Source organism: Halichoerus grypus, chromosome 10 (genome assembly GCF_964656455.1).
Source record: "Halichoerus grypus chromosome 10, mHalGry1.hap1.1, whole genome shotgun sequence".
In the NCBI taxonomy this organism is placed as follows: Eukaryota; Metazoa; Chordata; class Mammalia; order Carnivora; family Phocidae; genus Halichoerus; species Halichoerus grypus.
In genome coordinates, this window is record NC_135721.1 from 27199218 (window position 1) to 27487575 (window position 288358).

General features: G+C 37.2%; 1 long non-coding RNA gene across 1 annotated transcript; it reads left to right on the plus strand.

The window, feature by feature from the left end:
* The first annotated feature begins 29173 nt into the window (after nt 1-29173).
* On the plus strand, nt 29174-235738 carry LOC118523903 (uncharacterized). Its single transcript, XR_004911316.2, has 4 exons — nt 29174-29762; nt 36163-36301; nt 183550-183680; nt 235073-235738. It is a non-coding gene; the product is annotated as an uncharacterized LOC118523903 (long non-coding RNA).
* Nucleotides 235739-288358: the final 52620 nt, after the last annotated feature.

The window sequence follows — 288358 nt, forward strand, 5'->3', positions numbered from 1 at the left end:
TTTGTTATCTGGCGGGTTTTTTTCTATTGCATGAATTACTATTAAGTTTAGAACAACTTTTTAAATTGTTGATATCATAAAGCCTTTACATTTGAACGGTTGAAATAAAATGTCCTTCCACTTCTTTTGCATCATTAACTTAAAGACTTTTATTTGGTCTATGATATGTCAGATCTTCAATACCTCAGAAATTAAGAAGTTAAGAGTGTTGGGGGCAAAGCAAAGCAAAACAAAACTACATAATATTTTCTATATTAAGCATTTAAGATGAATAAAACCAGCTGCTAGGTATTTTAAACGCATTTACTATTAAATCCATGGCTAGAATTTATTACATGCTTGCTAAATGGCAGCCACTGTGCTGTTTTATAGATACTCATTTGTTCCTCACAGCAATCCTTTGGAATAGATACTAATATTTTGTCCATTTCACAGACAAGAGAAATGGGGCACTGGGAGCCTCCTGATCTTTTCAAGGTAATACAACATCTAAGTGGCAGCATGAGGACTCTATAGCTGTATATGAAGTGTCACAAAACAAGCCCCCAAATTACTAGTTGGATATTTGTAATTATCTGCAGCAGGTTCTTTTATCCTGTTTCATTAAGGCACAGACTATAACCATAGAACACAAGAAAACCATCTCCTAGAGAAGGCAAGACAAGCAAAACCAGAGAATTTAGGATTGCCACCAGGTTTGCTGATGAGGGGCGGAGGGAGGTGTTCTACTGAGATTTTAGTGAGAACTTGAGAGTATCTAAAGAGGAAAATGATCCTGTAACATCTCTTTAAGAAACAAAATCACCTAAATTCCATAATTAGGAGAAAAAGGTAAATTCCTGTGTGACAGACTAGTTCAAGTCTAGCCCCAGTGTTAGAAAAATAAACTACACAAAGCAAGAAGCCTAGATGGCATTTCAGTCAGAACAGCTTCTTATAAGATGGTTCAGCTCACAAATGGCTGCTATCAGAAGCTGTATCAATTATCCCCTGAGTTTCTGTGTCCACAGAATAACACAAATATAAGGATTAAAGACCTGTTGTGTCTAAGTTAGTCGAGGAAACTCCTCTCAGGTGAAGAGATCTATTTTTTGCCTGTCAGGCTTTGCGTCACACAGTTGAATACATTTGCAGATGAGCAAACTGAGGCTATGGTTTTAAGGTGACACAATACATTGTGGAATCCATTTGAAACCCACAAATGTTTCTTGTAGATCCATAGTGACATCCATGTTTCTCCAAAAGCTTTCACTCCATTACTCAAGGCTTTTTTTTTTTTTTTTAGTATTTTATTTATTTAACAGAGAGAGACACAGTGAGAGGGGGAACACAAGCAGGGGGAGTGGGCAAGAGATAAGCAGGCTTCCTGCTGAGCAGAGAGCCCGATGCGGGGCTCAATCCCAGGACCCTGGGATCATGACCTGCGCCGAAGGCATACGCTTAACGACTGAGCCACCCAGGCGCCCCTACTCAAGGCTTTCTTTATTCTACCTCCTTTGGGAGTTAATCTTTCTTTAAACATCCTTTTCTCAAGGGCACCCACAACTGGATTCAGCCTTCTAGGAAGGGTTTAATCCAGGATACATTATGGGATCATAAGGCTCCTATGAGACACCTCATTGTTGAACTGTTCTCAGAAAGTGAATGATGAATATGAATTTGCCAATACTAAAGGGCATTCTACCTATTTGTGAATTAAATCTGACAGATCCTCCTAGGAAAGAAATGCCCATGCCACCTAAAAATGTGCTGATGTTCTATAAATGTGACCTACTTTTGGCTGTCAAGTAGAATTAGGTGAAGAAAGGATACAGAACTGTCAAAAACTTTTAGGCTAATGGTATTATTCAATACAGATTGGAAAGAATTCATTGTCTTATTTTGCAAAGAGCTCCCCCACCCCATACATGGATTGGTAGCACACTATCATCAAAACACATATATGCTTTTGTCATAGTACAAAATGGTCAATTGCTATCTAAGCTTGAATTGTCTTTCTAGACCTGATTAAAAAACAATTCAAACTTGTGACTTTATGAATAAAGAAATGTTCAGAGTAAGAGGGCATTAAATGTTCAGAATAAGGGGGCCATTAGATATATCAAAAACTATCCCTAGCATTATAAATTTAATAATGATTGGATAGGAGATGACAAATGACACCAAGGGAATAACTGAGAGTCCTGAGCATATTCATTTGACTGACTTAGTATGGCAATAACTGGAGAAGTCCTAGCAGACCACTTGGGAGGCTGTGGAACTATGGACCAACTCTATAAACTGTGTAGACACTAGCTCTTAGTAAGGCCTCGAGCCATGTTCCCTACAGAACTGTGGGTATTTTGTTTACAAGGATGGCCTCTGATTTTGGCGGAAGCACCAAACTGATCACTCAGGGTAGAACCATAATGATGAAAATCTCGGCTAGAAGGGCAGTTTAGGTGAATGTTTGATCATCTGTGTGCTGTAACAATGAAGTGTCTGTGGCAGAGGACCTGAGATTTGTATACAGCATTGGAGTTCCTGCTCTTCCACTTATCATTCAGGAGAGGTCTTTAAGTCTCAGTCTCCTCATCTGTAGATGGGGAGTAAAGAATACATACTTCATAGAGTTGATGGGGAGATTTCTTTGCTAGGTATAGGATGGCAATTGACAAGGGGGCATTATTGTGATGATTAGGAACATGATTTGAACATCTATGGGTGCCTGTCCAGCTTTGTGCTAGGCTCTGAGTTACAGCATGACATTTTAGCCATATGTCCCTAGAAGATCACTATCTGGGGAGGAACAGACAAAAACACCTCTAATAGAAGACAATAGGCAAGGGCTAAAATGTTGGTCATTGCTGATTGGCACAATAGAACTTCAGATATTTTTTATACATTTGATCACTGATTAATTTTCCTAGTTACCTTTCCTTTTTATCGCAGTCATACACACACACACACACACACACACCCTTGCCTACAATGAGGTGAGTATTTATAGCTTACATATATATCTTAACATTTGCATATCTCATTGCAAATAACACCCAGATCTGTGTGCAGCATTTCTATCACTAGAAAAATACTTCATTCCCCTTCCCAGTCAGCCTTCGTCCAAGAGTATTCTAAGGATCTACTGTCTTGACTTCTGTGCCCATAGATAACTTTTGTCTGGTTTTTGATCCCCATATAAATGGAATCATGCAGGATGTACTCTTTAAAACTTGGCCTCTTTCACTGAATTTGTCTATTAGATGTATTCGTATTCATGTACATCCATCCCTGATTCGTTGCAGTGTAGTATGTCATTCTATGAATAAAATACACATTATTTGCCCATCTTACTATTGATGAAGATTTGAGCTGTTCTCAGTTTTGTGCTCTTATAAATAAAACTGCTGTAAACATTCTCATACATGCTTCTGATGGCCATAACCACTCATTTCCATTAGGTGTATTGGCAGGAGTAGAAATGTTGGGTCATAGGGTATACATACTATGAAACATTTTTTCCAAAATGGTTTTATTAATTTGTATTTCCACCAGCAATATAAGAGGTTTCCAGTTGTTCTATGTCTTGGAGAATACTTGGTATTTTCAGTCTTCCATTTAATCATCATGATAGCTTCTGTGTAAGTGAGTATGTGGACTATGCTGTTTTACCAGGTGTTCAGGGAAGGAAATCACATATTCACAGAAATGTGAACATACCTGACCACAGTTCTTCTTGCCTTGAATCTTTAGCCTGCGTTTTCTAAGTTCCATAGACTCTTCCAAGGGTTTTCTGTTTTGTGACCTCTACAAACATGAAAATATCTGCTTCTTATCTGCTGACCAAATGTTGATTATCACTGGCCCCAAGAGCAGATAGGAAAGTGTCCCTTCCCTGAAATATATAGCAGAACGCCTTGTCTGCATTTCTAACTTCTAGCTGCCTCTTGCATAGTAGACATTTACTAAATATTTGTTGAAATTAGTGACTTTCTTTTTCTTTTTTTGATCTACAGAATTACTTTAACTTGTGCTTACTCCTACTATAAACATTGCCTTTTCCTGGAAAATTGCTTATAACTTGCACATTTACCTGAAAAACCTTAATTTGTTGTCATCAGTGCTTTTTAGTCTTATATGATTGGAGTGAGCAATATTGTGAGCTTCCCAAAACATAAATCTATACCTAATAGTGCTCAAAACCAAGCTATTAACTATTTTTAAGAAGGATCTAGAACAGCAACATAGGCAACTTAGCATTTTGAAAACATTTTGATGGTGTTTGCCTCAGACCTTTAAAAGAATCTGGTGGATACTGGGGACAGTATGTTTAGAGCTCTCATAAATATTTGTACATGAGTAATATGTGGGAAGTAACCATTATCAGACACATATAACATATCTGACAACATGTTATCTCCGACTGTTTCAACAGTAGAGCTCTACAAAGTCTTCATTTTATAGAAATTGAGTGAGACCTAAAATGTTACTTGCCTAAATTATGCATATTTCAAATGGGATTGTCATCATTAAAATACAAATAAATTTGGTATCAAATTTTGAGAAAATGAGAAAGTGAAATTGAAGTTGACCAAAACTGATACAATTTTAAATAATTTAGTAAGTGAAAAGACATGAGAATGCTCCTTTTATGTTTTTGTTTTTTATTGCAGGCACTCGTATTTCTTCAGGGATAGATACTTTGATGGTCCATGGTGCAAACTATATTATCCAAATGGGAAAAAGGGACTGGGAGAAAATTGAGGCCTCTTGTTTTCTTTCCATTCTTTTCTCAAATCACAGGGCCTTACTTGAATTGTTTCTAAAGACCATTGGAGCACATTATTTTCCCTTCGTTCTGAAAGATACCTTTGCTTCTTATAGCTTAATTTCTATTACCCTGCAACACATTTCGTGTTGTCCTTTATAAAATCTCAATGGTATGGCAGTTTTCTCTTGATGATTACTTAGTACTTGGAAACCTGCATTATTTCTCTTTACTGTTCACTTCTTAAACATCTGTATATATTTTTTCCTTCTATTTTTGTCAGTGCTATTTAGTATCTTACAAATTATTTTATGATCGTGTCTATCTGACTGTAAGCAAGTGGAATTGAAAAATTCTGGAGTATCCATTCCTCTAGCCTTATTTGTGCATCTCTAAAAATCTTCCTAAGTGCCATCAACTATGGGACTAATAGTCACTTACGGTGAGAGTGACCAGAAAGGCTCAGCTGAATTTAACCCGAAGTTTAGCCTAGGTTTGTTAAATATTTGACTGTATAGAATTTGCATATTTGACTATAAACGCCTATTGACACTAAAAAATAGGCTTTTGATAATATGACTAAATCCCCAAATAGGGAATCAGAAAGGCTCATAGGACCATCATCAGATGGATTTTTTACTCTACCATCTCTTCTGTTAATACTCTCTTCCTCGCAGTTCTCTATTAAAATTTCCATGTCAGTCAAAAAACAGAATCTGAAAGGGCTCTATTTGTCTAGTTAATAGGAATTCTATCAGGATTTGGGACACCTTTGTTTCCTAGTATGCTGCCCTGGCATTTAGATATTACACCCAGGCTAGCTAACTACCCATACAGGAGCCAAAGTTATCACCTGAGCTACATGTCTGATAGAATTCCTACTTTCTTATTTCTAGAGGAAAGAAACCATAAATTCCTGCCTCAAAAGTAGTAGTAACAGGATGAGGACAATGTAATAGTAATCACAACCATATATTAACTGTTTTAAGCTGCAGGGTTGGGTATAGATTTTTTTATATTCTTGCTCCCTGGGCCCCACTGAGAACTTCCCAAGTGACCATCCGTTACCTCTTAATTCTGAAACATTACTGAGCTGAGTTCCCCCCTACCTCTTATCTATTTTATATACTCTTGTCTCACAGACATCAAAGCATTTCCCAGACTTTCTTTGCTGCATAGTCCTCATTATAACAGATTCTCAGAGGAGAATACCTTCTTGTCTGGCCCACTTCTCAGAAATGCAGTTTGACTATGTGTTCAGAGAAAGGGAGCTCTGTGGCTGAATTACCATCAAATCCTTTAACATCTTTGGCTGAATGACATCTCCAATTTTGCCCAAGGGGAAAAAAATTAGCTTTCAGAACACTTATTCACAGGCTTACTTGGGGAATATGTATCAAGAAACTTCTGGTTCCTATAATCAATAATTTAAAGTATTTCAGGTATTTTAAGCAAAATGACAAATGTCCATTCTATATATCTGTTTGCCTTTTTAGAATTTTGGACTTACTGGGAATGAAACTTATGAACATGAGTTGAGGTCTTCCCTGACTCTAAATTCCAGGGATTTTGTTATTTTAAAATTTCACATGCATGGCTTTGAATTACATGTTGTTTTGTGCATTGAGGACGGCTGCGTGTCATCTCACCAGCACTAATTTGCCTTTATAATCGCTTATCACTCCTGATTTAGACTGTGGGAGATGGAAGTATAATACTTGCTGCAAGAATTGACAGACAAGTGGTGTCTGGGTGGCTCAGTCTCTTAAGCATCTGCCTTCGGCTCAGGTCATGATCCCAGAGTCTTGGTATCTAGCCCCACGTTGGGCTCCCTGCTCAGTGGGGAGCCTGCTTCTCCCTCTGCCCCTCCCCCTGCTCTTGTGCTTGCTCATTCACTCTCAAATAAAATCTTTAAAAAAACTGACACGTCAGAAGCCCTGGAATATTCTAACAACTGCAAGTTTTCTCTGTAGTTGAAATGTATTAATAAGGCAACTAAAACTAAAAAGTCCTCTTTAGCTTGAGGTTGAGGAAATTGTTTTTTTGGGGGGAAGGCTCTTTTCTGAGAAGGTTCAGCTAGGAGATTGCAGTGGATGACAGCTCTTCAGGTACTGGGCACATGTCAGGAGGACATCCTCACCCCCCATCCCCCACTCCAGGGTGTAAATGTGGAGCTGATGAAATTTTGTGTCCTATCATTTAGGAAGTTTTTGGGGATGATCCATCCCACCTTGCCAAATAATGCTGATCAAATGATTTAGGATCTTTTTACCACTTAAAACTTTTTAAATAGGCAGCTGTTTTCTTAATAACAGTATCATTTTTATGAAACCTACCTAATTCCTTTTGTAACTGGAGACTTGAACAGAAGTTGTGGGAAAAGATCAGAAATATTTAATAACTGTGTTAAAGAAACTCTTTTCTACTGGTGTAGTATAACCTGGATGCTGACTCTGACACTTGGGAGAACCTTCACAGAGCCACTTCCACATACAAAACGGGATGTGGCTTCTTGTAGCTCCCATTCCCCTAACCGGGGAATGAAGCTTTCTGCATGGCTCTGCCTTTCATGGACAGGTAAAGGAAGGCCAGGAAATCTGACCGTGCAAAGGTGGCAGGGGGTTTTGCCTGTGAGGGGAAATCCTCCACTTCAACAAAACCATCTTCCTGATAGTTTTATATGTTTAGGAAGAGCCCATGATTTTCAAAAAAATGATTCAAAAGACCGTGATTTCCAGGTATAAGCCTACATTTTTTTACCCATTACACACTGACTCAGCTTTCTGTCACTTTTGCGCATCTGTCATTTCACTTCACTACTGCATTTTTTTTCCTTAGTGGCGTTTTGTTTTAGGGGAAAAAATGGTTAGATTTATGGCCTTGGGAATGAGAGATGTCTCGTTTCAGAAAACAGAATAAATATTGTGGATAGTGAGAGTATTTGTACTACTGCCGGCAAGGAGCTGTATGTGCTCCGGTGGGCTCTTCGGTGTGTGGTTCCTGCCAGCGCTGACATTTTTTATAACCATCATAGTGGCCAAGAAAGCAACTGAAGACCACCTTGTGGCTAAGTGGGAAAAATGCGTAATAGAAAAAGGAAGTGCAATTAATTTGTCTCTCTGGGATAATGCAATCAGAGCATTGGAGCAGAGAACCAAATTATCATTGTTGAACTTATATTGCTTTGGGATGTTTTCAGTAAAATATGTTTTTGTGTCTGATTCTTTTATATAACTCAGAAAATAGAGGATCTTATCCACAGCACACTTTTAGACCATCTTAGAAGATAAAATGTATAAAACCTAGAACTCTGCCCTGAATAATAATGGTTAAATTACTATGTGAGGGAAGTGCAAAGTTATTGGTACAGGAAATAAGTACTGTTAAGAATTCAGAGTCAGAAGAGTCAATATGGGGCCAAGTAGCCAAGAAAGCTTCATGGAAATAGATGGAACTTGACCTTAACCTTCAATAATGTGCTTTTTGGTAGGTATAGAGGGGAAAAGGGTAACAAGGAGCACTGAAAATGCAATTAAGAAGAGACTACCTCAAAAACTAGTGATGTAATGTATGGTGATTAACATAACATAATAAAAAAAAGAAAAAAAAAAAAGACTGGAATGAAAAGAGTGTTCTTAGGTGATAGGGAGGTCACCAACGCCTGATAGAAGGAATGGAATGGAATCCAGCTGAGGAAGTCAACCTACGCTTTGAGGAATGAACAGTGGTTAAGATGTGACTTATAAAACAGAATTCTTTTTCTGGCTCATCTGGACTATGAGAGACAGGGTAATAATTCCTTTGATCACAAGTAAGCAGAAGAGGTGTTAAAGAAGGTAAGATCTTGAAAGCCAATTCTGGAGGGAATGAGTTGGCTCTGAAAAGTTTGCCTGAGGATACTTTGAAGATAGAATCCATTCCATCTCAAACTATTCACACCTGGAAATGTCCTCTGTGTAAGATCGGGTGAGAGGATCTGGAAATCCTTTTAAAAAACAGATAATAAAGAGCCTGTGGCTGTGCCAGATTCTCTTCGGGTGCTTGACATAAGTTATAAGTTAGATCTTAACAGCAACCTTGTGCGGTAGGTATTGTTATGCTCATTTCACAGATGAAAAATTTCAGCTTCAAAGAAGTTATTTGACTTGACATCCCACAAACACAGGGTGGCAGAACTGGAGTTGAACTTCAAGACAGCCTGACTTTGCATTCACACTCTTGCTGCTAACCTGCCCTGCTTTCTCATGTGGTGTGGTATGTACACGAAAGGGAACAGTCTAACGCTTTGGCATTTCTTCTAAAGGGTGATCATTATACATGTGAGATTAAACCAGAAACAGACGAGTAGTACGTAATTTAGTGCTCTTCTACCCCTGATTGTCATCGGGCCACAAGTAATGGCTACAGATAGACAAGGTTTGTGCTTGTTTGTCATTCATCCCATCAGTAAACACCGTAATCCCAGCTCTGCCTACTCGTACAGTTCATAGGGTACTTGAAAAATATTTTTTTTTAAATCTTCACGAAAAGGCAGGGTATGTCCATCATTTGCACTTTGTTGGAAAGAAAAGTTGAGACCCAAGAGGTGCTAAATGGCAGAGCTAGCAATTAAATCCAGTTTTTGAGGCTAAGTCTAACGGCAACTTAATTCCTACTAAGGGTCTCAAATGTCAGCACTAAATTAGCCATCTTGGCTTTTGGAAAGATGACTGGATATGATCTATTTCCCTTTCTTTGTGTGTCCGTTATGGCTATTGTAGCTTGAAATACTTTCCCAAGCTTTACTCAGAATATTACTCTGCTTACAGTTTTTTATTTTCTAATCCAGAGTAGTTCATATTTCCCGGTTAGCTATTCTTGGAATGGTCCTCCGGTTAGGTGTCTAATTTCACCTAATTTTTCATTTACTAGTTTTAAGATTTTTCAATAAATGTAAAACCACCACGCTACACATAAAAGAATGTCAATAGCCCTGATTATTGGTTGGGAGGAGTAGAAACTTGGTGTTAGTGGAAGCATCTCTCCTATCTTTAAGTCCAGTCAAGGTTAATTATTCATTGAATAATTTCATTTCATCAAAAGAGCGGAAAAACAGCCCAGAGAAAATCCTGGTTTCTTAAGTTGTACTGCTCTTTATGGATAATGTCGTTTTAGAACTAAATGAGGTTACAAATTAGATTTATAACGTGTCACAGACTTGGCCTCGCTTTTAGCACTCAGGACCCTTAGAAGTCATTTGGAGCCTCCTGCTGGTCTTCCCACCACCTTTGTCCCCTGACAGCCCGACCATGTAGAGCATGGAAGAAAGTCAGGGTCAAACCTTTTTGGCATTTCTCACACCAGAAATCGGAGGAAGCAGGTGACAGCATTTCATAGGAAGCTGTTCCCTCTAGTATGATGTGAGGCCATGCCTGAAGAGCTCCCTGCTGCTGAATTATTTTCTGCCACTCTGTGTGTGGGGGTGGGGGGAGTGGGAGGGGAGGCCTGCGGAAAAAGCCTGAAGTGTTCTCCTTTCACAGCATAAACAGAGATAAGGAATCCCGATAGGTATTACTACTGTAAGAGATACAGAAAATGCAGTGGAATCCTCCTCAACATTACCTACATTTAAATGCGTTCAAGAGTCTGCAACAGTTCCCACTAATGAGGAATTTTTTCAATGAGAAAACTATGGTTTGACTCAGATTAAATAAAAATGATTGAAAATGAGGTAGCAATGGAAAGATTTCCTGTAGCTCTGTCATACCACTGGGCTCCACACAATTGAAAAGTAAAATGTAAACACAGAGTATCTGAAGAAAACACGTGAGGAAGGAACATCAAAGAACTTAATAGGAAAAATCACCTCCCCTAAGTATAGTGTCAAGGAAGTTCTATGGGGGGGGGAGAAAAAAAATCATAATCCCTCCTCCCAGGGGAATATGCAGAAGCAAAGGAAAGCATTTTCAAGACTAGTGGAAATTGCACCAGAATTTAAAACAAATTAATAATCTACCTGACAGAGACTTATGGAAAGTGTTTATTTTTTCCATTGGGGAAATAAAATCAGTGGAAGAATGAACATATTGCATTTCTACCAAAACCATATGTTTTATGTCATTCTAGTCCTCACACTGTATTTTTGGTATTCCAAATGATTAAAGACCCACTCTAGCCCATTAAGTTTTTGTAGGGATGGTGATCTAGAAGGACAAGTGACTATTTTGCAGTTCTTCACAAAACTTTGAAAGGCTTTGAGACTTATTGCATGCTGCAAGAAAAGAAAAGCAAATATACTTTGCACATTTTATAAATACACTTTTTCTTTAAGGTGGTATTAAACATGAGTTTGTAGAAGAATGGGGTCCAGGTATTTAATAGCCAACATCCTTTCCTGTAGGTCAATATCCATCCAGAGCCAGTTATTTATAATATTACTCTGAGAATGGGCATTTAGTGGACTTCTATCTTTTATACAATATGAACTATTGCAGTATGTTTGGTTACTAATTAGAAGAATAGCAAATTCTATTTTCACATTGTATGTTTATTTTTTTTAAATTTTATTAACATATACTGTATTTGTTTCAGGAATACAAGTCTGATTCATCAGTTTTACACAATTCATCACATTGTATGTTTATTTAAGAGAGCTCTTAGCAGATACATTTTTTTCTATCTCCTTAAAGAAAATGTTGAATGAGAATATGAATATAATTGTAATATTTTCATTACTTGGTTTTTTAAATTACCCAAACTATGATTTTTTCCCTTAGCCTTAAAGTAGTCTTGTATACTATGTATATTATATATACATAGTATATTATTAATATACTATGTATATTAATATAATTTTAATTTTTAAAATTGTAATTACACAAGTTCTTCTAAGAGTCTTCTGAAACAAAATACATTAAATTTTGTATGAAAATGTTTTCATGGCTTATTTGTGCAGAAAATAAAAATAGCAATGTCAAATTAATTCCTCCCATACATAATAATTATTAGGAAACTGGTAGTATTAGAACATTAATTACTGGACATGGGGTTTGAATTGCTTTTCTAGTAGTGATAATTCTTAATTTCTCATTTAATATGGATTCATTGACTAAAGTATCAGATGCTATTGCAGGCAATGAGATTCCAGAGGTAAAACCCAGTCTCTTCTAGGTTTATGGATCTACTCCTGGGTTTCTTGTAGGTTTATAGGTTTATCCTCATCCTTTATTATATGATTCTGTTTTTTTTATGCACTGAGTTTGACAAAGGCCCAAAGTATATTACATGACTATGTAATGGGATGATATTAATCATAATGACACAGGCAAACATTTATTAAATGCTTACTATGTGCTAGACTTACTCTAAATGTTTTACATTAATCTTCACAGAATATCCATGAGTGTTCTTTTGTCCCCATCTTACAGATGAGGAAACTGAGGGAAGGCCCAAGATCAAACAAGTATAACTTGGTGAAACTGGTGTAAAGAATGCATTGTGATGTTGATATACTTTAGCATAGCTTCTAATAATCCAAGCAGTCAGGGACTTTAATGTTAGTAAATGTGTCCTGCATGAATATTGTCTCTACCCAAATGGACTTCCATCTCTTGAGAAATATTTCTTTTGAACTGTCTCGAGAGATTAATTCAGTCTTGAGTGAACAGGCATCCTTCATGTGCTTACTGATAAAGCTGTAGGGCTCCCTTATCTGTGGTTAGGTTATGGCCCTCGGTGAGCTTCTTCTGAATCAGAGGGAAACCTGGCTCTGCAGTCTCCTGTTCTTCATCTGTGATTTCCCAGAGTGCATCAGGGTTTGCGTTTAAAAATGGTGTGCTCACCTTGAGAGGTTGTACCCGATATCTTGCGATAGCACTTTTTGCCATCTGCTCTCTTTGAATCCTTTCTAGAATCTAAACCTTACATCCTGGGGCCTTCTGCCTTACCCTCATCAATTTGGTCTGCCTTCCTAGCAACTGTTTTACGTCCTCCTCAGCTCTGTCCTTCTGGAAGGATTTTTGAGATATTTGCTGTTATTTCTGAGATTCTCAAGTACTGAGATTAACAAAGCCTTTTTAATCTCTTAATGTTTCAGTAGGTATTCTTTTGCACTCACCCACACTCAGAGGCTGTGGGATCCTCTTCCCTTTCAGCCTTTTATTCTTAGAGTCAGTTTCCATGCACTGCAGTATCTGCTCCTTTTGTAGGAATATGTTATCTATTTTGGGTTTCATCTTTGATTCCATTTCATTTCCTCTTGCTCCTGCCACACAACTACTGTTTCTTCGTTGGCTCTGCTGTGGGGCGGCGGCGGCTTTGGGGTGGGGGTGGGGTCTGACCGCACCCACCCATAATCCAGAGTTTCTGGGATCCCTAATCACTCAGTTTAACATGTCCTCCCTGGTTCTCTCTGCCCCACTGTTCTTCCCTGATCTTGTCCGAAGAGAATATCTTTGCTTTATTTCTGTCCTAAAAATAGAATTTCTGTTCTTCTTTCATGAATGCTATTTCTTCTCTTATCTCTCTGAGGATACCAGTATAACTTTTTCCTTTGTTTTCTCTACATATTCTTTTTGTTCAAGTTGCTTATATTTTGTTTGATTTGTTCTCTCCCTTTTACATTGGAAACTTTCTTCAGGTAGTTTGAACGTGGTGAACCTAGGTTGACTCAGGTTTAAGAGTAGGCACTATGAAAACAATTAGAAACCTGTGTGTGGATCCACTCTGAGCTTTGCAATAGGGTGATTTGAGAGAGCTGTTTCTTTGAGGAGACTCTGATGTCAGTAACTTCAGATTACTCTTCAGAAACTTCCAGTTTCTTGTCTGGAGAAAGTAGATCTAGCTGCCTTATCTGAAAGCTGAGTGAAGAAGTGGAGTTGGATCAGTCTCAGGACTAAGTATGTGTATGTTCTCTTATCACTCTGTTTTTGGTATGGTGTCCCCCCCGCCCCAACCTGTCCCCCAACCCTAAGATATTCTAGTCTTATAACAAAGTAGGGGAGAGGATATTATGTAGAGGAGAAGGACTGATTACATCTTGAAGAGTGTTTTCAGCCTTGTATTCATTGACTGTTGCAAATGTACTTGGTGCCTCCAGTTCTTTGTGAGGAATCAGCAATGTAGATCACTGTGTCTGCTTTTCTGTCTGCTAATTCAGTTTCAGGTTCTATTTTCCAGGTTTCTAAATTTTATTGCTCTTGTCTCCTTTTCTATTTTGTTGCCTTTTGCTGTGGGTTTATGATGTTTGGAAAAACTTACTATTGTTTTAATGGAGTTGTAGAAGGGAAGCAAAAGTGCATTCATGGATTCATTAACCAAAATGGGCTTAACATTGGCACTTTGGTAAATACCAAAGAATATGAAAAAATCTGTACATTTCTGGGTCCTACTTTTTGCCTCTTGGAGGACAGAGATTCTATATCTTTGAAACATTTACTCTCACTTCTATATCTTAATTTTTGTCAGAACTGGAATTTCTCTTATGCTGCAAGTCTCTTCCAAGTCTTACAGGCAAATAATCGGTTTTTCATACAGGAGAGATGTTATTCCTTACCTTACTAATCTAATATGTAGAAAAATGCCCATTGTAGACTCTTTAGTCTTCTGAATGAAAACAAGTAAGATGTTTCCATTTTGAAAAAGGTTGCTCACCCCTCTCCTTTCAACCAAATTTTCCTTTGATTGGCTTTGTTTTGTTGATTATTAAAGTCTATCTTTTCGAAACAGATCTGATTATCTGATTATTTTTAGCATATTTTTAAGTTCTCCATTGTTCCAAAGCAAAATATTCCCAAAACCTAGTGGCTAAAAACAATCATTTTATGTTGCTCACAATGTTTTGGCCCAGGAATTCTGGAAGGACTTGGCCGGGTGATCTTTTTCACTCACAAGCCTGGCACCTTGGCCTCTCTGTCTTTCCCCCTCTCATCTTCTTAAGCCTCTTCATCTGTCTTGGGCTCTCAGAGCATGGCAATCTCAGGCTAGTCAGACTTCTTATGTGTGGTTGGGCTTTCCCCAGAGCAAGTGTTCCATGAACAAGTGTTTCAGAAAACAGGAAGTAGAACTGACCTCAGCCTGGGAACTAGGATAGGGTCACTTGTGGTGTATTACATTGATCAGAGCGGTCACAGAGCCTACCCATACTCAGGGGGAGGTGACCTAGAGGCCATCTCTCAGTGGGAGGAATGACTGAGTATTTGCAGCCATCTCTAATCTGCTAATCTCCACCCCTCCACCCTGACACACACACACAAATACACACACACACACACACACACACACACACCACCTATTAAAATATTTGACTAATTTCAGAAGCTAAAGCTAAAGCGATTCCTGGCATAATCCTATGCAAAATGGATGACACAACCATAAATACCTGCCTTATTTAGGAACACCTCAGATCCTCTCCCTGCTCTCATTACTCTTGTCGATATCTTTTTGGTGAAAGTTCTCCCCATAGCTACAACTAATAAGACTTCTGATCCCAGAGCAGGGGAGAACAAGACTTGAACAAGTGAATTTCCTTAAGGCCCACCAGTCTACCTATAATGCAGTTCCGGGATGGTCACATCATTCCCCAGGGAGAGCAGCTGTGTTTGGATGATGCCCTCTATGCCATTAAGACAGTAGAGCAGGATGAGGTTCCTCTGTCCAGTAAACATCATGTTTCAAAGCAGCAGCAGTGGCAGGAACTGTAGTGGCAGTTCCTTAATACCAGGAAAAAATAACCTCATGGAAAAGACTTGCTCTGGGCTGACTTACCTGCTTGACCTTACACAAAAAATTATATTGCCTGTACACTGTCTTCATTTATGAAATGGGACCAGTAATTTCATTTCCAGGGGGTTGTAGTCAGACTAAAATAAGGGCACTCACAGTGAGTCACAGTGTCTGGAAAAGAATCAGATAAGGGTTTTTGACTATTCTTTTAACATTAGTGTTATTCAAGAACAATATGAAAATGTGGTGTAACCAGCTACAGAGTTGATGTACCTTAGCATTCATATCTAACACTATTGACATTTAATGTCTAACACTATTGATATTTAAAGTCAAAATTGAGTGGGTGGTACAGAATCCTTGAATCAGCGCCAGCTACAAGTACATTCAGATAATAACATAAGGAGCAATTTAAGATCATTTCTAAAACTCCCCGTAGGATTAGCACGACATAGCCAGTACCCACCCCCACCCCTGACATTTTTCCATGTGGTAATTTGCTGAGGCTTCATCCTAAATCCATGAGATGTATCTGTCCCAAATTCCAATAAATTCTAGCTTTGCCTAGAGGATGCAATGCAGGGAGTCTGACCCTTTCCGTACTTCCATCTGGATGGTCAGCTCAGTAGAACATGGTCCTTTAGCTGTTCTCATCATCGTTGTCATTGTCCCTTCACATATTCTAATCACACATTGGTTTCAGAGAATGCACAAAGCAAGTGACTTCATGCTGCACCCCTAACCTCAGTCATTTACCATTTTGAGGGTGACAAGTTGTTAATAAAAGGAGCTAACTATGATGTTGTGGTTGGGGGAGTACAAGCCATCATTACTGCAGAGAAGTAACCCAAACCCACACACCCTGTCTCAGGCAGCATGTGATGTGGCATAGAGGCATTACCTGTAAGTGAGTTCTTAGTATCCAGGAAAGTTTGGTTTTCTCACCTATGGCCTGGAGCTGGTGGTCCTGAAACAGAACTCTTCCTAGAAATTATTTTCTCAAGGAAGAAGCACCAGATTCAAAGACCCACAGACCTGGAGTCTAATCTTGGTTCCACTACTCAGTGGTTGTGTTTTAGAGAAAGATAATCACTCTGACACTTATTTTCAGCTTTAGAATGTCTATATGTTAGAAGAATTAGGAAGTTGAAAGAGATATGTGTAAAAATACCTGCATAGAACACTTGTTTCAATAATAGTTGATACGTGACCAATCTTTTTTTTTTTTTTACTTCACCACATCCTCAATCAGATTTCTTGAAGCAATTACCAGATACTATATTACATCATTGCATCTTGAATTATTTCAATATGCATCTTTAACATCAAAGAAATTCTTTAATAACATTACCTTGGAAAAATTGTGACACCTAAATTATTAACAATTAGTATTATTGTTTATTCATATCATCAAATATTCAGCCAATATTCATATTTCCCCAGTTGCCGTTAATTATTTTTTATTATCTATTTGCACTGGGATCAAAATAATTTCCATATACTGGTTGATAGGTCGAAGTGCCTTTTTAAAAAAAGGATTTCTTTAGAATTATTTTAGATTTACAGAAAAGCTGCAAAGATAGTATGATTAGTATATCCCTCATGCTCCGCACACCAGTTTTGAAAGGCAGCTCATTTTTGCAAGGCTGGACCCTAGAAATAAGAATAGCTCTGAAAATACAAAGTAGTTGGGGCAGAGTATTCAGGAGTGTGACTGACCTCAAGAAAATAGATTTGCTTTGAACTTTCTATGGGGCAGGAGAGCTTAAAAGATCCCACCCAGAATTTTATTCTATCTTAAAATCGGTATAAAGACATTGCCCCCATTCAGCATCAGAAGGCTCATACCAGAAGGAATTTTAGTTGCTACAACAGAAAGAGACATCTGTAAGCCAGGCAAGGAGATAATATGGCAAGTTATGACCCTTTTATAAAGAAGCATTCCTTTGGTTAAGATCACTTATTAGCAAGGGGTGAACCTCTAGAAAATAAATGGTTAGCAGGCTTTTTTTTTTTTTTTCTTCTTTTATGCGAACCACCTAATAGGGTTTTTTTTCAATAGAGTAAATAATAATTAGTTGGTATTCTAGTCTCTGGTATGAATAAATTGAAACTGACTACTTTTGTTGTTGTTTAGGGGTAACAGAGAAGATGACAGTAGTCTTGCTCTGCTAAATAACTCCATCACAATTAGGAAGTCAAAAGAAACAGTAGCTTTAGCAGATCATTAGAATTAAATTTTATATTAATTACACTGTCACTTGAATACAATTCAAGTCAGCAAGCTTTGACTATATTATTTATATAAAGATCCTTAAAACTCAATCTTATGAAGCCTGACTATAAATAACATAGTTGGAATTGACTGAAGAATTCAATCTGGAATGAAATCTTATCTTCTTTTGATGTCCTGTACAATTAAGTTGTATTCAGTGTTGTTACTTTCAGTTTTTTCCCCTTCAATGTTAAAACTCTCATTGTAGGGCTGTCTAGGTGGCTCAGTCCATTAAGCATCTGACTTGATTTTGGCTCAGGTCATGATCTCAGGGTTGTGGTTTCTGGACCTGTGTCAGGCTCCATATTCAGCATGGAGTCTGCTTGTCCCTCTCCCTCTGCTCCTCCCCCCACTCATGTTTTTTCTCTCTCTCTCTTTTTCTCTCAAATAAGTAAATAAAATCTTTTAAAAAAAACCCAATACCTCTCACTGTAAGAGACCTAATTGACACGTTTCCAGTTATTCTTTTATGCTATTCTAAGTAAGTGCCACTAACATTCAAGAATAGCCCAATTAGGAATATAAGGGCTTAAGCCTGCCTCTTGTTGAGGGAGGACAGGGACCTTGGTACATGAACTCCTATGTGCTTCGCTGACAGAAAGCAGTGAGAGCCCCTCCCTCTGAGCTGACCCGTCTACTCCATTCTCCTTGTTCATGGGCAATCTGGGTAAAAATATATATTCACCAGCAGGACACTTGAAAAATAACTTTTCCAAAGCAGCAGGAGTTCTTTTTACTGTCTCTCTTCGTTGACTTTGGACTGGAACAAATTGCCATATTCTTTCTCTAAACAAAGGCTATTTCTGAAGCAATATGTTTGCATCTGACTGATTGTTAAATTGTGACTGGTCATGTGATTCTGGTCATGTGATTCTGACACAGCTAGCCCAATTGTCTGGCTAGATTGCTGGTGCTTATTAACTTCTTAAAGTAAAAGAAATGAAACATACTATTCAATGGGCAGACTTATGGGGCATTCCTATAATGCTTACCCTTAGTCTTAATGAGATATGTAAAAGTGAAGGACAAGACATTTTCCCAAATGCAAAAATGCTACTTTCCAGTAATGTTATTAGAAAAGGCAGAATACTACAGACTTCCAAATGCATTTTTGTTACTCTCCTGATTAAACAAATCCATGATGTTATGGCTTTGTGTCTATTTTGAACCTGCTTAGCTTATTATAATTTTTCCTATTTTGTATCCAACCATGATTTTTCTTTGACACATGGGGCCCAAACTGCAGTTTATTATCTTGAAAGGAGTAAATGAGAGGGATGACCAATGCCCTGGGCCAAGTCATGGAGGGGCCTGTGAACCAAGCCCTGCTGGTCTGTGGCCTCCCATATGGGTCTCAGAGGTGAAGTCTTCATCCCATCAGAGCCTTATCATTTGTTCATGTCCTCATAACCCCAAACCTGCCTTCCCATTCAAGAAAGGGCAAGAACACTAAGGAAAATATTAGGGCGGCATAGAGATTTCTTTTCAAAAGCCAGTGCCACTGGAGGCTGCCATGTTGTGCTGAGGTTTCTGAAGCTGTGTCTGTCCTGACCTAAAGGTGAACATCAGAATACACTGGTGAGCGCTACCAAGGATGTGGAAGGAAGGAGCAGTGGCCTGTGTATCTTGTATCTGGCGTCATAGAAATGCCTGCCAGATCAGTGAGGAGTCAGAAATGAAGTAACAGAATCAAAGATAACTGGTGATATAGGATTTGAGGATCTATCAAATTTCTAGGTAACTGCTGTTCCCTGTCGAAAGGTCACAGATGGGTAATTGGCGAGTAGAGTTGATCAGAGGACATGCAGACTGAAGAAGGGTGAACACTTAGAATTTACTATGAAAATCTTCTGTCCCTCCTAAATTATTTCTTTGTCCGTTGTAGAATAAGTATATTTCCCATGGAGAGCTGGTGCTTTTGAAGCAAAGGCCAGTTTCCATCTTTGTATGAACCACTTAGCTTCAGAGGAAAAAGAATAGCAAAACTTAAAACAAAAATTTCACAAGAGTAACAACAAAGGCAAAGGGCTAGGAAGTAAAATTAGAAAAGCAACTCAAAGTGTATATTATGCTAACACAAACATACTAAAAATATGTGGTTTCACAAGGCCCAGAGGTGCCTTTATTGGCTGGTATAACCAGGAGTGGTTTTAGCTTTGGAAAAGTGACTTGGGATTCCAAATCAGATATAGATAAATACATGTACACACTTACATGTATATTCATACACATATGTACACATGTGCATCCATGTGTATATGCCTGTGTGCATGTATGCATATGTGCATATGCATGTTTGCATGCATGTGTATATGTATAAACTTCAGGGGTGTGTGTGTGTGTATAAACTTCAGATATATATATGTGTGTACATATAAACTTGATATAAACATAAGAAAGTGGCCATCTTCTAAAGTGGTATTTTTCTTAGGACATATGTAAGCCTCCATTGCAGGCCAAACCTAACTACTCATATGTTTCATGTAGCCACTTAATATTTTGTTCATACCATGAGCCTGGCACTGTACTAGGCCCTGGAGATGTGAGCCACATCTGAGAAGACAGACCTCACTCACGCATAATTATTTAATCATAATTGTATTTAATGCTATCGAGAAAAGACATTTAGGGTTTTGCTTGGATTTTCCTTTGCCATTACAAGAACTTAACAGAATGGAATGAATCACTCTTTTAAAAATTCTGTATCCTAGCCAAGAAAAAGAACTAAGTTTGAGAAGAGAGAGATGAGAGCAACTTCTTGTCTGGCTGAGCTTCCCATTCCATTCAACTTTTCTATTCACTGGGCCCCAAACTTAGCCTATATTCTTTAGCCAGTGGGCCTTTAAGTTCCCTCATTTAGGAATGCCTTTTGCCTCCTTCAGGATTAGCTCAAATACTACTTCCTTGTTGACACTTAACTGGGATCAGTAATTGTTGGAGAAGGTCATCCGGAAGGCAAAACCTCAGGTTGACTTTCAAGCTGGACCCAAGCAATTACAGGCTTCTCACCTGTCCTTGGAATGTATGTTCTGCTCATTCTTTCCGCAGTGGGAGCCATTTTCAAGGGCACAGCCCTAAAAGAGCAATGTGCTGTTGAGAAGCCTCCATGGTATATGTGACTAAACCCCTATGAGGCCTCTATATAAACTTTGAAGATTCTGGTGGGTGGGTGTGGATATCTACTCACCTGGCAGCACCCATACCAACCCTTGTATGGAAATTCCCTTGCTTATTTAACCTGCTACCCACAGGTCTGGAGTGGTCTGCCCTTCTCTTCAGTCTCTCCTTGCCCTCTGTGTACAGGGGCCAGTTTACAAACCAATGGTCATAAGAACGAATAGTTCCTTTTTCTTTACCTCTGCTATGTTTGAATATCTGTTTTTTATAGTTCTTCCTACATTAACTTTTTCACCGAATTTTTCAGTTGAGGTTGGAAACTGAAAACAAATCTATCCAATCCATCTGATGTGATTTGTTGAATTATGCCTTTTCTTCTTTTACCAGTTCAGTAACAGAAGAAATGATTTTATTAGTCTTATTGATAACGACAAAAAAATGGTGAATTAAGTATTTGCTCATAGAAGGACCTGTTTCTGTGTTGTGAGACCATGTTTTCAGAAGAGAACAGCAAAGTGAGAATCCTATATATTTAAATATCATAAAATGTCAGTCAGTAATAGCAATCATTAATATTAATGAACAGAATTTAATGGAAACCTCTGTGAACAGAGTTTCTCAATCATACTTCATGAAAAAATATTCTTCAAAGTTTTCCCAAAACTCTGCAAAGATTGATAAACCAAATATAACAGAGAATTCATTTCCTTAGGCCAAATTAAATACCCAACTAAGATTATTTTCAATTTTCATGATTCTGGATCTGATGCCATCTACAACCACACAACTTTGTGCATTAGCATGATGTTAAAACTCCAGTAAACTCTTGCTCAGGAAGACAAAAGTGGCAAATAACATTATTCATTTTAGGAACTCCCCAGAAGCCCATATAAATGAACATTAGACTGTTCAAATAGCATGGGAAGACTGCCTCTGAAGACTCTCTGAAACTCTCCTTAAAATCTTAGCTTGCTGTGTCTGTCCATTCTAAACTATTAGATCGTGAACCTTACTCAAGCATAATCAAATACATTGCCCTAAACCAGACCCCCATTTTTTCTGTCCCCATTCTAAAATGCTACCAAAATTCTGTTAAGATAGCTATCTCTTTTACCATAATAAATCCATTTTCCCTTACCAATAGGTAATTTTGGTAGTGTTTTATCAATTCTTTTTAAATGACTAAAGTCTGTCTTTTCCACAGAAAAAGTGTATGTGCCCCAGCCAAACAAATTATTATAAATTCAACAAATTTCTGGTTTAGGAAAAAAAAAAATTGAAATCTGTTTAAAGTAGTACTTGGCATTTTTATGAAATGTATGAAGCTTGTATTTTCATAAAGTGGATAGTGTTTGAAATTTCAAATCAAATATATCCAAGCTTTTATTAAATACAAAAATGTACCCCAAACCATTTCCTTTGATTACTTGGTAATTTGGAGTTTATACATGAGTGCTTTCTTTCATTCAGATAAAAAGGTTGAAATCTGGTACTCCAATACCACAGAAGCAATAAGTTTCCATTCTTAAGTCATCCTAAATCAGTTTGCTTCAAGTATTTCTTTATGAATACTTGTGCTTTGTGACATAGCTATTCTTCACTTGATTCTCCCTATACAGTTTCTTCTCAGAATAATGATGTTTGAGGCATTTACGTTGCTGAAAGTAACTGAAACAGCATTATCTTTGGATTTGGATGGACCTGAGTTTTGTTGTTTGTTCTGCTTCCTATCACTTGTGTCTCTATTGAACATGACCCTGGCTTTATACGCTTTAGGTTTCTCGACTGCAAAATGGGAGTCATGCTTATAACTTCTAGATTTGCTGTGAAGATGAAATGGGAAATGTAAGAAGCACTAAGTCAATAATAACTTAATTTTTGTATTTATCACGTCATTCAAGAGATTCCCTTTGGGAAAGGTAGTTTCTTCTTCTAGACGACTCTGCTTTTTAGTAGGATGTGCCTGCCCCTGAAATGTTTCTTTAACTGGGATACTTCTTTAGTTCATAGTACTTTCTTCCCAAGTGTTCCATGAAAGACTGTACTCTCCCAGAGCCTACATTTTAGTTGGTTAGGGAATTCCACCTTCCGGCAGAGCTGTATGCCTCCTTTTAACCTGTTATCAAAACTGTGGGCCAAGTGCATTGCCAAAGTTATTTGTTTTTCTGGATATAGTGACTCTCTTGGATTCTTAAAAATCTATTTTAAACCATAGCAAATCTATCTCATAACCTCATGTACTTTTTAAATTGACAATCTTTATTCTGATATGCACTTTTAAAAAAAATACAATTTGACAGTTCTGTACTCTGAGATTTCACATTTAACACACATACCTAAGACATTTTATGGCTCATAATAACTTTTTCAACATCTTATTTCAGACTGCTGTACAATGAAGAATTGACCTCTCTTTGTTCTCAAGCAAAAGTCCCCTGATAAGTTCTAAAACAATCATATAACTAAATGGGAATTCTTTTTAAAAAAATTATTTATTTATTTTGAGAGAGAAAGAGAGAGTGAGTGCACCAGAGGAGGGGCAGAGGGAGAGAATCTTTCATGTAGACTCTTCACTAAGTAAGGAGCCCACCATGGGGCTCAATCCCAAACCCTGTGGGATTATGACCTGAGCCAAAATCAGGAGTCAGATGCTTAACTAAATGAGCCACCCAGATGCCCCCTAAATGGGAATTTTAAAGGTATAATCAGTGATTCAACATACTGTGTGAGGGAACAACTCCACTGGATTGCTCCCCCACATATCTAAATGCATTGTGCCTTATTTGTTTGTGAAGACCATTGTACTAATCTCCCACAGTCAGTACAGCCTCCGTTGGCTTTCCAATAGTGAGATTAGGTTATAAATTCTAGAAGATACAAGCTAGAAGAACTTTGAAGTTGATCTAGCCCAGTTACCTTATAAACAGCTAGAGGCTCAAAGACTTGCTCAAGGTCACACTGCCTATTTATAAGAAATTTGTCTTGAGTACTCAGATTCTGTAATTCCCAGCCCAGCACTGTTTCTACTTTACCTCAGATTTGGTTTGATTCATGCTCTTTCTCACTGTCTCCGTTGGATTAATGATACACATTTGTGAGATGGATGACCTGGGCTGTTGTCATTTTTCTAAGGAGATGTCCATCTACCCTCTTCAGCTCAACAGAATCTATGCAAACTTTTCTTTCAATGTCTCCTTTATTTCTGTCAACTCTGGAAAAATGAGAAAAATGCCAGTACCGGGCATTGCATTGATCCCATTGGAAAGCCTTTTCATCATAAATAACAGCACATAGTTGTTGAACATTCACTCTGCTTATGGTATACTTTATCATTTTCTTTTTTCTCCTTCTGCTATGTGTCTCCTTTAAATCTGTACACCATTTCCAGAGGATACCTTTTGCTTAAAGTTATTCTCAATTTCTTGTACTCTAAGAAACAATCCATATGTGAACTTGGTTTTCTACATAGGCATTTGCTTGTGGGGAAATGCAATCCTCACATACTGGTTAAACTTCATATTGTTACTGCACAGGAGGCCTCCTCTCTGAGGGCAAGGTAATCAAACTGCCTTCTGTAATAGATGTTGTATTTATTCAATACCAAACAAAAGCTCCTGTGGCTGTATTACTTCTCTGTAAATAAATAACTTGAAAAAGAAAATGTCATCCAGTTACTGTGGCTATCCTGAGTATGGGACAGAGTGGGTATGAAGAAAGTTCAGTGCTTAATGGGTCAGTCTGGGTGGGAACAAGTGGTCTTGGAGATGGTAGTAAGTGTACAGATTTGGAAAAGCAGAGCCAAAGAATTTGCTGGTGGATTGGATGTGAGGTGTGAGGGAAAAAGCACAGTCAGGCATAATGTCTGTTCTAGGGTTTTTTTAATAAAGATTTTTATTTATGTATTTATTTGAGAGAGAGTGTGTGTGTGTGTGAGAGAGAGAGAACACGAGAGCAGGGTGAGGAACAGAAGGAGAAGCAAACTCCCTGCTGAGCAGGGAGCCCTATGTGGGGCTCGATCCTGGGACTCTGGAATCATGACCTGAGCCAAAGGCAGATACTTAACCGACTGAGCCACCCAGGTGCCCCTATTCTAGATTTTTAACACATTTGTTCAAATTGTAGTGTTGTTTCCTAAGATAATAGAGGAAAAGGATTTGGGGGAGTAGGTGTCAAGAATTTCAGAATCTTTCATAAATGTTTCAGTGAAGATGTTAGGTTGGCTGTGGTGCTGGAACTCCAGGGAAGAATGGGGATTTCACCCTATAGGTGGTACAGTACAAACACTATGGACTTAGGGAGAGTCACACAGGAAGAGTGTGAATGACTGGGTTAAATACTGAGCAACAGGGATTGAAAAGTAGCATCCAATGAGGTAGAAGAGATGAGTGAATACTGAACCCCAGAATGACAGAGGAAATGGTCACCTGTGGCAAAGGGAGCTGAGAGGTTGGTAAAGCGAGGGCAGAGGAATGCCCATTGGTCTTGCTTGGCAACTTGCAGCTTGTTGGTGATGTTGACAAGAATTTTGGGGCTGTGATGAGGATAGATGAACAATCAGAGGGGAGGTGAAGAGAGAGTGGAGGCAGAGGAAAATAGTGTCAGTAGGAAGAAAATTAGTTCAACAGATTTGGAGATGAAAGGAATGGGGGTTGTAGCTGACGAGGTAATTGGAGATCTAAGGGAGGCTAAGGGAGTTCATTTTTTAAAAGCTAGGTAAACAAAGAGAATCTTACAATGTAACTCATTCTAATTTTGTTGTGTAGAAAATAAGTAATTTTGTCTGTTGCTAGTCCTGCCTTCTCATTAGCCGCCATCTGCTGGCTAGAGGGGAAAAAAAAGTTTAATCCAGTCTGATTATTTAAATTATCCTAAAAAGGATTTCTAGGGAAAAAGTACTCAGGTTTTCAAGTTGCCTCCTGCAGCTTCTCTCTAGCATGGCTTCTTTCTCTTGGGTGTGGGACTGGCAATGCTTTCCCTCCCTCTGGTGAAGGCAAAGACTCAGATCCTATTAGGTCCCCTCTTCTCTCCTGATTGATGTCTTATTCCAGGTATTTCATGCTAAAGTCTGTAGCTGCTCTAACTCATGACTTGCTCACTCTTGTGGGTTCTCCGCCTTATTCACAGCCCAAGGATTCTCCCTCACTCTCTCAGCTTCCACTCTCTTCCAGAGACCTTGTGTTCTGTATCCTGCCCTCTGGTCCAGTGCTGGAGACCAGCCAGTGCTACAAAGTCATTTTATGGGACAAGGCAGGCCCCATGGAACCTATGCAGCATCCATGCACCCACACACTGAGGACACGTTCAGATATTTAAACATTGAGGTCATTTTTTGCCTGGCAACACTGTACCCCCTAACTAGTAAAATTAGGCCTTGGTTGAGTTCCAAGAGCCACTCAGAGAATGTCTCTTTTCTGAGTTATAAACACAGAGCTCCCACTGTTGGTGGGTGGTATCCTAATGTGTTCTACTTTGCATCAAAGCCAGACAGAGGACTATTCAGATACTCACATGTGACATCCTCCCTCTATCTGGAGCCAAAAAGAGGCAAACTTTAGTTCACATCCCCTCTCTTTCTTGGTGTCCTTTATTTAAATTTTAATTCTCTATGCTCTGAGTGTACAAAAATGGGAGGTGAAGAAATTTGGCTCCTCATTTATTCTCTAGACTGAAAGGTTTCCTCAGATTGAGTAGGAAGAACTTCATGTACTAAGAAAGGGGAAAGTCAAAAGTTCATGAATTATATTTAACATACCACCTCTGTTACACATCTGAAGGCATTGGTGGAAATGATCTAGTGGAGAGAAAGAAACCAATGATTAAAGGAGAGCAATAATTCTAGGAGAGAAGTCCTTCTTAGGGACTTCTTAGGGAGGAGATGGGAATGTAGTCCACAAATGGATGTGTTGATTTTTGCCAGGACCAGAGATACTTCATCCATCTTAACAGCAGACGACAAGGTGGGACGTATGGGTACAGATGCAGGAGAGTGGATGATATGACAGAGGAAACATGGAGGCCTTCATACCCGATTTCATCTGTGTTCTCCATGAGACATGAGGCAAGGTCATCACCTGAATTTGAGAAAAGGAGGGAATGCCAGAAAATTGTACTCCAAGAAGGAGATGAGAAATATTTTATACTCTTATTTCACATAAGATATTTCTCCCACTTGGAAAGTTATCACATTTCTCTCCATGGTGCTCTTCTGTTCCTAATGCACAAACTCGCAATTTTAGTTAATTTTATTCATTCTCTCTCCTGAAGAAGATAAAACATTGTATCATTTTTGAAATATAAGGAAATCATGGCACGTATCTATTAGGTCATTTACCTGTCAGGATCGATGGGACAGATTTCGGGATTGGTGGGAAAATTTCTGGTCGATCTCCGTCATCTTCATTCCCAGTGGAAATAATAATGTGGTTGTATATGTGTATCAGTACAGTCATTTGGTATGTTCTAAAAACTGCCTGGTTAAGAGTAATCAGAGAAACCCTTCTGTTTGTGGTAATGTCAGACTGAGTAATTTGAACTAACCCTCTTGCTGATTATAATTCAAAAATATAGAGGCTTAGAAAGTTGTTTTAAATAGTGAGGAATAACTGAACCAACATAAGAGAAGAAAGAATCGAGAGAGATGGGCCTGAGATTTGGAACTGCTTTGGCCCAGGAGCATTTGCTAATCCAGAGGAGGAGCTGAGCAGTCTTTGACAGAGTTTCAGGACTTCAGGGACAAAAGTTAGAGTCCAGGGCTCCCTAAAGGTGAAGTCCCTGGATAAACATCCCTGACTTAAATTTGAGCACCAAATCAGGAAGGCAGAGTGAGTCAGAATTAAACCATCTTGGAACAGATTGCTGCCCCATCTCCAGGTCATGGAGGTGGCCCAGAAGAATTGGACTCAGGTGATCCAGGAAACCTAGTGCTTCTAGGGGACTGTGAAAGCAAATGAAAATTCTCTCTGGAAGATAATATTTTAGGCCTCCAGTTACTTCTAGCAAATTTTTAAATGCTATGCCTGGCACACAAACATAATAAGGGACATGGGGAAGAGACAACATGAAAGAGAACCACTACAAAAGACAGATGATGAAGACCCACAGAGATGTCACATAGTGGAAATACTATGCTCAGATTGGAGAAAAATATATTCCCTGTGCTCGTGGAAATAAAAGCCGAACCTAAACATGTTATCAAGGATTTGGAAACTATGTAACATGATGTTATAATTTTGTTTATTTTTTTAAAAGATTTATTTATTTGAGAGAGCGTGCAGGGGGAGGGGCAGAGGGAGAGAGAATCCCCAAGCTGACTGTGGAGTGCAATGCAGCCAGATCCCAGGACCTTGAGATCATGACCTGTGTCGAAATCAAGACTGGCCGCTTAACTGACTGAGCCACGAAGGTGCCCCATAATGTTGTAATTTTAAAGAAAAGAATCAACTAGGAATTATAAAACTGAAAAATAGAGTGACCAAAATTAAGAACTCAGGAAGTTTGTTTTAAAGACCTACAAGACACAGAGGAAGAGAGAATTCAGGACTCAGAAAATAAGTCAAAAGAAACCATCCAGAATGAAGCTGAAGAAACAAAATTAGAAAACACAAGCTAGAGGGTGAGAGACACAGGGTGTTAAGGTTTATTATATATTTACTTGGAATCCCAGAAAAGAGGGAAGGAGGTCTAAGACAAAAGAAATATTTGCAAAGATAATAATTTCCCAGTAGTTTTGGAAGACATCAGGCAACAGAATCACAAAGCTCCAGTAATTTCAAGTAAACCCGTAAAGCCTAATTCAGGGGAGGAAAAAATGAATCCGTGAATTTTGTTCATTGGTGGAGTATTTTATTGGAAATACTGTGTTAATATTCTAGTACAGTCGATCTAAACTATACTGGGAAAGTGCTTGCTGGCTAGAGGTTCTGTGTTAATATATTTAAACAGATTGATAATTAACATGTCAACTGTTTAAAAGTACATCTAAACATGATTGAAAGTGGTTTTTTTAATAAATTGGCTATACATTCTTTTTATATGATGTATTTTCTTTGTTTCAACAGACGATAAGAGGAAGATAATCCCAGCAATATGCAAATTTTCACAGATTGAAAATGAATGGTCCTGAATATACATATATTTACTTTAATGGAGTGAGCTAAAATCACCATTGTCCTATCAGTTTGCAAACTTTTATACAGATTGTTCATATAGAGTTTTAATATATTAAATCAGAGAAAACAAAACCTTCCAATCTCTGGGCTTTTTGTGCCCCTCTTTTCTTCTTCTTCTTCTTCTTCTTTTTTTTTTTTACTGTTTTTTTCTTTATTGGACATATGGACAGAGTTGAATAATGTAAAAGAGCTTAGAGAAAAACCTTCATACTTCTGTATATCTACCATCTAATTTTTTAATTAAGAGTGCCTGCAGTTGGCATCTACTGATACTGCCATATGTTGGGAGAGAATATGTAAATGACAAAAGATTCCCCATCTCCCAATTTTTTTTGCTTCTGACTTTGAGACATTCTCTCGTGTTAAATTTTAAATCTACAGCTGAGATGAAGTTTCCAATTACAAAGTGCAATTGTCCTCCTTGAGCTATAGATACCGGATGGCAACCTTCAAAATTTCCCACCAGAGGCTTCACCAGGAGTCAAGTGATGAAAGGAAACAAAATAAATCTTAGCTGATTTCTAGGAAATCGCCTCCTGCCTGGCACAGGCCCATTTTGGGCTTCAGAGCACTCTTCAGAGAGACATGGACACTTGGAAGTGAGTGGGTCTTCACAGCAGAGCTGCGGTGCCCCTGAGACAAACTGGGGAGCACTCGGGGCAGAAGAAAGTCAGAAGCTGGTGAATCTTGCTGAAGCCTGACACTCATAACCCATCCATCAGTGACACTGGTCAAACCACTTTTCCTCTGCCAGGTACTGGGAGAATATTGAGGTGCAACGTTGGGGAATGGATGTTACAGACCGTTTTGTTTTTTTAATGACATTGGTTAGTGAGAGGTGCTCATCCTTCTGTCACAAGCAAGGATGAAAATGCAGGCTTTTCAAAGAGGGGAATAGGGATTATAAGGAAATTAGGGCAGAGAAGGGTGAAATTAAGTGGATTAATAATGGGGGACATATAAAATTAACATAATAAAAACAAAGAAAAAGTATGCATTTTAGTACCATATTAGTACCTGATAATTTCATATGCTTCTTATGGAAACTATAATGGAGAAATTAAAATGAGAACAAAAAATTGAAGAAATTAAAAATCTTCCATATTAAAATACACTCAGAGAAGTTTTAGGTTTTCCTTCCTGCCTCCCTCATCTATTTCAGAGCTATCTTTTGAACTGAACCATTAAAATTCCTACTATAGACATTTTGGGGTAAAGATACTTTATTCTATCTTTTAGAATCTTAGGTTCCAGTCTACGTAAATTCCTGATACTCCTTCCAATTATTTGATCTTAGAGGCCTAGAGAACTATGTGAAATCCCTCTCAATTGTGCTAAAGTTATTCAAAATGAGTTTCCTTAGAGACCTGCAATGGTTAAAAAGGAAAAAAAAAAAAAAAAAAAGTCCCCTCAGGTATATCAAAATATAAGGGGACTGCCTTTTAAATATGCATTCTGTCATTGTGGGACAGACCCTTTCAAGTCTAGTAGATTTCTAGAGCTGCCATTTAGCTCCCTCCCGCTAAATGACTTTCAACTGCCACAAAGGCTTGTTCCCACACTGGTATTTCTGAACCCATTAGGGCATTTCTATTCAGGTGTAGTGTGTATGTGAAGTCCTTCTAGGCCAATTTGTCAGTGGGGAGTGAGACTTAGTGGTAAAAGAATAAAAAAAAAAAATCAACTGAAGGATGACGAAGAATGGAACAGTGAGTGAGGGTAGCAAGTAGATCAGATTCTCAGCCAGAGAGCTGAAGAGGGAGATAGCACATCTTGAAATTGAGGGGGAAGTGCGGTCATCTGGAGGAAACACCACTAATACCTCTCAATCAGGGGAAAGAGACTGAATAGGAGATCTACCAGGTCAAAATGATATAAAATCAGAAACACTATCAAAATGACTTCCATCTAAATTTTTATTATATTGCCTTTAAGAAATCAAGTCTCCCCAGAATAATTTCCTGTGTCTTAAAAGATGGGCCTGAACTGTGCCCTGAGGCTCAGCGAGTTGGTCAGTTCTGCTCGTATACAACCTCTGAGCTGCTCTGAGCTGCGCAGGAGCCCCTGTGAAGGGAAAGGCGCCTCATAGAAAGGGACACATCCGACCACAGTTTATTTTGTAATTTAAAGGGGATTTTCCTTAATCCTCACTGTGAGGACAAAAAGAGGGTAAGAACATACTAAAGGCATGCTAGTTAAAATTTAGTGCAAGATATCTGGATGAGGAATCTCTCCTGCTCCTCCTTCCCTGGATATCTATTAGGAGTTGCAACACCATTGAGTCCACCATCTAAGTAAGGCAATTAAAGGTCTTTTCTCTGATATGACCTTACTCAAAATATCCCCTCCTAACTCACAGCATAAAAAAATGTTGACATGGTTTGCTAAATATGCAATATGTGGCTATCCGTCTCAGAGACCATGGATGAGAAAATGGGTTTTCCTCATGCAAGGGTAGGATGGGATGGTGAGAGTGTGCAATGTAGCCCAAGAAAATTAATCACTGAGTGTGTGTGTGTGTGTGTGTGTCTGTGTATGTGTGGTTGGGAGGGAAGGTTGCTTGTAACACTTGGGAAAATTAAATCATGAGTCCCCTGATTTTTTCCCGACGAATGTTTGGAGACACTCTCCCTCCCTGCTGAATGAGAGGTAGTATGATGGGTACATGTGTGAGGGATAAGGATAGGGATGGGGATATGGGGTGCAGAAAGCTAAGAAAGCCTCTTACCACATGTATGCACAGTTCTGATTTTTATTAATATTTCCAGCTTTGCATTTGAACTTCTTGTTAACCTGTATTAAAAAATCTTTTTCACAAGATCTTTAAAAGGTAAAAGGAAGGAAAGAGAATAGCAAATATAAGATTACTATTGAAATAAAACAATGTACAGGGTTAAAGTTACAGATGTAACAAGGTGTGTGGTGGGGGGAGAACTAAAAGTTTCCTAGTAAGACATTTAAATACGTTAAGGGCTTAAAAAAGGATTCAAAGCAAGGAAAAATGCGTAGGACTGACAAGATTTTAAAATGACCAGATGAGATACAGCAAAAAGAAAAATGAAGACCTGTGAGGGGGAGTGAAAAATTTAAAAGTTGCATTCCAGTTTAGCTCTAATTAAGAAATAAAGGTAAGGGGCAAGAATAGAAATGTTTTAAAAATAAGCCTTTTAAGTAAATCATTACTATCAGTAATTAAGATATAATAGATAATGCTAATAACTTGATTTTAATACATAATTTACCCTTTAGAGAGAAAAGTAAAGGAGACCTGAAAAAAATAAATAAAAACTAAAACCACCCAAAGCATGACCCAAAGCATTGTTAGTCATAAATGGATTTTAGTTTGGATCTAATTTCTCCTGGTTACAAGCTCCCTATAAAACTATCTCTCTGATGCTGACTACTTTCACCTGCCTCAAACTGCCCTGAAAGCAGGTAAGATTTTGAGCATCTAGGGGTGCAGAACACAGCGTGGCACCTTGATCTATCAGACAGACAAAGGATCTAAGAAAGAGAAGAGATAGAAAGAAGGGGAGTTCGTAGCTTACCCAAAGAGTCCATAAAACCTTGGACTTCTTACGGATTGCCAAACTCTTTCCCAGAAGAAAGTAAAACTGCAAATGTAGTTAAGACAAAGCATAATAATAAAGTCCAAGGCGCAAGCAAGGATCAAAACGATTATATTCAAGTAGCAATAAATATTATTAAAATGACGTGTCTTTGAGGGGAATGTTCAGAGTTTGACTCTACCTTTCCAGTCTTCTTTCTGTGTTTGTCTTTATATATCTAATGTTGCAGCTAAGCAGTAAAGTTTAATGTTACTTGTGCTCCATGACCACATAGATTTGAGTCTTTGTTTATAGTTTTCTATTTTCCCCACCCTTTTACATGGACATACTTAAATCCTCTTTATTTTTAAAAACCATCTCGAATGCAATCTCTTCCAGGAAGCTTCCCTGATTTCTTTAGCTGGATGCAATATTTTTTTCTGTCTTATTGACCTCATCAGCATTCAAATACTTACCATTCTCTATACTATATTTATGTTATTCATAAAGATGATTAGTTTCTTCTACTGGATCATAAGTATTTGGACAAAGTCCATGTCTTATTCACCCTGGACATTAAAAAAAAAAAAAAACTAGCACTCTATGTGTTTCTTATAATAGGATATGTGATTAAAAGATAAATGAATATTTTTATTCATTCATTCTTCAATTACTTATTCAACAAGTATTTATTGAGTGCTTAACTTGTCCCAGTTTCTCTTGTAGGCATCCATGCCATGATAGAGCTTTAATTCTGGTGGGGGAAAGACATTCAATAAACAAATATGTAAAAAATATAGTATGTAAGAAGTGATAAGTGCCATGGAGAAAAGTGAAGCAAGAAAGGAGTAAATTGGGCAATGGGCTGTTTAATTTTTAGTAAGGTGGCCAAGCTGGTTAGGTTACACTGGAGCAGAAACCTGAGGTAAGGGAACAAGCCACATGGCTGTCTGGGAAAAGGAGCATTCCAGGTGCAAGGGAAGACACATGGAAAGGTCCTAAAGCACTAGCTCCTCTCCTGAGTTTGCAGAATAATGCCAGTGTGGCTGACACAGAACAATCAAGGGGAAGAATGGTAGGAGAGGAGATCCGAGAAGCTAAGAGGAACCCTACTGTAGCATCGTAGATCACTGGAAGAACTTGGGCTTTTATTTTGAGTGAGATAAACCTTGAAGAATTTTAAGCAGAAAAGTGGGATAGTCTGAGATGACTGACAGTTTGTGTTTTCACATGGTTGAATTACTTATACTCTGTACACTACATTCTATATAGTCTATTCTCTGTACTATGTGTATGATGTGTACTGTATGTCCCCATGGGAGCAGTGTAAGCCACCTGCATTGTGTGAGTGGTAATCCGTCCTCCAGCATGGCTTCTGGTTGTGTAGCCACCAGTACTTGTCGGATAGCACACAGTCAGGAACTATATATACAGGCGTGTCCGTCTTTCAATTTCCAGCCACCAGGGTCACTGTTCCTAAAACAAATCATAGATAGCTGAGCACACAGGGCTGTGAAGTATTGACCACTTCAATCTCCTTATTTTACCTGTGTGACTGAGTTCACTGATTTTTCTCAGGGTTTCCATTTAATGGAGTTTGATTTTTTTTAAAGGGCCATGACTGGGTTTTTAATGTCTTTCCTGATGTCAGCGATTCACTAAGGATTTTCTAATTATAATGCACTCCCCTGAAATTGCGCTTCCATTTCACATTCCTACACTGCAGAGGGACGTACTCTAAACTTGTCTACTGTAGTGACAATATCTAATTAGAAGGAAACCTTAACAAAAAATCCGGTTCTGTTTTTATATTTAAAGCAATATCATATTTTACTCCTCGTCATTCTCTTTATCAGATTTTCCTTGTGTATTAGCCTACAAAGAATGCAAATTAAAATTTTATTGCTGCATATTTTCCCTTTCTAAGTGCCTTTGAGTATAAATTATTTCATTGATGTTAACTCTAAAATTGCATATAGGTAGAGACTAGTGGTGAAAATTATTAAAGTGAAAAGGCAAACAGTTTTCATTCAGATATCTTAGACTAAGTGCCCTAAAGAGATTTGGATATAATTGGGGAGAAATAAAACTAGTCCAATTTTATATTATACTCAGAAAGATTACCTTAGGTATCTATACCTTATAATTTTGTAACTATGAATGCCTAGCAATCAGAATTACAACAGTTTTAATTAATCTCATTTTAATCGAAGTAAGTTTTTACCAGGGTAATGATTTTTAAAAAGAGTGGTCTTTTTCAGGTTAAAAAAAAATAATGTCTTTTTCAGATAGAAATAAACAATGAAATAGAACACACTAGAATTCTCTGTGACTTTTGGAGCATTCATAAGCTTTATATAAAGTGAATTCCACTGATACAATGTTTTTGTCTTTTTAATTATTAAGGAATGCTAGTAAAAAATAATGCTTTCTATGAGTCATGAAAGTTTATTCTCAAAATCTGACATGAATGTTTTTCTGAATTAAGAATAATACAGTGTTGTCTGTGGTAGTTAGTAGTTACCGGATGGGTTTAATTTGCCCCTGGCACTTGACATGCCGTTTCCCGTTTTATAGACAAGAATGGCAAATGATATGCTTCAGTTCGTTTAGGTAGCAGCTGGAGGAGCTGAACTTGAACCCCACATCTGCCGCATCCTAAGCCTATTTCTTTACTTTGTTCCACATTTCTTCATTGCAGAAAGGTGATGGAGTTTGATTTTTTAAAAGGGCCATGACTGGGTTTTTAATGTCTTTCCTGGTGTCAATGATTCACCAAGGATTCACCTTCCTAGGTCTTTTGATATTTCTATCTTCACCTTTACTTCTCTCCTTTGTATGAAGAAATCAATTGTACAGTGATAACAGCATTTCAACTACAATCTTCTGTACGATTAAAAAATAATAGCACTCTACTGCAGAAACTATGCACATATATTCATAGACTCCTGGAGAATCAACAAAATAGACATGATTCTAAAACTCCAAAAAGGGGAATTGAAAAAAGAAACAACCATGGTAACACAGACATCGAATTAGGAAGTCTAACAGGTAGTAGATTGGCGTGGCTTTGCTGGAACTAATCTGTAAGGAGTGGGACTTTGTCTAAAGAAAATATGCACCAATAATTGTTGGTTTCCTTTTTTTTTTCTTGCTATAAATCTCATTGCCCAATTTATCAGTGACTAAAGGAGATATGGAACACATGATTATAACATTTGAATGTGTATTTTGTTGGAAAGGGTGACTAGATGTATTTTGTAGTAAAACTGATCTCAAGGGAATTGGCTTCAAAATATGTTCCATTCATTTGTTTTTATTAGGGCTCTTTTATTAGTATTTTTTTTCCTTTAACCAGCTTTAAATTGATTCCTTTTTTTTTTTTTTCTTGGTCCAAGCAATCACTGTCTATAAAATAATGGGTTTGATGTGCTTGTTTTTACTAATACATATGTAAACAAACATGCTTAACATTCTTTGTTTAAATCATATATAGCACCTAAACTAATTTTGTATGCTGCCACTGATATTCATATCATACTCTGAGATATCCTTTGTTTTAATTCTGGAGATGACTAATCAGCTCTTCTCATCTTTTTGATATAGGTCACCAAAGAAACCTGTCCTTGAATACTCAATAAAAAGACTGTTCTCGGGCAGGTGGGTGTGGAACTACCCCAGTTGATTGTGGTCAGGAATGAGAATCTCATGATGCAGAGTCAGCTCAGCAGAGACCGTGGATAAGGTAGGCAATGACAATTAAATGTAACAGATATAAATGTTCGCATTTAAATAACTTCTCAAATGAAAAGTAATGAAGACTTGCCATGGTAATGGTATAAATGAAAAACTGATGGTGGTTTTGTTAATCATAAGATGATTTTGGGCTAATAATATGATGTAGAACATGTAAAGAAAGGCACTGACCAACTAGTATATGTCCCTAGCACAGTGACCAAAAGGGGAAGGCTTTATGGGATATGCGAAATAACATTATGAATAATAAGGGAGTTGCCTTAAATATTTAAGTTGTCATATGGAAGAGAGAAAACACCAGTGCTGTATTATTCCTGTGGACAGGAGTAGAGATGGTGAGTTTTGGAGCAATGTGAGGAACAACTTTAAATTACTTAAGTTCCAAAATAGAAAACATTAGTGGTGGCCAAGAAGAGGAAAAGTGCTTCTCTTTCAGAAAGGCAGGAGGCATTTTTGAATCAAGAGAGAAATTCAGTTTGATAATGTGAATTTCTAACTTTAAGAGTCTAAGAAATTGGTAAAATTTTTGCCCTTAAATTCATATATCATAGTAGATTGTGCTAAGTATTTACAAGAACAAATCTCTGGAAGTTTCATAATACTGAGTTCAAAGTATCCTAATGATTTCCATATAAATCCCCCATTTTCAATCATTAAGCTTTTCTGAAAGTCTGATGTTGGAAAGAAACTCTCTCCATTCAATTTCTGTTCTACAGAGATTTTTGGTTCTTATAACTAAGCATTCTATGCTCCAAGCCATTCTTCATACTTAGTAAGGACTTTCTTGGGACGGTAAATTTAACTAAGCTGTTAACCTTTAAAAATGTAAATCTGAACAGAAGGAAAATGTCCAATCCACAGGCTGCTCTCCTAATATTTGGCTACAACATTGCTTGATAGAGGTAAGAGTGTACACTTTTAAAATAGACTTTGAAATATCGTGCGGCTGCTCTTTATACTCAATGAGGTGTAATACATTAACACTTCACTTCTAGCTATGGAGTAGTGTCAGTAAAATAAGAAAATACAGTGTTGAAGTTAATGGGTAAAATACAGTGTTGAAGTTAATGGGTAGGCATGTCTAATCAGTAATCTCTCTCTACTCCCAGACAGTAGTTAATGATAGATCTTAACATTAACTATTCCCGAACTTGCTGTTTTCAAATTATTCATGTATGTAGAATACTCTGATCCCTCCTTGTTTATTTGAGAGAGCTTGGAGAACATATTTTTGACAGTAATGTTGAAGTTGCTGCTGCTCTCAAGAATCTCCAGAGCAGGACTCTGAATAGGAACAAATACCTGAATATTCTGTTATAAATCCTATGATTCTGCCCATAACATTGCTGGGTCAAAATGCCAGAAAGAACCCCTTTTATATTATTAAAATATATTTTAAAAGATAATTTGTTTAAAACTAATTCAAAACCAATTGCTCTAAACAAAGAAAAGTGGGTAAAACAAGAATAGATCTATATAGAAACACTTGTTACTGTGTTCACATTGAAGTCTGAGTCCCAGTAAATTTTTAGTTCTACCATTAGTCCCAGATGAAGGAGAACACATTTTATTCTCCTTGTAAATGTGGTTGTACCAGATGTAAAAAAATAACATATCAAAACATCTGTGTCTTCAGCCAATCAGGATTACCAAGTAAGCTCTGCCTTATTTTTCCTGATGTTGTCATGTTTGTGAGAATGAGATTATAATTAAAAGCTTGTTTGAGTACCCTAGAAAAAGCATGGGGTAAAGTACCAGTTAATGACCTTCCACCCTCAACTCAGAACCTGACTAGATCACTGAGAATGGAGTCCTTTATAATTTGAGGAATACTTTTGTGTTTTATCAGGATGGTATAGATAATTTATGACCCAGTGTACCCATGGGACAATGGAGCCCCCAAACACCAGACTAATCCCAAATGAAATTTATCTTTTATATACATATTTACATATATTTATTACATATATTATTTATCTTTCATATATAATATTCATGTATATATTTTTGGAAATGATGAGAGAGTATGACTTTCTCCAACTAGGCAAGAGCATTTTTAGTGCAACTGTATTGGATGTATCCTTGGTGCTAGTAACATCATTTTTTGAATCTTCCTCCTGGATCTGAAGCTTGATGATCCAGTTTGTCAAGGAGTTAAGTTTTGCTTATCACAGTTATGTTTGTACAATTCGTTGTGTCTTGGCTATTTAAGGTGATAATGACCATGGCCTTTCTAACTGTCCAGTCCCACATAATGGCCAGGGCTCATTCTGAGTTGCTTATCTTTCCCATACCTGCCCTTGCTGGACTGAAGCTGCCATCCATTTCTTTTTTTTCCACTCTGAACCCCACTAAACTGAGATAGATTTTAGTCACTGAGAACTCCGTGACATCTCTAATGTTCATCTTCCCATGTGGTACCAAATTCAGAGGACCTTGCGGACAATGCAGTAAATTGACATGAGCAAGAAGACAGAACAGGACAGGAAGATATTTACTACACTGACTTTTAAGAAGCAATGGCTATTGACAACCTAACTTTGAGCTGAAGAAAGAATACAATAAACTATGTAAAGTTGGCTAGAGTGATGTATAACAGGATAGCTGTTGATCATAAATACTCATACTAGGCAGAGGGGCGGGACTGTGTGGTGGAATGATGGAAACAGCCATGAAGCAGATAACAGTGGGCATGGTAATGTCAGTGGCAGCTACTGGGACCAGAGAAGAAGATCACCAAAGATTCAGTTGTCTGGGGGGGGTTAGCAGTAATCTCTCCGTTAAGTGGAGAATGAAAAGGTTAAGACAAGAAGTAACCCCCAAAAGAAATAACAGATGTGGAAACAATAAAACCTAAAGAGTTCAAAGTCATTACAGGGTCCAGAGCAATTCTGGAAAAGCAGTTGCCCAGAAAAAACTAACTCACTTTATTTTGTTAATAATCACATGGTCACCCTGCACCCAAACAGAATTCTTATTAAATTGATGCCATTCTTAAATTCTGTAAGCTAAATATTCTTCAATTCTTATCTATCCTATATTTTGGAGCCCCTATTCCACTCAGCTTTCAGCATTTCCAAACCCAATACTCTGTGAGTTCATTAGTCTGCACTAGCAGAACTTACTTGATGTGATCAAATTAGTTCCTTACATCTTCAACAATCATTATTTGAAGTATTGTCCTAAATTCTCCTTATTAGTGTGCCCTGTTGTTGAAGCTAATTTTATTTAAAATTCTAACTTCTAACAGGTCTCTCAATGTCCTTTAATTTCTCTTTTGGGTATGATTATACTTTATTTTGTCAAAAATGAGTGATACTTGATCAAGATAAATGGAAGCAGTGTTTCTCCATGTTATTTTTCCAGTTATATAGGAATCAAATGTAGACTTGGCATCTGCCTACTAAGCTTTGCCAAAGAATGTAGTTAGAGCTTTAAAGAAATTCTACTTTTGACACGAGGACTGAGAATGTGTTGACAGTCCTTTAATGAAGATTTCTAGAGCTAATCAATGGCTTTTCCCTGTAACATATCCTTTTCAGGTAAATACTAAGATTAATGGGTTATATTTAGACAGTTAAAGTGCCAACAGAATTGCTTCTGTTCCGCTGATATTTTTTTTGTGTGCCAGATATATGAGGTGTACAATCCAGGCGATAAAAATTGAGAATGTCCCAAATTAAGCAAAAGCTCATTACATTCACTTCTCAATTAATTCAAAAAAAAACCACAGATAACTTAATAGGCTTAACTCTATGCCCCTCACTTCTCCTTCATATTTCTGCTGCCAGGATTTGACTGTTCATTTCTAGCCATCTGACAGTCCATTACCACAGTCACCAAAAAAGTGGGAAAGGGAGGTGTTAATCCAATCAATTTCATAGCTCCCTAGCAGTGATGGTGAATACTTTGGTAAAGGGAAAGTTTTACACAAGTGGTTAAAATGAAAATTTCAGAGTACTGGTGAACTTTATGTCTACCTACAACACTCTATTCTCTAGTATTCTCAGGTGCTTGGCAGGTAGATACATATAAACTTGTCAGCATCACTGATGTTTATTCATGTGACACACCTTAGCATTAGTTGAGTAATATCTTATAGATTGCTACCATCATGAAATATTCATATTTTTGTTTCTTAAAATCCAGCAATTTTGTTATTTGCTATTTTGCTTAGTGGTAAAGTTAGTTGATGCTTTCTGCGATTTCTAAAGGTCCAGCTAGTTATTGGAAGGTTGTGGTCATTTGAATGTTTTATTGATTGTGATAAATGGCAAAATAGTGTTACACTGATAGTCAAAAATCACAAAAATTAATACTTGCAAAACTGTAGCCACTAACATACCTCAGATAAAATTTCTCCTCTCTCCTTGCAGAATGTATGAATCATACCTCTGCCGTGAGGGAAGGCTTTATGAAATTCAGCTCCAGTTTTAGGTTGTTTCATTTCTGAAATAATGGTTTTTAATTGTATGGCAAATTGCAGTTCTTTAGTTCTCAAAAATTGCTGGCCTAAATCTTTGGATAATTCATATGTAACCTAGCTACAGAATGGAAGAGAAAAAGTATTTTATTTTCATTTCACAATACTACACAAACAAACTTTATACTTTTAACATGTCTACCTGCCCACTAAACTTCTGCAGATTTTATTAATGAGGGTAATTTTTTTTAAAGATTTATTTATTTTAATAAACAGTGTGAGCAAGCAAGCAGGGGGAGGGGCAGAGAGAGAGAGAATCCTGAAGTATACTCTCCACTGAGCATGGAGCCAGACTTGGCTCGATTCTAGAATCCTGAGATAATGACTTGAGTCAAAATCAGAAGTCAGCTGCCTAACTGACTGAGCCACCCAAGTGCCCCAAGGATAACTGTTTTTTAAAAGTAGCCTTTTGGGGCACCTGGGTGGCTGGCTCAGTTGGTTAAGCGTTGGCCTTCCACTCAGATCATGATCCCAGGAGAGTCCTGCATTAGGATCTCTGCTCAGTGGGGAGTCTGCTTCTCCCTTCACCCCTCCCCCTACTTGTGTGCTCTCTCTCTCTTTCTCTCTCTCTCTCTCAAATAAGTAAATAAAATCTTTAAAAATTATGAAAAAAAATAAAAGCCTTCAGCAAGCTATAACTCAAATCCAAGTTATTTCTGAACTCTTTTTTTTAATGTACAACGGTAAATGAAACCTTATCTCTCACATATGAGATAGGCTCTATGGGCTTAACTCTGCCCCTCACTTCTCCTTCATATTCCTGCTGCCAGGATTTGACTCTACATTTCCAGCCAGCTGACAGTCCATTAGCACTGTCACCGGTGCATTTTTAAATACATAAGGATCTCCAGCACTCTTTATGTCACTTGTTGAAACTGTGCTAGTTGAGCACAAGATAAGTTCCAAGACTTTATTGTCTCCAACTCTTTCTTCTTGGCTATTGTCTCATCTTTCATCTGTTAAGAGTCTTTCATCAATTACCGTCAGTAATAAAATAGGAATTAAAACAATCCAGCGAGTATGTATTGCCACAAGATTTCCAATATATTAAGAACACGTATTTTCTCAACAAAAAAATGTTTTCAAAAAATAAAATTAATCAAAAAAAATTTAATACACTTCTCCAAATTAAAATTTTCTATATAAAAGCAAATAAGGGGCCTCTGACTAGTACTTGCTTAGTACTACTTGCTTAGATATGCTATGCAAATTTAGAATACATCTTTCCTATCAACTAGGCAATAGATAAACTTTTTTTTTTTTTTAATGTATTAATAACATTACTGTCTTGTTTGCAAAAAAACCCCTGATTTTTATAACACATTTCAAAAATAAAAGTAGGCTTCAGTGCATCTGGGAAATCCACATTACTTCTGTTTGAAAAAAAAAAAAAGTTGACTACCAGTTTTTCTTTGTAAAGAGCATTGAAATGGCAAAATCCAGCTTGTATCTTTTCATAAAGTTTGGTCATTGCAGTAGTAAAAAGAACTTTTAGTGTAGTAGTTAAGGAAGTTGCCACAAGCACAGGAAAACATAGCATAATTTTTGAAACATCTCTTCAAAAAAGATTTAGGAGGTATACCATTATTATGATTGTTGCACTTAGGCTCTAAATATAAATTTAGAATGAGATTTAATGCAACTGTTCCTTTCCTGGTTAGAGCCAAAGACTTCTATGACAAGAACTCTGTGATTCTTTTATTTACCACAGAAACATTGATGATTGACTGTAGCCTCAATATTAATTGACTCACTGATTAAACAAGTCCTATATGAAATGAGCTTTGAAGGTTTCTGTTAACATGTTGTAAGACATTATGGTTTATCCTTAAAGTTTTAGAGGAAAAAAAACCACCTTTTTAATAAGGAGCATGTTCATATTTCTTTCATGAATATTATTCTATTTGACTGATGCTTTATCTCTAGAGGAAGTCTTGTTTTCCCCTGTAACATACAGCTAGTTTGATAGATGTTTATAACAGGTCTCCTCAAAAAATACCAAAACCCAAATAGACTCAAGTTTCTGCTGTGATAAAATCATACTCTTCATGGATCTCAATGTCATGATGGCCTGGCCACGTTTCTTATGACCACCCTGATGTTATTGAAATCCCATACTCCACAGACCGTTTAAGGTTGAAATTTGAAAATTGTCTCTCATAAGTTCTCTGATCATTGGATTTCATCCATTTTCTTTGAGCAAACAAATCCATGAAAAATGTATCTTCAGTTGTATTTAAACTTCCTTGATACCCCTGTATGAAGTTTAAAGAGGACTGCAGTGAGCAAAGCACAGTGTTCAAGATTGCTCATAAAGAGTGATGATAAGGCCAGGAGAAAAGAGTTAAAGAGATTGATTCTTCTGCTTTTATCTCAGAAATCAAATTCTTTTGCCCATCTAGACATAAATAATATCCTCGAGAAATATTCCCATTTTCTTTTTGTCTCTGACTCAGAAACAGTAGTTATGGCAGTAGTAGGCTTCAGATTGAGAATTCAAAGATTTATGGATCTTACTTATTTTTGTCTTTCTTGACTTATCACCAATGTTGTGGTGAAAATATGGAAATCATGGGCAAACAGGAATATTTTTCTAGAAATAATCCTTGTTGCTAACTTCCTGGTGCTACTGTTCTCCATGGTAAGAGAAAAACTAAAAATTCCTTCAAAATTCACTAATAGAGTCATCATTATGAACATACATCAGTATGGTTATTATACTCATATTTATGCAACTCAACAAGGATTTCTCTGTATCTCTGTATTAGGGTAGTTTTTGGGGGAATTGACTCTGACATTGGCATTTGAGAGTCATGCTTTAAACCAGAGTTTAGTAAACTTTGTCTATAGAAAGCTAAATGATACCTACTGGGCTTGTGGTCTACGGTCTCCACTCTGTCGTTGTAGTGTAAAAACAGCCAGAGATAACAGATAAGTGAGTATGTGTGGCTGTGTTCCAGTCAAACTTTCTCTACAGAAACAGATGGTCGGTCAGATTTGGCCACCAGGCAGCAGTTTGACAGCTCCTTAAGAGTTCCACATTAGACACTAGATATATTCAGCATAGATGTTGGCCTTTGCCAGGAACTAAATTATGTGTCAAAAGCATTTTGTCTTAAGGTAGCATATTTCAAACTCATAATTAATTTGTAGAATAATAGGAATGATTGGTAGTAGAGTAGTGATACAAATTCTAAGATTTGTATGGTTTGGAAATGTCTAAGGCCAAAATAAAGTTCATGATTACTTCAACTCCTTAGATGGAAGTGTTCAAGTATACGCCGTTGGTGATTATTAGCGGTTATTATTTTTGCAGAGAGGGGCATGGTTTCTAAAACAACTATCAGTCCCTTGCATAATTTGAAATTAGAGTATGTTGTTAATCTACTCACCTTGAAATTTGAGAGCTTGACAATTTGTAATGGTAGCTCAAAATAATATCCCGTAGAACATAGATGAGATAAGAATGATTTCTAAGTTTCTCTCCTGGTCTAACATTTAGTGGTTCTATGCAAATGAGTACATCAAGGTTCTTATCAAATGTGACTGAACCTGGAAAGTGTATGAGGGAAGAGTAATGACTATTCTTCTAGAAATTATCTCTTACACATCATGTTTATTTTGATGTTTGCCTAGGGTCCTAATTCTGAATAAATTCTATGAGACTTTTAAGATTGTCTTTTCTTTTTCTTTCTTTTTTTTTTTGTTTTGCTTCATTTTAAATGATTTTGGAACATCTGTTTATATTTAACTCTTTAGAAAGCATTTAAAAATAAGTTTAATTTCTAATTTTTCTTGTTCACCTGGCTGCCAAATTTATTTTTGTTGTGTATTTAGTTCCTTGACTACTTCAAATGAATTTGGTTTTAATTTTTCACTTTATATTTGGAAATTATGTAACACATAAAATTAGAGAATAGGCACCCCTACCAATCATACTCAGAAATGATCGATAATTTTTTTTTTTTGCAACTTCATAGATTCCTCTGTTTTAGCTTTGGAGGAGTTACAGAGCCTTAAAGCATATCTTTGATATCATGTGTCTTACCTCTTACATGAAAGCTTTATTATGCTGTCTGACTGATAGATTTTTTTAAATAACAATTTTGCCATTATCACACATCACAACAGTAAAAATTCCTCACTATCATCTAATGTACAGGCTACATTCACATTTCCCAGATTGCTTTAAAAACAAATCTTTATTCTTTTTACAGTGGTTTGTTCAAGTCAGAATACAGACAAGGTTTTAATATAACTCTAATTGTTCATCAAGCATTTTTTCCCCTGAAAAGAACAGGCAGTTGAGAATAGATCAAAAAATTCCCTTCAAATTCCTTGCCTAAACATGGTGATAATGTTACTAAAAGCACCCATATACAAAAATTTACAGTTGAGGAACTGTAAATCTTTGATGAAAAATAAGGATAGAGATTCAAAGATCAGGAGCAAATAAAAACTCTTAACAGGGGCGCCAGGGTGGCTCAGTGGGTTAAGCTTCTTCCTTTGGCTCAGGTCATGATCTCAGGGTCCTGGGATCAAGCCCCACATAGGGCTCCCTGCTTCTCCCTCTCCCTCTGCCTGCCGCTCTGCCTGCTTGTGTGTTCCCATGTGCGTGTGCGCGCGCTCTCTTTCTCTCAAATAAATAAATAAAATCTTAAAAAAAAAACACCTCTTAACAATTTGTATTCTTACAAATCATTGCTGGTTTCTCGTCACCAAAAGTGTAAGCCCCAGATCCATTGCTTCATATGCAAGGCCTCAGTATCTGTCCTGAGCCTAAGGATTCCAGGTAATTTCATGCTTCCTATCTTACATCTGGAATTCCTGTATTTCCTCAAACGGAACTTGGCTCTAGATGTTTCTCTGTTTCTAGTGACTTGCCCCTCCCTCCACTTGATGTTCTTTTATGTCTGAAAGAAATGACACCTGACTTAAAACCACAGTGATCCCTCCGTGGCTACAGTTTCTCATAGGAGTCAAGAAATTCATGAACTTAGAGTGGTATGTTCTTTTAGCATTTATAAGAAGTTCCTATCTGGTGTTAAAAAAATCTTGTCGCTTTAAAAAAATAGTAAGTGAAAAAGAAGGAAAAGGAGAGATGGGAATAGAATAGAGAGGTGAATCGTAGAAAGACAGTGATTTTTTTTTGCAGTGAAACCCATGGGAATGATAAAGGAATAAGGAGAAAAGTCAACTTAGAATTTTATGCCATCTCTGAAGAAGAGGGAAATAGCAAAAATGTGTAAAAGGAATTGGTGGATTGGCAGAGAGGCAGGAAGATGACGGTACAGGAGTTACTAAATCCTGAGGCACAAACACAGAACGTCACAGGCAAAGAGATGGGGGGAGGGGCAATGCATGACCTGTCACAAAGAAAAGCATTGTCACGGTGTATTAGCATCTAATCTTAACTACTGGGAGGCAAGCAATTGCAAATTGTCCTGTGAGCAAATGATGCTGAATGAAAATGCTTATAGTGCCATTAGTATAGATGTACATGAGTGAAGTTCCTCATTGTTGGCTCTTTTGAGTTAGATTGTACACCATACTGAGGTTGAAGTCCCTTCTGAATTATGAGAGATTCCTTCCAAATCCTGGGTTTGGGAACAGTTTCTTAGCCTCTCCCAGGCAGCTGCACAGTTTACTCCTAATCCAGAAGCTTCTCTTTCATGCTAGCTCAGTCTGTGGCAAATAGCAGAGGAGAGTGATCTGAGCTTCCAAGATAATGCTGGCAGAAGAACAAAGGTGGTTTGGTGTGGAGGGCTGCAGAACAATGGAGGCAGATAAACCAGGAGGGTGACCGAGTTCAGACCAGAGGTGACAAGTGCTGAACCTGGGGTGGACTTGAGCCATTCTGCTTCCCCCTTGCCCCACTGCATTGCTGCATATCTGATCCAGCTGTACAAAGCCATAGAAATTCTGACTAGCATGGAGATTGTTAAAATAGATAGAAAGGTAAAAATTGAACTCTTTTTTTTGTTTTGTTTTAACTTAAAGTTGAGATAAGATTCAGCGGTTTAACCTCACACTCACTGGCTTTAGTCATTTAGTCCTCACCTCCAAGAGCCAAGGTCAATGTGAGTCTTGATGAAACATGACTGACTTCTTAGCCTCAAGCTTTTGCTTTTGCTTTTGCACATTTGTTCTAATTCTTTAGCATACTCATTGCTTAAGTATTCTGTTTAAACTCCTTTCTTTAAGTGCAACTTTTTTTTTTTTTAATTTTAGACTTTATTTTTAAAGAGGGGTTTTAGGTTCACAGCAAAACCGAGCAGAAAGTACAGGGTTCCTATATAGCTACTATGCCCATGCAGGCAGGGTTTCTGCCACCATCAACATCCTGTACCAGAATGGTACATTTGTTATGATTGATGAGCCTACATGAACACATCACCCAAAGTACCTGGTTTCTCTTACAGTTCACTCTCGGTGCTGTGCATTCTGTGGGTTTGGAAAGATGAATCCACCATTGTAGTATCATACAGTATAGTTTCATTACCCTAAAAGTCCTCAATATTCTGCCTATTCATCCCTCTCTCCCCACTACTCTCTAGCAACTACTAATCATTTTACTTTTTTTTTTTTTTTTTTTAAGAGAGTTCAGAGAAAGGGGAAGGAGGAGTAGAGGGAGAGAGAGAAAGAATCTTAAGCAGATTCCATGCCCATTGTGGAGCCTGACATGGGGCTCGATCTCACAACCCTGAGATCATGACCTGAGCCTAACTCAGGAGTCAGATGCTTAACCGACTGGGCCACCCAGGCACCCCCATTTTACTGTCTTTATAGTTTTGCCTTTTCTAGAATGTCATATAGCAGGAATTGAGGAGATACAGGACATACTACTCCAAAATATGGCACCTCGGCATATTGAATATTTAAAGTTGGAGGAATTTGAGAAACGGCAGGTGTAAGAAGTACCTTTGACCTTCTCCTGAAGCAGGTTATAAGACCCTCATGTGAAAGGTGCCTCCCTATACCCAGAGGAAAGGAAAATTCTTCTCTCTGAAGGTGGAGGAATACAGAGAGGAATCTGTATGGGCCTTACTTTCTCCCAGTTTACTACAATTAGCTCCTATCCTTTGTCTTTTAACATTTCTCACAACTTTCTACTTTTCATCAAACCTAGCATAAAAATGCTCAGGTTTACTGCTGCTTCAGGTCTTCATTTCCTTATGAAAGCTCCCATGTCACATAATATTTATATTAAATAAATTCATATGCTTTTCTCTTGTTAATCTATCTTTTGTTACAGGGGCCCCAGCCAGTAATTTAGAAGAGTAGAAGGAAAAGATATTTTGAAGTTTCCCCCTATTCCTAGTTTGCTGAGAAGTTTTATCATGATTAAACTGGTGTCTTTTACTTAGTAATATGCATTTGAATTTCCTCCGTGTATTTTCTTTTTTTATTATTATGTTATGTTAATCACCATACATTACATCATTACTTTTTGATGTAGTGTTCCATGATTCATTGTTTGCGTATAACACCCAATGCTCCATGCAGAACGTGCCCTCTTTAATACCCATCACCAGGCTAACCCATCCTCCCACCCCCCTCCCCTCTAGAACCCTCAGTTTGTTTTTCAGAGTCCATCATCTCTCATGGTTCGTCTCCCCCTCCGATTTCCCCCCCTTCATTCTTCCCCTCCGGCTATTTTCTTCTTTTTTTTCTTTTTCATGGCCTGCTGGCTCATTTATTTTTAGCACTGAATGATATTCCGTTATCTGGACATACCAGTTTATCCACCTGAAAGGACATTTTGGTTGCTTTTCCAATTTGGGATAATTATAAATAAAGCAGCTATAAATATCCTCGTGCAGGTTTTTGTGTAGACATAAGTTATCAACTCATTTGGGTAAAAACCAAGGATAATAATTGCTATATCATATGGTAAGATATGTTTAGTTTTATAGGAAACTGTCAAATTGCCTTCCAAAGTAGTTGTACTTTTTACATTCCCACCAGAAATGAGTAAGAGTTCCTATTGTTCCATGTCATCAGAGTTCTGGATTTTGGCCATTCTAGTGGGTGGTGTCTAGTGGTATCTCATTGCTGCTTTAATTTGCATTTTCCTAATGACATATAATGTGAAGCTTCTTTTCATATGCTCATTGGCCATCTGTATATCTTTTTTGGTGAGGTGTCTGTTAAGGTCTTTGGCCCATTTTTTAAAACTGGGTTGTTTGTTTCTTACTGTTGAGTTTTTTAAAGATTTATTTGAGAGAGAGAGAGAGCACGAGGAGGGGAGGGGCAGAAGGGGAGGGGGGGGGAAGCCAACTCCCCACTGAGCAGGGAGCCTGATATGACCCAAGACCCTGAGATCATGACCTGAGCTGAAACTAAGAGTAGGAGGCTTAATCGACTGAAATACCCAGGTGCCCCTTATTGTTGAGTTTTGAGTTCTTTGTATATTTTGGATGACAGCCTTTATCAGATATGTATTTTGCAAATATTTTCTCCCATTCTGTGGCTTATCTTTTCATTCTCTTGACAGTGTCTTATGGAGCAAAAAGAAATTTTAATTTATTTATGTTTAGCTTCAGTTCGTGAAGAGAGTGAAGTCAGTGTCTATATTTTTTTTTGCATGTGAATGTCCAGTGATTCCAATTCTTGAAAAGACTATCATTGTTCCATTATATTTTCTCTTTTGTCAAAGATCATTCGACTAGATTTATGTGGGTCTTTTTCTGGGCTCTCTATCCTGATCCGTTGATCTGTTTGTCTGTTCTTTCACCGATGTCACACTGTCTTGATTACAGACTGTAGCTTTATGGTAAATCTTGAAGTCTGGTAGTGTCAGTCCTCCTACTTTGTTCTTTTCCTTTAATACTGTGTTAGCTATTCTGGGTCTTTTGCCTGTCAACTTTAGAATCAGTTTGTCAATATCCATAAAATAACTTGCTGGGATTTTTACTGGGATTGTTTAGAATCTATAAATCAAGTTGAGAAGAACTGAGTTTAACATGGAATGTATCTCCATTTATTTAGTTTTACAGTGATTTTGTTCATAAGAGTTTTGTAGTTTACCTCATATAGTTTTTGTATGTATTTTGTCTATACAAAATACTCCATTTTTGGGGTGCTAATACAAATGGTATTTTGTTCCATGGAACAAATTCCATTTGTTCATTGTTGATGTTTGGGAAGGTGATTCATTTTTATGCATTAACCTTTTATCTTACAAACTTATTATAATCACTTATTAGTTTCAGGAGGTTTTTTGTTTTTGTTTTTTCTTTTGGATTTGCTACAAAGACAATCATGTCATCTTCAAACAAAGACAGTTTTATTTCTTCCTTTCCAATCTGAATACCTTTTCTTTCTTTCTTTTTTTATTTTTATTTTTTCTGTCTAATTGCATTAGCTAAGACTTTCAGCATGATGTTAAAAAACGGTGGTGACAGGGGACATCCTTCCCTTGTTACTGATCTTAGTAAGAAAACTTCAAGTTTCTTGCCATTAAGAATAATGTAGCTGTAGGGTTTTTCTGGAGTCCTTATCAAGTTAAGGAAGTTTCCCCCTATTCCTAGTTTGCTGAGAAGTTTTATCATGAATCGTTCTTATATTTTCTAAAATGCTTTTCTTCTTTTTAAAAATGTTTTATTGTTATGTTAATCACCATACATTACATCATTAGTTTTTGATGTAGTGTTCCATGATTCATTGTTTGTGCATAACACTCAGTGCTCCATGCAGAACGTGCCCTCTTTAATACCCATCACCAGGCTAACCAATCCTCCCACTCCCCTCCCCTCTAGAACCCTCAGTTTGTTTTTCAGAGTCCATCGTGTCTCATGGTTCGTCTCCCTTGAATCCACTGATATGACCATCTTGTTTTTCTTTTTAGCCTGTTGAAATGATGGAGTATAATAATTGATTTTCAAACATTCAACCAGCTTGCATACCTAGTAAAAATAACATTTGGTCATGGTGTAGAATCCTTTTTATATGTTGTTGGATTTGATTTGCTATTTTGTTGAGGATTTTTGAATTTATGTTCTTGAGAGATAATGGTCTATAATTTTCTTGTAATGTCTGTCTCATTTTGGTATTAAGGTAATCCTGGCCTTGCAGAATGAATTAAGAAGTATTCCCTCTGCTTCTATCTTCTGGAGGAGATTGTAAAGAATTTGTATAATTTCTAACTTAACTGTTTGATAGAATTTACCTGTGAACCCATCTGGACTTGGTGTTTCCTTTTTTGAAGATAATTAATTTTTGATTCAATGTCTTTAATAGATTTAGTCTGTTCAGATCATCTGTTTCTTCACATGTGAGGTTTGGCAGATTGTCTTTTACAAAGAATTGGTCATTTAATGTAGGTTATCAAATATGTGGCATAGAGTTATTCATAGAAATCCTTTATTATCCTTTTAATGTCCATGGGATCTGTAGTAATTTCTCCTCTTTCATTTCTGATATTAGTAATTTGTATCTTCTCTCTCTTTTTAGTTAGCCTGGCTAATGGCTTATCAATTTTTAATATTGATCTTTTCGGAGAATTAGATTTTGAGTTTGTTCATTTTCTCTATTGATTTCCAGTTTTCAATTTCAAAGATTTCTGCTCTAATTTTTTATTATTTCCCTTTCCCCCCCCTACTTTGGATTTAATATTCTCTCTCTCTCTTTTTTTTCCTAATTTCCTAAGCTGGAAACTTATTTATTGATTTTAGATCTTTCTTTCTTTCTTTCTTTTTTTAACATATGCATTTACTGCTATAAATAAGTATTCCAAAATATAAACATTTCAAAAGGGCTAGGATCCTCCTGCCTCCTATATTCAATTCTGTTCAGGTACGGGGTTGCTGTTTGGAAGTCTTTTATAACTCTAGGCTTCTTATCTATAAATTAAAGGTGTTAGATGGGTGGTTCTTTAACTGTAATAGTATATGATCTTCTTAATCTCTTGTAGTGAAAGGAAGCCAGTGCCATTGATGGGCTGTCTTAAACTTCCTGGCAGCATATTCCAACTGAGCAAAAACTGTAAAACAAAAAATATATATATGAACAAAAACAAAAACTAAAACTTCTTCTAGTCAGGACTGCTACATAATTTGTGGAGCCAAATGAAATTTTAAAATGTGGGATCTCTTGTTCAAAAAGCAGGTAAAAGTGCCATCAAAAATATTAAAATATGAGGCATTTTCCTATTTTCAGGTCTTTAGATCTGTCATGGTGTTTTTATTTTCTGTTTAATGCCATTATGAGTAAAGAAAAATTAAAATTTAAAATTATTAGCATGAATTTTAGCATTCACCTTTATATTATGCAAGACCAGCTTTAAATGAAATATAAAGACATTTAACTCATGCCTAGTCATTGAAATGATACAGGTCCTATTTTGAAGCTGGTACATGTGATATGGTTTTAGAATATAGGTGAGATGAGGTGGGGTGGAGTCCAGAGCCAACAACCAAGAAAGAATTCTTGAGATGTCTTTGGTGCAGAATCGTGGTTTTATTGAAGCGTGGGGACAGGACCTGTGGGCAGAAAAGAGCTGCTGCACTGGGGTTGTGAGGGGTGGCTGATTATATACTATGGGGTTGGGGGAGGTAAGGAAAAGGGAGGTTTCAAAAAGATTTTCATATGTTAAAGATTCACAGGATAGAGGCCTTGCCATTGTCAGGTTAAGGTTGTTTTTCCCTCTAGCAAGGCATTAACATTAAGATAGTTGGGAACTTCCTGGAAGAACATTATACTCTGCCTGCTTTAGGTATCTGTCAATGGGCTGCAGGTTATAAGGACATTTAATTGTATCTACATTTCCTTCTGGAAGCTAGGTTATTGATAGAAATGCTTTGTTCTTGTAGATTGCTAAGACATTTGTAAACTGAGGAAGACTCATGTCTTGCCCTTTGAGATCTCTATAAGTTAACTATTTGTTTTTCCTTTCCTTAGCTTTAGGGCAGCCAGGAGTGCAGGGGAAATGTCACATCCATCCCATCTGGGGGCGTGGGGGGTGGGGTGTCAACTTCTGCTTTGCCCTCAGCTTGCCTTCTGTTCCTTCATCACATGCATATGTATTTCGTTCTTACCTGGGTAGTGGAAACTCTGCATAAACCAAACTCAACTGCTTCTGATGTGGTTTTGGAATATAGGTGTGGTTTGGTGGGGTGGGGTCCTGAGCTGATGCCAAAAAAGAATTCTTGAGCCATCTTTGGTGCAAAAAGGTGGTTTTATTAAAGCATGGGAACAAGACCCATGGGCAGAAAGAGCTGCCGTACTGGGGTTGTGAGGGGTGGCTGAATATATACTATGGGGTTGGGCGGGGAGGTAAGGAAAATGGTAGGTTTTCAAAAGAACTTTCATGTGCTAAAGAGGACCTATAAGATACTGGAGGCCTTGTCATTGTCAAGTTAAGGTTATTTTTCCCTCTAGTAAGACCTTAACATTAAGATAGTTGGGAGCTTCCTGGAGGAATGTCACACATATCCCACCCAGTAGTGGGAGGGAATCGGGGGAGGTTGCTGGGTGTCAGCTTGTGCTTTGTCCTCAGCTAGCCTTCTGCTCCCTCATCACTTCTATTCCACTTCTTGGTATGCATACATTCCAACAACACTTTCTACCTTTGGCTTACTCATTACTAAGGAAGAACTGAAAGGTGAAAGGGACTATGGGTTGCCCTGTCTTTTCCTTTCCTTCTATATTATTTTCAGCGTAAGTAGTTAGCTCATACAGGGAAGTAAAGTAAGAAAGGAAGGATATGATAGGGATATATGGTTGTTTGTATTTCTTAAAACACCATTGTCTTTTTTCTGTGTTTAAAGAAAGTTCTGAGTTGAATGGAAATTATGGACACAAGTGCTGATTACACCAGAATTGTATGCTCACAGGCTATTACGAAAAGGAATTACGGGCACCAATATACACATAGTAACATGTTCTTTGGAAACATCATTCCATCTTAATTATTCTAGGGCATCATTTTTAATATTTTTAATATTTTTTTTCATTGTATGTATATACCATAATTTATTGTTGAATATTTAGGATATATCTATTTTTTATCAGTAATGGGTAGAATAACAAGTTTGCAGCTAAGTCTTTGTACTTTTCAATGGAAATTTTCCCAGTAAATTCCTAGAATTTAAATGGTAAATTACACTAAGGATTTTGGTATATATTACCAAATAGCTTTTCATAAAGTAACACTCTTAACAGTAGTATATAACAGTTTTTTCCCTGTAGATCATCAACACTGGTGTTAACACATTTTAAATCTTTCTAAAACTTGAGAAGTAAAGCATTGAAACTCATTGTTTTAAAAACTGTATTGCTTTGAGTATTGAGATTGAAGATTTTCACGTATTGATTTGCCATGTAAATTTATTTTTCTCCATTTTTGGATTAATTTTCCCTTTATGCCTTTAACTATTTTACTACTTTGGTGTTCATCTTTTTCTTATTGATTTGAACAGCAAATTGTACGCCAAGAATAATGATACTTTGACAGATATGTTGCAAGTAATTTATTTGGTTTGTCTCTGATTCTCAATTTTATTTATTGGGCAATTTTAACTTCAAAGGTTGGCCTTTATGTGGTCAAATTTATCAAATTTTCAATGACTCCTTATTAGTCCTGCCACAGATTCTTTGGCTGTGTGTTTGTATTTACTTTACAGCTAGGATTTCAGCACTTCTGACCACTTGCACATGCTGACTTTGGTGCCTCATTAATTTCATGCACTTAAGGTGTCTGTGCATTCCTGGCTGGAGTTTGTTGTTTGGAATTTCCTGGTGTGCAAATATTCCCTTTGAGTTTCCCAGTAGCTTTGTATAGATCTTTGGCTTACACAGGGTTAATTAGTTACAGTTCTTAAATTCTGCTCTTAATGCTGTTGAGAGAGTCTGACTTAAAGGACTACCCTCAGCCAATTCTAGGTGCTGCCATTGTTACAATTAACAAGTAATTATATTTGGCTCTAGAATCTGTTTCTTGCTCCTGGATTATTGTACATTCTTTTCTCAAATACCAATATAGATGAGTTAACTCATTTTGTTTCTTATTCTTTTTTTTAACTTTTAATTTAACTTTATTTGAGAGGGAGAGAGAGAGTGAGAGAGAGAGAGGGAGGGAGGGAGTGGGGCAGGAGGGACAGAGGGAGAGGGAGAGAGAGTCTCAAGCAGACTCCACAGTGAGCAGCGAGCCCAATGCAGGGCTCAATCTCACAACCCTGAGATCACAACCTGAGCCGAAACCAAGACTTGGATGCTTAACAGACTGCACCACCCAGGCACCCCAAGTTAACTCATTTTGTATGGGCCCAATAAAAACAAAGCTGAAGATACTGGTTCTAATCCCCTAAATTTACCAACTATTTAGTATCAGCCAGACACAGGTCCCAGAAAAAAAAGGGGGGGGGATTTGAAAATATTGAAGGTTTAAAAAAAATTAAACAGAATAAATAATTCAGAACTCTCTTGCTTATGGGCCAGAAGTAATATATTGACATAAATATATTAACAACATTAGATTAATCTAGCAAAAGATTTTATAATGCCAGCACCCCCCATCTGTTTTGTATTTTATATGGATTTTAATGCATATTGATACCCCACAGAAAGGGTTCACTGTTGGTAGCTAATGTTTCTTTCCATTTGCATATGATGGCATGTTACAGAAATATGTTTCAGGAACACTCAAGTTGCCAATAAACAAAAGGGCCAGACCTGCATTTTGAAGCGTTTTCTTTTTATAGTCACTAACCTATTGTATGTTTGTAGAAATAACATTTCTCAAATATGATTTTAGTACAGTGTGTTAAAATGTGCCTACCTATCCTAAGAGATAGCTGCGTGTTTGAAGGGCAAAATAAACAGCAAAAACTTTTAAAGACAAAGGGAGAAGTTCTGAATCTTGTATGTCACATTAGAGAATAACTATGGAATAAACAGCAAGAGGTTACAGACTAAAATATTTTTACTTCAACAAAATACTTCAATCCTATAAATACCAATTGATTGTCCTTCTATCTCTTTCTAATGGAATTCTTTGGAAATTTGATATCACAGGTCTTAGAATAAATCACAGGCAATTCTTTTGGTATTCATTGACAAAACAATATACATATTTTCAGAAACCCACTTGGAAATGTCACTTTTGGTCTGTCTCTCCATACAGAAACAGAAAAGTTTTTCCTGTTTCACTCAAAAAAGAAGAAAGAAAAATATATAAATAGCAGACACTAAATTTAATACTTTAATGAAAATTAATAGGACATATTTGGCTAATCAGCTGTAAAGAAAAAAATATATTGTCTTGGTTTGTTTACCTAAAAGAAGTAATTTAACATGTAGCAAGATGACAAAGTGTAGATCTAGAATAAAAAATATTTTAGCAAAAGATATCTTAGAGATCACTTATTAAATATTCATGTGGTTTTATTTAAAAGGGATTTTAATTTATAAAAATTATATAATAAATTATAAGATAGAAGTTAGCATTCGTGTCAAAATAAGATGTCTGTGTAATAAACTGAGATATAATAACAAACACAAATATGTATGCTTTGTGTGGTAGATTTATTACTGGTTCACCTAATATATAATAAACATTATTTGTTAGGTACTCTCCTAGAAACAGTGTAAACCATGGTTTTTGAAGCAGCCTTTTAATCACACCTTTAATCACCTCCTCAGTGGTTGTAGTAGATGGACTATGTGGTGCCTGCCTCACCCCTGCATTCTGCTCTGATGTGTCCCCCACTATAAGAGCTGCACCCACGTGCGGCTCTGGCTCCAACCAGAGCCAGAGTAAATAAATGCCTGGACCAGGAGTAAATAAATGCCTCATTAACTGGGGCCTTTTCAAAGGACTGTTGTTCCACCAACCCTTAATCAAGGGGATAGAGAGGCTGGGTTGTTTAACAACAAGTTATTTAACAACAGGCATGAACCTGAGGATAGGGCAGGGATAGCCAGGTTTGGGTGCAATATAGATGGAGCAGAAGAATCAGGCAGACCTACTCAGAGGAACAGGTTGAAGACAGCATGTCACCCCAGAGAAAGAGAAGTGGGTAGTTGTGGTTCATGACAGTGTTTTCATTTCTGTTTCCAGTCCCTGTGATATCTGACTACATTCACTGATCCTAAATTCCAAAAGATGCTCTTTTACTCTTTATCCTTTCCCTTAAATCACTACTTTCAGCCATTTACTGTTGGATGGTTTTGCTTAATGAAGTTGAGCAATGTTTTTGTTACTTGCACACAAGCAATATTCAACCAAGGTACTAGTGTTTATTTAAAACTTTCATTTCCGGGGCACCTGGATGGTTAAGCATCTGCCTTTGGCTCAGGTCATGATCCCAGGGTCCTGGGATCGAGCCCCGCATTGAGCCCTGCATCGGGCTCCCTGCTTGGCGGGAAGCCTGCTCCTCCCTCTCCCACTCCCCCCGCTTGTGTTCCCTCTCTCGCTGTGTCTCTCTCTGTCAAATAAATAAATAAAATCTTTAAAAATAAATAAATAAATAAAACTTTCATTTCCTTTGACGTGTGGTGTTGGGGCAAACAAGTCAGCAACTTGAAAAAAACAATTTGGATTTTTAGCTTAGAGTATAAGCAAAAATACATATATTTGAATATGTTATACAGAAGGATAAGAGTAAAATTTTTAGCAAAATTTTGGAGACAGCATGAATTTCTAAGTTTACAAGTATAATAAACAGTTTTGAAATTAAAATTAATAGATAGGACTGCATGATTTAAGAACTCTGCATGTAAAAGACAAAATAAACCATATTAGAAGGCAATCAATTGATTATATATGCATACTATGTAGTCAATGTTATTATTTTCTTAAATAACTTCACAAATAAATGGACCAAGGCCCAAGCTCACAAAGATGATTGAACAAAATAATTGATATTAATGTGAAAATATCCAGTCTCTAACTATCAAGTAAACAAATGAATATTAACACACAAAAAAACACATTTTCTGCTACTAAATTAGAAATTTATTTTAAAATTTTCACTGTTGCCCAAGACAGGATAAAAGTGGAAATCTCATAAATTTCAGATAACACTAACAAGTGCAACTCTTTTGAAAACTAATTGGAAATATTGTCCAGAGGAAAGGAAAAAAAATAAAAATACACACACATATACACACTTGAGATACAGTCCCGGAAGAGAATACAAATTTTATATATATATATATATTTCCTATATATTTATCTTTTAAATATAAAAATCTAAGTAGATGCAGATATTACACAGATACATATTTTATTTACCTACATTAATATCTATATAATATCTATAAATGTTAGTGTGTAATTTCATCTGTATACATTTTAAAGATACTTAATGCATTATTTGTACCATGAAACACTGAAGAAAACTTGATATATAATTGTTAGAGAATATTTAGGAAATTTGATAAAGTTACCTTGTGGTTTTTTGAGTAAATTTTATACAATAATGAGAAACCTCAAATGTGAAATGTTTAGATTACAAAGAAATGCAGTATTCAAAACATTTCAAAAATCTCAGGAAGAAAAAACTGGATAAAATGAGCCTCAATGATTGAATTAAGATAATTATAGCTAGTTTTGCCTTTTTAGTTAGAAAATGTTTATAATGCATTTATATACCTGTGTATTTAGTACTTTTTATGTTAACCATATGATTTCATGTTGATAACCATATGATTAAGATGGCACATTTGCAACGTGTTCATTTATATACTTTAATGTTATGCATGTTGATTTCTGAAGCCAAAATTTGATACAGTTATTTATAGAAATGGATAATTAGAACCTACAATCCAAACACTGAGGGAAGAGTATTTCTATTTGGAAAAGTAGTATTCAAACTTTACTCACATCTACAGACAGTGTAGTTGCATTGAAAAATAATGGAGAAGCTCACGAAACCTGTTTCCTCTAATTATAAATATCTTTAAATATAGGCCTTTGGTGGGAACAAAATCTTATTAATAATATTCAGGTATTAAGATTATGGACATTTTTCTTGAAGATCAAGCTGTCCACAAACTTGTCATATTATTTAGTATTTGTAAAAAAGTTAATGTAATCAGACAAGGAATCTCTAATGCTGCGGTAGGTTGTATAAGGCAGTGGGAACCTAGACCAGAGTCCGTTCCTGTAAATGCTTCAAGAAGAACCAACAATCACAAACAGCCCACTATAATGCAACTGATTAAGCTGTAGCCAAATACTTTCCTTGCTCTGCTACTGAGTCTTCTCTATAAAAACCTTGCCCCTAGCTCCTAAATTTCAATAAGCTTCAGTTTATCTTTTTTTTTTTTCAGTTTATCTTTCAATATATTAAACAAAGATGAAATTTTTAATTGCAGGAAAGTAGATGTCATGCTGTGTATCAAGACAAGGTCTCTAAGGCATGCCGTGCTGTCCTTAGGTATACTCTGTGTGTGTGTGTATATATATTTTTTAAGATTTTATTTGTTCACTTGTCAGAGAGCACGCGACTACAAGCAGGGGGAGCGGCAGGCAGAGGGAGAAGGAGAAGCAGGCTTTCCACTGAGCAAGGAGTCCAATGCGGGACTCTATCCCCGGGATCGTGACCTGGGCCGAAGGCAGCTGCTTAACCGACTCCCTATACTGTATATGTTTCAGTAATGGGAGCTTTCGCAGTGCTTGAAAAGGAAAAACAGGCTTTGCTTGAAAAAATGATTGTATGCGATTTAAAACTACAATGAAAAAGATCAGTTTTAAATACAATACAATACAATTAATCCAGCTGCTTACACTGTAAGTCTTTATTGAAACTGTGGCTGGTACATCCCTGTGAAAGTTTTTTTAAGTTGCTAATTACATGCCCATCAGAATAATGGAAGAGTAATTATCCTTATTGTGCTTAGTGACACTGAAACTTCTATTATTCTGTGATTGGACCTGCATAATTACAGATAATTGTTGGTACTATATTGCCTGTTCAAATATAGCTCTGCAAAAATTACTTTATTTTAATTAAACATATTTAGCGTTTTAAAGTTTGGTTTTCTATCATAACCAAACAAACTCTATTTAAATATCACAGTACTATATATTTCTCGAACTCTTGTTAATCAATTTTCAACAAATCAGTTGTTTAACTCTGAATAAACCGACCTTGTTCCACTTAAAAATCAATTACATGAAATATAAAGTTAGATGATTGGTATATTTTCTTTTCTTGGACCCAATTCTAAAAGCAAAGGTAGAAATACTATTTTTAGCTCTAAGAGATGGTAGCACTGGGTAAATGAAGTACTTCCTGAAGATTTAATGAAATAAAATATTGTGGAAACCATTTACAATCAATGTCAAAGGAATGTTAACAAAGAGAAATTTAAAACCCCTTTACCAAAGATGTTGGTATCTCAGAAAACTTACTCCGATAGCAGTCAGCCATTTAATGTGAGCAGGCAGCCTACACAGAACTCAGTCAGTTCCCTCCACGTTTAGGTTTGTACAACTACCCCACCAGAGGTCACAAAGGATATTTTCCTTTTACCTTGTTTCCTCTTTTAGTAACAGTTTTTTTTTTTAAGATTTTATTTATTTATATGACAGAAAGACAGCGAGAGAGGGAACACAAGCAGGGGGAGTGGGAGAGGGAGAAGCAGGCTTCCTGTGGAGCAGGGAGCCCGATGCGGGGCTCGATCCCAGGACCCCGGGATCATGACCTGAGCCAAAGGCAGACGCTTAATGACTGAGCCACCCAGGCGCCCAGTAACACATAGTTTATTTGAAATTGACTTATTCTACTTCTCTCAGACTAAGAAACACCCCTGAGCTGGGTCCGTTGCTTCCTTACAACACCATCCATTTTTCTGTCTAAGATTCACAGGCATGTTTTATGGTGTTGTCATTGGCTGTCATTCCTTCTTTCCATATGTGACTGTGTGGCTGAAATTCAGTCTTGGAACCAACCAGGGGTCTTTGCTGTGTTACTTGTCATTGGCTTATGCTGCTTGCTGTGCCCTGAGCAACTCAACTCAGGTGCACAAACTCAAGTGAAAAAACACAGAATGGAATTTCAGATACTCTGTTTACATCCAAAGTAACCCATCCCAAGGCACCTAAGAGTCCTTGGCTTTGTGGAATGATGGCACCCTGGAGACATTGCGTCTGTAGTTCTTGAGCAATGAAATACCCCAGACAGAGAGACATAAAGGGAGAAAGGTGAGGAGTTGTGTTGAATGAAAAGAGAGGCGGACTCAGGACTCAATCAGTCTTTAATTCCAAAGCCTATGCTCATCTAGTTAGCAATAATATAATCTTTAAATATTCAGTTCATATAGTCAACTATTTGAATCTGAAGACAGGGTTGAACATAGATAGGCAAAATGTTAAGAAGCATTGATAAAAATACATATTTAAATCTGAACTCATTTTCTCCTAGACCAAGACAACTTTCAATCTAAATTAATTTTTTTTGTATGTTTGCTTATTTCTTGTTATTTTTTGTTTCTGTGTTTCATTTGTTGTCAGAGGCACTAACATTTTCTCATTATCCAGGCTCAGAGCTGTCTTGGGATCCCCTTTTTCCTTTCTCTCTCCTATACTCTTGCACATTAGCTCATTCCATACTCTATACAAATTTTGTTGTTGATTCCTCTCTCAGACTACATTTCTGCTTTCACTTCTAATGTTAGGCCATTCTTCTCATTTGCTTTGCTTTTAAATACCTATCTACTTGCTTAATTTTTTTTTTTTCCCCTGCTTTAAGGCCCAATTCAAATGCTGCTTTCGTTGAGGAATCTTTCCTGAGGACCCACATCTGAATGTATCACCTGTAAACTCTTTTTCTGTCCTTTCTTTGTCTGGATATTTTGTTTTGCCTTAGTTGTTTAAGCAGTTATTTTATCCTACTAATTTGAAAGCTCTTTGGGCTAAATCCCCATTCTAGGCGTGATGTACATCCCAACAAGTAACCACTTTCATTTCACACCCTGTACCATGAGAAGAACATAAGATTTCCTTTTAAAATTTTAAACTGAGTGTGTAACATGTCTGTGCTAACAAGGAAATCTTCATGTCACTTTATATCAATCTGCAAAGAAGACAAAGATAAGACAGTTTTTATGTGTAACTACTTAACATTTACATAGTGGATTAATAGTGAGATACAGTATTATAGGAGATGATAATGAAAATAGTCAGGCTTCTTTCCACTTAATAAAGATCATGCTCAAGAAGAAGAGTAGTCTCTACAAATATTTCAACTTTTAATAATCAGAAATGCTCATTATAAATACAGACTATTTTTAAAATGGGAATTTAAATAATGTAGCTAAATGCTATTTTTGGAGCAAAATCTTTTAGATTTTAACTATAAATAAAAAAAAAAGTGGACAAAATTCCAAAAAGATAAATCTTTTTCTTAGCTTTTGATTAATGACCCTATATAATTTACTGTGGATTTACTGACACTGTGAACACAGTGGGAGTGGATTGGTCATGTTTTCTATACCACATGAAAACAATAGCGCTATGTAATCAACTTTATATAATTCCATTTGCTGGGAGAAGGGAATTTGTGTGTGATAGGAAAATGGCTCCTGTCCAAATTATGATTCATTAAAAAGAGGCAGGCAAAGAAAAACAGAGAAGAATGTTAGAAACATTTTTAACTCTTAGAAATCAGAAATGAAAGTTTCAGAAGAATGGAAAAAGAGGAGTGAAAATCCAGACTTTTGATCATAGCTTTGGAATTTATCTACATAACTTAACAGTGTATACTAGTTTACATTATAAATTTCAGAGAATATAACATTTGATAATGCTGGAAACGGCGGTCATTTTTTTCATATTTATTATAGTGCTGACACTTTACCTTAAACACCTTCATATGTGCCATATGTGCATTAAAATTATTTTGGCCCAAGAGAGATTTTTTTCTCCATTGTTTTATATTCTATAGCTTTGACTTTCAGAAACCTTCCATGCCAGTTGACTCAATGCTTTCAAATATGTAAACTTCTTCTAGGGGAATCAAAAGGGCACATGTTGTGATGAGCACTGGGTGTTATTCACAACTAATGAATCATTGAACACTACATCAAAAACTAATGATGTACTGTATGGTGGCTAACTCAACATAATAAAATTAAAAAATAAACATGCTTCTACGGGTTTTAAAGAAAGTTCTATTGAAAACATGTCTTCAACTAGGAGTTGCAAGGCTGCAACACAATTTTTCAGGGAGGACAAAAATGAACTATTATTTAAGTCTTAAAGAGTAGTTCTTTTTTTTTTTGCATTCGAGAGATTCGTATTTTACAGGAGTCAAGCATGAAAGCCCCCACACCCTGCAGTGACTACCTGGGGACAGCTCAATGTGCAGTTTCATTTCTAGAGGCTTACATACATACATTTACACAAACAAGAATATTTTCGCATGAACAGGAGACAGTATACTATTCCACAACTGGGTTTTTTGTTAGTTTGTTTTTCATTTAACGTACTGATTTACACACGAGGCTGAACATTTTTTTCTGAATGCTTATTGGCCATTCATTTCTTTTTCTGTGAACTACTTCTTCATAACCTTTGCCTACTTCTCTACTGAGCTGTTTTCTTCTAGGTTCACATTAACTTATACTCACATTGTAAACACTCATCTTTTGTTATCTATGTTGCACAGACCTATTTTCCAACACGTTCATTTACCATTTCCTAACAGTACAGTTTTGGGCAAGCCACTGAACCTTAAACAGTAGTTCTTAATATGTGATCCACTGAATCCTGGAGTCCTGAGACAGTTTTAGAAAAGGTCTATGAGGTCAAAACCATTTTCATAATATTATATATATATATATATATATATATATATATATATATATATTTTTTTTTTTTTTTTTTTTTTTTACTGTGTTAACATTGCACTAATTATGCAAAATCAGTGGTGGGTAAAACTGCTGGAGCCTTAGCATGAATAAAGGCAGTGGCACTAACTATACTGGTAATTACTGTGTTCTTCAGTGCTGTGAACTTCCAAGAAAAAAAAGCCAGTTTCACTTAAGAACATAAGGCAGTGAAACTAATTAATTTTACTAAAGCTCAACCCTAGGATACATATCTTTTAAAAATTTTATGTGATAAAATGAAAAGTATGCATAAAGTACTTCTAATTCAAACCAAAGTATGATGCTCCATAGAGAAAAAAGTGATTGTGGCAAATTAGCCACTTTTTTCATGGAATACCATTTTCTGTCCTTGAGGAATAACTAATAGACAAACTTTGATTATTTAGACTTGGATATTTGACAGATATTCTTTCAAAAGTGAGGGAACTGAGCCTATCATTTCAGGGAAAACAATGAATAGTATTAGTTGGCAATGATAAAATTTGAGCTTTCATGGGAAAAATTGAAATTTTGGAAAATATCAATAAGAGCGTGACAGTTTCCTATTACTCAGCAACTTTTGTGATAAGATAGGTGGTGATATTAAATGTGATATTTTACTATATTTTGCTGTAAGGGGTCAACTCAGCAGGTGTGAGTTGTTCAAATTCTGCACATTCCAAGGGCTGGTTTTGGTTAGTTCATGGTGCATAACATCTGAGCCTTGTAATAGCTTGCCTGGTAAGAGCGTTTTGTATGCTGAGTTCCTCGACCTTGCTGTATTAGTTTGACCTCTGGGGAGCTGAAGATTGAGTAGCTAAAGCCAGTCATGAGAGCAGTATGTCCACATGACAGACCCCCAATCCATGACTGGACACAAGGCTCAGGTGAGCTGCTCTGGTTGGCAACACTTTACAGGTTCTCACTAATAAAAGCATCTCTATGTCACTCTTTCTAGTGAATTAAGCCTGAGGGTGGTCTTAGGAACCCCCAACACTGTAATGAAAAATGTCAACTTGGAAGAACTTCACAACTCAGCGAATGACCAATGTGTGATGTAACAAAATCTTTCTTCCCCTTCATCCTGGTCACTAGCTCCTTTCTGATTAGTGGCACCTGAATAGGGAAAGGGCTTTGTTTCATACTTAGCTTGCTCCGGTTTAGTCCTCTTTTGTTGTTTCTCCTTCTTCCTCTGGCTAACACTGGCCATTCTTTGACAACTTCTGCATGACAGGTACCTAAATGCTCATTCTCTGTTGGATGCCTGGTTGATTTTTGTTCAAAGAATGTTGGAATATACAGTGTCAAGAACCAAGGTAACTGTTCTTTCCATTTCTCTTTTTCTGGGGCCACATTGTCTCTCCAGTCTTATTTATCTGTGATACCTACCTATCTCTTTCTGCTTCATCTATTTTTGGACCAAATATGGATACCCCTGCTCTGTCCTTATGTGTAAAGTCTCTTCAACCACAAGTCCTAACTTCAGCTCCAACCCTTGCCTATATACTACACAGGTGTTTTTTTGTGGGTTTTTGTTGTTGTTGTTGTTGTTTTGTTTTTGTTTTTTGAGATCTCTTTGCCTGACAGGTAAAACTCTTAGGAGGGTTAATAACTAGTTGAATCAAACCTAAGTTCCTTAGATCCATGGCCCTGGATATAAATGTGCCCTTGCCATGTGTCTTAATCAGCTCAGGCTGCATTTAAAAAAAAAAAACACTATTTACTGTGTGGCTTAAACAAAAAGAATTTATTTCTTAGAGTTTGAGAGGCTGGGAAGTCCAAAATCAAGGTGCTAGCTAATTCAGTCCCTGGTGAGGGCTCTCTTCATGACTTGCAGACCTCCACCTTCTTGCTGTGTCCTGAAATGGCAGAGAGGGAGCCGGGAAGGGAGCAAAGGGGGGAGAGAGAGAGAGGAAGAGAGCCCTGATCTTTTCCTCTTCTTATAAGGACACTAATCTCATCATGAGGGCCCCATCCTCATGGCCTCATTGAAACCTAATTATTACCCAAAGGCCCCACCTCCAAATACCATCAGGCTTCAACATATGAATTTCAGGGACACAAACATTGAGTCCATAACACTATGGCAGTTGAGAAAAGTGTAAACAGCTTTGCTGCTTCCCAAGACCAGGAATATCAAAGGTCTCTTGTTTTTCCCTCTTGTAGCTGTTCTCAGTCTCTCAGGTGGTTCTCTGGGAACTCCCCTTACTTAGGGAAGTATTATTCCTAAGGAGGGGAAAAACAAAAGCTTCTAAGCCTCAGACTCAACGTTATTGTCATTCTTACCCTTACTCTCCCCAGATGTCTTTATAGAGACTAGAAAGGAGCAGTGGAGGTGGCTAGGTTTAGCAGAGTAGGTTCTGCTAACATTTAGGAAATCCAAGAAGAGATGTCTGGCCCGAAATGTTTACAGCTTCCTTTAGAATAGAAGATACGTAGGGCCTCTTTGTTCCTGCCTTTGGATCTCACCAGCCGATTCCTATAAAGTGTCACTCAACATTCAGTTACATATGTACGAATCTGAATGAATATTCCAAAGTCATACATGGCTTTTGAATTGTGTATCACATGGATAGTATGGTGTGTATGTGTGAGGTGTTAAGAAACTGGAATCCTCTGTAGGATACTAAGGAATAGAAAGCATCTATCAGCGGTGCCTGGGTGGCTCAGTCGGTTAAGCATCTGCCTTAGGCTCAGGTCATGGCCTAGGGTTCCTGGGATGGAGCCCTGCGTTGGGCTTCCTGATCAATGGGGAGTCTGCTTCTCCCTCTCCCTCTGCCCCTCCCCTGCCATTGTGTGCACTTGCTCGCTCTCTCTCTCTCAAGTAAATAAAATCTTAAAAAACAAAACAAAACAAAACAAAACCCCAGCAAACATCTACCAGGGAAACATTTAGAGCATTCCTGGCAGATCAAACTAGATTTCTTTTCTTTTCTTTTTTTTAATTAATTAATTTTTTTATGTAGTGTTCCATGATTCATTGTCTGGGTGTAACACCCAGTGCTCCATGCAATACATGCCCTCCTTAATACCCATCACCGGGCTAACCCATCCCCCCACCCTCCTCCCCTCTAAAACCCTCAGTTTGTTTCTGAGTCCATAGTATCTCATGGTTTGTCTCCCCCTCCAATTTCCCCCCCTCCATTAGTGCTCACCATAGCACATACCCACCCTAATGTCTATCACCCAGCCACCCCATCCCTCCCACCCCCCACCACTCCAGCAACCCTCAGTTTGTTTCCTGAGATTAAGAATTCCTCATATTAGTGAGATCATATGATACATTTCTTACTCTGATTTACTTATTTTGCTCAGCATAATACCCTCTAGTTCCATCACATTGTTGCAAATGGCAAGATTTGGGGGTTTTTTGATGGCTGCATAATATTCCATTGTATATATATACCACATCTTCTTTATCCATTCATCTGTCGATGGACATCTTGGCTCTTTCCATAGTTTGGCTATTGTGGACATTGCTACTATAAACATTGGGGTGCACATACCCATACCCCTTTGGATCCCTACATTTGTATCTTTGGGGTAAATACCCAGTAGTGCAATTGCTGGATCATATGGTAAGCTCTATTTTCAACTTTTTGAGGAACCTCCATACTGTTTTCCAGAGTGGCTACACCAGCTTGCATTCCCACCAACAGTGTAGGAGGGTTCCCCTTCCTCCACATCCTTGCCAACATCTGTCATTTCCTGACTTGTTAATTTTAGCTATTCTGACTGGTGTGAGGTGGTATCTCATTGAGGTTTTGATTTGGATTTCCCTGATGCCGAGCGATGTTGAGCACTTTTTCATGTGTCTGTTGGCCATTTGGATGTCTTCTTTGCAAAAATGTCTGTTCATGTCTTCTGCCCATTTCTTGATTGGATTATTTGTTCTTTGGGTGTTGAGTTTGATAAGTTCTTTATAGATTTTGGATACTAGCCCTTTATCTGATATGTCATTTGCAAATATCTTCTCCCATTCTGTGGGTTGTCTTTTGGTTTTGTTGACTGTTTCCTTTGCTGTGCAAAAGCTTTTTATCTTGATGAAGTCCCAATAGTTCATTTTTGCCCTCACTTCCCTTGCCTTTGGCGATGTTTCTAGGAAGAAGTTGCTGCGGCTGAGGTCAAAGAGGTTGCTGCCTATGTTCTCCTCTAGGATTTCTGATAGGCTTAAACTCTTCCAAAGAGAAAATACTACCATTTAGGGCATTTGCAAAAAGCAAAAGCTATAGTTTTGCCTCAAGGAGCTTGCCCTTCCTTGGAAAGACATACATACAATTAGTCTACCCTGTTCAAGCATGTTATGTAAGTTAAAATAGAGGAACCATGGAAAAGTCTAGAAGGGTGGAATAGTTCCAGCTGGCATGTTAGAGAAAGACTTCAAGTTTGAGACTCCAAGTTTAAGTTGGACTAGAAAAAAAGAGGAAGAGAGGAAGAGAGCGTGGGCCAGGTGAATAAGTAGTTGGATTATAATTAAACAGAAGGAGGAAACCCTATACATCCAGGGGAAATGTATGAAGGCACATATTAGGACTTCTTTTACTCCAGGGCCAGTAGAGTAGGGTGGGGAAGGGTCAGGGAGACGGTATGGGGGTGGGTTTTGGCGGAGGATGAGACTGGCGAGTAGCCTGGGTTACAGTTTAGCAGCACACTGATAGAGCAATTTCCCTGTTATCAGAGGGAATCAGTCATTATGACTTAAATTACTTAGTAATAAACACTTATTTTTATCAGCATTAGTACCAGTTATATCTACATTTAAAAATTCCCTTGCACTACATATAATTTAGTTCTTAAAAGTGTTGCCATGAATTCTGGCCTTTCAGGATGCTTGTGTCCCCACCCCCTTTAAAAAGGCAGGAATGACATGGCAGGTTATATCATAATTAAAAAATTGCAAAATCATGTGGCACTTTCACAGATACTATGTACCTGTTACCTCATTTCCCCCCCCGCCCAAGGATGCGAATTTTGTTTCTTACCCTGTGAAAGCCAACCAGGAGAATTAAAAATAACAAATCTAGATAGAAAAAAACAAAGTGGAAAAAATTCAGACTTATTCACTGGCTATAAAAGTATCAAAAAAGTGTATCAGTTGCCAAAATATATTTTAAACTTATGTTAAAGTGCTTTCTCCTTAGATATCAGATTAACCTTTGGCATATTCAATTCATGTCACTCCAGACTTGGGAAGGCTAAATAAATAAAGTTCATCAAATCTGTCCTGGTTATTAAAGAGGAATGATAATCATGTGAGAAAGTTTGGGTGGAGGTTTGTGCAGGGGACAGGGCAATGCGGGGGGATAGGAGGGCCATTGGTGGTGGCTACCAAGTGGGATGGCTTCCCAAATGAAAGGAAGGTTGATCCTTGAGGGAAAGTTTTATCAAGACTGGAACAGACTGGGATGAGATGACATTCATCCTGAGAATCCAGAAGATACATTTGGGGGGAAGAGCTGCAGGTCAGGGTAGCTTTTTGGCAGGATTTCAATGATTTACATCAAACTGAATATCAAGTAACACACCTTTTATCAACCAATAATAAAAGAAAATAATTAAAAAAAAAAAAAAACTCCTTGCCAATCACTAACAGTACCCCAGAAAAATTGAGACCGCCTCACAAATTGAAGGGAGAATTTTCGTATTCTCAACCTCGAGTTCTTTCATTACATGGACATGATGGTCATTTAAAATTTTTATGAAATTCCTACAAACTATTTTGGACTCAAGGGAATAAAATAAATTGAAATACATCCTGCCTTCTCCAGTTTACATTTGAAATCTCTTTATAGATTTGTTACTCTTTATGTTACTTACTATGTTATTTACAATGTTATTCTTCATTAAAGGCAGTAATTCTAGCACAGTGCCTGGGATATTGTAGATAATATTCTCTTTTAGAGAATAGAGAATTAGAGAATTAGACTTTTATTAAATTTTCATTTTTTTCTCTTTGGATCTGTCTTCAGCTAGCAAGGTTTTCAGAGAAATCCAAAGTGCCTGACGTGGAAAAGAAAAAAGCTATAGTTGTAATCCATCAAGAACTTTGCTTTTCCTTCTATAGTAGGTGATAGTTTTCATGTGTCAGACGCAGGCACATAGGAATGAAACCTTTACCAATGGCATCAGCAAAATGGTAGCCAACCTCCAAATTAAGTAAGTGCGTATGATATGATTAAACAAAACATGTATTTTTCATCTTCTAGTGAAATAGTAGTTGACTCACTGTACTGGTCTATTATGATCTGAGATAAACAATACAATTACCATTCAGCGGAAAGCTTCCTTGAGAAATGGGGAGATTTATATCTATCTTCTCTACCAGAGCCACTCCTACTGTATCTAAATATGCACTAAAAAAAAAAAAGAAAAAGAAAAAGAATTTAACCCAATTTCAAAAATACATTGTTTTAGCATTCTAAGAAAATCGCAGATAGAACCAAACCATTTTAAGAATATGGTAGAAGTTTACCTTAATACAAGTTATTGTTAGGTAAACTTGGCGGGATCATTGATTAAACATGCCTCTGCAATATCATTTCAAAGTAATAGAAGACTACTGTAAGCAATATACTTGTATAATTATATAAGACTACTATTTACAAGATAGTTGTGTTCCACCTAGCTTCTCTATTACATTTTTGTTCTCCTGAACTTTTTTTTTCTTTTACAGTCAGAACATTGTATGGAATTTAGCTTCTAGGAAAATAGCTTCTTTTTAATAAATGAAATGCTGAGTGGCCTTTCAGTTTCATAGTTAACATCTGTTACCCATAATTAATTGTCATCTTTATGAAAAGAAGCACACTATTAGCAGAGAGCAAGTCAGTCCAGTACATTTCACAGAGAAGCTGGCCGAATGGAGTTTTGGTTTTGCCATCTTTCTCAGTGGAAAATTTTTCAAAGGACTCTGTGACTGCTGAGATTCCTCCTCAGCGATGTGCGTGCCCTACCTGACCACCACAGATCTCTCTCTCATAGTAGCTAACTTTGAAGAGAACGGGTGACTATAGTGGTTTTACCAGCTTCAATGGAATTTTCTTCCTTTGCACTGATAAGTATGCTTACTTGAGGTTTGTCTTTCCCCACTAAGGATCATTTGAAAGTTCAGAGATGACAGAATACTTTAAGTTATCAGAAATAAATGTAGTAACTTTAATTCAGCTTTTCTTTCAAACTTTGACTTTCTACCTTAAAGCTGCATCCTTTTTTAAACATCAACATACATGACGTTTTTTTTTTTTTTAAAAAAAAGGCAATGAGAAAGATTGATAGTGAAGGGAATGGAATTGAGGGGGTGGAGCTAGGACTGCGAAAACAATTTTTTTCTTCCTATCTTGTTTTTTGTCACATTGCTGGTTTGTTTTTAAATAGCAGGACTAGGTATGCTGCTCAAAAATTCTGATTTAATGTTTCTGACACAACTGTTTTTACTGGGAAGGCATAGCTTAAAAATGCAGGTAGGAATTTGCAAGTTAAATATATGAAGGGGAAAGAAAGGATGAAGAGGAAAAAGAATGCTGAGTGGCCTCAGCAAAAAAAAACGTCATGTATGTTGATGTTTAAAAAAGGATGCAGCTTTAAGGTAGAAAGTCAAAGTTTGAAAGAAAAGCTGAATTAAAGTTACTACATTTATTTCTGATAACTTAAAGCGCAGTAACAGTTGAAGATCTCATGCATTAATAGAAATCTTGTTAAAGTTTCATGTCATTTTTTTTTCAAGACGGGTAAAAATTATATCCAGCTGTGGTACAGACTTGTCACTGGAGTTTTTGTTTTGTTTTGTTTTTTTCCCCAGGAAGCTGGGAGGGAGCCTAACCAAACCTGATGAAATTGAGCTGGATTGTTAGAATTGCAGAGGGACCAGAGAAAGTCAACATGCATAATAAAAGAAAAGCATTTAATTGTAGGAGAGATTAAAGAGTTTTTTTTTTTATTGAGATGAGAAGCACAAAAGAAAAGGGTAACTATGATAAAATAGATCCTCCAAGAGCTGATGCCAAGATAGGATTAAACATGCAAACAGTTTATTAGCTGAAGCAGCTGCTCAAGAAACCATGACAGGAGCCCAGAGAAGGCCTGAAGAACTTTTAGACCACAATGCAAGTCTGACCCTGAGGGAAGGAGAGGGAAGGAAGGTTGAGTGGGAGCATTGTTGACTGCTGAGCAGTCTAAGGAATGTTTGCCAAAGTTGTCAAGTTGTCCTCAAGCCAGAGTCCAATGTCAAGGGTGTCAGAGATCCCATATCTCCTTGGTGCCCTAGCATCCAACCTGCCTTAGTATCCCTGGCCACTACCATTTGATTGTTCGGTGCTTCCTCCATAGTGGATCTTTTCTGATGGATATTAACGTGTTATAAAAATCTTCACATTTGATGCTCACTCACATATATCAATTCACATGTCTCTACCCCAGATATCTTTGTCTCTGATTTTTTACTTCTTTTCCTTTTGTGACCTAACCAGGCCCTTGCCACTGCCCAGGAATCTCTCTCCTCCCACCTTGGGCCACTTGTCCTTACAGAGGCCCACTCAATAGTCATTTCCTCAGTTCCAAAGCATAAATAGAATGGAACTGGACTTTGGCAATCATTCCACCGTCTCTCTAAGCCCTAATTATTACAGTGAGCCATGATGGTGCTTTGAGTCTCTGGGATCAAGGTAATCTGTATCCATTAGTCCTCAAAATGTAGTAATGGATTTCAGATCACAGGAGTTGGTCAGTTTTGGTCCATGTTGTTGGGGGTCTGTGACCTCCATTTTTATGGCCTCCCCAACTGACAAAGGTGGAAGTAAAGGATCTATAAGACTGGGCCCTGTTCTGATGGCTGTACTTAGGGAAATCAAAACAAGAAGGGATTTTTATTGTGAGGGAATTCACTGTAAGGCATGATTTCATTCTCAGTGATTCCATATTAGAATAGACTTTTGTTGATGACTTTGGGATAATTAAGCCTGAACATTTTCATTTATAGGATGTTAATTTAACTAAATATGGTGTTAAGTAGGAGCACAGGGGTCATGTGGCATTGAGCTTGTATCAAAGATGCCTTTCCATAAGTACATAAGTTTCTTTTTTTTTCTTGAGTTTTTTTTTTTTTTAAAGATTTTATTGAAGAGAGAGAATGAGATAGAACATGAGAGGGGGGAGGGTGAGAGGGAGAAGCAGACTCCCTGCTGAGCAGGGAGCCCGATGCAGGACTCGATCCCGGGACTCCAGGATCATGACCTGAGCCGAAGGCAGTCGCTTAACCAACTGAGCCACCCAGGCGCCCAAAGTTTGTCTTTTTTTAAGGAGAGTTAAATAGGTTTCTTTTTATCTTCAGGAGGAATTCTCTGAGTCTTTAGTAGTCAAAAGGATATTAAGCAAATTGGGATTCTCCTATAAGGCAATTAAATGTATGGTACTGGCCAGTGTTACAATGGAATAATATTTACTTGTTGCTGAAGTTTATATTGAGCTTTTTGTTCAATACAACAGATGTTTCAGTAAACCTAGTTTGAGAAATGTTGGGATAGAAAATTATCTTCCTGGCTTAGAAATGCATGTGTCTAAAGACAAGGTGTGAGCAGCACGATGCTTCTCTCTGATTATACAAGCTCGTTTTAAAGTACTTTTTAATAAGTGTCTAGAAGATAAGTTTTGTTATTGAAAGTCAGTGAACACATCTTAGTCTCAAAACCTATATCTTTATCAAATGTCAGTTTTTAAAATGGCATCTGGCAATGACATCTAATTGCCTTTTTTTTTTTCTTCTAAGGTGATCAGCAGTTTGAGTAGTTCGGAAGGCTTTGTATGATACCAGGAACATACTGTGTTCTAGCCCCTAGTATTTGCATTGAGTCTCAAGAAGTTATTTCTTTTTGTAAAAAATTATTTAGAAACTACATGTAGTTGTTTAATTATTAAATATCTCAACCAGCAGCTGAATCCTCAGCCATGACCAGTTTAAACCCTGGGAACTGGGAGATGGTTCCAAGAGGGGTTTGGACGGGGAAGCAGTTTCTGTGCTCTTCAAAACTTGTCTTTTAAATTGTAGGGAATAAACAACATGTGACATCACTTTAACAGAAAGAAAAAGTACCCTAAAGAATCTTACCCTGCAGAAATCTTTCATTGCTTCAAGATTCTTTAGACTTATGGTGTCTCCAAAGTGATTTATTACTAGACGTACTGAACCATGTAAGTCAACGTTATCTTGAAGTTCAAACACTTCAGATAAGAGGAACCACTAAATGACATCAAAGCAGTTGTAAAGAACAACTCAGGAGAATTAGAACAGTAGTCCTTATATTAGATCCATGTGTACACGTGACACTGTGCCTGTCCATTCTAATTATAATCAGTGTACAAAAGTTGATTAATCATAAAGTAAAATTGCTCTCAAGGGAAAACTGTTACTCAGTGATGACATGATTACAGTTATTTTAACATGACAGAGCGTACTTGCAGCTCTGAGGGTAAGGAACACTTTGGCATACAGATCTGAGAATGAACAACTTTTTGTATATATAAAACTCTGAAAAAGCTACCTGGAGACTGCATAGTGTGCTGAGTGGCTTTAAAATATTTCATCAAGAATCTTTGAAGGATTTAGTATTTTGCAAGAAAATAAAATACTGTTGATCATTAAAAGGAAAGTTGACAGAATAACACTCAAAATATAAACGAATTGAGTTCTGATTTATCTGAACTGATTTTTAAAAAAAGGATTTCAGACACAAGGACATTTCTTATACATCTCTCAGAGTAAGATATTGAAGAATTTTTTTTTCTTCAAATCTAGGTTCTAGTGTCTGCCAGAGAAATTAGTGAAATTTTCTGACTGCATCCCTGTTACCTTTTTCATAGACTCAGGCTGTCGCTATTTGACACTGAACAAAGTAGATACCAAAAGAGATATTGATGAAGTTGTTTTCAAAAGTCTTAATTGTTAGTATCCCTTAAAATCATTTACACAGTCTTTACAATCAACTAAGTCCTCAAATAGCCTATAATGTCTGATGTAATTTTCCTCCATCTTCTTCACAGTTGACCTACAAACATTTTACAATGCAAATATCAGAGGTCATATAGGAGCACGCATGTCTTAGTCAGGCTTTTAAAAGTATATTAACTCCTCCTCCCTGTAGGAAGTTGAGGTCCTTGGTAAACTTTAAAAGGCTCGTTTCTTTAAAATGATTTCATAGACTTGTATGAATAAGACTAGCTCAAAGAACACCTATATACCTCTTATCCAAATTTATCTATTTTTACCATTTGCTTTATAATGTGTTCTTTCTCTTTCTTTCTCAATATGTACACATAATTTATATTTATATTTATGGACTTTATATTACATTTTATTTATATATGTAATTTAGGTATATGTAGTTATTTCTTTGCTTTCTGTTATAATAAGATGTTTGAAGCTTATGCTTTCTGTCATAACAAGATGTTTGAAGCTTGTACTTAGCCTGTCTCAGCCCTGAAAAATAACCTCTCTGAGAAGCCTTGGTTCCTTTTAGTGGAAAATGACTAGAGACCAAGATGTGAGGATGAGATGTACTCATTTCTACTGGGGTGTCATTGCTTCTTGTACCTTTCAGCAGACAGAACTAGGAACTAGGTACATGTGTGTCAACACACACACACACATAACTTGCGTGCATACACATATGTACATACATCCTATAACCGCATCTTGGCTTTACTCTTAGCTAGACTACATAAAATACTCATGAATGAAAGTATGAAATAGTGATGGAAGTTACCATTTGTTGTTTGTCAACATTTTCAGTCATCTTTGGTTGGATGAATCTCATCCTTGAGTGGACTATTGTATTTCTCTTTCATTTCTGCAGGATCCTTATTTTTACCCTCTTTTCTACCTTCCTGTACTGTTTTGTCTCCAAAGCGTACACCTTTCTTAATATATCTGATTCTGTTTCAGAAGCAATGCATCTTTGAGGCTGCCACTTCTGGTTCTATATACTTTCAGGTTCCTTTCCTGCAGTTGGTTCTGTGTACTACCATTCTGACATACGTTCAGTATGTTATCACTTATTGTTGAGCATCTTCTTTCTGAGTGATTTTGTCTTATGCTTCATCTCAGTCTTTTTCTGTCCTCTGTTCTTACTTGTGGAGAATTATTAGTTTTCCTCTGCTCTCTGCGCCCACAGGCTTGCAGCATAGAGCTGGTAGTGAGCATGCCATTAGAGGTTTGTTTTTTTTTTTTCCCCTCTGCTTACAGATAATTCTAAAGTTGCATTTCCCTGTCTCCCAATAATGCTTAAGTATTGGCTCTGTGTGGTTTATTGCTCTCCCTGTTGAGTTTATGGAGTGCTAAACAACTAAGATAGTTCTGTGTCTTTTGGAAAACCTTAAAAATATTACAGGCATTGAATAAAATGTTTTCACAGAAATGACCATTTAGGTTTAGATATTTAGTTATTATAGGGAAATGTGAGCTAGGTGCTAATGATTTCCATTAATTTGGGAGAAGTGACCAGGAGGTCAGCATGTGAAAGAGACCAGGTGGGAGAGATGGGTAGTGTGGCCAGATGGCTACAGGCAGAGGAGTGTACATGGATACAGGAGAGCAGACGCGTAATGAACTGGAAAAGCACTGAGGAGCAAGGTTTTTGATCATCCTCCAAACCAGAGGTTTTGGAAAGTCAGCAGCATTTAGCATAATAGAGCTTCTGGGGAAATAGTATCCTCAAACAAGAGCTAGGGGGAGGGAATATTCTGTGAATCGTTAGTTTCCAGAAAATAGAAAATCAGTGAAGAGTGGCACATTCAGATTGAAGAGGATGAGTAGGACAGCATTGGGATGTGGTGGGATGATGTGGAGGATGGCTAAGGCTAGCTGGGATGGCTGGTGTCACAGGATGAGCCATTCCTAACTTTTAAACACAAGTCACATACAAAGTAGCTTCCATGCAGGCATGGGGTAGGTCTCCAATTTGAGTCAGAAGTCCAGAGAATGGTCCAGACAAAGGGCCCTAAAAGAAATAAGTGTCTTACCTGTAGGCACCAAGGCAGACATAGGTGGAAGTCCCTGGTTGAATATGTAGAGGAGGAAAAATCCTTTTTTTCTTCTACCCTTCTAGATTCTCTGCTGGGTTTCTATCACAAGAGACAGATAAACAAGAGAAAAACAAACAGAAATTTATTAATATGTATGTCTCATAGATACATGGGAGAAATTAAGGCATGAGATACTCAAAGGCATATTTAGAACTTAGGCACATATATCTTAAGCTAAGGACAGGGAGGCAAGGTATAGGAAGGTAGCCAGGAAAAATATAGCAAGCAAGGGTAAGGTTTGTTACACAGATTTGAGTGGTGTCTTCCGTGATTAAGAGTCATCCTTCTCTTCCCCATACAGAGAGATGGAGGAGTGGAGATTTCCTTTACAAAATGTTAAGTTTCCCTTGCACACTGGGACACTCTGTCTTCAGAACTTCTCCTCTGTCTGCTGTTTCTCAAAATAATCAGCTCAAAATTACCCTTATGCCAAAGAGGCATATTTTGGGGTGGCATATTTTGGACTCCTACAAGTCAAAATCCTGGTGTGTGGGCCTATCAACCTACGCAGGTCTGACCCAGATGGAGTTGGAGGTCTGCATGCAATCTGCTGGGAGCTCTGGTCTGATTTTCCCAGCAGCAGGTAGTAAATAACAGCCCACTCTTCTAGCCTCCAGTGCTGCAAATGAAGTATCTGATGTCATTGTCACCCTCTCTCCTTTGCATGGGTTATAGTGTGATACCTAGATAAGTGTCTTTCCTTTACAATTCAGTGAAATCTTCATATCTGTAGTGCTTGCTTCAATTTAGGGATATGGTTGTTTCTTATGATGAGTTAATGCCTCTCCTCCATCCTTTTTATCCTTGAACAGCTCTCATTATTCAACGTAAAACTCTTTTCTCCTCATTATTCTTTTCTCTCTGTTCTTTGCCTCCGCTCTGAGATATTTTTCTCCTATTTTACCTTCTAGGCCATTCAGGCAGGTTTCAACACTGTCCTCTCCAATTTTAGTTCATCCACTGAATTGTAAAACTATGAACAGTTATGCTGAACCGGATTAGCGTGCTGAACTTTAATTTTGTTAAGTTCTGTTGTTATTACTTCAGATGTGAATTTTCAGTTTTTCCTTACATGTGTTCTGCGTGTTCTGACCTTCTCAGGTGCTGAGAGGGTGGTTCGTTCTCAATTTTTTTTTTTTTTTTTTTTTTTTTTTTAGCCTTTTAGGGCTCAAACATCATAGTTGGAGGGTATGGTTGCAGTGTGCCAGTGGTAGAATTCCAGCTGGCCGCTTCTCCCCGGAGACCTGGCCTCACATGTGGAGTCAGGCATGCTGCCCGTTTGCAGCTCTAACACCTGGAGGAAGCCTTCCTGTTCTGGTTTCCTCCAGCTTTCAGAGTCATGAAAGATGTGATCCACTTGCTGGTCCCTCCAGGGATCTGGGGCTCCAGGGACCAGTCAAACGCACATAGGGTCAGTGCCGAAGGGTATTGCTTCCCTGCCCTGAAGAGGTGCTCTCTACAAATCTTTGAGTGCCAGGGTCTTCCCAAGATGTGCTCCTTACCGGCTTGTGCCCTGGAGGCTCCTGGATAATGCCTCCATGGGCTGGCCTAGCCCACCATAAAGAAAGGCCTATAATGAGATTCCCTGAGAGTGGGGTTGCTCGATAAAATACAGAACACCCAGTTCAATCTGAATTTCAGATAAGCAGTACTTTTTGTTTGTTTGTTTTTTAGTATATGTATGTCCCAAATACCACATGGAACGCACAGTAAAGTATTCATTGTTGCAGCACCTGGGTGATGCAGTGGGTTGAGTGACCATCTCTTGGTTTTGGCTCATGTCATGATCTCAGGGTTGTGAGATCGAGCCCTGCCTTGGGCTTCATGCTCAGCATATAGTCTGCTTGAGACTCCCCACCCCCTCCTGCACGTGCTCTCTCTTTATCTCTCTCTAAAATAAATAAATCTTTTAAAAAAAGAGTATTCACTGTTTATCTGAAATTCAAATTTAACATATTTCTCTTTGCTAGATCTGGCCACTCTACCATGGAGCTCAAGGACATCTTGCACAAGGCTGTCTGTAGGGTCACGCGGAAGGTTCATGCCGGAGTTTGATAGTTTGATCTTGAGAGATGGAGGGAAGTCGTTCAGTTCTTGTCATGTCCCCAAATCTCTCTTTTTTTTTAATTTGCAGTCTTCTACTTCCCTTTTCACTTTGCCCACTACATATATTTTCTGAAATAAACAAGACCTTTTGAGCTGACCCAAAATGTAACAAATATAATAAAACCTTTCTCCTTTAGGATCATGTGCCTGTGGGTACAAATATTTTAAACGCATTTTGTTTTCCTTTCCACATCAATGATTTTATTTATATTATGTTAGTTTATAAAGCATAATATAGCTATAAACTATTTTTAAGAAACATTTAAAATGAATAATTAAAACAATTAAAGGGATACCAGGCAAAGAGAAACAAAATATTAAAAAAAGGAAAAAGAAAAAAGTAGGAGTGAAAAAATCAGTATCAAATTACTGGGATTTTAAGTTTGAAGTCACTAAACAGGATAAACAAATGCATGGTGTAATAATAAAAGTGCAGTTTATTAAGAAAATATATTAACCATCAATGTGCAGCTCACAAACATAATAGCTAAAAATCACAAATGCAAAAATTGGGGTGCCTGGGTGGCTCAATAGGTTAACCGACTGCCTTCGGCTCGGGTCATGATGCCAGGGTCCTGGGATGGAGCCCCACATTGGGACCCCTACTCAGTGGAGAGCTTGCTTCTCCCTCTCCTGCTCCCCCTGCTTGTGCTTGCTCTCACTCTGTCAAATAAATAAAATCTTTTTCAAAAATGCAAAAATTGACTAGAAATATAATTGCAATGGAAGACTTCCCTATCCTCACAATTAGGCAATTGAGTGACCACAAGAATAGCAGAGGATACTAGAAAGAGGAAACTGATTAAAAAACAAAACAAAATAGTGTAATGTCTATTGAGGAAGAGACCATGGAGTAAGGAGTGTCACATAGGTTACTGATGGAAAATAAAGCATTATAAGAATTTGAAAAAAAACAGTTGGGCAGACTCTATTAAAATTGATTTTCAAAAATCTTTTGAGGGGCGCCTGGGTGGCTCAGTTTGTTAAACAACTGCCTTCCAGCTCAGGTCATGATCCCAGGGTCCTGGGATGGAGCCCCCCCATCCAGCTCCCTGCTTGGCAGGGGGCCTGCTTCCCCCTTTCCCTCTGCTGCTCCCCCTGCTTGTGTTCTCCTGCTCTCTCTCTGTCAAATAAATAAATAAAATCTTTAAAAAAAAAATCTTTTGACACATCAAGCTCATTCATGGAAATCTTTTTCATAAAAGGGAAAGCATTGGTATTTGAGGTCAGGTGGACAGGAATGTTTACTTCAGTACTGTTGACAATGACCAAAAAAAAAAAAAAGAAGTGGAAATCAAACGAATGCCTCTCAGTAGGAAAATGGCTGACTTCTGCTCTCACCAAGTTGAAATGGAGTGAGTTAGAGGAGTTACCAGCTAAGAGAAATTCAAGATGCAGAAAAATATGTATGATGTGATATTTTAATTTATATTATATATCACTTAATGTATACTCATATAGGGTTGAATGAGTAAATGAAACATGGTCAAAAATATGTATATTAACAGTTTCACTTTACATTGATTTGTAAGAGGGGCAATTGAAGAAAGCGCTAAGTCCACAGATGTAAAGATTTCACTGAACTGTAGATGAAGAATACATATCTAGGTATCATACTATAATCCATGCAAAGGTGAGGGGAAAATGAAAGGGGAAAGCCATGCAGAAAAGAGAAAAAAAAATACTACCCCCAAATAAAAACATGTATGGCATGATCACACATATGAATTTATGTAAAACTATTTATTGCCTTATGTGTAAGTAGACTAATTAAAAAAAAAAGTCATTGGATCTCCGCCCATTATGTGCACATTACAAGAGAATCTCTGTTCCAGGTTTTGGTCTCAGATGTTATCTCTTCTGTCTTCTTTTTCCTGACCCCATTTATATTTATTATAAAAGTTGGCATCTTCAGTAATCCTGAGTTAGAAAGTAGGCATCTCCTTCCTAGCTGGGGTTCTCACATTTGTGTTCTAGCTGGTTTGTTCCCCTCCTTTCCCCTCTCTCCTTCCTAAGTTCCCCACGGCCCCACCCCCACACAGCTCTGTGTCAGGTGTTGTGGAGGTTCAAAGAACTGTATTACTCAGTCCCACTTTTGAGGGAGCTCACAGTACAACTGGAGAGACAAGGCATGTGCACTTCAAATACTGTAACTTTAGAATGAACTAATGCAAATGCTGGCCTTAGCCAGTACATAGTTAAGAAACACATGCAGTTTAAATAATGGGCCACATACCAGAGTTCATAGGAGAGAGGATTTACCATGGGTTGGAGTAATCAGGAGAGAATTCAGTGAGGCTGTTAGGACAAGGACTTGGCTCCTGAGACTTGTGGTTAGACAGTAGATGGGTGGAAGGCACTCTACAAAAGCACGTCTTTTGAAAAAGAAAACAATGCCTAGGAAGGAATGAAGGAACACCACAAAGAAAAACACAGCAGCCCATCATTTGATAGAAGAATCAGAGCACTAAGTTTTAATGAGAGTGCCTTTCCCCCGAGGGGTGACTTTCTGCTAAACAAACCTACATCCAGTTGCTTAGTGCACTGAGTTGGAAGAACAGGTCTACTCAAAGCTAGAATTACTTGAGCAGAAAACAGTCAACACCTTGTGGAAAATGGGTCTGTTCCAGGTACAATGGTAAGGATCTTTTTAACCACTCCAATATTTCTGTGACGTTGGTACTATTATTATCTGTTATTTAGGGTGGAGGAAACTGAGTCACACGTAGGCTAGTACTTGCTCCATGTCACATTGCTCATGAAGGGTAGTACTGAAATTGGAACCTGGGCTCGGAACCACTATGCTGACTGCCGCTTTAACAGTGACCACATTACAAGGCAGTGGTAGGAAGACAGTTGGACTGGATGTGGAAACAGCTTCAATATGGGAGTGTGCCTTTAATCATATTAACAAAAATAAGTTTCCAGCCACGTAAACCACTTCCTACTGCATCAGGAAAATTCCTTTAGGACCACTGGTAATTAGTAAAAGGAATCTTTAAATGCCTTCATTAAGCAGTGTGTTGGGACTGTTGCAGGGCATACATGGCATATTTTGATACTTGCTGTAGAATTTAGACAACTGTTAGCCCATGGGGAGCTCATATTTAAGCTAATTTAAAATAAATGAGTAGTTAACATTTCATGAGCTAATGAATCAGACATTTTGCTAAGTGGAAGACAAATCGTGTCTGTAGCTCAGCCCTCAATCTCAGCTACAAATCCTATAATTTAATTAAAAATAAGCTCTTTGGCCTTTGCTTGAAAAACACGCATTGTGTTTTCCTCTGGAAATATCTAGATTCCCATCATCCACCACCCACCTTAATAAACCCTTGCTATAATCATTTTGTTTTTTTATTTTTTGCAGTGAATGAAATATGTTGAATGATCTTTTCAAGATAATTTGAAATGCGATCCCTATTAAATCGGTTGTTTGAAAGGGAACAGATAGGAAAGTGGGTGGAATCTCAACTTCGTTCTTTTAAGGTGGTTTTGCTGCCAAAATATATGTAACTTTTACTGAGAGCTTTCTATATTTTAGGCCTGTTGAGGAGCAAGAAATCCTGTCCCCTCAAAGGTCCTTCTAGCTGGACTAAAAATCAAATGGACATGAGACAGATTAACAGGAGAAAATCAAATTAGTAAGTGTACATGTGGGGAATCCACACAGACATGGAAATTCCAAAGACAGGCAAAATGGGGTATATATGGCCATTCTGAACTAAGGAGAAGGGGCAGGGGTCTGGGATTTTAGAGGAAAGGAATGTACTTCATAGGACGATAAGAAGAGCATATTTGGTAATTAGATATTTGCCCTATCGTACAGATGGGTCACTCAGGTAAAATTTATCTCTGCTAATAATCAATATGGGAAGACCCCCAATTTAGATTATTTTTTGTAGTTAAGGGAGGGGCAAAGGTTTCTCTTAAGCCCTCAAGATTTCAGGTGTCTTCAGTTCAATACCACAGTGGCACATGGGGGGGAGGGGAGGAGGCTATACCAAAATCATCAGGCCTTATGCTGACTTCCTAGATGCAGTATCCAAAGAGGCCTCAGCAATATTAGGTAGTAGTATTATTGCCATCCCTACTGTAAATGGACCCACTCATGAATTCAACATTTATTGACTATTATTTTCAGACTTTGTGAGCCATCCCTTTGAAATCTAATCATCAACAAAGATAAAGCCTCTTTCCCCCAATCTCTACGGCAAGGTAGGAGCCTAACTTCCATGGGTGCTAATTAGCAAACACAGAAGGCCTAATGACCTTAACCAACCTCCTTCCTCTCCTAATGTCTAACAGTACTCTTCTATTAGCCCACCCTAGTTCAAGCTGAGTTTCACGGCTACTATCAAGCAGCTACAGTAAATGGATGAGGGACGGAGCCCAGAGTCTCCTGGTTTATTTTTCACTGTAAAAGCCAAGTCATCAGCAAAAAGGAAAATAATTCATCTATCATTGTGTGGGAAAAGGAACAGTAGGACACATCATGAGTAGGCTGGGTGAGGAGGACCTGGAACAGAGTTGTGGTTAATAGAAAAGAGAAATTTGTATACAAATATCTCTGGGGTTTGTGGGTGCAAGTGTGCATAAGTACATGAAGAGATGGAGAAAATTATTCTAAGTTTTGCCATGAATTATCAAGGGATCAATCCCCTGGTGTTCTTATAAATTCAATAAACTCTTAAGCTATTTTTCAATTACGTTTGTTTGTTGGAGGATGCTTATTTCAGTGGCACACTGCACAGGGGCAGAATCCTAAGGCTCCTGAGTGTTTGAAGCCTTCATCAGGAACTGAAAAATGGGTAGCTATGTGACAAAAGTATAGTGAGGAGGAGAATGGTATGAAATGAAGGTTGGTGGAGTATGAAGGGCTGGGTAAGGAGCAAGCCTGAAGCAGCATGAGTAGAATTAAAATCTAGGCTTGTGTAATACTGTTATGAATTCAAGATTCACTGCTTGAGGTACATTAAATTGAATATCTTTATGATGATTACTTTAAATTCTCTCTCAAGGCATATTACTTATATCTGTTTCACTTAGGTCTCTTGCTGTGGTTTCGTCCTGTTCTTTTATTTGGGATATATTCCTCTGTCTCCTCATTTTGTCTAACTCTCTGTGTCTGTTTCTGTGTGTTAGGAAAATCAGCTATGTCTCTCGCTCTCAAAGATAATGGCTTTACAAAGAAGAGGTCCTAAGTACCCTGCAGTGCAGTGTCCCCAGTTCCCCAGGACCTGGTGCTTCAGGGAATGTCTCCTATGTATGATGCTGATGCCCTGCTGTTGAGTGTTGGCCTCTTCTTCAGTCCTCTGCAGAGGCTCTCTATGCTTGCCATGGGCAGGGTTTGGTCTCTGGCCCGGGAAGTGTGTTTTAACATGGTGTGTGCTGTTATGCTTGTGAAATGGGACCCGCCCACAGCGACCATGAGAACCAAGACCTCAAAAGAGGCTTTGTTCCTGGAGGGGTCTCCTTGTGATCCCTGCCTCTCCTGTGTGCCACAGGTGTTTTTCAGGCCACTGCTTCCAGGCTGTATTTCCACAGGCTCTTTGTCAGGCTGTCTCTTTAAGGGTAGGGACTCTGTTTCCTAATGCACTCTGGGCTTTCCAAGAGCTGAGCCCACTGATTTTTAAAATTCTAGGCTTTAAGTCCTGCTGGTTCTAAGAACTCAGGAATTCCGACCTCTCTCGCTTTCAAAACCAAGTGTTATGGGGATTTCCTCCTGTGGGCTCCCCTGTGTGGGCTCCCTGTCTATTTTTTTGCCCTTTTCCATACCACTGGCTCCCTCCCCAAGTGGAAGGCCATGGTCCATTTCATTCCTAAACCACATCTTCACCCTTCCTACCTTTTTTGATGTGGTCTCTTGTCTACCTTTAGTTGTGGAGTTTATTCTGCCAGTCTTAAGATCATTTTCTGAGTTACTTACCCTGATGTGTTACCTCGTTGTATCCTCCTATTAGACTCTCCCTATTCCACCATCTTCCCAGCCTCCCTCAGGTGCATTAAATTGAACACAACTCAAGCAAATGTTGGAAACAAAGAAATTTTTGTTACCTGTGACAAGTAAGGATATAACTGGGGCCCAAGGGTGTACGAACATCTGGCTCCTGGGGTCCCACACAGAGGAGGTACAGCCACTTGCTGCTGACAGAATCCAAAGGCAGAGAGAGAAGTGGTGGTGAAACAGGAAAGAAATTTATTTTTGATGAGGCAAACACTGGGAAGACAGTGGACTAGTGTCCCAAAGGCTGTCTCCAAAGTGCTGAAAATACTTCTAGGTTTATATAAGGAAAATGTGGGACCAAGGTGGGTGGGTACATGCAGCTGGGTAGTACAGGTCAGATTGATCATTGCCTTGGGGTCAGTCATGTGGGGTCTTGCTGGCTTAGGACAGTTATTATTTTGTGAGGGGGTAGTCTGGTTCCCATCACAGGATGTCTTGCCCACAGGGTCATTTGCCTGAATTAAAAGATAAACTGAAAAGAACTTAATTAAAAAGTTACTTAAAAAGTCAGAAAGCACAAAGTCTCTTACGTTAATACCATACCCTGTGTTCAACATTTTGTAAGTTTGTTAACCTTAATATCCTCATTTTAAAGAAGTTTTAGGAGCACATTATACACATTGAATTGGAAAATATTGTGAGTTCCTGGACCTTTCTTATTTTACCATTTTGATCTCAGAGCCGCACTCATATATATTCCAGACATTTTAGTTAGACACATATTTCTTCATGGTTAGTATTAAACTCCTACATTGCTTTAACTTCCTCAGGGAAAATATCAAACGTTGTTAGAGTATTTACTTGAATATGGTCAGACAAGTGTTGAAGATTTCTTCTACAGTATTTAAACATCTAATTAAAACAGCATAATGGCTAAACAAAATAAAAATTATTGATTAGAAATGAATACAGCAAAATAGCATTTTGGGAGATCTTCTACATTCTGGGGTTTTTCTTTAATAAAACTTTGCGGCTACAATTTTTTTGACTTTAATTTTATTTGTCAACAGTTGCTTATCTTAGAGCTCTTACGTAATATTATCATTAAGGACTTATTGGTTATTTTGTAAGTCAATTAAAATTTATGGAAGTCTTATAAACATTTTTCTACATTTTCAACATTTAAGTTGAAATTGTTTATTAAAGTATTTTAATTTTTTTTTTTTTAAAGATTTTATTTATTTATTTGAGAGAGAGAATGAGAGACAGAGAGCATGAGAGGGAGGAGGGTCAGAGAGAGAAGCAGACTCCCTGCTGAGCAGGGAGCCCGATGTGGGACTCGATCCTGGGACTCCAGGATCATGACCTGAGCCGAAGGCAGTCACTTAACCAACTGAGCCACCCAGGCGCCCATAAAGTATTTTAATTTTGAATATCAATTCATTTTTACAGTATCAGAAGGTCTTTGTAAGATGATCTTTTACTAAAATGGTGAGAATTCTATTTTTTAACAAATGTCTAAAACCCAAAGCTTTGAGATCAGATAGACGGAACCACTAACTAGATGTATGATCTCAGGTCCTAACCTCCCTGCTCCCCAGTATCCTCATTATAAATAGTAAAGATAATATGCTCCTCACAGAGATAACAGGTCGGTGATTATGGGGACATATGTAAAAGGTGTAGAGCAGCTAAGATTATATGTGATTATAAGGCAATCATAGAAAATAAACTGGGATATCTTTGAGAATAAAGGAAGTGCTAAAATAATGTAAATTATAAAACTTTTGAAATATTAATTCATAGACCAATTAATTCATAGGTCCAAGTGGACCTATTCAAAAACAGATTTCAAAATGAAAATTGCTTCCAAAATATAAACATATGTGTATACGTGTATATACACACACTCAGACACAAACGTTAAGGCAACATTTATATAAACAGTTATTCTTGGTTCACTTTCATATACTTAATTAGCTCCTTAGCTTAATATGTCTCTAATACTATGTCACATATTTTTCTGAAGGAAATTTTTTGCAATATGATTTTTTTTTGTAAAATTGCTGAAGTCTTTTTCAAAGTCACATTTTATGTTTAGTATGTTTAAATTGTTTATAATTTTAATTAACTCTTTTGATATTCCATAACTTTTGAGAATGCATTCGTTAGTGATACTAAGTTTCCCAGTAAGGGCAGAGCAAATTTTGCTAAATGAAGCATAGTCTCAATTCTAGTTTTTTATTGGAATGTATAAGTATTTCAGTACAATTATTTACATAGTTTACTCTCTTGCCTCTCTTCATTCTTCTTTTGTAATATTTCAACAAAACAAAACTTGCAAGTAAATTATCTATGCTTATAATTCTTTTGAATGCCCAAATTAGATGTTTCTAAATCATGGTCAAGTTAATTTTATTCCTTTTCACCACAGAATATAAGTTTATTCAATTTAAAGTAGGTGCTCTGAGAGTCAAACTACAGTGGAAAATTATAGAATTTCAAAATTATACCTTATACGCAATTTGGGCTAGTTCCTCCCTGATCTCATAACCGCAGATATCAGTGTTGCCCCAGTTTACAAGCTTTTTAAAATTCAATAACTGCAATTAACTAAAACTTCAAACACTGAAGATTTTTGGTGCTCTTCTAGTCAGTATTTTCATTAAATATTTCAAATTAACTTTCAGTTAAAATGCAGATCACTCTTTGCAGAAAACTTCCCATAATACTGTAAGATAGTTGTGTCACTTTGCAAAATAGTTCTTCAAACAATCTTTCCCATATTCTAAGGTTCTGTGGATGACAGGAAGCAAAGAGAGAAAGTGCATACTTCTCTGCTGCAGACTTTTTTTATTCAACATCTGCTTTGTCCAAAAAAACTTCCAGTTCCATTACTTTAAATGTGGATATATATCTTTGCAACCTCAGATTCTTTTCTGACTGATTAGAATAACACAAATTGTGTGACATGATAATAACTGTGTGCGCTATAGCCAGTTCCAAGTAAATTTCTGCATTAGGATTCCTTAATATGGCAAAAACATTGTTTTACCATGATATTCTGATTCACCAAAATATTTATTTATGTGTAGTATCATAACAAAATTGATTTTAATGTTGAGCTTTTAAACTGAGTTATAGAATCCACAATAATTATAGATGTTTTACCTTTAAGATAATGAATTTACAAAATTTTTTTAAATTTCATAAATAGGATAAAAATAATATTTTAATTAATTTTCTATCATGTATCTAATGACGGTGGTACAAAACTGGCATAATTTAACTGTGAAATTGCTTTTTGCTAATAGAGCTAGTATATTGAAAACCATCACTTTTTGCATGTCCACAGAATAACTTGAAATGAGCAACATTAATTTGGAAGCACACTCATTTGGGGTGTGTGTGTGTGTGTGTGTGTAGACTCCTACTTCACAGACTGTTATGTAAACATACCTTCTGAAGCCACAAATGTTCAGACATCAACTTTGGGTTTAGTCCTCTGAAATTATCCACTAACTCTTGAAGTAGGTGCTGATGCTTCTTAAGCAGATTAATATTTTCTGGTTTTTATATGGTTAGTAATATGGCCACAATCCCTATAGGGATCTGTATTGGAAAGTATATGTCTAGAAACATCTTGTGCACATTACATGATCATCAGTTTTCATGAGAAAGGGAATCCAGTACCTTAATTTTTACTAAGTATGTATTTTTTAAAGGAACTCCTTATTGCTGAAAGGGTTTGTTGCAAAATAAAAAGCATTTCCAAACAATAAAATGAATGGTTGTAGATTATGAGATGTAGTCCCATACAGTAACAAGAACACTTAGGCCATTCTCTCTGAGCTCTACTGAAACTGCTTTGCGTCTGTTTTCCACACATATTTTACATGCTCCTCATCTCCTGTTTGCCATGTTGCCTACTGGTCTTGCCAGTTGGTGGCCAGTCCTCTTTGTGCACTTCACAGGCTGTAGCAAAGCCTATAGCATCACTGGCTGGTGAATGAAGGAGCTAGCAGACATAGCAGAGATGAATACCTCTCCCACCACCATGGAGACTGAAGGAGTTAGCTGTCCATAGCTCTTATGTCCCAGTGCACTCAATTTTATTAGTGATTTCTCTGCATGTACCATTTGAAAGGGGCCTAAGTTACATTTTATCTGAAAGGATCAGAGAAAGAGGGACAAATTATTGCTGTTTGTATATCAAATTTAACCATACATTAAAATAAAAATTCTCTCTCAAACACTACTAGCTGACACCATCCCAAACCTATCCTGGCTTAATTTAAAGCAATTAACAGTGATAATAGTCATTTAAACAATGCAAAAAGCCAAGACAAAAGCTTGACTGCACCAAATGTTAGACCAGCAAGAATAAACTAGGACTGTCCTGGGCAAACTAGAGTTTATGATCGACTGAGTTGTTACTATTTTCATCATTGTGCTGTTGTAATCACTAGATGACTAGAATTGGCCAGGATTGTTTCTCAAAAGAGAAAAAAGAGAGATGTGAGCTTGCATCTCACTGAAAAATTGCCTAAAACCTGAAGTCTGAGGGAAAGTTAGCTGAAGAGAAGGTGAGCTGGATGGCTTTAGGGATTCTATTGAACAAAATCTGCTTCCTCACATGAGAAGCCAGTTTCATTTAGATTGTGTCAGGCTGGGAGGGGTAGAGATGATATGAAACATAAAACGAACCATTAACGAACCATTAACGAATGCAGGAAAGGGGTCAGTCTTAGGCCTAACGAAAAGACATCCCCATGTGACTGCATTATAATAGCAGTCTCCTGGCTGGGCCTTTTGATCCAGTCTTTTCCCCATTAAACTAGAGCTCAGATACTTCAATAGATGCCTCTTAAAGTGAAAGCCTTCTGGATAAGTAGCTAGACACTCCACATTCCAAGTATAGTCTACCCAACCAACCTTCTTTCCTTTTCAACATGCCCTATATTACACTTAGCACATTCTCTTCCCTAGCTCTTTTGAATATCTTTCCTTAGAATACCCTCACTTTTGCTGCGTTACTCCCTTTTCTATCTAAATTCTATCTATATAGGTTTTTGTTTGATAGGATAGAATATGGATAGACTTTTTTCAAATAAAGATGTTGGATTTTTTTGAAATGCCTTTTATGCATTGATTGAGATGTTTGTATAGTTTTTATAATTTTCATTTGTTAATATGGTAAATGACAATGATTGATTTTTTTTTAAAAGATTTATTTATTTGAGAGAGGGTAAGGTGGGGCAGAGGGAGAGGGAGTGAAATCCTCAAATTGACTCCCTGCTGAGCATGGAGCCTGACATGGGGTTTGATCACAGGACCCCAAGATCATAACCTGAGCTGAAATCGAGTTGGCCATTCAACTGACTGAGCCACCCAGGCACCCTGACAATGATTGGCACCCTGACAATGATTGATTATTAAATGTTAAAGAAAATTTACCTTTCTGGGATAAATTCCATTGAGTCATAAATGTATTATTCATATTATCTATTTTTGGATTTTATTTGTTAAAATTTTGTTTAGTATTTTTGCATTTATGCTTATCAGGGATATTGGTCTGTTATTTTATTTTCTTGTAATGGAACTACATCAGTATCCAAATATCTTTCCAGATATCAGGTTTTGATTTCACGGTAACAGTTGTAGAGGTTAGGGAATGTTAGGAAGTATTCTTTTTGCTTCTATTTTCTGGAAAGGTTTTTGTAGAATTGGTTCTATTTCTTCCGTAAATGTTTTAGTAGAGTTCACCAGTGAAGCCGTCTAGGCCTTGAGGGTTTTTGTTTGTTTGTTTTTTTGTTTTCTGTGGAAGGGTTCTGACAATAAATGCAATGACTTTAGTAGACATAGGACTCTTTAGGGTATCAGTTTCTTCATGAGTGGGCTTTGATTGTATCTTTGTCCATTTGTCACATTTATTGATAAAAGTTGTTCATAATATTCCCTTTTTATACTTTTAACATTTGTAGAATTTATAGTGATGTCTGTCTCTTATTCCTAATATTGGTAATTTCTATCTTTTATCTGTTTATCTAATTAGTCTAGCCAGAAGTCTGGCCACTTATCAGTTGTACTGATCTTCTCAAAGCATTAGTTTTTTACCTATTTTTCATTATTTTTTTCTGTTTTCTCTTTCATTAGTTTATATTCTTTGTGCATTAAGGTCTTCATTATTTCCTTTCTTCCACTTTGAATTTTATTTTATTTATTTATTTTTTTTATTTTTATTTTTTTTAAAGATTTTATTTATTTATTTGAGACAGAGAGAATGAGAGAGAGAGAGCACATGAGACGGGGGAGGGTCAGAGGGAGAAGCAGGCTCCTTGCTGAGCAGGGAGCCCGATGCGGGACTCGATCCAGGGACTCCAGGATCATGACCTGAGCCGAAGGCAGTCGCTTAACCAACTGAGCCACCCAGGCGCCCCTCTTCCACTTTGAATTTTATTTGCTCTCCTTTCTCAAGTTTCTTAAATAGATGCTAAGGTCACTGAGAAACTTTCCTTTTTTTCCTTAACATAAGCATTTGATACCTTAAATGTCCTCCTGTTTACTACTCCGTAAGACCACACAAATTTTCATATGTTACAAAAGCATTTTTTTAAATTGCTGTTTTATCCCATTCTCAGGGCAGCATTACCAAACATGTGTATTACAACTTTGTTCTTATACCTGTGTTTATGTGTCTGTGTTTTTCTTTTGTTCAATTGGTCAAGAAGACCTGGGACAGATACCATATTAAAGTTAGGACAGAGTAAGTGTTTTGCTTATAATCTGGCATAAGCTTCAAAGAGGGAGATGTTATAGTCTTTTTTAAGATCTCTTGGGGTAGAAATGATGGGTAGGGCTGACCTCCATTTATGAGTTTCCTATCTTATTTGAAGAAGGTTAATAATCAGATGCCTCCCTAACTCTTAATAGCAGCAATAATAGCCAGGAGGCACAACTGCAAAGAGAGAGTTATTATGACAAAGTTCTGTAAGCATTAAATTCTATTTGTGCTAATATGTGAAATTTATTTCTTCAATAAGTATATATAGATTTTAGTGGGACTAATTTTATTAAACTCAATTTTTCTCATGGGAGAGGAAAAGTCATACAAGATACAGGTGAGCTTTCAAGATATAAAGAGGATAATTATTTTTTTTTAAAGAGGATAATTTGACCAAAGTTTTCCAACAATAAAATGTCCAGGTCAGATTATTGCAACATGTGGATTATAACTCTGCATGATTTACTTTGTTCACTTTGATGTATTTATTTTGTAGGGAAAACTTTTCATTAAATAAGTTTTCACACACAGAATTTGATTTACTAAATAGTAAATCATAATCATAAAACATAAAAATAAACATTATAATGAAACTTTACAAATAAAACTCCTGTGAGTTACTGAGCAGTGAGAGTATGGACATTATGGCCTTTAATATTCATGATAGCCCTGTGAGCTATTATTATTCCCATTCTGCAGATGAAGATATCAGGCTCAGGGTGATTAAATACCCTGACTGAGTCACACAAAGAGTTGGAACAACATTTGTCTAACTATGATGCCACTATTCTCCACTTTTCATGTATACTGTTTCACAGAAATTGAATTCTAGCTGCATTTTATTTGATGACATTTAGTAAGTTATTGTCATACTGTAGGCCAAGCATATTGATTTCTATAGGTAGACGTTAGAACAAAACATGTCCTCAATGGGCTCATAGAGGTGAAGGGACTGTAATCTCAGACAAATTAGCTGCCCAGTAATGACTAGTGAACATTATCATCAGATCCTATCTGTATTCCAAAACCAAGAATCAAAACTTAAAAAATCTGAGGCAGTTTTTACCAACAGAATTGCCACACAGAAGGAAAATGGGTGTTTTTAACTTTAATGACCTCTATTAAGTTAAAATACAAATGAATCTGTACCATCATTAAGTAAGGCTATAAACTCAAACTCATATTTATTTTTTCCTTGGAAAATTAATGTGATTAAATGTCAAGAAAAGGCTAGCCCTGTAAATTTACTATCTCTTTACAGAAAATGCCAGCCAGTGCATAACAAGTTTTGAGGGGAAAAGAAAAAAAAAAAAAAGACACAGTGCTGTGTAGGCATGTGAGTGTGTTAGGGGAAGTCAAGCATCACTTGTAGATGGTATTAAGTCAATCATCTAACTCTCTTGTCTTCTCTTGGCCCCACAACAGAGATTTTGGACTAAAATTGAACTTGAAATCCCTTAGCTTTCTTTGGTTGGTCCAAAGTGTTCAGGTCTGGGACTGCCCTTAGCTCTGTGAATAACCATGTCAGGCAGTTCTAGAAAATTAACTTTCATATCATCCCTGTCCTGGCCTTGGATGTTGTAAGATCAGGTAGAGAAAGGACACGGTTCAGTGAAAACTTAAAATGAATTCATTAGATTCCTCTCTGAGCCACAAAGGTTGAAAAGCCTAAGAGAACTAGCTCTGAGGTAACTCCAGAGATTCTGAATAAGGAGGGATCACCATAGGTCATAGAAATAAGTATTCTCTTAGGACAACGTTTCATTCACCGGCTGGTCTGAAAATAATTAGCCTCAAGTGCTTTGTGCACAAGAGCCATAAAAATGTTCATTCTGCAGTGTGCTTACTGTATTCTTCATTAACTTCCAGGCATTTCAGCTCTTTTCATTATATGATCTTGAGATCAGTGTATTAAGTTGAAAAACAAGTTGAGAAAGATATTCCTGAGTGGAATGGGGATATTGAGTTAACTTTAGAATAAATTCTACTGTTCCCAAAATTTTAGCAATAGCATTGTTAATGACTTAAGTCACTGTGGTATTGTAAAACAACCGACATCTGGGCTTCTTGTTATGGGACAAAAGGTAAAACTCAATTTGCTTAAGATGCTATAGGCAGGTTTGTGAGACAGGCAGCCAATGCATACTTTACTGGTGGTGTTGTGAAAACTGAATGAAAATATAAATATGGACTGTGCATGAATGTCACAAAATAGTTTGCATTGATTAGGTATCTAATTATTGTTTCTGTCATTGTTTAGGTGAACTATTATGCTCCCGCACAGAATTTCTTGTTTAAAAGACTGGGTATGGGGGTCAAATTTATTGGCTAGGTACTGGGAATATAAACATTTCGCAGGTTCTCTCTCAAGGAATTAGGTCTATTAGAGCTAAAGATAAATAAAATTTTACAATACAGTGTAAAACACTGTGGTGGCTCCAAGGAGTGCTTCCTGGAGGAGACATATGTGTTTGTAGTTAGTGCTAGAAAGTAAAGAGATGAGGGAGAGGGAGAATATTCAGGGAGCAGAAGTAGTAAGTGGGGAAAAAAAAAAAAACCAGAAGCTCAGTTGAAGAACCAAATGTAGTTCAGAATTACAAAAGCAAAGGTAATAAGATGGTGAGGAGTCATCGGCTTTATCAGAAAGGATTGTGATGTTGTGTTTACAACTTGAGATTTTATCCCGAAAGCTGTGGAATATCTCTGTAGAATTTTACACCGGGAAGTGTAATAATTATCATGTTAGGTTGGTCATTGGCAGAGGTGTGGTGAATAGTTTGAAGAAGCCAGAGTGAGAAAACCAATTAGAATACAACAGTGATAGTCCAACAGAGATGGCAAGGATGGGGAAGTCAGACAGAATCAAGAAATAAGGAAACAAGGAAAGATTTCTTTGCCACTGTATGTTTGTGAGAGTTTGGTAGATGCTGGGAGTGTGGCAGAAACCGAATGTAATAAAATCTCTTAATACTGTAAGTTCCAGGCTTATATTCTGGACCATTAAAATTCTGTACAAAGCATAGCCAAAGATGATATCCAAGAAAAGGAATACATTAAAAGTTAGAGAACAAGGGATGATTTATTGAAATGATGTTTTGAAAGAAATCACCATAGTTTTGTAGTTGAACACTTGAGCAACCAAGATGTCCTTCAATAGGTAAAGTGACAAACTGTAGTACATCCAGACAATGGACTATTACTCAGCAATAAAAGGGAGTGAGATGGCAGGCTATGGAAAGACACAGAGACTTAAATGCATACTGCTAAGTGAAAGAAGCCCGTTTGTGAAACCCATATACTATATGATTCCAACTATATGGCATTCTGGAAAACGTAAAATGATGGAGACACTAAAAAGATTAGTGGTTGCCAAGGGTTCAGAGGGAAAGGGAGAGAGATGAACAAAGGGAGCCCAGTACGTTTTGGGGACAGTGAAACTATTCTGTTTGGTACTGTAATGGTGGATGCATGGCCTTATGCGTTCGTTAAAACCCATAGAATTGAACAACACAGAAAGTAAACCTTAATGCAAACTATGGACATTAATTTATAATAATGTATCACTATTGGTTCGTCACTTGTAACAAATATACCACACTAATGCAAGATGTTAATGATAGGGGAAACTGTATGTGTATGTGTGTGTGGTGGGAGTGGTATATGGAACTCTTGTTCTTCCTGTGCAATTTTTCTGGAAATGTAAACTGCTTAAAAGAATATAGTTTATTAGGAAAAAAAAAAAACCCTCTCCTCCAAATAAATCAGGTCAGAATAATATTAGTTCATAGAAATATTTTTATTCAAATAGGAAAGTCTTTCGTCACTGGCTCCTCGACACATGAACTGTCAACAGAAGATCTCCTAACTTTCCTTTTCCTTTTTTTTTTTTAAACAAGAACAGAAACTCTGCTGAGCCTCATAGTTGAGTCCAGTATTTCTCATCAGATCAAGAATAATATTCTGGGGCACCTGGGTGGTCAGTTGGTTAAGCGACTGCCTTCGGCTCAGGTCATGATCCTGGAGTCCTGGGATCGAGTCCCGCATCAGGCTCCCTGCTCGGCAGACCCTACCACCTCTTGTGCTCTCTATCTCTCTCAAATAAATAAATAAAATCTTTTTAAAAAAGAATATTCTGCAGAGAGTTCAGCTAATAAATTACTATCTGTCACTTTGGGATTTTCCTCCTGACTTATGAATTCTTTAGATTTGCAAAACTGTATTTAGGTCTCCCCTCTTCAGACCCTGCAGTTCTGTTGTCAAAATAATGCAAACATTTTTTATGCCTATCATATGCAGTCTGCACTTCTAGATGTTACCATGGCATCCAATACCATTTACATCCAAAGACCAGGGAAACTAGCCCAGGGAGAAGGTGACATTTCCTTTATAAAGAGTTACTTCTACACAGGTATCATGTCAACTACCTTATTGACTGTCTTTCACTGTGGCCCTCCACTGATAAGGGAAACATTTCAAGATTCCCAGGTGATTTCTGACTTAAGTGCTTGCTTCAGTGACAGCCAAAATAAATTTGCTTTTACAGTTACAGACTAATATATGTATGAGACACTCTGAAAATCATATGCACATTTCTTCAGAGTTGGTCATTGACTAGTATCACATTTAAAATAATGATATCATACACCTATATCTTAACATTGCTGCTTCAAGTCAGATTCCTAGTCAATATAATGTCTTTTTAACTGAATATTTTTGGCCAAACAAAGCTAGATTAAACACTTTATTTTCTAGGCATAATTCTAAATGACATAGTCATTCCTTAAATGAACTATAATCTTAAATGGAGAAAATGCTGAGACTAATCAAAAGAACTTCAGTTGGGGTCCTATGGTGATTCTACATGAAGAATTCTAAATTGCTTTGAATAATGGGAGCACTATTAAAATGCATTACATTTTCCTTTATTTGAAGGAAATGACACTCATTTGTATGTTACTGGGTTGGCTTGTTAAAATCATGCTCTTTTCATTCTATTCCTATCATAATAAAAAAGTCATAAAAATCAAGAACTCCTAAGGGGGAAAATTGTTTTTCTCTAGCTACTTTTTTCATCTCCTAAATGATGCTAGAAATCATAACAAAATGTTAAAGCACAAATTTAAATGTTTAGAAACTTAAAGAGGTATTTATATTAACATAGCTATATTATTCAGGTATTTCTTAGTGCCTCCCAGTAATTTGGTTTAATTCTGAAGACCCAGATACAATTCCATCAAACCTCCATCATTTTTTTCATTAATCATAAAATTATCAGATATTTAGCAGTATTGGAAATTTCTCCCCAAATTTTTCACCAGTATTGATTGGTGACAATGCTTGACCTGTTTTGAAAATCTCTGCCTTAGGAAAGATGAAGCCTCAGTGGTCAGTTCAGCTCTTCTCTCCCTCCAATTTGCCAATAAATAGTGAATGTACATGGGAAAGGTCTTCTACCAAATCACATGCACTTAGTAAAAGCTTAGTTTTAAAGTCCACTTCCACTTGTAGCTGGTAGAGAATGGATCTAAGTGTGGGGTAGGTCTCATGTTTTCTTCCTTTATGTACCTAATCTGGTTGGCGGGTTCTTAGGTATGGATTTGCCTGAACTTTTCTCAGTAGAGTTGACAGATGTAGCAAATAAAAATACAGGCTACACAGTTAAATTTGAATCAGATTTTTTTTAGTATAATTATATCCCAGATATTGTACGGGACACACTTAACCTAAAAATTATTTATCTGCACTTTGAATTTAACTGGGCATTCTGTATTTATCTGGCAACCCTCTTCAGCACATCCAAGTTGGAAGCCTTTGCCTGGTTCCATCACATTAAGAAAGGCCATCCATACATCCATACATGTATCCATACATTGTTATGTAAGCTGGGATGGATCCCATGCTGTCACATGGAGAATAGTTTCATTGACCTTTGAGGAGCTATGGTTTGGAGCAATTACTGAGATAGGAGAGGTCCTGTAGATACTCATCATGAACAGGATAGTAAAGAACACTATTTCTGAGTCATCATTTATAGGGTATTGCAATATGAAATTTGTGGTCACCTATTTACATCAGTGTGTATTGCTTAAGGTGTGTATACGTTTGTGTGTATGTGTGATGTGTCAGTGTACTAAGATTGAACTCCAGAACATGTTTTGCTTATATGCACTCTTTATAGTCCATGGAAACCATAAAGAACAGTGCTTTCTTCCCTTAGAAGTCTTGTTTTGCTATAACCTGGCTGCCCTGTAAAAAGGAAATCCCACCAAAAGATTATTAGAAGAATATTTATCAGCCCCAATTAATTAAAATGACATCAGTACACTTAGTGGGCACTTAGAAGTATATTCCAATCCTGTAATTCACTTTAGTCTTTCTTTAAAGGTTTTCTTTAAAGGCTCTTTAGTTCACCAGACATTTTCTAGAATGGAATCTGTAAACCAGAGGCATTTACTGAGGATGCTTCCATTGTTGCATATCTCATAGATTAGCAGTCTCCCTCTCTTCTGATTATTCCTTTATAAATGAGTCGTTTTATTAGGTAGGTCAAAAAGCACATGACATACAAACTGATGGATATGTCTGCTTCTAGTAAACTAGCACTCCTTCACCCATACCCTCACTGTGGTTTGGTTAGGCTTCCTTCAGCAGACCTTGTTTCATTTGGATAACATCACTGCAAGACTGTTCATTGTTCTAGTTAGTTTGTTTCAGTGTTTTCAATGCTGAAGAACTATTTTTTTTCTTTTATTGACATATAATGTATTATTTTTTTTTTCAGGGGTACAGGTCTGTGATTCATCAGTCTTACACAATTCACAGCACTAACCATAGCACATACCCTCCCCCATGTCCATCACCCAACCACCCCATCCCTCCCATGCCCCTCCACCTCAGCAACCCTCAGTTTGTTTCCTGAGATTAAAGGTCTCTTATGGTTTGTCTCCCTCTCTGGTTTCATCTTGTTTCACTTTTCCCTCCCTTCCCCTATGATCCTCTGTCTTGTTTTTCAAATTCCTCATATCAGTGAGATCATATTATAGTTGTCTTTCTCTGATTGACTTATTTCGCTTAGCATAATACCCTCTAGTTCCATCCACATCATTGCAAATGGCAAGATTTCGTTTGTTTTTTTTTGATGGCTGCATAATATTCCATTGTGTGTGTGTGTGTGTGTGTGTGTGTGTGTGTATGGTCCAGTTTCATTCTTCTGTATATATATATATACACACACACATACACACACGCACACACATACCGTATATTCTTTATCCGTTCATCTGTTGATGGACATCTTGACCCTTTCCATAGTTTGGCTATTGTGGACATTGCTACTATAAACATTGGGATGCACGTACCCCTTCGGATCACTACATTTGTATCTTTGGGGTAAATACCCAGTAGTGCAAGTGCTGGGTCGTAGGGTAGCTCTATTTTCAACTTTTTGAGGAACCTCCATACTGTTTTCCAGAGTGGCTGCACCAGCTTGCATTCCCACCAACAGTGTAGGAGGGTTCCCCTTTCTCTGTATCCTCGCCAACATCTGTCATTTCCTGACTTGTTAATTTTAGCTATTCTGACTGGTGTGAGGTGGTATCTCATTGAGGTTTTGATTTGGATTTCCCTGATGCCGAGCGATGTTGAGCACTTTTTCATGTGTCCATTGGCCATTTGGATATCTTCTCTGCAGAAATGTCTGTTCATGTCTTCTGTCCATTTCTTGATCGGATTATTTGTTCTTTGGGTGTTGAGTTTGATAAGTTCTTTATAGATTTTGGATACTAGCCCTTTATCTGATATGTCATTTGCAAATATCTTCTCCCATTTTGTCGGTTGTCTTTTGGTTTTGTTGACTGTTTCCTTTGCTGTGCAAAAGCTTTTTATCTTGATGAAGTCCCAATAGTTCATTTTTGCCCTTGCTTCCCTTGCCTTTGGCGATGTGTCTAGGAAGAAGTTGCTGCCTGTGTTCTCTAGGATTTTGATGGATTCCTGTCTCACATTTAGGTTTTTTATCCATTTTGAGTCTGTTTTTGTGTGTGGTGTAAGGAAATGGTCCAGTTTCATTCTTCTGCATGTGGCTGTCCAATTTTCCCAACACCATTTGTTGAAGAGACCGTCTTTTCCATTGGACATTCTTTCCTGCTTTGTCAAAGATTAGTTGACCATAGAGTTGAGTGTCCATTTCTGGGCTCTCTATTCTGTTCCATTGATCTATGTGTCTATTTTTGTGCCAGTACCATACTGCCTTGATGATTATAGCTTAAAGTCTGGAATTGTGATGGCACCAGCTTTGCTTTCCTTTTTCAGCATTCCTCTGGCTATTCGGGGTCTTTTCTGGTTCCATACAAATTTTAGGATTATTTGTTCCATTTCTTTGAAAAAAGTGGATGGTATTTTGATAGGGGTTGCATTAAATGTGTAGATTGCTCTAGGTAGCATTGACATCTTCACAATATTTGTTCTTCCAATCCATGAGCATGGAACGTTTTTCCATTTCTCTATGTCTTTCTCAATTTCTTTCATGAGTATTTTATAGTTTTCTGAGTGCAGATCCTTTGCCTCTTTGGTTAGATTTATTCCTAGGTATCTTATGGTTTTGGGTGCAATGGTAAATGGGATCGACTCCTTAATTTCTCTTTCTTCTGTCTTGTTGTGGATGTATAGGAATGCCACTGATTTCTGTGCATTGATTTTATATCCTGCCACTTGACTGAATTCCTGTATGAGTTCTAGCAGTTTTGGGGTGGAGTCTTTTGGGTTTTCCACATGAAGGATCATATCATCTGCAAAGAGTGAGAGTTGGACTTCTTCTTTGCCGATTTGGATGCCTTTGATTTCTTTTTGTTATCTGATTGCTGTGGCTAGGACTTCTAGTACTATGTTGAATAGCAGTGGTGATAGTGGACATCCCTGCCATGTTTCTGACCTTAGGGAGAAAGCTCTCAGTTTTTCCCCATTGAGAATGATATTTGCTGTGGGTTTTTCATAGATGGCTTTTATGATATTGAGGTATGTACCCTCTATCCCTACACTCTGAAGAGTTTTATCAAGAAAGGATCCTGTACTTTGTCAAATGCTTTTTCTGCATCTATTGAGAGGATCATATGGTTCTTGTTCTTTCTTTTATTAATGTATTGTACCATATTGATTGATTTGTGGATGTTGAACGAACCTTGCAGCCCAGGAATAAATCCCACTTGGTCGTGGTGAATAATCCTTTTAATGTACTGTTGGATCCTATTGGCTAGTATTTTGGTGAGAATTTTTCCATCCATGTTCATCAGGGGTATTGGTCTGTAATTCTCCTTTTTGATGGGGTCTTTGTCTGGTTTTGAGATCAAGGTAATGGTGGCCTCATAAAACGAGTTTGGAAGTTTTCCTTCCATTTCTATTTTTTGGAACAGTTTCAGAAGAATAGTATTGATTCTTCTTTAAATGTTTGGTAGAACTCCCCTGGGAAGCCATCTGACCCTGGGCTCTAGTTTGTTGGGAGATTTTTGATTACTGCTTCAATTTCCTTAGTGGTGTTAGGTCTGTTCAGGTTTTCTATTTCTTCCTGGTTCAGTTTTGGTAGATTATACATCTCCAGGAATGCATCCATTTCTTCCAGATTATCTAATTTGCTGGCATATAGTTGCTCATAATATGTTCTTATTACTGTTTGTATTTCTTTTGTGTTGGTTGTGATCTCTCCTCTTTCATTCGTGATTTTATTTATTTGGGTCATTTTTCTTTTTGTTAAGTCTGGCCAGGGGTTTATCAATCTTATTAATTCTTTCAAAGAACCATCTCCTAGTTTTGTTGATCAATTCTGAAGAATTCTTTACCCTGGTTCTGGTTCAGCACATTTTAAAAATGTTTGATCAAACAAGTTTTGCATATCCAACTTGGTGGCAAGATTTCACTTCTGTGATGGTTCAGAAGATCTAGTTTCCCCACTGTCTTTGTCCATGGGTTTCTGTTGGAGCAGTCTGTGGGCCTACATCAAAACATGTCCTAACTTTTCTGCTAGGACAGGCTTCTGTTTACCAAATTAATCAGAACTCTATTTTTTAAAACTCTTTACTGAAGCCTAATATGCTTATAAAAAAAAGTATACAGTTGTAATTCTACCTACCACTTTTTTTTTTTATATCTCTCTCCCTCACACACACATACACACAAACCCACACAAAACAAATGAATTTTCACAAAATAAGCGTTACTAGCATCTCAGAAGTTTCCCACTCCCATGATCCTTTCAAGTTGCTATCCCCAACCAAGTATAACTACTGTTCTTATTTTTAGCAGCATGGATGAGTTTTGCCTAAATTTGAATTTTCTATAAATGAGTACACTCTCTTGTGTCTAGCATCTTCTCAATATTATATGTGTGAATGAATCCACATTGTTGCATAGATTGTAGTTTTTATTCATTCTCATTGCTATATAATGTTGGATTTTGTGAATACATCACAATTTATTTATACCTTTGACACCTGACAGACATTTGGATAACGATGCCGTGAAAATTATTTTGCATGTTTTTTGATGAATATCATACACATCTTTTGATACATCTCGAAGACAGGAATTTTTGAATTCTGATTTAATTTTGTAACTTAACACATCTTCTTTGTTAGGATTAATACTTCTGAGGCTCCCGAACTTATAATATGGTTGGAATTTTAGAGCATATAAACCTTAGAAATCTGGCTGTAACTTCAGAGCTGGCAATAGAAAATCATTCAGGGTAATGGGACAGGCATAATGCTTGAGTCAATTGTGTTAGACCTGATCCAAATCACCTAAACTATAAAACAGTCATAACAATATCATTGCTATCTATTTCACAGATTTGGCATGGGGATTAAACAATCATCTTTGCTCGTGTATTTTTATAAGTAAAAACTTGAGCAATTGTAAATGTATAATATTAAGCTTCTGCAGCAATATCTTTGGGTATCTGAATATCTTAGAAAAAAATAGATATACCTGTAGATTTGAATATTCACCCTGTGAACATATTTACTCAAAAACCATTTATGGTCAACATTATAAGTCTACATATTATTCTAAAATGTCAACAGGAAATATTTTTTTTTTTAAAGATTTTATTTATTTATTTGACAGAGAGACAGTGAGAGAGGGAACACAAGCAGGGGGAGTGGGAGAGGGAGAAGCAGGCTTCCTGTGGAGCAGGGAGCACGATGCGGGGCTCGATCCCAGGACCCTGGGATCATGACCTGAGCCGAAGGCAGATGCTTAACGACTGAACCACCCAGGCACCCAACAGGAAATACTTTTCTATAGCTAAGAGGTGAACTCAAGTCCAAGTTTGGTAATTTCCGTTCAAATAGCCCATTTATCTTGCTTTGAGCCAGTGTCCCTCTGACATACCTGAACCATTTCTAAATATATAATTTACATAACTTACCTCTTGAAACAGCCTTCCCAGCTAATCTGTTCAATGCAGTTCAACATAATATATGTCCTTGAACCTCTTTCCTACATCACACTCTACCAACCCAGCGTATCTTGTCCTCCACATCTAACACCTGTAATGTTTGTTGGTTTTAACTTACCTCTTCCTATAACTTATCATAAACATGATTCAATCAAAATTTCATTTATAGTGGCACCTGGGTGGCTCAGTGAAGCGTCCAACACTTGATTTCTGCTCAGGTTGTGATCTCAGGGTTGTGAGATGGAGCCCTTGTTGGGCTCCGTGCTCAGCAGGGAGTCTGCTTGAGATTCTCTCCCTCTGCCCCTCCCCCTGCTTACACTCTTTCTCTCTTTCTAAAATAAATAAATAAAATCTTTTTAAAAATTTCATTTATAGTTCTAATGTAACCTTAATTTCTCAAGGACTTGAAGTAATTATTCCCATTTGTACCAGTACATGCCCCAACCTCAGGCTCCCTTCAAGTCAACACCCACATAATTATTTCTCACAGTCCTGTAGGGCATTCTTGTATGTGCTCACTTTTCTAGGTGGTGTTTATTCCTGTAGGGCATTCTTGTGTGTGCTCACTTTTCTAGGTGTTGTTTATTCCCAGTGGCTCGTGGTGATACACTGTTGGAGGTATCCTAATTGGCTCTGCTCTATCTGATATTTTTCCCTTTTGTTTATTTCTTGGTTTTATATGTGTATATAGTTCTCACTGCCAGACTCAGATAACAGTCCAAAAGAGCTGGGTTGAGTGACAAATCCAAATAAGTAAATATAGATGCCATGCTATAGAGTTTATTTTTTGTCCACTCCAAGTGTTAGTCAAGTTATCATCGCTTGGCTTCTTATTCCCTGAGGAAAATCATTTGCCAGCAGGTCCTCAAAGCTTCATGCAAATTACCTTCTGGGTGCCCTTAACCAGCAGTTTTTCATGCATATTCGGGATTGTCAGAATCTCATTTAGTTTCACATGTACCCCACCAAATATCCCATTTTAATCTTTATATTATCCCAAATGCCATGGTTGATTTCACCAAACTCCTTGACAGGCTTAAGACTACGTTATTTTCTAGTTTGGGGGCAGACAAATGTAATGAATATGGAAACATGCCGTGAGGGATGCCTGGGTGGCTCAGTCAGTTAAGCATCTGTCTTCAAGTCAGGTCATGATCTAAGGGTCCTGGGATCGAGTCCCACATCGGGCTCCTTGCTCAGTGGGGAGTCTGCTTCTCTCTCTGCCTGCCACTCCCCCTGCCTTTGCTCTCTCTCTCTTTATGAAAAATAAAATATTTTTTTAAAAGAAAAGGAAACATGAAGTGATTAAAGGCATTATTTCTTTTTCATAGAAAAGATACTTATCTGAGTGAAAAATTTCTAAAAGGTGCAAAATCAAAATTACAAACATGAGTTAGCAAGAAGTGGGCACTGTAATTTACTGGCTCTCCTTTGAGTATCTGTTGCTCCTTTAGCATCCTTACTTCTTTCCTTTCCCAGATTAAGCCCCATTTTCCACCACTGGAATCCCTCCTTTGTGTCCACACTCAGCTCTCTTGCCTTTCTCTCTCCATCACACTTGCCTGGCAAATACTGGTTCTAGTTAAGTCCAGTTTCAGCTCTTTAGTTGGCTCCTTAACAGCTTGTCAGAGAACAACACACAGCCATGCTGACTGATCTCACCCTAAATTAATGATTTACCCATGAGTCTTTTTTTTATTTATTCATTTTTTATTATTGTAATCAGCATACATTACATCATTAGTTTTTGATGTAGTGTTCCATGATTCATTGTTTGTGCATAACACCCAGTGCTCCATGCAGAACGTGCCCTCTTTAATACCCATCACCGGGCTAACCCATCCCCCCCACCCCCCCTCCCCTCTAGAACCCTCAGTTTGTTTTTCAGAGTCTATAGTCTCTCATGGTTCGTCTCCCCCTCTGATTTCCCCTCCTTCATTTTCCCCTTCCTACTATCTTCTTCTTCTTTTTAAACATATAATGTATTATTTGTTTCAGAGGTACAGGAGGGATGGGGTGGCTGGGTGATAGACATTGGGGAGGGTATGTGCTGTACCCGTGATTCTTAAGTGGGACTCTTACACAGTCTAGCCGTCCTACTGCATTTCCCTATTTAATGTTTCTCCCTCTATTTTTTTAGCTTATTCTCTCCTTTCAAATACCATCATCCTATCCATCTAGTCTGACTTTCAGCTGATTTTTCTTTCATTGAGAACATAGCAGCAATCAGAGAAGCACTTCTTCTTTACTGCATCACTCCCTCACCCTGGTGCACATGTTTGCACCCACAGGCTGTATCTTCCTTCTTTCACCGTGGGTGAACACTTCTCCTGTATGAGGCCAACCTGTCCACTTGTGCCCTGGTACGCATCCCCTTTTTCTTAATCAAAGCTGTTGCTCTTGCAATTCTTCCTTTCTTCTATGCATCATTAGCCCCAAGTCCCCCACAGGATCAGCAGCAGCAGCAGCCACTGAGCTCACTGAGAGAGTCATCTGGACTCACAAACTTCACTTTCCCAACTTACTTTTTTGTGATCCCACGCCACTCAGGTACTTGTCCATGCATAAAACAGAAATCCATTTGTCAAGGTCACCAATAATTTTATCCTTGTCACAGTTGGAGGTCAGTTCTCAGCCTTTACCTCCCTTAAGCTTTAAGATGTTTTTGACATGATGGAATCATCTGAAACTTCTTCACTTGGCTTCAGCCTCCCGCCGCCTCTTGATTTTCATCAACCTACTGTCTCCTTGTTCCTAGTCTCTCTTGTGGTATCACTCTCATTCTCCTGACCTATGCATGTTACAGTGCCCTTATGTGTTTGTATTCCCTCCTTAGATGATCTCATCCAGGTCTGCATCTGGGCTCCTGGTACAGTTCAGTTCTTAAGATGCCCCCAATTCTCTCTCTAGCCCAAATTCTACCCTGAACTTCAGGCTTGTGTAGCTTTAGCTCCACTAGGCTCACACTTCACGTGTCACAACTGATCTCTTGACCCTGCCCCTCAGCCTGTTTCTTCCTCAGTGTTCCTTTTCTCAGCAAACTGCACCACTACTAACCCTGATACTCATGGCAGAATCTTGTCTTTGTCATTGCTTCCTCTTTTTTTCTTGTATCCCATAGCAACACATCTTATATGTGCCACCTTCCAAATAGATCCAAAATCAGAACAAGTCTGAGAAGTCCACTGCTACACCATTGCCCAAGGTATGTTCTTTTTTGCCTAGACTTCTGCTGTAGCTGCTAAAGTAGTCTCCCTGCTGCTTCTCCAAGACTTCTTCAGTTTATTCCCCATGCATCAGCCTCCAAAATATAAAACATGATCTGTAACTTCCTTGCTCAAAATTATTCAGTGGCTTCTCATCACACATGTAATAAACTTCAGGGTCCTTTCCTTGTGCTAAAATGCCCTGCAGGGTCTGGCCCCTGACCACGATGGCTTCTTCCCCTATCTTTCTGTCCTTTGCTCATACACCAGCAATACTGGCTTTCTTACTACTTGAAGAGGCTAAACAAGTTCCTCTCCTAGGGCATACACACCTCGTATTCACTCAGTCTAGAACACATAAACTGTCCCCTCATTTTATTCAAGTTTCAGTCTAAAAATACCTTCCTCAGAAAAGAAAATACTTTTCTTACCAGCATATCTCAAATAGCTGCTTCCTTTGGTCTGCATCCCCTTACTCTGGCTATTTTTCATCCAAAAACACATATGTATTCATAGGGTTTGTTTTCCCTTGTTATTTTTCATCCATCTTAGCCACTAGATTATAAAATACATATGGACAGTGCTGTATCTTGTTTACCAGTCTATTTCTAGCATATATAATATTATCTGACCTGTGGTAGGTGGTTAGTAAATGTTTGTTAAATACATGAATGAATGACCATATTGGGATGAAAAAAACAATCATTCATCTGGGAATGTTCATGGTCTTACCACAACCCCCATAAGCAAAATAAATCCTATATTTGCAAGGACACTTCTCTCTCCACTTTGGAAAGAGAACGGGTGTTTGTTTATTTGTTTTGTTACTGAAATCAGTTTAAATAATCTACTTCAAAAATAGGTTCAGGGAGAATCTGGGTTCTGGAGGGGTATCAGAGATGGGAAAATGGACAATACAACAGAGTTGTAAGGTTTGGGTGAGCTTCCAACAGGCCTCCCTACATCTTCTGTGACCCTCCTTCCACTTCTTCCCCATTATTAATGGGTTTCATGCAAGCATGCTGGTGGGGTTCCTGTGGCTGTCGACCATTACTTTTAGGATTTTTGAAAAATGTTGAAAGGACTTGAGCAATATTGACATTTATGTTGTTAGGACATAGGTCTTTGTTTTGCTGTTTTATTATTTTATAAAAAGAACAGGTGTAACATGTTAAAAGAAAAATGTAAACAGTGATATTGAAACAAACACCTGTGTACTAATTATTCAGCTTAAAAACTAAAACATTTGTCTAATCTATTCAACTGAGGATCATTGTATGCCCTGCCCTGCCTTATATCACCTTACACATACATATTTTTTTGCAGGAAACCACTGCCCTGAATGATTAATCATTTCCTTGGTTACTTTACAGTTTTACTGCATATTTATGTATCCCTAAAAAAATTAAGCTTAGTTACTTTAATAGCTTTGTAGTGATTAGTATTCTTTTGTATTTTGCATTTTCATGAAAATTGGTAGCAGGGGTAGACTGTTGGTGAGGAATTATTTTTTAAATAATTTATACATTTATGTTCCTTTTTTGTGATTCCCACCTTTCAAGGACACTAGCTTTATTCCTGTCTCCTGTGACACCTGTTAAGACCCAAGCTTTGAAACACTAGGAATCAGCACATACAAATGGACAAATATGGCACTCAAGGCCTACTTACCTCTCTGAATTCAGGCTTTCTAGAGTCCAAAGTTTTTGGTTTTTTGTTTTCCTTCCAGCCTAGGCATTAACATAAAATTTTTAAATGTGCATTTGACGTGTTGTTTTAGGTATTCTCTATTGCTTGTCCACCTCTTTGAGAGGTTAAGCCATTCTTTTTCTTTCTTTAATTGTGACACCACTCTGAAACTGAACTATGTAAATCTAGTCTTAATGAGCTTACACATTATGATAGATTTAAATGGGGGACTTGTCTTAAACAATAATTAGAGATGATGTATAAGTGTCTAAGAGTTTTGATGAATTTGAAATCCAAATATTTTACTGTGGCAAAAGCAAGTATGCCTCTCTCCTATATTAGCAGTGAACACTCACCAGGTGTTGCCATGTTCCAGGTACCTTTCTAAATATTTTACCTGAATTCATTATTGAACTCTCAAAGAAACCTGATGAGGCAGATAAGAATTTTGTCATATTTTATAGATCCTGAGGCACAGGGAGTTTGAGTAACATGCCTAAATTCATATAGTGAGTAAGTAGAAGAGGTGGAGTCATCGTAATCAGGAGAGGAAATCAGCTAGAACATGACTGTTTGTAGAGATCATAGAAGAGGAAAGGGATACTGGAGAAAAGAAGAGAGATTCTGAGAGTATCAGCTCTTGGAAACTTCCAGGGTTCAAGAGAAATTACTGTTTCTTTACCCATTTTAATCTCTTGCAAGTGTCCAACCACATGTGCCCATTTTTGGTAACACAGCTGACTACCTTTAGTGTTGGCAGAATCAGCCAATCAGGAATCAGGAAAAATAACCAGTTATCCTATCCAAGGTATTGCGTCATTTGGAACTCTGGGGTAGAAATACAGCCAAAACTCTTTAGAAACTTGAGGGAAACACGAATGAATGAAATACCACAAGCCAAAGCCGATATAGGCTTGTCAATCCAGGTATGGCTGAGGGTGTAATAAGTTCTGAGTTGACAGGCTTAACATATGTACAAAAGGGAAAGAATTAGTGGAGGTATGTAAACACAGATCTAAACAGGAAAGAGGCACATACAGAGAAAAAAAAAAAAGGGCACCAGAGGTCTTATCAAGGAAATTCACTAATATGTCAAAACCTTAGAAATGGAGGTAGAATCTAAGAATGGGCAGGAGGTAGGATCTAAGAATGGGTGGGAGGTGGGATCTAAGAATGGGCAGGGGGGTGCCAGGGTGGCTCAGATGGTTAAGCGTCTGCCTTCGGCTCAGGTCATGGTCCCAGGGTCCTGGGATCAAGCCCCGCATCGGGCTCCCTGCTCAGCAGGAAGCCTGTTTCTCCCTTTCCCACTCCCCCTGCTTGTGTTCCCTCTCTCGCTGTGTCTCTCTCTGTCAAATAAATAAATAAAATCTTAAAAAAAAAAAAAAAAAGAATGGGCAGGAGGTGGGATCTGTGAATAGACTGCTAAGGCAAGAAAGTACGAACCCAACAACTGGAAGACCAAGAATACAGCAAGTTTGACTTGACACTAAATTGGATAAATACTTCAGTAAAGCTCTTAATATTCTCTACTTCCCAAGCAGATTTTTTTCAGTGCATGGGGTAGAGGTTGAACATAAAAAGAGTGGTTTAGTGGCTACATCTGCCAGGTTTAAAAGGAGAAGGGGCAAGGAGTCAGGTAGACTATTAGTCAGCTTAATGTCATTACAACCAGACTTGGCTCTATGGCCTCTGTCACCTAAGTTAACAAATACATCATTAAAAGGGTCACCTTTCAGCTAGGAAATGACGGATTATTGCCTTCCTGGTCCCGACTACCCCCTGTTCTGTGTTTTCTCATTGTTTCTAAAAATCAAGTGCTGACAGCAAGGGTGATAAATTTTTTTTCTTTTGATTCTAGGTTTTTTGGTTTTTGTTTTGTTTTGTTTTTGCCTCTGACCTAGATGGTGGCTCAAGATCCTATTTGAAATAAGAGTGTCCAAAATCATAATTAATGTTTTATCCTGCTGCACAAAATCATAGGAATGTCCCATTTAGAATAAATTAATTTGGGTAATAGTAAATTCTATTACTATTTTATATGCTAAATATTTGAGAAAAAAATACTGACCTAAGTGAGTGTCTTTTATAGTTCACACTATTCATGTTCACTGTTTTAATGAAATATGAGAAATAATGAAACTGAAAACCTTAGAATTATACACAAATTTATATAGTCACTGGAGAAAGATAAAGGGAAAAGCAAGTTCAAGTTAACAAAAGATTAAAATAATTAGAAACAGCTAATAGAAGCTCAGCAGGAAGTGAATCTCATTGATGCCTACCTCATTGAACTGAGTCTTGGCAAGTTCACTGGCCCTTCTCACTGTGTGTGTGAGTGTATGTGGGTGTCTATTACACACATGAACAACACAGTAAAAGAATGGTTAATAAACAGTAAAAGAATGGTAACATTTTAGAGCTGGGGAGGTTATTAGAGATTATCTGGTCCTCCTAGATAATCCTAATATCCTATTTTTAGGACAATGTAACCCAGAGAGATTAAATGACATGCCTAAAATAAGGCAGTTTGGAAGTGGAAAAAGGAACCAATTTGGGCAAAAACCCCTGGCAATTTCAAGGTAATTTTAGTGAGAGACAACTAATTTTGATTATCTGATAGTTCTTTCTCACTTAAAAGGGCATTTAACCTCTATAGGACAGTCTCTCTAACAAAATTGCCTGGCAAAAAAAAAACAAAAAACCTATACTGGAAAAGAGCTATTTGTGGTAAAAGCATAATGCTAATGATTCCTCCTTTAATTTCTCATTATTTTTATAATCGCCATCCAGATTGCAGTGTAGGAATATCACACACACACACACACACACACACACTCCTCTAATCATTACTTCTGTCACTGTCTCAAGTTTTAATGTTAAAAAGAAAACCCAAATGTTTTCTTTTTAGTGAGTAAACATGCTTACTAATTTTCTTTCATTGCCCTGCTAGCTGTTAGGAGCCACATTTTCATGAAAAGATGAAAAAGACAGAATGATTAAAAATCAATAAAGTAAAATTAATGAAGGGCATCCTGTGGCATGTTCAGAGGGCTCATTCTTCAGTTTTGCATAAGAAGAATCAGTGGTCAGATAGTTACTATTAGGCAGATTTCTGTTGTCCAAAAAGTGGCCACAAGGTTCAAGACATTTATGGCAAGACCTCAAAGATACTGCTAAAGTAGCAGTGGTTTAAAGAAAAGTCAATAAATGTATTCATCAATTGCAAGTGGCACTTACCAGTCATTATTCACAAACACAGTTGGACACAGAGAATATAGACACAGAGCTTACTAAGGCATAATCTTTCCACAGTGTATAGTTAAAGTTTTGGCAATACATAACTGGAAAATTAGCAAGTGAGAAAGAGAATCTAATACTATTGACTGCATAGAGAGACACAAGTGGAAGGCTAAACACAGAGAAGAAATATTTAGATACAGGAAGAGCAGAACATCAGAGGCAGAGGAGAAGACGGTAGACTTACTTTCACACAAGACAGTCCCAACTTATTCTTCGTACTTATGGAAACCTAATATGGCAGGGATTGTGCAGCTCAGAGAAGCTATTCTTTCAAGATGGGGTTTGGGAAACAGCCTTATTTGGTAGGCTCTTATCCTAAGAGGATCAGAATGCAAAATTCTGAATGGGGAAAAATATATATATCAAGGATGAAATATTTGTGCTTTTAAAGTTCAGGTGATCCAATTAAATTTATTCTTCTGTAACTTACTTTCCAGTAAAGAAAAACTAAGAACATACTCAGGTTAATGTAGAAAATTTTCTTGATTCATTTATTAAAATATTAACTGACCATCTAATTGCATGCAAATTTTTGGATAATGGGAGCATAAAGATGAAAATCATCTGATTCCTGTCTTCAAGGAGCTTACTTTCTGATAGCAGAGAAAACATGTAGATAAATAATCGAAAAACAAACTTCAAGAGTGATGGAGCTCATATGAGAGTTAACAGACACTGTAGTAGTTCATTCATTCAGCCGTTCAGCCAATACTTACTGCCCACTTTTTTACATGGCAGGCACCTAAAAACAAACCAAGGATACAGTGAAAAAAAAAATTTGCTTTCGTGGAGTATGTGTAGTATTGAGGAAATACAGATTTGTTTATTTATAACAAATAAATATAATGTATTAGGTTGTAGTAAATGCTTCAGATTAAAATAAAGCAATGGGGGAGGGTGCTGGCAGGGATGGGAAGTTGGTGTAGGTGAGATTTGCTATTTTAAGGATGGTGGTTAGGTGAGAGAGAGAGACAGTATGAAGAGAGAGATGTTGCTTAAGGAGGGAATTTACATCTGCTGGTCATGGATGTTGTCAAACTCAGATTCAAGATACATGCAGAGGCCAAAAGGTCCAGGTGAATCCTGTGTTAAGCTGGAGGCATCTTGCCCTTGTTTGAACACTTTCAAACACCATCAAAATACATATAAACACACCTATGCACACACATATATATATATAACAATGCAAATTACAAATATAGGATATTTAGAATAGAAAATACGTGATGAGCTGATGAAATATAATGTGAATGCCCCCCCTCCCCTTCATGGGGACACGATTGTTTTTATTTGGTAGCACCAGAAAGCCTTGATGAGCATGTATTAGCCTACTGAGTTCATGTTTCGCCTGCTCTGCTCTTTGAGGAAAGTGTGGGAATAGTTCATGTGTAGTCATATGTTAGAGTGCCTGAGAGGGACCTCTACTGTAGAGAAACTTCTTTTAATTACGTGAAAAATGTGATAATCTTTAGGACAGATAGAAGCAAGTAGTGGACAAGAAACAATACTATACTTTTAGCCCTCAGTCCCTTCAGATCAAAAGCACACAAACACATCTCCATCACTTTGCTCTTGGTTCCATTTAGTGCCCTGTATCCATGTCCTTTCTCTCTCCCTTTTTTTTTTTTTTCCTGACATAAAAAATTTCATGCTACGGTCTACACGTCCATGGGGACAGTTTTGTGGTGCTCGCCAGCTGTGATACCAGAGCCATTCAGGACTTTGAGATATTTTACTGAGGAATTAAGTCTTGTAGACTAGCCAAGAAAGTGGTCTGAATAGAGGCAGAAGACTTCCCTTCTAGGACATCCCTCTAGAGCAGGGATCAGCAAATCCTTTCCATAAAGGGCCTGATGATACCCTTTTTAGGCTTCACAGGCCGTACCGTCTTGTTCCTGCCTACTCGACTCTGCCATTGCAGCATGAAAGCAGCCAGAGACCATGCATAGACAGGGTGGCTGCATTCCGGTACAACTCTATTTTTGAGAACAGGTGATGGGCTGGATTTGGACTGTGAGCCGTCGTCTGCTGACCGCTGATCTGGAGAACCCATTGCTGCTGTCCTAGTTCTGGCCCTCAGTGACTTACACAGACTCCAGCTGAGCTCTCATTATTCTGTTCTTCACATGACTACCAGAGGGATTTTTCTCATTATTCTGTTCTTCACATGACTACCAGAGGGGTTTTTCTAACACATGATACAATGTCATTTATTTGCCTTATTTCTTTAGTTCCTACATCATATTGTCCATATCTGCGACTTGGCCCCGTCTGCTGACTCATGGTTGGCTTCACCCGCTGCCCTGATCAGACAAGGCTCCACATCACACCTGCTCTTCAAACCTGACTCGACTAGATGATCATCAGGGCCCCACTGCTCCCCCCACCCCTGCACTGTATTTCAGATATGGCCTAAACTTTAGTTTATCCATCATTGACACCAAGGCCTCTAGTACAGATGAGAATGAAACCTCCTTTATGTCAATCAGGAACTTCCTTAACAGGGGTAGATCTAGTGAGGCATGATCTCAGCTGTTTTATGTCTTCTAAGATATGAATTATTCTAACCCACAGCTTCACTGAGATTTTCATGGTGCTTCTCATAAATCCTAGGCCTTGAGCAGTTTTACTTTGCTGCCCCTTCCCACTGTCTGCTGTTCTTTCTTCAGGTTGCAGCATTTACTAAACCCACTGTCATAGTTTGTTCATCCCATGCCTGATGTACACCTTTTAAAAAGGTTTTTTTTTTTAAACCTCCATTTGATCACTAGCTATGGTCTCCACATCAATATTGCCGTGTTAAGATCTCAGAGAGTCTTAAACTTCTCAAGTAACGGCTTTGCCATGCTTCTAATTGCTTACGCGAATTAATGCATTTAATCCACAGAAATTCTTTAAAAGTCAGTAAGTATTGGAAAACAAAAAAAGTAAGTAAGTATTATCTCTGTTTTTTTAGATGAGGGAACTAAGTGAAAAAGGGCTGAAGTACCTTGTTTATGGTACACACCGAGGAACTGGAGCCCCTTCTCCTGGCCATTTCATAATATCCTTTTCTTGGCTCTCATATTTCCAGTCAAAGTTAATCCAAATTGCTTTCTCTCTAGAGATGAAGCACTGAAGCATTCTTGAATTAAAACTTCTCCGTACATACGCACACACACTGATATCAACTGGACATATAGTACACATCTATACCATAAATTATAGTTGGATCTTAAATGCATTTGAAAGTATTGACAAGGGATTTGAAAAACTTTTCAAACTCTATAGATCTATATAAATGTTAGTAAAAATGTATTTTTCAAAGATACTATGTTTTATGAAAAAACACCCAAACTATGTATATATAAATATTACAAAGAATATTTTTTAAAATAAAATTTAAAAATATTTAATATAATTTATATATCTTATAAATATATATAAATATACGTATATATACCTTAATTACATAATATAAAAGTAAAACTTTATTGGACTGTGAATAAGAAAAAGACATGATATTCATAATCATTTGTTCAACCCAATTTCCTCATTGCTTGGGAGTATTAGCAGGAAACTTGGCTTTTCTGTGCATAGCTTCATTGATTTTTCTGTCCATACCTGCAAAGGTAAATGGACAGTAATGATTGCATTTCCTGAGGTTGGTCTTTGTGTTTCTCAGAGGATATTGCTGTGTTCTGCAGAGTCAGGTATCAGCCTCTCAATGTCTTCCAGAGATGGGTAAACTCAAAAAGGATTTTTTTAAAATTTTATTATGTTATGTTAATCACCGTACATTACATCATTAGTTTTTGATGTTGTGTTCCATGATTCATTATTTGCATATAACACCCAGTGCTCCATGCAATACGTGCCCTCTTTAATACCCATCACCAGGCTAACCCATTCCCCACCCCCCTCCCCTCTAGAACCCTCAATTTGTTTCTCAGAGTCCATCGTCTCTCATGGCTCATCTCCCCCTCTGATTTCCCCCCCTTCATTCCTCCCCTCCTGCTGCTATCTTCTTTTTTTTTTTTTTTTTAACATATAATGTATTGTTTGTTTCAGAGGTGCAGATCTGTGATTCATCAGTCTTGCACAATTCACAGCACTCACCATAGCTTGCTTGATGACATAATCTTGCTTGAGTAATGATAGTGGCTTATGTTTATAAAACCTCTGGATCCCTCCCAAAGCACTACATTTCTGTTGTTTTATTTGATCCTCACAGTGGTACTGCGAGGAGCATAGGAACAATTTCGTCATTTCCATTTACCCAGGAGGAAACTAACACTTAAAAAGGTTAAGTAACTTGCATGTGTATACTGATAAAGGAGACTTGGACCCAATTGTTCTGACGTATAGCTTGTGAAAAGCATAACAAAGGTCTGATTTATCTTTGCTTCCAGAAAAATACAGTTCCCCCCCATGCCCTTTAGAGCCTTGTAAATAAATTTCCCAAAGGGGCTCCCCCATTTGTAGATATGTGACGGAATCTGCCTTCCTCACCTCGTACTTCATTTCACACTTGGTTCATCCCCCTCATCGGCCAACACTGACCCACTTGCTCTTCCTGATTCTAAGCTTCCAGTTTTGAAGCCTATTTTAGTAGATCCTGCTAAGCAATCCTTATTTCTAAATCTTAGGTCTTTCCATCTGAAACATTAATTCTGGACATAAATTTATTAGTAATGACCTCTTCATTTACCAGTTGCTGGGAATCATGCCCTTTGTGCTTGCCTTTTTTCTCCTCTCCGAGGTAGCCCATATGGGTACATTCTGACCCTACAGGTAGGCATGGACAACCAGCCTACCCTGCATAACGAATGTGAAAACATTGTTCAAGGATAACAATGGTGATTTTAGCTTACGAATTCATTTATTTCGCATAGCATGGATTTTAAGTGTCAAATATCTAAGTCATTTCTTTCTAGCCAGAGGTTAGTCTAAGCAGTAAGACCCTGGAAGCATATGACTGACATCAAAAGTCTTGTTAGACATTTAGGAAATATCATTTGCTAGGGAGGACACAGAGACACAAGAATATGATGGTATCAATACAAGGAGGGTTATAAAACCCCAAATCAAGGGCCTAATAGAAGAACCAGAAGCCAGAGAGAGTTAGAATTAGGAAGACAGCCCAGAGCAGCAAGTCCATAATGGAAAGTCAGAGGTATAGAGAGAGATCTTCTGGGAAATTGCCAGAAATGAACCTTGCTGAAGACTGCTGGTTTTGCATTGAAAAGGACTAAAGACCAGATGAGAACTCATGAATAGCATCTTATCTAACCCTTGTTATACAGTGTTGCAAAATCATCTCACAGAAACCACATCCTGGGGGCTGTTCCAAGATTTTCATTAATAAAAAGAGCAACCTATATGAACTAAAATATATTAAATACATGTAACATCTCAAAATGTAAGCCCACAACTGGCAAATTAAAAATAGAACCCCACCTTTGACATTCACACAACAGTAAGTCAATATATGTTGAAGTACAAAATAGTTTACTTTAGGAATAAAAGCATACACTATTTCTTCATATATTAAGTCATCCCCTTTTTTCTATTAAAAAATCTGTTTAGGTCACAAAAAATTGTATTGTGAATCATCTACCATATTCTCAGAGTTTCCATCATTTTAAAATGTGTTCCTAGTAATGCATGTAAATGGCTTAAACATGAAAACCAAATGACACAATGATGATATACATCTGAGCTTACATTGTGTACGTCTTTTATGACATGTTTCACTTGCTTTGACTCTCTATGGCAGTAAACATCAAGGAATAACTTCTTACTATTTGAACTGAACACAAACTAAAAGCAGAAAAACTACTTTTAAAAACTGTCACCTATAATATGGTGCCAATACATTATAATGGAAATTATACATATTACATGTTCAGGCATTCATTATAGAGGGTTTATAGCAATGAGAAAAAAAAATAAATACAAGATAGATTACATTATATCTGTTTATGTCACTTTTTATTGTATGTATTGGTTATAAGAAATCATTCTTGCCTGGCAGCCATTACTTTTTCCTGTCAGATTATAGAAAAGCTAAGGCATCCAAAGAAGTGACCCATTATATTATGGATGGAATACCAAATATTGCCTACATTTTGCCTAGACCATGAATATTTACTAGGGTTAGAGCAATAACTGGATCTACTTCAGAATTCTCTTAATTGGAACAAAAAGTCAAATGGACAAATAAGAAGCATAGCAGTTGCTTATACAGATAATAAGTGTTTGCAGGGGAACTGAGAAGGCTTCAGAAAACCAAGAATATCTTAGCTTCTCTAAACCAGGTTGACTGAAAACAGTCCAGTATAAAGAGTAGCTAAAAATAAAATGTTAGCTAAGGCTCCTAAAGACAACTGTGGAGCACATAAGAGCATTAGTGAGTAGAGGTAGAGATGCCGAACAAAGGGGCAAGCTGAAAGGTCTGTCCTGTAGAAAGCTGTTATTGGTAATGAATTCTTGAGAAATATTTAGAATATAAATATTTAGACATAGAATATTTAGACAGTTCAGTAGAGTTTTATTGTTATTGGGAATACTGCTTATCTTAGATTCCTTTTATTAATGGCTGGTTATTAAGCCACAGGCCTTATAAATAAACCTAATTGGGTTAAGACAATAGCAGTTGGGTTTACATTCCTGGCCAAAGCATGCTTCTAAAAAACAAAATGCCCAAGTAGCTGAACCACAGTTACTGAAATACACAATTCTCCCTGGTGCTGAAACCCTGTTGTAGAAGTCATAGGGCATTAATCCTGATGTTTAATGTGTTCTGTTTTACAGAGAGAAAGTCATGGGAACATGCCCAAAACATTTCAGCATATATCCTAGGAGCCTTTTAAAATAGAACATTATCTTAATTAAGTGCCTAACTCGTTTTAAAAGTAAGACATTTAAAATTCAGATTACTCATGCCAAACTGGGAACTATTCAGATAATTTATGATATTCTGGAAAGTATATAGATGGTTGTTATCTCACAAGGAAAATATCATTGAATTTGGAAAAATGGAATAATGCTGATGACATATGTATTTATAAAAGTATAGACACTATTCCACAGCACTCAGTAAGGGGCGGTGCTTAACACTGCTCACCCAGTCTGGGCACAAAGGTTTTTACTATGCTTTGTAGAGGTTTCCAGCCCTACATTGTCCCTTGTCCTCATTCCATTTCCCTGGAACAAATGAACAGAAACATATACATTATATTTTTGATCACGCTTCTAGCTCTGAACAGCTTCCACTGCTATCGTGATTGGCAGTCCATTCTAATATCAATTCTTTAGCTTCTGATCTTTTTTTTTTCTTTCTCATTTCAGAATTCAGTATGGGGCCTTTGGTCTAAGTGCTTAACATTCTTTTCTCAGCTAAAACCTTGGGTTCCCACCCTGTTTAAGTGCTTCGTCCCATGGCTGTGCTGTTTCAATTGAACAACCAGCCTGCCCCCTCCATCATTTACATAAGTACCCAGCCTTGAGTACTTGCCTTGACCCAAAGAAATGGAACCAGACAAGTGGGGTCTGTAAAGTCCATATGTCTTTCTTAATTTATACTTGGGGGTATTGATTTAACCATGTGTTTCAAAAGCAAAACAATACCCAGAATATTAATTGAGCACCTGCAGTGTGCCAGGTAAATAGAAAGATTTATCTTAGTATAATCACATCCATGAAAGAATAGTATTATCCTCTCCATATTTTTAGCTGAGGAAACTAACTTTTAGGTGAAAAGCTTAAATAACTCAACTGAGATTGCCTATTAATAAATTGTGGAACCAGAAAAAAATTGTCTGCATCCTACAGCACCATGATATTTAACTTAAAAATTGTTATCTGCAAATTAACTTCAAAATTGTTATCTAAATTTGTACAAGTAAATGGCCTATGAACACTTTATCAGCGGTAAACACACACACACACACACACACACACACACACACACAAGTAATATACACTTACCACTATAAAAGGCATCTAGTGGTAAGTCTGGCTCCTAGTTAGGAGAAACTAAGACTGTGAAAATCTGGATTTGATCCAACTACTCTTCTGCTTTGTGTCTCCATTGTTTAATGTATCATGATTTGCCACATGACTTTCTGGTGGCCTTGTTGCTTCATTAAAATAGATTCTAGAGCGTAGTGGTTAGGAACATAGCTCTAGGGTCTTATGGGCCTGCAATTCTTGAGCTGTATGACTTTGGGTAAGGGATTCGGAATCTTTGAGTTTCATCATCCTTATTTATAAAATAAATAACAGCTATTTCATTAACTTCATTATGAAGATTAAGTGGGATATTATTCATAAGCTCTTCGAGTTTCTGGCTTACAGGAAGCACTCCACAAATGTGTTATTACCGTACTATTTGTTGTTGCTGTTATTTATTTGTAGTAGTATAGAAGGTGTCATTCTCTGTTAGCTGCTCAAAGATGAGTTCTGTTGGCAAATGTTTAATCCATTTAACTTCCTGCTCTAACTATTTCTGTTTCTTTTTGCTGTTTTAAAAACACACAAGCATACAAGAGGTGTGTCTTTTCTCCAGTGCATATATGCTCTGAAAGACCTTATGGAAGGTATCCACTGCTGAAAAATTCCTATGCTTGGCCACGAAAACTTTTGCAACTATAGGAAGTTTATGAATTATTTTGGCATAGATCAAATGAAAAATAATTTTTGGGCTGTGTACTGTTCAGATATTTTGTAATAACATACTCTTATTTAGAAACTTCTGTGATAGTAGTTTCTTGCGGCATGCTGTGCTTCATAAATCTGGGCTCTGGTAACTGAGAGTTGAGATTTTCTATTTTGGCCACCCCACGTTTGGCCGCCCTGCAGGTGAGTTACATATTCACAATGATACACGTGAAAGAGATGATTTAATCTAAACCTCTCATTAATTTAAGACAAAGGAAATGGAACTCCGCTTCTGACAAAGGTGGAATAGAGGGTTTTAGACCAAATATTCTACTGAGAACAACTAGGAAACCTGGATTGAATGTAAATAAATTGAGGGAATTATAGAGATACTAAGATAGCAAGAATATGTTTGGATAATATCTAGAAAATAAGAGAGAGTGTACCACTCTTTTCCTTGAACTGACTACAGATGGCTAAGAGCCTGAAGAACTAACCAGAACTTTCTATAGATTATAGGATTAGGGGAATAGAAATTGAAGTTCAGGACCTACTAAGGAAGAGGGGTACTGTTAAGGGTAATCAAAATATAGATCATTTCCCATAAGAATTGAAACTAAGCTTTGCATCTTAGTAGTCTCTGGATTGAGATGATTTTCCCTAGCCTAGTTGTATATCAGAGCAAAAACTAAATTCTCCCTATAGAAGATAACACTGTAGAGAGCCTTAACATAGCTCTATAATATTTCATATATAAAGCTTAGTTAGTACTTAGTCAAAAGTAATCAGGCATACAATTGAACATCAGCCAGGATCTAAACTGGAAAATTTTTAAAAAGACCATAGAAACTGACTCCTAGGAAGTCAGATAATGGAGGTATTTATAGCATCTTTAAGATGTTACATGATTAATATACTCAAGTAATTGAACAAGATTGAGAATTAGAATTTCATCACCTAACTGGAAACTATTAAAATATCAAATAATCACATTGTATGCCTTAAATTACAATATTATTGTATAATATTTATATGTCAAAGCTGAGAAAAAATAAAATTAAAAATCAAGAACTAAATATAATAACTGAAATAAATAACTAATGGATAGGATTATATCATATTAGATACTTCTATAGTGATAATTAGTGGGCCAGAAGGTGGGGTAGATATATAAATGCCAAAAATGTGACTAGAAAAAAAAGAATAAACATTTACCAAAAATAATATTTGGAATATAGTGAAAATACCTTGTATATGATGAAAAAGTAAAAGTAGAGTTGAAGCAATATTGATGAGATAGTTGCCAACAAATTTCAAACCAGTTAGATTGCAAAACAGCAACGACAATCCTAAATATAATTACAGTAGAACTGCTGAAATAAAAGAAAATATCTCAGAGGCAGCCAAGGAGAAAAAACACATTTTCTTCAAAGAAACAACAATAAGGTTGACAGCTGACTTTTTGGCAGAAACAATGGTAGAGGAAAAGCAAAATGATACTTTGAAAGGATGGCATCATAATAACTTAAAAGAAAAAAATTCTATAACAGAAAAAATTATCCTTCTAAAAATGCAGGTTAGAATAAAGACATTTGTTAGATCAGAAGAAAAAAAGATTTTGTAAATGTCCTACCTGCACTAAAGAACAGAGAAAATGTTCTTCAAATAGAATGAAAGCAATCTTAGATGGGAAATGCTTAGACATTTATGAGATAATGAAGTGCAATTAAAATGTTAAGTATGTAAAAGAATATTGATTGTATAAAGCAGTAATAAACTCTTTGAGACTTATAATGAGACATAAATTATTTGACAATAGGAACATAGAATTCAGGATGATGATTAATAGAATCAAATTTCCTCAGATAATGTGGAGAGTGTCAATAGTACTATTTCATTAGAGGTTAATAAATCATAGATACTAGTGGTAATCTCTAGGGTAAGCACTAAATTAAATGTGTAACTAATGAGTGAATGGAAGGAAAAAATATAACAAAATTACTTTAAAAACAAAGAGGCAAAAATAGAAACAAACAATACATGAGACAGTAAAGAAATAAATAACATGAAAGTTCTACATATCTATATAGGTAATTGCATTAACAATAAATGAGCTAGGTACTCCATTTAAATAGTACAATGATAAGAATGATTATATTTCATGGAAAAAAACACCAATGTGCTTTGTATAAGATACATCTTAAATATAAAAACATAAGAATGATGAAAGTAAAATGATATGGCATTAATAATAGAAGAAAAGATTGATAAATTGAACTAACTCCTATTAGTAGCTTTTGTTCATCAAAGGACATCATTAAAATAATATAAATGTAAATCACAAAATGGAGAATGTATTTGAAACACATATAACTGACAGAGTTTGTATCTTATTTATAACTCTGTAACAGAAAAGAGAATTCCTACCCAGTAAAAAAAAAAAAAAAATGGTGAGAAGGTTTTAAGCCATGCTTAAAGTGACCGTTGCTACAAACATTTTGAAAAACGTTGTTATTATCTACCAAATTTGGAAAGACCGGTGGGTAGATAGATAAACAGATATCTTAATACCCAGCATGTTTACTATTAAGTATATTCCATACATACGCACACACATATACACACGTACTTCACACATTTGTGTGCCAAGAGACATATATGAGAATGCTCATAACACCACTAACCAAAATAGTGAAAACAAATGCTTCATCAGCTGGAGAATAAAACTAAATTACAGGATATTCATGCTTTGGAATAGTATGGACCAAAAACAATGAATGCAACAACATGAACGAATATACCAAACAAAATGTTGGAAAAAAGAAGCCAGGTAAAAGGTCCATAATCATAAGCTCTTTATATAATGATCAAAAAGAGGTGCAACTAATTCAGTGTTAGTGGTGAGAGTGATGATTACCTTTGAGAAAGAGCGATTGTATAGTGATGGAGGAATTAGTGGGGAGTTCTGCAGGTTTTGCCATGTTCTAATTCTTTTTTTGAGGGGAGTTTGTTTTATTATTTTTATTATTATTTAAATTCAATTAGCCAATATATAGTACATCATGAGTTTCAGAGGTAGTATTCAGTAATTAATACCAGTAAACCTTGTACTTTCAACTCAGTTATGTATTTCTCTTTTAAACCATGAGCTCTGTTTCAGCAGCTAAGATGTCTTATTTAATATTTGCATCCTTAACCTTTAGGGAAGTATCTCACATATCTTAGTATAGTCAACAGATGTTAAGAATTCATTCATCTAGCTCATATATTTTCATCACCTTCTATGTACTATGCACTCTTCTATTGTTGATGTTGAAATCAGTGATCAGGATAGAATAGGCTGCTGATCTCATGGATTGATTGTAGATAGCTATCCGCCCTTGAATCCACTATGGAGAGACCACTTTTTTTCTTTCATAGTGCATCACTGAAATTCTGAAGCTCAAAAGAAAAAAAAAAAAAGAAATTCCTAAGGGATTCCCAATAAGTATGTTCCCTCCGAGGACATCGTGAGATAGCATTATCTAAAGTGTCTATGAGGCACCATTTTCCAATTTAGAAATATTCCTGGCTAGAGGTGTCAGATGAAAGAAATCTCTACAGTGAATGAGAGTTTCTTCCAGGCCAAAGTTATTAGGTATCACGGTCTTAGTCTTGAGCCTCTGAAGGTTCCAGGAAGACAACCGAGCATTTCTGTAATATGGAACCTCTCAAGTCATGTGTCGCTGTGTGTATAAGGAGATGGGACCATGGCTGCGGCTGCTGGTGGTAGGTTACAGGGCTCCATTTCAGCATTCAGTCAATACAATGGTGAACAATTGAGAGCTGAGTGGTATCCTGTTCAGGAAAGTAAAAATGTTACCTTGCTGCACAAAACAAAATGTTCTGTCTTTGTCAATGCTTACTGACAAAACAAATTAGCCTCATAGGGAAGATTGAGAGAGCTGCCTAAGAAATTTTGAGTGCTGCCAAAGACTTCTTTATCCAAAAGTAACTGCTATAGCCAATTGTAATCCTGAAAACCATTCTTAGAGTCATTTTTTGGAGTTCTCTTCTTAAGACCTCTCGTAAAATGTAAATACTTTTGGAGGAGTTAACACTAATTCAGTTACACTGAAAAGTTAGTGGCCCTTATGATTTTATATATTCTAAGAATAACCATGTTGGCTACGTGGAGAATAAAGGAGGATGGTGGAGGGCTCTACAAAGTGTAGCACAGGGGAAAAGGTTATGGTTTCTGGTGTCAGGGAGACCTGAGTTTAAATCCCGACTCCGAAACATTTTGGTTATGTGATTCTGTACAAATGACATGATCACTCTGAACCATATGTTGCATGAAAAGGAGTGACAAGATGCTGTTGTCACAAGGAGCAATTAAACAAATGAAATGTACATAGCATTATGCGTAGTATAGTGCTTGGCAGCAAATAATTGCTCAATGTAGGTAATTTCCCAACTTGAAAAGAGGAAACTATAAAAAATGAAATGGCATGTTTCTGGAGAAAAATGTAACCATTTTAAAATGTAACTTGCTGTGCGATGGTAAATTCTTCCAGAAGATGGAGGAAGTTATATGTCAATAGAATTCCAAGGAGATATTGCCCCAGGAGATGTTACAAATATCAAAGAAGGCAAAACAACCAAAAAGAATGGAGAAAGGTTAAACAATCTGTTGGTAAATTAATGTTAGATTGCTAGCAAAAGGATAAGCTAACAGACTGGGGAAACATGTGTTGACATGATGAGTGTGAAAACCCAGGAAAGCAATAATGTTGGAAAAGACTTGAGAGATTGGTTGTCATCCAATTAATTAGCTGCAACACATGCCTGTGTGATTTTACACCACACAAGAGATTTTTTCCCACGTGACAATGATGTGAATGCACCTGGCATATCACATTTAACAGGGCCTCTTCAGTCCCTCAACACTGAAAGAAAATCAAAGTGATCAAGAGCAATGATTAAGGGTCTTAGCAGGCTTTTCTCTAATGAAAAAAATGAAACAACCGAGTAGCCAGACCTTGATGGGGATAGCCAGATACAAATAAATACAAACTTGTTATAACATGACTCACTATTACATAGCTAGAAAATCACCAGCTCAGTCACATTCTCCAGTCTGACTCCCTAAAGTAAATACAGGGGATAAGACTGTTGGATTATAACACGGAAATCAGGGCTGTCCTATTTTGCCAGTATCTGCTGGCAAACGAGGGTTTGCTGGATTTCCTGATGGGAACCTCTAGACAGGATCCTTTCAATCCCTTCCCCCTCCTTCCTTTCTGAACCAAGTCTGTTCCATCTCAAACTACCACCTCAGGGTGCTTCTACTCCGAACACATCAGACTACCAAGTATTGTTGAAACAGGTTCTGGAATTTTCTATTTCTCTGCCTTTATTCATCCTATTTCTTTAGCTTAAGGTTTTCTCCTTCACTGCCCACCCATGATGGTCATTCTCTACCCCTTCCAGATCCACTTTTCCTGCTGCTCAGTGAGCTGGGTGGCTAGCCACTTTGGGCTGCATCACCTGGACTTCTTGCCCTCTGGCTTCCCATTGGGTTGGCCAATGGGAGGTATTGGCAGGAGATCTGAGAGTAGGAGGGGAAAGATAAAGAGTTTTGTTTTGGCAGTGTCTATGATCCTCTGTCTAAAACCACAAGTTCCCAACTGTAATAATCCTTTGTTTGAGTTATAGTTATGGCTCCCTCACCTGACCCTAACAACCTAAGAGAGGTAAGGACATCATGCTCTTGTTGGCCCCAGAATGCTATACCACCCCTCATTTGTCCCCCTAACTCTGCCTGTACATTTGTACTAGTCTGTTCATTCAATTTTTTTTCAATCTCTCTTTTTTTGAGAGTGCCATCAGTTCCTTCTCATATATGAAATCTTTCTTGGTTTTTCTATTTGAAACATACTTCTATTCTTGTGCTCTTGGTGTAATTATAATAGCTCTTACAACAGAGAATACAACAATTTTTCTATAACTAAATTTGGTTTTTATTTTGATTTTTATATTCTAACTTGGTGATGGAAAGTTAATGATCAATTTGAGATCACTCCACTCTCAAAGAGGGTCAGATTTAGAGGGAGCCTCTGTAACCCGGGTAAGATGCCGAGTAACCTATGCTCTGGTTATTAGTCTATTCAGATGCACATCTGTAATAGACATGGTGATGCCAGACCCAGATCCCTCTTTAATGAAGGGCATGTAGCCTCACTTGCTGATACTACAGAAGACAGCCTTCACATGATGCCATTACTCAAGGTTATGACCTTCATGGGGCTGCACATATTCAGTGACAGTTCACTGTGGTGGTATAGAAGCTCAGATACCTCATGCAGTGCAGGGCAACTCTGAAAGGCCTTTGCAGTTCCAGTGTCTCTTGGGTTGGCCGATGCCTTCATTAGCCCTGTGTCCCAACTCCACTTCTCCCTCTGTGCTCATTGATTCTTCTACCTCCCTTCTACAGGTGTTGATCCTAAGGGCACTTCCTAATAAACTTCCTGTACACTAAACTCCATTTCAGAGCCCTCCAAGGGATCACTGCCTGCAAAAAAATCTTATTCCTCAGTAACCCGTTATAGCTGATGTGTCTGTCCCTTCTCCCTGTCCCCTGGCTCTCTTAGTACTTCCTCCTTCTGTTTGTATTCTGTATATTGCTGCAGTGTTGCTACAAACTTAGTGGCTTAAAACAACACATGTTTATTATGTCAAGTTTTCCAGAAATCAAGAGTCTTGCCCAGTTTAGTTGGACCTACCAGTCTCACAAAGTGTTAGCCAGGGCTGCAATCAATCTGAGCCAAGGCTCAGCTGGAAAAGGAGCCACTTCCAAGCTTACTTGGTTGTTGATAGCATTCATGTCCTTGTGGCTGTTGGACAGTTTTAATGACTGTCATGTGGAGGCTACTCTTAGCAACTTAAAGTAGACCTTTCGACCTGGCCCCTTGCTTCTTCAAAGCCAGCAAGGAAAAGAGTCTCCTAGCAAGATGTGTCTTCATCTTATGTCATCATGAAAGTAACATTCCATCATCTTTGCTGTATTCATTGGTCAGAAGCAAGTCACACCTCCTGCCCTCACTCAAAGGAAGAGGGTCAGAAGGCATGAGTAGCAGGAGTGGGGTCACAGGACCTCCCTAAATTCTCTTCACCACACTCTGGCACTTTTGAGGTTATCTATGACCATGTCTATCTAGATAGAAGCATCAAGCAGCTGTTCTCTTCTGGATGTCTCTGGGAATCTTCCTGGAGAGTAGGAATCAGGGCATTTCTCTCTTGGGCCCACCAAACCCTTATTTATGTTCCCTTCATATCAAAAAAATATGAAGGCACAAAAAGGAAAGTGGGGAGAACGGAGACTGTAGTAGTGCTGCTGAAGTGGACGGAGTGGGGTGGTGGTGGTGAGCTATTGCCTAGTTCCAGAATCCACTCAAGGGTTTTCCCTCCTGTTTGAGGGAAAGCAGGAAAGTAGAGTGAAGAGGGATGGGAAGGAAAGAGAAGGACAGAGGAAGCACTGGTGATGTTAGGATGTGCGTTCGCTGTCACAGACACTTAGAGTGCTAAGCAGGCCCGTTTAGCAAAAGCTGGCATTTCCACAAATACTGTGATTGACAGTCGAATCTTGAATTTTCTACATTAGAATCCAAATCACTCAGCTTGCTCCTAATTCTCATACCTGCAGGGTAGAATGGCAAATTCTTCAGAGTTGTTCGAGGGAGAAAAATTTTGGACACTCTTACTAGGCTAAGAAGCAGCAAATTCTCTTACCATTTCATGCATTTAAGGAAGCATCTCCCTAACGAAGCCTTAAAAACAGTCCATGTTCTGAAACACAGGACTGCACATTCAATAGATAGTTTTGGTATCTGCCCCTTTTCACTGATACTCATTGCCAGAGCTGACCATAAGCATGAATTAATTAGGCCTTCACCACCCAGCTTGGTGGGGGTTGGGGAACTGTCACAGAGTTTGTGAGCCTCTAAGTGGCTTCTGCCATTGCCCTAACACGAGTTTACCTTTCATGTCCATAAACTCTCTCTTTAAGTAGTTTAAAGTTATGATCTAGCATTAACAGCATGTTAGCAGCCAACTCTAAAATCTTTACATATGTGAAAAGAATTCCAGGCGTATTACGAACAAAATAATCTAACAGCCCAATGAGAGCATTGACGGTATTCTGCGATATTCTTGTATTGCATGACAATGAAGCATACAGACTGTAAGCATCACGTATAAAATCATTGAGTGGGAATAGGGAACTAAACATTTTGAAAATCTTTTATGTTCCAAGAATTGTAGCATGTACTTATGCTATTTCATTATATTTTTATAATCACCTTGCAGGGTATGTATTAAAATCTCCATTTTATAGATGAGAGATCAGGTGCTTAGAGAGGTTAATAAACTGTCAATGTCACAAAACTGGTAGGGATTGACCCAGGACTTAAGCCCAAGTCTATGTTCTATAAATCCTATTTTTCCACCTGCCATGTTGCCTCTTGGGATTTGTAAATGATTTGCATAGCCCTGTGAGATAATAAAAAATATATATGGATCTCTGCCCCCAGTTTTTGGCACAGAGCTCCTATAAAACCCTTGTAATTTTCTAAGTGATAAGAACGCTGGGAACATCTCTTGTTCTACTATTTGTCATTGACCCTGTTTCTGACCCAGGGCTCATAAAACCCTTGTTAAGTTCCTAAGTGATAACCAGGAGTATCTTTTATTCAAATGTGGTGACTCTGGGTGGGCTCCTGAATGGCTCCTGGATGGGGGCTGGTCACCAGAGAGAACAAACCATGATTACTAGTTTGGAATTTTCATGCTCATTCCCTATCTTTCAAAGAGGGGAAAGAGGCTGGAAAGGAGTTAATAATTGATCATGCCTACATAAGGAGGCTTCCATAAATTCCACATAATATAGGGTTCACAGAGCTTCCAAGTTGGTTGAACACATCCACACTGAGAGGGTAATGTAACCCAACTCCACAGGTACAGAAGCTCCTGAGCTTAGGACACTCCCAAACCTTAGTCTGTGTTATCTCTTCCTCTGGCTATTCATCTGTATCCTTTATTATATCCTTTAATTAACTGGTAAATTTAAGTAAGTGTTTCCCTGAGTCCTGTGAGCTGCTCTAGAGAATTAATCAAACACAAGGAGGGGTCATAGAAACCACCAGTCTAAGCTGGTTGGTCAGAAGCACAGGTGATAAGCTGGGTGTGGGACTGGCCTCTGAAATTTGTGTGTGTGAGGGGTCCAGTCTTGTGGGACTGAGGCCTTACCTGTGGGATATGATGCTATCTCCAGGTAGATAATGTCAGAACTGAGCTGAGTTCTTGGATATCTCGAGTATGTCAGGGAATTACTTGGTGTGGAGAAAAACCTCCACACATTAGGTAACCAGGGTATCAGAAGTGAAGAGTTCTGTGTGAGTAGTAAAGGAGACACTTGGGTGAAAGAAAGACACAGTAGAGAAGAACTGGGTTTTTCCCTACACAGGAGAAGAAAACTGAGTTTCTAATTTACAAGCCCCAAGAAACATTTCTAGGGATAGCTGGGAGAAGAAAAAAAAATGTAGGAAACAAGAAAGGGCAGTGTGTGCTCCTAAACTTTCTCCTGAAGAAGTTTAGAAGAATTGGTCTGTTTACCCTCTGAGGACAGTGGTTTTCTGTCTGGAATTTGAGGCACAGTATCCCCCACAAAAAGACTTAGCAAAACACCTTGCCTCCCCCTGTTTTTTTCCCAAATAAAGATGAAAGCCCACTTCTGTGACACCAGCTGAAGGGCTCCAACCCATTACAAACAGTAACTGCCCGATAGCTATTCACCCCATGCATAATTCCTGTAAATCAGAAAACACTCAATGGAGAGTTAAAGAGAAGGGAGGTGAGGGTGTGCAGTGAAAAAAAAAAAAAAAAGGAACCACTAGGCATCAGCAAAATCTTTCCCTGGAATAGACTACCTTTGTCATTCATCCATAAGAGAGAATAATAATAAATAGGAAGGGAAAGAAATCCAGTTGTGTGAGGATCAGAAGCCAAAGCCTGTAAGGGATGGATTAGTGGAGATTGGGTATAATCACTGACTGACTTATATGGGGAAAAAAATAAGAAAATCCCATTCAGGTAAAAATGAGTACAGAGAACCAAACCTGGAACATGGAGGTGTTTGGTCAATCATAACCGTGATGATTTCTATTATTATTCCTGAACATGTCTTTATATATAGAGAGAAGAATGAGCTAGGCACAGCGAGCTGGTGTACATTATACATATAGAGGTTCATGTGGCTTTTCCTGTGAATTAGGTATCAAGGGAAAGAGTTTATTTTCTGAAGTCCATTAATTGGAGAGGAATATGGCTTAAACTACAGGGAATAGAAAGTTTTAAAAGGTATCGTCTTGTTTGCAATAGTGCTTCCCAGATGCACTCATGTCAGAATCTATAGAAATGAGGGACATCACCTAGCTCAGAGACATTTTGATGTGGGCCCAGAAAAGGGTAATAATTCAGCCAGGTTTTGTTTGTCTGAAAGAAAATAAGGCCCAGTGCCATCTGTGCAAGGTTGGATGTCTCAGGGAGACCAAGTAGACAGCAAAGTGTCTGTAAAATAGAAGGCCACGTTGATCAGAGCTCTTGATGTTGGATGGAATGCCGATGAGGTGTTTTGGAAATGTCTATGTTTATGGGGGCACAAGGCAGACGAGGAGGCTTTTTGCATTCTATTACTCTGTCAGGTCCTTTTCATCCAACCTTGGTTGCTTTTCTCAGCTAAGCCCCTTCTCTACCTCCCATTTTCCATTGGTAGAGTTTTTACTCGTTTCATTGGTTGGTTTTCTTGAAATATGCATCGTCTACAAAATCTTCAGAAAAATGAAGACAATTTGACAGCTCACCTTTCTTTGCAGGGCTTATCTTTAAGTTTGAACCATTCTGAGCTGTCCTTCATTGCTTAATACAGTGTTTTCTCATACCTGGCATTTATCATTTCTTCACTGGAGTAATAGCACAATGTGGACTTTCATTGCAACATGCCAACAACTTTTATACAATTCTGAAGTATCTTAATACTAATCCATATGTTCTCACTGAGCATTCCTATCTACTATTCATCCCATCATATATGTGAAGGTGCTGTATTCATTGTATCTAGCTTTTGGATTGACTGTTCTTTTAGGTAAATATACCTAAGAGTTTGCTAAGTGACTGATTGCTCCTAGTCTTTCTATTCAATGATGTAGATAATAGCACAAGCCATAGTCTGGTGACAATAGGTTGGCAAAAATGACAGGAAAATGAGAGTTTTGATCTATTCTGATGGGAAAGCTACAATATACTTTCTAATTATACAAATTTAATTCCTTCTTTATACATTCCCAAGACTGCAATCTTTCTTTTTTGACTCTTTAGGTAATGGACAATTATGAAAGAGCCATTCAAGCAAAAATGCTTTTAAAAATATTTTACAGGGATTGAGAAGAAAGGTCAAAATACACTTTTAATATAGGGATTGTTTTTTCCGTGATGTGTTATTCTACAGAATATATTTAGTCAAACTGTGAAAGTCTTCAGTAAAATTCTCTGAGAAACAAACTGAGGGTTCTAGAAGGGAGGGGGGTGGGAGGATGGGTTAGCCTGGTGATGGGTATTAAGGAGGGCACGTACTGCATGGAGCACTGGGTGTTATACACAAACAATGAATCATGGAACACTACATCAAAAACTAATGATGTAATGTATGGTGATTAACATAACATAATAAAAAAAACACACTTAAAAAAATCCTCATGTAGAAATTCAATTAAATAATTAAATGCTCAATAAATGTTCAGCAGCAAAAATACTTTTAGAAAATTGTGATGTACTAGATAAGGAGACACTCACCTTTTTTTTATTTTATTTTTTATTATGTTATGTTAGTCACCATACAGTACATCATTAGTTTTTGATGTAGTGTTTCATGATTCATTGTTTGCTTATAACACCCATGCTCCATGCAATATGTGCCTTCCTTAATACCCATCACCGGGCTAACCCATTTCCACACCCCTCTCCCCTCTAAAACCCTCAGTTTGTTTCTCAGAGTCCATAGTCTCTCATGGTTCGTCTCCCCCTCCGATTTTTCCCCCTTCATTTTCCCCTTCCTTCTCCTAATGTCACTCACCTTCTTTCCCAGCTAGGAACTTTGGTGGGAACCAGCTATATACTTATGAGGCTTTGGAGCAATAGAGAGATATATGGAAAGAAATGGAGGTATATACGGGGAGAATGGAGATTTTTTATGGGGGAGACAGGAAAAGGGGAGCATCACTAGGCAAACTCTTTGCCTCATTAGAAACCATGAGCCAGGCTGTAGCCATCAAGTGATTTGGGATTTCTGTTTAATAGTATTCAACACCCTACTCTCAGGGCTCTCATGATGCAGGAGCTCTTTAAAGAGAGGATCACAATATTTCTAGTGTGATTACTGCTATGATAAAGGATAGTGCCCCTAACCCTGACTCAGGAATTCGTCTCCTACAGGGACACACCAGCAGAACATGCACATTTCTCTGCCACTTTGATTTGGCTCCAAGAATCAAATGGGGTTAGACCTTAGACCTTGTGTTTAAAACTTGATCTCTATATCTGAGGAGCAGCCTGAGGGTAGGATGGACAACAGACTCCCAATTTTTTAATTTTCCAGCATTTAGGGAGGAATCAGATGTGTTACCCAATTTCCGTCACAGAATTGGAGATACAATGAAAACACCTGCATTTGAGATTCCAGTGGAATCAGGTGTCAAGACATAAGCTGCCCTCCTTATAGGGAACACCATCTGGCAATGTCCTGAATACCCCTCCACTGTATTTCCCTGTGGGTTTCTTCATTGCCTTTACCTGGCATTTTTGTAAGCTATTGGATGATATTCACCATATCTAGTTTACAGAATAGAGAACTAAACCCAGAGAAGGAAAATGACTTCTTCAAGATCGACAACTAGTACAAAGCCAAGCCATTCCTCCCTATCTATCTTAGAATATAATCTAACTTTCTGACAAAATATCACATTTCCCAAACATTTTTTTAATGGAATCAGTAGTTTAAGTTGTGTATTTGAAAAGAACAGCCCCAGGGAAGGCCCGTAGTTTCGCCCATGGTTTCAGGCCAGCTCTGTGCTATTGGCAGCTAGGTACCTCTGATACTTTGGAATCAGGTTTTAGTACTGAAAGCCCAACTCGTATTGGGAGATATTACATGATTAGGTACAGACCAAAAGTTGGGAGGTATAGATTTTTTTTTCTTTCTTTATTTCTAAGCATTATAAATAGTAGTCAGGAAGGTGAAGACTGAAACCATTGATCATGCAGGCTCTTTCAAAATGTCATCAGCAAATAGTAGATGGATTCAGAAACACAGCTAATCACTGCATCCTTTAGTTAGCTAAAGACAGTAAAAGTTATAGTTCTTTTCTTAATAAAAAAATACTGTCCTTTTTTTGGTCAAGTTTCCTCCCTTGTAAAAGATTGTTTACTGCTTTTTCCTTTAATATCCTATCTTGACCATTTCTTTTTTTCATTCCCTAATTTAACAAATTGTATGCTCTTTGTCTCAAACATTTTTAGTTCTCTCAAGGCATGCCATCAGTTTCAGGAAAGGCTTTTTAATCTGTCTGGGCAATTAGCTACATTCCCAGGAACAAAAGAAATTTAATTTTCCAAACAGAGAAATAGAAAAATTATAGTGGTTTAAAATGATTTTTTTTTAAATCTTACTTTTCACGTACTTAAAGTCCCCTCAATCTATTGTCAAAACCGAACTAGACTCTATAGGAAATAAGAAAGGATTTTCTCAGAAGGCAATTTAAATTTACTAATTAACTACTAATTAACTACTCCTTTACTAATAGTGACACCAATTTCACTATAGCAATCAATTGTCATTTGTAAGGGCTAGGATGTATTCTGATATTTTTTCAGTTCATTCTTTCAATTAGACATTGTAAACAAGGCATAAACTTGTATCATATAAATAAAATAATTAATCTATAAATAAGTAGAGATGGGCCAAAAGAGGTATCTGTTTAGCGAAGAGAAATTATTTACTTGGAAATAGTCAGGATTTTGTATAAAATAATTGATAAGCTTGCAAATAATTTACAGTTGGGTTGGGTGAGGGGAAAATGTCAAAGCTATGTACCTGTCTTCTTATATTTTAATAATGTATTCGTCATTTCATGGTGCTCATGTCTCGTAAGGTGCACAGAAGTATTTAAACATGGTTTAGCAATGTTTTTAGTGCCAAAATTTTGTTTCTGGATAATTTATACATTTATATATTACATTCATTACATTTTATATATTAATATATGTAAAACACTTTTTTTACTTTACCAAAAGACTTAAATAAGAAATGATTAAATACTATCACAATTCAGCAGCTCTTAGTCATAATCTTCTTAAAAGAAAATTCTGAGATTTTTCAACAGGAGAGATGTTTTCAGAATTTTAGAATATGTCTTAATATATAGGTATCATTACTAATAAACATTGTTAGTAGACAATATAAGGCACATTAATCTTGTTTCTGTTAGGAAATCTTCTTCTCTATCACAATCTTGACTTACACTGTCAAGCAAAGAGATGTTTAAGAATTGACAGTGGGTAGTAGCAGAGTTTCCTACGCAAGGGTCTATTACAAGCTCAGTGGAAAAGAATAGCCGACATTTTCATCCTCGTTGTTGAAATGTGCTATTCATGGAATTGAAAAATGTTCAACTTATCCATGGAAAAATGCAATTATTGCTGTCTTTACCTCAGAAAGCACCTAAGAGCAGGAACAGTAAACTAATGTTACTGTGTTTGTAAAGCACTTTGGAATTTACAAAGTGCATCCCTTTTGATCTCTTAGCTCTGTGGGGATAAGTACCATTTTCTCTAATTGACAGCAGGAAAAAACAGAACTCAGTAGCACGTAATGAATTGCCAAGTTCCCACACATAGCCAGGTGTGACTGGGTGTGGTCAGGCCTTCTGTCTCATAATCCACTGCAATTTCTCCTGGGAAGAATGAATTGGGTTAGGGAAAGGGATGTGTTTGGGGTCTTTTATTGACTTTTTAAAAATTCTCAACTCCAGTTTGCCCCCACACTTTTAACATGCCTGTGGGCTGTGGTGTAGGCTCAATATAAGTATCAATGTGTTTATTTTTTCACCTGTTGCATGACAGTGAATGAGAAGATGTGCAACTATTTTACTTGTGACACACCCACAGTGATTTTTTACAGGAGAGTAATAGGAGCAGGGGGTGTGAGATGATCCTGAGGTCCCTTCTAGCTTGCTCTTACATTCTGGGATTCTCCTTGGCTGAGGGCAGAATGAATGCTCACAAAATGCACGCTGAATGAATTAATCCACTTCACACAAAAGTGAGTTATAGAGCTGCCATCTTTGAGAGATAGTAGCACTGAGAATATCATAGGTTGGCAGCACTCCTCACAATAATTTTTAGCTTGATGTAATGCTGGGGAAATAAAACATTTGCAATTTGTTTTTCTCTATGAATAATTTTAGACTCTGGGTTTTGCAGACTTTGCAAAGAATAACCATGATGTGCTTTTCAGCTGTCAATCAGCTCAAAAGCTCTTTCAACTTCCTTCTCCTGCCACCCAGAAGCAATGTCCTTGCCTTCCACACAAAATGCCACTTTCAGGGCGAGAACTAACCAGATGACATTTTTACTTCAAGGACCCTTTCAAAGTCCACACTTTACAAATTTGAGGAACAGGGGTTAATTTGATCTGAAGTTTTAAGGAAGGCAGGGTCTTTTAAGAAGAGGCAGGGTCATGGATTATGAAAGAGGAGGTGAAGACATTCCAGAAGGGGTCAGAAGGATATTGCAGAAGAGATGGTGAGGAAGCAGTAGCCTGTTTGCAAAGGTGTGCTGAGGAATCTCTGTGGGGATCAAGGAGAGCTGGCCTGAAGGCATCTGAAAGGAAAAGGGAAAAAAAAAAAAAAAGGATGAACCTTAGGAGGAGGTCAGTTAGGGAGGAATCTTCAAATGCTAGGTTGAATTAATTTTTTCTTTCTTTCTTTCTTTCTTTCTTTCTTTCTTTCTTTCTTTCTTTCTTTTTTCTTTCTCTTTTCTTTCATTTCTTTTTTCTTTTCTTTTTTTTTTTACCTGCAGCCTCTGGGCAGGGAAAAAAGTGCATTTTCAGCACTTCTCTGAATAGAAGGAACCTTTTAGGAAGGGAAGTTCAGATTGTTTATCTTCCACTTAAAAGTCTGTTCTCACTTTTGACCTATAAAGAGACTAGCAGGGGCTAGGTGCCTCTCCTGGAGTTTAGGCCCACACGCATCCAGGTGCGCTGTGGCTCTAGCAGGCTTCTGTAAAGGATGTCTGGGGAACAGAGGCATTCAGGCATCTGCTGACCCTGTCTGTAACTTCTGGACTGAACTAAGTGATAACTGGGTAGGGAGATGCAGAGCCCTTTACATGCTGGCCTTGAGCCCATACGCCTGCGAAAATGTCTTTCAGCTTTGTCCTGTTAAAATTGTTTGTGTGACTAGCATGGCAAACTGGAGGAACATTATCTCCAAGGCACAGCTCTTCTTGAAGGAGATGTGCCTTCTTTGGTCCAAATAAAATACTGTTTATTAAAATACTTTTAATGAAATTACTCAAAATTCAAGCTCACATTATTTGGCTTACATATCCTTTTACCATTTTGTAGTGACTAAAGTAAAATAATCTAATAAATTGGTGGCTACTCAATGGAAAATAAAGATTCACATTCACTAATTTTATTATCACATTGGTCAACATCATATGTTCCATTGCTATTGATCATCTTAGGAATGCTTTTTCTGCACATACTTTGAATACTATAAAAAGCTTATGTAAAAATAAACTTTTCAGGCTAAATCAGATAATTTAATTTTATGCATCACATCATTTTATCAGTTTAATATAAGTACACATGGTAATGACTTCTAAAGTGCCTTAAAATATTTGGTTTGCTGGAGCCACAACCAAGATGGACTATGGAGCTATACATGTTAAGCTTAGGGGTTGATAAACAATTACTCTTAACCTAAATCAGTAGAAATAAATGTTTGTGCCAGAATTTTACAGTTGGATCCCACAGTTGATCTTATGACCTTCTTCCTGGATAAAAACAAATAGATCTATTTCTGTAACAAATAGAAGGGCACATATTGCATGGAACACTGGGTGATACAAGCAATGAATCATGGAACACTACATCAAAAACTAATGATGTACTGTATGGTGACTAACATAACATAATAAAATAAAATTAAAAAAAAAGTTCAGTTGGACACATCCCATGTCTGCAAGAACAGTGTGATTGCTTTACTGGTCTGCCCTTCCTCCCTCCCTCCCTTCTTTCCTCCTTCCTGCCTTCCCTCCCTCCCCTCCTCCCTTCCTTCTTTCCTTTTATTCCTTCCTTCTCCATTAGGAATGTTTCCATTCAGTCACATCACCATAGTCAGTAGAGTAACTGCTTCTGAAATTACTTTGCTCCAGCCTCCGTTTATGTATGCCCTGCTGCTTGTAATAGATAGAAAAAAATGGCAAGAATGCCTTGGGTGAATATTAGAACACTCCTTGACTTTCAGTAGGAAGGTTGTACACCAGGAATAGTGACACATTTTCTTTTTTTTTTTTTTTAAAGATTTTATTTATTTATTTGAGAGAGAGAATGAGATAGAGAGCATGAGAAGGGGGAGGGTCAGAGGGAGAAGCAGACTCCCCGCCGAGCAGGGAGCCCGATGCGGGACTCGATCCCGGGACTCCAGGATCATGACCTGAGCCGAAGGCAGTGGCTTAACCAACTGAGCCACCCAGGCGCCCAGTGACACATTTTCAATTGTCTCACATCATTCAGGGCAGCTGGCAATCTTGTAGGACATTCTTCTTCCTAAAGTCTTATCCAACTCTTAGGCAAGTCCTCAGCTCCCACCTAAATGCAGTTCCCTGATAAGGCTTTCCAAACAGCTCTCCAGTGCTGTTTTTCTCAGTCTATTCTACAACTGACACAATATTTCTGTATTCCATTTGTTCCCTTCTTACACCAGACTTTTCCTTTATCTTCACCTTCTTGTTTTTGCCTTAATTAATACCTGGATTCTCTTTATACATCATTTCAAAAGGGTAAACATTATTCTTAATTTCTCCTATGTCCAGATGAGTAGATTATCACCTTGGCTCAGTAACACATTGTTTATTCAAAGAGGCACCCAGAAGGAGTGTAAGCATATTAGCTTTGGAGCCAGACAAACCTTATTATGAATCCTACCTCATTAACTTGGTGACCTTGAATACCTAAAAAGCTTCTTTAAGTATCAATTCCTTTCTCCCCTAAAATGGAAATGCATAATATTGGTTTCTTTTGGTTTCTGTGAATGATTAAATGATACACATAAAACCATTAGCATTGCCTATGGCATATAGTAAAAGCTCAGTAAACGTTACCATACTTCCCTCATCACTTTATTGTGTTTTGGGGTATTTGTGTGTGTGTGTGTTGAAGCTGATGATTTAGTAGAAAGAATATGAGCTTTGAAGGCCCAGACATCTATGTTCATGTTCTGTGTCTACTACTCTGTGGATGAGAGATCTTGGATAATGTATTAATCTTGGTGTCTCGTTGTGATCATCTATGAAGTTATGACTACCTACATAACTCCATAGTGAGGATAGAATGTCACGGTGAAGGTATGTGACATATATAATGGCTGACGTATAATTAGTTGGCAAATGACAGACATGGCCTAGAAATAATACATTTCCTATCTTTATTGTTACCTTTGGACAAACCTGGGGACAGCCTTCTCTGTCCCCATACCACTAACTTTAGCACCAACCCACTAATTCCCCTTTTCTCTTTGAGCCTTCATTATTTTAGATAACTTAAAAATTATCCTGGCATTCATAGACATCACAAGGAACCAGGATTTGGAATTTATTATCATTGAGAATTGTCTTTAAGATCTTAAAATTTGAAATTATTCTTTCTGACTACCATGATTTCATTTCACACTCCATCGATTTCCTTTATCCTCACCACGACCTCTCTACCCTCTATCCCTCCATATTGAGTCCCTTTGTTCTCCTCTAACCCCACAACCAACCGTTCTACTTAATCACTTCTACTTAATCATTTCTAGTGCTGTATTTCCATCAGTATTGTTCAACTTAACCATTTATTGTGCTTTATTTTCCTCAGTCTTCTGTTGCCTTGTGAATCACTCACACTCAACCACCAATGCTGACCTCATTGCTTAATTCTCTATTTTTGCAAGAGGTTCCATGGGATTACTTTTAATTATGACCTTAAATTTTGAACTAAATTCACCAGTGAACCTTTTTGTGACTGAAATTTTGTTTGTAGGAAGGTTTTAAAATCACAATTTTAATTTCTTTGGTATAGGGTTATTCCGGTTTTCTATTTCAGGTTCAGTAAATTTTATCTATTTACAAAATTTATGTCAATCACCATTTTCCCTGGTAAAATGTTTTTGATTTATTGATTTGACATAATGTCTCATTCTTTGGAATTAACTAACACTTTATTGGACTTCACTTAAGACATTTACTTTATATCACTTGAATTATACCCATGTTGGCAAGTTTCACAGGGAAGGAAATCTGATTTAATCATCTTTGTACTACTCATCACATCAAGTACATGAACAAAATCAGTAAGTACACTTTGAATTCAATTAGCATTTTTACAGAAGATAGATTATAACATTTTTAAACTTCAGAATTAGATTCTGTTCCTTAGTCTTTGGCATAGCCCCCCCCCCATAAATTTCTAATTATTCTTAAATTACTAAACCCAGAAGCAGTTTCCTAGATATTCTTTTCTGAAGGCATGTTAATTCAATTGTCTAAGAAGCACTACTGAGAGAAACTAATATTAAATAAATGAAACCTGATTATAGTTAGTACATTTTCTCTTACCGCATTCTCCCTTCTTTCCCACCATTATGTGACTCCTCATTCCAGCATTCTACTTAACCATTTCTAGTGTTTTATTTCCATCAATATTATTCAGTTTAGTCATTTCTAGTGCAAAAAGTAGAAAATTGGCCATACTTTCTTAATAACCTACCATGTTTTAGCAGTGGGACAAGACCAGGAGTTTTGTAGAAGGATATGTGTTAGCACATTGCCTGGATAATTTGAAGTATATTGGCATTTTTTTTTTTTTTCATTTTGTAATGGTATTCAGCTGAGGCAGCAGTTTTAGCCTTTTGAGCTTACTAAAATTTCTTTTTTACTAAAACATCATTTTATGTATTTATTGGTTTACTAAAACTTCTTTAAACTGCCACATATTTGACATCATTAATGCATTGCCTTTTTAAAGGACAGGATGTTGCCCTACAGCTCCATACCAGGTCGATGATTTAAGCCCAGTTCTGTAAGAAAAGTCATACATGTCAGACAATGAATCATTAGTACACATTTGCAGAAGAATTTGTATCTTTCTTGAGGTTGCTCTTTCATCTTGGTCTAGGTGTGTTTGATGTGCAGTTCATGACAGGACAACAGTTAAGTGGGTGGGAATATTTGTTGAGAATGTTCTCTTTTATTTCTCTCTTTCCCTCTCCTCCTGCCCAATCTCAGAAGTGGACAAAAATACTGGTTTTTCTTAGTGCTTCCATATTATAAGAAGAAAGGCAGCCTTGCAACACTTCTTATTATAAATTCAATTTCTTGAAGCGGGCTGCAGGGGGAGGCTTATGAATAACAGAGAGAGGAAAGGGGAAATTTGTGAGAAAAAATTTGTGAGTGATTTTCCTGAGATTGAAAGATAATTCAAAATGCCACAGATCAATAAAACAGAGATATATCTGTGAGAAAAAGAACTGCTGGAAAGAATATGTATTGTATATGTGTGGTTTTGTTACCCAAAATGCTCACAGTGAAACCAAGAGTAGAAAATGAGAGGTTTTTGAATTTCACATGAACTACAAGAAACATCTGTCCCATGCATTCCAGGACTGAATGCTAATGCAGGATGTAGGTGACAGAGCGTTTTATACTGTGTTTTGTGATCTCTGACCTGCAAGTTTATTTAGGTGTACCTCTGCTTCCCCTACCTCACCCAACCCTCATTTAAAACTTGTGTTTAATGTTACACTGGTCTCTGGTGCATGTAATAACATTGTACTATTACTTAATAAAGTATTTTATAGCTCCCAGAAATCATCACTTCAACTCACTTTTCTGCTCCTCCTCATGCCCAGAAAAATAAAAGCCACATGCCTCAAACCCATATGAAATTGGGGGAGCAATAAAACATGATCTTTTATTATATTATTTATAATCCAGAATACTGTTAGGGAAACAAAAAATAAGCTCCTCTCTTTCATGTCTAGAGTTTGTGTAACTAAGAGGAAGAAAGCTAATGATGCATGTAATACAGTTGTGGACAGTGATTTACCTTTGATTTTGTCCACCTGTATTCTGAGAGCAGTCATTTTCTTGGCCTAAGGAAAACAGCATGGATGTGATCCCAGAGGCTTCTCAGTTCGGTCCCCCTACTACTCTGGGAGAAGTAGATGAACAGCCCTCTTTGGACTTAAAATGGAGCGAGTTTTCCTACAGGTATGCTGTCCCTGTCCAACTCAGCTGAGAGTTGCTATAGGCAGAGGTGGGAATACCTGACTACCATTGGCCCACAGAGTTGTCAGAGTTTCAGCAACCACGAGGACAGCTCTCTAAGTCTTCTGTATCTAATGCCATCTCCCCACGAAGATGTTTTAGACAAAGTGCCAAGCTGTAAATGTGACTGGCTCTCATCATGCGCAGGAAATGATACTCTGGGAGAAGGTTTTCTGGTCTTCAGGGATGCTGAAATGACCCATCTGGGCATCTCACATATGTGCCCTGATGACTTCTATCACAACTCCTCTGTTGACTTGTTGCTTATCTCAGTATATTTTAGACTTGGCTCTAGTGACCTAACTCACTCGGATTGACCCATACTCAGTTTGGGCCCACATTCCACCACTGGACTCTTGTACCTGGGTGATGTGAATGATACCATAGGGCATCCTTTGGTATCTTTCTAAGAGAACACTGGCTGATATGAGAGGTGAGAATAGGCCCAACTAAGATTTATGTTGGATAAGAGGCATCCTACCAACCAGTTCTTGAGCTGCGCCCTCTTCCCAGTCAGTTCACCTGCCCATCATGCCACCATTTCTGTTGTTAGAAATGTGGAAGTGAGGGTCAAATAAAAATCTATTATCAGGTAATAACGTACTCATGTTAAAGCAGGCATTATTTGATAGTTGAAAACAGTATGGAAATACAAACCCTGAAAATGGCAATGCTAAGAGATTTGTTTGAGGAAGATTGGGGTGGGGAGGGAGCAGGTCTTCATTATGTTGCTGTGTTTTACATTTTCCCTTGACTCTCTAGGCTGTCTGTTCTCCCTTTGACCCCTGGCCATTTACCTTCCCTGCCTCCAATTGTAAATGTTATTATGTTAAGAGCCCCAGTGAAATAATTAATACTGTAGGGTATTGCTTTACAGTCTGAGGTCAAACCTATTGGAATATACTTCTGGTATCTTAACAAATCCAGTGAAAACAGACATTTCCATGCAGTGTTTTATTTTACAATTCTTTGCTTCCACATTGGTTGGGTATTGCCTTTCTGTTTTCATATTTAGTCAGTTTTCTGTCTCTCATTCTCTGCCTGTTGAATTTTTATGAACTCTATTCTGTGGGTGTTATCTATTCCTTTGGCTCTATTTTCCAGGTTTACTAATAAATAATTTCTAGTTTGGGATATGGCTAGAAAGGTTGTTAGACATGAAATAAAAAGCGTATTGAAAAGTGTGCCTCTCTTTCCCTAGAAAGCTTTCAGTGTACAGGACAGGTGTAGGCTGGTTCACACCATGTCATGTTCCCAGGAATGGATTAGCATCCTTTTTTTTTTTTTTTTTTTTTTAAACCATGTTGTATTATTTGTTTCAGGGGTACTGGATTAGCATTCTTGTGAGTGCTAGCCCACACTTGTTTTTATAATAATTTTCTGTTTAGTGGTTCAGTATATATTTTATAGGTACTTTTTTTTTTTTTTTTTAAGATTTTATTTGTCAGAGAGAGAAAGAAAGCACAAGTAGGGGGAGCAGCAGAGAGAGAAGCAGGCTCCCCTCTGAGCAAGAAGCCCGATGTGGTTATCGATCCCAGGACCCTGGGATCATGACCTGAGTCGAAGGCAGATATTTAACCGACTGGGCCACCCAAGCATCCCTATTTTATAGGTACTTTTATACACAGCTATTTCCATGATTATACTTCCCAGGGATTAAATTCAACAAATATTTACTGATTTTTTTTACTTCATATCAGACGCTATGGTAAGTATTGTAGTTCCATAGGAACAACATGGTGACACCATCTAGAGAGAATTTGTAATAACAGCATTCGTGGTTATTTGATGGTTAACCAAATACGTTCACTTTTATCATCTCATTTGATCCTCATAGCGCTCTGGGAGTAACAAGGGTGGGTATTAACATTCCCATTTCACAGAGAAGGAAAATGGCTTAAAGAGGTAAAGTGAGTTTCACAAGGTCACAGCTAATAAGGGGCAGACTTAGGGCAGTGAGTAGGAGGAATTTTCTTTTAAAATTGATCTATGAAAGATAGGAGTCCTTAAATTCCAATAACAACATGTGACTAACGACATTTATTTGCTTTATCAGAGCTCAAAATTAGTATTAGCATCTTTCTGATTATGGCCTTCTCCATCGTCCATCTTACAGAAATAAATAAATAACAGAGAAAAGAATTGTTGTAAAGGCAAGCTTTGTGACACTATCCATAAAATATTATTATTGTTTCTCAGTCTTATCCCAGGGGGATAGTTAAATCTAAGAAACACTAATTTATATGTCAGACCAATAGCATATTCCAACAGGAGATCAATTTAAATGGACATTTATTTGTTGATTTTTATTTTTAAAGAGACACCAGTAGAATAAAAACCATTTCATAAAAGAAACAGTAATCTTTTTCTTTGCTCCTTCTGGTTCATGCTAAAATTCTGTCTGGCTCTCTCATGCTTAGTACAAAGGCAAAGGAAAGTCAGAATACCTCTTCATCATTAGTATCACCTTGTTTCTTCCTTTTAAAAACTCAATACCTAATTATTTTAACTAATAAATTTATTCACGTTTAATTCATAGCCTTTTTTCTCCTCTAGTTTTGGAGATCAGTAAATATATGAAGCATTTCCACAGTAGTTTATAGGAGAAGGAGGAGCTAGAGCTTTCCATAGTATTTTCTTAACCTGTGGGCAGCATTTGACACTATTGACCACCTCCTGTCTCTTGAAGTTCTCTCTTCCCTCAAATTCTTAACCTGCATTGTCTAATTATCTCCCGTTCTTAGGTTCTCTATTTTTTCCTCCTGTTTTCAAATGAATCGTCAATACCTTGAAGTTCTATCCTTACCCCTTTTCTGAACGATCTCATCTTCTGATAGTATATTTTCATGATTTTATCATCATCCAATAGGAATGACTTCCTAAATTACACATTTAGTTTTGAATTCTCTCTTAAACCCAGTTCACCAAAATATCTGTGAGATAAAATAATCTTGCATCCTATAACGGATATTTCTGTATTTTAAAAAAACCGAATATCTCATTTCACTTAAATGTTTTTCACTATGCAGGATGGACTCCCTTCATTTCTGTTGGCAATACCCTTGATGTCCCAGTTATAAAACTCAAGTTTCAACCTATATTAATCTCCCTTCCCTTTTGAAAACATATTTAATCAGCTTCTAAATCCTGCCAATTTCATCTTTAAATTACAATTACTTTTGTCTACATGTTTTTATTTACAATGCTACCATCAGGTACTCTATTTTCATTACTGTCAGATTTATTTTCTACAGTCTGGATATTATCAGTTGCAACCATGATCAAAATCTGTCAGTGTCAAATCAAAAGCCTGACATGCAAGTACATTAAAAGCCTGACAGGCAAGTCTGCCTACAGTGTCCTTTTCTCACACTTACTCACTTCAGCTTATATTCCAGTTTAAGTGTTATATTTTCTCCTAGGTAGAAATTTTGCCCAGTCTTGGTTTTATGGCTTTGTCCATGCTATTTTCCCAATGGATGAGTTCTCATCTCCTTCCTACCCTATAATAGGAACTCCATGAATCCTTCAGTTCATTTTATTTCCCATATTCTGTGTGAGTCATTACTGACCACCCAGAATGAAAATCTAGCTTGCGGGCACCTGGGTGGCTCAATCGTTAAGCACCTGCCTTCGGCTCAGGTCATGATCCCAGGGTCCTGGGATCGAGCTCTGCATCGGGCTCCCTGCTCCATGGGAAGCCTGCTTCTCCCTCTCCCACTCCCCCTGCTTGTGTTCCCTCTCTCGCTATGTCTCTCTCTGTCAAATAAATAAATAAAAATCAGAAAAAAAAAGAAAAAAATCTAGCTTGCCTCTGTTTTTCTATAGTAGATCATTTGGCCTTTTGCATTATATGCCTTAAGAACCTTATTGTCCTTTAGATTCATGTACGTGTATTTCCCATCTTCCCAACTAATTAATAAATTACTTATTATCAGGGATTATGTCTTTCAGACCATGTTAGGTACTCAAAAAACAGTTGATTGGTTATATATAAGCAAGATAAATTCCCAATGCAAATTATTTATATTGATAAGCTATATATACTTTTAAAGATTATTAACAAGATTATACATGGTGAAATTTTTTGAAATTTTTTATTGTTATGTTAATCACCATACCTTACATCATTAGTTTTTGATGTAGTGTTCCATGATTCATTGTTTGTGTATAACACCCAGTACTCCATGCAGAACGTGCCCTCTTTAATACCCATCACCAGGCTAACCCATCCTCCCACCCACCTCCCCTCTAGAACCCTCAGTTTGTTTTTCAGAGTCCATCGTCTCCCACGGTTCGTCTTCTCCAATTTCCCCCCCTTCATTCTTCCCCTCCTTCTATCTTTTTCTTCTTCTTTTTTTTTTTTTTTTGATGTAGTGTTCCATGATTCATTGTTTGTGCATAACACCCAGTGCTCCATGCAGAACGTGCCCTCTTTAATACCCATCACCAGGCTAACCCATCCTCCCAGCCCCCTCCCCTCTAGAACCCTCAGTTTGTTTTTCAGAGTCCATCGTCTCTCATGGTTCGTCTCCCCCTCCGATTCCCCCCCTTCATTCTTCCCCTCCTGCTATCTTCTTCTTCTTCTTCTTTTTTTTTTTTAACATATATTGTATTATTTGTTTCAGAGGTACGGATCTGTGATTCAACAGTTTTGCACAATTTACAGCATTCACCATAGCACATTCCCTCCCCAATACCTGTCACCCAGCCGCCCATCCCTCCCACCCCCCCACCACTCCAGCAACCCTCAGTTTGTTTCCTGAGATTAAGAATTCCTCATATCAGTGAGGTCATATGATACATGTCTTTCTGATTGACTTCGCTCAGCTAACACCCTCCAGTTCCATCCATGTCATTGCAAATGGCAAGATCTCATTCCTTTTGATGGCTGCATAATATTCCATTGTATATATATATATACACCACTTCTTCTTTATCCATTCCTCTGTCAGTGGACATCTTGGCTCTTTCCACAGTTTGGCTATTGTAGACATTGCTGCTATAAACATTGGGGTGCACATACCCCTTTGGATCCCTACATTTGTATCTTTGGGGTAAATACCCAGTAGTGCAATTGCTGGATCGTATGGTAGCTCTATTTTCAACTTTTTGAGGAACCTCCATACTGTTTTCCAGAGTGGCTGCATCAGCTTGCCTTCCCACCAACAGTGTAGGAGGGTTCCCCTTTCTCAACATCCCTGCCAACATCTGTCGTTTCCTGACTTGTTAATTTTAGCTATTCTGACTGGTGTGAGGTGGTATCTCATTGAGGTTTTGATTTGGATTTCCCTGATGCCAAGCAATGTTGAGTACTTTTTCATGTGTCTGTTGACCATTTGGATGTCTTCTTTGGAAAAATGTCTGTTCATAAGTCTTCTGCCCATTTCTTGATTGGATCATTTGTTCTTTGGGTGTTGAGTTTAAGAAGTTCTTTATAGATTTTGGATACTAGCCCTTTATCTGATATGTCATTTGCAAATATCTTCTCCCATTCTGTCGGTTTTCTTTTGGTTTTGTTGACTGTTTCCTTTGCTGTGCAAAAGCTTTTTATCTTGATGAAGTCCCAATGGTTCATTTTTGCCCTTGCTTCCCTTGCCTTTGGCGATGTTTTAGAAAGAAGTTGCTGCAGCTGAGGTTGAAGAGGTTGCTGCCTGTGTTCTCCTTTAGGATTTTGATGGACTCCTGTCTCACATTTAGGTCTTTCAACCATTTTGAGTCTATTTTTGTGTGTGGTGTAAGGAAATGGTCCAGTTTCATTCTTCTGCATGTGGCTGTCCAATTTTCCCAACACCATTTGTTGAAGAGACTGTCTTTTTTCCATTGGACATTCTTTCCTGCTTTGTCAAAGATGAGTTGAGTGTCCATTTCTGGGCTCTCTATTCTGTTCCATTGATCTATGTGTCTATTTTTGTGCCAGTACCATACTGTCTTGATGATGACAGCTTTGTAATAGAGCTGGAAGTCCGGAATTGTGATGCTGCCAGCTTTGCTTTTCTTTTTCAGCATTCCTCTGGCTATTCAGGGTCTTTTCTGGTTCCATACAAATTTTAGGATTATTTGTTCCATTTCTTTGAAAAAAGTGGATGGTATTTTGATGGAGATTGCATTGCATGTGTAGATTGCTCTAGGTAGCATTGACATCTTCACAATATTTGTTCTTCCAATCCATGAGCATGGAATGTTTTCCCATTTCTTTGTGTCTTCCTCAATTTCTTTCATGAATATTTTATAGTTTTCTGAGTACAGATCTTTTGCCTCTTTGGTTAGATTTATTCCTAGGTATCTTCTGGTTTTGGGTGCAATTGTAAATGGGATCGACTCCTTAATTTCTCTTTCTTCTGTCTTGTTGTTGGTGTATAGGAATGCCACTGATTTCTCTGCATTGATTTTATATCCTGCCACTTTACTGAATTCCTGCATGAGTTCTAGCAGTTTTGGAATGGAGTCTTTTGGGTTTTCCACATAAAGGATCATATCATCTGCAAAGAGTGAGAGTTGGACTTCTTCTTTGCTGATTTGGATGCCTTTTATTTCTTTTTGTTGTCTGATTGCTGTGGCTAGGACTTCTAGTACCATGTTGAATAGCAGTGGTGATAGTGGACATCCCTGCTGTGTTCCTGACCTTAGGGGGAAAGCTCTCAGTTTTTCCCCATTGAGAATGATATTCGCTGTGGGTTTTTCATAGATGGCTTTTATGATATTGATGTATGTACCCTCCATCCCTATACTCTGAAGAGTTTTAATCAAGAAAGGATGCTGTACTTTGTCAAATGCTTTTTCTGCATCTATTGAGAGGATCATATGATTATTGTTCTTTCTTTTATTAATGTATTGTATCACATAGATTGATTTGTGGATGTTGAACCAACCTCGCAGCCCAGGGATAAATCCCACTTGGTCGTGGTGAATAATCATTTTAATGTACTGTTGTATCCTATTGGCTAGTATTTTGGTGAGAATTTTTGCATCCATGTTCATCAAGGATATTGGTCTGTAATTCTCCTTTTTGATGGGGTCTTTGTCTGGTTTTGGGATCAAGGTAATGGTGGCCTCATAAAACGAGTTTGGAAGTTTTCCTTCCATTTCTATTTTTTGGAACAGTTTCAGAAGAATAGGTATTAATTCTTCTTTAAATGTTTGGTAGAATTCCCCTGGGAAGCCATCTGGCCCTGGGCTCTAGTTTGTTGGGAGATTTTTGATTACTGCTTCAATTTCCTTAGTGGTGTTAGGTCTGTTGAGGTTTTCTATTTCTTCCTGGTTCAGTTTCGGTAGATTATACATCTCCAGGAATGCATCCATTTCTTCCAGATTATCTAATTTGCTGGCATATAGTTGATCATAGTATGTTCTTATAATTGTTTGTATTTCTTTGGTGTTGGTTGTGATCTCTCCTCTTTCATTCATGATTTTGTTGATTTGGGTCATTTTTCTTTTTGATAAGTCTGGCAGGGGTTTATCAATCTTATTAATTCCTTCAAAGAACCAGCTCCTAGTTTCGTTGATCCATTCTACTGTTCTTTTGGTTTCTATTTCATTGATTTCTGCTCTGATCTTTATTCTCTTCTCCTTCTGGGTTTAGGCTTTATTTGCTGTTCTTTCTCCAGCTGCTTTAGGTGTAGGGTTAGGTTGTGTATTTGAGACCTTTCTTGTTTCTTGAGAAAGGCTTGTATTGCTACATACTTTCCTCTTAGGACTGCCTTTGCTATATCCCAAAGATTTTGAACAGTTGTGTTTTCATTTTTGTTTGTTTCCATGAATTTTTTTAAATTCTTCTTTAATTTCCTGGTTGACCCATTCATTCTTTAGTAGGATGTTCTTTAGCCTCCATGTATTTGAGTTCTTTCCAACTTTCCTCTTGTGATTGAGTTCTAGTTTCAAAGCATTGTGGTCCAAAAATATGCAGGGAATGATCCCAATCTTTTGGTACCGATTGAGACCTGATTTGTGACCTAGGATGTGATCTATTCTGGAGAATGTTCCATGGGCACTAGAGAAGAATGTGTATTCTGATGCTTTGGGATGGGAAGTTCTGAATATATCTGTGAAGTCCTTTTGGTCCAGTGTGTCATTTAAAGTCTTTATTTCCTTGTTGATCTTTTGCTTAGATGATCTGTCCATTTCAGTGAGGGGGTGTCAAAGTCCCCCAATATTATTTTATTGTTGTTGATGTGTTTCTTTGCTTTTGTTTTTAATTGGCTTATATAATTGGCTGCTCCCATGTTAGGGGCATAGATATTTACAATTGTTAGATCTTGTTGTATAGACCCTTTAAGTAGGATATAGTTTCCTTCCTCCTCTCTTATTACAGTCTTTGGTTTAAAATCTAATTTGTCTGATACAAGGTTTGCCACTTCAGCTTTCTTTTGGTGTCCATTAGCATGGTAAATAGTTTTCCACCCCCTCACTTTCAATCTGGAGGGGTCTTTGGGTCTAAAATGAGTCTCTTGCAGATAACATATCGATGGGTCTTGATACCCTGTGTATTTTGATTGGGGAATTTAGCCCATTTACATTCAGGGTAACTATTGAAAGATATGAATTTAGTGCCATTGTATTGCCTCTAGGGTGACTGTTACTGTATATTGTCTGTGTTCCTTTCTGGTCTATGTTACTTTTAGGCTCTCTCTTTGCTTAGAGGACCCTTTTCAATATTGCTTGTAGGGCTGTTTTTGTGTTTGCAAATTCCTTTAGTTTTTGTTTGTCCTGGAAGCTTTTTATCTCTCCTTCTATTTTCAATGTCAGCCTAGCTGGATATAGTATTCTTGGCTGCATATTTTTCTCATTTAGTGCTCTGAATATATCATGCCAGTCCTTTCTGGCCTGCCAGGTCTCTGTGGATAGGTCTGTTGCCAATCTAGTGTTTCTACCATTGTAAGTTACATATCTCTTCTCCAGAGCTGCTTTCAGGATTTTCTCTTTGTCTCTGAGACTCATAAGTTTTACTATTAGATGTCAGGGTGTTGACCTATTTTTATTGATTTTGAGGGGGGTTCTCTGTGCCTCCTGGATTTTGATGCCTGTTTCCTTCCCCAAATTAGGGAAGTTCTCTGCTATAGTTTGCTCCAATATACCTTCTGCCCCTCTCTCTCTTTCTTCTTCTTTTGGGATCCTAATTATTCTAATATTGTTTCGTCTTATGGTATCGCTTATCTCTCAAATTCTGCCCTCGTGATCCAGTAGTTGTTGATCTCTCTTTTTCTCAGCTTCTTTATTTTCCATCCTTTGGTCTTCTGTATCGCTAATTCTCTCTTCTGCCTCATTTATCCTAGCAGTTAGAGCCCCCATTTTTGATTGCACCTCATTAATAGCCTTTTTGATTTCGACTTGGTTAGATTTAGTCCTTTTATTTCTCCAGAAAGGGTTTCTCTAATAACTTCCATGCTTTTTTCAAGCCCAGCTAGTATCTTTATAATCGTCATTCTGAACTCTAGTTCCGACATCTTACTAACATCCGTATTGATTAGGTCCCTGGCAGTCGGTACTGCCTCTTGTTCTTTTTTTTTTGAGGTGATTTTTTTCTATCTTGTCATTTTGTCCAGAAGAGAATAGATGACTGAGAGAACAAAATGCTAACAGGGTAACAATGACCCCAGAAAAATATACACTAAACAAATCAGAAGAGACTGAAACTGGGGGAAAAGAAAGGGAAAGAAAGAAAAAAGAAAAAGAATGATAAAAAAAAGGAAAAAAAAGAATATGATCAAATATGATCAAGCTGGTGAATAGATCAGTGCCACACACTAGATTTTGGGCGTATTTTGGTTTGTTAGAAGAAACTACCTCCCAAAATTTTAAAGAAAGAAAAGCTTATATATGTACAAAAATACAGGTAAATATGATGAAGGGATGGAATATGAGTGTAAAGATGAAAATTATAAAAGATTTTATAAAAGGAATTGATAAGCTGGTGAAAAAAGAAAGAAGAGAAATTAAAAAAAAAAAAAAAAGGGAGAGAATGTGATCAGGCAAGAGACTAGAACTAAGCCATACACTAGAGATTTAGGGTATATTTTGGTCTGTTAGAAGAAACTGTATCCCAAAATTTTAAAGAGAGAACAACTTATATACACACCAAAAAAAAGGGTTAACTACTATGAATGGATAGAACATGACTCTAAAAATGAAAAATAAAAAAAGATTTTTTAAAAAGGGATTGATAAGATGTTGGGTGAAAAAGGGAGAAAGAAAAATTCAAAAAAAAAAAAAGAAGAAAAAAAATTAACTTTGAAAGACTAAAGAATCATGGGGAAAAAAGCCATGAATTCTATGTGCTGTATTCCCCTAGTGCTAGAGTTCTCCCGTTCTCATTGATTGGTAAACTTGGTCTTGGCTGGCTGTTCTTGCTGATCTTCTGGGGGAGGGGCCTGTTGCTGTGGTTCCCAAATGTCTTTGCCAGAGGCAGAATCACCCCGCCCTTGCCGGGGCCAGGCTAAGTAATCTGCTTGGGTTTGCTCTCGGGAGCTTTTGTTCCCTGCAAGCTTTCCCTACAGCTTTGGAGGACAAGAGTGAAAATGGTGGCCTCCCGATCTCTGCCCCGGAGGAGCCGAGAACTCGGGGCCCCGCTCCTCAGTGCGTCCCCAGAGAAAAGCAGTCAGTCACTTCCATCTCCCTGGTCTCGGGCCGCACTCCGTGCTCACCTGGCCTGTGACTGAGCGTTTCTATCTCTGGCACATGACCCCATGTGGAGTCTTCAAACCCAGCAGATTCCTGTGGTGCGCTCCCACACTGCTCCTCCCGGGGGAGGAAGGGGCGTCTCCCCAGATCTGCCGCTTGTTGGGTCCCCACTGGAAGAGCAGTGGCCTGACTGTGCCTCGGATCATGGTTTATGGTAACCCCAAGCTGAGAGCCCACTCCTTGGCTCCATCTTTGCAGCCGGCGTCCCCGCTCCGATACCTGGGAGCTCTGCTGCACTCAGGCACCCCAGTCTTTCTGTGACCCCGAGGGTCCTGAGACCACACCGTCCCAACGAAGGTTCCACCCCCCGTTTAGCCACTGGAGCGACATCCCTCAGCGGAGCCGACTTCTAAAAGTTCCAATTTTGTGCTCCACTGCTCTATCACTTGCCGGTAGCTGGCTGATGGAGGCTACCGCCCCCCATGGTCTATCTTCCCGAATTATTGCCTCGGATTCTCTTCTCCGCATGTCCTACCTTCCAGAAAGTGGTCGCTTTTCTGTTCAGAGAATTGCTACTGTTCTTTTCTTCAATCTCCTGTTGAGTTCGTAGGTGTTCATAATGGTTTGATCCCTATCTAGCTGAATTCCTGGGACCAGACGAAATTTAGGTCTCCTACTCCTCTGCCATCTTGATCCTCCTGAACCAACCTAATGTTTTTGAAGGGAGTGCATTTGGGGGTCAGGCTTATGGATCAGGGGAATATGGGATAGGCACCCCAGTGTAGTAAAAGTATATTGTCTTAGTCCTTCCTTTATTCAACATAAAAATGTAGCTACTGTGATGTAACCAATGGATAGCATTGATCTGAATATTCAGATCTTAGTTTTAAATGAGATTGGCTCTGTTTCTCAATAATTAAAACTAACAAAGCTTTCAATAGGCTATATTTATTTTTCTCATTAATAAAGGACTTAGATTTTTTAATAACATCAATAGCATATCACTGTACACTTATAAGAAAGAAAAATTTTGTCATACAAAAGTCTGGAGAAAATGAATGGAAAATAATATTACATGAAAATTATTTCCAAAAAACTTACCAATGCTCAATTTCAAAGAGAACAAGTTTAATAATCCCTTTAGTGTCTGGTACATACTCAGATTCCTTCTTACTTGTAGAAGAAAACATTAGAAAATCAAAGATACATATTGAGAAAAGAAAGCCATGGCCTTTGAATGTGGTTCATTTAGTTCTCATCATTAGATGATAAAATATAATGAGTTCATTGTTATAAATGAAGCTATTCAAACTCTATTCATGTAATAGAGTTTCATAACAGTATATTTAGTATAGCATGCAATTACTCATTTACTGTTTATACTATTCATCATGAGTCAGTTGATGTCAACATTAAAATTTCATCTTGAACATTGACTTCTCTTGAACTTGTTAGATTCTAGATGTTTTATTCCTAATTATTACTTGTTTTGTTCTTTTGAAAGCAAGACCATAATAGAAAAATAAACTTCTTCTCACTTATCAGTAAAGACACACTGAATTTTCATAGGCACGAGGCACCAGTCTTGATATAAATTACTTGAATTTAGGCAAAATGATGATGTAACTGTGAGTTACCATTTCTGAGCCTGAAGCTCAGAAATAATTTTACAAACGAGGTAGCACCTGAGGCCACCAGAAGCTTTGAAGAATAGGAGGTACTCTCACCTAGAGCCTTCAGGGGTATTTGGCCCTGATGACATGATAGCACCTTGATTTTGGATTTCTGAGCTTTAGAACTGTGAGTGGATATATATTTGTTGTTTTATATCCTAGGAAATGAATACAGATTTTGATGCCCTCTTGAATTATTATTAAAAAAACTTCATTTATATGATCTCTCCATCTATATTTTAGGTATTTAGAACTTAGAAACTAAACAATCCCAGTGTTGACAAAACTTGGGGCTGCTAGATCTGAGAGAGCCAGCATGCACTTGTGTTGTTTTCCTTCTAGCTCCCAGAAAACCTGGAACAGGTCAGAACAAATTAATGCATGGATGAAACTAAGTCTAGGCTGTGTATAAATCTTCCTATATAATCTACAAACTGTGACCCCACATTTCTCACTCGGGAAGAAGGGTTCCACAGCTCAGAGGAGAACCCTTAGCTCATATTATTTTAGAGATGAGGACATTGCTCTTCTAAGCTAAGACTTACCCCCACTTACACAGTGAGTTAATTCTGGACCCAGATGCTCTGGTTCTTACAGTTCTTCAGTTGGATAGAAGGACAAATGGACCCTGACACAGAAACATAAGCATTGGTAACTCAATCAAATGTAACTTTTGAAAAAATTTGTGAAAGTATATTTGCATTTGTCTTAAAATATTTCCTACTTCCTGCCCTTACGATGTTAATTGTATATGATATTAGATTAACCATACATTTGTAGATCACTCTTTATGCACTCTACATTTTCACTCCTATTATCATCTTTAATCATCATCATGATTTCAGATAGATTATGTCATTTGTGCAAGAAAAGTGGCACTTGTTTTTCAGTTCCCAGTCCATTTTTCACTGGAATAGCAGCCAAACAGTGTAACCATATAATTAGTTGATAAATCTGGGCCATTTAAAGAGAGAAATGAGGCACTATTCATAGATACACTGGACAACAGGCATAAACCAAGACTGTTCTGGCACAATAGGACATAAAGTACAAGGTAAGAAGGGTCTGGGAGATTCCCACCAGATTTCTTTAAGATGAATTTTGAACATTACAGTTAAAAGTGCTCTTCCCAGTACGTAATGTAGTTGCGCTTTAAGAAAAAAGTATCTAAGAAGTGCACTGTAGCAGTTAAATTCAAAGCTGAGATACAATGTATTCCAAGATAGAGCTGGTACAAAAAGTGGTAAGAATACCTTGAGTGCTCCCTGAGAAATCAAACTTAGTGACAGTGTCACTTAGAAATTTTGTTTAGTTCTCTCAAGACGTGGTCCCCTCTTATAGCTGTTCATTTTGTGAAGTGCTCTCCCTCATGTACAGTTGGCCTCATTGTCCTTTGTGCTTTTTAAATCCTTTAATCATACCTCTTTTAGGATACTTAATTTGTTATATTATAAATTTTCATTGCTGTGTGTGTCCTTCTCCCTCAGTAGACTGTGTATCTCTTCACTCTGTGCTATCTTTGGTACAAAGTGACAGTTGCTCACCACAGGTAAAACTGGATAGGGGAAAATTCTTGTGGACAGCAGATGAGCACAAAAGAATGGAGGCTTATCTTTCTTGAAACAAATACCCATCAGAACCTAGAGCAGAGGAGAAAAATGTGCCATGTTAGTAGTTTGAAAGGGCTTATAGAAAATTTGACATAATCTATTTTAATAATATTGATATCGACAAATATAAAAACAACAAATGTAAAGTGTTTATTCTGTACCAGGTACTCTTTTAAGATACCTTCACTTCACTTGGACACTAAAAACTGTGACAATCTTAGCATGACTTTCCTGTTCCATAATCTTCATTGGCATAATTTTCCTCTTACAGAAGATTTTTGCCCAGGAAGATAAAATTTGCAAATAACTGCGTTGTTCATTACAGGAATTCCCAAGACCCATTACCTCTTCAGTAGAAAGCATCAATAGTATACTACCTAAGACTCTTTGACTCCTTTACCTCAAAATACTCTTTTCTATTTCCACTAATCCGAAATTACCAGGATCTTTACCCAATCCTCATTAAGATGTACACTGAAAAACCTTTCAACCAGACTAAAATTGTAATAAACTGAACTCCAGCATGCTATCAGACAGTGTAGAGATTTTGTTCTCCCAGGTAAGCCATAAACTCAGCTTTGTCTTATCAAAAGCTTACAAACAGCTTTGCTCTTCTGGGGAGCTCTCAGCAAGCACATTACATACAACTAACGTAATCTTCACTGCACCTTTGTGATGTTTATTCTTATTCCCATTTTGCAGAGGAGAAACTAAGCCCAAGGTTACACAGCAGGTAGATGGCAGAGTTGAGACCTGAATCTAGGCTCTCTGACCCTACAGCCAGTATATTTGCACTGTATTCCTGGGAGTCATTTAAAACCACTTTAATTGACCTCATTTGGAAGAAATTTCGAAGCATAAGAATAAATGAAAACATCTAAGTTAAAAAAAAGACACGATTATTAATACAACATTTCAAACATATCATTTACATAAGTTAATCATTCTTTTACTCACATGCTCACATAGTTTTTCTCCATTTAAAGGAGCAATGATAAGCATTCTTATATTTTCGATGGTCGTGATGCAGGAAAAGTGTCTTAACATCTGAAAATATTCTGGCCTTTGAAAAAATAACCATTGTATTTATCACTCCTGAATGGCCAGTGTGTTTCTACATGAGTTTCAGCTTACATTTACTGTTCTGAAAGGAAATCATCTGCTACTAATTTACTGATGGTATTTCTTTGGAATTAAAAGACAGTGGATAACCAAATAATAGTTAAAAAAAAAAAAAAGAATCCTCTAAATGGGTTTCAATGGAAACTTTATCATAGGAAGGAAGAAATGGGAAAATACATTTGGAAAGAGAATACCTAAGGCTAGACTCCTGCCCCCAAAATTATTATAACTGAATTGAATAAAAAGGTTTATTCTCATGAAATGGAACAAACTTGAATGGTTTGCTAATGTTATATGTGATGGAGCTAAGGTCCCATAAAATGTCAGTGTGCTAGAAGAATGTGGCAAAACCAACAAAAATTTTCACAGATAAATAAAAACTCTGGTGTTCAGGTCTGAAAAATCTTGTTAAATGCTTCCTAACAAAGCTAACTCGGAGTGACTTAGTCAGCCTTGTAATGTAGGATCACACCAACACATTAGATATTTAAACAGAACATAGATGACCCTCTTTCTGGAATATTCTGTATGACAGTTAAATCAAATGATGTCTAAGATTCTTCCCAACAACTAAATCCATGCTACTGATAACAGTGTGGTTTGATAGATCCAGGCTTGCATTTTTAGTTATGTGGCATGTAGCCATTCCTCATTTGAGGTATCTATTAGTACATATTTTTGGATACTATCAAGAGTGTTTGGGTAAAGCCCTTTTACCTACTTATACACATATGGACATAACTTTGGTCATGGCCAGATGTCCAAAAGAGAAGGGAGAACTGAAAGAATTTATCATAGAGCTTGTTCTCTGCATCAAGGATGGGAGAGGAAAGGAACATTTGTTTTAATTCTCGAATGTCTTTAAAATTAGATTCTGTCCCTCCTAGCCTTCGGGGTAGAATTGGAGTTCAACCACTGGGTGTATGGCTAATTTAATGTGTACCCTGAGGTGCAGGTTTCTGAGGACAGGAGAATCTATATTTGACCTTGAGCAAACAGTTTGTTCTGAGCAGTGACTATAATAGTAAGAATATCAGGGGTGTCCGTGACTAGAGAGGTGACTCAACTAGGGGATGCTGACAATGACCTGGACCTGGGGATACTAGGATTCCAGCATACTGAATTTCAACTCTGCATTCAGCAATGACGATATTGTCAAAATAAGTCATGTTTAGAGCACTCAGGGAGCATTAAGGCATGATGGCCAGAGCAAGGGCTGTTTCACTACAGGGCAACACTACTTTGGGGCCAAAGCTTCTTCATTCCTTGGCCACCAGAATGCTGGGCATCTGCCATGAAGCACTGAAAGGGCATTTTTCTTCTTTTATTTACTTGAAACCTTTTTTTTTTTTTAATGGTTTAAAAAAAACATTTGATGAACATAAACTGAAACAATTTCTTGGCTCTTTAAGAAGCAAGCATATATTGGCACAGTATTTCTGTTTCTTTTTTCAAGTTCTTTATTATTATCATTAATATTCTTATTATTTTTATTGGCACACGGTACTGTGAGTTTAAGACCTGCTGAGACTCTGTTAAGTGGTTACCACAATTAGGATGCTGAACAGTTCTGTCTTCCCCAAAACCCCTTCAAGTTGCCCTTTGTAGTCAAATTCTTCCCCCATCCCTAACCTGTGCTGTTCTCTATCCCTATAGTTTTGCTTTTCCAGAAAGTTGGATAAATGGAGTCAGTTTGTAATCTTTTGAGACTGGCTTCTTTCACTCATCCTAATGCTTTTGAGATGTATCCCTGTTATTGTGTGTGTCGATATTCCCTTTCTTTTTATTGCTGGGTATTATTCCATTGTATGAATATACCATATTTTGTTTATTCACTCGCCCATTAAAGGTCATTTGGGTTATTTCTTGTTTGGGACTACTGTGAATAGCTGCAGTTAACATTTGTATGGAGGTTTTGTGTAAACGTAAGTTTCCATTTTCTTTTTTTTTTTTTTAAGATTTTATTTATTCATGAGAGACAGAAAGAGAGAGAGAGGCAGGGAGAAGCAGGCTCCCAAGGAGCAGGGAGCCCGATGCGGGACTCGATCCCAGGACCCTGGGATCATGACCTGAGCCGAAGGCAGACGCTTAACCATCTGAGGCACCCAGGTGCCCAAGTTTCCATTTTCTAGGGAAAATATTTAGCAGTAAAATTGCTGGATCATGTAGTATCTTTAACTTTGTACAAAATTTATGTATTTATAAATTAATAAAATTATACATTTTTATGTATTTACAAATGTATATATTATATATTATGTAATTTATATATGTAACTTTGTATTACATAATATATAAATTTCTTATAAAATTTATCTGTTAAGATACACAGTTGACCCTTGAACAATGTGGGGATTAGGAGCATTGACACACTACCCCCTCCACCACAGTCGGAAATCTGCATATAACTTTTGACTGTCCCTAAACGTAATTACTACTTGCCTCCGATTGACCTGAAGCCAATAACATAAACAGTTGATTAGCACATATTTTGTATGTTATATGTATTATATACTAGATTCTTACAACAAAGAAAGCTAGAGAAAATGTTAAGAAAATCATAAGGAAGAGAAAGTACATTTACAGTACTATACTGTAAAAAATCCACACGTAAGTGGACCCACACAGTTCAAACTTGTGTTGTTCAAGGATCAGCTGTTAATCTTTATAAGAAATGCAACATTTTGCATTTTTATGTGAGAGTTCCAGTTGTCCTGCATTGGGGTCAGCACTTGGAATTGTCAAGAGTTGTTTTTTTGTTTTTTGTTCCCCCCGCTTTCTAAGTAAGTATTTAGGGGAATCTCGTTGTAATTTTAATTTACATATTTCTAATGGCTAATGATGGTGAGCATCTTTTAATAATGTATTCATTTGCTATCTGTGTATCTTTTTTTGGTAAAGTATCTATTCAAATCTTTTGTTCATTTTTAATTTGGCTGTTTATTTACTGTTGAGTTAGAGAATTCTTCATATACACTATATAAAAGTCCTTTGTGATAATGTGACTTGCAAATATTTTTTCTCCACTCTGTATCTTGCCTTTTAACTTTCACATAGCAAACTTTTCTTAAAATTTATTTTAAGTAGGCTCCATGCCCAGTGTGGGGCTTGAACTCATGACCATGAGACTGAGATTCACATCCCCTACCAACTGAGCCAGCCAGGTGCCCCTATTTATTTGTTTTTAATTTTAAAGTCTAATTTATCAACCTTTATTAAAAGACTTTTTATTTATTTATTTTGACACAGAGAGAGAGCGAGAGAGCACAAGCAGGGGGAGGGGCAGAGGCAAAGGGAGAAGCAGACTCCCCACTGAGCAGGGAGCCCAATGCGGCACTTGATCCCAGGACCCTGGGATCATGACCTGAGCTGAAGGCAGATGCTTAACTGACTGAGCCACCCAGGCACCCTATCAGCTTTTTCTTTATAGATCATGTTGTTTTATGTCATATGTAAGAGCTTTTTGCCAAAGCTTAGGTCAAACAGATTTTATCCTATGACTTCATTCTATAGCTTTACATTTTACATGTAGAGCTGTGATCTATTTTGAATTAACTTTTCTTTGAAGTGTAAAGTTTGGGTTGAGATTTATTTATATATTTATTTGGCATCTAGATGACCAATTATTCCATTAGTTGGAGGAAAAACAACACCCTCCCTGTATCAAATTACCTTTGAATCTTGTCAAAGAGCAATCAATCATATTTGTGTGGGTCTGTTTCTGGACTCTTTATTCTGTTCCACTGATCTATGTGCCTCTCTCTTCAGTGCCACTGTCTTGACTTCTAAAGCTTTATAATAAAACCAGGTAGTATAATCTTCCAATTTTATTGTTTTCAAAATTATTTTAGTATTTTACTTTCATCAATTTTCCATAAAAATTTAGAATCAGATTGACTAAATGTACAAAAAAATACTCCAGGGATTTTGCTTAGAATTACATTTAGGCTATAGATCAATTTGGGCAGAATTAACATGTTAACTATGTGTGTCCTCTGGGGTTCGTGGGTGGCTCAGTCAGTTAAGTGTCTGCCTTTGGCTCGGGTCATTATCCCAGGGTTCTGGGACTGAGCCCCACATCGAGCTCCCCGCTCAGTAGAGAGCCTGCTTCTTCCTCTCCCTCTGCTACTCCCCCTGCTTGTGTGTTCTCTCTCTCTCTTTCTGTCAAATAAATTTTAAAAAATCTTAAAAAAAAAAAATTTATGTGTGTCTTCCAATTCAGGGAACACAGTATGTCTTTCCCCTTATTTAGGTTCCCATTTTTTTTTATTAGTGTATATAGCAAATAGATCTTGTATAAGTTTTGTTAGAATTATATGTGTTTCATTATTTTTGGTGCAAATATATATTGATGTATTGATATATCCTGCAAACATGGTAAACTCAGTTACTAGTTCTAGGATATTTTGTCAAGATTCCTTGGGATTTGTTACACAGATAGTCATAACTATGAATATGAACAGTGTTGTTTCATGCTTATCAATCTGTATGCCTTTTGTTTTTCTTCTCTTATTGCACTGGTTAGTACTTCCAGCACAGTATTGAATTGATGTGGTGAGAATGAATATCCTTCTTTTGTTCTCAACTTCAGAAGAAACATATTAAGTTTTTTATAATTAAGTATGTGGGTAAAAGTGTATTTTCTTCTGGAACAGTTTATCAGATAAAGGAATTTCCCTTCTAATCATGGTTTCCTGAGAGTTTCTCTCATAAAATGGCATTCTAGGCTTCTTCTTGCACTGATAAGAGTAATTTTAGCCAGGATTATATACTCAGGAAGGAGGGCATACTGGGAGTATAGGGAAATAGCTGAGTTTATTGTTAAATTATGTAGTATAAGGTCAGAATGTGTTCATTAAGGTGCCAATGTTAGGTAACATAGTTTTTATTCAGTACTGGTAGAACCAGATATCACAACTATTCTAGGAAATGTATTTGGATAGTGTCTGTGGATTGGATGGCCATTGGACATAACGTTCTGTAAAAAGACTTTATATCATAAACTTGCTTTGTTAGGGTTATATCCTTATATGAGGACTGGATAATCAGGTAAATGGGATACAAAAACATTTTATAACTAGTTCATTTATAATACATGTCCTACATTCTTCCAAAAACACTTGAATTTGCTAGAGAGAAAATCTGTGTACATATTATAGCCCGAAATGTTGATTGATTAAATAATTGTACTATTTTTCAATTAATGCTTCATTGACTAATAATTTTTAAAAATAACAGTTGTCTAAGTGTTTGAACCTGATATACCTCAGTTGTCTCATTGCACTTCCCTTATACTTCTTTGGAAGGTTATTCATTGATTTTCTGTTCTTCAGTGTCTGATAAAAGATTTACATGAATAATTGTATCACATAAAACATAGCAAGCCAGATTGCATTGGCCACTACCTTGTTCCTGAAGATAAAGTACTGACATTGCTTTAGAACCTCTAAGTGTTTGCAGTTCTCATTATATTAGAATTATTGCTCTCATTTGCAGTTTCAAAATAAGGGAGATTAGCCAATGTACCCATACTGATATTGCCGAAAAAATACCTTTGGGGAGTATAAATGCGCTTAGGCATTTATTTTTGTGACCTCATGTAAGGAAGATCTTATCTGTCTCTGCCTGGAAAACCAATATTTGATCTCCCAATAGCTGGTGTGAGGTCTATAGTTTTCAGGTTTTCGGGTGGCATCTTCAAATTTTAGAGCTGACTTCGTAAAACATGCAATATAAATTGCAATGTCAAGAGAAGTCTCTTTTTAATGCCTTTATTGGCTATTTCTCCCTGAAGCAATTCTTGGAGGAGCACATTTTAAAAATTAAACAAATCTGAAGAGGGTTTAAGAAATGTATGGGTTGGCATAATTACAAATCTAGAGCAAAGACTATTCATACACTCATTTTCTTTTTTTTTTTAAGATTTTATTTATTTGCGAGAGAGAGAATGAGAGACAGAGAGCATGAGAGGGAGGAGGGTCAGAGGGAGAAGCAGACTCCCTGCCGAGCAGGGAGCCCGATGTGGGACTCGATCCCAGGACTCCAGGATCATGACCTGAGCCGAAGGCAGTCACTTAACCAACTGAGCCACCCAGGCGCCCCATACACTCATTTTCTTATGTGTGAAATTTATTCAGTGGGTTTCACAGTGATATTTTGTATTCTGGGACTGCACATTTCTAGCCAAATCTTTGCATTCAGTTTATTTCTCTTTTTACCATCTGTACTGGTAGATTACTATACTGAGATTTTAAGTCATACAATTTTAGAATAAAGTCATTCATTGTATGTGATAAAAATTTTTAATCCAACTCACTTGTTTTGGGAAAGTTATAATATCAATTAATAGTGCTTCAACATCTTTGTGCCTCTGTCTCTTTGTATGTCCGAAGAATTAATAATCAACTAGTTTTCTTATCTGTAATGTTTATTTTGTGGGGAAGAGTCACACAAGCATACACACACAAGTATTAAGATGTCTAAGTTCTACACTTTTCTGTGTGAAAACTGACAGTTTGACAGTATAAAGAAGACAGGCTTTGGATTCTAATGGACCTATGTTTAAAAACTAGTTTATAAGTAGTTATGCAACCTGGACAAATTAAAATTTTTGGCCTTTGGCTTTCTTAGTGTAAAATAATAACATCTACCTTTTAGAAATATTATATTAAACTAGATGAATTACAAAAAAATTGTGAAAATGAATAGACACAAGATTCTCAATAAATGGTAGCTGCCCTTACTACTACTGTTATTGTTGTTGATTTTACTGGCAATCTTCAGTGACTGGTGACTTGATTGTCTCTTTATCACTGATGAGCCTATAAGACTCAGCCTTAAGACCCATGTTATTAATTTGCAGCACTTACTACAAGCTAAGGAATACAAAGATACGATAGAGGCCTTATCAGCCCATCTGCTTACAGGTTGCTCCAGATAAGGCCTCTCCCTCTGGTTGCAGTTATATTCCTCCTGACCCTGTATCAATCCTTGGTTATTCCAAATAGCAACAGATGTAACTGACTAATAGAGCTTATCTTTAGAGCCAGAAGAAAGGACAAAGATGATAAGGAAGAAAAAAGCATGGTTTAAAAATGGGATGGGTAGGGGTGGGGTAGGGTGGGATCTTCTGATGGTAAGCCTTAACACTAAGTTTTTTATGATAATGGATGGTTGTCTCATGCTGTGATCACCATCTCCTACTTCTGCAACTTGCTGGTCAGCTACTCTGGTAACTCTTCTATGTTATCATGACCAGTGATAACTCCACCTTCTTTCTCCATATTCCCCTCTCATCTTCATTGTGCTCACCTTGCAGATTTGAATCTATGGCTCAATATTTTTATATCTCTCTTAGAAATCTAAGTTCCCGTTACTCAATGTTTTTAACACTTCCATCTTACAATATACCAAGTCCATCACTTTTCTTTGCCTGCATCACTGCAGCAGATGAACAGTGCTAAAGAAATGTACTATGAAGGGGAGCAAAATATACCACCCCAAAATATGCCTCTGGCATGAGGACGATTTTAGGTTGAGTATTTTTAAGAAACAGCAGACCTAGGAAAACTCTGAAAACCAGTAAGTTACTCTTTTGTAAGAAAATTTACATTTATAAGGGAAATCTCCATTTGTAAGGGTGTCACCCTCTCTGTTCCAGGAAGAAAAGAACGACTCTAAAACTCTAGAAACTTCTGTCAATGGAGAAGGCAACAATTTAAATTCTGCATAACAATAGTACCTTGGTTTATGTGCTTTCCTGGTAACCTCCCATAACTGGCCTTCCCATTGCCCCCAAACATCTTCTGTCTTTAGCTGGAGATGTTATTTAAAGTGGTAGCTTGGGCCATTTGGGGGAGTTAGTCAGTTTTCCTGGGTACTTCCCATGTACATAGGAGGTATACATGTTATTAAACTTCTGTTTACTTTTCTTTTGTTAATCTTTTATTACACGGTTGTCTCAGCCAAGCACCTAGAAGGTAGCAGGCAAATTATTTTTCCTCCCCCACAACCATCAGGAAAGCCAGCACTATGAATTGAGATTGACAGCACTCTATGGGACCTCAACATTGCATAGAATTCTTACTGTGTTTTCCTATGATGAGTATTTTAATTCTATTTGATTCTACTCAAATTTCTGACCTATCACCTCCATCCCATTCTTGATATGGGATGTTACCTTTCTTTTACCAAATTAAATAGAAGCCTTTAAACAATGAGTTACTGAAATTCCTGAAGCCAAACCACGTACATGTTTTCATCTGCTCTGATTCTCTTATCTCCTGCTTGTTTCTCCCCACTTCAGGAACCCACACTATTGTGTATCTTCAATCTCTACCTCTCTATTGGATCTTTCTCATTATCATTTATATATGCTCAAGGGTCTTCTATCTTTAATATAAAAACAATTTCTTTGAGCTAACTTCTTTATCTCTCTTCCGTCACAACCAGAGTAATCAATACTGTATAAACTGAGCTCATTTATCATTTCTTCAATCTATTCCATTCTGATTTCTGACCCAGAAAATTCATAGAAATAGAAATGGGTAAGATCAATTATGATTTCCATATTGTTAAATCTGTTGGGTATTTTTCAGGCTCCCACCTAATAGAACTCCTAGAAGAAATAAACAATATTGAAACCATTTCTATTATTGAACACACTATTTTTCATTTCCATGACACCAAATTCTCTTGGCTATTTTTTTCCCCTGACGATTCCTTTTCATTGTCTTTTACTAGATTATTGTGCCTATCCAGACCACCCTAACTTTCTTCAGGTCTTTCACTGCTCCATGCTTTCTCCCATTTCAGGGCTTTGAATAAACTGGTCTGTCTGGAAAGGCCTCTTCTTCCTTTACCTGGATAACTTATTTATGCTTCAGATCTCAACTCAACTGATTTCTCCTGAATGGTCTTCATTAACACCACCCCAAATCATATATTCCTGTAACAATCCCCAAACTAAATTTTGTCCCTATATTAAATACTTTGATGCAAGCTTGCCTTTTTCCTTTAAAGAGTGGGGTGGGGGAAAAAAAAAAAAAACAAGAAAACTTTTCCTAAACCCTTCATGATTCTTTGTCTGGTCCAATAATCAAATTAACATATAACTATAAGACCCAAAGACAAGCTGGGCAATTCAGGCTTATATGCCATTTTAAGCTAAGGAATGGGATAGGGACCTGGGGATTCAGAGGTTGTGTGGGTGATTCACAGGATGATAAGAAGAGCAGATGTTTGGTAATTAAAGTTATCACTTGGAAACAGCTCTCTTTTGGGGCCAGGCCTCTTATCTAAATTCTTTTAGGTAGTTTAAGAAAGGAATAGATAAAAGTTTTTCTTGAATCTACTGGGTCTTGATTCCCTTCAGCTCAAAACAGTCCACATGCCACGGGTGCCTGGGTGGCTCAATTGGTTAAGCATCTGACTCTTGGTTTCGGCTCAGGTCATGATCTTGTGGGATCAAGCCCTGCACCCCTCCTCCCACACGTGCTGTCACTGTTTCTCTCTCAAATCCTTAAAAAAAATAGTCCACATGCCAAAGTGGTACATTTTGGGGAGGCTTTTTCTGAGCCAATTCAGAAGTATTAATATGAAATTTTCTGTTTTTACCATTATTTGGAAAATGACTGTCTTCCATTAAATCATAAGCTGTAAGAATGCAGCAACTATATCTTCTTTGCTGACCATTTGCTTTTGCCCAGCATTAGCAGAGTCCTAGCACATAATAGGTGATCAATCAAATGTGGCATTGTGTCTTTAATCATCTACCTTCCAGCTATAATGGATTACCCAGAGGAAACTGCCCCACTTTCCCACCTTTACATTTTTTCAAGTTTTAAAAGATTTTATGCTTTTATTTCAGTCTTCTCAGTAGTACTGTAATATAGGTATTTCTACCCCAATTTATCACATGAGGAAATTGTAGATGAGAGATGGATGTGACTTACAGTCACACACTAGTAACTGATGAAAATGAATTTTAAATTTAATCTCTTCTTTTCTTTAACCCTCTACTGAGGTGTAATTTACATACCATAAAGTTCATCCACTTAAAGTGTATAATTAGTTTTAGTGTATTTACAGAATTGTGCAACCATCACTATATTCTAATTTTAGAACATTTTATCAAATGCAAAAAAGAAACCTTGTACCTTTTAATAATTATTATCCGTCTCTTCCTCTGTTCCCTTAATTCCCAGTCACAGGCCAATACTAATTTAGTTTCTGTCTCTATGGATTTACCTATTCTGGACATTTCATATAGGTAGTACCACACAATATTTTTGAGACTGATTTCTTTTACTACTTCATTACCAGCATAGTGATTTCTAGGCTTATTCATATTGTGCCACATATCAGCACTTGATTCTTTCTTATGGCCCAATTATATTCCATTGTATAGATGTATTCCATTTATCCATTTATCAGTTGATCAGCACTTTGTTTCTACTTTTTAGCTATTATGAATAATACTGCTATGAACATTCATGTGCAATTTTTTTGGGGACATACATTTTCATTTCTCTTGGCAATCTACCTAGGAGTGGAACTGCTGGATCATATGGTAATTATGTATTTACATTTTGAGGACAAACTATTTCCCAAAATGGCTATACCATCTTAAATTCCCTCCAGCAATATATAAGGATTCCAATTTCCCTACAAGTTTAGTGGTACTTATTATTGCTTTTTATTTTAAATCTTGACGATTTTTGCAAATGTAAAGTGGTGTCATGTGTGGTCTTCAATTACATTTCCCAAATAGCTAATAATGTTGAACATATTTTAATATGCTTATTAGCCATTTATATATAATTTTTGGGAAAATGTCTATATAAACCCTTTGGTCATTTTAAAATTGTGTTATCATTTTATTGTTGAGTTTTATGAGTTTTTTGTAAATTCTAAATTTAAGTTCCTTTTCTCCAAGTCTGTGGGTTGTCTTTTCACTTTCTTGGTGGTTTCCTTCGAAATACAAATTGTTTTTAATTTTGATGAAATACAACATATCAATCTCCTTGATTGCTTGTGCTAAGAAATCATTGCCTAACCCAACCCAAGGTCATAAAGATTTACTCCTGTGGTTTTTTTTTGTTAAGGATTTTATAGCTTTAGCTCTTATATTTAACTCTGATACATTTTGAGTTTATGCATGGGTCAAGGAAGGGGTCCAACTTGTTGTTGTTGGTTTTTTTTTTTTTTTTTTTTTGCTTTTTGTATGTGAATACTCAATTGTCCCAGAACTATTTTTTGAAAAGACTATTCTTTAACCCCATTGAATTATTTTGTCTCCTTTCAATTCTATTCCGAGTCTATGTCTATTCTTATGTCTGCAATATACTGTGTTGATTACTGTGCCTTGCAGTAGGTTTTGAAAACAGGAAATGTGAATACATTTACTCTTTTGTATTTTGGCTATTCTCAGTCCTTTGCATTTCTTTATGCATTTTAGGATTAGCTTGTCAGTATCTGCAAAAACTGAAAAAAAAAAAAAAAAAAAGAAAAGCCAGCTGGTGTTTGATACAAATTGTGCTCAATCTGTAGAATGATATGGAGAATATTAACATCTTAACAAGTCAGTATCGTTATTACAACACCTGTGATCACAAGTTTTCTTTCTGTTTATCTTTTTAAATTTCTTTCAATAATGGTTTATAATTTTCAATGTATAATTCCTGCAGTTTAAAAAAAAAAAACCTATTCCTAAATATTTTATTCTTTCTGATGCTATTGTAAATAGAATTCTTTTTATTGCCAGTGTATAGAAATATTATTTGTTTTTGTATATTGATCTTGTATCATGCAACCATACTGAACTTGTTTATTCTAATAACCATAAGTTCTAATGTTTTTAGGGGAAGATATTTTGGAATTTTCTACGTACTAGATCATATCATTTGCAAATAGACTTCTTCCTTTCCAAACTAGATGCCACTTATTTCTTTCTTTTTTTTTTTTTTTTTACAAATCTCAAGTACTAGAATCTCAAGTACAATCTGGAATAGAAGTGGCAGAAGTAGATCTTTTATCAGATTGAGGAGGTTTTCTTTACTCCTCTTTTGGAGTAAAGAATTTTTAGCATAAAAGAATTTTAGATTTTTTCAAATAGTTTTTCTGCATCATTGAAATGATAACGTGATTTTTGTTCTTATAATAGTGCATGATATGAATTGATTTTTGCATATAGATACAATTTTTATTGCTCTCATTTTCTTACTGGAATAATTCTAGCTCTAGTTCCTGCTACTTCATTCACTTCATCAAATGAAATTCTATCCACCTTTCCAGCCATATCTTTAATTTACCCTCTTTCAAGAATCTCTACCAGATAATAGTTTGTATTATCCATGTGATTGATGATTTCTATTTCATCTTACTCAGTTGTGTATCATTTTTATATCACTTCACATTACATAATTACATGTATATGTGCTACAAAATAATTGCTCTTGGGGCAGAAAACACATCCCATGTTTGTATTACACCATAGTTTCCAGCGAAATAGTATATACAGAATATAACAGAAAAGTTGTTCAATAAATGTTTGTTGAATTGCCAGGAGTTTCCAGTTTTATTAAGGCCAGTCTTCTAATAACTGTGGCATTGGAAGAATTGATGTAATCACATCACACTCAAAACATGCTAAATTCAAATTAACAAGCAGATTTCCATTTTCACTGTCTTGTCATTTACTTGAGCTTTTTGTCTTCTTGATATAAAGTTATGGCAAATATTTCAATATGTGGATGAATATTTTTAGAACATCTGAACAGAAAATTCATTTAGAAAAATGTATGCAAGTGGTAAGAGGCAATCTTAGTTTTAACTCAAAAAGTTGTAAGTGTTGAACAATGTTCACATGACATATACTCAATCTTCAGCTTTCAAACATTAAAGACAGTTTTACAACACTAAATTTAGCAGCTAAAAAAGAAAAACCACAAACCTATCTGTCAAGCTCATGTACTTTTTGTATATGCTCAAAATCTAGTCCCCTTCTAACTTATTTTTTAAGAGTTCCTACAATCCAAAAATTGCTTAGGATCAGTAAAAGTTTCTCATCAATTGCGTTCTGTTTTTCACGCTCAAGTGCAAATTACTTTTACTCATCCAGTGGTAGGAGTTTATGGTTAAGTCCTACCTAGAGGTTTTAATGCATTGGCCAGAGAAATGCTGCCCTGGCCTGGCCATGGCCCCAAGGATTAGCTCTCAGCACATGGTTTCTGCTTTTGGCAGCACATTAAGCAAGGTGAAGACAAGAGATTCAGGGTGCAAGTCTTGTTATGGGTAGAATCATTTTATAAAGAACTACTTTATTCATTTTGTAGTCTCCGAATTCAGATGTTCACAGCCATTTAATTAAGAGAATTTTCATGAGAAGCCAAAGGAATATGCTAGATGTTGGGATGGTTTTGGGGGAACAGGTAAGAAAAAATAGAATTAATCACAGCCCATTCATTTTTCCTCTTTAGGTTTATTAAAGAGAAATTTAAAAATAAATTCAAAACAGATACGGTATTATTTTCTTTTTTCTTCTAAAGAGTTGTTTTGATTTTCTCTTGCTCAAGGCATGGATTAGACTGGATGAAGGAAAGTTTTCCACCAATTGACTGTCAGACTCCGGAAAAGTCATTTTACCACTTGTATTAAGTTTATTCATTTGTAAAATGAGAGTTTGACTAGATGATCTCTAAGGTGATTGCTGTCTCTCAAATTCTATAATCCTACCTGTGCTTTTCATCCCTTCTCCTGCCAATATATCAATTTAATATTGTGACAGCAGTCACATCATCAGGGCTTGATCAGTACTTATTCAAAGTGGCTTATTGCAGTGTTACTGAAAACACCAGGTTACTTGGAACCTGGAAAAGTGGACAGGGGCTTAGGAGAAGTTTAATTGTATTCTTCATGGGAAGCACATTTAAAGTAAATTATCTGGACATAGAACATTTCAGTTATGTGACTGAAAATTAGCAAATGAAGAACCCTTTTCCATAGTGTAGACAGCATAAATTTGCTGTATTGATAGGCTTTGACTGCTCATGTGTTAAGTGGTGTTTTTCCCAAAAATGTTCCAAAGAATACTACTATTCCTCAAGATGTTTCTAAATATTTTCTTTGGGGTACACGAGAATTCTGTGGCCAAGTAACCACTGGAAACTCTTTATACTACCCCAATAATTGGATATTTACAAGTGGATATTAACTAACTAAAGGTTCTGAGAAGTACTACAGTTAAAAAAGCACACATTCTCAAATTATAAGACCACAGTAACTTTTTTCCATAGAGCACTTAGAGGTTTTAGGAATGTAGATTCACAAATGCTAATTTTAAGAAATTTATTTTTTACTTGTTAAATTCTCCAGAGACTTCAAGGGTTAAAATAGTTAAACTACCTTTTTTTTTTTAAAGATTTTATTTATTTATTTATTTGAGAGAGAGAGAGAGAAACAGCATGAGAGGGGAGAGGGTCAGAGGGAGAAGCAGGCTCCCCACTGAGCAGGGAGCCCGACGCGGGACTCAATCCCAGGACTCCAGGATCATGACCTGAGCCAAAGGCAGTCGCTTAACCAACTGAGCCACCCAGGCACCCAGTTAAACTACCTTTTAAGCTACTATTGTTTTTGCATTTTTTCCTGTTATATGTCATCTCATTATTTATGACTCAATTTTTGTGAACGTATTTTTCTACTGATAATTTTTTTCTACAAATTTTTGGTATGTTAACAAGTGGCCAGTGAAAACTCAAGACTGGCAAACTTTTTCTTGGAATGGGAAATATATATATTTCTCATATACATATATATGTGTATATATATGAGAGAGAAGGAGGAGAAAGGGAGAGGGCACAAGTACAGGCACACTTATTGTGAATGGAAAAGCTTGAGGAGAGGATAAAGGAAAAAGGGACTAAAATAAGATTGGATGTATGCTCTGAATTCCATGCAGTCTAAACTCCAAATATTAGGAAGTAAATTTTGGTAAATCTAAATGATTTTTTATCTGACAGTTCCCTTCAAAATCATATATTGACTACAGCTTGCCTCTCTGTGCTTGGATGCTTTTATTGACTTTTCTATTCAGTGCCTTGTGATGCAGTACCAAGGATCAGTATACTTTCCCTTTGGGATTATTGTTGGAATCTTGGAGATCTTACAGATGCATTTATTACATTTCCAAAATTTTAGTGCTTACTTAACCAACCGGGGGTTTGTTGCTTTATGTAGTGCAGTTTGGGGGGAGGAAATAATTTACTGGAGCTAATATAGATAGTTTGAAAGTTATATCATAGTTTCTGTTAATGGAGCTTATAACCCTAGAGAAAAACATAGTATTGAAACAGTTTGGGCGAGCTTGCAAGAATGCAGTAATGAGTTCTGTGGCTATGGTGGTGGTAGTTGCTTTTCTTCTCTCTAAATCATGTAATTCTTCATCTTTTCCTTGTTTCCTTTAAGTTAATTTTGCTAATTCGCACTGCCACCACACAAAAATTTTTTTTCTTAGAAAACAAAAAGCGTTATTTTTTTATGTATAATTTGTGAGTTGATTCATTTAATAACTGACAAGTCATGTCTAATACATTTTAAAAAAGTATACAATCATTATTTTTAGGTGAACCTTGAAACAATGTGAGATTTCATTTTTTAATGTTAATATGAAACTAAACTCTGCTTTCAGAGGTCACACAGCTTTTACTTCTATCCTTATCTCCCTTTTCCTCATCTTAGTCTAATCCTAAGACTTTACTTATTTTATGCTTTTTCCATATTCTGACCAATTCTTTAACAAATTATTGAACATATAGCAATTGCTATCCATTGTAAAGGATCATGTGTATAGGGGAATAAAATACGGTAAGAAGCAGGTAAAATACGAGATTTAATAATTTTATCTGAATGAAATTCAAACTCAGTCAAAACTATTGTACAATCATTTTTAATGTATTTTTCACTAAACTGTTAAAAAAACACTTTATTGATGTATGATTGACATACAAAAAGATATACATATTTAACATATGCAACTTGGAGATAAGTATATATCCATGAAAGCATTACCACAATCTATGCCATAAATGTATCCATCACTCCAAAAGTTGCCGCTTGTCCTGCTTTGTATTAAGCGTGTGTATATGAGACAAAGAACATGTTATATAAGGCTTAACCTCTTAGCAAAATTTTTGAGGTATAATTAACATACAATGTTAGTTTCAGGTGTACAAAATATTGACTTGGAAATTCTGTGCTAAATGCTTACCATAATAAGTGCAGTCACCCTCTGTCAGCATACAATGTTATTACAATATTATTGACTATGTTCCTTATGCTTTACTTTTCTTCTCTGTGACTTATTTTTAACTGGAAGTTTGTACCTCTTAATTCCCTGTATTTTGCCTTTCCCCCGCCTCGCCCCTCACTGGTGGCAACCACCTGTTTGTTCTCTGTATTTAAGTCTGGTTGTGCTTATTTGTTTTGTTTTTTAGATGCCACATGTAAGTGAAATCATATAGTCATGCTTTTATATGGCTGAGTTATAACCCTTTGTGCATATATTCCTCATCTTCTTTATCCACTCATCTATCAATGGACGCTTGGGTTACTTCCAAATTGTAGATAGTGTAAATGATGCTGTAATAAAAGTAGGCATGCATACATCTTTTTGAGTTAGTGTTTCCCTTTTTGTTGGATAAATACACATTAGTGGAATTACTGGATCATATGGTATTTCTGTTTTTAGTTTTTGAGGAACCTCTATCCTGTTTTCTTTTTTTTTTTTTTTTTTTTAAAGATTTTATTTATTTATTTGAGAGAGAGAATGAGAGAGAGAGCACATGAGAGGGGGGAGGGTCAGAGGGCGAAGCAGACTCCCTGCTGAGCAGGGAGCCCGATGCGGGACTCGATCCTGGGACTCCAGGATCATGACCTGAGCCAAAGGCAGTCGCTTAACCAACTGAGCCACCCAGGCGCCCTCTCTATCCTGTTTTCAATAGTGGCTGCACCTATTTACATTCTCACCAACAGTGCACGAGTGTTTATCTTTCTTCACATCATCACCAACACTTGTTGTTTCTTGTGCTTTTGATTTTAGCCATTCTGAGAAGTACAGGTGTTAGGTTGATAGCTTATTATAGTTTTGATTTACATTTACTTGATGCTTAGTGATGTTGAGAAAAGATGTGTCTGCTCTCCAACTGCCTGTCTTCTTTGAAAAATGTCTATTCAGGTCCTCTTCCCATTTTTAAATCAGACTGCTTTTTGACTTTGAGTTCTATAAGTTCTTTATATATTTTGGCTACTAACCCCTTATCAGATGGATCACTTTGCAAATATCTTCTCCTATTCAGTAGGTTGTCCTTTTGTTTTGTTGATGGTTTCCTTTGTTGTGCAAAAGCTTTTTTATTTTGGTGTAGTCCCCATAGTTTAATTTTGCTTCAGTTTTCTTTGCCAGAGGAGATGTATCTAGAAAAATGTTTCTATAGCTAATGTCCAAGAGATTTTTGTATATGTCTCCTTCTAGAAATATTGTGGTTTCAAGTCTCACATTTAGGTCTTTCATCCATTTTGAGTTTGCTTTTGTGCATAGTGTAAGAAAGTGGTCCAGTCTTGGGCGCCTGGGTGGCTCAGTTGGTTAAGCATCTGCCTTCGGCTCAGGTCATGATCCCAGGGTCCTGGGGTCGAGTCCCACATTGGACTCCCTGCTCAGCGGGGAGCCTGCTTCTCCCTCTCCCTCTGCCTGCTGCTCCCCCTTCTTGTGCACTCTCTCCCTGTCTCTCCCTCTCTGACAAATAAATAAATAAAACCTTTAAAAAAAAAAAAGTGGTCCAGTTTCATTCTTTTGCATGTAGCTTCTGCCTGTAGCTCTTTCATTCTTTTGCATGTAGCTTTATTATTTCCTTCCATCTACTAGCTTTGGGTTTTGCTTCTTCTTTTTCTAGCTCCTTTAGGTGTAAGGTTAGGTTGTTTATTTGAAGTTATTCTTGTTTCTTGAGGTAGGCCTATATAGCTATAAACTTCGCTCCTAGAACTGCTTCTGCTGTGTTTGTAAGATTTTGGACCATTGTGGTTTTTATTTATTTCCATGTATTTTTTAATTTCCTCTTTGATTTCTTGGTTAGCCCATTCGCTGTTGAGTAGCGTGTTGTTTAGCCTCCATATGTTTGTGTGTTTTTTCCAGATGTTTTCTTATAATTGATTTTTAGTTTCATACTGTTGTGATCAGAAAAGATACTTGATATAATTTCAATTTTCTTAAATTTGAGACCTGTTTGTAGCCTAACATGATCTGTTCTGGAGAATCTTCTATGTGCACTTGAAAAGAGTGTGTCTTCTGTTATGTCTGGGTGGAATGTTCTGTATATAGCTGTTAGGTCAATCTGGCCTAATGTGTTGTTGAAAGCTACTAATTCCTTGTTGATTTTCTGTTTGGATGATCTTCCAATTGATGTAAGTGGGGTGTTAAAAGTCTCATACTATTATTGTATTACTGTCAATTTCTCCTTTTATGTCTGTTAATACTTGATTTCTGTATTTAGGTGCTTCTATGTTGGGTGCATAGGTATTTACAATTGTTATATCCTCTTTGTTGGATTGATCCTTTTATCATTATGCAGTGCCCCCTTTGTCTCTTGCTACAGTTTTTGATTTAAATATTGCTACCCTGGCTTTTTTTTTTTTTTTCACTTCCATTTGCATGGTGTGCTTTTCCATACCTTCACTTTGTCTGTATGTGTCTTAGTTCTGCAGTAAGTCTCTTGCAGGCAGCATATAGATGGGTCTTGCTTTTTTTTGTTGTTGTTGTTTTTTGTTTTGGTTTTGTTTTGTTTTGTTTTTACCCATTCACTCACCCTATGTCTTTTGATGGGAGCGTTTAGTCCATTTAAAGTAATTACTGATCGGTGTGTTCTTATTGCCATTTTGTTCATTTCTTTCTGGTTGTTTTGTAGTTCTTTTTCTTTGTTTGCTCTCATCCCTTGGGTTTGATAGCTTTCTTAATTTTATACTTGGATTTCTTTCTCTTTATTTTTTGTGTACCTATTATAGGTTTTTGATTTGTAGTTACCATTAGGTTCATATGTAACATCTTTTTTTTTTTAATATTTTATTTGAGAGAGAGAGAGAACAAGCAGGGGGAGCAGTAGAGGGAGAGGGAGAAGCAGGCTCTCCACTGTGGCTCAATCCCAGAACCCTGGGATCATGACCTGAGCCGAAGGCAGACGCTTAACTGACCGAGCCATCCAGGTGCCCCTTCATATGTAACATCTTATGTATACAGCAGTCCATATTAAGTTGATGGTTGCTTAAGCTTGAACACATTTTTAAAGCACTAAAGTTTTACTTCCCCATCACCATTTTATGTATATGATTCCATATTTTACATCTTTTTTTTATTTTGTATATTCTTTGACTAATTTTTGTAGATATAATTGATTTTACTACCTTTGTTTTAATCTCCATACTGGCATTATCAATGATTAATCTACTACCTTTCCTAAGTGTTTGCTTTTGCCTGTGAAATTTTTTTCTTTTATAATTTTTTTCTAGTTGTGGCCCTTAACACTCACAGAATTCCCTTTAACATTTCTTATAAGGCTGGTTTAGTGTTGAATTCCTTTAACTTTTGCTTGTCTGGGAAGCTATCTTCCCTTCAATTCTTAATGATAACCTTGCTGGGTAGAGTATTTTTGGTCATAGATGTTTTCCTTTTAGTGCTTCGAATATATTGTGCCATTCCCTCTGGTATACATAGTTTCTTCTGGGAAATTAGCTGATAGCCTTATGAAATTTTCATTTTATGTAACCATTTTCATTTCTCTTGGTACTTTTAAAAATCTGTATCATAACTTTATGCCATTTTAATTATTATGTGTCATGATGTAGACCTCCTTGAGTTAATCTTGTTAGGGGTTCTCTGTAATTTCTGGACCTAGATATCTGTTAATCTGATTAGGGAAATTTTCAGCTATTATTTTTTCAAAAAAGTTTTCCACTCCCTTTTCTCTCTCTTCTCCTTTTGGGATCCTTATAATGCTGTTACACTTGATGATGTTGACACGTTCCCTTAACCTATTCTCATTTATATTACTCTTTTTTCTTTTTGCTTTGCAGCTTAGTTGCTTTCCATTTCTCTGTCTTCCAGATCATTGATCCATTATTCTGCTGTTGATTCCCTCTGGTGTATTTTTTATTTCAGTTACTGAATTCTTCATCTCTGACTGGTTCTTTTTTATATTTCTAAGCTCATCCAGTCTTTTCTCATGTGCAGTTCGTAACTTTATGACCATTACTTTGAATTATTTATCAGGCATATTGCTTATCTCCATTTCATTTAGGTTTTTTACTGTGATTTTGTCTTATTCTTTCATTTGGGACATACTCCTCTGTCTCCTTATTCTGTCTAACTCTCTGTGTTTGTTTTCATGGATTAGGTAGGTCAGCTTTGTCTTCTGGTCTTTAAAGTAGAGGCCTTGTGTAGAAGAGGTCCTGTGGTGCCCTATATCACAATCCCTCCCTGGTCATAAGATCCAAGTGCTCCAGGGCTGTCTCCTCTGTGGGCCAAGTGTACCTTATGCTGTGGCTGAGCTCCATTTGCCTTCAGCCTAGCCAGCTGCAGGGATTCACTTTGCCTGCTGTGGATATGGTCGGCAGGGTTTGTTCTTTATGCTGTTGAGAGGTCTGTATGAGGCCACTGGGAGTCCTTAGGGAGTAGAGCCTGCAGTCAGGCTAGTTGTATGCAGTTAGTCTCTCCTATAGTTGTGGGCTCACCAAATGGCAAGGCTTGCTCCCTGTCTGGCCAGCTAAATGGCTGGGCTGCTTTAACTTTGGGCATGCTGGTGAGTGGGATTATCTTCCCCCTTCCCTAGGGCAGGAATCACTTTGTAATGGCACTGGTCCCTGCTGTGGCTGCGTGTTGAATGTGGCAGGACTGGAGCCACTTTGGAGGTACACTTGATCAGGCAGGTGGGTCTGCAGGGGTACCCTGGAGTGTTAGCACTACCTCCCAGAAGCATCTAGCTATCTCAGCTTGGGGCAGGAAAGAATATCTGCCAGTACTTTTATTCTTGGAGAAATCTTCATGTATACCCCAGGCACTTTTTAAACTTGCTTTTCTCCTGTGTCTCAGACTGAGTTATTTATTATGCTGGCTCTTTAAGGGCAGGGTCTCAGTTTCTTATCACACTCTGGCTCTCCTGGAGTTAAGGCCCACTGATTTTCAAATGTTATGTTCAGATGTTATGGGAATTTGTCTTCCTAGTGCAGGTGCCCAGTATGGTGCTTCTCCTTGCTTGTGGTATCCTTTCCTTTTGTGGTTAGTCTTACCAGGAGTTTGGTTCCCAACCATATCACCATCCATTCTACCATTTTAGATATGGCTTCTTATCTACAATTAATTGTTGAAGGTCTATTCTGCCAGTCTTTAGGTCATTTTCAGAGTTAGTTGGATATGTATAGCTGTTATCTCAGTGTGTCCATGGGATGAGGTGATCTCAGGATCCTCCTATTCTGCCATTTCCCTGAACTGAAAATTTTTAAGTATATAATACATTATCAGCTCTAGACACCATGCTGTATGGTAGATCTCTAGAACTTATTCATCTTGCATGAGTAAAACTTTGTATCCTTAAAGCAGCCCTATGAGATATGTTTCAGTACTCTTAATCCTAGATTGATAAGTGAGGAAATAGTTACAGACTCAGAATGATTTAATATCTCAAGTTCATAGGTGCTATTAAGTAACATGTATTAGTTGGGATAGATTAGGTTCTGCTACAGGAACAGACAATCCCTGAAACTTCACTGTCTTAAAGCAGTAAATCTATTTCTCACTCTTTCCAACTTGGACTGTCCTCCTCCATCTTATGGCTACACTAGCCACTATCTGGAATACATAGCCTGGAAGGACACCATGGCAAAAGAAGAGAGAGATGGTAGAGGTAGATAGGTGCTTAACTTCTTGACAGGGAAGCAATGTTTTTCATAGGGCTTTGTTCAGGCAGCCAGAACTACTTCCACACTCCAACCTAAGCCAAAGAGAGGTTAAGCCTATAGAAACTTCAGTAAGCACTAAATGTTTTTGCCATGTAATGGAATAAGTTGAATTCAGATTATTAAAATTCCAAAGCTCTTTCCATAACATACTATGGTTTCTTTATGCAATTATTTTTTAAGGATTCCTGTAGCAAATGAAAACTTCTATCTCATGAAAATAAATATGTTTGTCTATTTAGGTTTATTTATAAAAAATGGTAGTAAGTATATACAGGGGATTATGTGCAGTTTTTATTTTATTAACCTAACATTATATAATGAATCATGATCTATGTCTTATTCTCCAAAAATATTTGAATGAATATATCCTATTTAATTTTCAACAATAGAGAAATATTTTAACTTGGCTCGATATTTTGATTATTACAAATAACACCATTATTGTGTTCATGTATAGTTCTTTAATTTCAGAATATATACTTCAGATTCAGTTGTTGTATAGGAATTGCTGAGGCCAAGGATAGTAACAATTTTAAGGCTATTTATAAATTTTACTAAATTTTTCCCCCAGGAATATTGTGTCAGTTTGCTCTTTATTAGATATTCATGAGAGTATGTAATAGCTTTTTTTAAAATTCTGTATATATATGTGTGAATTATTTGAAGGTAGTTCTCAATTCTCATTCTTTCATAACTGAATCATTCATTGTTTTATCTTTCTGTGAAGAAAGTTAACTTATTAAAAAAAGTTAACTTATTGCTTCCTTTATCATTGGTTTTTTCAAAATTATATTCTTTCCTTGCTCATATAATTTCCATGAATGCATTAAGGACTGTCATCTTGGATCTCTTATCTGCTTCCTCAATCCCTTCATTTATATCATTCATTCAGCAAATGCTTATTTTCCTCACTCGTTAGGCCCTTTTGTCCTCATCTCCTTTTGCTAATGAAATTCCAGATGGCAGGATGTGCTGAGATGTAGAGATTCCAATGGTGGAAAGATAAAAGTATAGGAGGGACCCTGCTGTAAAGACAGCCATTAGGTTTAATGTTAGGATGCAAGTGCACTGAGAACCTCCCAAGTGAATTCCATACAGACTAGAATTAAATAATGGAGTTAAAGACCCAGGACTGGAATATCAATTTGTTTCTTCTATGTATCAGGTTAAATAGGACTTTGGAAAAATTTAACAGTTCAACCATTTAGATTATGTTTATAAGACACTAATATTGGAAAAACCTCTCAGGAATGTCAATTTCATAAAGATGGTTCCTATCTCAGGAAACTGACCTCTGCTTTATTCTGGGAGCTCTGTTACCAGTCTCCTACTTTCTATTTTTCCATTTGTTTTATTTACTCAACAAATGCAGCTTACCATACCTATTCTGTTGATTTCTGTAGCAGATTTCAGTAGTACCCACAGACAGAAGCAAAGACAATTCCCTCTTATGCTCTGATTGATGCAGTCTTTTACCACACATGACAAAGTGATAGATGTACTTAGTTAACTTTCTCCAAAATCATTAATGCCACACTCACTGGTTGGCTACTCAGGAATTGGTTAAGTACCTGTCATGCATTTGCTACCTGAAACACTGCAATACTGAATAAGGAGCCCATTAATTTTCTTTCAAGAGCAACTCGAAAGGATAAGTATGAAATGCATAGTTAGAAAATAAGTAGAAGAATATATACCATGGGCTTCAGAGAGATATTGGGTACTGCAAAATTACAACTTAAGCCTGAGATTAAAAAAAGAGAAAGCAAGTGGATTTTTTTCTGAATTTACACTTGGGAAAATTGTTTAAAATGCTAATAAGTTTTCTTGCAAGCCATAATTTAGATGTTGGGTTCTCAGGTGTATGTATGTAGCATTTAAATTTTAATCTTGAACCCACAAATACACTCAAACACTAGATGGCAAATTTTTGTTTCAGAAAAACATTCTAAAATGAGACAGGAATGGAAAACATAGAAAATTTACAGATTGACTAAAAGGTAATAATTTCATAGTTACCGAAGGAACCTAATGAGTAAATAATTAATGCTCCAGAAAAATGGGGCAAAATGTTACTGACCTAGAAGAAATCTATTACTAATACTTTAGTGAAGCAATTTAATAGTTCTCTTCTACACTTTGTATCAATATTACTCACATAGACTCTTTAAGCTATAAGTAGATTTTTCCCTTATGGAATAAAAGCTATGGTTTATCTTTTTCTTTGAACCCAAGATAATTTCTCTTTTATAGGTAATGAGGCAGTAACTAAAGTATAAGAACCAGTTAGTCAATTGAATATCATGCATCTCTAAAGGCTTCAAAATGCTGACTTGCTTTTTCTCCTTTCTCCTGGTTTCTATGTTCAGTTGAAGAGAAAATGGTGTTTTCTGTTTTAGGGATGGGGGGAGATAACTTTCACATGGTAACTGTTCCTGGAACAGCAGGTAAGAAAGAAAAATAGTAAGAATGTCTTACATCTGTCTTATTATACCAACAGAAAAATGTGGCCGACCAACAGCCAAGCAAATGAAAACAAACAATGAACACTTATAAATAGCAAGGCTCTTCCTCCACAAAGTGTTAATATTTATTTAAAGAATCAAAAATGGAAAAGATCTAAAGGGATGAACTGGGTATAGCTTTCTGTAGGGAGAATAGGCAAGAGAAGGGAGCATTCTCCTAGTTCTGCCATCAAGAAATTAGCAATCTCAGGGGGAAAAGGTGACAAGACATATATACTAGAAAAATCAGTTATTAGAAGATATTCATCCATTCATTTAACAAACGTGTGTTTTGTACCCACTATATTCCAAATAACTGTTTGGTATCTGGGGAAGACAATACTGGATAAGACAGAAACAACCACAGAAAGGGGTACAGTTAGGACGCGAAGGCAATGGGCTTGACAATGGCATGAGGTAAAGCATAACTTTCTTTAGATACAATGGTTTGGCAAGTCCTCTCATAGGAAATGTTTTTGAGCAGAGACCTGAACGATGAGAAAGAACCAGTCAATGACAGATCTGGTTGAAGAATGTTTCAGTCAGAAGAAACAGCAAGGTTAAAGGCCCTGAGGTGAAAAGGAATCTCAGGAATTGAAAGGAAGTGTAGCTGGAGCTCACTGCGATGTGTATGTGGGTGGGGAGGTATGAGATATGCACACTCAGAAATGGCTGAGATTATTCTAGTCACCATAGTTTCCCAGTCAGTTCAGCTAATATGTCATGTCACACTCAAATGCCTCAGCTTTATGACCTGAGATATTAGAATAATAACCTTGTATATCTCTTATAAAACCGTTCCCTTTCTATTGATTTTTGTCCACAGAGATCATCATAGTGTTATTATGATTTCCATTTAGTACTTACTCGTCCTTACTGGTTTGTTGTACAATCAATACTCTGTCTAGAAAGCAGAAGCCATCTTTATTTCTCTTACCTCTTTTTGGTAAGCATGAGGGAAGGGAGCTCTCTTGCATTGGGAAACAAACAAATTGCTGTGGAAGTACAAGTAATAACATCATGTTTCTCTGGTACATATTAGCAAACTACATTGTTTATTTGGAAAGAATCACTTTTGCTTTTAGCTAAAGCTTGTAATATACAGGCATTTCAAACTGGCAGCCTTCTTTAAGGAAAAGCTGAGTCCTGAGGCCATCCTCCTTTGGAGCAGACAGCTGCCCTTTAAGTCTAGTGAACTAATCATTGATTTGCTTATTTCTGACAAGATTTTGCTCAAAAATGCCCATTTTAAAAACAAAATCACTTACCCAAATATCCTTCCACTTATATAATGCATTTTAACAATGATAATGTGTTATAAAACTTGTATACATGTACTGTGTGATTAAAAATGATGATTTTACCTCACGCTTTTAACTATCTTTTTTTTTTTTTTTTTTTTAAAGATTTTATTTATTTGACAGAGAGAGACACAGCGAGAGAGGGAACACAAGCAGGGGGAGTGGGAGAGGGAGAAGCAGGCTTCCCGCAGAGCAGGGAGCCCGATGTGGGGCTCGATCCCAGGACCCTGGGATCATGACCGGAGCTGAAGGCAGACGCTTAACGACTGAGCCACCCAGGCGCCCCCCCGCTTTTAACTATCTTGAGAAGTATTTCACAGAAGTGTTCTTATTCACTTCCAAGTGCTTATAAGTATTGTTCTATACATTTTTGCCCATTTGTCTATACTGGATACTAAATAACCCAGTAAATATGCTTCCTCTTTCCCCAGTTTTTAAACTTAGACTTTTTTTTTAAAACTTTAATGTTAATCGCCATACATTACATCATTAGTTTTTGATGTAGTGTTCCGTGATTCATTGTTTGCATATAACACCCAGTGCTCCATTCAATCAATACGTTCCCTACTTAATACCCATCACCAGGCTAACCCATCCTCGCACCCCCCTCCCCTCTAGAACTCTCAGTTTGTTTCTCATGGTTCGTCTCCCCCTCCGATTTCCCCCTCTTCATTTTTCCCTTCCTACTATCTTCTTTTTTTTTTTTTTTTTTGACATATAATGTATTATTTGTTTCAGAGGTACAGGTCTGTGATTCATCAGTCTTACCTTTATAAATTACTAAGAGTATAAGTATACTTTAAAACTATATTCACAGCTAGAACTTAGAAAAGATAGGCACATGATATAATACTGAGAGATGACAGAAAATAAGGACTACTTTAGCCCAGTTGAGTTCTATGTTATACTTGAGAATCATCCATTTGTTCTTTTAACCTATATTCACTAAGTATCCATTATATGCTAAGGGAGTTTTCAGGCACTGAAATAAAATTGCTACAGTAGAATAATGTAAAAACTCCAAGATGAAAATATGATAAAGGCAGCCTAAATCTGATGGTAGAGGTCAAAAAGATGACTTTCGAAGGAGGAAGATACTTGAAGCAGGAGTTATCCTTTTGCAATACAAAGCAGTGTATCCCAGGGAGATCAAACAGAATACATAAAGGTATAGTGTCATTACTGAGCATAGTATATATGGAATGGAAAAAATAGTGCCCTTTTTTTGGATTTCCCTTTGCAGGAATCAAATATGAAGATTATTACATGCCAAACAAAGGAAGCATTCTGGACAATTTTTGCATAATATGAGAAGAATGACCAAAGCACTTGTGCTGAGAAAGCATTGAACATGACCAAAAGTGGAAGATCTTGGTGAGAAATGAAACCTTTGTAGGAGATACTGAGAGCCTGAAATAAGAAAGTGTCTTAGAAATGGAGGAGGAGGAATATAAATAAGAATCATTTAGGAGGAAAATTATCAGAATTTAGTAATTAATTGTGTATGATTAGTAGAGAAAGTATTTTAAAATGCATTATTGGGTTTCGGCTTGGGAAAGAAATATATGTTCACCAAGATATAAAGGTAGATATTTGAAGAAAGAAAGATTACAAATATTTTTTATAGTTGTTAAATTTGAAGTGCCTATATAACAGCTAGCTTTTGGATTGAACCAAGTTAAATTGGCAAGTTTAGCTCAAAAGAGTCAACAGAAATTCCATATTGTTCAAACTAATCTCCTGTATTCATGATTCTGAAGCTCAGGAGAGATATCTGGGCTGGGAATATAAATTATGGACTCCAGTCTTATAGAAAACACAGGCTCTCTTAAGGTAATTAGTGTAGGGGTAGGAGTATAGACTTGAAATGCAACTTTGGAATCACTGTTAAAATAGCAATAGGAAAAATATGACAAAAAGCCATCATTGCCTCCCTTCTCACATGATAGACATCATTGTTCAGTCATAGCACTTTCTCAACTGAGCCCAACTTCATCTTTATATCTTTGTCTACCCTTAGTCCATCCAGGCGGCTACCATCTAATCAGCCAGAACTTACTTTCTTTCTTTCTTTTTTGACACATAGAGACACAGCGAGAGAGGGAACACAAGCAGGGAGAGTGGGAGAGGGAGAAGCAGGCTTCCCATGGAGCAGGGAGCCCGATGTGGGGCTCGATCCCAGGACCCTGGGATCATGACCTGAGCTGAAGGCAGACGCTTAAAAACTGAGCCACCCAGGCGCCCCTAGCCAGAACTTTCTAAGAATAGAAGTCTCTATATCATCCTGTGCCAAAGTGAAGGATCTGACTAGTGATGGTTTATAGGATTAATGTTTGATTTCGGGGTCACTGCTCAGATGGGATACACTTAAACTTTAGTGTTTTCAGTTAGCACAGTTAAATTTTTTTTTAAATTTGCTTTAGCAACACTCACCAGTTCAGGCACAGGGGAATGGGAAGGTGTCTAGGTTTTTTGCAAAAAGATGAGACAAATGGGCAGAAAGGTGAGGATGTTGATGGTATTGACAAGTGATAGATGGAGGTGATGATAGTGGAGTCTGGGCTGGCTAAATGAGGACAAAGTTTGGAGGACAGTTACACACTTAGAGAGGAGGGGAAATTGAAGCACTGGAGAATGGAGTCTCAGAGTATGTTTAATGAGAACAAGAGGATGAAGGACTCAAAAATAAGAGACAGGGTTAGAGAATGAAACAGCTAAAGAATGGGAGAAAGCAAGAATTGGGACAAAAGTATGACCTTGGAAATGGTCAGATAAGCAATATTAGAGGTTAAAATCATGTAAGTTAAAGGTGCTAAGGAACAGTTTGTTAGATGTTCCCCAGAATGAGGTCTGGATTTGGAGTTTGGACAGAGATTGTGAAGTACTAAAGTCCTTCATGGAAATGGGTAAGGTATTGGGACATCAGTAGAAAACCACATGGGTTTTGACAAAGTAAGGGATTTTGCCTAAGATGTAAATGAAGTAGGCTAAAAATGGTAAATGGCATCTAGATGAATGCTTCCTTCACCCCCTTGTGTACATCAATCAGTAGAGCACTATTTTCAAATGTTGATAACTATGATCTACAGTAAGAAAATTATCTAAAAAAATTATTCAACTTCATTAAAAGTAACACATCACTACAGACAACATACTCATACATACATGAAGGCACATATACATCTCTGTGCACACATGTACATACTTTATATAAACAGAATAGTCTAAATGATTCCCCACATTTACTAATTATGACATGCTGTGATAATTTCTATTTAAATGCTGGTGGAAACACACCACTGGGGGTTTCAACATGCATGAATGGTTTTATGACCTGCATCTTAGCAAACTGAGCTGGAGTGTGAGAGGTGCAGGAGAGCATGTCAAATGTGGTCCTCTTTCAAGCAGCTTTCAGGACAGACACAGGTGGAAAAAAAAAAAAAGAAGTATTTGAGTATAAGAGGATGAGAGTGCATAGAAGCACAGAAACAGCATCAAGGGAGGTAGAAAAGTGAGGAATGACCCCAGAGTATCAATTATGCTGTAGTGTGTAGGGATTCTTTAGAATCTCAGAATATCATGGACAGTGAAAAAAAATGGCTGACTCTAATCCCAGTGTAAGAAAAGAAAAGAAAACAAATTTTTGAGAATTCCAGGAATGCGATTGACGATAGAAGAAAAGTGGTGAATGTGGTTAGAAATCCCTGAGCTTCTCAAAAAGTGGAGATTTCTAGACCTATATGAAATGAAAACTTAAAAAATCAAATGTAAGAGTATGGGATTGATAAAATATAACCGTGAATTAGATTTTAAATATCGAGGGGCATCATGGTCAGCAAGACCCCCACTGAAAAAAGTAGTAGTTTATTGAGTATTTCATTTTTTCAGGTTCTGGCTATACACTTTATGTATAATGTGTCACTTATTAAGTATTGTTATCATGACCACTTACAGATGAAGGGACTCTGTAACTTGTCAAGGTTACATAGGTAATATAATTATGGTGGCAGTTAGACAGGGCTTGATTGCTAAAGAAGACTCATAGTATCCAAAATAACAATGGTTATGAAGTTGTGGTTTGTAGTAGGAAAAGGACACAGTACAGCAACAGCATTAAAGTAAAGGTATGCACCCAATTTTGATGTGGAACAACTGTAATGCTCATACACTACTCTCAGGAATGTAAATTGGCACAGCCACTTTGGAAAACTGGTAGTATTCCTTAACGCTGCCCTGTCCTATATAGTCTTTAATTGCCACATTTGATTGTTAAATACTTGAAATGTGGCTAGTCTAAATTGCTGTGAATATAAAATACACACTGAACTTTGAAGATTTAGTATGTATAAAGGAATGTAAAATATCTGATCAATAATTTTCATATTGATGACATGCTAAAATGATAATATATTTGGATACATTGGGTAAGTAAAATGCATGATTTCACTTTTTAAAATATTTTTTTAATGTGGCTACTAGAAAATTTTAAATTACACATGTGACTTGACTTGGACTAAATTTCTCTTAGTACTAACCTAAAACTAAGATTCATTATTTCATTCCTGGATATATTCCCACCTGAAAGGTGTATGTATGTGTAGTAAAAGTTAAGAATGTTTATAGCAGCATTATGCACAATAGCTAAAAACTAGAAACAACCCAAAGTCCTTCAACCGTGGAATGGATAAATAAACGGTGGTGTGATTTAGCAACAAAAACGAATAAACTACAACTATAAGCAAGAACACCAATAACATCAAAAGGTAAAGATAAGACACTGGCAGCCTCTAGAGAAAGCTTGACAGACTTCAGTTATCTTCCTTCTACAGACTTACTGGAAGGAACCTTTTATTTGGATCAGAAATGTGTGCACAGGAACACTTGGAACTAGGAAGATAAAATAGAGTTTCAGCTGTGGTCTCTTAGGCCTACATGAACAGCAGGGTATATTTCTTGCTATGGAACCAATTCCAAGGGCAGAGCCTTTCAGGGGTCTCACTGAGATCAGGTGTAAGTCATCAATCTCACTATTGCCACTAAACAATCCTGACAAGCTGATACAAACCACCCTGAAACTTCTTGGACCCATGACTACCCAACAACACTATTAGACTGTTGTAAGCCTTGATCAAGAGTCGGTGCTATGCAGCCACATTTCATATTTCAGTGAAATACCTCAGGTCACTTCTAGGCCTACTCTGAAAGTAACCTTCACAGGACATCCAGTAATCAATAAAACTTGTACTAGATTTCACTTTTTCCCTTGTAAACAGCTAAATGAATATGATGCTGCATTACTAAATTTATAGTACCTTTGTCTTAGATAGTGTCAGATTTATTGAGTTAGTTACAACTTTGCACTGAACAGCATACTTCTGGAGTGCTGATTTGTGTTCAACATAGTGTGACTTGGTTATACCTAGAAACCAAATCTTATCATGAAAGAAAGAAGACAGCAAAATTCACCTACATAATCTCTTGAAGAAACAGAATTATTTCAAAAGGTATCTACCACACATAATCCCAGGGAATTCAAGACGTCTGATTGAAATGGCATATTGTGTAAAACCACAGTTCCATTAAGTGTACTTAAAAACTAAAATTAGATAAGGCTTGCAGATTTTACGTTTCACAGCAACTTATAAACTATTTTTTTAATTCTGGAGCAATGCTAACAAAATTTTCTGCAACGATGGAAATCTATAACTGCATTGTCCTATATAACAGCTACTAACTACTTTTGGTTATTGAGGGAGCGCTTGAAATATGGTGAATTTGAGGAATTGAATTTTTTATTTAATTTTAGTTATTTAAATACTCATATGTGACTAGTGGTTACCTATTGGGTAGTGCAGCATATTACAGGTAAAAGCAAGTCAATCTGACCAGTTCCAAAAACTGTTTTTGTGTTGTCACAAAAACACCACCATTGATTACTGTTGAACCGTCATTGCTGGGTTGGGATGGTTAATTAGAACAACAAGCAAAACTAAATGTAACAGTCAAGTCTTTGTTTCCTTACTACACCAGTATGGAGACAAGGCAAAAGAGAAAGGCACTGGTTCCTCAATGTTCCATTTATTTCCCCAAAGAATGGCACCAGATGGGGGTCATCTGATATGCAACACAGATTGGAGGAATCATATCACTGGAGAGTTCTGAATAAAGGCTCCTGCCTTTTTGTTGACCCAGGGAGCTGAGGGGAGGAGAGATGGAACAGTAATGAGTCAAGAGTGGGGAAAAGTGCCTCAGCTAAGGTACCCCAATAAAGTAGTCTGGGTGGAGGTACTGGAAAGTATTTCAACTGAGGCCCCAGTAAGGATGCCTTGGAATGGAGCTGCCATAGTTAAGAATGCAGTTATATGAATGAGCATGGCTAGTCCAAAGAGAACCTGACTCCTTGACTGAAACTCCCCAAGAAAACTGTAATGCCTTGGCTGTGCAATGAGTCTGATGCAGGGAGGGCAATTTTCCTCCATGAGGCCTGCCAGGCAAAACCTTATAATTGCCTATACAGGTATGAAGAATCACATATATGACCTGTGCTTTGGATGGGACTCCTCAAATAAATATGTGTTTTGTTTCCTTCTAGGAACTACTCATGTCATAGATATGAGCAGTGCAAGATCCCCAAAGGCAAATCTATAAAATGTTTTGGGAAATAAAAAATTAATTTGTTATTGTTATTTCATTTTAGGTCCTTGGCTATTATGGATTTATTTAGTATTACCAATTTGCAAGTCCATTTCTCTGTCCCATTTCTTTCCTAAAGAAGATGTTTCTTCTTGATTAAATGTACAGCCTATATCACAGTAAAGCACCATCCAAATGCAAATTATCAGCAATGTTGCTTTGTCTAAGAAATAGCTAGAGGGTGTCATGTTTGGAACTTCATCAGGCTGGTAGTCCCCAAGGCAGATTCTTTCAATGTTCTATTAAAATACATGTGAAAACACATCCATACTACCCAAAGCAATCCAAAGATTTAATGCCAACAGTTTTTCACAGAATTACAATAATCTTAAAATTTGTTTGGAACCATAGAAGACCCTGAATAGCCAAAGCAATCTTGAAAAACAAAGCTGGAGGTATCACAATCCCAGATTTCATAATATACTACAAAGCTGCAGCAATCAAACAGTGTGGTACTGGCACAGAAATAAATCCACAGATCAGTGCAACAGAATAGAAGCCCAGAAATAAACCCACACTTTTATGGTTAATTTAATCCACAGAGGAGGCAAGAATATACAATGGGAAAAAGACAGTCTTTTCAACAACAAATGATGTTGGAAAAACTGGACCACTTTCTTACACGCTACATAAAAATAATCTCAAGATGGATTAAAGATCTAAATGTAAGACCTGAGACCATAAAACTCTGAGAAGAAAACATAAGCAAGAATCTCTTGGACATCAGCTGTAGAAACATTTTTCTAGATATGTCTCCTCTGGCAAGGGAAACTAAGGCAAAATTAAACTATTGGGACTACACCAAAATAATAAAGCTTCTGCACAGTGAAGGAAAAATAACAAAAAGGCAGCCCATTGAATGGGAGAAGATATTTGCAAATGATATATCTGATAAGGAGTTAATATCTAAAATATATAAAGAATTTATACAACTCAATACCAAAAAGAAATCAATTAAAAAATGGGAAGAGGACCTGAATAGATATTTTTCAAAGAAGACAGACTAATGACTAACAGACACATGAAAAGATGCTCAACATCACTGTCTGACAATATCACACCTGTCAGAATGGCTAAAATCAAAAACAAGAAATAACGTGTTGGTGATGATGTGGAGAAAAAAGAACTCTCAGTGCACTGTTGGTGGGAATGTCAGTTGGTATAGCCACTGTGGAGACTGGTATGGAGATTTCTTAAATTAAAAATAGAGATACCATATGATCCAGTAATTCCACTACTGGGTATTTACCCAAAGAAAATGAAAACACTAACTCAAAAAGATATATGCACCCCTATGTTTATTGCAGCATTACTTACAAGAGCCAAGATATGGACGCAGTCCAGGTGTCCATTGATGGGTGAATGGATAAAGATAGATTATATATATATATCTGTATGGAATATTAGCCATAAAAAATAAGATCTTGCCATTTGCAATGACATGCATGAGCCTACAGTGTAATGCTAAGTGAAGTAAGTCAAATACCATATGATTTCACTCATAGGTGGACTTTAAGAAATAAAACAAATGGACAAAGAAAAAAAGGTAAAAATAAGAGAACAAACTGGTGGTTGCCAGAGGGGAGGAGGGTAAAGGGATAGGTGAAAACAAAATATTTGAACTCACAACACTGAAAATTTGGACAAAGAGGCAACCCATTTCTAAAATTGGGAGGCTTCCCCCTAACTATAGGGCTGACAGAAGAACTGGATTGAAGTGCATTACCAGTGGCCCCCATTTGATTGACTCATGTGACATTTTTAAGGATGATTTTTATTATTTCTCTATCTTCTGTCTTTTTTTTTCCTAGAAAAAAATAAATGTCTTTACATGCAAGAAATATGACCAGTCATCATACTAGTAGTGTATGCTACCCTTTGAGGTAGCCAGAGTACAAGTTTCCAACTTGGTATAGTTACATTTTAATATACATAAAACAAATGAGTGGGCAGACAGTGGGGAAAGGGATAGGGGTCAGTGATACTGTGCATGTTGAGAAGAGTAGTCCTCACAATCAGGTACTGAAGATGAAAGTGGAAAGAGAAAGAGCTGTGGTAGCAAAGCTGTACATACTGGGAAATTAAGCTTTTCATCTTCATCAGTTCAGAGCTCAGCTCAGCTTGTGAGTGAGAATTGGGCAAGGAGCACACATGTTAATCTGCTATCCAACTAATAAACTCATAGAAGCAAAGAATTAACTAAATCTCTCCCTAATTTCAGAATGAGTAAACAATCATATACATCATGAGGACTACAAAAATACTATAAAACAAGCTAAGATTATTGCAAAGATTTAAAATAATGTACCTTCAGTATTCAGATGAAAAATAAAATAATTTGGATTAAACAGGGATAGAAATAAATACTGAGAGTGCAAGCTCATATTAAACCAACAAGATAAGAAGAGAAGGAGAGGGATGAGAAAAGGAAATATTAGGATGAAGGGAGCCTGAAAATGGAATTGCAAAATTACTATCTACACAAGAGGTGGGAAAGATTAAAATTGACATTTTGGACAGGACTTTTCAGAAGACAAAATTGTCCCTGAGACCTGTCTGACAGGTGTGATATTGTCAGACAGTGGAACAAGCTGGTATATTCTAGGAACTGAAAGAAGATCCTTCCTATATTTTGACTACATTACGTGAGAGACAACAGAAGCAGGTCATCTATGACTCTGTTAGGTGAGGACTTGGGATTTAACTACCAGTACTCTTGTCATTCCTGCTGGAAGGCACTGAAAGATTTTTAATATCAGGATTGACAAAAATAAGACTAAATTTTTAACAAAAGATCAGTTAAGCTTCTATGGAAGAATGGAACACAGGGGAAGGAAGAGCAAAAACTCAAGGAGGTGAAATGTTGATGGAGCAGCTAAGAAATGTGGAGGTCAGAGAACATATGTAGATAAATTTTGTCAACATAAATAACATTGCAATAAAGAGAGGATGCATTCTTGTATTTAAATTTATTTATAGAGTACTGTTCTGGATTCCGGGGATACAGAGGTAAAGAATATGGAAATGTTGCTTTTATGATAAGACGGACAGAAAATAAATGAAAAGATTTTTTAAAAGAGGAAACCATCAATATTAATAAGTGCTATGATGAGGACTATACGAGTGATGTGATGCAGGACAAAATAACCAGAGGCCACTTAAAGTTGGGTAGTCAGGGGAGACCCCTCTGAGAAGACAGACTTTAAATCAAGGCAAGAGCAATAAGCAGAAAATAGCTGTTGACAAGAACCTTAAAGTGGAACAAGCTGGTATATTCTAGGAACTGAAAGAAGATCCTTCCTATATTTTGACTACATTACGTGAGAGACAACAGAAGCAGGTCATCTATGACTCTGTTAGGTGAGGACTTGGGATTTAACTACCAGTACTCTTGTCATTCCTGCTGGAAGGCACTGAAAGATTTTTAATATCAGGATTGACAAAAATAAGACTAAATTTTTAACAAAAGATCAGTTAAGCTTCTATGGAAGAATGGAACACAGGGGAATATCTATGAGATTTTTTTTTTCTATTTTAAGGCAATATTTTTATTTTATTTATATCTATGAGATTTTTAAAGAAGTTTCTGAAGTATTCTTGGTAAGCTATGATACACCTGCATGTTAGCAGTGGAGATGGAAAGAGGTAAACTTATTTAGGTTATGCTTTGAAGGGACAATTCATACATATATTGAGATACTGGATGTGAGATATAAGGAAAAAGAAGAAACCGAAGTTCCAGGTTTTTGTCCTAAGCTGCTGGATGGATGGTCAAGTATATGTGCTGGAATCTACCAGGTTTGAGGGTTTCTGAGCAGTGGGGAAGGAGACCAAGGGTGCTGTTTATGAGATTGGTTAAGTTTGGGAATCCATGTTGGATCAACATCAATTATGATGCCTGTGAGATATCAGAGTAGAAAGAATAAATTAACTATTGCATGTAAGTCCTTAGTGTTCAAAGGAGCCCTCTGGACCAGAGATACAGATTTGTGAGTGAATAATGGTAAAAATCCAGTCAGGAAAAATACGCAATCTACAATCAAGTAAAAGACTCTAAGAGTCTCTGCATTATTAAGTAACAGAATCTAATAGAGCAATATCTGTAGAGTATGGAAATAAAATTATGGACCAATAATTGATAGCATGTCAAATTACGATCATAAATGAAGGCAAGAAGAAGCAATTCCAGTTATGTACAAACTATAAAAGTATTATACCTTCCACACCCACCTTTAAAAAAGAACATTCAACGTCATGCTTCCAAGTAACTGAAAATGAATCAAAATTTAGTATTCAGTGAAGATGATGCTGTGGTTTTATACTCCCCTTCTAGAAATATATCCTAAAAAAAAAAACCCTGAAATATGGATGCAAATTTATGCACAAAAATGTTCATGTGGAATTTTTGTTAATAATGAAAATTGTAATCGACATTAGGAGAATGTCCATATGGTGGAACACTAGGAAGACATTGAAAATTATGTTTATGAATAATTTAAATTACATAGAAAAATGATTATGAAACACAAGTGGAAAAAAAGCAGGATGCCAAATTATAGGTGCAGTGTCATCTCTGTCAATATATGTACAAAAATGTCCTGGAAGGGAAAAATTTTAATATTATCAGTGTTTGCCTCTGGGAGATGGAATTACCTTTCCCATTTCATTGTTACTTTTTGTACTTTCTAAGACTTGTAAATCAGTAATACATAAATAGAAAATTATATTTAAAAAGTTTAAAACTTGAAAAGGCAATATAAAGCCTATGAAAACAAGGGATAATTGATATAAGGTCAAGTAAAAAAGCAGAATAAAAATTCAGTATGCATTACTGTTTCAAATATTAAAAAAAAATATATGCATATGGAGACAATCACAAATAAAATAGGAATGTTATCAGTATCAATAGGAGTTGGAGAATACTATGAATTTCAATTGACTTTTGAATAGGGAAATAAATACAAAATTCCAACAGTTACTGATGGAAATCCCTTCAAGACTACAAGCTTATGAATGCAGAGATTAATGCCAAGAAGGAAGAGTTTAAATACAGCATAGGTAGTGAAGAGAAAAAGGAAAATGAGAACAGGCAAAACTCAGGAAAGAAAAAAACAGTCCCAGAAAGAGAAAGTCCAACACTAAATGCCAAAACACTGAACACAAATTAGGGACTTGTAGTTCATAACACTGGCCAGAGCATTACTATTGGGAAAGAAGAGGTAACCTGTCTCTACCTGGTAGTAATGGGGGGTAAAAAGTAGAAGTAAGACGGAAAACTATAGGTCCTGCAAAAACAACATAGAGCCACAAGATAAGCCAATATACCCTCCTTCTCCATCATCAATGCCAACCATTGGTGAAGTTACATGTCACTATACTGGCAGAAGAAAACACTCTTACGATAAGAACCCTGTCCACAAATGCCTCAAAATAGAAAAAATCAGAGCAATTCCATATCAAACTACCCAAAAAAGAAAACAGAAGGCCGTTCATCTGTTAGAAAGTTTCCTATGTAGGGGCGCCTGGGTGGCTCAGTCATTAAGCGTCTGCCTTCGGCTCAGGTCATGATCCCAGGGTCCTGGGATCGAGCCCCGCATCGGGCTCCCTGCTCCGCGGGAAGCCTGCTTCTCTCTCTCCCACTCCCCCTGCTTGTGTTCCCTCTCTCACTGTGTCTCTCTGTCAAATAAATAAATAAAATCTTAAAAAAAAAAAAAAGTTTCCTATGTATTCAGTAAAAAGAACAAAACAGTTTCAAATTAAGTAGTCTTAAACAATCAGTTAAGTACATTAAAAAAATAGACTCTGAATTCAAGAATTAAGAACAAAAATATACAAATACAAAAGAATGTGAAGTTCAATGAGATTTGGTAGAATTCAGGAAAGAAATTGGAGAAAAAAATTTTTAAGTGTCAGAAATAAAAGATAACTTTCTTTAATAAGGGATGTTGAAAGAACACAGGAAAATAACCATAAATATAAACATGACAAAAAAAATTAAATGCTAGGAAAGAAGTGGTTAAAATGGACAACATGCAAAGAAAATGTAACTGAAATCCTTTAAGATGAATAACAAAACAATGGAACTTATATAACAATAGTTTAAAATTCTTCAAACAAAAATCAAATGCATATATCAACATATCGAAAGAACTCATTATGCACCTGGAAAAACTTGGGTCAGAGCAATCACCCCAGGACATTCTAAGGTAAAATTACAGGGTTTAAAGACAAATGCTTCTTTGTACCTACAGGCAAAATAACCAAATTATTTAAAAGAATGAGAAAGCAAGACGGGCACCAAAATTTCAAGAGCACATCAGCTATAGCAAGGTGGTGATAGAGAAAGATTTTCAAAAAAACTCAAGAAAATATAGTGTGAGCCAATGATATCACCTCTAGCTGACTTGTTCTTTAAGTATCAAAAGTATGAAATCCTCTGAAGAAGTCTGTTAGAGAATGAGCTCCACCCAAGAAAAACTCAACAATAGTAAATATGTAACATATTTAATTTTGGATCTAAGACTAAAAAAGGAGCAAGGACATGGTAGAGGAATAACACACAAACATTTCTAAAAGGTACAGAGAATGCAATTAAGAAATGGGAGGAAGTGGGGAGGAGCAAGTGGCGGAGTGGTAGGAACCTAAATAGTGTCTGGTCCCAGGAATTCAGCTAGATAGGGATCAAACCATTCTGGACACCTACGAACTCAACAGGAGATCGAAGAATAGTAGCAACTCTCTGAACAGAAAAGCGACCACTTTCTGGAAGGTAGGATGTGCGGAGGAGTGAATCTGAGGCGATATTCGGGAAGATAGACGGCAGGGGAGGGGGCCTCTGTCAGTCACTACTGGCAAGTGATAGAACAGCAGAGCACAAAATCGGACATCTTACAAGTCGGCTCTACTGAGGGACTTCACTCCAGTGGCTAAGTGGGGGGTGGAACCAATACCAAAGAAATATAAACAATTATAAGAACATATTATGAGCAACTATATGCCAGCAAATTAGATAATCTGGAAGAAATAGATGCATTCCTAGAGATGTGTAAACTACCAAAACTGAACCAGGAAGAAATAGAAAACCTCAACAGACCTATAACCACTAAGGAAATTGAAGCAATAATCAAAAATCTCCCAACAAACAAGAGCCCAGGGCCAGATGGCTTCCCAGGGGAATTCTACCAAACATTTAAAGAAGAATTAATACCTATTCTTCTGAAACTGTTCCAAAAAATAGAAATGGAAGGAAAACTTCCAAACTCGTTTTATGAGGCCACCATTACCTTGATCCCAAAACCAGACAAAGACCCCATCAAAAAGGAGAATTACAGACCAATATCCTTGATGAACATGGATGCAAAAATTCTCACCAAAATACTAGCCAATAGGATACAACAGTACATTAAAATGATTATTCACCACAACCAAGTGGGATTTAGTCCTGGGCTCCAAGGTTGGTTCAACATCTGCAAATCAATGTGATCTAATACAGTAATTAAAGAAAGAACAAGAACCATATGATCCTCTCAATGGATTCAGAAAAAGCATCTGACAAAGTACAGCATCCTTTCTTGATCAAAACTCTTCAGAGTATAGGCATAGAGGGTACATACATCAATATCATAAAAGCCATCTATGAAAAACCCACAGCGAATATCATTCTCAATGGGGAAAAACTGAGAGCTTTCCCCCTAAGATCAGGAACACAGCAGGGATGTCCACTATCACGACTGCTATTCAATATAGTATTAGAAGTCCTAGCCACAGCAATCAGACAACAAAAAGAAATCAAAGGCATCCAAATCGGGAAAGAAGAAGTCCAACTCTCACTCTTTGCAGATGATATGATACTTTATGTGGAAAACCCAAAAGACTCCACCCCAAAACTGCTAGAACTCATACAGGAATTTAGTAAAGTGGCAGGATATAAAATCAATGCAGAGAAATCAGTGGCATTCCTATACACCAACAACAAGACAGAAGAAAGAGAAATTAAGGAGTCGATCCCATTTACAATTGCACCCAAAACCATAAGATACCTAGGAATAAATCTAACCAAAGAGGCAAAGAATCTGTACTCAAAAAACTATAAATACTCATGAAAGAAATTGAGGAAGACACAAAGAAATGGAAAAACGTTCCATGCTCATGGATTGGAAGGACAAATATTGTGAAGATGTCAATGCTACCTAGAGCAATCTACACATTTAATGCAACCCCTATCAAAATACCATCCACTTTTTTCAAAGAAATGGAACAAATAATCCTAAAATTTGTATGGAACCAGAAAAGACCCTGAGTAGCCAGAGGAATGTTGAAAAAGGAAAGCAAAACTGGTGCCATCACAATTCTGGACTTCAAGCTCTATTACAAAGCTGTCATCATCAAGACAGTATGGTACTGGCACAAAAACAGACACATAGATCAATGGAACGGAATAGAGAGCCCAGAAATGGGCACTCAACTCTATGGTCAACTAATCTTTGACAAAGCAGGAAAGAATGCCCAATGGAAAAAAGACAGTCTCTTCAACAAATGGTGTTGGGAAAATTGGACAGCCACATGCAGAAGAATGAAACTGGACCATTTCCTTACACCACACACAAAAATAGACTCCAAATGGCTGAAAGACCTCAATGTGAGACAGGAGTCCATCAAAATCCTAAAGGAGAACACAGGCAGCAACCTCTTCAACCTCAGCCGCAACAACTTCTTTCTAGAAACATCGCCAAAGGCAAGTGAAGCAAGGGCAAAAATGAACTATTGGGACTTCATCAAGATAAAAAGCTTTTGCACAGCAAAGGAAACAGTCAACAAAACCAAAAGACAACCGACAGAATGGGAGAAGATATTTGCAAATGACATATCAGATAAAGGGCTAGTATCCAAAATCTATAAAGAACTTATCAAACTCAACACCCAAAGAACAGATGATCCAATCAAGAAATGGGCACAAGACATGAACAGACATTTTTCCAGAGAAGACATCCAAATGGCCAACAGACACATGAAAAAGTGTTCAACATCACTTGGCATCAGGGAAATCCAAATCAAAACCTCAATGAGATACCACCTCACACCAGTCAGAATGGCTAAAATTAACAAGTCAGGAAATGACAGATGTTGACGGGGATGCAGAGAAAGGGGAACCCTCTTACATTGTTGGTGGGAATGCAAGCTGGTGCAGCCACTCTGGAAAAGAGTACGGAGGTTCCTCATAAAGTTGAAAATAGAGCTACCGTACGACCCAGCAATTGCTTTACTGGGTATTTACCCCAAAGATACAAACGTAGGGATCCGAAGGGGTACATGCACCCCAATGTTTATAGCAGGAATGTCCACAATAGCCAAACTATGGAAAGATCCAAGATGTCCATTGACAGATGAATGGATAAAGAAGAAGTGGTATATATATACAATGGAATATTATGCAGCCATCAAAAGGAATGAAATCTTGTCATTTGCAATGATGTGGATGGAACTGGAGATATTATGCTGAGCAAAATAAGTCAGTCAGAGATCATATGATCTCACTGATATGAGGAATTCTTAATCTCAGGAAACAAACTGAGGGTGGCTGGAGTGGTGGGGGTGGGAGGGATGGGGTGGCTGGGTGATAGACGTTGGGGAGGCTATGTGCTATGTTGAGCGCTGGGAATTGTGTAAGACTGTTCAATCACAGACCTGTACCTCTGAAACAAGTAATACATTATATGTTTAAAAAAAAAAAAAGATATTCGGAAGGGAAAAATGAAGGGGGGGAATCGGAGGGGGAGATGAACCATGAGAGACTATGGACTCTGAGAAACAAACTGAGGGTTCTAATGGGGAGGGGGGTGGGGGGATGGGTTAGCCTGGTGATGGGTATTAAAGAGGGCATGAACTGAATGGAGCACTGGGTGTTATACACAATGAATCATGGAACACTACATCAAAAACTAATGATGTAATGTATGGTGATTAACAAAATAAAATTAAAAAAAGAAATGGGAGGCAAAGAGAGAAAGGGTGAAGTAGAAATATGAACATTAATTGTTATGTAAGTAATGGTTGAATATCAAAGAATGCCATTTATGTATTTAGTATTTATTTGAGAGAGAGATGGGGGGCAGAGGGAGGGAGAGAGTCTCAAGCAGACTCCCCACTGAGCCTAAACCCAGAAGCAGGCCTTGATTTCAGGACCCTGAGATCATGACTTTTGCTGAAATCAAGAGTTGGATGCCTAACTGGTTGAGCCACCCCAGGTGCTCAAAGAATGCCATTTAAAATTGGCAATGCATATAGAAAAAAGATTACATTAGAAAGGGGTATTAAGGGCACTGTTAAAGGTATGACTACAAAAGTAATTATTTTAAAAATGTACAAATTTTCAGGGGTGTCGGTGGCTCAGTCAATTAAGCGTCTCAGGATCTCAGGGTTGTAAGATCGAACCCCGCTTTTGGCTCCATGCTCAGCAGGGAGTCTGCTGGAGATTCTCTTTCTCTTCTGCTCTGCCCTCTCCCACCACCCTCAAATAAATAAATTAAAAAAAAATAAAATGTATAAACTTTCCTAAATGCCCAAGCAAACACATAACAATGGAAGGAAACACAGTAAATATAATATGCACAGTAAGTATGATATGAAGTAATAGAGCAGAGTTGAGACAAAGCATATCAGTCATATTGGTAATTATGAATGACCTTAAATCACTAAAGAAATGATTTTCAAACTGTTAGAAAAACCTAACCATGTATATGGCACATCTGAAGTCAATTGATTCAAAAGGCTAAAACAAGAGATGGTTAAAAATAAGCTGGGTAACTGAAAGAAGAAACCAGATAGGCTAAGGAGAAGTAAGCCAAAAAAAGAAAACATTCAGTTTTAAAAACATGCTTTTCAGCGTTAAAAGGTACGATTTACAATGAAGAGTTAACAGATATGAATATCTGTGCAAGACATAATAAGAATCCATGAATCCACACTGAGAGATATTTAGATTGATAGATATTATGATAAATGATAGGCAGACAGAGGAGGTGAGAGAAAGCTTTCATATGAAATGTCAACTAATATGAAAGAAATAATGAAGAAAATCAGTTTTATAATTATCATAGTAAAAACTGATGCAGGAAGAATTATTCATTAAAGTTAGCATCCTGGAGGATGATCAGGTTTGATGAGGACAAGATATTGACACAGTCTTAGAATTAATATAAAATTTATATAGTAAAACTGTATTAATGCATGCAACCTATACTGTGCAGAAACTAGATAATTCCTTAATGAAATACAGTATAAATGTATATTATGTGTTTTGGAATGTGACACCTTAAAGACCAATTCTAATTGAGGGACACTCTCTAAAATACTGCCCTTATTCTTGAAACACATCAATGTTACGAAAAATAAAGGCTAAGAATAACTGATCCAGATTAAAGAAGACTAAAATATATCAACTAAATGGAAAAGAGCTCCTGGATCTGTCTTGAACTGGAAAAGAAATTCTATGAAGGATATTATTGCGATAAGTAGGAAATGGCCTGTAGGTTAGATAAAGTACTGTATTGAAGTTAAACTTCCTGAAATTGAAAAATAGGTAGGTGATATTGTATCTCCGAAGTTAAGAAGAGCTGTGAAGAACAGTAAAAGGAGAGCAGTGTAGAGGTGACTGGTGGTAGAGTGAGTCAATGCTCACTCTTGAATACATACTCTAAAAATTACTAGAAGTTCTGGTTTAATCCAGTTTCCTGATACATTCTTGTTTGGTAATATGGGGCAGCTATGGAATGGAGCCAGTTCAATTTCCTGTTCCTATATTATGACCTGAACCAGGAATATAAACATGTTCTCACAACTTCACTAAGTTGGAGTATTTGGGCTCATCAGTAAAAGGGAAGACTTAAAACCTGGGCCCACTACTAATCGGGCCAAACAGCATGATCCTGAGGTATCTGGAGGGACATTTCCCTAAGTATGGACACTCTAAAACAGAAAACACACCAACCTGTCACAAATCTACAAATATGAATACTTTGTGTGTGGTTTGAAATATCCCTGCTTTCAATACAGAGGGAAAAAATGAAAAATATATATATACAAGCAGGAAATGGTCCCATTATTTTCACTGTTCTGACAATTTTATATGTGAAATCAACTTTAATGCATTAATTTTTTCTTTCATTCAAGAGGCATTCATTGAGCCCTTCTTAGGTGTTAGATGTCAAACTGAAATGCTTCTGAATATTCTACTCTTGATTTATTTTTCTTCTCTCCATTTCTAGTACTAGTTCAATCCTTCATGGGTAGTGACTCAAGTACTTCCTAACTGCTATGGCTACTTACATTTATCTCCCATACCATCTGTCCAACATGTGACCTTGAGATTTCTTTTCGTCAAATATAAATCTGCCCATGCTCCATCCAGTTTTAAGATTTTAGTCATTTCCTTGTTCTGTAGGATAAAGCAGGCTATATCATCATAGTATACATTGTTCTCTCCCAAACTTCCTTTGGTTGATGTAGAATTACTTTCTGTTTTTGGAACAAACCATATCCACATGTATCTTTGCTTAAGTATGCCTCTTTTGGGGGGGTTATTTTTCTCATGCTTCCAGGAAACTGAGGCCTTGATCAAAATGCTCCTTCTCTCATCAAACAATATTAAGAGGTGCCAGATCTGGGCTTTCATGGCACAGTGTACTGGTTTCTTCTGTACTAGAATTTGTTTCTAAATTTCCCTATTTCCATTTCCCTCCTAACTGGACCATAGCTTCTGTGATGCAGGCTTTACATCTCATCCCATTGATTTGTACAATGTTTGGATCCTATTATAGTTTTAATAAATATTTGTCAAATTAAAAGATAATATTTACCATGACTACATAATTAAGTCAACTGGAGAAGAAAATAAGATGTTAGGAGAATGGTATATAAAAGAAAATCCCCCAAAGACTTCAGAAGCAAGAGCACATGTTGCACAAATGGTCTGAATGCATGTACCGCCCATTAAAAAGTTTCAAATTGTACCTAATGATACTCCATTAACAACACCCAAGATGATTTTGAAAACATTAAAGATGTTGGACAGAATTAGACATCTGGCTTGAAATAATTCCAGTGGGAAACGGACAGGCAATCTCTTTGAAGTAAAAATGTTTATGTAACACAGAAGAATTATCAAATACCCTACCTACTGCCAAAGAGCGGCTGTAGCCAAATATTAAATAATGTGAAAGAAAATGAGGCTGCAATTCTCTCAATGGGATATAAACCAAGAAAAGGCCTTGTTTCAGACATGTATTTGGACACAAGCAGTGCATTCATTCAATAGTATTATCTTCCACACAAAACAAAAATGAACAAAAAATACAATTATGCATTTCAAAAATTTAACTCAGAATAATGCCTCTTTATCATTTCTGAGTAATGCTTTGGTTTCAGTCAAGGGGAGTATTAACAAAGTAAGACTTTAATTACTAAGTATGTAACTTTTTCTATTTATATTGTTTTCATATTTTTTTCTTTTAAGTAGGCCTTTGTGAATACTTCAAATGATTCATTTATTATAAGTACTTAAGACTGAGCAGAATAAGAATTATTTTTCATGGCACAGTTTCTCTTATTTGCATATATAATGACACTTATCTTTAGCAAAGAGGCTTTTGAGAGGTAAGTAAGAAGTAGATAATGTATAGAATTTATAAGCACCATCAGGACAGCTTTATACTCCTTTGTCCTCCTCCCTCAGCACTGCAGAATTTGAGTCGATTCCTTTCAAACTATATAATAAACAAGTAAAATTCTAGCAGAATTTTACTTCAGTGGCTCAGTCAACCTCTCTTACTTGAATAGGCTTCCTGTGCCTTGAAATTATGGCAGGATTATGACTTATTTTATTTGATTAATCATATGAATGAATAGTAGCCCACCCACTTCAATGAGTTATAATCCAAGTTCCTCAGGGAATGATAATAACAGTAATAAATAATAATACTTAACATTTATTGAGCAATTACCATGTGTTTGTATTTTATTAAGGGATTTATGTATATTTTCTCACAACAGCTCTGTGAAGTGGGAAATATCTATATTTTATACATGAGGAAAGTCAGTACAGTGTGGTTTACTTTATTTTCCCAAGAGCCACGTGAAGCAGAGAAACAAGACATGATCCAGTTCTGGGCCAAGATGGCAACATAAGAAGACTCTGAACTCACTTCCTCCATGAATACACCAAATCTATACCTATTTTTAGAGCAGTTCCTTCTGAAGAAGAACCAGGGACAGACTGAACATCTCTGTACAACAAATAATAAAGAGATCACATAGAGAAGACCAAAAGAGACAGAGACACAGTAACAAGGAGGAATCCCCACATCTAACACCACAGTGGGGAGGGATAGTACTGACAGCAGATTTGTCTGCCCTGGGGCACAGAAAAAAAGCCATGGTTTAGAAGGGCAACTAGAGTATAAAGGAAGGAGGCCTAGAAACCTGAAAAGCAGCAGAGGAGTTGCTGGAACTCTCCCTGAGTCAGAGGAGCCGGCAAACACCACAGTTTCCTCCCTCCACCTGGACAGAACTGATGGGAGCAGGGTCTGGATGCCATAGCTGGCCTCCTGGCTCAGTGAGTCCTGGTCCCCTAACCCACACCAGCTTAGGATGCCCTAGGGCACAGGAAAAAAAAAAAAGTTTATAAGAGCAACTAAAATATAAAGAAGTCAGCCCTAGACCCTTACCAAATGGCAGGGGAGCTGTTGGAACTCTCTTTGGGTCAGAGGGACTGGTGAATACCACAGTTTGTTTCCACTCTACCTTAATAGCATGGATGGGAGCAAGATCCAGGCATTCTAGCTGGCGTACCACTTGACTGAATCCCAGGCCCTAAGCCTACACCAGCCTAAGCCTTCCCATTAAGGCAGCCCCAGGGCAGTGCACACTGGGACACCCCTGGTCAGTGCTCACCAGAGCTCCAGACATTGTGCCAAGGTGACATAGGTATAAAGCAACCCAGAACACTCTGGCCCACATCACTTTGGCTCTAGCTCGCATGTTAAGGCAATCCCTGCACATAGTGCTCTGGAACCTGCTGGCTCATTCCTGCTTTGGCTCCAGCAACCTTGCCAGAGCACCCCTCATGGGAGCACATCAGCCTCAGCTACAGGACCCTACCAGGGTGCTGTCTGCACAGAGAGCCCTGGGACCCTTAACCCACTCCAGCCACAGATCCAGCCAGCCAAAGTCAGCAGGCACACATAATCTATACAAGGAATGACAATACATAAGGCCATTTCTTCAAGTTTAGGAGAAGTGGCTGCTCTGCCTAATTCACAGAAACAAACCCAGAAAGTCAAGCAAAAGGAGAACAGAGGAATACGCTTCTAGCAAAAGAACAAGATGTTATATACAAACCTAATGGTAACCACAAATCAAAAACCAGTAATAAATATATATGCAAAAAATAAAGAGAAATACCAGTATATCACTAAAGAAAGCCAACTTATCATGAGAGAAGTGAGCAAGGGAAGAAAGGAATAGAGAAGAACTACACATACAACCATAAAACAAGTAAAAAAAAATGTCAAATGCATATCTATCAATAACTACTTTGAAGTAAATGGACTAAATGCTCCAATTAAAAGACACATAGGGTGACAGAATGGATTAAAAAAACAAGACCCATCTATATGCTGTCTACAAGAGACTCATTTCAGACCCAAAGACACATGCAGATTGAAAGTGAGGGGATGGAGAAACATTATGCAAATGGGTGTGAAAAGAAAGCCTGGGTAGCAATACTTCTATCAGACAAACTAGACTTTAAAACAAAGACTGTAACAAGAGACAAAGAAGGGCAGTATATAATAATAAAGAGGACAATCCAACAAGAAGATATAACAATTGTAAATATGCACCCAATATGGGAGAACCCAAATACATAAAACAGTAACAAACATAAAGGAACTAATCAACAGTAATACAATAATAGTAGGGGACTTTAACACCCCACTACCATCAAATGGACAGATCATCCAAACAGAAAATCAACAAGGAAATAGTGACTGAATGACACGCTGGACCAGATGGATTTAACAGGTATATTCAGAACATTCCATCCTAAAACAGCAGAGTACACATTCTTTTCAAGGGCACATGGGACGTTTTCCAGAGTAGATCACATGCTAGACCACAAAACAAGTGTCAACATATTTAAGATCGAAGTCATACCATGCATCTTTTTGGACTACAATGCTATGAAACTAGAAATCAATCACAAGAAAAAAAATCTGGAAAGAGCACAAATCAATGAGGTTAAGTAATATGCTAGTAAAAAATGAATGGGTCAACCAAGAAATCAAAGAAATAAAAAAGTACATAGAGAGGGGCACCTGGGTGGCTCAGTTAAGTGTCTGACTCTTAATTTTGGCTCAGGTCATGATCTCAGGGTTGTGAGATTGAACCTCACATAGGGCTCAGCACTCAGCATGGTGTGTGCTTGGCCTTTATCCCTCTGCTTCTCCTCCTGCTCATGTGCTCTCTCTCTCAAATAAATGAATAAAATCTTTAAAAAAATTACATGGAGAGAAATGAAAATGAAAACACAACAGTCCAAAATCTTTGGGATGCAGCGGTTATAAGAGGGTTATAAGAGGGAGGTTTACAGCAATACAGGCCTACCTCAAGAAGCAAGAAATATCTTAACCTTATGCATAGAGAGCTAGAAAAAGAGTAACAAGTGAAGCCTAAAGCCAGCAGAAGGAAGGAAATAATAAAGATTAGAGAGAAATAAATGATACAGAAACGAAAACAAAACAAAAAATAGAACAGATCAATGAAATCAAGAGCTGGTTCTTTGGGAGGTCAACAAAATGGATAAACCTCTAGCCAGACTCATTAAAAAAAGGGGGGGGGGCTCAAATAAAATCAGAAAAGAAAGAAATAACTATTGACACTATAGAAATACAAAGGATTATAAGATAATATTATTAAAAATGATATGCTAACAAAATGGACAACCTAGAAGAAATGGATAAATTCCTAGAAACATAAAACCTAACAAAATTGAAGCAGGAAGAAATAGAAAAATTTGAATAGACCAATTACCACAATGAAATTGAATCAGTAATCAAAAAACTCCCCACAAACAAAAGTCCAGGACCAGATGACTTCACAGGTGAATTCTACCAAACCTTTAAAGAAGAGGTAATACCTATTCTCTTCAAACTTCTCCAAAAAAAAAAAAAGAAGAGTTAGGAAAACTTCCAAGCTCATCCTATGAGTCCAGCCTTACCCTGATACCAAAAAGACACTACAAAAGAAAACTACAGCCTAATATCCTTGATGAACATAGATGCAAAAATTATCAACAAAATACTAGCAAACCACATTACACAATTCATTAAAAGGATCATTCACCATGATCAAGTGGGATTGATTCAGGGCATGTAGGATGGTTTAATATTCACAAATTGTTGATGTGATGCACTACATTAACAAAATGAAGGGTAAAAATTGCATCATTTCAAAAGATGCAGAAAAATCACTTGACAGAATTCAATATCCATTCATGATAAAAACTCTCAACAAAGTGGGTTTAGTAGGTATTCAACATAATAAAAACCATATATGAAAACCCACATTTAACATCAGTGATGAAAAGCTGAGAGATTTTCCTTTATGAACAGGAAAAGGACAAGGATGTCCACTCTCACTACCTTAACTGAATATAATACTGAAAATATTAGACACAACATCAGACAAGAAAAAGAAATAAAATACAACCACATTGTCAAGCAAGAAGTAAAACCATCACTATTTGCAGATGACATGATACTACACATATAAAACACTAAAAACTCCATCAAAAAACTATTAAAATAAACAAATTCAGTAAAGTTACAGGATACAAAATATACAGAAATCACTTGGGATTCTACACATTAATAAAGAAGGAGCAGAAAGAAAAAAATTCCAATTCCAATTTACCACAAAGAATAAAATACCTAGGAATAAAACTTAAAAAAGACGTGAAAGACCTGTACTCTGAAAACTATAGAACATAGATGAAAGAATTAAAGATGACACAAATGGAAAGACTTATGCTCATGAATTGGAAGAATATTGTTAAAATGTCCATACTACCTAAACCAATTTACAGATTCAGTGCAATCTTTACCAAAATATGGACATCATTTTTCACAGAGGTAGAGCAAATAAAGTGGTATGAAACCATGAAAAACTCCAAATGGCCAAAGCAATCTTAAGAAAGATCAAAGCTAGAGGTATCACAATCCCAGATTTCAAGATAAACCACAAAGTTTCATCAAAACAGTATGGAACTGGCACAAAAATAGACACATAGATCAATAGAGTAGAATAGAGAATTCTGTAATAAACCTACACTTATATGATAAAGGAGGCACGAATATACAATGGGAGAAAAATAGTCTCCTCAGTAAATGGTGCTGGGAAAACTAGACAGTTACATGCAAAAGAATGAAACTCTATTACTCTTTTATACCACACACACACACACACACACACACACACACACACACACACACACACACACAAGAGAGAAAGAAAAGAAATGTGAGACCTGAAACCATAAAAATCCTAGAAGAAAACATAGGCAGTAATCTCTTAAACACTGGTCTTAGCAACATTTTTCTAGATATGTCTCCTTCGGCAAGGAAAACAAAAGCAAAAATAAACAATTGGGACTACACCAAAATAAAAAGGAAAAAATAAAGGAAACCATCAACAAAACAAAAAGGCAACTATCTGGATGGGAGAAGATATTTGTAAATGATGTATCCAATAAGAGGTTAATATCCAAAATATATAAAGAATTTATACAACTGAACACCAAAAAACCCCAAATAATTTGATGAAAAAATGGGCAGGGGACCTGAATAGACATTTTTCAATGAAGACATACAGAAGGCCAACAGACACATGAAAAGATGCTCAACATTCCCAGTCATCAGGGAAATGCAAATTAAAACCACAGTGAGATATCACCTTACACCTGTCAGAATAGCTAGAATCAAAAAGACAAGAAATACCAAGCATTGACAAGGATGTGGAGAAAAAGGAACCCTTGTGCATTATTAGTGGGAATGTAAGTTGGTGCAGTAACTATGGAAAACAGTATGGAGGTTTCTCAAAAAATTAAAAATAGAATTACCATATGATCCAGTAATTCCACTGTGGGTATTTACTTGATGAAAATGAAAACACTCACTTGATATATGCACCCCTATGTTGATTTCAGCATTATTTACAATAGCTAAAACAGAGGCAACTCAAGTGTCCATCAACTGATGAATGGACAAGGAAGTTGTAATATATACACAATGAATATTACTCAGCCATAAAAAAAAAAAATGAGATCTTGCCATTTGGGACAACATGGATGAACTAGAAAGTATTATGCTAAGTGAAATAATTCAGAGAGAGAAAGGCAAATACATACGATTTCACTTATATGTGGAATCTAAGAAAACAAAAGAAATGAATAAACAATAAAAGGAGAAACAAGCCCATAGATGTGGAGAACAAACTGGTGGGTGCCCGAGGGGATGGATGTGGGGAGACTGGCAGAATGGGTGAGGGGATGGAGGTGGGGAGATTGGCAGAATGGGTGAGGGGAATGGAAGGTACAGGCTTTCAGTTACAGAATGAATAAGTCAGGGGGATGAAAGGAATAAAATAGTGAACACAGTCAATGGTGTTGTAATGGCGTTGTATGGGGCCAGATGGTAGCTACACTTGTGGGTGAGCATAGCAGAAGGTAGACTTGTCCAATCACTATGTTGCACACCTAAAGCAAATATAACATTGTTTGTCAACTATGCTTCAATTAAAGAAGCTAAAAAAATTGCAACATAAAAATAAACACACCAAAGATAGCTAAATTTTAAGGACAGCTTAAGAAATGCACAAATATACAAAACTAGAGAGTAAAGAGCCAGGGTTGGAATCCAGGTCTCTCTGACCCCCAAACCCAGTGACTTCTTAGCCAACATGCTATCTCCCTTGATGGACTTGCACTCCTACACAAAAATGTGAGAAACTTCATAATCTCACCATTCTCTCCTTTTTCTATCACCACAGCAATATCTTACTTTCTGGAGTCAGCCATAAGCACCCTGGACTGAAGGCTCCACCCAGCTTCTCTCAATCCTGATGCCACTGGTACATCAGATGGCAACCCAATCATGTGTTTCCATTTGGGGCATTTTTAAGTTTAACCCTATAAACCTAGAATGTATGAGGCTCAAAACTTAAAATGGGAAAGTATGTCCAGTTTGCCCACAATTTTGAATGCGTGCTTGATGGATAAGTTTACAGTTTATTCAGGTATACTATCTGGCATTTTCCAAGTCTTAAAAATCAAGAATATGCTCCCTTGGAGATGCTGACGTTTGTAATATGCATTCCCAATTCCTTCAACTTCCACACACAATTTTGAAAAATACGTTCTTCATTGATTTTTTTAAAAGATTTTATTTATTTGTCAGAGAGAGAAAGAAAGCACAAGCAGGGGGAGTGGCAGTCAGAGGGAGAAGCAGGCTCCCCACTGAGCAAGGAGCCTGATGTGGGGCTTGATCCCAGGACCCTGGGATTATGACCTGAGCTGAAGGCAGATGCTTAACTGACTGAGCTACCCAGGCGTCCCTTCATTGAATTTTTTTTTTCTCTGTTCTGCTTATGTCTCTTTGACTGGATTAAAAATCTACTTCAAACACTACTTTCTGTTTACAAGTCATTTACAAAGCATTAGTGTTTCCCTAAAGATTCATTAAATTGATTTTATTTTTAAAAATCTAATATTTTAAAGAAAAAAAATACTTCTGCATACAAAATCATCCTCTATCTAAACTAGCATTTAGCTTTGACCCTTTCCTAAAACATAGGACTTAATGGGTGATTTCACTACTACACTTCTTTGTTTTTAAAACCTGTTGATTAATACTTGATTCAAGAGCTGCTTCTCTGGATCCATTCATAATACGTTAGTTGTTGCTTAGCAACTAGCTCGGTTCTTTCTTGGTTTTAGGAGGCTGCACATGTGGAAGGAGAGGATGAAGCCATGGGATGATCTTAAATAAATAAATGGCTTTCAGTTTTCCAAATATCAAGTGATAATAAAACAGTATGGGTCTTTTAGTCCCCTGTCTGCTGTGGATCTGTCATGGAGGCACAGTGTTCCTACAAATTAATAATGATATATATGTTTCCTAGAAGAGTGTCCTTGATTTTATTCTAGTTATGTCTTCTGTTTTATTTTCCTCTTGTAATATATTTTACATTATGCTTAGAAGGTTCTTAATAAAGATTCAACAATTTTAATTGTTGTTACCTTTTGGAGATTGTCCTACCATTCAAAGGAAGGAACGAATGATGGGGCACACACTGGCTATCCTTGAAAAGCATACATGTCATCAGTGACTTTTCTAAAATAGAAAAAAAAGTGATCACAGAACTTTTATTTGCAGATCTTTGTTTTCATTGTCAGAAACTGAATATTCTGACCATTAGACAAAAAGTTCTACAAAACTAGGTCTTAATTATTTGTATCAGTACAGTGAGGATCACAATGCCTTTCTGGGAGGAATGCTTAGTAGAAGCTTTTGGAAACTTAAGTGAATGAATGAAAGGCTTCAGAGAAGAGAAGCTTAAAATGGGTAAGCAAGAATCAAAAACAGTTTAAGTCATTCAACAAGAATGAAATGGGAAAATTTCTAAACATCATGAGCTTTATATGAATAACCAAACTTGAGCTGTACTTATCCCAGTGGTTTGCTAAGGTTCTAAAAGGTCTAAAGCTGAAATATCAAAAGTGAGACTTGATCTTCTCAGGGTTTCTTAATTTTAAAACAACTGATACTAAGAACTTTGTGAGTATAATGGATGGGATTCTCTTAAGATTCATTAGACTGACAGCAATATAAAAAAATCCATGAAAAATAATGGACAAACAGGTTTGCATCAATTTCAGGAATAAGAATATTAATTGGTAGCTAATTATGGTAGCAATGCTTAGGGTCTGTTCTGGGTTTCTTTTCAGTTAGAGAAACACACAAATACACACCCCGATACATGTGACTTGAGAAGTACCTGATAAGATAGGTCTACACTGAAAAAAGAGCAATTATTCTTTATTTTGACAATAAAAATAGAATTTCTGTCCTTCCATGTGCCTGAGAGATCTAAAATAATTCACCTGTCCTTCAAGAGGTTCAGTTTCCTCATATAAAGAAGATGGAAGTTGTAATTAGGTACTTGACTGAAGGGCTAATACGTGGTATAAAGCAGTAGCTTTGAGACTCATAGTGAGACTCATATTTTATATTGAGGTCCAATACACATGCATAGGCACAAGTGTCTGAACACAGATCCTGGAGTTCTATATCTACCTTTCTACATGCAATACGCTCTACCAGTTTATTTTTAATATTTTATTTATTAATTTGAAAGAGAGAGAGACAGCGAGAGAGCATGAGCAGGTGGTGGAGAAAGCGGCAGAGGGAGAGGGAGAAGCAGACTCCCCACTGAGCAGGGAGCCTGACGTGGGGCTCAGTCCCAGGATCCTGAGATCATGACCTGAGCTGAAGGCAGACGCTTAACTGACTGAGCCACCCAGGTGCCCCCACCCTACTACTTTCTATTCTACTTTGTCTAGTTCATGAAAAGAAAAATTTGTTCCACCTCACTAAATTTACATCTAAATCTACTACTGAGTTGCAAACTATAGTTTGAAAAACAGTAAAGTAGGGAGTTATGGAGGCAAGATCTTGTGATGTGAGATGTTTGTACATGAGAGCACTTTTGCACTTGCATCTAAATGAAATTATCCATTCACTGTATCCACACTCCGTTGAATTCATTAAAGAACTCAGTACATCAAAAAAAAATGAGAGAGGAAACATGATAATTTCCAACCTATTGCTTTGATCTTAATGGTAACTGTTTGATGATTAAATGGTAGCATGCTGGGGCGCCTGGGTGGCTCAGTTGGTTGAACGACTGCCTTCGGCTCAGGTCATGATCCTGGAGTCCCGGGATCGAGTCCCGCGTCGGGCTCCCTGCTCGGCGAGGAGTCTGCTTCTCCCTCTGACCCTACCCCCTCTCATGCTCTCTCTCTCATTCTCTCTCTCTCAAATGAATAAATAAAATCTTAAAAAAATAAATAAATAAATAAATGGTAGCATGCTACCATTCTTGTTTTTCTGAGAATTTGAACAGATTACCAGGAATTAGTATTTTTTTTAATCATAAGTGATATGAGCATTATTCCATATTTTATAAAATTATAGCTTTGGGGTTATTGGTTAGCTATCTAAATATACTGTACAATTTTCTGTAATATTATAGTTTTTTTTTTTATTTTCTCCAATATCCTATGGAAAATATTTTTCTTTGTCCTTCACATGCACCTGGAGATGAAATAAGGTTTGCTTTCAAAACGTACTTCATGTGCTTGAAATAAGTAATTTCATTTCATGGAGTTATATATTTCTAATGCCTTTTCTACTTTCTGATTTACTTTCATGTCAGAAAAGGATCCTGAAACACACAATAGGGAAAAGGAGAGGAAAGGAGTGTCTCTCTCATACATACTGCTCACTCCTGTACTCCTTAAATAGCTGGAGTATAGCTCATGAGCCTTCATCCTAAGGAGATATTTCTGATCTGGAACTTCCTAAGTTAAAAACATTTCAATCAGTGATGTTTGTTTCTCAATTCTCTTTCATTAGTTTTTTTTAAAGAACATACATGTTTATATATACTTGGATTACGGAAACAAACACATTATAAAATTAAGACAAATTAGAAAACTAAAAGAAAAGTACCTCTACTCCCAGTTGCTTGGAACAGAAGATCACATTAAAACTCCATACTGTGGAGTTCCCACCCATGTGTCAGAAGGATTACCTACAACTTCTTCAACACTGTCTCCCCACCAGCACAGCTTTTCTTCTCCCTGGATAAGAACTGAATACAAATGTGTTTCTAAAGGCTGAAACAATAGGGGCTCTTTAGTAAGCTGGATGAGCCCAGAGCCCTGATTTTGAAAATCTAAAGTCAAGGCCTACCATCCTCAGACTGAGTAGAGAATGGGAAGGGGTGAGCAGGGCCCACTCACAGAGCACACTGTGCAGGGAGCTGGTCTCGACGTGCACCTCACTTTGACAGAGCTGCTGTGGGGAAGGATGCTGACAGAGTGGAGTGCCATGTTCCTCCCTGAAAATCATTTCTTTGGCTACACAACACCAACCCCTGTTGGACACCCACACCCTCCAACCCCCTTTCTCCTTTTCATCTCTTTCATACATATCTAGTTAAAACTATTTTTCATTGTCCTGAAAGTAAAACAGAAATGGGGGGGGGGGAGGTAAGCAGACATGGGGAAGTGCATAGGGAACTTGAGCTCTTCATTTCACAGTTTCAAGTTTTAAAAGTTTTTCAGTGATAAAAGATCATTGTCTGGGCCTTAGGTTAAACACACATATAATTATGGTTTCTTTGTGGAATCCAAATGCCTGATGAATCAAAAAGTGTGGTGTCACCACAAGCTGGCAGAACCACAGTTAGGGGCCCTCCGCCAAAGTTATTTGCTCAAAATGTTGTTTATAAATTTTTACCACAAAACGTTAGTGCATTAGACCAGAGTGACCAAACCACACATTGGCATACACATAAGTACTCAGGAAGAACTAGCTTTTTTTGTTGTTGTTTTTTTTCCCATCATAATTTAGGAGATAGCAGCACTGGCAAGGAAGAGGATATGCAATTATTATTATCTTTTTTCTTCAAGATTTGGTTTCACTGGGCTCTTCTATACGAAACTATTCCTAACAGTATGGTCCTGTAGGTAGAGCCATAAATTTCCCTGTACCTCCCCAGTTATCTTGAATATCTTAAATGCAAAATAAATGTTTGCTAAATCAATGAATCAGTAAGTAAATGAAAGAGGAAAGATGTCAAAAAGAAAATAAAATTTATCAGATCAGGTAGGTATTCCTGTTAATTTGATTTTGTTGAATATTGTCAATACAAACTTTTTGTTTTGGCCCTAAATACCCAGTGATAGAATCAAAAGCCGTTGTTTACATTTGGATCGGCTAATAACTATGTGTTTTGTTTTTTAGTGTAAACTTGACCTTAGTGCTCAACTTTCACATTCCTTGTCAATACCTTAGATTTCAGCTCGCCAGGGGTATTGAGATTTAGCCACAAGAAAGAAGGAAAAGAGAAGGAGGAAAGCAAACAAACAGAAAACCTTTAACTTACAGCTTCATTTAAAATAATCCTTTTCTCTAGGAAATTGCACAACATATCCAAAAATCCAACACTCTTCTTATGTTTTAGGGAAAAAAATGGGTAATTTTAGAAAAATTGAGTATTTTTAGAAAAAAAAATGAGTATTTTTAGAAAAAACTGGATGTGACTAGGATGATGAGTGGGTTTGGATAGTTTTCTCTTTGTTAATAATTACTTGTGTGTCTGTCTTCTCTGAATATTTATCAGGGAAAATAATAGATGCATGTAGATAATATAACACAAATTGTGGATTCAGTCCATAGTTAATCCATGGAGGGACATACAAGTCAACTTGAGACCATCTCCCCAGTTCCAGGGTTTGGTTCAAGCTCTCCCAGCGAGGATGCCAACAAGTTCTGTGTCAGAGCTGTTGTGGTTACTGTTTCCCCAGAGTTCACAAAGAGATGATTGCTAATGTGTCTGCTTTACACTTAGCCTATTTGAGAGTTTATAATGAGCTAAATAAAAAGTGCATTATGTAATAAGAGTTTTAGGAAATGACCCTCATTATTAAATATATCATGATTGAATGCAGAGAACTAAAAATACATGTATAGAAAAAAATGAGCCAGCATGATGAAAAGAAATACTGATGGGTTCTTTGGACAGAGAAAGAATTAATTTCTAGAGAAAGCTAGCATGGGAAAGAAATTAACTGTCTTGAAAATTCTGTCAAAATAGGTCTTTACATTTCAGTGTTTATTAGAATCAGAAAATGCCAATAATAAAGACTATGATTCTGTGGCTTATTTTGAATTTATTATTAAGGTGAAATGTTTTTATTGTAAAAAATATTACAAACATTTGCAATATTGTGACCATTGGCAGAAACATAACAGAATCACTCTGTTGGCACTTGGAGTATGTAGCTTCTAAATGCCCTTTCTTTTTGTAAAAGGTTTGTTCACACATTAATTTGGATGACTACATCAAACTGTTTAATTGCTATTATACTCTCATATCACTTCTAATTATTCCAGTAGTGATTATTGTAGAAAATTTCCCTTTGTTTTCCTTGTTTTACTATACCCTCTGCCACTCCTAAAACAACTTCTAAAACAAATTAAGAGCCATCCTAAAACATAATGAGGCATTATTCTCAAAGTCTCTTACATCTAGTTCCACTTGTATGACTTTGCTGAAGCAAATCTCTGAGAAGACTCACTAATGAGACAATTTAATGGATCCTTTTTAATCCCCATACTTCGTGTCCTTTCTGCAGCATATGAGACATTTGAGGCAGTGGAGTAAGAAAACCCTGTGTCTGGATGTCTCTTCTTTTAGCTACTGTGATGTTGTGTTCTCTTCTGTCTACTTCATGACTCTCCTTTCTCACCTATCCTTTCTATAAACATGTACTAGAATTTGCCATCAATATTTCCTTTGTCTGTAGTTGCTCACGTGGATATCACATCTTTCAATTTCCCACAGTTATGAGGATGAGTCTAAAAATCTTTTCTTCATGCCTTAGCATTCTTTTCAATCTTGAGAAAATTATTTCTTTACCTTAAAAATCTATATGCTAAAAATTCAGTAATTTTTTTCAATTCTGTGTAGTCAGTTTTCTCATCCACCCACTTCTAAACCAACTTCTCTTCCTGTCTGATGTTACCATCATCTACTACATCTCCCCGAGTCAAGCTTGAAGTCAATGTTGCCTTTGCTGCTTAACTCATGTGTCAGATTCAATCACTTGCAAGTCCTATTGAATTTATAAACTCATATAGAACATTTATTTGGCACTGACTATATGACAGAGATGACTTCTAGCACTTTGCATATATTGTGATTTAAATCCTCAAAACATGACAGTGAAGGGGTATTACTGTCTGCATTATAAAAATTTGGAAATAGGGTTAGTGTATGTAAGTAACTGAGCTAAACAAGTCGGAAGCTGGGCAGAACCTGGGCTTCAAACCCAGTTTTTTTTTTTTTTTTTTTTCACAATAATGTCTAGTGTTCTTTCCACCAAACTATATCACTTTTATTTCCATAATGTCTCAGATTCCTCTTCTCCTCCCCAATCCTCTTAAATCTACATGACACTTCCTCTTGCCTGCATTTTGATTCTTACTTCCTTATTGCTTCCATTTTTCCTAAATGACATCTTTATCATAAGACTCTTTAATAAAATTTAACTATTCTCCATTGTTTGCAAATTATGTACAGATTCCTTTGACAGGTTATTCAGTTAGAGTTCTTTGCTTGTATTCAGCAGAAACTGATTCTGATTAAGTTAGGCAAAACAAAATGAAAACAAAACTTCATACACACACACACACACACACACACACACACACAGTTTATTAGCAGGATACTGAGAAACTCACTGAAGTAAAAGAGAAGCAGGTGGGATGAAAAGTTGGTGGAGGAGTAGGGGACCCTATTCCAAACAGTCCCCTGAATTGAGCTGGATATCTACCAGACCACTCTGAACACCCACGAAATCAGCCTGAGATGTAAGAAGATATATCTGGCTCTCTACAAACAGAATATCACAGGCAGTTGGTTTTGAGTTATAAAGTGGGGAGCCATGATTCTGCAGGCAGATATTGGAAGATAAACTGAAGGGGGAGGGAGCCATTGGGATCCTGCACTGCTGGTGCATGAAAGCCTCCCATGCTGGGTATGGGGCACAGACTCACAGACCAGTAGTGGTGGGTAAAGGACTTTAGGGCAGGCCCCCAGATGGAAACCTGGAGTGGCAGGGCCCCACATGCAAACTGGGGGTGGCTGGCAGTTTTAAAAACACAAAGAGCAGAGACGTGAACTGGAGACCTGGAGGCAAGGACTGGGAGTGCTGCTGAGGGGCGCACAACCCAGGATGCTACAGTTTTTAGCAACACAGAAATGGAGAGAGTGTGGCCTGGAGAGCTCACTGAAGAACAGACTACGATCTCTGTTCTGAGGCAGAGGGTTGGAAATGGTCTCTTCTGCTCTGACTCTTGGAACAGACATGGAAAGCTGCCAGGGAAAGCTGCCAGAGAAGAAAAGCCCCCCAAAAACCGTTTTCACTGAGCCCATCCCCCCCCACAGGGGGCAGGGCAACTCTGCCCAAATAGGGTTGCCTGAATAACAGTGCGGCAGTCCCCTCCCCCAGAAGACAGGCTGGGAGAACAAGAGGCCGACAACCCTAAGGTTCCTATAAAACAGGTGCATCTTCCTTGGGTTGTGATAAATAATTTGTACATTCCCTCAACCACCCTTCAACAGAATGACTAGGAGGAGGAACCCCCAAAATAGGAAAGACTCAGAGCCTGTGACTTCTGCCACAGATTTACAAATGGATACAGATATAACCAAGATGTCAGAAATGGACCTCAGGGTAACAGTTATGAAGACAATAGCTAGAATGGAGAAATCAATTAATGGCAACATAGAGTCTCTAAGGGCAGAAATGAAAGCTGAACTGGCAGAACTTAAAAATGCTATCAATGAGATCCAATCTAATCTAGATACTCTAACAGCTAGGGTAAATGAGGCAGAAGAACGAATTAGTGATATAGAAGACAAATTGATAGAAAAGAAGGGAAAAAAAGGAGGTCTGGGAGAAACAACTTAAAATCCATGATCACAGAATTAGAGAAATAAATGACAGCATGAAACATTCCAATGTTAGAATTATTGGGATCCCTGAAGGGGTGGAGAGAGAGAGAGGACTAGAAGATATATTTGAGTAGAGCATAGCTGAGAACTTCCCTAATCTGGGGACTGAAACAAACATTCCTGTCCTAGAGGCAGAGAGGACCCCTCCCAAGATCAAGGAAAACAGACCAATGCCCCGGCATGTAATAGTAAAACTCGCAAATCTTAGAACCAAGGAAACCATCTTAAGGGCAGTTAGGGGGAAGAGATTCCTTACGTACAGAGTGAGGAACATCAGAATAACTTCAGACCTATCCACAGAGACCTGGCAAGCCATAAAGGGCTGGCAAGACATATTCAGGGTACTAAACAAGAAGAACATGCAACCAAGAATACTTTTTCTGGCAAGGCTGTCATTTAGAATGGATGGAGAGATGTAGAGCTTCCAAGACCGGCAGAAACTGAAAGAATATGTGACCACTAAGCTGGCCCTGCAAGAAATATTAAGGGGGGTTCTATAAAAGGAGGAAGACCCCAAGAATGATATAGAACAGAAATTTACAGAGACAATCTATAGAAACAAGGACTTCACAGGCAACATGATGACAATAAATTCATATCTTTCAATAATCGCTCTCCACGTGAATGGCTTAAATGCTCCTAATAAAATGGCACAGGGTTGCAGATTGGATAAAAAAACAGTACCCATCCATATGTTGTCTACAAGAGACTTAACCTAAAGATACATCCAGACTGAAAGTGAAGGGATGGAGATCCATCTTCCATGCCAATGGAAAGCTCAAAAGAAAGCTGGGGTAGTAATTCTAATATCAGACAAATTAGATTTTAAGCTAAAGACTGTAGTTAGAGACACAGAAGGACACTATATCATTTTTAAAGGGTCTATCCAACAAGAAGATCTAACAATTGTAAATATCTATGCCCCCAACACGGGAGCAGCCAACTACATAAGCCAACCGTTAACCAAAATAAAGAGTCATATTGATAATAATACGTTAATTATAGGAGACCTCAATACTCCACTCTCAGCAACAGACAGATCATCTAAGCAGAAAATCAACAAAGAAACAAGAACTTTGAATGACACACTGGACCGGATGGACCTCATAGATATATACAGAACATTCCACCCTAAAACAACAGAATACTCATTCTTCTTGAGCACACATAGAACTTTCTCCAGAATAGACCACATACTGGGTCACAAATCAGGTCTCAACTGATACCAAAAGACTGAGATTATTCCCTGCATATTCTCAGACCATAATGCTTTAAAACTGGAACTCAATCACAGGAAAAAATTTGGAAGAAATTCAAACACTTGGAAGCTAAAGACCACTCTATTCAAGAATGTCTGGGTCAACCAGGAAATCAAAGAAGAACTTAAACAATTCATGGAAACCAATGAGAACACAAACACATTGGTCCAAAACCTATGGGATACTGCAAAGGTGGTTCTAAGGGGCAAATACATAGCCATCCAAGCCTCACTCAAAAAAATAGAAAAATCCTGAATTCACCAACTAACTTTACACCTACAGAACTGGAGAAAAAGCAACAAGCAATGCCTAAGCTACACATTAGAAGAAAAATAATTAAGATTAGAGCAGAGATCAATGAATTAGAAACCAGAAACAGAGTAGATCAGATCAACGAAACTAGAAGCTGGTTCTTTGAAAGAATTAATAAGATCTATAAACCACTGGCCAGACTTATCCAAAAGAAAAGAGAAAGGACCCAAATTAATAAAATTATGAATGAAAGGGGAGAGATCACGACTAACACCAAGGAAATAGAAACAATTATTAGAAATTATTATCAACAACTCTATGCCAATAAATTAAGCAACCTGGAAGAAATGGATGCCTTCCTGGAAACCTATACTACCAAGACTGAAACAGAAAGAAATTGACAACCTGGATAAGCCAATAACCAGTAACAAGATTGAAGCAGTGATCAAAAACCTCCCAAAAAACAAGAGTCCAAGGCCTGATGGATTCCCTGGGGAATTTTACTAAACATTCAAAGAAGAAATAATACCTTTTCTACTGAAGCTGTTTCAAAAAACAGAAACAGAAGGAAAGCTTCCAGACTCATTCTATGAGGCCAGCATTACCTTAATCCCCAAACCAGGCAAAAACCCCATCAAAAAGGAGAATTTCAGACAGATATTCCTGATGAATATGGATTCCAAAATTCTCAACAAAATCCTAGCTAATAGGATCCAACAATACATTAAAAGGATCATCCACCACGACCAAGTGGGATTTATCCCTGGGCTGCAAGGGTGGTTCAACATTCGCAAATCAATCAATGTAATAGAACACATTAATAGAGGAGAGAGAAGAATCATATTGTCCTCTCAATTGATGCAGAAACAGCATTTGACAAAATACAGCATCTTTTCCTGATTAAAACTCTTCAGAGTATAGGGATAGAGGGAACATTCCTCAAGTTCATAAAATCCATCTATGAAGAACCCATAGTGAATATCATCTTCAATGGGGAAAAGCTGAGAGCCTTTCTCTTAAGATCAGGAACATGACAAGGATGCCCACTCTCGCTGCTATTGTTCAACGTAGTACTAGAAGTCCTAGCAAGAGCAATCAGACAACAAAAAGAAATAAAAGGTATTCAAATTGTCAAAGAAGATGTCAAACTCTCTCTTTTCACAGATGACATGATACTTTATGTGGAAAATCCCAAAGACTCCATCCCTAAATTACTAGAACTCATACAGCAATTCAGTAATGTGGTAGGATTACAAAATCAATGCACAGAAATCAGTTGCTTTCTTATACACTAACAATGCACTATAGAAAGAGAAATTAGAGAATTGATTCCATTTACAATAGCACCAAAAACCATAAGATACCTCAGAATAAACCTAACCAAAGAGGTAAACGATTTATACTCTAGGAACTACAGAACACTCATGAATGAAATTGAAGAAAACACAAAAAGATGGAAAAACATTCCATGTTCATGGATCGGACAAATAAACATTGTTAAAATGTCTATGCTGCCCAGAGCAATCTATACCTTCAATGCTATCCTGATCAAAATTCCAATGACATTTTTCAACGTGCTGGAACAAACAATCCTAAAATTTGTATGGAATCAGAAAAGACCCTGAATTGCCAAGGAAATGTTGAAAAAGAAAAAAAAAAGCTGGGGGCATCACGTTGCCTGATTTCAAGCTATATTACAAAGCCGTGATCACCAAGACAGCATGGTACTGGCACAAAAACAGACATATAGACCAATGGAACAGAATAGAGAGCCCAGATATGGACCTTCAACTCTGTGGTCAAATAATCTTCGACAAAGCAGGAAAAAATATGCAATGGAAAAAAGACAGCCTCTTCAATAAATGGTGTTGGGAAAATTGGACAGCTATATACAGAAGAATGAAACTCGACCATTCTCTAACACCATACACAAAGATAAACTCAAAATGGATGAAAGACCTCAATGTGAGACAGGAATCCATCAAAATCCTAGAGGAGAACATAAGCAGTAACCTCTTCGACATCGGCCACAGCAACTTTGGAGATACATCTCTAAAGGCAAGTGAAACAAAAGCAAAAATGAACTTTTGGGACTTCAAGATAAAAAGCTTCTGCACTGCAAAGGAAACAGTCAATAAAACAAAGAGGCGACCCACAGAATGGGAGAAGATATTTGCAAATGACACTACAGACAAAGGGCTGATATCCAAGATCTATAAAGAACTTCTCAAACTCAACACCCAAAAATCAATCAAGTCAAAAAATGGGCAGAAGACATTAACAGGTATTTCTCAGAAGGAGACATACAAATGGCTAACAGACACATGAAAAAATGTTCATTAGCCATCAGGGAAATTCAAATCAAAACCACATTATACCAGTTAGAATGGCAAAAATTGACAAGGCAAGAAACAACAAATGTTGGAGAGGTTGTGGAGAAAGGGGAACCCTCTTACACTGTTGGTGGGAATGCAAGTTGCTATAGCCACTTTGGAAAACAGTGTGGAGGTGCCTCAAAAAATTAAAAATAGAGCTATCCAATGACCCAGCAATTGCACTCCTGGGTATTTACCCCAAAGACACAAATGTAGTGAAGAGAAGGGCCATATGCACCCCAATGTTCATAGCAGCAGTTGTGGGAAACAGAACACCACAACGACCACTGGTGCATGTTCGCTCAGACTCCGAGATCTCTGAGAAAACTCAAGATTGCAGGGTTAAAAATAACCCGAAAGGATCAGAGTGAAATGCCCTTGGGACGTGTGTGGTCTGTTCTAAAGTACACAGCAGAAGATGTTTTGTAGATAGGAAGCCAGCTGTAAACAGCACACTGTGCATTCCCTTCTTTGTTCTTTTATCCTGTGTCAAGGTCTGAGTACAATGGTGTTTACAATTAATTGATCACAGCCAGTTACAGATTTCTTTATTCCTTCTCCACTCCCACTGCTTCACTTAACTAATCCTGTGTACGTGGAAGAATGTGCCTTACTAAGCCCCTGCTGTAAATCATTATAGACCTATGTCATTGTAGAAAGTATATTAGACTATGGAAAATAAACCTTGGTGCCTCGGGCTGTTTGCTTGGGGTCCCCTGTGCCTTGCTATACTGTCGTCTCTTTTTCTCAGTTCCTTTGCCGCCCCAGGTCCCCGACTCTCAGAGGTCGACAAGCAGTGTCCACAATAGCCAAACTATGGAAGGAGCTGAGATGTCATTCAACAGACGAATGGATAAAGATATGATCCATACATACAATGGAATATTACTCAGCCATCAGAAAGGATGAATACCCAACTTTTACATCAACATGGATAGGACTGGAGGAGATTATACTAAGTGAAATAAGTCAAGCAGAGAAAGTCAATTATCATATGGTTTCACTTATTTGTTGAACATAAGGAATAGCACGGAGGACATTAGGAGAGGAAGGGAAAAATGAAGGGGGAGAAATCAGAGGGGGAGACAAACCATGAGAGACTACAGACTCTGAGTAGCAAACTGAGGGTTTTAGAGGGGAGGGGGATGGGGTGATGGGTTAGCCTGGTGATGGGTATTAAGGAGGGCATGTATTGCATGAGCACTGGGTGTTATATGAAAACAGTGAATCACGGAACACTACATCAAAAACTAATGATGTACTGTATGGTGACTAACATAACATAATAAAATTAAATTAAACTCAAATTGAGGCAAACCTTCAGTATCATTACCAACCACCTCTGCCAAGTCATATAACCCTGAAATTCTCATCATTCTCCAAGCCTCTGTTTTCTGGAATATGTGCTTCTCCCATGTCTTTAACAAAAGCCTTCCTATCGTTATAGGCCCTGGTCAAATGATACCTTGTTGTAACCATTTCAAGATCTCTATCAACAAGTAATTTCCCCCTCTTTTTCTTTTTCTTAGCATTTCCTTTTGCTTATCTTCAACAATATTTTTTAAAGTCTGCCTTGTATTTTTTTAACTGAAATATAAGTGCTTTGATGGCATACATCATGTCTTATTCATCTCAGCATCCCCTCTAATGTTACACATGAGTTCCTATAACTTGCAGTGATTAATAAATACAGGTATAATCATTTTTATGCCATTTTTCTTACTGTTGAATCAAAGTGCTGGATTTAATCTAATGCAATTATATCATTTATTTCCAACCTCATTGTAATATCCTTGATGGGAAATTACACATAGCATTTAAAATTATTAACTTATAACTAGTAGGTAACAAATAAGTATGTTGATTCAACCTGATTTAATAAAGTTTAATAACAATCAAACAAATTATTTAAAAGGATAAAGTTACTAAACGGGGGAGGGAAGAAAAACCATCCAATAATCACTAGACATTTGTAAAACATTAGTCTTCAGAACACAGCTATGAGATGGGCACTGTTATTTTATGCATGAGGAAACTGAGGCTCAGATGGGGTTAATTTCTTAAAGGAAAAAAGATCCAGGAGTTGTCATATATTAAAGACTGCTTTTTTCATTAATTGACAACTTTATAAATCCAAAGTAATGAATATATGTGGTTTTTAAAAAATCAAACAACCCAAAGGGCTTCATCATAAAAATGAGCAGTATTCTGCCCTAACTTTCATTATCCCAGATGCAGCCACCTGTAATCATTTTTTTTAAAGATTTATTTATTTGAGAGAGTGAGACTATGCACATGAGGTGGGGAGGGGCAAAGGGAGAGGGAGAGAAGGTCTTAAGCAGACTCCTCACTGAGTGCAGAGCCTGATGTGGGGCTCAGTCTCACAACCCTGAGATCACCACCTGAGCTGAAACCAAGAGTCAGATGCTTAACAGACTGTACCACCCCGGCACCCCTATAATCATTTCTTTTTGGTTATTCTGGTGGTTAACTCCATTTCTCTTTATAATATGCATATGCTACACTCTCTTGATGGATTGTAAGCAATAGATAGCAATTCTTTTTCAAGGAACTTTTTTGAAAGGCTAAGAATAAGTTACAAAATATTGTAAAAGAAGGATAAGATAAATCCATTTTGCAAATAACCCAGTAGAAAAAAACAATTCTTAGAAAAGGAAACACAGTCGTCCACTGAACACAGAAACTATTCTAATCACAAGTGGTAATACAAGAAATACAAAATCCATTAGCAAGATCCCATTTTCAACCACAGACTAGTAAAAGGCAAAACTTATAATATTAGGATGCAGAGAACTGGACACATGCAGTGTTGGAAGAAGTGTAAATTAGCACAGCCACTTAGGAGGGCAATTTGGTACCATCTACTAAAGCAAAACCTCTGCACACTCTCCTATCAACATTCCACTGCCTGCAAGCACCTTCACGTGTGAACATGGAGAAGTGTATGAGGCTGTTTACTCCAGCATTACTTATATTGGGGAATACTGGAAACAACTTCAATACCCATAAAAAGTTGCCTTTTATAGCCTTTGCTCTAATTTTATTTGGTGATTTGCATTATTTTATTGATTTTTAGGAGCTCTGACTAAATTTTGGATATGAACCCTTTGCTTCATAAATGTTGCAAATATTTTCATCTAAGTTCTCACTAACTTTTCCATGTTCTTTCTCCTTTCAAAATTTTAACTTGATTCTAGTATAATTGATGAATTTTGGCATTTGCTTTTTTTTAAAAAAGATTTATTTATCTTTATTATTGAGAGAGAAAGAGAGATCACACGCACATACAAGAAGGGGGAGGGGCAGAGGGAGAGACAGAATACTCAAGCAGACTCTGATCTCAGTGCGGACCCTGACACGGAGTTCGATCTCATAACCCTGAGATCATGACCTGAGCTGAGACCAAGAGTCAGATGCTCAACACACTGAGTAACCCATGTGTTCCTGGCATTTGCTTTATGTATCACTTTTGGAATTGCCTTTCTTACCTCAAAGCCTGTATTTTTTCCTATTACCTTTATGGCTTTAATTCTTTAATCTCCCTGGAATTCTTATTTTCATGATTTTTTGTTATGAAAGGAAAGGAGCTCTGTTTACAGTTCTCTCTTACCTCCCAATAATTTCTTGAAATCAAGTCTTAATATAACATATTTAAACCACAATTTCTTTGACAGATTTTGTTTATTCTGGGCCTCTTGGCAGCATTCCTTTCTTTCTTGTAGTGAGAACAAAAAGTAGACTTCGATGGATTGTTTGCTGTCAGCCTCACTTGACCCTTTCCTGCTCCTCTGTCCTCTGTGCTCTTAGGGCTCAAATAGTTCAGGAGCTCCACTGGGCTTATTTTCTGTCAGCCTTCCGCACCTTCTAGGCTGCAGTCTACTCTGTTCTGCTTTTTATTTTTCTCCTAGTATGCAGAAATTGATGAACTGTCTTACTCCTCTTTAATAAGATTTAAAACATTTACATTCCTTTAGTATCATTGTAATAACTGTTGTAGAGAGGAGGGAGATAAATGCATGCATGTGATCCACTTTCTAAAAAAATCTACCACAAACTGTTTAAAATTGTCACTGTATTACCTCTTAAGGTCAAGTGGGTTTACCTGTGTTCTTACTGGAAAAAAGTTATAAAAGAAGAGATTTATTTATGCATTTAAATAAAATATCTTAAAATTCCAACTATTTGAGCTCTAATTGTTCCTTATTAACAAGATGTGATTGTTTTCCTCAATTATATCATTATATATTTAGTCAGGAATCAGCTAGACTCTTTTTTTTCCCCAAAGCTTTTTATCTCTAATTTTTGATTCCTTAAAATTGACCCAAGCCAATTGGGTCATTCACCCAATGGTCATTCACATAGCCAAAGAAAAATAATCTCAATTAATATAAAGGACTTATAAAAAATTATTCAGGTTCTATTTTCTGAACTTGTCTTTCTCATCTTTCTCAGATGCTTTTCTCCTGCTCCCTTGGTCATCTGCCTCATATGCTTCCCTCTATATCCCTGCTGGGAGTGGTGATACCCCACTGACAGCTAGAACTCTACCACTGTCATCATGTGGGACACTATCCCAATCTAAGGCATCTCAGCTGCCAACTACTTTTCTATTGTCATTCTCTACCAACTCTCATTGTTGTGACCAAAGGCATAAGTGACACCCTGATTAGAACATATAGACTAAAGAGGAAGCATAGTCCTACACAAACTGCAGCTACCTAGCTTTCAGCCGATTTCAAAGCAGTTTATATTCACATAAAACAACATGAATATCACTGAATGACTCCAGCAAAGCTCATTATATCATCTTACAGACTAACTTTCCCTTCAAAGAATGGGTGCCAGGTTATTTGCTCTCTAGTTTACACACATAGGAATGTATGTATAGGAATTTGGAATGAAAGGAGAGGATGGATTTCTTCCAGATTATCTAATTTGCTGGCATATAGTTGATCATAATATGTTCTTATAATTGTTTGTATTTCTTTGGTGTTGGTTGTGATCTCTCCTCTTTCATTCATGATTTTATTTATTTGGGTCATTTCTCTTTTCTTTTTGATAAGCCAGAGGAATGTTGAAAAAGAAAAGCAAAGCTGGTGGCATCACAATTCTGGACTTCAAGCTCTATTACAAAGCTGTCATCATCAAGACAGTGTGGTAGTGGCACAAAAACAGACACATAGATCAATGGAACAGAATAGAGAGCCCAGAAATGGACACTCAACTCTATGGTCAACTAATCTTTGACAAAGCAGGAAAGAATGCCCAATAGAAAAAAGACAGTCTCTTTAACAAATGGTGTTGGGAAAATTGGACAGCCACATGCAGAAGAATGAAACTGGACCGTTTCCTTACACCACACACAAAAATAGACTCCAAATGGCTGAAAGACCTAAATGTGAGACAGGAGTCCATCAGAATCCTAAAGGAGAACACAGGCAGCAACCTCTTCGACCTCAGCCGCAGCAACTTCTTCCTAATCACCAAAGGCAAGAGAAGCAAGGGCAAAAATGAACTATTGGGACTTCATCAAGATAAAAAGCTTTTGCACAGCAAAGGAAGCAGTCAACAAAACCAAAAGACAACCGACAGAATGGGAGAAGATACTTGCAAATGACATATCAGATAAAGGGCTAGTATCCAAAATCTATAAAGAACTTCTTAAACTCAACACCCAAAGAACAAATGATCCAATCAAGAACTGGGCAGAAGACATGAACAGACATTTTTCCAAAGACATCCAAATGGCCAACAGACACATGAAAAAGTGCTCAACATCGCTCGGCATCAGAAATCCAAATCAAAACCTCAATGAGATACCACCTCACACTGGTCAGAATGGCTAAAATTAACAAGTCAGGAAACGACAGATGTTGGCGGGGATGTTGAGAAAGGGGAACCCTCCTACACCGTTGGTGGGAATGCAAGCTGGTGCAGCCACTCTGGAGAACAGAATGGAGGTTCCTCAAAAAGTTGAAAATAGAGCTACCATACAATCCAGCAATTGCACTACTGGGTATTTACCCCGAAGATACAAATATAGGGATCCAAAGGGGTACGTGCACCCCGATGTTTATAGCAGCAATGTCCACAATAGCCAAACTGTGGAAAGAGCCAAGATGTCCATCAACAGTTGAATGGATAAAGAAGAAGTGGTATATATATACAATGGAATATTATGCAGCCATCAAAAGGAATGAAATCTTGCCATTTGCAACGACGTGGATGGAACTGGAGGGTATTATGCTGAGTGAAATAAGTTAATCAGAGAAAGACATGTATCACATGATCTCATTGATATGAGGAATTCTTAATCTCAGGAAACAAACTGAGGGTGGCTGGAGTGGGGGGTGGGAGGGATGGGGTGGCTGGGTGATAGACATTGGGCAGGGTATGTGCTATGGTAAGCACTGTGAATTGTGTAAGACTGTTGAATCACAGACGTGTACCTCTGGAACAAATAATACATTATATGTTAAAAAAAAAAAAGAAGAAGATAGTAGGAAGGGAAAAATGAGGGGGGGGGAATCGGAGGGGGAGATGAACCATGAGAGACTATGGACTCTGAGAAACAAACTGAGGGTTCTAGAGGGGAGGGGTGTGGGGGGATGGGTTAGCCTGGTGATGGGTATTAAAGAGGGCATGTACTGAATGGAGCACTGGGTGTTATACGCAAACAATGAATCATAGAACACCAAATCAAAAACTAATGATGATTAAGATAACAATAAAATTTAAAAAAATAAAAATAAAAAAATAAAAAAATAAGAAAGGAGAGGATGGGAGATTACATCTAAAATGAGAAGTGGAAAACAGAAGACCAAATTGATCCACATGTTAGCTAGCTTGGAGCTGTCCCTAGTTCCAACTTCAGCACTGACATATTGATAATAAATAAAATGGAAAGAAGAGAGAGAATTTGTAGTAGGGAGAACATAAGAATGTAAAGAGATTTTGCCTTCTCAAGTCAAGTTGTGGATGAGCGACACCCACTCCAGCAGCATCGCCCTCCTATATGTGTCTTTTTAAAATTTTCAACAATTTTTCTCCCTCATTCTGCAGGAACTGGATTCCACTGGTACTTTCTTCATTTCTCTTGTTCCAAGGAAAAGGGAAATAAACACCTTCACTTTAGTGTTGGTAATTATTTTGCTTAAGGCAAGATACACTCTAACTTTAAAAAATGTATGTTTTGATAGAATAAAATAGAGATCCCAGAAATAAGCCCTCACATATATGGTAAAATGACATGCCATGACCATCAATGGGAAAAGATAATATTTTCAACAAATGGTATTGATAAAACTGGGTATCAACATACAAACAAATGAAATTGGGTGCTTACTTTACACCATGTATAAAAGTTACTTCAATATGGATCAAAGATCAAAATGTAAGAGCTAGAACTGGAACCATTAGAAGAAAACATAGGGGAAGAGCTTTATGGTATTGGATTTGGCAATGATTTTTTTGGATGGGACAAGAAAAAACACAGGCAATGAAAGGAAAAGTAGATAAATTGGATTTCATCAAAGTTAAAAACATTTTTTGCATCAAAGGATACTATATAGAAAGTGAAAAGTCAACTCACAAAATGGGAGAGACTATTTGCAGATTATATTCTGATGAGGGATTAATATCCAAAATAAAAAGAACTTGTACAACTTAATGACAAAAAGCAAATAATCTAATTTTTTAAAAACATAGGTAAAAGATTTGAATAGACCTTTCTCTAAAGAAGATATACAAAATGCCAATAAGGACATGAAAAGATGCTCAACATCACTAATCATTATAGAAATGCAAATTGAAGTCACAAGAAGATATTACTTCATGCCCATTAGGATGGCCATAATGAAAAGAAAGAAAGAAAGAAAGAAAGAAAATAACAAGTATGGGTGAGGATATAGATAAATTGGAATCTTTGTGCTTTGCTGGTGGGAATGTAAAATGGTGAAGCTGCTATGGGAAACACTATGACAATTGCTCAAAAATTTAAACACAGAATTACCACATGATCCAGCAATTCCACTTGTGTTACTCAAAAGAAGTGGAAGAAGGGACTCAGACAGATATTTGTACATCTAAGTTCATAGCAACATTATACACAATAGTCAAAAGGTAGAGGTAATCCAAGTGTGCACTGATGAATGAATTGATTATTGCATGTACTGTGAATGTACTTAATGCCACCGAATGTATTTTATGTTATGCATAATTTGCCACGATAAAAAAAGTATTTGTGGAATAAAACACACACTTTTGAAACGGCATAGAATTTCATTTTAACATAGATAATGGGAAGGCAATAATGCTTAGTTCACCAAAGGCAATTTAGTAATGAGTTACAAGGAAGGACAGTTGGGGCCTTCTCATACAATCATTCAAAAATATTTATGTATACTGGTTACATTCCAGGGACAGTGTTAAAGGCAAATCAGATATGTCTCTGTTCTAACTTGTAATCAAGGAGGAGAGAAAAAATTAATCAAATAATAACAAAAAATCAATTTATGAATATGTAAAAGGCCAAGTATTTGTATTGTACAAGCATTAAAATCTTCATTTTTCTTCAAAATTTCCTTTCAAAACCACTTTCTTTATATTCTTCCCTAATGCTGGTTGTAATCTCTGGCAGGATTCAGAGGATTTTTTAGTTACACTGCATGAATAAATATATAACCTTTGTTTAGATAATAAAAACTCCAGTCTAGTCTATCAAAAGTTTTTTAAAAAATCATACCATTTAAATATTCTCTCCCCCATCTCCGGCCTTATTATCCTCAGAGGCCTACAGAGAGTGATATAGACATTACAGATTTCTTCTCTCTTCCTTGCTTTGCCTCCTCTCCAACGAGGCAACTGCAATTTGGGAATAGCTAATGTGGAGGCTCAGTAAAAGGAGATACATAGAGAGAGAAAGTGCAAAAAAAGGTCATATTTAACTGGTAAATTTTAACCTAGACATAGAACCTTTGGATTATGGCAGATTCTTTTATGTGTTCCTTAGAGATCCTTCTGCTAGGATCTTCCAACTATAATTTTCTATATTGGTGGATCCTCATTAGCCTAAAGCTCTACTCTTTCCCAAATTCTCCCTTTCACCAACTTTTTGCATCCGGTGGTACTTCAAGGTACTTTCTGCTGAGGTTAACCCTTCCTCAAGAGGAACATCCTTCTATGCTCTATCTTTTGTGATAGTGCAACATAATCCTATTGCAGTCTTCACTTTGGCTCTTATCTGTGTGTGTGTGTGTGTGTGTGCACTTCTTATTCTCTGTCTCTCCTCCGGTCAAGGTATAGATTCTCAAGAATCCACTTATAGCCACATGTTGTTGAAAACCATAGCACATGGACAACTTTTTCCAAATAAATAATCAACTCCAAATAATCCCCAAATTGACTTTTTCTGTTATATCTTATAGGTGGATGATGTTCTAATGCTGGTAGAGGTAGCTTGGTAATGTCTTTCTTGAGAGTTTTATATAGGTATGTTTATTAGTCTCCCAGGGATGCTATGTGAAAAGAAAACAGACTAAGTGGTCTAAACAGAAATTTATTTCTCACATTTCTGGGAGCCGTTAAGTCCAAGATCAAGATGTTGGCCAGTTTGGTTCCTGGTAAGGGATCTCTTCTTTGCTTGCAGACAGCTGACTTATTTTTTATTTTTATTTAAATTCAATTAATTAACATATAATGTATTATTAGTTTCAGAGGTAGAGGTCATTGATTCATCAGTTTTATATAATACCCAGTGCTCATTACATCACATGCCCTCCTTAATGCCCATCACCAGTTACCCCATCACCCCACCTACCTCCCCTCCAGCAAACCTCAGTTTCTTTCTCGTAGTTAAGAGTCTCTCATGGTTTGTCTCCCTCTCTGATTTCATCTTGTTTTATTTCTTCCTCTCTTCCCCTATGATCCTCTGTTTTGTTTCTTAAATTCCACATATCAGTGAGATCATATGGTAATTGTCTTTCTCTGATTGACTTATTTCGCTTAGAATAATACTCTCTAGTTCCATCCACATTGTTGCAAATGGCAAAATTTCACGTTTGACAACTGAGTAGTATTCCACTATATGTGTTTATGTGTGTGTGTGTGTGTGTGTATTCTTTATCCACTTATCTGTTGATGGACATCTGGGATCTTTCCATAGTTTGCCTATTGTGGACATTGCTGCTATAAATATTGGGATGCAGGTGCCCCTTCAGATCACTACATTTGTATCTTTGGGGTAAATATCCAGTAGTGCAACTGCTGGATCATAGTGTTGCTCTATCTTCAACTTTTTGAGGAACCTCCATACTGTTTTCCAGAGAGGCTATACCCCAGTTTGCATTCCCACCAACAGTGTAAGAGGTATCCCCCTTCTCCACATCCTCTCCAACATCTGTCCTTTCCTTACTTGTTAATTTTAGCCATTTTGACGGGTGTGAGGTGGTATCTCATTGTGGTTTTGATTTGTATTTCCCTGATGCTGAGTGATGAGCATTTTTAATGTGTCTGTTGGTCATTTGTATGGCTTCTCTGGAGAAATGTCTGTTCATGTCTTCTGCCCATTTCTTGATTGGATTATTTGTTCTTTGGGTGTTGAGTTTGATAAGTTCTTTATAGATTTTGGATACTAGCCCTTTATCTGATAAGACATTTACAAATATCTTCTCCCATTCTTAGACAGCTGACTTCTGACTTTATTTTTACATAATGGAAAGATAGAGAGAGAGCTGGGTGTCTTCTCTTCTTATAAGGGCATCAACCCTATCAGATTAGGGCCCTACCCTTATGATCTCATTTAGTCTTTCACCACCTCATTGGCCCTATCTCCAAATAATAGGCACACTGGGAGTTAGGACTTCAACATATGAATTTTGCAGGGGACACAAATATTTGATTTACAAAAGTAGGTAAACTTATATTCCCATTTACCTGGGATAATCCCAGTTTATATCCATTGTCAAAACTTAATTTTTGACAGCTTTCCAGCTTATTCACAACATTGTGCCAGCTTAGATGATAAATAATAGAGCCATCTTACATAAATGCTCTAGCACTTTCATTTATATCATTCAGTCATGAGGAAGAAGGAAGTTCTGCCATTTGTGACAATATGGATGGACCTTGAGGACATCATGCTGAGTGAAATAAGTCAGACAGACAAAGACAGACAATGTATGTTCTCCTCTATTTGTGGAATCTAAAAAATCCTAACTCATAGAAATAGAGAGTACAATGGTGTGGCCAGGGGCTGGAGGGTAGGGAAATTAGGGAGATGTTAATCAAAGAGTACAGACTTCTAGTTATAAGATGAATAAGGCCAAAGTAGTATACAGCATGGTGTATATAATTAACAATACTGTATCATAAAATTGAAAGTTGTTAGGAGATTAGATCTTAAACGTTACCATCACACACACACACACACACACACACACACACAAGGTAATTATGTGAGGGAAGTGTTAACTAATCTTATTGTGGTAATATTTTATAATATATATGTGTATCAAATAATCACATTGTAGGCCTTAAATTTACATACGTTACATGCCAATAATATCCCAATAAACCTGGAAAAAATTACTTGAAGAGGATTCTTTTTTTTTTTTTTTGAAGAGGATTCTGCCAAAATACTGTAATGATTCTCCCCTATATCCCTAGAAGAAATTTCAGCACCTTGGACAGTCTCCGGATAAATCACATCCTATTTTCTAACAAAGAGTGCAGAGGAAATCAAGGTTATATTGAGATAAACAATTAACTGAATTTATCTAATTTCATGGAATCACTTGAGTTTTCTAGTTTATCAAATTGTCTATTATATATAGGTACATATATATATTTAAATATTTTATTTATTTATTTATTTATTTGACAGAGGGAGAGGGTGGGGGGGGAGCTCGCACAAACAGGGGGAACTGCAGAGGGAGAGGGAGAAGCATACTCCCCACTGAGCAGACCCTGATATGGGGCTTGATCCCAGGACTCTGGGATCATGACCTGATCCGAAGGCAGATGCTTAGCTGACTGAAGCACCCAGGTGCCCCAAACTGTCTATTACATTTAGTAAACCACACACTTTAGAAAATTTTATATTTTTTGTTAAAATATTTTAAACATTCTATTTCACAAAAAAAGATAATGCTAAAAGTATACTGTTGAGATAAACCATTATCATAGGTGAATAAACAACATGGCTACTAAGCTCTTTCTCTGGTACCACTAATAACCTAGTAGCATTTCTCCAAAATACAGGGCCAATAATTTAGAGGAAACAGTCTTTCAAATTCCTACTTATAAAGTGATGGTTACTCTCATATATGTGGGAGTTTCTTATTTCAGGTTAATTTTAGGATCTCAGAGCATGGCGGAGAGAATACTGGTTTTGAGAATTAGGAGACATAGTTTTTAGGTTTAGGTACAGGACTGGACTAGTCCTTTAATACTCTTTAATTCTCTCTGAGACTGTACAACTAGGTGATCTGAGAGGTATGACTAGGAGATCCCAAAGTTCCAATAAATGTGTGATTCATCATAAAGAAGCCACATGCGGCTCTCTGGGCTTTCTTGTCACTGTGCTATTCAGCATTTCCTCTAAAAGCAGGACCAGTTGCTCTGCCAACTAAAGGCTTTTCTCAATTCTTGCAATCTTAACAGCCAATCCTTGTGGGAGACGGTGGTGAGCTATGGATTCATTTCCCCTGTGACAAGAACAATATCATAAAAAGCTTTCTTGGAGCTTGGCATGCCTCTTATAAGCAGTGGCAAGCATTTTAACCATGCTACCACTAGAGGTTTTCATTACTGTAAGTGACATCTTACATCACTAGTGCCAGCATAGCTTGTCACCAAGTACCACAGAACCCTATCTGCCTCCCCCCAGATCTATCCTAGTAGCACAGGCAATTTTGCTTTCTGATGAGGCTTATTGCAGGCTGCAGAAAAACAGTGTCTTACTCCGTGGTTACACAAATCACCTCCTCAATCAAAGCAGACAGATTCAGGTAGCAGCATTCACTGACGCCTGATAGAAAGCTTTCAATCTGATGAGCTGGGAATGTTAGAGTAGCATTACAAAAAAAACAAAAAACAAAAAAACGGATGTGCTAAAAATGTCCATAAATGTCTTGCACAGAGATTGATGTATTACTACTTAGAAATGCCCTTGTCCAAATAAACATTCTCAGATCAAGGGCAAACAGTCATCATCTTTTAATAATCTTATTTTGAATTTATGTTGCAGGTGTCAAGGACAAAATAAAGAGCACTGGCAAAAGGAAGCTAAAAGATAATGTGTAGTATGGTGTACTTAAAAGATTCTTGTACTTCAAGTCAGAAGATTCTGCTTGTGATCCTCCGTGTTCCTCTTCTTGTCTGTGTGAACATAAACAAGCTACCTAACCTCCATAGCCCCCAATTTCCTAACTCATAATATTGGGTTGAATACACTTTTCTAAGATGCCTTTTGATCTAATAGTCTGATTTTCGTGATCAGAATGAGATAGCACCTTTTTTTTCCCACAACTTCAAGGCTCACCCCATCCCCATACCCTAACACTACTACTTCCTTTGAGCTTCACTATCTCTAAAACACTCCAGGTTAGCAAACTAAGACACATACATTTTAAATATCTTCCCATGATGTATATGTATAAGAACAATCTGTATCGACAAAGAACTTGAATTGCTGTCTGCAGAATTTAGGCAAATACAGAAATAAAAATTTTTTGTGTGTTTTAGCTCATATTAGTATAAACCCCAACTTTATAGTGATGAATAGAGGCACCCCCACATTGAGAATATAAATTATATCCTTTATTCACTTTTCAATTTTCCTATCCCTTTATGTTCTTTTATAATGTAATTGGATATTAGCAGTCATTATAATATTGCATGAATTTATATTTAGTAACATGAAAAGATGTTTGTTATCAGTGTTAAAAAGCAGTTACAAAAAAGTTTAGTATAACCCCATTATACTTTTTTATATACTTAGATATATTACAAATAATTATATATGCATACATAAATGTATGGAAAAGTATTCTGTGATTCTATGTTAAAGGATTATAACTGCTTTTTTACTTTTCACTATAATTTGAACTTATTATAATGTACATACATTATTTTCATAAAAATAAAACCACATTGACAGAAAAAATAAACCTTTTAAATCAAAGTCCAAACTGATTCCAAATATGCTTTTTCTAAGCCTTAGTAATTATTATATTCAGACTTATAAATATGTATATAGATTGTAATTGTTCTTTCCTATATTTGTGGTGCAATCTTACTTTTCATTTTAGGCAAGAATATTTTATACACAAACTGAGGTATATCTACGTAAATAATGTGTTTTCATTTTCAAATTCAAGTGGCTATTGGAAACTATTCTCAAAAAACAAAACTTGGCATTTACCTGTGAACCTCTCATCTACCAATGTTTGCTAGCAGATGCCCAATGTATTATTTTGAATCAGTAATAGATTTTAACAAGATTTAATTACAGTAGATAATATAAAGATAAGGCATCTTTCACCTTCAGGAAACATGGAAAGTTAAGTGTTAGCCCCTCTTTTCAGAGATGAGGAAACTGAGACATAGCTTCAAGTTGCTAAAAGTCTCTGAATGCCTGCTGGGTTTTTTCATCTTAAAGGACTTTGATGATGAGTCTTGGAGTGAAGAGTGACCTGTGTTCACAGACTTAACCTACATGACCACTGCAAACAGTCTGAGATGTTTTTATTATATTTTATTAAAAATAAGTTCATATTATAAAATGTTTTCTGTAAAATAGGTTCAAATGCATATATATATATATATATATATATATATATATATATATATATATATACTTAAAGTAAAATAAATCCAGTAGTCCTACCATCTGGAGGAAATCATTGATAATATTTTGGTTTACATCATTTATATTCTTTTAGTCTTTTGTGTGTTTGTGTTATACATGTATTTTTTAAATCAAGGAATTATACTATACTATCTGCTTTATAATGTATCTATTTTACTTATGGAAAATGAGTGTCTTTGAATCATGTTAAATCTTTTTCTTCTATTTAAATAGATGATTATTTATTTTATGGATGTGCTTTCATTTATTTAAACTGCTATGAATTTTCCTCCAAATTTTGAAATGCTAACTTTTTTAGATTTATGATTGTAGTCTCAGGATGGATTATCAACTAAAGCCTTTGCTAAATTACAGAATGCTTCTAGATCCCATGTGCCTTAGTTCATTCAGGCTGCTATAACAAAATATCACAGACTGGGTGGCTTATTAACAACAAACATTTGTTTCTCACAGTTCTGGAAGCTGGGAGGTCAAGGATCAAGGCCCTGGCAGATTCAATGTTTGGTGAGAGCTTTCTCATTCATAGAGATCTGTCTTTTTGCTGTGTCCTACCATGGTGGAAGAATGAAGGGATCTCTCTAAAGCCTCTTTTATAATTGTACTAATCCTATTTATGAAGGCTCTTCCTTCATGACCTAACTACCTTCCCAAGGCCCCACCTCCTAATACCATTACCATAAGGGTTAGGATTTCAACATCAATTTTGAAAGGATATACACATTTAGACCATAGCACCATGTACTGAAAATTTTCTAAATCCAAAGAAAAACAACAATAACAAAATAATATACCTATCAAGGATTGTGATAGCATTTTATTTTATTTTATTTATTTATTTTTTATTTATTTATTTTTTTTAAAGATTTTATTTATTTTTTGACAGAGAGAGAGACAGCGAGAGAGGGAACACAAGCAGGGGGAGTGGGAGAGGGAGAAGCAGGCTTCCCGCTGAGCAAGGAGCCCGATGTGGGGCTCGATCCCAGGACCCTGGAATCATGACCTGAGCCGAAGGCAGACGCTTAACGACTGAGCCACCCAGGCGCCCCTGTGATAGCATTTTAAAAGTGATGAGGAAGCTATAGCTCTAAATACTTTGCCATCATATGCCCATCAAGATTGGACTGTTGTCCACCTTACTAATAAGCTCAAGTCCCATTGGTACTTCAAGATGCTTCAGCCAAAATGGCAGATTTGGCTGGATTTTTTTTCTATATCTGGACATTCTTCTCATGCCATGTTCTCAGACTTGAAGTTTCTGTTGAACATCTTCAAAAGCTGAAATGCCTCCCATGTTTCAAGCTCCAATTTTTTTTTTAAATGAGAATTTTTCTCTAATTCTCTGAGATAATTTTTATATTTCTTTATGGATTTTTTCATGAGTTTTGCACAATTAAAATATTACTAAAGGGCTTCTAACCCAGTAACAGATTTGTATGTGAGAATACTTGTAACTTTTTGATTTCAAATTTCTGAATCTAGAAACTTGCTTAGCAATAAACAGACTTCAATACCTTCCAGCCTTATTTTTTTAAACATTATATTCTTAATAGTGTGATAAAGTTTCTAACTTTAAAAATCTAATTCATATGCAAGGATATTGAAGTCTGATCACCGTATTTTCACTAATAAAAATAAGGTTTTCTTCAATTGTTGAAAAAAGCAGGTGAGGCAAATCTTTATCACTTCCCCCTTTGTTTCATGCAGGTCACAATCACTTTACTTCTAACACTTTCTTGGGTGTAAGGAGCACAGACTCCAAATAAGTCTGAAGCCAAGGCCCATGTCAAGATTCTGCTTTAAGCCTCCATCCTGGTCTTCCAATCTGCTGTATAATCTTAATTCATTCTCTAAAGTAACCATCCTGCATTGAAAGACAACAGGATATTGGCACTGAGCCCCCGCACAGCTGTGGAGAGGACTAGCCATGACAGTACTAGAAGATGTGCCATCTGTAGAACCTCTTCGCACCTACAGATTCATCTGTCATGAGGCAAGTCACTGGAAAGGAAGGGGTGGGCAGAAAGAGGGAGCCAGGTGCAGCTGACTTTGACATATGGTTATTTATTTACACTTTAAAGTAGCTTAGAAGCCATTTTTTTCTCTCCCTCTTACAAACCTCAACTAACTGAGTCAGGAGCTTAGGCAATGTGAAGTGTCAGATCTAACTGCCCATCTTGACCTCCTTGCTTCAGTAGCAGTACCGTTTTAAGCCCAGTGAGTGTGAGTTGAAAGAAAAATGCCTTAAATGGACAAGGTTCCTACAGTCAAAGCAAAGCTGAGAAGTGAAGCAATTATCCGGACCGTTTAGGGAAAGACAGGTAAAGATTTCTGGACGTATCGGCCAAATAGAAAATTAACGCATGAAAAATGGAAAGCACCAATTCTCATCCCAGTTCGGCTGCTACTGCGCAGAAGGCTCTACAAATGATGTCCCTGAGTATAAATGGCAAAGAGTTAGAAAGTAACTCAATGCCACTCATTTATCCTGCTCAATTTAAACCTACCAGTCTCAAGCTTTTTGCCCCAGTCAACTCCCACCCTCTGCTTTGCTTCTAAGAATGCCAAGATCCACAAAACTCTCAACCACTATCTAATCCAGTGTTTTAGGAGTCTATTCTTGTAGGGAATCAGCAGGTGGTTTTTATTAACATCCCACCCTCACTTTAATTGCCTTCCTTTCTGTCATTCCTCCAGGTTCCTCTCCCTTTGTCCCTTTTCCCACCCGTTTCCAAGCACCCCAGGGTATATGCCCTTCCCTAGCCTCCCAAGATTTCTTGTTTTGCCTGGACATCTAGGTCTGTGAATTATGATATATACTTGCTTTGTCATGACACACAATTCACTGCCACATTAAAAAAAAAAAAAAGATGTTTACTTTGTAGCTTGCAATTAAATGTGATGTTGGTACGTTAATGGGCTAACTCATTATCCTATAGTTTTGATCTTTACATTTTAATGGAGATGAAGCTGCCACTAGGACTGGTATCTTCTAAAATCTTAAAACCACTGCAGTTACAATAGTATGGTAATTTCAGGCACTGTGGATGGATAATGAGGGATGATTGTGGAGCAGGTGGATCTCTTACTGCCTATAAAACACACCCCCTGTGATGCCATGCATAAAGCTTGATGCCTGTTAAATCCAACCAGTGTTTTATGTTTTCCTGTTTTACTCTGAGTTGAAATATACTGTCATTATTATGTCAGGCACCTTCTTTATACCTTCCTCATCTCTCTTGCCTTTATTAATCGCTTCAATATTGCTTCCAGTAAAAGTCTGGAAAGGAATGTGTTTCTTTTGTTTCTGCTATATTTAAGTTTCCAAATTTTTTATCCTTTCTTCTGTCTGCCCAAACAAATGTGATCAGAGAAAGTTAATTCTTCAATTCTCCTGCTCATAGGGAATAGGAAAAAGAAAATGGCACCAACATTTGGTGGCCCTACCTTAATGACATTGGTTTGTTTCAACAAATTTCATGAAAGCAGATTTGGAAGAAAAGGAACTTAAGCTTTGCTCAAAATAGATCTAGGTTTGTTTTAGTTCTGTCCTTTACCCATCATGAGAACTTTACCAAGATGCTTGACCTACACAGACTTCAGTTTCATTATCTCTAATGTGGAGGTAGTATTATTTACCTCGAAGTGTTGTTCGGATTGAATGATATGTATATGAAATGCCTTAGAGTGCAAATACATTATGTTCAGTGCGTGGAAGTTGACTAGTGTTATTTGCAGAGCACTGTACCAAATGTTGCAGGAGTTAAAGACATGAATTGGATAGACTGACTTTCTCTCTAAGATGCTCACAGGCTAGTGGTGAGTTCATTTGCCACTGCAACAACTGATTCTGAATATCAAGTCAAATCTGAAGTTACAGACTGAATTGTGTCTCCTCGAAATTCATGTTTGAAGCCCTAATCCCCAATGTAACTCTATGTGGAAACAGGGCTTTTAAGGAGGTAATTAAGGTTAAATGAGGTCATAAGTGCAGGACCTTAATCTAATAGGACTGGTGTTCTTAGAAGAAGAAGAGGCACCAGAAGTAAATATACACAGAGGAAAGGCCATGTGAGGACATGGGGAAAAGACAGCTTCCCGGGAGGGGCCGCAGGAGAAACTAATCCTGCCACCTCCTTGATCTTGAACTTCCAGCGTCCAGAACACTGAGAAAACCGATTTCTGTCGTTTAAGCCACTCAGTCTGTGGTATTTTGTTATGGCAGCCCTTGCTGACTACTACACCTGATATTAAAGAAGAACAGTTATCTGACTTTTGGAGTTCAGAGAAGGGAGAGAGGTTTTCTGTTTCCCAAGCAGGAAGCAGAGAAGTCTATATGGAGGAAGCCTTAGAGAACAAACATGTGGGTGTTGAACAAAGGGAGACAGGGGACACATGCAAATACAGGGAAGAGTCTGCAAGCCCAGTCGGGGGAGACTGGAAACCCAGGGGCAGAACACAGGGACAGCAGTATAGCTCAGAGTCCCTCAGACATCATATTATTTCTTCACTTTGGAAATTAAGCATATAAAAAATAAATGTGACTATATATAAATATGACTATTTGGGCATTTAAATAATCATGTACAGCTTGATAGAAAAGTACCTTTCCCAGAAAGGTCTGAAACTATTGTGCCACACAGTAATGTGATCCATGCCATCCACTATGTTAGTCTTCTATATGTAAAGGACATGTTTTGAATAATAGAATTAGGTGTTTTTTGAAAACACTTACTTTCCCAACCAAGGAAATAATGGAACAAATGCTATTCTGATACATAAGAGCTTTTGAATCAAATAGTTTGGATTAGATTCGGGTTCCTCAATTTATAAGCTGTTTGCCTTTGATGAAATCCTTAATTGCTGTAAACTAAGTTTTCTCAGCAATAAACTTAATAATTACTCCTGCTTCTACTTCGGGGGCTAAGTTTTGAGAATGCAGAAAAAGTATGCAGTCAGTACAGGGCCTGGAATACAAGCAATAGTAACCGTTTTAATTATTATGCTCTAGTACTTATCAGTAAACGAGATTGAAGCAGCCATCAGATGAAAGGGGGGTGGTGTGATATGATGGAAACCACTTGCTAGCCTCCCACTTCTATACTGCACTGAAGTTAATTCCTTTGTTCCTAGAGTAAGCATTAGACATTTACCCTCTGGGCAAAAGCGGTGATGGTTCTAAAGCATTTTGGGAAAATATAAATACTTCGTCTGTACTAAGTTGTTGGCAATCTTTACCATACAAACAGATCATGTTTTTCCTCGGCCGGCTAAAATAGGGTTCTAAGGTAAAATATACTTTGATGAGCTTTAAGATGAAGAGATACATTTGTCATGCACCCAGGAGAGCAGATAAAGGTAAAGGGGTTTGGAGTGTAGTGTTGGGCAGCCCTAGGGCAGCTGTCAGCCCCAGAAAGATGGGGGAATCAAGAAGGGACAGGATGCAGATTTTGGTGGCTCATGCATCCTGAAAACAAAATGTGCCTAGCTTGTCACTTTCCTAAGGAAGTTTTGCTTCATTATTTTATTAAAGTTTGTAACAACAGGCTGTTTGTGGTACAGTATATTACATCTGCCCCAATTCTCATTCTTCCTGGGAAAACCAGACCAAAGCTCCCTATAGCTTTGCATGTGGAGTTCTGTAGATTCATGCATTACCCCTCATGCATTATCCCTCATCAGTTCTAGAAGAGTAAATGCCCCTGATTAAGCCTTTAATCTCCTAAGAAATGTTGTTAATGTTCTTTATGTTTTTAAATGCCAATGAAGGGCTGAAGTTTTGTAACCAGTAATTTATTTTGTGGGGGAACAAAAAGATTACATATTATATGTCATGGATGTTTTGGGAGCTTTACAGATATTAACTGATTTAATCCTTATGACAACTCTGTGATGTGGAAACTATTATTTCCATCTCTCAGACAAAGAAGCTGAGACACAGATAAGTATATAAGTCCACAAAGCAGATACTTGGTGGAATCAGAATGACAAGGAAGCTCTCTATCTTAATAATTATCTTAATCATTAAACTTCTATCAGCAACTACTACCAGATACAACAATAAAATATTTGGCCTTCCTCCCCACTTCTTCTTCTTCTTTTTTTTAATCTATGTGGATCCCAGTGACAAAGTTCATGGCACCATGTGAGTAAAATACAGTACTTTCACCTTAGGTATTCTGTTTTGGCCCTAGATACTACTTTGGTTTCACTAAGCTAGCACGGCACAGAGAAGCTGGGTGCTGATATTAATCCAGAATTGATGTTATTTGTAAATGGATAATCTTCTGAATGTTTCAAACAGTTGCATTTCCTAAGCTCCTGAATATATCATAGTTTTTCTACAAACAAAATATAAATAGGGGTAAAATTTATTGCCAAAAATCCAAGGAATGTGATTTTTTTTAAAAAAAGAATCCCAGACCACCTTTTCTTTTTCTGGAAGAGCTGGAGTGGTTCTCCCCAACCCCCCCAATTAAATAAGTTTATGATAGGAATGGATGTACTACATATACACATACACATACAAAAACACAAAGCCCATATATATGTATAGTACATATACACTTCATAGATATATGTATACTCAAAATTATTTTGTATTATCTCTTCAAAAAGCATACATAGCCTAAAAGGATCAAGTCAGTGATCTAAGGTTGCGATGGCCGTCCTCTTCACCTAGAAGGCGCTACTCCTTGCTTTCTCTCTAATGTGCCTTGCTGTGTTTCATTGATCTTGGATGAGCCTTAATTATGTGTCAGTCGCATGGGCTTTTTTTTTTCTGTTAACGCGATTTCTTAGTCTTTTCTGGCTTTTATAACAAAATACCACAGATTGGGTGGCTTTTAACAACGGAAATTTATTTTTCACAATTCTGGAGCCTGGAAGTCTAAGATCAAGGCACCACCATCTTTGTGTTCTGGTGAGAATCTATTCTCCCATTTGTTATGTATCCTCACATAGTGAAAGGGAGCTTTCTGGGGTCTTTCAAAAAGGCACTAATTCCATTCATGCGGGCTGCACCCTCACGACCTAAGCACCTCCCAAAGGCCCTCCTAATACCATCATCCTGAGCATTAGGGGTTCAACATATAAACTTTGCAGGGACACAGACATTCAGAACATAGCACCTGATAACTGATTTCTTCATGAAAATGTGCAGAAGAGAGTGAGGACGGCTGTTAAAGCCTGGGGCAGCATATGGCCTTGTTTAAAAAACTCTCACAGGGGCGCCTGGGTGGCTCAGTCGTTAAGCTTCTGCCTTCAGCTCAGGTCATGATCCCAGGGTCCTGGGATCGAGCCCCGCATCGGGCTCCCTGCTCCACGGGAAGCCTGCTTCTCCCTCTCCCACTCCCCCTGCTTGTGTTCCCTCTCTCACTGTGTCTCTCTCTGTCAAGTAAATAAATAAAAAGAATCTTTAAAAATAAATAAATAAATTAATTTAATTAAATTAAAAAAATAAAAAACTCTCACAAAACATTGCTGCCTTGGACTCATTCTCATTCTGTTTTTGTATCCTTATCACTAGCATAGATAGTAGAGCATTGTAGGTAAGGGTACAGCATTGGACCCAGCTGGTCTGGCACTGGGAGAAGTCCTTGGGCCAATTTGGCCAAGTGATCCAATCTTTCAGTGCTTCGGTGTTCTCATCTGTGACATGTACACCATCATCATCATCATCATCATCAAACTCCTGCCTCAGAGGATGGTTGTGAGAATCTCATGAATACATACATATTTATTTTATATATGTTTATATAAATTATATATGATTATATGTGATACATATTTATTACATACATTCATTATAGCAAAATATATATGCAGGTATGTGTGTATGTATATATATTCAAGATACATAAACACACACATATATATCTTAAAGAATGCCTTGCACATTTACATTTAAGTACCAAGTAAGTGTCTGCTATTATTATTAGTTCACTATCCCTCACTGTCAATGAGCTTGTGATACAAATGGGGAGAAATAGGGAACATATTGCATAGTGATTGAATATATAGACTCTGAGGTAAGATTGCCTTGGGCAATTATCTAACCCTTAAAACACTTTTCTACCTCCCCTGTAAAACTGAGGTGATACTATTTTCAAGGCCTGACAAAGATTAAGTGATCTAATACCTATAAATTATCTGACATAATACTTAGCACATACTAAGAACTCAATAACTATACATTTATTTTATCATTATCATTATTCATGTTATTAATATTAAACCAATTTCAATAAATATTTGGCCTATTATTATTATTAGTCTTACTATAGTATGAAATCAAACACAAATGGAACTTTTTCTGATACAGAATATAAGTTCCTATACTGCATATTGTGTGTGGCTTAAAGCTGGCTACTGCAATTTGAAGTATACCCACAGAATATACACTAAACACCCTGATGATAAGAATTTAGACATTTCCATAAAAAAAATTATTTTCTGCAATGTTTTTGTTTTTCTTTGGAAATCCTAGGCCTCTGCCTTGCACTGTGCCTCTTACAGAGTTGGGCACACATTATTAGTACAATCGAGTTTCTGGGTGGTAACAGAAGATAGCAGTTCTCTAGAAGAGGACTTCCAATTAATTTCCAAGCAGCCAGGCTGCTGCTGCATGGTCCGTCATTGTCAGACACTCCATTCTTCCTACGTGACCAGGAATAGCAATGGATGCTTCTAGCAAGAAAACTGCCTGCCAAGTCCCATATCTTTAAAAGTGGACTCTAAACAGACACCTCATAATGAGCCTGCCCTCATCTCTGATCTCATGAAATAATCTATTAACCAACCATCAGGTTGTTCATTAACTGTTCCTTCTTCACATCTTCGTTGGATATAATATGAAATTTGCTTTCTTTAATTCACTGATAAAAATAAATCAGTTACATTGCTCCAAGTTATTCTTTTAAAGGACTCTGATCTTTATCTCTGTCAGCTTTTGTCCAGTCTAGTGATATGGTGTTGTAGCGATCCTAAACCTTCCCGCATCCTGGTGTTTAGCAACAGTAGAATACACTGACCAGTATCTATACTTTGATTTCAGGAAGGAGGCATAGTTTGCTTGTAGCTCATTTTTCCAAACAATAACACTTCAAAGACCACTTGGTCTGTAGCTTTTTACTGTTTCTTAATTGAAAAAACACTGTATGAACTTGATCAGAAAGAATGTGTGGTACTCATCTCCCACACTCGATGTGGCCTGAATCTTGCTATTTTTATCATATATTCTATCATTTTCCCACATTTTGGGGGTCTTAAAACTAATTCACCAGAACATAACAGGGTATGTTACCATTTACATTCACGTCTCACTTAAAATTGAGCTCCTTCCTTCTGCATGACCTTTACCAGGCACACTAACCTCCCAAAGCCTCAATTTTCACATCAGTAAAAAAAAAATAGTATTACCTATCCCACAGGGTTGCTGTTAGGCTGGAATGAACAATAACTGTTAAGTGCGTCGCGGAGTTCCACACATATGGGAAGGGCCTAGAACACATTTTCTGTCATTTTTGTTATTATTATCTTAGAAATGTGAAGTGAGATCAGATCCTTACACAAAGGATTATGATAGTTCTTCAGAGACTGAGAGCCAGAAAAGTAAACACAACATTGTTTCCCCAGGAAGCACGTTTAACATAGGGTTATAAGTTAATAAACACACACAGGCTTTTGAACTTACTCCACAGACCCAGATAGACTTTTAGGCCCGAGGTTGTGCTGACTTTAGTGGGAATGATAAATATTGGGTATCCTTAGTGGGGAAATCACAGTTGAAATTCATATACATTGACACATTGACAAGAGTCAGGAGCCTAAGAGAAGAGATTTATGGATGGCATGTTCTGATTGCTAGAAGGAAAAGAATGACCCCTGACTTACTGTGTTTAGCTCTAAATATTCTACATAGTGAATGATCAACAGTCTTAGAAATAAACAATCCCAACCTTTTCTTCAAAATGTCTAAATAATAAGGAGTATAGAATGCAAATGTCTACATCACCAGATAAACAAATACCAAACACTAGGTGAAGACATATAATACATCATCAGATACACTGTTATATTTAGCTGGATTGTAATGTATACCAGATGGCAGACAGGCAGCTCTAGGTTGATTTCAGGCAATAGACATATTTTTCTCGGCCTGCACAGTGTTGGATGAGATTGTAGCCTAAACAGTTTGACTTATTTTTGAACATTGGAAAAATAGGATATTTTATATAAAATTCAGTTACATGTATAAATGGCTTATTAAAAATACATAAAGAAAAATAAAGGGGTAGTGCAAGGGAGCCCATGGTAATGTAACATTTCTTCATCTTGTATGTGGTGGTGGTTACACAAAGCTACACATGATGAAGTTGTATAAAACTATACCAAAATTCAAATAAGAGCTTGTAAAACTGGTAAAATCTGAATAAGCTCTGTGGATTATACCAATGTTGATTTCCTGGTTTTGATGGTATACAGTAGTAATACAAGAGTTTACTATTGGGGGAGGCTGGGTAAAGGGGATACAAGACCTCCCTGTCGGTTTCTGCAACTTCGTTAGAGTCTATAATGATTTTAAGATAAAAAGTTAAGAAAATGTATAGCAAGAGGCTGCAACAACAGATTTCCATGTGGCAATAATTTGGAATACTCCAGCAGGTGCGCCTTTATACAAGGAATGGGAAGAAGGGAAGAAGGAAGGAAGGAGGGAATATGACAGGACATAAGAAAGGAAGACAATTTATAAATTCTACAGATAGAAAACAAAACAAAACTTATCAGAGAATAAGAAAGTGGTCGTGGAAAGAAAAATCATTTAAAAACTGTTAAAAATAGTCTCACTCTTTGTCTCTCTCTCAAATAAATAAATGAAATCTTTAAAAAAAGTTTAAAAAAATAAAAACTGTTAAAAAATAAAACCAAGGTTACAAATCAAAAGACAAAACAAAAAGTCAAAAAAGGAGGAAATTATGAGAGAAACATCAGAGATGTGGAGGTTCAAACTCCTTCATCCAAATAATAAGAATTTTAGAAAGAGTGAAGAGTGAAAAAGGAGGCAAGACACTAGTCAAAGTACTAATTGAGATTATTTCACAGTATTTAAAACCAAATATCAGATTGAGAACACCCATGGATGGCCTGAGATGGGAGATGGGCAAAGTCCTACCACTAAGATACATTTCATGAAATTTCAGAATATCGAAGATGACAAGATGGTCTTAAAAGTGATTGTGGAAACATGCCAGTTTATAGGCAAATGAACAGAAATCAGATTTACATTAGATGCTATAAGAGAAAATTGTACATTCTTGCCAAACTATCCATAATGTGTGAGGACAAAATAGATTTTTTTTTTTCAGATTTGTAAGGCACACTGAAGAAAAAATGAAATAAAAACCAAGGAAGAAAAATGCACAGGATTTTTAAAATGCACTTAATTCAAAATGCCAGGATGAGAGATATGCTGTGTAAATAGAGAGCAACCAGCTCTAACTGAAACAGGAAGTCAGGGCGCCCAGGTGGCTCAGTCATTAAGTGTCTGCCTTTGGCTCAGGTCATGATCCCAGGGTCCTGGGATCGAGCCCCACATCTCCCTGCTCAGCGGGAAGCCTGCTTCTCCCTCTCCCTCTCCCTCTCCCGCTGCTTGTGTTCCCTCTCTCGCTGTGTCTCTCTCTATCAAATAAATAAATAAATAAAATCTTAAAAAAAAAAAAGAAACAGGAAGTCAGAGCCTTCATTTTAACAAATGTTATGATGAAGAACTTGTATGCTCTTAGAGACTGGGTAAGGCATATGCTTCTTCTATAGGTGAACAAAAGGAAAGGTAATTCAAATCTCCACGAAGACCAAAAAAAAAAAAAAAAAGTTCTTAAGAACCCTAATCAAAATTTAAAGCAAACTTAACTGATTCATGATTTCAAGTAATTGGTATAGTTTGAGAAAAGATAAGCCATTGAACTCTGACACTGTTCTTCAAGGAAGTGGAGAGAGAAGATATTTAAGTTTTAATTTACTGTATTTCTGTGCCATTTGATTTTTTTGTACGTGTATATAATTTAACTAGTAGAGTTAATATAATAACTACAATGGAGTTATCTCCATTGAGCTTATGCACTGGTGTTTTATGAGCAGAGAGTCAGGGTAGGTAGTCCAGACTAGGAATATTCAACTAAGTCTTCTGAAAGGAGATACATAAGTGGTACCTTATGAGTTTAGAAGTATTTCAGCACAAATTGGAAGAATGGTGGGAAGGAAGAGAGAGAGTAAGTAGAAGAAACTCCAAAAAGAAGAGTATGAACAAAGAAACAGAGAAATGTATCAATACATCTATTTACTTATGCTAGATCTTTCTGTATAATTGCCACTGGAGATAAAAGTTAGTTAAGAAATGAGCACTTCCTCAAAAGTTTACAATCAAATGGTGGAGACAGATCAGCAAGATTGAGTTGCAATACAGTGCCACAATTTGGTATCTTGGGTGGTGGGATTTGCTGTTGAAGATGGGAGAGTAGGAGGTGGGTTGTGTGAAAACACATGGAAAACTGTTAATATTTGGACAGTCACTGAGGGGCATAAGAGAAAGCTCACCAAAGACACATTAAGTGATTGTCTAGAAGCTTGAGAACCTTTCTATTTGTCACCCAATCAGAAGATAATACTCTTCTCTCCAGAGACACTTAGCATCCATTTCGAGGGTGCTGAAAACATATAATATCAGACTAGTTTGAGGGTCTATCCAAATTGTTTGACAGAAATGCAGAGCATTGATTGGGATTGTAAGGACTGATGAAGAGGTAAATCAGGTAATTAATATGGCATCTGGGACCAAGATATAAGTGACAACAGAGAAGTATGATACAAAGACTAAGAAAAAGAGGACTGAGGTCCTATATGTTTAAGGATTACAGGATCAATAAACAGGACACAGCAGAGTGCTAACAGTGGTCCCTAGAATAATAACTATGTCCTTTCCTATCTGCATATAATATGCCTTCCAGCAATGCTTGGCTGAAGTGAACGCTCTGATATTCCAGATCCCCTCTTGAAATTACTGAACAGATTACTGTAGTGGGATGTGATACAAATACGTGGCAGGAGGAATACCATTTACCATAGCTAGGATTTGGTGGAAAGCACAGAAATGAGGGCCCAGGAGATCGAGCGCAGAAATCTGAAAAACACACTTGACCTTTCTGAGACTCATTTTCATCTTTCTCTAAAAAAAATGAACTATCTGTAGCGTCATCTATTTCTTGAATCATTGTACAGATGTTATAGTTCAAAACTTGGGGGAGTGTAAAATGAGCTTTTAACAGATCGTTCTATATGTCAATATAAAGCAATACCTAACATGTATTAGGGTTATCTTTTATTACCCTCCTCGTTTCCTTCATTGTTGCAATTATCACTGAAACAGAATTAATCCCAAAGACATAATTTGCTTAGTTAGGCACGTGATCTACAAATGACCTAGTTTGTCTGATATCTCTACTCAATAGGCTTCAATCATATAAAGACATTTATTTTGTTAGTTTCCCTTTATTTGATCAGTGAGATAAAATTCTGGTGCAGTGCTACATTTCAAATAACACAAAACAGATCAAGTTCTTAATGGTCTATAACAGATGGACTTAGTCATCACGCAAATGTCTGTTTCTCCTCTAATATTTTCCTGAAAAAAATGAACTCATACCTTTTATAGAAACAAATGGGATGGTGTGTTCTGTGCACCTTCTATTTTCCTAAAGGTGCAAGAGAAATAAATGAAAAAATTGAGCTTTGAATTTTCATTCTGATAAATGCTGAACATTCTAATTGATTCCAGGGTCTTGGTTAAATCTCTTCATTCTGTATGACTGGAGGCTTTCTCTCTCCCTCCTCCTCACTTTGATTTTTTTGACACTGTAGGAAAAAGCTAGTTTTCTTTTGTTTTAGCTTTAATTCAAGAATCTGGAGATACTAATTTTATGATTGGTTGTTAAGCACTGATTTCTGGCTTTATCTGAATATTAGCTTTACCTGCTTATAATGTTCATATATAGCTATTGGATATTCCAAACAGATTAATCCAAGACCTAGGGTCATATATAGCTTGAAGATGAACTGTGGATAAAAATGTTCTAGGCCATGTACATCTCACTTGGACCCAGGGGAAATTGTCACATGTTTCTCTACACAGTACTACATTCAATATGACATATTAGGATATACTGGTACTCAGCTATGCACACTCTGTGATAGTTTCAAAGAACAGAAAGATTGTGGAATAAAACAATATATATTTTTTTCTGGACCATATGAAAAATTCATGTATTATCTACTACTCAAACTAAAAATAATTGTTACTTATATTGCTAAGGATTTATTTGCATCACTTCATTAATTAGCAATTTACATTGTATCAAGTGGACTTAAGTCCTCTAATAGATTCCAAATGGGCCATAGGTTATTCAATTCCAGTTAGTTTTATACTTATTCATGAGAAGAAAGTGCAATAAAAAGATTTCCTAAAGGAAAAGACTTGTTTGGAATTCAGTGTTTAAACAATAAAAACAAAACAAAACAAAATGATAGACATTACTAACTGTGACATATGTATAAATTGTTTTCCTTGAGGATCTACATCCTTAATAGTTCAGTTCTTGTCACTCTTTGTTGTCTTTCATAATCAGTTCACATAGAGCAAGGATGAAGCTGATTGGCCTGTTTATTATACCACTTGTTAAAAATAAGGATCTGAGTAAGTGCTTCTTGAGGTGGTGATTATGTGGGAAGAAAAAAGAGAGAGAGAAAGAGAAAATTATCATATTCCCCCACATTTGCCTTTGCACAAGTTGTTCCTTTTGCTTTTTTAAATATACCCTTCCTTACTTCATCTCCCAATTTCCATGTCAAAGTTCCCAAATCTCACCACCCATCATCTGTAGGAATGCCTTTCTTCCCTGTGTAGGCTTGAGTATTGAGAACCAAAACTGTCTACCCCTATGTAATGCTTAGAGGCTGAAACCGAAACTACCTCCCCATCCATCCAACTGACTCTCTGCATTAGGGGTTGGCAAACTTTTTCTGAGAAGGGCTAGATAGTATATATTGTAGGATTTGCAAGCAACATAAGATCTTTGTTGCATTTTTTCCCCTTACAACCTTTTCAAAATGTAAAGCATTTTCTCAGCTTTGCTTATAGGGCTGGATTTGGTACCCAGGTACAGTTTGTAGATCCCTGGTCTATATTAACATAACTTGACTATACTATTGTCTTCATTAGCATGACTTTACCATTCCACGAAGGGACTTTCCATAAGAACCAACAATTCTTCAGTGGAAATCCACAATTTTCACCCTCAGATTCTGTGAATCCATTGTCTCAAAATTCATTACTTTGCTTTTTGTACCATACCTAAATGGTTATATTCTGATCCTTACCCAATCCTAATCAAGCTCCCATTATCTCTTCCCCTCTTTCACTCCCATTGAAAGTCTTCCTTTAAACCAAACTTAAATCTCAGTAAATTCCAATCTTGCCTTCCCCACTTAGAGACAGGACCAAAGCTCTGTGGAGAAAGTATTTGCTATTTTCTCTCACCTGTGCCAAATTCAACTTTGTCTTATCAATAAGGTTGTTTTGGTGTATGCTATTTTGGCAGATATTTCTGGATCCAGCATTCAACATTCAATAGAATGGTTGTGATTCTATTATAGTAGCTTTTAAAAGTTTGTTTTTTATTATGGTTATATAAGAATATGCCTACCTTTCTAGTTGACTTTAAAATTTAGGTTATCACAAATCATACAGTGATTATATTTTATTATGGATTTTGCACATAGTAGGTGATTAATAAGTATCTTTTGCCACATAGTAACATAATCAATGATCCTAACTGAACCACATTTATTCAATTCAGTCCTTTCTGTTTCTCACATTGGGTTTGCTGTGTGAAAGCACCTTTCACTTTTATTCATGTATGACACAGAATGAAAAAGAAAGATGTGCCAAGAGCCATAATTAAGCCTTCTTAAAATGTCCCCAGGAATAATCAATGCCATTTCTCCACAGGATATTTTCTGTGAAAGTAGCAGTATTTTGTGTCTGGATTTCTTTGGATCTTCAACTGTTCCCATGACTGCGAATCAGGGTATCCCCACAGTGCAGATCCAATCGAAGAAACCCTGTGTTTCTTCCATTTGACAAGATGCAGAGAAAGAAAAGAAACAAAGAATAAGTCTCACTTAAAAGTAACAAGGTCTTCCTGGTGTGTTCTGACAGAGTCAAGGGCAGGCAGGGAAGTGCTGTTCCATTACCTGGGATTTAGTAATTAATACCTAACTACCCAGGTGAATGCTTCCACTGCACCCAGAGATTGCTGGGCAAACAACAGGTATTTCCTCAGTGAAATGGAAAAGATAGTCTGTTTTTTAAGTAGAAAAACTTGTCAGAAACTACCATTTGAACTGTTGATCTCTTGGGGAACATTGTATGGGAGTGCTGCTACATGTCTGTCAATATTCTTACTTTTTTTCTTAAGTTGCAAGCAGGTAACCATGCTATGTGAATTACAGACTATGAAGATAAAACTGAATGCACACAATCAAAGAAAAGGCTGGAAGTTGAAGAGGACCAAAAAGAAGTTATGCTGATTCATATTAAATCAATATGCATACTTATTAGAGCATGTTAGTTAACAAGGCATAAAAAGTATGTCATTCACATGTGTAATTATAATTACTCATTGCTTAGCCAAAGCACCATTTCTGGAACTACCTAAAGGAAAGTTGTTACAGGGAAGTAAGGCAGAGTATGTTTCAGAAGCCCTTCTAGCTTTGAAAGGAATAACTCTCTTCTGCTATCAGACCAGATTTTAGAGAAGAGCATGGCTCTGTGTTACATCTCACTAGAATATAACTCCCTGGTTACCCTACTGCTCTTCAGGCACACGGTTGTTGGTTTCTTCTATGTGATTCTTGTGAAGAAAAAAACAAAGAAAACACATACCCAGCTGCCTTAGAGCAAATGCTGTTTGATTCCATAGAAAGTATAGGTGACAGGTTACACTGACAAATAGGCACATCTGCTGCAATTTCTCCAGGCTCAGAGTCAAGAGATTTGCCATTTTGTTGCTAGAGTCTTTCCCCTGACGTTTGCTTTGCTTGACCTGACACGTCATGATGGGGAGGGGGTGTACGGAGCAGGGAAGGAGGGATGAGGCAGAAACAGGATGCATCAGACTCAGGCTATCCTCAAGATGGGATCTTTTATGCTCTGCCTAGCCACCATCACATAGGGCTTTGCTGATCCTCTTAAGAAAAAAGGCTCTCCAAATGAAACAAATCAGGCTATTGAAATAAATGTTGGATTCCTACAGTGATTGTCTTTAGAGTAATAACACCTAACAGGACTTAAAAAGGGAGGACATCCTCTCTGTTGAAGCTACAGTGGTTTATTGGTTTTGCTAGATTATACATCTCCATTCTCTAGAACATCACCTGACTCACTCAGTCCAACCCAACTCGTGTTTTAAAGAAACTAATCATATAGATAGCAGTCTTATACTATTCATTTGATAATTTCATATAGTTTTGTTCTTTTTAATTTTTATTTATTTGACAGAGACAGAGATAGCGAGAGCAGGAACACAAGCAGGGGGAGTGGGAGAGGGAGAAGCAGGCTTCCCGCTGAGCAGGGAGCCCGATGTGGGGTTCGATCCCAGGACCCTGGGATCATGACCTGAGCTGAAGGCAGACGCTTAACGACTGAGCCACCCAGGCACCCCTATAGTTTTGTTCTGAAACTATATTCATAGACATCCTCCATATTTTGAAGTATGAAATTCTCATGGACACCTATTTTTCTTCTCTACACAATTTTTGTAAAACTTATTTTTGACAGCAAGGAAAGGACAATCTTTTACCTGATCAAGATGATTTGAAGCAATTCATGCATCTGAAATAATGACTTGTACTTGGTAGATCAATGCATATTTACCTAAATCTTAAAATAATATGGAGAAAAAACCCAAATCTCCATCAACAGATGAGTGAATACATAGATCATGGTATTCTAGTATAATGGAGTATTTCTCAGCAATTAAAAAAAAATGAACTATTGATAATGCAACAACATGGATGAATTGCAATCATTTTGCTGAGAGAAAGAAGCCAGACCTCCCTCATCACCAAAGAAGAGTACATACTGCATGATTCTATTTTATAACATCCTAGAAAAAAACCAAATCTGTAACTACAGAAAAAGCAGATCGGTGATGGACTGGGAGCAGGGAGTGGAGTGGACAGAAAGGAGTGGTTGAAAAGGGCCACAAGCAAAATCTGGGCAGTAATGGGCAAGTTAGTATGTTGAATGCAGTGATGGTTTCACAGATATATGTATAAAGATCAAACCTTATCAAATTGTACATTGAATATGTACTGAGTCATTAATTGTATGTTCATATCTTAGTAAGTCTGTAAAAACACAATATCTGAAATACTGTCAAATCCTTAAATAAAGCAGGTAAGGTAGCATGTCTTTTTGGAAGTTGCATAGTTTTTGAACTTTTGACATACAGGAGGTAAGAAGAATCCTGTGGTTGGAGTCTTGACTCAATGCTTGTGGGTAAGAAGTAGGAAAGGAGGTCTGTTCCTTATCAGTAGTAGTACAACACCTCAAACAAATGAGGACCATGGTAGGTAAAAAGCAACTTAGGTTTAAGAGGCATATAATGGTCTAAAATATGATGTTTGCACTAAGAATAAAATCAGATAAGATTCACTTCAATAAATAAAACATACTTACTTGTATTATTCTAGAACATATAAAGACAGAAGAAAAAAGGGGATGCTAAAAAAATAGGAGTATAGAAATTGAAATGAAAAGAAATGAATACAGTCCATTCATGTCAAGAATAGTATAAGGTAAATAAACCAAGATAAATGAACATGCAGCAAATAAAGACTTTCATGAAATAGTTCCATCTTTTCAACTCTGAGAAAACATTCCTTAAAAGATATACAGGGCCTCCTTCACTCAAAAGTTATGTATGCAGTTGAATAAAATCAGAGAAAGTTAGATCTGGCTCTTGGGCCCTGGTCTCCCCAGGTCTGTTACTCTGATTTCTAATGAAGAATGAAAAAACTTAAAATGTTATTACTTAGGAGCCCGTGCAGATTCCATTCAAACTGTCATTGACCTGGATGATATTTGAAAATCCTCTTTGATTTTTCAATAAAAATGAGTTGAGAAAGGGCAATGGACTAAAGCAGGGTGAGCAAATTACTAACTGAGAAATTTGTAGCATTAGCAAGGCAAGTATTTTCAGGCCAACGTTTTCCTGGTCCCTCATAAAATACATCAACTAGGCCTCTGTGTTAGGCCCACTGTGTTGTGAGAATAGCAAATTGAATGTTACTTAGAGGCAATACTGATTTAAAGACGAAAGACCCCACCATTAGATGCATAACAATGAGAACTTCTTAGGAGAGCTCAACAATTTGTGATCACCTCATTTTTTTCCCACCATGGATATTTAAGAAGAAATCAGGAGAATCTGATTCACTTTCACTACTGTCCTCTGCAAATACTTTTCAGGAATCATCCACTGGCTTAAAGTACACTAGTCTTTGTAGTTGGTCTCCGTTGACTACGGAGTTACAAGCTGTTCTACTTATTTTTCATCTTCAGTGATTTGTTAAGGGATCCTTGTGCTTTAGCAGAACATTTTTTGCCAATCAAGCCATAGAAACATATTTAAAAGATCTACAATTATTTCTCAGTCATCCAGGAGTTGGTTTTTTCCCATTATGTTCACTTCAACTTGTAACAGCTTATAGATTATTTAGACCTTCCCTTTAAAAGTCAGCATGTGAAGGTTCACTGGGTAAAACTCTAATCTTGGAACTTTTTTTTTTTTTTTTGGTAAGTGGGGCTCAAACTCATGACCCTAAGATCCAGAGTTGCATGCTTTACCAACTGAGCCAGCCAGGTGCCCCTAACCTTGGAACTTTTCTGGTAGACCTGGTGGGAGAAAACACAGATGAAGTTTGGCAAAGTCTTTAGTACATATATCAGTTGTCATTGCAAGATACTATGGAACTGATATTCAAGATCGGGCAAGTAGAGACCTGTGCCCAAGAAATGAAATGCTGAGCTTTTTGAAGCAATAATAATATATTATATGAATCTCTGTAGTCATAACTTCCATGTGGAAGCTGCTCAATGAATGAACAAAAGAATGCAGTATTTCATGGCAAGGGATTGTATCCCAGTCGCCGCCAAGATGAGAAACTACTCTCTAATGGGGTGTCACCAGGCTGGACCCTCCGTAGCTCAGGTGGTTTTGGGCTGGGTGGCAGTGACTCTCATGCCTACATGGATTTTCCACTCACTGTGGAATCCCAGAACAGAAGGAAGGAAGGAAGAAGGAAGGAAACCTAGCAACAATGGCCTTTGCATAGTATGACTGTCTCTTTTGTGTGGCCAGGAAAAAAGGAAATTTATCTAAAATACCCATGGCAAGATGTGCTGCAGGTAGAAAACTGTCATTAGCAGAATGAGACATAAAATGAGAAAAATCATGATTCAGTATTTCTAACATTTGCTAAGGATAGACAGGTGAAGTCAAATGCTCAATTTAGCCTCCTCTGCTGCTGGGGCCCTTCCGGCCAGCCGGCACCTTCTCCTCAGGTTGGCACGTGACTCGCCTTGGCGGCTACAGCTAGTCTGCTGCTTCAGAAAATACACACCCACCTTTTAAAAAGAATAATAAAAATTTAATCCAGATGCATTCTTATCCGGGAAGTGGAGAATATGATTTTTTTCCCATTTTTATGAAATAGGAGGAAAACTTTTAAAAATCGTATCATTAAAAGAGAAAACTTGTTTCCAAGGTAAAGGAAAGTCCAAGCGAAGAAAAATTCGTTCCTAACAAAAAAATGTATGTTAGGTAGACTGAAACACTGGATGAAAAAACATGGATGAGATGGTCTGAGAAAGCCAGGATATCTACTAAATATACGTTTATATGTATATATATACATAAAACTTTTTAGTATGTTTGAGGAAGTCTTTTTTTTTTTTAAAGAAATAGCATTTTTTAAAAATGTAGAGCAAGAAGAAAATAAGCTTTTGCTCTTCTCTGCCTTTAACTGAAGCAGTCTTCAAAGACCCCTATTTCCTAAAGCCTCCATTGGTCCTATCAAGATGCCCCATACCATGTCATTTTTAGAAGCTTTAGTTACAATGTAGTTGAATGCAATGCAATTGAAGCTTCTTTTTATAAGTGCATTAATCCCCCACTCTCATGACCTAATCTAAGCCTAATAATTATCTCCTGAAAGCCCCATCTCCAAATACCACTACATTGGGGATTAGGGCTTCACCATACGGGTGGGAGCAGAACACAAACTTGCAGAAGGCTTACGTTCTAAACTTACAATACTTCATCTGGTTATTAATGTAAGTAAATGGCTGGGCTTGAAGGGGAAGGAGGTTGTACAGACACTGTTGGCTGGTTCGGGAGTCGGAGAGAGAAGCTCTCCAGAAAACACACAGTTACATTAAGGGAACCACAAGGTGGCTGGGAAGTCACTAGGAACGTCGAGATTCTGGGAGATGGTGCAAGAGAAGGGGGAAAATGAATGGGAAAGGGAGGGCTCATGGGTAACAGAACATTCTGTTGACTCATTAGCTTTGCTTAGGGAAAAGCCCCATCACAGGCAGATTTTAGATTTTTCAAAAACTCTTTCTTTCTCTGAAGCCGGGCTGCCTGAGGTATTATTTAGAATCTTGACGTTTGTTCCAGTCGCCGCGGATGTACACATACAATGTGTTCAGGCCTTAGATAATGAGGCAGACTTAGTGAAGTCATATCCTGCATTGCAAATGTCTAAGGGGCTGGGTACCAACAGAGCTCAGAATGAATAAGGGAATGCTAGCTACATTAATTAATCTCTGAACACACAAACAATAAATCTGATTCCAAAAATATTTTAGGACACAGTCTGTAAAGACAGTTTGAAATTGGTTAGCAGAAGTTATTTTAGCTGAAGTCTTATGTTTTATTTCAGAAATGAAAGTGAGAAGCTGCAGAGACAACAGCTGTTACTTTTGAACATAAAGTGTTAGGAGGGAAGTAGAAATTCATCTAAAGTTCATAGATGTCTCCAGTCATCAACAATAGATGTCACTAATCATTTCCTAGTATTTGAAGAGATGTGACTCATCTGCTAGTTGGCTGAATTTTTTTTTTTTTTTGGTGGCGGTGGGAATTGACCTATAAGCAAACAAGTAAATCTGTACTGCAACTAAAAAAGAATTATCATATTTCTTAAAATTTAAAGAATTATTACCATGAAGGTCTAGTTACTTGGCTAAAATTCGTCTAACCGATTTCTTACACAAGTTAATATTGTGACAGGCTTCAGTGAATTGTGATGTTTCAAAATATTTCTGTTAGACTTTCAGCCCATTTGAATGTAGTAGAAATTATGATATTGGAATAAAGCAAATTTTATTTGCTCTAAATGAAGGGGAAAAGGCTTATGATTTTATTTATTTTTTGCCTAAAAGTTCCTACTTCATATATTAATATCAAAACTTACCACAGTAACACCCTTTCTGACAACTGACAAGGAGAATGAAGATGCTCAATTTTGCCTTAAAAGAGAGTTCAAGTAGAATTTCTCTTAGCTATAACTGTATTTTGGGGGCACCTGGGTGGCTCAGTTAGTTAAGCATCTGCCTTCAGCTCAGGTCATGATCCCAGAGTCCCAGGATCAAGCCCTGCATCGGGCTCCCTGCTCAGTGGGAGTCTGCTTCTCCCTCTCCCTCTCCCCCTGCTCATTCATGCACTCTCTCTCTCTCAAATAAGTAAATAATTTTTTTAAAAAACTGTATTTTGATTTGTGTGTGAAATTCTTTAAAGACTATTCAGAAACTTCTCTTTGCATTAATTCAAATGTTACACGATTGGTAAAAATGCTTACTTGCCTTGGATGGTGGTTTGCAACTAGTTGACCTTAATTATGGCATTGACACGTGGCAGGACTGACTTTACAGGTGTGACCGGTTCAGCTGCACTGGGTCCAGTGCTCAGAAAAGCCCTATGTTTGCTTTCTTTATTGCCATCATTTGGAGATTCTTAGTAATTGTTGAACAAGGGATCCTGTGTTTGCATTTTGCTCTGGGTCCCACAAATGATGTGGCTAGTCCTGGCACTTGATAAGAAGTATGGTCAGTTGTCAAGGTTCTGGATGATCTCCAAAGACACTGCGGTCTCTCGCACTTGGGTACGCGCCTATTTTGACAAGGCAATTAGGGATGATATACAGAGTCAGGCTTCTTCAGAGTGATGTGCCACCAAGTCCCCTCACTGAATGTAGAGTGGTGAGAGTGATCTTTAATAGAAATGTACAGTTTTCTGTGACACAAAGAGAAAGGACCTTTAGAGTCTGTGTATTCAATAATGTAGACTTTGTCTTATGTTCTGCTAGGAGAGGGAAATGACTTGTATGAGATGCAGGAAGAGAAGCTGGGATTAGATGTAGCCATCACCCCCAACCACATCCTGTCCCCACAGAAAGACTCCAGTCCACATACACTGAGGGCAATGAAGGTAGAGTAACACTGAAAACCATACAAAAAATGCTACTTACATTATATGACACTTACAGATTCTCTCCCAATCAGGATCCTAATGGAGGTTTACTTGCAATTCAGTATTAGATTCATAGAAGCTAAATGTGTTACCAAAGGTCATAGAGCAAGTTGAGGTAAACATCAAACACAGGTCTTCTAAATCTGTGCCATTTTCACCTGTTTGCTCTGCTTGCTAAAAATTGTTGAGCCTCGGGCGCCTGGGTGGCTCAGTTGGTTAAGCAACTGCCTTCGGCTCAGGTCATGATCCCGGGGTCCTGAGACCGAGCCCGATGGCTCCTTGCTCAGCGGGGAGTCTGCTTCTCCCTCTGCCCCTCCCCCTGCTTGTGCTCTCTCTCTCTCTCAAAAATAAATAAATTTTAAAAAATCTTAAAAAAAAATCGTTGAGCCTCTAATTGGAAGTTCTGCCCCCATAATGGGGGTTTTATTGAAGTAAATGAAGTAATCTTTGAGCTACCAGTGAAGGCCTTTCCTCTATAGTCTCCCAGCCCAGAGCAATTGTTTAGGTGGTGAGAAGGAAACAGGGCACCACAAATACTGCAGAAAAGAAGGGCAAGCCACTGGAAAGGAAGCCACTGAATATTGGCATTGAAAGAAAACATTATGATCAACTTGTCAATCTCTCCTTCTCTCCAAATCCCACCTGATGGAAAGCGCTCTCAAGGGCTGCTGGAAAGATGAATTTTCACATTAGAAACATTTACAAATGAGCACTTTATCTCAAAATTCCATTCCATTGAAGAACTTTAATTGCTTCAAAGTTCTGGCTTAAGTTAAACTGAAATTTGACTTATTATAAATTTGAATAGAGTATGGTCTCTGCTCTCAACCCTGCAGACGAATACAGCCATAAACACAGAATACCAATACACATGTGACCAAGTCATAGTGGAGAAACCTACGAGACCTATTTAGAGAGGCACATTGCTGGAATTGTTGGGTAGGGTTTCAGAGGACTAGCTCCTTGACAAGGACTGTGAATGGCAAATTATGAAAGAGAGAACACAGAGATTTTCTATGAATCCTAACGACTTATTTTCCCCTATCCATGTGACTTTTTTTTTTTTTTTTTTAATGTTTAAAAACTCTTGGCCTTCTCCTTTTGGACTACTTACCCAACTCAAATAATTCCTTAAATATTATGTGTGACATTCGTATTTGATCAAAAAATATCAGTATCTCTCTTTTTACCCTACCTGTGACTATTCGCTATTTCTTCAGTGTTCCTCTTAAAGTGAACCACCACATTTAAACCCACTTCATCAGATATGCTCTGCCTTTTGCAGCAAGACTTCGTTCTCTGTGATTAGAGCATTTTCTCACATATTAAGCTTGCATTAGAGTTAGTGCCAGCAGCATCATTATTTTGTTGGCTTATCCTAAACCTGTATTTTGATCAGTGAGGCATAGGGCAGGTGTCCTACATGAGCATACACTTGGAGATCTAAGAGAAGACTTTCCTGATCTTTTCTAATTTTCTCTCCTTTGTGTTGACCAAAAGAATGAGATCTTGCCATTTGTGACAACATGGATGGACCTAGAGTGTATTATGCTAAGTGAAATGATTAAAAAAAAATAACATATGATTTCACTTATATGTGGAATGTAAAACAAACAAACAAACAAACAAACAACCCAAAAAGCAGAAAGAGACCCATAAATACAGAGAACAAATGAATAGTTGCCAGAGGGGGAGTGGATGGGAAAATGGGCAAAATGGGAGAAGGAGAGTGGGAGGTATAGGCTTCCAGTAATGGAATAAGTAAGTTATGGGGTTAAAAGGTACAGCATAGGGAATATAGCCGATGGTACTGTAATATTATTGTGTGGTGACAGATGGGAGCTACATTTGTGGTGAGCACAGCATTATGTATAGACTTGCTGAATCACTAGGTTGTACACCTGAATCTAATGTAACATTGTGTGTCAACTATACTTCAATTAAGAAAATTTGGTAACTGTGTCTTCAATATTTTTAAATTGGAAAAAATCCACAAAGCCACACACACACACAAAAAACAACTCAAAACAAACCCAAAGCACCATTATAAAGCCTAAAACAGAGCCTCATGGTATTCCACCAGGAGCTTCCCTAGGTTTCAATAGAGTTTGCTCACCATTAAATAGGTTTCTTTAAAATCACCCATTTTGTTTTTTACCCAAAAAGTTCCCATTATATCATGTGTCTTGATGTTAACAGTGGAACTGCCACTACCTGAGTGCCTCCTAGCACTTTCATCTAAAATGTGAATAAGACAGTCTGGTTATTGGGGCGCCTGGGTGGCTCAGTCAGTTAAGCATCTGACTCTTGGTTTTGGCTCAGGTCATGATCTCAGGGTTCTGGGATGGAGCCCTGAGGCGGGCTCTGCACTCAGTGGGGAGTCTGCTGGAGATCCTCTCTCCCACTCTCTCTCTCTCTCTTTTCCCCCCCCTGCGTGCACACACTCTCTCAATAAATAAATAAATCTTTAAAGAAAAAAAAAAGACAGTCTTGTTATTATGTATTGTTGTTGAGCCCAGCTGGATCACAGGGATTATCATATACTTAAAAAAAAAAATCCACTCAGACTCTGATTATTTAAAATTTTGTTGGAATAGTTTTCTCAACCCTCACATTATAATTTTCTCAAATAACTTATCTTTTTTCTCCTTTTGAAAACTTAGAACATTTGCTTAATCCCCCATTTTCGCGGTGTGCTCTCTCCCCCATTTTCATTGTTGTTCAGACTGACACCACATTTGTAGTCCCTTTAGTATCCAGTTATGTGCTAATTCTTCACTAGCTAAATAAAAATCATAGATTATTTTATCACTTGTTTGGGACCTCCAATACATTTCTATTAAAAAGATTATCTTCCTTACTCTGGAAGACTGAACTAAAATTGGATTTGAGTAGGAGTGCCTTCTCTCTTCAGCTGCTACATTTTATCATTTCTTAAGCACTGGGATTATGACTTTCTATTTCTCTTTCACATCGTGGAATATATATATTTGTTAGCACTTTTCTTGAGACTTCAGCTTATTCTGGCATGCTTTTCCTGAACAAATTTCCTCTGAATCACACGTTTTAGTACCCATTTGTGATTTTGTGTTTCTCTTTCCATCTTACAAAGATTTTGAAAATTTGAGATTCTGTCCAGTGTAGTGGGCACTCTCTATAGTTCTATAATTGCTAGCATTAATTGCATATTTAGAATTTTCTGTTTTGTATTCATGATATGTAAATTTTTATGCATCATTGAAATCAATTTACCAATACAATTTAATGTATCTAAGCTTTTGACTCTGTGAGGTCGACTTACATTTCTTTCGTGTACTGTCCTTGTCTAGTTTCAAAATTTTAGTTATATAAATCTTGTAAAACAAATTGGGTTAACTTCCCCTCTATTGTAATCTCTGGGAAAGTTTGTGAAAGTCAGGAATAAACCATGTGGGAAGGTATCATAAAGGCTGTCTGTAATAGCTTCTAGACTTGGTGTCATTAGAGAGTGGAGAAAGGAGGGCGATTTTGACTACCTATTGCATTTATTTAATGTCCACTGATCCATTCAGGGTTCCAAATTCTTAAAATAAGTTGGTCGTATGTTTATTTATTTTAAAAAATTTCTTCCGCAATCACATTTTATAACTTATAGGCATTAAATCATTCATTGTATTTATGATTTCAAAAATAACTACTCTATCATAGTATGTTTTTTATATATATAAAATATATACAAACACATTCACACACATGCATACATACACTATAGCACATATATGTGTGTATGGGTATAGTACATATACAATACATATATGTGTATATTTTGGGGGCGGGGGTTAGGTTTCTCTCTTTGAGCAGTTTTGCTTGAATTTTGTCTGTTTCATTTATTTTTTGGAATATAGCAGGAATTTCACTTTTAAACAAAATTTGATTTCAGGCCTCAAAATCAATTTTCAACTTGTTTTAGAAAATCATCATCCATGTCCTTCTTCTACTTAGGTGGCTAGAAATGTACATGTGTAATAATACCACTTGTGAATTTCTATTCATTTCTTCTCAAAAGCCCCTATACGGTGCTTCTACTCTATTCCTTTGGGAAGTACTTCCTGACTCTTGACCAGATCTAGCTAAGAACTCCAACCACTATGCTCTCATTCCTTCCTGTCCTTGACTCCATTCCAACAAGTAATGTGTTTACTGGTCTTGCTTTATCTAAATGCCAAGTCTCCTTAGTATATTGTAATGTTTTTGGGAGTAAATGCAGTGACTTTTGTTTGTGGCTTCCAAATTCCCTCAGTGTGTTTAGTATACAGTAGACTCTGAAAAAATGAGTTTGAATTTTTAAAACTTATTCCTGTTAATTTTTCCCACAAGAAGCACAAGAAAAATTGGTAGTTTGGATATATTTTGACAGGTTAGAAGATACGGACTTTTTCTTCTAAGAAGATTGCACACTCACTAATATGATATGCCAGACCTATTTATTGATTTATAAAGTATCTTTCTCTAGAAAGAATTTCAATAGGTATATCAGCCCTGCATATATCTACTTCCACAGCCTTTAGAAGAAATTTCTCAAATATTATAAATTTTCTTCTGTGGTCACGACAGCATTCCTGCCTTTACCTGTGAATACACAGGTCATACTAAACTCTCTGAAGCATGAAAGAGGGCTTCATTGTTCATTGTTTAGGCTCATCATCTCAAGGAAGAGGCTTATGCCTTTTAGAATCCATCAAATTAAAGCCTCTTATTCATCGTCTCTCATTAAGTCATGTTCTCCTGCTTATACAATTTTTATAACTTTGATTTATTTTAACCATATTAGCACTTTTTTCCCCCTGATGAGTTTTCATTCTGCTAACAAAAGATGTACAATTGGAAAAGTCTTGTCTTTTAGGCATTTGCTCCAACTATGGGAATTTGCAAATTCTCCCTATGGGCTTGCCTGAAATTAAAGTAACAAGACCAATTTCAGTTATTCTAATAAGAAGGTATTTAAAATGCTTAATTAAATCCACTTATTTCAACAAGCACATATGATTCTGAAAAGAAAAAAAACTGATTACACCATGTGGTAGAGGACACCATCAAAACCATGACACTACAGATTATTATATTTTCTAAGCAGTTACAATGTCTATTCTGATTTATCTTATTTTTTTAGTCACTCAATATATTTATTAAACATGAGTAGATCAGTATTGGCATCCTTTTATCTTCCCCAGATACACATCTTGGAATATTCAAGCCTTATTACCCGGTTGTGGTATCTTGGGATGTAAAGAGTACATCTATATCCTCTTTATAACTTTCATAAAGTTATCAAATTTTGATCATATCCTCTCTTTACATTTATTTGAAAGATAGAAATATTCCAAATCAAATTTTATTCTCACTTCTGATTCTCACAACTTTGGACTCTTATTAGACCTACTTCCAATCTGATGCTATTCAACTATTTTCATGATTCCTTTCACTTTTTACTTCCTTTGTTCTCCTTTTCTTCTCCTTGTGCTTTTCCTCCACTTTTTCAAGTAACACTGTAATTCAGAAGTGAGCATAGGCATGTGTAAAAATATTTAATATCTTCTTCTTCTTTTTTTTTTTTTTGCTTGCTCTGTGTGATAAAGCAGTGGAGAAAGGACAGCTAAATTCTGTTAGGTTCTCTTTGTTTATAAGTTGTAAGAGAAAGTGGTCAGCAATATACTCATTCTTGGGAGCTATATGAAAAGTAGTGCCAGGAAATTTCCAATTCATGCATTCCAGGAGCTCCTGAGACCCACCAGCAGCTTTAAAAAAGATATTCTATGGTAGTTTCCATGAAATGATTTCTGAAGGCATGAAAGAGCCAAGAATTATAGATATGGAGGGACCTGAAGGGCATGTTTTATATCTGTGCTTCTGTGTGAAGGGATAACTATTCACAGCTTCTAAAGCTGGGTTTCCTACTTGAGTTAATGGGGAAAGATAAAATAGTAATCAGCAAGGTCTGCTACAGACATTTAGCACATGCAAGTACATACATACTCACATAGAGACCCACACATATACATACATACACGTGCTATTAACATCTGCTGTTCTGATCCTCGGGTATAAAAAGGGGACCCAGCTCTGGTTTTTAGTCTAAATGTAGACTGATTAGATGATAAGAGAAAAATATATAAAGCAGGTATTTTTGGTCTCTGTATGTGCTAAAGTGTATATTTGTTATTTTTAATCCTCTGCTCCCTAGGCCCATCTGTGAAGGCAGCCAATTTTACAAATGGTAGCTGCAAATCCCATACTTTATTATTTAGAGTTCAAGCAATAGCTTGCTTCTTTATTGTTAGAACTTGGACCAGGAAGTAATTGGCCTCGAGGAACATCTTAAATATCAGCCTCTAAAACCCGTACAGTTGCCCCAGACCTAGATGCTGTGGGAGCATGGGTCAGCGACGGCAGACCGCATACAACCACATCACAGAGCACCAACAACGCTGGAGTCCGCTTCTTGGACTCAGTCTGGAGATCAAGGTTGGTCTGGCAATTCTGCAGCAAAATAAGAGGCAGATGGACTGGAAATCTGCCACCAGAAAATTTAGGTAATGATTTAGCTGCCATCTCGAAATTGAGGTGATAAGAAGATGACATATGTCGAAGCTAAAAAACATGGTGCCTTTTTCAAAGACCGTGTGATAAGTCATCGAATGATGTGAGCCATTTTCATCTGTTTTTGCATTTCATATACACCAAAAATGGAATAAATGGAGAAAAACAATAGGATCTATAATTTTTAAAAGAGTAGAAGAACGAGATGGGTTGAGAAGTAAGGAGGGCAGAAGGAGATGCAGTGCTTGAGAAAGGAGAAGACGCATGTGAGGAACCAGATGTTTGGTAGTAAGGTTGCCTGAGGGTTTGGTGAGAAACCTCTGGCAGTTTGATGGGTAAATAACAAGGCTGGGAGAAGACACATTTCAACACAGGAGAAACAGACTCTGATATGATTCCTTATGCAGCCAAACAGAATGAATTGATGATTTCTATTTCATTAGTGTTCATTTTGCTTGTTTTTCTATAGTTTTAGATCATCCAGTAATAGGTTAGGGAGAGTGATACCATCCTGTTATCAAGCCTCAGCTTCTGCTGGTGCATCCCACCCACCTGAAGAAGACACTCTGGGCTAACTCCTTATTCTAGGCAAGGAGGGCTCTGGTGCCAGGAGAACAACAAAGGAATATAATTTCTCCAACTAGATCCGAGCAGTCATTGCCTGAATAATCCTATCACTTTTTGGAAGCTTCCTCTCCAAGTAAAGGTAACTTCTTGTCCTGAAAGTTAAGACCAATTAAAGACACTTTGCTTGAATGACTTACTCTAGTTATTTTTCCCCTGTTCCTCGCAGGATTCTCTGAGTGTATTTAGGAACTCACCTGTTGAACAATTGCAATGAACTATTTCCGGCAGCTAATCTGTGGAGGGTAGAAAGAGGAAAACTGGTAGGTGCTAAAAAGACATCTGATTCAAGGCACCACTGTTTTTGTTTCTGAATATCCCTTAAAGGTTAGAAAGTGAACTAGGCAGGAAGATTCCTCTCTGTGCAGCTAGTCTCCAGCATTTACGGAGATGGTCATGGGGAATTTTAAGCCCACTTCCTTCTGTGAAGACTCCGAAGGGCTTCTGTTCACATGAAATCAGTGAAGAGACCTCTGCTAAGAATCGTCAACAAGAACACAAAGAGGATCAAAAAAGCCAGCAGTCCTTCAGTGCTTATTTCCTTTGCTTCAACACCTCCATTAAGAATTCTCTTAAAGATGCTGGCAAGTGCATCTTCAGAGGCGAGCAGTCATCACTTCTTGATTTCTCCCTCTTGGCATGGAGTTTTTCAGACTGCTGAGCCCTCTAGTAGTCTGAACCAGAATGCCTAGTGAGGCTTTACCGTGAACACTTAGAAGCTAAAATCTGGGGCCCTTACAAAGTGGGTACATTTTTAGAGAGAGTTGTTTAGATCTACCTCTGTGCCTTCTAATACATCTCTCTCTCTCTTTTTTTTTTTTTTTTTGATTGTACATTACATGGCCTTTCTTCTTTGAAGTTATGAAACTCCTGTCTTAGGGCCTCACACAGGGACCTTCTCTGTCTAACACACTGTTCACTGGACCTCCTACTCACCCTTCAGGCATTATCCTCATTCCTGTCAGTGTCCCCAGCCCAGACAAACTATAACTCTCATTGTGCAATGATCCATTTTAAAATACCATTTTTATTTTATTTTTTGGAGAGAGAGTGCATGCACGTGTGTGCATGAGCGGGGGGGGGGGGAGGGGGGAAGGGAGAAAGAGGGAGAGAATCCCAAGCAAGCTTCACACACAGTGCAGAGCCAGACACCAGGCTCAATCTCACGACCCTGAGATCATGACCTGAGCTGCAATCAAGAGTTGGATGCTTAGGGATGCCTGGGTGGCTCAGTTGGTTAAGCGACTGCCTTCGGCTCAGGTCATGATCCTGGAGTCCCGGGATCGAGTCCCGCATCGGGCTCCCTGCTCGGCAGGAAGTCTGCTTCTCCCTCTGACCCTCCCCCCTCTCATGCTATCTCTCTCTATCTCATTCTCTCTCTCAAATAAAAAAAAAAAAAAAATCTAAAAAAAAAAAAGAGTTGGATGCTTAACCGACAGAGCCACCTAGGCACCCCCTGAAATGCCATTTTTAAAATAGGTAAATAATTATTTGTATAAATTGCATGTTGAATATATGTCTTCCCACAAGCATGTAAGCCCGTGACAGAAGGACTGTGGATCTCTTCTAGCTCAGGCACTCTGTTAGGTTCTCTGTCAGAACCATCCTAGGTCATCAATAATGCTAGAGATGGCACGATCTCATCTTAGAGCGACCCCCAGGGACATTTCCAGTCTAGAGTGCTTCACTGAAGTTTAGGGTCTCAGTTTCACTGGGTCTGTAACTGCCAGTAGGTGCTGGGTTGATGCGTGGGTACATTTCAATGGGATCTGTAAGTTCTAGCTCAGGGTTAAGAAATTTCCTCTGGAAAGGGCCAGACAGTAAAAATTTTAGGTTTGGGGGACCTTTCAGTCTCTGTTGCCTTTATAGTGTGAAAAATGACAAAAATAAAACACAAAATGAACAAGTGTGGCTATATTCTAATGAAGCTATTTAAAAAGCAGGCACCCGGACAGATCTGATCAGTGAGCCCCAGTTTGCCAAAGCCTGTTCTATCTTCACTTAAGATTTTAAAATGTGGCAGAGACTACAGACAGTTATACCTGTTCCATTCTATTCCTGTTCTCTGGTATAACAGCATCTCACAGCTATATTATTGACAAAGAATACAGAATAATACAAAGAATAATTTGTGTGGGAGGAATGCAGCGATGACCCTTCTATCAATTTTATTCAGGGTAACTATTGTTTTAGAGTCACATAAATCCAAAATCATTTAGCACATGTTGCTACAAACCAGCCTTGAGAAGTTTTCATTGAAGCTTGATTTCTTAATGTTATTTTTCATATTAAATCTTGCATTATCCAATGCTTTCCTATAAAGATCATCAGTAGTTGCTTATTCTAAGGATTAGGTAGTTTATAGGACTGATAGGAAATACTTTTTGACAGGTAAGGAATCAAAGAGAGTCATTCAAACCATTCACTTTCCCTGTAAATTACAGCTGAGTGACTATATCAAAGAATTGTTCCCATCTCCATTAACCAGCTCTGTCTCCTACTCAGTCAGCTGTGTACAATGTGGATGTTTTGCGCCAAGCTCTAACACCATTTACAGGGCTGATATTTCAGACTAATATGAACGTTGACCACTTGCACTCACAACATGCCCATAACACATGCATTATCCAGGGGAATTAATTGTTAGCAATGAATTCAACATTCAGCCTTTAACATTTTTTATTCTGCCAGTGAGGCCAGAGAATAATTCTGTTCTTTCAAGCAGGCTATTATTAATCTCTGGCTTTCACAAATGGCAAACAGCCACTGAATCCAGCTGACAGCACATATTCATTTAAAGACTAATAAGGAGAATTATCCAGATTAGTTAAAACATATTCGTCATCATGTTTAAATCCTTCCAGAGCTATTGCTGGAGTTGGACTAGAGTATGCAAGACCAATGAACTTGTTTTAATTGTTATCTAAAGTTGAGGCATTGAGAAAATTTCCAAAATACATTCTGGAAATCATTTCAGCTTCATTTTGGGAAGAACATAATCTTGCAACAGACGTTATTTAACTTTTTTTGCTAAGGAAATAAATTTGAAACCCTTCAGTGTTTTTGAGAGACCAGATTTGGAGATGTCTCTTTACTTACTTTGTGTTTAAATTAGGATTTTTGACTGTAACAGGCTCAAATACATGAGTTAGGGATAGAAAGGGGAAACAGGCTTCAAAAAGTAGAACTTGAGAACATGAGGGAGGAGGGATTCTGGAGGCTTGTCCTCTACTCTTCCAGTTTCATTCCCCAAGGAAAATGCTTCCCTTGCTCTGTCCCTTTTTAATCATGCCAAGAATATTATCAGCATCTCTCCAGTTATTGTGATTTAAAAGTATCTATTTTATAGTATAACTTTTGAGCCTCTTAAAAGAAAAAAAATGAAGGGGGGAAATCGGAGGGTAGATGAACCATGAGAGACTACGGACTCTGAGAAACAAACTGAGGGTTCTAGAGGGGAGGGGGATGGGGGGGTGGATTAGCCTGGTGATGGGTATTAAAGAGGGCACGTACTGCATGGAGCACTGGGTGTTATACACAAACAATGAATCATGGAACACTACATCAAAAACTAATGATGTAATGTATGGTGATTAACATAACATAATAATAAAAAAAATAAAAATAAAAATTAACTGAATGAAGGTTAAAAAAAAAAGTCACCCAATGATAACATAGTCCCTAAGAAAAATCCAAAGGTTCTTTATTTTGTATTTATCTTTATGTAATAGTTCAGCAAGTTGCTTAACCTCTCTCTGTCCTCCATTTTTTAAATCTGTAAATTGTAACAACAATAACAACAATAATAAAAGCTACTTCAGAGTTAAAAAAAAAAAAAAAGAAAAAAATGGATATTAAGCCAAAGGCACGGTATCCCAAATTTTGTAACTACTGAATATCTACATGAAAGCCCTCTTAAGAATACCATCATATTTGTAGAGGTTGTTTTTTTTTTTTAATTGGTAGATGTTTTTTAATGCTTCTATGGTTCATTTGCAAGAATGATCATCACTTCATGGTAGTGGCATGTGATTTACCTCATGCCTAGTCTAGCATCTTCCCTGAGTTCTAACCTTCCTTTCACAGAGTTATGGGAAAGTCTTTGAAGAGCTGATGCCTCAGGGACAATTTTGAAATGGACTTCACCCTTATGATATCTGTGAAGTGGAAGCTACAATTGAAATTTACCTGCAGTTTGCCACCAGGAGGCATATTGGCCATTTCTAAGATGCAAACAGCTGAAAATGCATTCACAAGTATTAAGATCTGAATGAAGTTCAAATTATGTCTGCATTTCTGTGCTCCTATTGGATGCAGGGGTTGCAAAGTGCTACAAAAAGACTCATCTTGCTCATAATGAGGGTGTAAGAACAGCAGAAAAGGGCTATGAAATGAGAGTTTCCATCTGACATTGTTTTTTTACATAGATCCCTCTAATAGTTTGGTATGGCTTTATTAAATATTGCTTTACTTCCTTGAGCTTTAACTTCAGTATTTCATTGAAAGTGCATCACTAGTTTAATAAATTCAACTAATGTCTATTGAGGCTTTGTTATATTTACGTGTATACAAACAGAAAATGCAATACTCCAGAATAAAAATCCTGGACTATATTAAGAGAAAGGTACACGACTGCTTAAATAACACTAGCACATTCAATTATTATTCAGTTAAAACTTCAGTGTTGGTATTTATTCAAATTCTCACTTTTTGTTGAGGGAAAAAAATAGCTAAAAAGATGAGTAAGTCAGAGAGTGGATCTGCCTTGAATATTATTGTGTGGCCCTGACTCTTCTACACATTTCCATGGTCTTCATGCTTTACACGGCCCCAGCACTCCTGCTTATCCGAACTAACCCTCTCAAAGTTTTCCCACACACTGCATTTTTATCTCATAATTCCATGAATGTGGAGGGGCTGATTTCTGACGATAATTTGCTTTTCTGCTTCTCTCCTTCTATTTGTCCTTAAAACTCCGATTCAGTGTCACTTCCTGTGTGCTGTAGTTGAGTTAGGGGTCCCTTCCTTGTGCATCATCATGTCCTACGCTTATCCTTCCCACAGCCCCCACTCTATCATATTTAAATACTTTTTCTTGGCTTACTACCCTATACTCGGCTGTGACCTTCCTGAGGAGAGCTCCTGTGTTGGTGTTTATTTCCAGATACTCAGTGAGTAGACACATGGTAAACATTTATTGTATAGAAGGGCTATGGAGTTTACTACAAGCCTGGTTAGTTGTAGGGAGATAATTGCCCAGAGAAATAAATCTTTTCTTGACTATAAAATCTTTGTGGGACATTTTTGTTCTAGAGAGATGAAGAATATTTCTTTTGGGACTATATATATAAGACCATGCTCTGCCAAAAGTGTGGGTCATTTACACGAGGCTCAGATCTAGCCCATGGCTTCTCATGCTGAGATCCTATGCAGTAAAGGATTAACTCAGCACAGCTGGGTTTTTCACATTCTGTGCATTCCACAGAAAGGTTTAGCCCTTGCTGTGCTCCTCAGAGGTAATTTCTAAGCCCTTGAAAGATACCCTCCCTGATAAGAACATTTTGAAATGTGGACCCTGGGCCATACCAGTCTTTGCTAACGTTGTGATTTATGGTGTGGCCCTTGGGGGGTGCTGGAGACCAAGGTTAGCCACGTGGATGGTCAGCCATGCCAATAAGATGGTCCGCACCAAGGCTCAGGTGAACTTTCCTGGTTGGCAGCGCTCCACATCACTACATATTGCTGCTGGGAGAGAGAAGTGCTATACATGTGACTTCACTGTGAGAAAGAAACTGGAAGCTTGTGTCTGGTGTCTCCTGGAACCTGCCCTATGCACCTTTCCCCTTTTGCTGTAATGAACTTTAGCTGTGGGAGAATAGCTTTCTGGAGCTCCGTGAGTCCCTCTAGCAAATCACTGAATCTGAGTGAGGTCTTCTGAACATTCAAATGCAGAGTCCTAGCATCAAAAGAACAGTACAGAGAAACTTCTGATCATCTGTGGCTATCTTATCTTAAAGTGCCTTATTTCCTCTGCAGGAGGAGGAAAAGGTTTGGAAAGTGTAGTGCACAGCTTCAGTTTAACATTCCCTTCCCCTAACCTGCCATGGAATTTTCTGGACCTTTGATGATAACTTATGTGAGCTTGATACTAAACTCCACTTTTAGGTTAAATGTTGATTCTTAGTGTATATTAAATCAAACTAAAATCTGCTGTCTTCTTTGAGACAGATTAGAACAGAATCAAATTAGTTTCTGAGACTTCATCATATGCTTCATGGCCTTAGAGGTCAAAATATTTCCTGCAACTCACTTTACCGTAAATAACTTCTTACATAGATTTTAATTAGGGATGGGCTTAAAACGTATAAAGATGCAATTTGTATTGCAGTAAGTACAATGGAAGCGAGAATGTTAGAGAGCTAGTAAGAAAAAAACAGTTTGTCTACTATGGAAATTAAATTGGTTTAAATATGAACAAGCTTGTTTTAAGATGCAAAATATAATTCCTAGGCTAACCACTAAGAAATAATCCAAAAATAGAAAGTTAAGAAAAAAAGAAGGAAATCAATAGTATACTAGAAAATATCTACTTATAACAAAAGGAGGAAGTAATGGAGGAATAAGGAAACAAACAAACAAAAAGGCAAAAATGTATAAAAAGCAAATAGCAACTTGGGATACATCAATACTGCCTTAGTAGAAAGGATAAAGTGAATGGACTAAACACTACAACCAGAAGGCAGAGATTGGAAGAACAGATAAAAAGCATAACCTACCTGTATGCTGTATATGTAAGGTGGGAAGATAAAACTTCTGGATAAGTTCCCAGTGGCAGTGTTTTTCAAACGTTCCATATATTTCTCTTTTACTTCTTAGGCTCCTTATAGTAAGATGGTTTCATTGTTGCAGCCAAAGAAATGTGAATGGAAGTGAGTGTGTTATTTCTAGGGCCAAAATTTAAAAAAACATATACTCCCTTTTGCAGCTCTCTCTTCTTCTTCCTTGGTGTCCTTGCAAGTTATTTCTGAGATGTTTGGAACCTAAAACGCTGAGCCACTACTGCCTGGTAAGGGGATGGCCTGACCCCCACCTGACTTTTCATAAGCAAGAAATAAACTTGTTGCACTAAAATGGTTTTATTATTTATTACCAGGACCTATTTTAACCCAGTATGGGAACAAATGCCTCAACAAATAAGGTATCAGTTTAATCTACAAAAAAACAGTGCCTTGTGTCATTAGACAGAGGATGGTAAAATGGATTTTTGAGCTGATCAAGGAAGAGCCCCTTTTGTTACACTGTTTTATTCAACTTCTATAGTACCTCAGTATATTTATGAATATTTCTTAACTATTGCTCTTGGAACATGATTGAGGTCTTCTTCCCTCCAATTCCCACAGTCTTATATGGCCTGATTATGTCAGGCACTGATTAGCATACTTCATTCATAAAATTCTTAGGAATCCAGTTTTTAGAAGATACATAGTTATGTATTGTCGATCAACAAGCCCCCAAATATGAGTAAGACAAAAAGAAAAAAGGAAAGAGAAAAGGACTGACATTCTTTCAGTTGTTCATGTAAAAACCTTGGAGTCATCCTTGACCCCTTTCTGCCTCTCACACTCCGTATCCACTCCCTCAGACAGTCCTGCCTATTCAGCCTTCAAATTACATACAAAGTTTAACTACTTATCATCTCTATTGCCGCCACTCTGGGCTAAGCGACCATCATCTTTCACCAGGATTAATAAAAGCTTTTAAACTGGTCTACTTGCTTTACTACTTGTCTCCCTTCTATCTATTCTCGAAAGAGCAGCCATTGTGATCCTATTAAAAGGCAGTCAGATCATGACACTTCTCTGCTTCCTCTCCCTCAGGCATGTCATCTTCATCGGAGTAAAAGCCAAAGTCCTAACCAAGACCTACAAGCCATATGTGATATTTCTGACCCTTGTCCCCCACTACTTCTACCCTTGCTCTGCTTCCTTGCAGTTCTAAATAGTTCAGGCATGCTTTTGCCTTCGTGTTTTTGTATTTGTTCTTTCTTCTCCTTGGAATCGATTGTCTTCAAGTATCCACATGGCTCACTCTCTCACTTTACCGCAGCGTTGCCTTTTCATTAGACTGTCCTGACTCATTAGGCTATCCTCTTATTCCAAATGCACCCATTCCTATCCCTCTTCTCTACATTACTTTTTTCCTTCCTTTTCACTACCTAATGTACTACACACTTCACTTGTCTTCTTTATCCTCAGTTTTTCCCACTCAAAGGATGCCCCATGGGGCAAGGATTTTTGTCTATGTGCCTAGGACAGTGCTTGGCACATCAGGGTATTCAATAAATATACTTCTGAGTGGCAGATGCAGAGCTGGACTTTTTTTACACATTTTCACTTAATCTTCATAATCATCTTATTATGTAGATACTTCTGTCTCCTTTTTAAAAGATGAAGACACTGAAACTAAGAGAGGTTAAAATATGTGAATCTAGGTCTTCCTGACTTCAAAGCCATTGTTCTTTATTATATCTCAGTTACTTTTACTCAGGAAAATAAGTGTTATGTGACAGGTCCTTAGGTCTTTATTTCCTTTTTATCTGGGACTCTATTCAATCTTCCTTTTGCTCTCTAGCTTTTCATGTTAACACTGCAAAGATGACCCGTTGTGAAGCCCGGCTTAGCCACACTGTCACCATCTCCTCTCAAATCTCACTAGTTGGAGTAGAGCTGTCAGCCTTTTGTGAACATGGCAAGCCTCTCCGTGAAATAAAAGGCCAATGACATGGTGTACCTTGTAAAAGCTATCATAGTGGAAAAGAACATGCAGCAGTGTTCACATCATGAAGAGAAATGTCACCAGATGCATATAATTTTGAAATTCTTACCTATATTTTTTATATACGCTACTTGGGTTAACAGTTCTGAGACAATAAAAGAAAGACACAATCATTTTGTTCAGCTCAACTGCTCAAAATGAAAAAAAAAAGGTTCTCTATAAAAGTGAATATCAGGTGAGTAGTTTCTGAAATATTGCCTATTGATCTAATCAAAAGAGACCATTCAAAATGAATATAGTCCAGGTTTATGTAATATTTAGAATAAGTCAAATGCTTGGTACTTTTGAGGTAAAAGTTTTATGGTACCTGAATAGTAATGGCAGAAAAGTCAAGGTCAGAAGAGATAAATTTCACTTTTTAAAGTGAAACCAAGCAGAATTGCTAGAAACTGAGTCACTAGGAATGAAGGAAACACTAAACAGGAAGCTTTGCTGCCCATGTCAGTCCAAGATTTATGTGAACAAGGATATTTGAGAATTCATGGCGGAAAGAAGAGGAAAAAGGTGAAAGAGGCTTTTAATCCTTAGCTCGCTGAATTTAGATTTTTAAACTTCTTACAATGAATAGTAATAAACGCCATAAAAAGAATGCTTGTTGAAAGTTATCAAAACATATATATTTATGTTTTGGGGTGTGTGTGTGTGTGTGTGTGTGTAAGGGACACACATACATTTCCCAAACAGCTTATTTCTGTGATTCCATAGGTCAGAGAAAAGTTACTTGGGGTTTTTTCCTCTAACGATGCTAGGATAACAAAAAACACTATATGCTTTCACAGATAAGAGCAAATAAACCCTCATGTTTCATGACTTGTACTCTGCAAGTTCATTTCTCTCTCATGTAATAGACCAAAGCAGGTGCTCCTTAGCCAGCCGGTTCTCCTTCCTGCAGAAATGTAAAGATCCCTATAACCCTGGGATCATCTCCATTCTAGGCTACTGGAAGGGAAATATGCAAACAGGGAAGATCATGCCTGGGGAGGTTTTCATGGCCCAGGCCAGGAAGTGCACAGTTCTCTTTTGCTCATATTCCGTTGGCTACATCTCCATGACATGGCTACACTCACGTGTCCAGCTATGTGACCAGGAAGAAGAGGAACATAGCTTTAAGAACAGATCACAGTCTTCCCCATGACAATAGCACATGTATATTGAGCTTCTACATACACAAGTAAGGCATTATTTTAGACGCTGACATACATTTGAATATTGTGTTTTTTGAGGATACCAGAACAGAATATTAATTATATGGCTTTTGAGAATAATAAACTGCTCCAGTTGGATGATAAAATCTATAATAGTACGTATTTGGGCTTATGTCATATGTCTTATTAACACGTACTTTTTGGTTTATATCAAATGACAGAAAACTTAGAATTTTAGAGTTTCAGAAGAGTTTGAATTTAGAAAGCTATTCACCATAGATTATTTGAGGCATTAATGGAGCTGCGTAATTGAAATGCTGAAAATGTAAATTAATTGGCTTGTAAATGAGACAGGTATAACAAGTAAATGAGGTCCTGGGGGTCTGTTTTCATTCAGCTACTGAGTTGCAGGAGAAAGTGAGAATGTTTACAGAGGTTAATGGAATAATTATGCAGGATTTATCAATTCTATTAAAATTACATTTAAAATATAAAGCTATATTGTATGGCTTAAATTATAAAATGGGCTTTCTCAGAATTCAAATCTTCAGAAGTCAAAAAGAGCCATTTTGCATTATCATGGAATGGTAACTGTCTTTTTTAAATTAGGAATTTATTTACAACTTTTTCTTTCTATTCAGTTTCCAGTCTTTTATACAAGAGTCATCTGTCTTCAAGGTTAGTTCATTTCAGTCATAGAGGAGAGAAATACCAAGTACAGAATACAAAAGAATACCATGGCCATAATGCAGATTTCTCAAATACCATTACTTAGAAAGGCATATCTCCAGACAGACACTATTTTAAATATTAACATTATAATATTATCCTTATTTCTCACTCTTCTTTCTTCTTTTTTCCCTGATTTTATCATCTCTAAATTGCTTTTTCCAGTAAATTCTTCCTGGCCTCACGTTCTTTACCCCTTTTCGGAAATATTTTCAGAAATAAAATTAAGAACTCAAAAATTAATGTACATATATCAGTGTTCTCTACCTTCCCAAATATTCTACAATGGAAAGGTAGAAGAAGCACTTCAAGTAGCCATCAACAACAGCAGAGGATTTGGCTGACCTGGCCTCACGTTCTTTACCCCTTTTCGGAAATATTTTCAGAAATAAAATTAAGAAATCCAGTAAATTCTTAATATACTGGCTGAAATGATGGGAGTGGAAGCCAAGAACAGGCTTTCACCTAAGTAAGAATCTATGCCTCCAGGGATTAGTGATGCCTCCACAAAGCTGCTAAAACAATCACCTTTAGTCCTCCTTTTTTGGGGTGAATTCTCCCAGACACCCAAGAGGAGTTAAGCTCAAACCAATTTATAAGCCTATCAGATTAATCTTCCCAATATCCCTCCAGTTAGTCTTATGCCTAGAAATTCATCTTTCCTAGATAGCACTCATCTCTATTCACCTAAACTGCTACTTTTTTCAAGTGCCTTTTTGAACTTCAGTGGATCAATGGTTTTTGTTTTAAAAAACATTATTCAAACTCATTAATATTCTAAATTTTCTTAAATAAAAATGTCATCTAAAAATTAAAAGTATGGGGCGCCTGGGTGGCTCAGTCGTTAAGCATCTGCCTTCGGCTCAGGTCATGATCCCAGGGTCCTGGGATCGAGCCCCACATCGGGCTCCCTGCTCAGCGGGAAGCCTGCTTCTCCCTCTCCCACTCCCCCTGCTTGTGTTCCCTCTCTCGCTGTCTCTGTCAAATAAATAAAATCTTTAAATAAATAAATAAATAAATAAAAATTAAAAGTATGGGGAGAATATATTATCTGAATGTTTACAATCTAAATTAAAAACAAATTTTTTTAACAAGAGGTATAGAACAGTTTTTCAACCTTGGCATTGACATTTTGGATAGATAATTCTTTGTTGTGGGGGGAAGGAACTGTTTTTATATTGTAGGATATTTAGCAGGATTCTTGGCCTCTACCTCCTAGATGCCACCGAGCTGGGACAACCTCAGTTGTCTCTACATACTGCAAAATGTAATCCTGGGGGAAGACAAACTGCTTCAGTTGAAAACCACTGGGCATTATAGTTAACTTTATTTTAATTGCAAATATTCACATGTATGCTCTTAGCTCTTGATGAAATATCACAACCCTCCTTGCAGCAATTCACCATCCAGAGGGCAGAACTGTTTATATGCTTATACAGCTGTTAATCGATATGGGATTTTAGGCAAATCTATAGTGAATGAGACTCTGTGGGCTAATTCATCGGTTTTAGCTTCCATAATGAAGGAGAAACTAATATGTTTTTAGTGTGGTTTAGCTTTTCTAAGTGCTGATGCCAAATTATGATGGTACAAATTGGGTCAGTGGATTTCTTAGTATTTTGCTAGTAGAATGGGTGGGGGGGGGGACAAACACACTAAATAAGAAACTTAAGAGTCATATACCTTAGCTATATCTGAATATTGAAGTACTTAAGATTTTTTAGATATTTCAATTTTGTTTTTATCCAGTATTGAAAAATGAACAATTATCTGATGAATGTCAGTCATACAAAAATTCTATAAGATAAATTTTGCCTAAAAAAAGCATTACACATTTTATTAAGGTATGTATTCATTAAAAAAAAAAAGCATTATGCAGTCTGTATCGATCTCAGGTTTAGGTTTGTGATGTTTCTGAGAAATACCTAGATTCTGAAATTCCTACAGTTTGTGTCCCAGCTAGCCTGGAGGCCACTTCACTACTTGGAAAATTCTAGGTGTGAAGTAAAACATCTTAGCGATGTGAGTTTACTCCTAATAATGACTCTGGGTTGGTAGTCAGAAGGTAATTCTCCTAGAGATGTTCACAGTGGGACATTCACCAGCCGTTGAGAAGAACTTAACTGGAAGATTGAAATGAGCTGAATAACATCTGTATTTCTAACTGTGAGCAACTTTGGCTTCTACCCTTCCTTAACTACTCAGCTCACAAATCGCTCTAACAGGGATATTTCATACATATGGGTTAAATTCTCAAGTTATACTTGCAATGTTATTCAAGTTATCTTGGTATTTGAAATAAACACACAATTGGGCAGCTTATCATTCTAATATGACCCCAGTTCAATGGCATATGCACTTTCAGGTGCCCCAAGTGTCTGCTAAGGCCAAATGTCTCCTAAGTAAAGATGTGAAGCAGTATACCTTATTTATCTCTTTGCATATATACTCTCCAGATTTTATCACAGAACCCATATGGAGGGACTCTCATGCCACAACTTTTAGTCTGCATATATGAACAGAGTAGAGAGAATGGGGAAAAATTTTTGTAACTACATTTGTCAGACTTCTGCTACAGTGCCAGAAAATTTAAATTACCATGAGAGTACAAATTTTGTATATGAATGAAAAAACATATTTTTTCCTGAAAATAAATGGTACAAAACACATCTCAAATGCCACCTCTTTCATGAATTTCCTGACTCCAAAATTAGTACATTTCCTTTCTCAGGCTAACAACCCTCATGACCATTGTGTCTTTATGGTTACACATTTTAAAAATAGTATTCTGTCTTGTACTATAGAAATTCATGTGCTTCTCTTATATTGCTTTGTTAATCTGCAAGCTCTATCAGGAGAGATTTCAGAGTTTCATTTCAGAGTTACTTTGTCTCACATAGTCATATTGATCATTCTAGTTACTATAGCCAGATTTAAAAAACAAAAACAAAAAAAAAAAAAACAAACACCCAAAATATTTATTATACTCACCAATCTGTAGTTTGGGTAGGGGCTCAATACCGATACCTCATTCTTGTTCTACTAGTTGTCAGCTGGAGCAGCTGGAAATTTGGGCTCTGAAACCATCTGAAGACTTGCTCACTCACTTATCTCATGGGTGGTAGTAGCTGTTAGCTGAGACGTTGGCTGAAACTGTTGACCAGAATATCTATCACTGGCCTCTCTATGTGGTCTGTGCTTCCTAACAACATGGTGGCTGGGTTCCCAGGGTGACAAATTGATGCAATGGGATATAAAGGATTATGGGCAGCCTCTGACATAAAGCAAAGTGCATTGCTTTGGGCATAAAGGGTCAAGTGGCATATAAAACTCACCTTATGCATCTCTATATTACATTGGCTATTCTCAGAGAGGTCACTATCACTTAGGGAGGAAGCCCAGTTCCAAGGAGTTTATCACTGCAGTGAAAATTTCCCAGATCTCTTCCCCAACTCCACCCTCCGCTCTACTCTGCCATTCATCACCTATTTATCTCTTCAAGACCTTCTGCACATAGCTCAGTTTTAACTCTTATCATTTTGTTTGGAAAGTGTTTTCGTGCTTGCTTCTCCTTGATCTTTGTTCAGAGCCTGGCGTGCCACTTAAAATTTCAGAGATCAAGTCTTTGCTAAACTAATGGAGGAAATAAATTTTGGATCTTGTGTTGGCAACCTTATCAGGTGAAGAAAGCAGCATAAATTTGCCTGTGGCCTTCTGCAGGTGGAAGCAAAATGCTTTAGGAGCTGACCTTGGGTGGGAAAGAAAACCTGGGGCTAAAAATGAATGAATGAATGAATGAATGAATGACAGTAGAAAATGACCCTAATCACTAATTTGGCTACAATATCTAAATAAATTCTGATAAAATAACTCACTTACTAACCTTGAAAGGCTTAACAGTACTTGCCTAGAAACTCTTCAAAACTCTAGTTAGCACTTCTAGTAAGAAAGTTGAGACATAGTTGAGACATTTTTGCTATATATACCACCAGACAATGAGCTCTTTTTCAGAGCAGTATCAAATTACTTGGTTGTAATAGTTTCTTTATAAATGTTGAATGAGCAGATCAATTAATCAAGATGCATCTTTGATTAAATATAAATATATTTTATGTTCTTGGTAAACATAAAGTAAACTTTGGGAAACCAAGTTTACATGACTTTAACTATTAATGTGGAGAAAGTCATCTTTCCTTGTCTACCACTGTCACCTTTCCCCCATTGTTATAGCCATTCAAATCTCTATCAAGGCAGAATATTAAATATTATAAAGTTTATCATCTGATGTTAAGGTATAATGATAAGAAAATTTTCCCTGAACTACAAGAAAAGAGTCAAAAGAAGAAAGAGGGGAAAGGAGAATATAATGAGATTGTAAGTATCCAGGAAATATTGTCTGTCTGTTATGATTTATGTAATGAAATTAAAAAGTTGAAAGCCAATTTTAAAGCATTTCAAAGTAATATCAAAGAAATTAATTTGAAGGATACATTTAATGTTTTGAATCGGAATCTGTCAAACCTGTCATGAATTTTAACTGAGTAAAAAAAGTACTCTGATGCATACTGTATGGATGTTGGAGTTTCAAATACCATAAAACTACCCAAGAGATGGTGATACAATAGAAATCAATTACCTGGCAGTAATAACGTACTTCAGTTGAAATCATGATGGATGTCAAAGGAAATATTTTGATGTATTTAAATAATGAACTCTACTGTTTGTAAAACCTAGTTGTGCCTGATAACCTTTAGAACAGTATCTTCAATTTTAACTGTAGGTTTTCTTAACATACTAGTATGTGCACACACACACACAAGTACACATATCATAAGTATAAAGTTGACTAAATTTTCACAAACTGAGCACCCCTGTAAAACCAATAACCACATCAAAGAAAAACCCCCAAAAAACAAAAAGCAGAATATTGTCAACTCACCAAAACCCCTCATTATGCCCTCTTCCTATCTCTGCCTGCCTCCCAAAGTAATTACTATCCTGACGGCTGACAGCATAGATTATTTGGAACAAAAAAGATAGTTATGTATTTTTGTGTGTGTGACTGGCTTCTTTCAGTCAACACTGTTGACCTATAAAGTAAAATGGATAGTTATTTTACCAGCAAGAGGGATATATTCAGAAAGAGCAAAGTGGTTGCAATTTGAGACATACAAGCTATGGCAAACCATAGGCAAATCTGGATATCAAAGGAGAAGACTGTTTCTTTACAGAGAAAAGAAGTAAGTTGGGAGGGGCTGCTTTGAATGAAAGTCCATTGGAGGAAAGTGTGAGTTCAGGGTGATGATGGTTTCTTATTGGCTGAGTTGTGGTATTTTTCTTATTGGCTGAGCTTGTTGCTAGGCAAGGAGAAATTTTTCCTGCTTCCTTGGAGTAGTAAAGTAGGCTTCTCCTGTTGGGAATGCAAACTATGTCTTTTGCTGTTGGGGTCTGCAACTAACAATGAGCAGTAGGGCATGAGAGCCCCTCCATCTGTTTGCCTGACTCCATTTTATATGAGGTTTCAACCTTATGTTTGTGGGAATAATCCATATGGTTGCTAATAGTTATATATTGTTAATTTTTATTGCTGCATAGTATTCCATTAGATGACTATTCTTTTTTTTGGAAAAATTTTTTTTTCCTTTTTTTATTAAATATGACTATTCTGCAATTTATTTAACCACTCTAGTCCTAATGACAATTTGAGTAGTTTTAGTTTGGTGCTATTATAAATAACACTGCTGTGAACATTAAATACATGTCTTTTAGTGAATATATTCTAACACCAACTACTCTTAGCATGTGCTGTGTGAATTATCATGTAAAATTACACAATTAATGTTAATTATATCTATTACTCAGGTAATAAGTATAAAATACCTTTCTTTAAGCTTCCATTTATTAAAGCAAGATACTTATTATTAAATAAAAGCAGACTCCTTAAATAGAGTCTAGTATATGCCAGATATAAAACTAGGTACCTTATCAAATTACCACTGATAAATATTCTGTAAAATGAATATTACTATAAAATTTTGCTAGCTAATGTTAAGAATTTAGCAATATTAAGTTGCAAAAATAAATTATGTTCTAACATAAATTTTGTTTGCAAAATGAAGAAGGGGAAAAATGGGAAGAAGAAAAGAGAAGAAGGGAAAGATATTATAAAGAGATGTTTCCAAGTGAAATTTAGAACCCCAGTGAGTTTGATCTCAAAGCCTGTTATAATTTATATTTTCCAAGGGGCACACCTTGAGACAAAGATTTAACCAAACAAGTTGCCATTGTAGACAACTAGAAGTCTGGGAACCATTGCAGATTATAGGGCTCAAAGAAGTTTCCTTTTAGGACGATGGGAGCTGGGGTGTTTTTAAATTTTTCTGTCACTTTTGGCCTGCCCTGAACAGGGGCACAAAAGGTTCCAGATAAACCTTTAGGCAAAGAGATAATGATTGCAGTTGAAAATCAATTAGTATGCACTTAAATGATAAGGCTTGAAAGGACATGGGTGGAGCACCGAAAGTGTCTGTAACAATTTACTTGCCTTGGACAGATCCTCCTATGTCCCATGCTAAATTCACTCAATATCTCAATATTATCACTGTTTTTCATGTGGTGGCCAGTCACGGTTTCATTGGAAAAAAAAAAAGTACAATGGAAGGAGAAGTAGGACAAACTAACACACTCCCTCTCCCTTCCAACTCTGATTCTAGATTCCCTTCACTCTCAGCCAGCCTTTTCGATGGTCTTGCCCAATAAGTAAACACAGACCTTCATCTTGGGGATCTGTGTCCCTGGATAACACGCCCTTGTAAGGCCTACTTGTTGTAATTACGCATTAATGAATATCACTCATCATAAAAACACCAGATGACCGCTCAGGGAATATCTTGAATTCTAGTCATAATTCTCCCTACCTCCATCATGTAGCTGCAATCCTATGTCCTCACGGTAATCAGATTCTATTATTCCTGTTGACAAAGTAACATTTCGTTTGTTTTGCTTTCTGGTCTTCAGACAGGAGAAGCCCAAAATGATCAGGTAGCAGTCTGCATTTAGGTTTTCTGGAACTTTTGCTGTGTTACCTATTATAAGAGTCCTCCCTGGGAACCAGAACCTCTGGTCCAGCAGAGATTAGTTACAGGCACAGGAAGTACAAATTCCTTATGTGAGTACCTGGAAGTGTGGTGAGAAGAACCACTGTTTCTATCTTCTGTTTCTTATATTTATTTATTCTATCAGAGCTATAACCCACATAATGTCATTGGTTCAACTATATGCCACACCTTGGAGGGCAGCGCTCAACTATGAATGGCATCATCCACAATCTGTGTCTCAGCTCTGCATTTAAAGAGGCCGTGCTAACATTCTATTAGGCTGGTGGCTTCTAAGTGATGAGGTGTATCCGAGACCAGAGAATTGCATGCTCTTATGTTCAGCGTTCGCTTTGTTTGCCGTGAAATGGGTTGCTTGATCCAAGGTGATAGTATATGGGATGGACTGACAATAAATCACTCACTCTGTGAGCCCTGACCAAGACAGGTTTGTTGAACATTCCCCTCAGTTTGACTAAACCTTTGACAGGATTCTTCTTGACTATGGGCCCTGACATCTCTTTTCTTAATTCCTTTAGAAAACTTATCATTGTAAATTCTTTAATATGACATTAATACCGACAGCCAGCTATATATTCCGTATAATGGTTAAGTGACCTGGACTCCTTCTGATGCTATTTGGTTAAAGTCAGGAGAGTTAATGCTGTTTCGGGGCAAGACTATGTGTGTAGAGTACCATCTATCCCAGCTGAACGTAAGCTGCTTCTAATCCTCTTTCCTGATTAGTATTGGAGGTAAAAAGCACATTTGCCAGATCAATAACTGTAGATCAAATGTTCAAGGCTGTATTGATTATTCTAGTAAAGTCACACATTTGCTACAGCAGCTGTAATTGGAAATAACACCTGGTTAACTGTATGCTCCTTGCTATCATTTGCTGTGCTCCATTTTTTTTTTTTTTTTTTTTTTTGAGTGAGGAGGTGTGTGGACCTGTCAATTAAATAGGGTGAAAATAAAAACCACCACCATTATATCCTTTAGGCTTTAGGCCTCTGCCATTGCCATTCTGTTCTTCTACCTGGGACACAGCATTGCTTTTAATTTGCTAACCTGCTTGGAAGCGAGCAGTTTCAGAGGCTTTTACTTGAACTTTCCTACCATTATTGCAGTCCTTCACAGGTTGGGTTGCAAGTATAGGAGCCCTGTCAACCAAGTATATGCATCCTGATTATGCATTAATGGACTGAGAAATGTCAGAGGTGAGGGCTCTGTAGAATCACTGGATCCACAATGAGATGACTAAAGGCCAGTATTCCATCTATCATGCGTCCTAACTAGGGGTCTGTGATGACATTGTGGATTCCCTAGTATATTGTTAGCCCAGACTCTGTAACAGGCTTCAAATTATAAAAATGGGCCCTGGCAAATTTCTTTAGGTCCCTTTGAGGAAAGATTATGAAATTTGGTATTATGTAAAGTTGCTTTGTTTTATAGTCTTCCTCAAGAGGATGCAGCCTTTTCTGGAATAGGCTCCCTTGAAATTGGTATATGGTTATGATTTTGCATTGTGGTAGCTGACATCAGCCTTCTGATCACATGTTTTTAAGTTTTTGTGTTGTATGTGTGTTGTTGTTTTTATTGTACAAGGCAGGAAACCATGGTCCAACAGCTTACAGGATCTGAACGCTGCCCAGAACTCCATGAGCTTGGAAGAATTTGCTTCTTCAGTTAGTCTTCAGATGAGATTGAAGCCCTGATTCACACTTTGATAGCAGCTGTGTGAGAAACTAAAGATGATCCAACTAAGCTATATCTAGACTGACTCACAGAAACTCTGGTATATGTTTGTTATTTTAAGCCCCTAAGTTTGTAGCAATTTGTTATGCAGCAATACCTAACTAATATGACAGGGATAAGTGCTTCTCCAGTTGGGCCAGGCTGAGTCATAATCATAATTATTGATGCAGAAGCAATGACGGAAATGAGAAGCAGCTCTGGAAGAGAAAAAAAAACATGACTGTACAAGATACCTACTTCAGGGGAAGTCTTGCACGGTCTCCAAAAGAAGGGATGATGTTATTCTCTTATAAGAAGAATGTGCCACTTCTGCTAACCCAGGGGTTTCCAGGAAATCTCAGAGTTCAAGGTTCTCAAACAGTCCATGCAGATAGCTCATCTAAGGTCTTAAAGTCCCCTCCTTCCCTTATCAGGGCTCTGACTTGAGTATAGAAGTCTTGCCAGGATGTGAATTTAGCTTTCTTTATACCTTTATTTTGGGGCCTGATTTTCAGCTCAGTGTGCTCGCTGGCTGCAGGATGGGAGAGTCTCTTTAATGCTACTACAGCCTGTGGCTTGTCTTGTCCTACCAGAGGACATGTCTTTCAATTTTTTAAAATTACTTATGACCAAAAATTCCACCACTCCTATAATAATTATTGTCCCATATCTCTAGAGATACACAAGCCAGTGCATTTTATTTCATTTGTATCCTAATTCACTACAGGTATGTGTCTTGGTTATTGTAATTCTACAGCATTTCTGGGGTTTTCGTTACCCTACTTACTATTATTGGGGTCTTAGAAGCATCTGCCCACTGAGTGATGCAATTTCAAAATTTTATCTTGAAAATCTACTTCTTACACCATTTCTAGTACCAATTGTCTTAATTTGGGTTCCCCCAGAAGCTGATGCCTAGAAAATGATGCAAGTGTCAGTAGTTTACTTGTGAGATATTTCAGGAAATACAAGTAATGAAGTGGACACTGAGATAGGGAGGGGAATGAGCCAATGAAGGATACACTACCAAACAATCATCATGGGCAACTGGAGCTTAAACTACACGAGGAAATCTCAAAGTCATTGTCCCTAATGGGTGAGGGAGTTGGGGTATTTATATACCAACTCAGATCAATTTTTGGTAGGGAGCTGTTTTGCTGAGCCATTACTTCTCTGTGACAGCAGGCTGTGGTGTGACAATTTAAACTTCCACAGAGACTCACCCTGAGGCAAAGAGATTCAGACACTAGGCATTGAAAGTATGCAGTAATCCAC